Source organism: Aquila chrysaetos, chromosome 24, assembly GCF_900496995.4.
Source record: "Aquila chrysaetos chrysaetos chromosome 24, bAquChr1.4, whole genome shotgun sequence".
Taxonomy (NCBI): Eukaryota; Metazoa; Chordata; class Aves; order Accipitriformes; family Accipitridae; genus Aquila; species Aquila chrysaetos.
Window position 1 is genome coordinate 15,834,874 of NC_044027.1, and position 276,692 is coordinate 16,111,565.

The 276,692-nt window shown below is 46.5% G+C and overlaps 18 protein-coding genes and 4 non-coding genes across 52 annotated transcripts in view; 12 read left to right on the forward strand and 10 right to left on the reverse strand.

Moving 5' to 3' along the window:
• Positions 1-615: 615 nt before the first annotated feature.
• On the reverse strand, positions 616-29,493 carry TSC1 (TSC complex subunit 1). 7 transcript variants are annotated; one of them, XM_029999820.2, is made up of 23 exons: positions 29,384-29,493; positions 22,000-22,062; positions 20,728-20,903; positions 19,758-19,861; positions 18,959-19,111; positions 17,036-17,180; positions 15,827-15,981; positions 15,432-15,505; positions 13,804-13,982; positions 13,234-13,343; positions 12,875-12,995; positions 12,379-12,494; positions 11,975-12,047; positions 10,481-10,579; positions 9,811-10,381; positions 9,033-9,076; positions 8,239-8,405; positions 7,146-7,328; positions 6,652-6,762; positions 5,968-6,090; positions 4,763-4,950; positions 4,488-4,649; positions 616-3,709 (listed from the first exon to the last, which is right to left on the reverse strand). In XM_029999820.2, the coding sequence occupies exons 3-23, from the start codon at positions 20,831-20,833 to the stop codon at positions 3,223-3,225; spliced, it is 3,471 nt and encodes a 1,156-aa protein (XP_029855680.1). In that variant the 5' UTR covers positions 20,834-20,903; positions 22,000-22,062; positions 29,384-29,493; the 3' UTR covers positions 616-3,222. The 7 variants fall into 7 exon arrangements, with proteins under 7 accessions (XP_029855680.1, XP_029855681.1, XP_029855683.1 ...); XM_029999821.2 differs by having other exon boundaries at positions 29,467-29,488; XM_029999823.2 differs by lacking the exon at positions 29,384-29,493 and adding an exon at positions 29,188-29,305 and having other exon boundaries at positions 12,379-12,491.
• A 4,264-nt stretch (positions 29,494-33,757) lies between these two features.
• On the forward strand, positions 33,758-45,577 carry GFI1B (growth factor independent 1B transcriptional repressor). 2 transcript variants are annotated; one of them, XM_030000296.2, is made up of 7 exons: positions 33,758-34,073; positions 39,448-39,572; positions 41,108-41,254; positions 41,854-42,116; positions 42,389-42,526; positions 42,989-43,154; positions 43,618-45,577. In XM_030000296.2, the coding sequence occupies exons 2-7, from the start codon at positions 39,458-39,460 to the stop codon at positions 43,794-43,796; spliced, it is 1,008 nt and encodes a 335-aa protein (XP_029856156.1). In that variant the 5' UTR covers positions 33,758-34,073; positions 39,448-39,457; the 3' UTR covers positions 43,797-45,577. The 2 variants fall into 2 exon arrangements, with proteins under 2 accessions (XP_029856156.1, XP_029856155.1); XM_030000295.2 differs by having other exon boundaries at positions 33,760-34,073; positions 39,444-39,572.
• On the forward strand, positions 43,376-65,267 carry CEL (carboxyl ester lipase). 4 transcript variants are annotated; one of them, XM_041119633.1, is made up of 13 exons: positions 43,376-43,387; positions 45,998-46,000; positions 57,627-58,415; positions 59,604-59,754; positions 60,193-60,315; positions 60,664-60,861; positions 60,962-61,092; positions 61,536-61,643; positions 61,863-61,980; positions 62,860-63,046; positions 63,591-63,794; positions 64,296-64,493; positions 65,001-65,267. In XM_041119633.1, the coding sequence occupies exons 3-13, from the start codon at positions 58,323-58,325 to the stop codon at positions 65,203-65,205; spliced, it is 1,716 nt and encodes a 571-aa protein (XP_040975567.1). In that variant the 5' UTR covers positions 43,376-43,387; positions 45,998-46,000; positions 57,627-58,322; the 3' UTR covers positions 65,206-65,267. The 4 variants fall into 4 exon arrangements, with proteins under 4 accessions (XP_040975567.1, XP_029856154.1, XP_040975568.1 ...); XM_030000294.2 differs by lacking the exons at positions 43,376-43,387; positions 45,998-46,000 and adding an exon at positions 57,094-57,198 and having other exon boundaries at positions 57,627-59,086; XM_041119634.1 differs by lacking the exons at positions 43,376-43,387; positions 45,998-46,000 and adding an exon at positions 59,008-59,086 and having other exon boundaries at positions 58,398-58,415.
• A 646-nt stretch (positions 65,268-65,913) lies between these two features.
• GTF3C5 (general transcription factor IIIC subunit 5) lies at positions 65,914-73,543 on the forward strand. 2 transcript variants are annotated; one of them, XM_030000399.1, is made up of 11 exons: positions 65,914-66,094; positions 66,541-66,763; positions 67,006-67,204; positions 68,283-68,478; positions 68,845-68,949; positions 69,470-69,584; positions 70,277-70,357; positions 70,925-71,022; positions 71,677-71,759; positions 72,062-72,204; positions 72,868-73,543. In XM_030000399.1, the coding sequence occupies exons 1-11, from the start codon at positions 65,945-65,947 to the stop codon at positions 73,023-73,025; spliced, it is 1,551 nt and encodes a 516-aa protein (XP_029856259.1). In that variant the 5' UTR covers positions 65,914-65,944; the 3' UTR covers positions 73,026-73,543. The 2 variants fall into 2 exon arrangements, with proteins under 2 accessions (XP_029856259.1, XP_040975570.1); XM_041119636.1 differs by lacking the exons at positions 65,914-66,094; positions 66,541-66,763; positions 67,006-67,204 and adding an exon at positions 68,025-68,136.
• Positions 73,544-75,200: 1,657 nt separating this feature from the next.
• RALGDS (ral guanine nucleotide dissociation stimulator) lies at positions 75,201-122,344 on the reverse strand. Of its 2 annotated transcripts, none has more exons than XM_041119629.1 (18): positions 122,156-122,344; positions 83,944-84,054; positions 83,200-83,393; positions 82,726-82,800; positions 82,361-82,554; positions 81,840-81,961; positions 81,465-81,680; positions 81,229-81,332; positions 80,783-80,867; positions 80,004-80,081; positions 79,818-79,904; positions 79,424-79,456; positions 79,066-79,187; positions 78,790-78,885; positions 78,422-78,623; positions 77,833-78,192; positions 77,586-77,700; positions 75,201-77,380 (listed from the first exon to the last, which is right to left on the reverse strand). In XM_041119629.1, exons 1-18 carry the CDS (start codon positions 122,276-122,278, stop codon positions 77,205-77,207), a joined length of 2,493 nt encoding a protein of 830 aa, XP_040975563.1. In that variant the 5' UTR covers positions 122,279-122,344; the 3' UTR covers positions 75,201-77,204. The 2 variants fall into 2 exon arrangements, with proteins under 2 accessions (XP_040975563.1, XP_040975562.1); XM_041119628.1 differs by lacking the exon at positions 122,156-122,344 and adding an exon at positions 101,526-102,054.
• An 18,796-nt stretch (positions 122,345-141,140) lies between these two features.
• Positions 141,141-153,905, reverse strand: LOC115335226 (globoside alpha-1,3-N-acetylgalactosaminyltransferase 1). Of its 7 annotated transcripts, XM_030000608.1 has the most exons (9): positions 152,864-153,905; positions 151,239-151,428; positions 151,079-151,149; positions 150,364-150,471; positions 149,210-149,272; positions 147,825-147,875; positions 147,689-147,724; positions 145,459-145,593; positions 141,141-144,998 (listed from the first exon to the last, which is right to left on the reverse strand). In XM_030000608.1, exons 4-9 carry the CDS (start codon positions 150,423-150,425, stop codon positions 144,314-144,316), a joined length of 1,032 nt encoding a protein of 343 aa, XP_029856468.1. In that variant the 5' UTR covers positions 150,426-150,471; positions 151,079-151,149; positions 151,239-151,428; positions 152,864-153,905; the 3' UTR covers positions 141,141-144,313. The 7 variants fall into 7 exon arrangements, with proteins under 7 accessions (XP_029856468.1, XP_029856467.1, XP_029856469.1 ...); XM_030000607.1 differs by lacking the exon at positions 151,079-151,149; XM_030000609.1 differs by lacking the exons at positions 150,364-150,471; positions 151,079-151,149 and having other exon boundaries at positions 147,689-147,749.
• Positions 153,906-154,003: 98 nt separating this feature from the next.
• Positions 154,004-181,625, reverse strand: CCDC180 (coiled-coil domain containing 180). The gene is made up of 37 exons (XM_041119912.1): positions 181,215-181,625; positions 180,473-180,657; positions 179,562-179,644; positions 178,356-178,465; positions 178,131-178,259; positions 177,834-177,944; positions 176,712-176,807; positions 176,296-176,459; positions 175,941-176,060; positions 175,176-175,255; positions 174,394-174,482; positions 173,747-173,869; positions 172,947-173,120; positions 172,298-172,413; positions 170,830-170,956; positions 170,326-170,389; positions 170,006-170,250; positions 169,203-169,420; positions 168,548-168,723; positions 167,255-167,435; positions 166,571-166,717; positions 166,152-166,296; positions 165,844-165,960; positions 165,330-165,428; positions 164,269-164,385; positions 163,390-163,595; positions 162,575-162,645; positions 161,653-161,785; positions 160,990-161,064; positions 159,992-160,058; positions 159,510-159,651; positions 158,922-159,082; positions 157,972-158,109; positions 156,797-156,908; positions 156,449-156,554; positions 155,754-155,892; positions 154,004-154,345 (listed from the first exon to the last, which is right to left on the reverse strand). Exons 1-37 carry the CDS (start codon positions 181,281-181,283, stop codon positions 154,214-154,216), a joined length of 4,767 nt encoding a protein of 1,588 aa, XP_040975846.1. The 5' UTR covers positions 181,284-181,625; the 3' UTR covers positions 154,004-154,213.
• A 272-nt stretch (positions 181,626-181,897) lies between these two features.
• On the reverse strand, positions 181,898-185,464 carry SURF6 (surfeit 6). Its single transcript, XM_030000142.2, has 4 exons — positions 185,187-185,464; positions 184,527-184,742; positions 183,818-183,909; positions 181,898-182,781 (listed from the first exon to the last, which is right to left on the reverse strand). The coding sequence occupies exons 1-4, from the start codon at positions 185,278-185,280 to the stop codon at positions 182,110-182,112; spliced, it is 1,074 nt and encodes a 357-aa protein (XP_029856002.1). The 5' UTR covers positions 185,281-185,464; the 3' UTR covers positions 181,898-182,109.
• Positions 185,465-185,997: 533 nt separating this feature from the next.
• Positions 185,998-192,850, reverse strand: MED22 (mediator complex subunit 22). 4 transcript variants are annotated; one of them, XM_030000152.2, is made up of 4 exons: positions 192,706-192,850; positions 192,143-192,223; positions 191,569-191,777; positions 185,998-187,385 (listed from the first exon to the last, which is right to left on the reverse strand). In XM_030000152.2, exons 1-4 carry the CDS (start codon positions 192,826-192,828, stop codon positions 187,193-187,195), a joined length of 606 nt encoding a protein of 201 aa, XP_029856012.1. In that variant the 5' UTR covers positions 192,829-192,850; the 3' UTR covers positions 185,998-187,192. The 4 variants fall into 4 exon arrangements, with proteins under 4 accessions (XP_029856012.1, XP_029856011.1, XP_040975843.1 ...); XM_030000151.2 differs by having other exon boundaries at positions 185,998-187,391; XM_041119909.1 differs by lacking the exon at positions 185,998-187,385 and adding an exon at positions 188,322-189,639.
• Positions 192,812-197,142, forward strand: RPL7A (ribosomal protein L7a). Its single transcript, XM_030000145.1, has 8 exons — positions 192,812-192,976; positions 193,555-193,675; positions 194,122-194,271; positions 195,100-195,240; positions 195,576-195,655; positions 195,991-196,121; positions 196,561-196,630; positions 196,973-197,142. The coding sequence occupies exons 1-8, from the start codon at positions 192,827-192,829 to the stop codon at positions 197,075-197,077; spliced, it is 948 nt and encodes a 315-aa protein (XP_029856005.1). The 5' UTR covers positions 192,812-192,826; the 3' UTR covers positions 197,078-197,142.
• On the forward strand, positions 193,981-194,053 carry LOC115335509. The gene has a single exon (XR_003921453.1). It is a non-coding gene; the product is annotated as a small nucleolar RNA SNORD24 (small nucleolar RNA).
• On the forward strand, positions 194,960-195,025 carry LOC115335510. Its single transcript, XR_003921454.1, has one exon. It is a non-coding gene; the product is annotated as a small nucleolar RNA SNORD24 (small nucleolar RNA).
• Positions 195,333-195,409, forward strand: LOC115335508. The gene has a single exon (XR_003921452.1). It is a non-coding gene; the product is annotated as a small nucleolar RNA SNORD36 (small nucleolar RNA).
• LOC115335500 lies at positions 195,842-195,914 on the forward strand. Its single transcript, XR_003921444.1, has one exon. It is a non-coding gene; the product is annotated as a small nucleolar RNA SNORD36 (small nucleolar RNA).
• Positions 197,143-197,810: 668 nt separating the features above from the next.
• On the reverse strand, positions 197,811-203,023 carry LOC115335033 (surfeit locus protein 1). The gene is made up of 9 exons (XM_030000146.2): positions 202,858-203,023; positions 201,757-201,838; positions 201,505-201,632; positions 201,057-201,139; positions 200,045-200,236; positions 199,672-199,744; positions 199,135-199,297; positions 198,588-198,669; positions 197,811-198,340 (listed from the first exon to the last, which is right to left on the reverse strand). Exons 1-9 carry the CDS (start codon positions 202,927-202,929, stop codon positions 198,274-198,276), a joined length of 942 nt encoding a protein of 313 aa, XP_029856006.1. The 5' UTR covers positions 202,930-203,023; the 3' UTR covers positions 197,811-198,273.
• SURF2 (surfeit 2) lies at positions 203,021-206,290 on the forward strand. The gene is made up of 6 exons (XM_030000148.2): positions 203,021-203,199; positions 203,549-203,703; positions 203,922-204,025; positions 204,476-204,667; positions 205,258-205,424; positions 206,192-206,290. The coding sequence occupies exons 1-6, from the start codon at positions 203,092-203,094 to the stop codon at positions 206,273-206,275; spliced, it is 810 nt and encodes a 269-aa protein (XP_029856008.1). The 5' UTR covers positions 203,021-203,091; the 3' UTR covers positions 206,276-206,290.
• A 316-nt stretch (positions 206,291-206,606) lies between these two features.
• SURF4 (surfeit 4) lies at positions 206,607-220,925 on the reverse strand. The gene is made up of 6 exons (XM_030000149.2): positions 220,649-220,925; positions 212,821-213,007; positions 211,586-211,662; positions 210,920-210,963; positions 209,751-209,937; positions 206,607-209,494 (listed from the first exon to the last, which is right to left on the reverse strand). Exons 1-6 carry the CDS (start codon positions 220,694-220,696, stop codon positions 209,228-209,230), a joined length of 810 nt encoding a protein of 269 aa, XP_029856009.1. The 5' UTR covers positions 220,697-220,925; the 3' UTR covers positions 206,607-209,227.
• A 65-nt stretch (positions 220,926-220,990) lies between these two features.
• STKLD1 (serine/threonine kinase like domain containing 1) lies at positions 220,991-235,831 on the forward strand. Of its 8 annotated transcripts, none has more exons than XM_030000131.1 (19): positions 220,991-221,270; positions 221,788-221,883; positions 222,363-222,407; positions 223,828-223,902; positions 224,524-224,628; positions 224,831-224,901; positions 225,547-225,662; positions 226,145-226,257; positions 226,359-226,519; positions 226,962-227,092; positions 227,732-227,815; positions 229,147-229,263; positions 229,848-229,976; positions 230,902-231,030; positions 232,155-232,283; positions 233,223-233,351; positions 233,895-234,032; positions 234,291-234,424; positions 235,529-235,831. In XM_030000131.1, the coding sequence occupies exons 1-19, from the start codon at positions 221,256-221,258 to the stop codon at positions 235,574-235,576; spliced, it is 1,965 nt and encodes a 654-aa protein (XP_029855991.1). In that variant the 5' UTR covers positions 220,991-221,255; the 3' UTR covers positions 235,577-235,831. The 8 variants fall into 8 exon arrangements, with proteins under 8 accessions (XP_029855991.1, XP_029855993.1, XP_029855994.1 ...); XM_030000133.1 differs by having other exon boundaries at positions 234,345-234,424; XM_030000134.1 differs by lacking the exon at positions 233,895-234,032.
• REXO4 (REX4 homolog, 3'-5' exonuclease) lies at positions 235,438-240,783 on the reverse strand. Its single transcript, XM_030000141.2, has 8 exons — positions 240,533-240,783; positions 239,838-240,196; positions 239,386-239,541; positions 238,975-239,168; positions 238,450-238,538; positions 237,786-237,860; positions 237,023-237,097; positions 235,438-236,275 (listed from the first exon to the last, which is right to left on the reverse strand). The coding sequence occupies exons 1-8, from the start codon at positions 240,740-240,742 to the stop codon at positions 236,174-236,176; spliced, it is 1,260 nt and encodes a 419-aa protein (XP_029856001.1). The 5' UTR covers positions 240,743-240,783; the 3' UTR covers positions 235,438-236,173.
• Positions 240,784-240,939: 156 nt separating this feature from the next.
• ADAMTS13 (ADAM metallopeptidase with thrombospondin type 1 motif 13) lies at positions 240,940-262,479 on the forward strand. Of its 3 annotated transcripts, none has more exons than XM_030000101.2 (29): positions 240,940-241,412; positions 241,716-241,782; positions 242,619-242,899; positions 243,099-243,240; positions 243,615-243,754; positions 244,543-244,626; positions 244,712-244,836; positions 245,626-245,772; positions 246,107-246,241; positions 246,798-246,948; positions 247,605-247,709; positions 248,180-248,331; positions 248,459-248,522; positions 249,067-249,193; positions 249,417-249,565; positions 250,930-251,050; positions 251,623-251,703; positions 251,967-252,148; positions 252,592-252,727; positions 254,430-254,559; positions 255,219-255,408; positions 256,124-256,241; positions 256,591-256,720; positions 258,125-258,329; positions 258,834-259,140; positions 259,510-259,656; positions 260,137-260,313; positions 260,659-260,843; positions 261,126-262,479. In XM_030000101.2, the coding sequence occupies exons 1-29, from the start codon at positions 241,338-241,340 to the stop codon at positions 261,282-261,284; spliced, it is 4,212 nt and encodes a 1,403-aa protein (XP_029855961.1). In that variant the 5' UTR covers positions 240,940-241,337; the 3' UTR covers positions 261,285-262,479. The 3 variants fall into 3 exon arrangements, with proteins under 3 accessions (XP_029855961.1, XP_029855963.1, XP_029855964.1); XM_030000103.2 differs by having other exon boundaries at positions 243,618-243,754; XM_030000104.2 differs by lacking the exon at positions 240,940-241,412 and adding an exon at positions 241,449-241,639.
• Positions 262,480-263,385: 906 nt separating this feature from the next.
• CACFD1 (calcium channel flower domain containing 1) lies at positions 263,386-274,314 on the forward strand. Its single transcript, XM_030000154.2, has 5 exons — positions 263,386-263,821; positions 268,798-268,870; positions 269,303-269,428; positions 269,574-269,681; positions 270,145-274,314. Exons 1-5 carry the CDS (start codon positions 263,698-263,700, stop codon positions 270,236-270,238), a joined length of 525 nt encoding a protein of 174 aa, XP_029856014.1. The 5' UTR covers positions 263,386-263,697; the 3' UTR covers positions 270,239-274,314.
• Positions 274,315-275,725: 1,411 nt separating this feature from the next.
• Positions 275,726-276,692, reverse strand: part of SLC2A6 (solute carrier family 2 member 6) — a 5,367-nt gene continuing 4,400 nt past the window's right edge. Inside the window, exons 10-11 of the mRNA XM_030000140.2 lie at positions 276,417-276,562; positions 275,726-276,328 (exon numbers count right to left, since the gene is read on the reverse strand). Coding sequence (XP_029856000.1) covers positions 276,173-276,328; positions 276,417-276,562 — 302 coding nt within the window. The 3' untranslated portion in view covers positions 275,726-276,172. The remainder of the gene's footprint in view (positions 276,329-276,416; positions 276,563-276,692) is intronic.

Consider the following 276,692-nt stretch of genomic DNA (forward strand, 5'->3'; position numbering starts at 1 on the left):
AGGGGAAAAAAAAAAAAAAAACCCAAAAGCAAAACAGTAAGAAAGTGCCAGTCTGGAAAAAAAGACAAAACGAGAACAACCTTAACCTACTAGGTTAAGCTTACAGTAAAATGGCCCCAAAGTTCCCATTGGTTTGAGAAACGGTCCTCCTGCGTGCACAGTGACTCTTGAGCAGGGTACAGAAGAGAAAAGAATGTCAACAGGGACAGAGCAAGCCGGCCAGCTTCTGACAGCGTCCCCAGCTTTACAAACAAAAGTCTTTTGACATTTTCAGCTATTAATTTGTCTAATCACTGTGTAGTCTCTAGACTACATGAACAATGTTACATAGAAAGCCAATACGCAGATTTGCAGTACTGAATTGTTTGCAGTTAATTTATGGATTATACTGGCATGTCACTGAGTCTGTTTTTCACAGAAGAAAAAAGGCTTTGGCTCCATGCAGAAAAATGAGCTTCTAATGACAAACCCCATGCAAAAAGGGGCAGTACCACTTACCTGCTCTGTACTATGCAGATCTTGGAAGATGTTTCAACACTGAACTTGTTTCTGCACGTTTCGTCTCAGCACAGCTCAGTCCCAAAGAGGTCAGCTGGCAGGGAATTTAACACAGAGTAGTGCAAAACAATACATTTTATTTGTTCACAGTTAAACACAAGCAACTGCCTTGACATTTTAGAACATTCTAATAAGGACAGCAAAACCTCCTTTTGGTTTAAGTTCTCTTTAGCTTACGATTGTACCATTTCCTCGTATTTCATATTTATGGCATTTAATGTGGATTGTTTAACATGCTTACAAAGAGCGAGGCAGGGAACAGATTAACTTGACAAAGACAGCAATTTTAGATTTAACTAAAAGCAGTCAATTAAAAAAATCTGTTTCCACTTCACTGATGGGACCCCTTCAAATGAACTGCAAGTTAACTACATACAGCAGATCCATGATTTTTAGACTTACAAAGAAAATTGCTAAATTTGTTCCTCCATAATCTTTGTGGTCCATAAACAAACCTAAAGTGGTTTCCATTACTATCCCAGTGTTAAAAACCTTTTTAAAAGAAGAAAAAAGCCACCTTATCAATGAGCTTGCATTACCGCCAGGGCATTTTTGTAACCGACAACAAAAACCGCCTCTCAGAACAAGTGAAATCATCATATAAGCAAGATACTCTTCCGGGCTCGGCAAAGCAGAAGGATGGGCGAATGAACTCCTCCAACACAACGGCATCCAACGGCTGAGCCAGCCCTTCAAGGGCAATGTGCAAACCGTTCACTCCTGGGGCTGGGACCCAGTGGGGCAAGGGGCAGGAAACCTCCAAATCTTACCGAAACATACGCTACCACGTTTGCTACCGCTAAGTCTTAGAAAGCCTATAGACATGTCGACAAAACCAGTCTGTCACTTACAACCAACTCTCTATTTTCTATTCCATGCAGATTCAAGCTTTGACAAAACCACTGAAGTTCACCTTTACTTTCAGAGTTAGGACTGACCAACCAAAAGGACACTGAGAATAATTTAGACAGGCAGAAATGTATTTAGACCCTAGGTGTTATAGAAGAAGCGGAAGTGGGAGGAAAAGTACTGTCAGGCGCAACTTAGCATATTGCCAGCCACTTTGACAGAGACCTGTTCCTATTCAGGTTAAGAAGGGATTTGAACTACAAGTGCAAGTGTACTTGGACTTGGATTTATATGTGAGACGATTCTTAAACAGCAGCTGCCACCCACAGAATGTTTAAGAAAAGAGGCCACGTGTGATGCAGGGTAACTGTGAAGCCTGATATGTCTAAGTATGCCTGGACCCAGACATATCTAATGTTTAAAACAAGCACACTGCCTTCCTAACAGCGGGCTCTGTTCTGTCACGAAGGAGATTGAGTCTGACCACTGACAAGCCCTGATCCCACAATCCTCCTTCACAGAAGGCTCATCATTGACTTAAAACATGATTAACACAGAAAGGCTTCAAGACAGAATTCTGATTCTCAGTTTGAGCAGACTTCCTCCCCAGCCTTATCTTCTAAGGAAACGGGATGAGGGCAAAGGGGAGATACCTAGAGCCAAATTGACATTGCTGAGCTGAAAAATGTGCTGCGGTCTGAGCAGAACAGCACTCAAAGGAAACCATATTCTGTAAGTCAAGGCTGAAAACATATTCCCAGGGAAGAATGAAGCCAATTTCTTGGACTCAAAACACAGTGGTCTTGCTCAGACAAGGAACAAAGACCAGAACTATGAAGGAAGGTCAGGCAGCACAAGTATCTCCCTGATTAGAGAAACAAATGCTCTTCTGCAAATCTTCATAAGCTTGCGATTCTACATACATGTTCTGCATGCTCTCCCTACTTGAGTAAAGCTTCCTCTTCCCTCTTCTCCCACCGCAATTGCCTTCCCATATGAACCAGTCTGAGGTCAGTAAGAGCCTGTCAGGCAAACACTTAAAATACCAAAAAGATCAGAAGCTAGTGTTTTAACAAGTCTTCAGCATATACGGTCTCTTCGGCATTACAAGCTCCAGTTCCTTATTGTCTGTTCAAATGTAACTTTCCAGGAAATGTTAAGGACAATATAAACAATGATCATGAATCAGGGTGAATGAATTGTTTTGCAGAGGTACACTGTTCTTTAAACATTTAGGTATTCAATCAGAGTCCAACTTAATGAAGACTGGGCTCTGAGGGATGTGGGACAGTGGACAGGCAAAATAGAGACCTTTAGATGAACGGACTAGAAATTCTAGTGCTGATTCTTTCCGGGATGAAAGCAACTGAAGTCATCCGGACAGGCAGCACAATTAACTGCTCTAAATTGGAAGCTTGCAAGGAAATACAAAGCATTCATAATAGACTCACAAATGTTAATTTGGCCTCATATTGCACTCAAGTTCATAAACGCAGCCACTCAACTGGGGACAGGGAGAAAGGGAAAAAAAATACTTGCAAATGCTAACAGTTGTCCCTTCAAATTAGTACACGCTGCTAAGGACTGAATTTGAGAAAGAAGCAAGAGTTAGGCTGGGCGTTTCAATTCCAGACCCAAAAATCCACTTTGCATTTGTTCAGCAGCCTTCTTCCATTTCTGGACATCAATCCTATTCCGCTGCATGAGCTAGCTGCTCAGACCAAAGAAACATAAAAGCTTTTAGTTAAACTTGCATTCACGCCTCCTGTTCTATGCCAAGAATATGAAAATAACACTGATTGACTATCTTCCTTTTTAACTGTGGTCATGATGAGTTTCATTGTAGTCCATGATATGAAGCTGTCCAACACTGCTTTCCTGGATCTTAGGCGAGACGCTAAGGTTATCGGGGCTTGGAGGGGCCTTTGTCTCCATGGTTGGATCTTTACATAGTTCAGTCTTTACAGCATCGGAAAGCCTGTTGATGGTTACACCCTCCTCATCACACTGGCTCTCACTCTTGTTGCGAAATAATTCTCGTGCCTTCATTCCAAGGAAGCTCTTGGAGCTGGGAAGTGAACCTACAGTCAGTGGGACAGTAGTCGAGGGCTCCAGCAACACGGATGTCTCCCAGCGACTGCTGAATCTCTGGTTCTGGGGTTTTTCAGGGGTGGAGAGCTCACTGCTGCTGCCACCCTTACTGCTACTACTACCTCGAGTGCTGGGAGGTTTGGTCTCTCCATTTCTACCAATGGTTTCTTCACTGTATCCCACCACAGTATCTTCATTACCACAATCCAGCCTGTTTTGGAAAGGGAGAGGATATAGTGTGAAGGAAATGGTAGCAACTGTTTACAATGGAAGGGGAAATGCTGGGGAAGGCAGGTTACTTTGAGTACTTTGCACTTCTGCTATGGCAGAAGTACTTCAACAGTTTTCCTTTCACAGTTTTGTAGCAAAACAGAAGTGACAAAGGGTAACCAGAAAAGCATCACACACTAAGCTTTGCAACATCCAGTGTTTTAAGTCCAAAGCTGACAATAATCCCAAAGCAGAATGGAACTAGATCCTGATCTGTTAAGGTAAAGGAAGAGATCTGTACATCTTCCTTGGATAGTAGACCTTTCTTTCACCTAACCCAAGCACAGGTGATCGCCACAAATCTGCTGGCAGTGCAAGAAATTATCCTGATGCTGTAGCAGAATCTGGTGTAGAAAAAAAAAAGGTATGATCTGAAGTAAAGTCCAGCACTACCTAGACAGTTTAGGTAGACATATGTAAAACAACTATGTAAGAACAGTGTAGCAATTTGTAAAGAGACTGGTTTATGAGACAAACCAGAGGTTTATCTCAAACTTTGAGTAACAGTTCAGCTATCTGAAAAGTACTTCATGAGCACTTCCAGTTTTGTCAGCAACTCTCAGTAACCTGGGCAGAGTCCTGAACCAGATTCAGTCTATAAAAGAGGGAGTAACAGAAATATTTTGAGATGATGCATCCAAGTGCTAGGAATTCCACAAGGATATCAACTTCCAAGGAGCTGGCCATGAGTCCAGCATATTTTACATCATCACTCTTACCTTTCTTCTGCTGCTTCAGCTGCTTCTGTTTTATCATCTTCAAGTTTTTTCAGTAGGCTGCTCTTCTCCAGCCGGCCAAACAGATCCAAAATCTCCAGCTCAAATGCCTGTGTGATTCTCTTCTGGGCCTTGTACCTACTTTCTACTGCTTGCAGCTGACCTCTGAACAGAAAAAGAAACCAAAATCCATCAGGTCCAGTGTCTCCAGATTCTGCCTCAACTATGATAGTGCACCTGTCAATGCATAGCTAAAATTTTACATAGGAAACCCCTACCTTGCTTGGATTTTTACATCTTCCAGGTATTTTTTTTGCTCCAGGAAGAGGTGGTCCTTTTTTGCAAGCTGAGATTCCAGTTCAGCTATCCGTTTCTGGGAAGCATCAAGCCTTTGGCTTTGCTGCTGAACACACAATTTTGCTTTCTCCAGTTCTTTCCGAAAAGCAGCGTGCAACATTTCAACCTCCTCGAAGGAGAGAACACAATGTTAAAGTATAATTTGTGTGTTATTTCTATTAATATTTAGACATGTTTCTGATGCTATAAATAGTCACATTTTTAAGCAAGATGGAATAAAAGAAACATTTCTAAAAACAGATATAGAAAACTGGATACTCTGAGGATGAACACTATTAAGTTACTGTGAAAATAACTACACATCACTGGAATTTATTAGCACATTAATGTTCCTTACAAAAAGCCCTTTTCAGCAAACTTGCCAGTTCTGCACCAGATTAGGATAGACAAAGTCAATTTTAAAACTGTTTTTGCAACATGACCTTCATTAAATACCAGTAAGAGGCTTTTTTTTTTTTTTGGCTTATTATCCACTTTCTTTAATTACTTGCTCTCACGCAGAAACAGTTATATTGTTGTGTAATTTACTTGCTTCTAATTAAAAAAAGGTTTCTTTGAAGTCAGGAAGTAAAACCATATGAACCACAGAAGTTTTAGTAAAGTTAATACTAACTCTTAATACGAAAATGACTGAGTAAGATGAGTAAGACTGCTTGTTTTAAAACAGCACATCACAAAACCCAGTAAAACCCTGGTTAAGATCTTTCTACAAATTCTAGCAAATACTACCCTACGTTATACACACTCACAAATATAAGAGCCCAATGTTACTTTACCAGCAATAGTCTGCTGCCAATTACATTAAAAGCACAGTAAAGTCTTGGCCTTTGGCAAGAAAAAATTGGTAAGATTTTACATCATGTGACTAAAACTGACTTCAGGTGTACCCTAATGTCCCCTTCTTGGCTTTCAAGCACAGGGCACTGAATAGACTCTGTAACAACACGGTGCAGACTCTGTAACAACACGGTGCACAAAAATATCTGAACAGAAGATTAAATATGAAATCCAATCCCTGAAAATCAATTTCAAAACTTCATTCTGAACACAAGGCTGAGAACAGCTTGATGATGACCCTCAAGTGATCTCTTCCCAAAAGGCCTCCTCTGCAACTATGCAATCATACCTTTGTAGTGTCTGTGTGCTTGTGCTGCAGCTGCTCCAGGTACAACTCATTGACCTCTCCAAGAACCAGAAGTTGCCTGTTCAAGAACTCCATCTGCTGTTGCACTGATTCACTGTTGGAAAGCTTTAAAGAGATATTGAACAGAATCAAACACTGGAATGAACAGTTCAGCAGGAGAGTCATAGTTGACATGCACTGTGTTCACAGGGTATTTTTATAGAGGGAGACAAAGACAAGAATCCAATGCATCATAGGTAATAAGTGTTAAATAAATTAGCTTTCATAAAGCTGGTGACAGTCCATACAGAACTTCACCATATAGGCATTGCTTCCCTTAACATAACCATGTCTCCACTTACGCAAGAAGTCCATTCAATTTCTGATATAAGCAAGATCTCTAAGATGCCAAAATTTAGCAAAGCTTTAATACAAGTTCATATTGCTCAATCTGCAAATTCCTAGTGTGGAAAAAGCAGCCAAAATGAGAAGTCTCAGAAGCCTTTGAACTGAGTTTAAGGTTTCTTCACCAAAATACATTTCTCTGTGTTGTTTTTGTGCAATTAATATCAGATTCTATGGAACAAAGCACAGGCTTCTTTCAACAAGAAAGAAAGCACCTGATAAAGATTACCAGAAATAAACAGAAAGACACAAAGGGACCCTAGGAACAGTGACTTTTCTTACCTTTTGAGAAACTTGGCTAAGAAGCAATTCAGTGTGACACACCTTGTTGTTAGCCTTCTTTAATTCTAACCTCAGATCTGCAATCATATTCCGGCAGTCCTCCAGCTTTGTCTGTTCAAATGGAAAAAAAAAACCCAAACAAACCTTACTCAGGGTTCTGAAACTTAAATAAGGACTAGCAATGGCATATGGCTGGAGGGCTGTAACCCCCAGCACTGTAAATCAAGTTATACTGAGCACATGTGAAAGCCCCAAAACCAGCTAAGAAACTGCATTTTCTTATTTCCAAACTGAAGACAGGACAAAACAGAACCATAAAAGGATGATGACTAAGTTAGGCATTTCCAATTATGCACTATCTTACTCTGAATTAGGACAGTATCTCTAATAGAGGTATGTAACTTACTTTCAGATATTTCATGCCATGTTATTAGGAAGGTTATTTTTAAAACTAGTAAGTAGATAACAATTTTGCTCAGTGTCATGCTTCATACCTGCAATTCCTGGCTCTGATTGTAGAATTCCTCTCGGTCATGTTGCAGCTGTCTGATCTGGCTGTGAAGCTGAGCCACTATATTTTCATGTTCCTCCTGAAACTGATGGTATCTTGCCTGTTCTTTCTGCAGACTCAGTTTCAAGGCCTGGATTTCTTTTTCCTGTAGCTTCAGTTGATCTTTCTGTTAAGAACGCCATAGAAAGCATCAGACAAGACATCTGCTTTATCAGTTAGAACATCTGTCTTAAGTCACTAGTTAAGTAAAGCTATCAAATTAATAGCATGCAGGCATAACAATTTTCCATAGATAGAACATTATATATCAAGCATGTTCTTAAGGCTTCTGGGGCTTGGTTTGCTTTTTGGCCAAAAAAGAGATTAAATGGTGATAGAGTGGACAGGCGGAAAACTCAGTCACATCCAAAGACACAATGAGCAATAGCAGATTCTTCTACTGCACCTCATGCTTTCGACAGGGACTTGGGCTTCACAGCTGAAGCAACAGTTCCTCTTCCAAAAGCTATCTGGAAGTCTATTTTTGGCTCTTCTACTGAATTATCAAAAGGTGAAACTGTTGATGGAATTAGCTATAATATGGTGATACAGAATTAAACATGCCTAAATCTGTAATGAGACATCCTTCAATGCACTTACAACTTCAAATTTTACCCTAGTAAATACCTCTGGAAAAGAAAATTGGAGTTTTCAAAGTTTTTGCTATTACTCCTCAATTGAGCAGTGAAAGGACAGTACTTCTTCAAGTAATGCAATAAGCTGTCTAGCTAGGCATTAGGTAATCACTGCACTAACTGTGAAGCCTTTAACATTATCCAAAGGTAAGTGCTGGCAGGGGTCAAGCATGCCAGCATCCACTGATTCAGTTGCCTACAGACAAATATAAACTACTGGTTTAAATAATCACAGCGCATGTAACTCGTCCACAAGTCATTCCACAAACACTGACTTTAATAAGGTGAGAAATGAGGCTTCTATTTTAATTGAGTGGTACTGAAAGATACTGGCCAAACCAATTAATGCTTGTTCTAGCACCAGTGCATTTAAATCACTGCTAGAGTTGTATCCCTGCTCACCATGGCAGCATTATGTTCCTCCAGAGCTGTTGCTTTAATCACTTTTCGCAAGAGTCGACGGTTCCGAAGGGCATGTTGCTGTCTTTTGAAGCGTTCATACAATAACTGGTTGTGCAGCAAAAGCAATTGGTTACGCAGGGTGTGAATCTCATCAGAAGGGGGAGAACCTGGATTGGAGTTAAAAGACAGAAGAGGTTACTGAACGGTACTGCCCCTGTTCCACATATGGGAAATATTTTCTAAAATAAGCAAATTAGATTTCTTTTAAATTACAACTTAAAAACCTGTCTGCTCCATTTGATCTCCAACACAAACTTAAAATTTTAAACATTTTTCCCAGAGCAACATGTATATGCTTCAAATGGATTGCTCCTTCTATTAAGAAGAAAAAAGCCAAGCTCACCATCACCACAGAAGCCTAGGAGCACAAAGCTATGACACACATGTGAAGCAGCAAGAAAAACAATCACCAGTTTTAGATTCAAATAGTATTGAAAAGGTGGAAGGATCTGTTAGATGATCAGCATCACTCTGAAGGCTAGCAGATCTTAAATGGTCAAAAGCAGAAACATCTAGAACTGTGGGGAAGGCAGTTTTCACTTTTCAAAGATGAAAAACAGCAGCTCATCTCACTGGAACACAGATATCTATCTGCTAAGCAGATAAACCATGACTTAATGGAGGGCACCATCTTTCTGCAGCATTAGTTAAAAAAAAAAAGTATGCAGGTCATTGTTTAAGCATGTCTAATAATAGAGGAACAGATTGCCAAAACACATGAGAAACTTCCTCACCTCCAAAGTGAGTCCAGTCAGCAGATTTGCTTGGCAGAGACAATCTGAAAAAACAAAATACAGCATTAACCAGTAAGTTTAAATATAAAAACGCTCTGCAAGTCACTTTAAAATGGAATGCCCACCTCAAAAGAGCTTACAGCCTAATAAAAGAACAATTATGGTCAGCCAGTATGAAAGTAATAAGGAGGAATCGTGCAAGCAGCAGGTTGCAAGGGCAGAGGATGGAGGGCATAATTTCTTAGAAGTTGGAGAAAAACTCTCTCAGACATAGAAAAGGACGAAGTGGAATACAGGGTAATAAGATAAAAAGAAGGAATACAACAGATACACCTAAACCTTAAATCTGGTTCTCCAGTTCTTCGCTTCCTGTATATTAGAAAGAAGAAAGTGTCAACCTCTCTTTGGCCTCTACATTTGCTTTTGAGTATCTAGCATGGGACTTAAACCTGATAAAGTAAACAAATCTCACTAACAGTGGTACCAAAACCACACCTGCAGCAGAGCCAATAGCCCTGCTTCTTCATCGGAAGTTGTCAGTGAAGGCAGTAAGAGTACAATGGTCACAGTCCCTTTTTTTTATATCAAACATATTACCATTGCAAATATAAAAATCCTCCAGCCAGAACACCTAGCTCAGTTAACAGTAATATTTCACAGAACATGGTTTCGTTGTAGATTTCCAGACACGGCTGCTTTTCAGGCACATCTATTAAATCAAAGCCAGCACAAAAGGAATAACAAGAAAGCTTGCAAAGTAAGATTTTCAGTCACCTACTTGTTCAGCTCCTTAGTGTGTGCATCTGCTCCTTGCTGTATCAGTCTGTCCAGTACTTCCACGGGAGAAGTAGAGGACATGCAGTCATCATCCTGGGTTCCCTTGGCTTTCTTTAGCAGCTCCTCAGTCTTCTTGCCAACAAAGAGGTAGGCAGTCTTTGGTAATGCAACCTCAAAAAGGTGCTCATATAGGGGAGGCTGCCCACTCCCAAACACCACTCTTCTTTGTGCTGGTACTTTGCAAGGGCTGGGAGTGAGAATACTTGTCTCCCCAGAGGTTCCTTCCCTGTTACCAGCAGGGCTTTCACCAGAGCCTCCACAGGGCTTGTCTATGGGAGTAAATGTTTGTTTGGGTGTTTCCCGCGCACTCTCAGGCCCAGACTTGTCCAGAGAAGATGTTAAAGGCTCAGAGGTCTGACTGTGTCCCTGAACACTAGAGACTACTGAATGGGTCTTCTTTTGAGAGCCTGACAGACTTTCATTTGTGCGGTAAAATGGAGAGTCAAATCCTCCTCTAGGCACCATGTGTTCAGCATCAGTTGTGATCTCGGAGATCTCTTTAGATATTGCATCTGAGAAGGATGGGAGGGGGGAGCATAATTATGTATCTTGTATTTTGACATTACAAACATTTCCTTAGCTAAGATGTACATAAGGATGACAGAAATTACCTTCCTCTCTGTCCTTTTCAGCACTATCTTCAAAAGACAAACGACCTAAAAACTCTGGAAGATCACTTAAGGTTACCGAACTTTTACTACCAGGTGTGTCTGAAGAAAAAAAAAAGAAAAGAAAAGAAAAAAGAAAAGTTAGTTGTACAGATGCTGTTTTCTTCAGCCTTATCACAGCACAAAACAGAAGTGTTTTACTGCTGTAAGGTCCTTAGAATAAGCTTGCCCCTCCTTCAGATACTTCCTCAAAGGACGAAGCTATCTGACTCCTGTTCCATTCCATGTGGAAACCAGTTCAGAGATCAGTCACTGGTTAGTCCTGATCCCAAAATGTAATTTTGTGAACTTCACATTTGCTATTGCACAACAAGTGTAGGCAACCGCCTCTATGAATAAGGATGTGCTGTTTGAAATTTAACCTATTAAATAAAGTGGCTTAAGTATAGTATGACTACTATACTTCCACATTAGCATTAAACTCCCCCTAGCTTCTAATCTGGCTACACAAGGACACAGTACTTACCTGAAAAAAGGAAGTTTAGCAAGCTGATGTAATACAAACTTGACAATGTGTGGCTACTGATAAAAAACTCTTTGAGACGGCTGCCAGGGAGATATACACTAAAGCATGCAGGATAGAAACCTCATGCTCGCAGCTCAGTCACAGATTAGGAACCCAGTGAAAAACCTAGCCTGTTCTCAACTTGTAATTCAGAAAGTTCAGATTCCAGTGTTGCTATAAAACTTCACCAAGGAAAACCAGCTTTAAATTTCACTATCATCTCCACTTCGAGGATGGTAAAGAATCACACTACAGAAGTCTCAAATACAGTGCCAAAAGCCCTTTCTACAGCTGTCACAGATGTAGATGACAGAATGGAAAATGGAATCTAGATTTACCTATTAGAAGCTGAGTTCCTCAACCATCCACTGTTGATTTCAATATTCCACAGGACTTTAAAAAAAAGGTTCAAATACAGCAATATAATTGTAGATAGAAAACAAAGTTTTTCCAAGAGCCTTTAGAGGGGAGCATCATATCTATCCTTATGTGCAGCCTTACAGTTTGATCCAGACATGTGACATAAAACTTGTTCAAGTAAGACTTCATATACAACTTGCTGCTTCTAATAAAAAAAATCACCCTCAAAGAATCAGCTTTAAAAAAAAAAAAAAATTCCTTTTTCAGCCTCCAGTGTAGAACTGTGCATTTAAACATGCATAAGAATGCATGAGTGCCAGTTAAAAAAAAAAAATCTGCAAGCTATTTCTGAAGATGAATAGTTAAAATGAAATCAAAAGCATCACAAGAAGGTTTTAAGTTGAATCACAGGTTAAGGCAGGATCCTGGAACTACAAAGAACTCAGGGGGTGGGAGGGGGAAAGAAAGAGAAAAACCTGTGGAAAAGTGTTTGGCAATTGGAACACGTGTCAATAAAAACAGGATTTGTTTACAATAGGTTATTGTAATGGGGAGAGGAAAACGGAGTTTACCCAATGATTTATCGCTGTTTATGACATTTTGCTGTCGGTACAGTAAAGGCCTCCCAGGATCTGGTTTGTCCTCCTGAAAAAAAAAAAAACCAAAAAAAACCCAAAATAGATTCTCTGCATCAGACATTTGTTGGAAACAAACCTCTTGGGCGGTTTCATAGAAAGGAAATTCCTGCAAATAGATGGCTTAAATAGCAAACCAATATAAGTCTTAAAACTGTGCAACTGAAGTGGCAATAGTTGTCTAAACTTAGAAGAAAATTAGTTTTTGCAATGAAATGCAACATTTTTTGTATATCAGTTACTCTGATTTTTTTTTTTTTTTCCTCCATTATGGTCACTACATATATGGCAAGTCAATGAAAAAAAAAAAATCAGATTTGTTTGGCAGAATTTTGTTATACCTTTTTAGGAGGTGTGGCAGCAGCTGAAGGGAGTGAAACATGCACAAAGTCATCTGAAGTGCAGGGTGGAGGAGGAGATGTGGCTGGCGTTCCCAAAGGTGTTCCTTTCCCCCCTGCTGAAAAGGAGCAAAGTTTTCTCAGCAGGCTCCCACTTCCTCCTTTCAGCTGAGTATTGTATGTGAAAAATTGTTTAAAATATTATCTCAACCGTTTACTTCTTAAATCTCTTTCAGCTATTTAACAAGATAAAAGTGCACAGTTTCCAAAAGGCCTGCTTCAGACTTCAGCACTGAATTCCCTGTAACTTATTTCCTACCTGGGTGTTTACATTAGCACTGGTCTAGATGACCAGGTACTCAGTTCACAGAAGTAATGACTTAAGCCTATCAAATGGTATGGTGTGGCATTCCCATTTAAGAAGCTGACAGCAAAATTTACAGCCAGAATTTCTATTATAGTAAACCTTGAAGGCCTAATTCCAAAATTCAGTACATACCAGATGTGCCAGCTTTGCTGTAAGGTTGTGATGCAGATTGGGATGACTCTGATGGGACAATTCCAGGGGAGGTTGGTGGAGTGGTCATACCACAAACTGCAGAAGGACTCCAGATGGTAACCTGTGTAAAAGCAATACACAATAAACACTAATCAGTGGAGCTCAGAAAAGGAACACGTGAAGTACCTGTATCCAGGTTCTGACACAGGAAATCAGATGGGGATTGAATCTGAAATGTACACTAAGTTCTGAAGAATTCACAGTACTTCTCAGGAACACAAATTTTTAAGACCATCACGAGAAAACAGGAACAAAGTGCAAAGCATTAAAAGCATGCTGTGCTTTATCTTCTGCTTTACCTGCTGTGGCTCAGTTGACAGCCGTACTGACTGGGGGCTCAGAATCTGAGGTAGCTGCCCTGGCATTTGTGATAGTGTTAGCCGAGGAGTGGAGTATGGGGTAGAAGTCCCTGAAAGTTTTTAAGAAAATAAAAATAATTAAAAGTATCCAACACATCAAAATCAAATCAATGATTCTTCTGGTTAGTATTTAAAGGCTTTTAACCAAAACATTTCAAATCCATTCAACATACACATTCGCAGCTAGCAAACAAGAGACTTTTCTTCCAGCCCAAGAAAATATCTATTGAATATATTACATACTACAGATTTTTTTTTGGTTGGTTCATTGTTTAGGGGGAAGGGGAACAGGGGAGGAAGAGGCAGTGGAAAGGCAACTTTGCAAACATGCTCTATGTCTGCATAACCAGAGCATGTATCTATGCTTTTTTTTTTTTTTTAAAAGACAGTTTATTTTCTGGTGCCTAAGAATCAGACTTGAAGTGGGATAAATTAGTAAGAAGTCTTTTTGCTATAGGGCCATTTTTTCCCCAGGAATTGGGTATTCATTAACCATCAGGCAGGTCTTACCATAGCTGCTCTGTGTGTCAATGTAATAGCTGGCACTGGGGTCAGTTTGATGATGTTTTAAGCTTGTGCAGAGTTTCCGAGACACAGAGTAATAGCCATCTTCATACGAGGCTTCTGCAGGGTCCAGGGAGATTTTGGCACATTCTATCACAACATCATGAGTTTCTAGTCTTTTCCACCTGCAGACAGTTTTTGGATCCAAAAGAGTAAGTTAGTCAATTATTGTTACAAACAAGGGTTCCTGGAGATATGAGGAATTGGCTTGTAGGATGGCTCATTTGTTCCAGACAGCTTTGCATGCTCCCAGCCAAAACTGGAACAAGGCACCATACAGAAATTGCAACCAGATGACTTGTAAGAGGGGGTCTCAAAGAGGAGACAAACAGCTTTGACACAGAGATCCATAAAGGTCTGCCATGGAGCACTCTGGAAAGGAGGAACAGCATACGAAGACTTGGTTGATCCTGAGCTTCAGCAGCTGTAGAAATCAGCTCAACTAGACTCAGATGTTGGTAGTCAAAATTTAGACATGCCAGCAGTGAGGGAATCTTATATTATTTAAGCAAGCACCATCTGCAATGCCAGTTTCAGGTCTGTGTTTTTCCTCCCAAGTTTTGGGAATATTTTATTATTACTACCTCCTTGATTCTGAAAACTTTTTCTCACTAAATTAAGCAGCCAGATTAGATCTGCCCAGTATTTCAGGGGATGGAAGTTCACTGTAAAGAAAAGAAAGCACAGAAGGCTATCTATTAGAGGCTGAGTTGCTTTTGAATGTAAGATATTACGTGCAAGATACCAAATCAGAAGGCTTCAACTAGTAGTTTTGTGCCAATTGTACTCCTTAGTGGTGCCACCCTCCCCCCTGTCTGGGAGAAGCCTGCAAAATTGAGCATTGTGATATTCAATAGGTTCCCATTTAGTAGTGTTTTCCTAGTGGCTCTGAAAAGCAGGGCAAGAGCACTACTGTGCAGCAACAAGAGTCAATTTCTCCTCTTCAGTGGCTGGGCCTGTGGAGACAAGAGAAAAGCAGCAAGTGGTGCTGCTGCAGGCAAATGAGCCTATTTCTAAAGAAAACTAATACAGCTGATAATGTTAAGACATACCTGTTAAAAGAATTGATCTGTTAACTGAACCAATATCTAGGTACCAAAACAAGACACACTGAAGCCATTTTAAACACTTAAATCCCACCAAGTACTTCAACAAACCAAAACAATATGACCCAAACCTTAAGCCAATGAAGCAGGTCAGTGGTAGTTTCTCTTTATTCATTATAAGCAAATTCTTTTAGAACTTTGAGGATTTTTGATTGTTAAATCATAAAATTAAGACAAAGTCATGTTAACTAGAAGACAGATTCTATCCCAGACACAAAATTAATTTAGAACCCCAACATTGTTGTTAATGGCCTTTCACAACAGTTTTTGCTTATTCATCCAGCTGTAAGCTTGGATGAAGAAAGTCTACATGTTTACCTGGTGTACCTATGAATATGGGTGGCAAAACACCACTGGCACACACTGCCGCTGACAGAAAAGGTTTTGCTGTAAGCCTTCTGAAATAACTCAGCTAAAAGCTGCTCATTTATAGCCTTTCCTAATAGCAGAGTGAACATATATTTATACCTTCGTGGGTCCAGTTCATGGTCCTTAGATCCAGTCACTAATTCTGGATGAATTCGCACATGTTCCATCATTGGCTGGATGAGCAAGAGCAAGAAGAAGTACGTATTATCAGTACAGCATCTTTTGCTTGCACTAAACTACACAAAGCTGATGAGCAACATACTGATCCCAATAGTTCAGAATGTTACATTTAACAGATAAAGCTAACATACATCACAGCTTCAAGAGATGATCTTGCTCCCAACTGAGATTTCAGTCCTCCAACAGCCAGTTTTTATTGTTTTGTTGAGCAGCCCTCAGTTAAATCAATGTAGTGTATTAAATTGGCAAATACCTGCCTTTATACAGCTATGAATTCCTTGTCTCAGATAATATAGAGATGAGCAGCATTTTACCTTGACCACCTCTTCAAAGGTCTCCAAGTTTTCCTTCATACTGTAGTGAGAACGCAGAAAGGAGACAAAATTGCAAGGATACATTCCATAAAGACGATGAAAGAGAGCATAAACGCTGGCATGAAGATGGACAAGATAAATTTCTGCCACATGACCTGGAAAAAGTATTTAGAATCTTTTTCATTACATTGAAGAAAAGAACTTCTAAGCATGCAAGCAAAGTACTTTTAAATTTGAAAGGTTAACTGGAACAAGTCTTCTGAGATACGAATAGTCCCTAGCAAAACCGTGAAGTCTTCTGAGAGAATAGGCAACACTTACTCATCAGCTCACAGCAAAACAAAAAATTAAGATATGGACCATTAATTCCAACCAGTATCCTGTCATTCTCAAAGCACAGCATTTTCTTTATTCAAGTTAAAACCCGAAACCCCTCTAGATAGCGAGCCAGAGTTTGCAAGACTGTCTGAATGATTAAAAAAGAAAACTAAGGTTTGCTTCACTTCAAAGGTAAAAACTAAAAGCTTGTATCCACAAAAAGCAATCACAAGACTTGGATCTTACTAGCCATCTTAAAAGTTCCAATCCTACTTGCAATGGAAAATGGCCCTGTAAATAGCATCTCTATGTGCTTAACACAGCATTTGTTCATCCAACCATGAGACACATACGTAGATAACACTAGTGTTAGATATCAAGACACCTTACAACAAATTCAGCAAAACCAATTAATCAGAACCAATGCTATAACTGAGAAAACTAGTTTTACCAACACTTTCATGACTATTGACAGTTGCACATTAAAAAAAAACTCTTACATGTTGCTTCTTGCTCCTCCCCATCCATACCTGGAAATCTCAAATTCCCAAATATCTGCCTCAAATGTTAGCATTTTCCCTTCTCTATCCATTAAGATCAGTCTGTGCTTCTCACTGTCATCAGGGTAGCATTTCGGTCCAGTGAAAAACTTCATGTAGTAGCAGCACCACATGGAAGAATCTAAGAGACTTCTAAATTTTGAGCAAAGAAGCACTCCCCGATGCTAACTATCAAAGAGCAGAACAGCTTGTGGGCTTAGTACATCATTTTTCTGCATTTAAATAATCTCAGGCCATTAAGAGTCTCACAAAAGAATGTGCTCACCAACTGCGTAAGAGTCACAAGGATACTACTAAACCATAACTGCATGCAACAAAGTTGAAATCTCACCTGGATTCTGCAAGCACCAGGCTGAGAGACGCCCAAAGATACCAAAGAAATCATGAAGGTACTGTTTGCCAGACTGAGGAATCATTGGCAACATGGTTATTAGCACTAGGACACCTGTGGTGAGTACTACTACATCTGTGTCAGTCTGCAAGAAGGGAAAAAACCTGCATTAGTCAGTTAAAAGTGTTGAACTTAATTTTTTCCAAGGATGAAGTGAACACTGAATCATCATCATGGAAAAAGTTCTCTACTTTGAAACAGTCCCTCTGAAACCTACTGTAACTTAATGAACCAAGATTATTGTCTCTTTCATCCAGAACAACTCTAAGAAAAAAGATTTCTGATTCTTGCTCCTATTCTGCTGCTGCTTTTCTCTATAAGGACTTGACTTAGTTAAAAAGGAAACATCACCACAGTTCCACAATTGAGTAGAAAGAAAAATTACTAGTATGTGAAGCATCTTATGTACCACCTTCCTTCTTTCCCAGAGCTAAAAACCACAGCATTCAGAGCCTAAGAAACTGCAAATCTGATCAGGGTATTCAAGGATGTTGGCCAATTACCAATACATGGGTCAAAAGCTCTTCTGTCAAACCTGGCTGATGACTCCGGCTGCTAAATATTTCATAAAGCAGCAATTCAAACAATAACTAGAACTCCATGGCTTACGCCAAGAGAAAGGGATGTGCCAGTAAAAATCTTTAGCTAGATGAAACAGTAACAGAGAATCAGATTTTAGGACAGGATACAGAAAAGGTTCAAACTCTTTCCCAGTGAGTCCCTACTTGCTTCCCCAGCTTAATGCACATTTTCCTTGGTAGTAGCTCTGCTTTGTCAGGATAGGGGTGTAAACAGCACAGGTAAGCCTGTGGCCGGATGCCGCTGAGGTGGTCTTGGTATCTCCCAAAAGCCACTCGGGCTGATCGGACATATTCAGTGTTACAGATTTTTCTTCCTCTGTGTAATCTACGGCCTCTACTCTCCCTCAGTCAGACATAACCTTTCACAGTCCATCCCTATCCCTCTGTACACATCCCTAGCACTTCCACATCTCTGTTCTACTCCCACCAGCTTTGACACACTTCACTCCTCTCACAATCAGGTAAGACTCGCATTGAAAAGGATAACAGAACTCATCAGGCACATCAGGAGTTCCAGTAACAGCACTTGTAGCTTCTTCTTTGGCAGTTACAAATTCATTGTGTTTTTGTTTTGAAGAGCACTGGCACTTGACTACATCATGCATTTTAATGTGACTTAAATGACTAATACAAATTCTTCACTATCATATTAAATGGTATTACTGACAACGCATTCTAGGTCTCAAAACACTTTCCATTCTTTGTTCATTGTTACAATACTGTACAGTATTATAACTGATAAATTTGCAGATGGGAAAAAAAAAAACAAAGCATGGGGAAACAGCTACCTTCTTGTAACCCAGCACGTCTGTAGCTGAGAAGGGAAAGTCTGCTAATTGCAAGGTAATTTCACCACAGAATAGTCTATTGCATGGCCCATCTACACTGCAAGGAGAGTATATTACCTTATGTGCACAAATTTCAGAATGCACTAATGGCAAGTTATCGACTTCTCATTAAGTTCACATCCAAGATATCCATCAACTTCACCGATGGCCCTCTGTCTTTAACTTACTTTTAGAAAAGTTTTAGTAAACTTTCCTAACTCAAAGTTATATAGCGGCAGTGGCTTTTAGAAACAAGATTGTCAGTAATAACAGGATCAGCACAGAGTATTTAGTTGATATAATTCCACTGTGGCTCAGCATTTTAACCAACATTTTATCTCTTCTCACAGCTTAACTAAATGACATCAGAACAGTAGACAAATGCCGTGCATTACAAGTATGTATGTTTACATCAGGTGTAGACGTGTTTTATGGACAACACTGACAGTTCTTACCTTGAGACATTTAAGTAATGAAAGCAGGAGAGGTGCTTGAGAAAGTTTATGTTTCCAAGATGGTTGTCGTCTTATCACATGTCCCAGCAGAGAGAGAGTGGGTAAACGAGTAGCAGCTTTGCCCATATATTCATTAATTTTGTCCAGTAGATGCTGACAGAGGATTTTACAGAGTAGTAGAAAAAGGAAAGGTATTTATATTTAATTGGTATATATTCTTTTTCACCAATCTCTATTCAGCAGTTTGCCATTGCCAACTATGGAAACTAAGGGCATTTTACAAATATACAGGATCCAAGAGCAAATAAAACCCAGCAATAAATTTAAGTCTGCTGGTAGCAAAATGCAAACTATTCAGTCCAGAAGCAGTCACTGCACTTCAAAACATTTATCATAAATAATAAAAAAATTCTGGTCAGCAGAAGTAAAACAATTTGTAGTGCCATTCTCTCAATCTATTTAAAAATCCTTACTTGCTCTCAAAATACCCAATGTGTTTTAGTTTAACACATCCAGCATTGAACAAGCAGCAGTAGCATTGCAGAGAGACAACATAGTCCTCAGAAGACTTTCATTTATAGAAGTTCTTTGCTTAATTGGGTCAGTTTAAGCAACCCAAGAAACAGAGACCTTTGAAGTTTTATTTTAAAACTTAACTACTCTTACTACAGAGATACTACATCTCTACAACAAGGTAATTCTATACCAGAATGGAAAATAGAGTCCTAACAGATGCTATTTAAAGGCTGCTTCAATATCTGGCTAAAATCTGCTGTACTTAATAACAGGATTTTTCTACCTTGTCATGAGGCTCTTGCAGTGTGGACAGTATATGCAGTGCCTGCTGAGAATTGGTTTCCAAGTAATAGTCCACCAGGTTGTTCACAAGCATAGGTCCACGGTCTATCGGTTTGTTTATGGCAAGAGAAAAAACATACATTCTCAATACACAGAAAATGAAGCATTTGTTACAGGGACATTGCACAACTTTTTAACACTTATTACACCATTTATAACATCAACCAGTACTTAGGGTTTGCCAGACCTTTAGCAAAAAGAGACCTCTCAACTACATTTTCTAGTTCCTGAGCATTTAAGCAATTGCATTCGGCTCAGGGAAAGTAACTAGTTTTTTTAATAACTTACAATTACTGTCTAACCTTAAAAACCTAGAGGCAGCTGAACTGCGAGAGTATTTTACCCAGTACAGGTAAAGAGTTCAGGAGTAACTTTACATTCTCCGCCTTCAGCAGATAAAGGAGAGTAAGTTCAGGGACAAGGACACTGACAGTGCTCTCATGCTCTGAAAGGGGTCTATCAACAAAACGGATGCCTTAATAGCAGCAATATTTTTTTCAAGAAAGTCTGGGTCTGTTGTTTTGTTTGGGGTTGGGTTTTTTGTTGTTTATTGTTCAAATTAACAAAATCCCACTGGCTCCCCATAATGTGGATGACACCTAATTCTTTCTAGATACACTTGACAAAGAAAGTTTCATCAGCTCACAACTTGAGGTTATGCCCCAAGAAAAGCTAGTAGTTTTATAATAGCATTTTAACAATTATATAACAGACCTTCCAAGAGGCATGCCATTAAGCAAAATGGACTGAAGAGAAGCCTCAATCCTTAAAGCAATTTCAAACCCAAGTATCAAGAGTTTCTTTCAAGTTGCATTTTCAAAGACTGTGTTTGATAAAAAAGAACCCCATTATTCTACCTTTATTGGTATAAAAGCAAAACTGTTCCTCAAATTACATAAAAGGATACATACCACAAATGAGATTATCTTTGAATGCAGCTGTTATATCTTCCAGGACACCCAGAACTGGAGAATCCAGCATTGAGAGGAGCTCACCAACATTTCCTTGCTGTGCCATGATGCACGTACTGACGTGAATGTGGAGGTTAAAACTTCAGGAAGTTCCTCATTGGTGCCTCTCTACCAGACTAGGAGAGAAGAGAGAGCAGATGAATGAACTGTCCTTTTTCCCCTTTCCATCTTAAATCTCTCATCACTTCCCTATTTCTTTTCTGCAGTATTGCCCATTTAACACTAAAAGGACTCCTAGAGTTTACACACCTGCAATAAAAGCTGTGAGAGAAAAGTTTCCAAAGAAGCCAATGAGTCACAAGGAGGGTTTTCTTCATCTTTTTTAAAAAGACATTAATCTGTTTTGCGGAAGACCTCAGCTAGCATATATAGACTGTCAGAGCATTCTATTACCATATTTTTTTAATTTGCTCTCCAGGTCAGTCAGCTAAGACTAAAGTTTCGAATATAATGCAAATAGCTCCCTGAAATCACTCCATTCTTGCTTTCTTACAGCAACTCCTCCTCAACCAACCTTTCAAGTCCTCTGCATAGTGGTCTACAGACTGGAGAAAATATGCATTGCAAGATGCTTCTCCACTCCCGTGGCTAGATTAGAAATTCACTGCCCTTGGCTTCACATTATTGCATACTAATAGATTTGTGCTTTAATACTTGCAATGTGGCCAAGCTGCAGCTGTTAGGAAACTCAGTTATGGTTACTACAGCTGCTGTTCCTCGGCCACCCTGTGCATACCAAATCACAATCTTAGCAGCACAACACACCTTCTTTTCACGTGTATAATTTGTGAATAATATATTAAAAACCCTGCAGTGCAAAAACTGTATAGATTATTAAATGCAACAGTGTGCAGATAACATGACTGGTCAGCTTCACAGTACTAAGCAGGAGTAAACCTAAGCCATTTCAGGCTTTTAAGATGGCTTCTTCCCATGTACCAGCAATGGAGGGATTCAGGTATCACATCTATCCATCTGTCACAAAATGAATCAAGTTTTTCTTCATCCATAAGAATCCTATGCTGAATCTTTCCCAGTGGCAGAAAGAATCTGGCTTTACATCACATCTAATTTTATTAGCAAGGGCTTCTTCTTTCCTCCTACTTCCAGCTAGCATACATTTTTCACTTCCTCCATGGAAGACAAGACTGACACATACCAAGTTTACACACAAGACTTTTTTTTTTTTTACTGCAACTGTGTATACAGCACCTGTTCTGTGGACGAGCTGAGCTTCTGTCTGCAATGCTGTCAGCCACACACCTTTCATGATCACTAATAAAGAAAAAGCATAAAGAGATTAACAAAAAGCACAATTTAATTCTTCCTTATCAAACCTTTTATATTCAGAACAGCATTAAGTTTTTTATTAAGAATAGCAGAGCTATGTACCTCCTGCGTGAAGAAAGTCAGCCCTTAGTCTGAAAAACACCAAAAGGTGTTGCATAGTTGCCCTTTCCAGAATTGTCCAAGGGTTAAGCTGTGCAATTGCCTCAAACTAGAGGGCTTTCACATGACTGTAGTTTTGTACTGTGAACCTTCAAAAAGCTGCTGAAGAGTTTTATTTATGATGGGTTAAGTCTTACACACAAAGAAGTCTTCTCTCATCCTACTAAATTTTGAACCTAGAATAATTACCGTAACTGTTTAAGTCTTTAGATTCTAGTCAAAACGTTGTTAGACATTAGCCAAGAAACATATATCAGTGCTCTATTTTAAATGATAATGCTGTAATTACTTATATACATATTACTTTCTTGAAAACTTATGTTTAACAATGTTACTGGACAGCAGGTGTTAACCTGTCTACCAGTAAACTTTGTCATTTGCAACATATCACTCTGTAGTTGCAGAACTGCCCAAGGTCACTTTTATTAGGGCCACAAGACATCAGCTTACTTCATCTGGCACTGATTGCAAATTCAAAGGTGATAATATGGCACCACACTCACAACAGGCATTTCATTAGGAACAAACTTTAAGTGTTCCACTAATCACCGTTCCAGAACACACAAAAAAACCCCACCCTCAGTTTTCAATGATCATAGCTGCATAGCTGAACAGTCCAAATAAAATTTCAGTTCATCTACAAGCAGCTAGCAGAGTCTGCTCACTGAAGTGTTTCAGATTTAAACATTATTTCTTTTCAAGTCCCATGCTGGCAAGACCTTAAAAACTGCAGACTTAAAACTGGCTGGTAGTGTAAGCAAGACTTTCAACTAAAGATAATAAAATAGAAACTTGGGGTAGGAAAGAAGAGTCACTTTTTACTCAAAAACAGAATGGATCGCTGTTTTCCAAAAAGATTAGAGGTGGGATTTGTTGTGGTTTGGGGTTCTGGTTTTGTCTACATTGTGCAGACTTCCAAGCTTCAACTTCTTCCTCAAAGAGCTTGCTGTTTAGAAGGCAAGCAATGTTCAAAGAGTGACACCATCCTTTCAAAAAGTTTAAAGCCATTCATCCATGCAACCTAAGGAGTCAACCTTCCACTTTGTTACTCATTTTCAGGAGTCAACTGCTTTTTTTAGTTTCTCATAACCACTGTGATATTTAATTTACTAAATTACAGTTATACTGAGATATCCAGAATGCATGCAGAACTATATATGGTGAAATAGTTTACTACAAGTAATCTATTCCTTTATTTCTGAGAACACTGTCTTTGAGACCATAAAGGGCTTGCTAACATAGGTGCCTCAATTTCTATCAGGATACAGTCTCAGCTATGGTTAAGCAATATATATTCACCAGCTTCCTAAGCAACAAGAATTAGTTGTTTAAAGTCTTGTTAACAAAAGAGATGCATAACCACACCCCCAAACCAGCTGCAAGCAAAACCTGTTTGGAGAATTAAAGCAGCATAAACGCTAGTCTCTGCTTTTTTACCCCATAAAGACCTTGTCAACTCTCTTTGATTCCCACCCCCCCACCAGAGTGAAAAGAATGCTTTTATTTCTTATTTTCCTCTAGTATTACTATTATACTTGGACCAGATCTTCATCACACCAGTGAAAACCTCAACAGCAGTTTCAATAATTCTGCTATTGCCAAAAGAAAAACTATAGCATGGTGAAATCAAGAAACATGCCTTTGCAGACACTCTAGATGGGTTCTGGAAGTCAGGTTCACCAATACACTTGCAGACAGATGGGAAAAACACCAGTTTCAATGTTCAAGAGGTAAGAGGATTTCAAACTTTATGCTATTGGCCTGATGGCATGCACAAACACTACAATCAGATAAAAGCAAGGTTGATAATGCAAGCTTAGTTGCTGATAACTATACACATAGGTAACTAATAATTTCCCAAGCTCCCTAAACTAAAACAGATGGCTCAAGTGACCTTGTGCCAATAAATCCAGCGTAGTTTAAATAAACTTGTCAGTCAGTCGATTGTGCACTGAAGTATTTTACGTGAAGTGGAGCAATCTCCACTCCAAAAGCCCGTATTCAAAATATTAATAAAAGTATTTCAAACCACATCTAAAAATGGGACAATGTTACACATAGGTACTTCACTAGGTGGAAAGTTCATCTACTGAAGATATATAAACACCAGTATAATATTGTCACCCTGCTATACACAAACAGCCACATTTTAAAAAAAGCATATGACAGCTTTCTCAATGCAGGATCTCTTGTGAAGTCATTTGTGAGGAACAGATTTGAAATCCTAAGTAAGACTGAGATCCTCTAATCATATTGGGTCCATGATGCCCAACACAAATAACAAACCAGGAAATTCCAGCAATAGTCTTAAATCGCGTCACACTTTAAGCAAACACAGCTGAATAACTAGTTTACAGGCAACGGGCTCTTAGCTTCAATCAGAAAACACTGCATTCTGGTAGATGGAGTACAGTTCCCAGGGCCCATGGTGTCAGCGTGATTTATTACCAGTCGCACCAGTAATTTGTGATGCGATTTTCAAATCTTGCAGATAAGGAACTCGGGACAGGCCAGGTCAAGGCACTTCCATTACCTTGCAAAACAGCAAGATCATCCACTGAAGGCCACAGCATTTTGTACCTGGGATTAATACATCATCTGTGGCGAACAAGATTTCCCTTAAACCTTTACAGTATCACATCATGACCACGTCTTTCTTCTCAAATACACAGTATAGAAGATGAGACTCTTAAATGCTTCCATTCCTAGCTACTGCAATCATTCCCCTATTAGAAGAACTTCCACATCCCTGCAGCCATACTTGGAACTGACAGGATTAAAATAAAGTCAGTAACTTTTCCATATGGTTTGAGCCACTGATTCTTCACTAACTTTTAAAATCAGTTTTATATAAAAGATCCAAGGCACTAGATAGTAAAGAGTAAAAAAATCTGTTTAAATACCTTTTAAAATGCAACATTTTAATTTCACTGGAAGATATAACACCAATAGCAAACTTCTTATATTCAAGAGCTTTCATAAAGACAAATTTTAGTAAAAAGTATTCATTTTAAGTACCAATACAACTTTGGAGCCAGCTTACAGGAGAAAAAGGAGAAGCCAACAAGCCAAGAACCAGTTTGTTTTAAAAATTTTTTTCAGTAGCTAATTTAACCACAACACAATACAGTTAAGCTACAAACTCAGGACAAAGGAAAAGACTGTAAAAATATTCATTGGAAAAGGCTAAATAAAAAAAAGATATAGCAGAGTATTTCAAAAGATTATGACTTCTGTAAGTATTTCTGTCAAGAGAAGATGTTCTTCTGTTCAGTGTATTTTTATCTCAAGCCAAATGAAAAAGCAGCTGGTAGTGCCAGTTATGCTTCTCTGAGGGGTGGGGAGAAGGGGGACACACTCAACATAAATGCACACTCCTCCCAGAATGTCCTTAGCATTTGCTGTAACAACGCAGAAATTCAGACACCAGAAGCACTTATTCGGGGGGGGGGGAGGGGGGTCAACATCAGCACTTCATCCCTCTCCATTAATCATAAGTTAAATTTGGGGCATGCCAGTAAATAGTTATTCCCTGGCCACCCCCCTCTCAAGAGAAAAGGGGGATTTCAACATCATAGGACCACTGCTGACAGCAATGAAGTGAAGCAAGACCTCAATACTTACACTTCTCCATCTGATTTCTACTGCAGATAAAGTAAGGTCCTCAGGTACCGCTTTGGCAGAGGCCATGAATGAGGACAGAAGTATTTTACAGCAATCATTGTTTTCAAAGAAAAATTCAGGCTGGCAACAAAGCAGCTCGTCTCACTCAAATCTTTGAAGTGTTTGCCATGAAAGAATAAGCCTCACTCACTCCTATCCAATATACAAAAATCCAAGCCTGTTTTATGTTTCCTAACAATTCTCAATTTTGTATTTTCTTCACAGGTAAACTAAACACTGTCATTATACAAGTGACATAAGCAATGAATGAAAAGTGACAGTAGGGAGAAAAACCACTAGTGGCAATAGGAGAGTAAGCAGCTGATCATTCATTCCCTTTTTCACCACCCAGAAATAATAACTCTAAACACTTTAAACCTCAGTTCAAACTGAATTGGCAGTACAATTAATTTATTTATTCATTTTTAAAGCATGAAGGTGTCTGGCTTCTTCTAGTAGTCCATATTTTTCTGGTTATTTTAAGATCTGATACAAGACCCCATTCCTAAACTCAATAATTATTTATAGTTATAACTCGGTATTATATACATTCTCCTATACTTTGTTACAGGTGCTTAACTGATGCAGGAACAGGAAGATCACAAAACCCCAAGAACCCCAAACAAAGAGATAGAATAATATTCAGCAATTTTTAAGATTCTTTTGAAACTATGCTGTGCTAATACACTGTGCTAATTGCTATGCATCAAATTTGTCAGAGGGAAAATTGTTTAAGAGCAATAGATGTCGAAAAAAAAGCCCAAACATGGTAGAGCTGACACTTAACCCCTTGGCAGAAGCCATGCTAACAAGCCAGTTACTATCCTGAAAGGGAATAATTTCAATTCCTTATACACAACTGCATATATTAATAGAAAATAAATAAGACCAAGCACTGTTTTTCTATGTCAATTCAATTAACAGTACACAAGGAAAATAAGTTCAACTAAGGAACCTTTTTAGAACCATGAACACGTAAACAGAGAGCTCTAGACTTTGCAGTATCACAAGGAGCAAAACTCCTAAATCTCTGCAGCAGGTTTTTTTTGCCACCAAGAGAAACCTTTAAGCATATTCAAAGAGTTAGGCTGCAATTCAGTAAATCTTGAAACCACTGCAAACTACCTAGAGTACTCAGCTGAGGCATTTTAACTACTCCAAGAATTAACGTAGGCATTACACAGAACAATACCAAATGATGTGTAACTTTTTAATTAAAACCAAAAAATAATAATACCCAGGAAAGTGATAGCAGTTCACCACTGCAAGAAGTTTGCTCTGTATCTTAACGTGCTACCCAAAGAAATGCTTACGCTAAAAAGGAAGTATTATTACTTGTCCTCATTATGTTTATTAAACTACATGAAAATATAGCAGCTACATAGCAGACCAAGATCCTAAGCTATAATATTCTTTCAAAAAATATTCACCAGTCTGCAACATGCCAGAAAATCTAGTACCCTTCCTCTGCCTCCACCATTAAAAAGTGCTCTGATTATTTGATTTCCTTATTACAGAAGGTATCTTTTCCAAAGATATATATATATGTATGTTTGTGCATGCACGTGCACAGGCGTGTATGTTATAAGCTATTCCGTTCTTAGAGACTGACTTTGGTAACGACATCACCAGCTCATATAAGGTGTTTGGCAGCTTCAAGAATTTCAGGGATCGGTACAAGTCAACATCCCAGCAGTCTAAATAGGGCCAGCATTCATTTTAAGCTACAAATACTTACTAAAGTCAAATGTTTGTTTAAACACCAAAACATCTGCAGTTAGACTGCATTTCTCACTCGTGAACCCTTGATAATGCTACTTTTTATTAGTCACCATAAAAGTAAATTCTCAAGTAACAAAGAGTTAAGGAGCCAGGATTAAACACAGCCAAAGATAAAATCATTTTAATTAAAGCTTATCTCATGACACATTAGATAGTCTGACTATATTTTCACCTGAGTAAGTCTGTGCAACTCCCCATAAAGACAATTTAGTCTTGGGTTGACTAGGCTGTTAAAAAACTAAAAAACTCAAAACGAACTAACAAAAACAAACCAAAAGAGGGTTTTGCTGAATAAAAGATTTTAAGCTCATGACTTTAAGCTTAAACGTGGCATAGCCGTTTCTGATAAGCAGTGTACCTGATTGCTGCTTAGCAAAGTCAAGTCAACTGCAGACAGAAGTATGTATTCCCAATGCTTGCACCAATTATTAAAACTTCCTGAATTTTCAAAGATTCAGTTTCTAGTTGTTCATACATGTAAACTGAAGAGCAATTTTTCCACCTAATGGCATCACTTCAGTAGCGCGTCGATTATGACGGATTTCTAACAACTTGCCACCGAAGTTAATGTCGGGAAACTTCAGGATCAGACCAAAGAATGAAAACCTTCTGTATTAGCATCCACTGGAAGGTTCTCTGGAAACAGCAGTTCCGGAAACAGTTCTGCACACAAAACCTGATCCCGGTTTCTGTGTCATTCCTACGGGTTTTGAATCATATACTCCTTTAAGGCATATTCTTTCTTTCACTCATTGCCTTGTAAAAGACTCATTACAAAAAACAACACAACAAACAATAAGAAGAGAAGCACTGACTAAACTGATAAAACAATGATAGACGCTGCATTCATAGCAAACAAAGGGTGAAAACTTCAGAACTGCAGCCTTCCAAGTTCTTTGTGATAACAGGAAGCAAAATGTTTTCTTGTAGAAGTAAACAACATCCTGACTCCACTTACCTACCCACGAGCAAGGAAATAAGAAAAGCCTTCCTCACCAAGGGGACAGACTTTTAACAACTGCTTTAACGCCTCAACCCGGACGAGGGAACCTCCTCAGCAAGTAACTGAGGCAGGACAAGTCTGGAAATCGCTACTCAGCGTTTGAAACGGAGGTGCTAAACCTTTTTCGATAAACCGCGCAAAATTCAAGGGGCGCGCTGGCTGGTTGGGGGGGAGGCTTGGGGGAGTAGGGGGGACATCGCCCCCCAGTCCACCCCCCTCCCCCCCGGGCAGCCCCTCCACCGCAGGGGTGGGGAGCGACCAAGAGCAAGTTGGGGGGGGAAGGAAGGGAAGGGGACGGAGGGGGGAACACCGCCCCCCGCCAGGCTTTACCCTCGCCTTCCCCATCCCCCCGGCCCCTTCTCTTTCTCCCGCTGCCTCCTCCCCGAGCCTTTTCTCCCTGCCTCCCCCCTCGTCTCTTTTCTCTGCCTCCTTCTCTCCGTCTCCCCCGTCTGCCTCCGCTCTCGCCCCGCTGGGGGAGGAAGGAGGAGGCCCAGCGCACTCACCTCTCCTTCTCCTCCCCTCAGCTGTTTACCACTCAGGGCTCCTCTAACCCACAGGGCGCCGCCATCTTGGCCCTGCCTCCCCCTCCCCCTCCCATTCACAGGCCCCTTCTCCCCTCGAATCCCTCCGCCGCACAAAACTAGTCCCACCTCCCCTCCTCACTTCCCCCCCTCGCCCGACGCCGCGCCGGTCCCTCACCGCCCCGCTCCTCTCTTCCCCCTCAAGGGCCTTTCTGCCCTTGGGAGGCGAAGTCGGGGTAGGGTGACGGCCGTCGCGCCCACCCGTTCTCCCGCGGCGGAGGTATCTTCGGCGCGGGAGCGATGCGGCCCTGAGGAGGTCGCGTGATTCTGGGGGCGGTGCCGCGAGGAGCCCCGGGCGGCGGGTACGTCACGCGGGGCGGGGCGGGAGCGGGCGGCGGCCGGTAAACAAGGCCCGGCCTGAGGGGACGGTGGCGGCCAGCCCGGGGGACAGCGGCCCGGCTTTCGGGCTTGGCCTGCCCAGCGGCAAGGGCCCTCCGTGTTCCCTGTTTGCCCTCCGCCCGCGGCGCCCCGGGGGTGTGGGTCGGGACCCCGGGTGCCCGCGGGCCTCGGCTGGGCTCGGGACAGGCCGGTTGAGGGTGCCGTGCGGCGGCAGCCGTGAACCTGGTGCCAGATTCCGGCCTGAAAAGGTTTTTTAAGTGCCCGAATGTGCCGAAAGGGAATAAAAAGGTCTCAAAAGTGCTTCTCGTGTGTGTGGAGTGACGTTAACGGGACAGTGGTGTGGTCCCTACCGCAGAAGTCCTGGAAGGAAACTCCAGGGCAGGCACCCAAAACTGGATTGCTTTCTGCTTGATGAATATGCAAAGGTCATTTTTTTCTTCCCATTTTGGACCCCGTAACACTTCATGCAAACCGTGGACAAGGATTATTTTCTTTTTTTGCTGAAATGCAGCAACTATACGACATAAAACATTCATCCTTCCTTCTAGATAAGGTTTATTTTTCCTTGTGGAGACTCTAGAGTTCAGGAAAGAAGAATGGAAATTACCTCAGGACAGGTTCTCCAGCCTTCAGTTTTGTATGCCACACCAACAGGTTTTCAACTCTTTCAATCCCCAGACCGGCGGGGTCTCATTCTCTAAGAAGGGGCAGTTCAGTGGGGATGCACCGAGGGTGCTTGGCAAGCTGCTGATCTAACTTCAATCAATGTGAATTGTCCTCAGATGCTAGTAGGAATCGCAGACGCTAAGTTTGCAAGGTAGAAACTAGGTGTAAGAAAATAAAAACAGATTAGAACCCGATCTGAGAAGTATCGGTTGATTTTTAACTTCTGAGGCATTAGTTGTGTTTGACAGCTCTCATCCCTGCAGGGCTGTGATAGTTACTTCATGCTGCACCTGCAATAGGTCATCCTGCTTCTGGAAGAGATAGAGTTGCTTGGAGCCAGCATGTTTTTAATCTAGTCCTGCCTTGTGCCTGGCAATTAATATTTATTACAGTCTGGACTGAGTGATGGTATTTTTTCCTGCTGTGCAGAAGACATGTTTATTTAATCTGCCACAGAAAAGAGTGGAAATTAGGATGAGCTTCAGAAAAGAGCTGGAAGCAATTAGTCGTGTTATTTTACTGTGTAATTGCCGTAACATTCAAGCTGGCAAAGAAAACATGGATGCTACAGGAGGGGTTTGCTGCTAGATTTGAAAGGGAAGACAACTGCATTAGAATGGACATGATGTGCTATAATTAACCTGTTTATTATTACTGAGTTATACATTTAATTATTTACTTAGGATGCACTGGAGCATACGCTGTAGTAAGAACTCATGGCAATGCACAAAACAAAACTGTCCTCGGGTGCAAGCAGAATTCGCTGTACATCCACCATAGCCCGTGTGGGTCAGGGCCAGCAAAAGCCTATGTGAGCCCAGATAAGCCCTTTGCAGCTCTCTGTTCTCTGCTGGCCCTGAAACAAGAAGAGAGAACAGGGAAAATTATATCAACAGGAAGAACATAAAATAAGAATGACCACACGGGGTCAGCTCAAAGGTCCTTCTAGCCCCAAATGCATCTCCGGCACTCTGTTTTTTTAATTCAGCTTCTATAAATCACCTTTTGATGGCGATTTCAATGGAAAGGAGAGGTCACAAGTTTAACAGGAGCCATAAACAGAAATCCAGGGAAGAGTAAGAACACAAGCCAAGGTGATAGCTGACTGCGCTCCCATCCTGCAACTATTTGCTCCACAGGAACTCTTGAAGTAAAATCAAGGGTGAAGGGGCAGGCAAGAACTGAACCAGACACAGCAGTGTCCCCATCTCTCTTCAGGCATTCTAGTGTAGCGATAATAGTCATAAAAGAGAGTATCTGTGCCCATTATCTCAGGGATCGGTTTGTATGCACTTATATCTGGGCTTTGTGAGATGATGGCTACTTGGAGAAGCAGAACAGCTGATACAGATGTTTTATTTGCAGCTGCTTTACGCATAGGTTACTGACACTGGGAGATGTAGTCATCCTCCTTCTCCAAAGAACTGTGCCCAGTACTCTTTGGAGCACCTCTGAAATCAGCTAGCCGTTGAGGTTTTACTGAAGATGCTATTAGATTTTTTTGCACAACTAGTTTTCTGTAGGTTTTTTTTGTGTGGCTGACTTGCTTTTACTGTCTCTAGTTTAAGAGCCACATTCTGCAGCCATTTGCACTTTATGTCAACGGGAAGTCTGTGCTCAGGGGTGCTGGCAGAAGCCAGCTCCAATATTTCATAAAATAACATCTCAGTCCTTTCAGCAGCTTGTCATTTTCCTGTTTTGTTTAATTCCTGTAACTGTCTTCATATGAAACCCTGAAGCTGCAATGTACATTTTGGTTTTCTGTTACAATGCTTGTTTTTGTAGTGGGAAATGTAATCCTTCAAATGCCTGTGTTTAAGAGGATGCAAATCAGCTTGCTAGCACAATGCCTTGGGAACGTTTCTTTCATGCAAAACCCAGCTAGATAAATAAGGAGGGGAGGAGGGAGAGGGAAAAGGGATTGTTTGCTTCTATAAACAACAAGAATTAATTCTGTTCAGTAAATGACAGATGGGTTAAGATGAAAATCTGAATCTTTCTCAATGTGGGTGAAACCTACACTCCTATCTCCGAGTTGCATCAAAACCCATTGCACAGCCTGTCCGGTGCTATGGGGCAATGACAGCGTGCGATGACAAGAGCTGTGACTTGTGGCTGTCCCGGCAGAGAGCGCTAAGGCCAGCACGCCTGTCACCACCGCCTGCCACGGTGGGATGCAAAATACCTCCGCTATGAATCTGAAGTGTCTCTGGACCACATCTGCTCCATCAAGGAAACACCAGCCTACCGCTGATCCTGTTGGAGGGCAGAAAAAAGGTTATTGCTTCCCGGTGCTTTCACTACCCTGAGCTGCAGTAGGAAAAGGGACCCAACTGAGTCCTGGTTTAATGCAACTGACTGTAGAAAACAGTGAAATGCGTTTGAAAGCTCACGGGGAGCAGAAAAACTCCATGCTATAAAGGCATTTCTCTGATGGCAATGTCTTAGTACTCGGCACTCAATAGCTGCACGTATGCTTATATATGTCTTAAATTATAAACTTTTTGGAAAGTATCTTTGCTGTCCCAGTTCCAGCCATGCGTGGAGCGTGCTGTAAGTGCAGGAGGGGATAACCGAGGACACATACAGCTCATGCCACTATGCACTTGCACAGTCAGGAAGATTGTGATAATCAGAGAATAGATGAAATCAAGGAATTACTTCCCGCCCCGCCCCAAGCATTTGGGGACATCAGTTCTCCTTGTTTGTCCCCATATAAGAGTCGTGCCCAAGGATTCTGAAAAGAAAATCACTGCTCTCCAGCTCCTGTTCCCACCTCTGCTAGAGAACAACAAGGTGATCTGAGAAAAGTCACTTGGCCTCTTTCTCCCTCCTTCCACCCTGCCATTACAGGGGGGTTTAGCAGTCAATTATTTCACATTTGCAAATGCGTTTTCAAACCTTTTTTGAAAGCAAGTGATGGAAGTGCAAATTCTTATTATTGCTTTTCAAGAGCTTTTTGCAAAGATGCTTGTTAATGAGCTTGCTTAATGAGCTTTCTTAAATCTATATTTATATCCTATATACAGCTGTATATAGATAGAGCAATGCCTAAAATATGTATGGATTGCACACACATATGCCTAGGAAAATGAAGGCTGATTAACACACATCTTTTTCAGTTATTACTGTGCAAGTATTTATTCCTTTTTCCTTGGAAATTGGAGAGATAAAAGATCCATTCTGGAATAAAATAATTTTGTGCATATGTGCTAGATGGTTTTGTTTATGAGACTGAAGTATGTGAGTGTGTGTATGTGAGACAGATGGTGTGTCTGTTTGTGAAAGATATGATGCATGGATGAATGTGTGTAAAAATACAGGTTTCTTAAGAGCTTTTTTTTTTTTTTTTTTAAAGAAAAGACAAAATAACAAATGTCTGTTGGGTACCTGACTTCACTGTGTCATGCTCTTTGTCAACATGACAGAGGAGTATTCCTGCAGAAGGCAAAGCTGCCCCAGAAAGTGAAGGGTGCTGCCCCTAGGGTTTCGAGCTGGGCATCACGAATTCTCTTCAAGTTTTCAAAGAAGTCCTGGAAAGTTTTGATAAGCAAATACTTTCTGGGCTCTGCTTCTCTATTGGCTGTTTCTTCACCGCCAGATTTTGACACAAATAATCTGATTGAAAAATCAGGGAGGGAACAGGGGCAAAAAAAAAACAGAAAGAGAGAAAAGGAGAAGTATCTATTTCAGCAGACTGCGACTAAGTGAAAAAGTGGAAGAGGAGTCCAGAGAGAAGACGACGTCTTGCTTGTCTGGGGAGATTTCAAGGCGAAGCCAGTAAAGCAAAGTCCCCCAAACAGGTGATTGATTTATTCTTTTAAACACTTTTAATTTCATTGTTTTTCTCATTTCTCTGATATGTTTTTCTAAGCTTTTTCTTCTTCTTTGCTTGTGTTTGCAAATATGTAACATATTCCACTGCGTAAGTCAGTTGTCCTGAGGATTCCTTTATGATAATGGTTCACTTAATTCAAATGAGTCAAACCTTTTAAAATTATATACCATATACTTACTTCACTCTCACATGTGAAAATGGTAATAGTAGAACAAAATATAAAAGATGTGACAATGGTCTCAGATACCTGTGTCCCAGCAAGCTCCATGCAGAAGGAGTAGTTTCTAGACGTAGACTTTTGTACTTAAGCATTGAGGAGAGGGCATGCTATATTTTTCCTTCTAATTGCTCTTTTACAAGGCCAGACCTTTAAATTCAAACAGCAGCACACCTCTGCTGACATCAATTAATCTGTGCCAGTTATGCTAGATGAGAATTCAGTCTCTCCTGTTTAGGATTTTTGCTTCAAATCTATCTTATATTTTATTATTTTTCCATCCTTTCTAAGTATAAGCTGATTAGTGTAACGATTTTTAGCATATGGAATTAGCTATTTATAGACGCTCCTCATATACCAGCAGATTGATTCAATACATTAAGCAGGAAAGCAAATGATTTGCAAGTTCGCACAGTAAGTGCATCTATACATTAAGGGCATATAGAATTTGTTAGATTGCACTATATAAGTCTATTTATCCATGGAAGCCTAAGGTAAAGTTTGCTAAAGCCAGTGGCATTCCCAACATCACTAGGAGCTAAAAGAGGTTTCTAAAGAAGAAATGCTGCAATTGTATTCTAAACATTTTTTCTAGATACTACAGATGTACAAGCATTTCTGTTCCACTTCTTGGACAAAATTTCCACCACAATTTGCTGCCCCTGCCATAATGTCCGTTTGCCCAGTCTAACCACAGGAATTAAAAATGTTCTGCTCATTTTTCCACTAAAAAAAGCCACATTCAAATTACTTGCCCCAAGTACCTTCATTTTTGCAAGGGTGGACTAGTGAAGACATGATTAATTTTGTTATAAAGAAGTGAAATTCTTTTTTAATATGACTTTATATTTAAAGAGTCAGGAGTCCATAAAACCTCTTATTTTATTTGAGCTCTTAAAAATTCCAGACACAGGTCGTGGCCAGTTTTGTGCTTTTTTCCTCAAAATGTAGCCTTCTGAAAGACAAACTATTCTTTATTTTTGGAAGCTTCACCTTTGCCAGAAAGAACAGAAAAAAGCAATATTAAGATTTAAATATAAATTAAGCAATGGGAAGGAAATAAGCCTCTTTTAGCCTAAAACTTTGTACACTCATCAACTTATATGAAGACATATATCAATTGCAAGTTAAAATTAAGTATTTCTGCTGAGTGTAATGGGAAAAAGGGTTTCATCTCTACAATTATCCTTGTAAATTCAGAAACAGGATTACTTGAATTTAGAGAAAAATGAAAGCTGTAGAATGGAACTTACGCTGCAAATTGGGCTCCTGATTCAGCGTGGCACAATCTTGCAAACACCTGGTCCCAAATACGGTGTTTCATGTTATGAATCATTTCACTGAAGGAACCAGAGAGGACAGGTCCGTAATCTAATTCAGTGAGAATATGAATTTCTTCTAAATTATATCGAAGGGCCCAATCCTGTATTTTTGGGTACTGTGAGCTGCCATGCAGTGAAGTGGGAGTTAGGGCTTCACAAGGAACATAGGATCAAGTGAAATTAGGATCCTGAAGTCAGAAACCACCCCCTAAAAAAACCCAACCCTTTTAATTTGGTTCTTGCACAATCTCCAGTGTTCCAATATTACTTTACAGTTTTACATATGATACTCTGCAAAGTCACTAGAGAGCGTCACTGAGGATAAAGGAACTTTGAATTGGAACATAGGAGGGGAACATGCAAATGCTGGGTCCACTTTCAGATCTGACTGGGGAATTTATAACTGGTAAAAGAAGCCCTTCTAAGGTGCTTCCAGTTAGGTACCCAAAAATAGTGAAGCAGGTTTTTTTCCCTTGGGTCTGTTTGGCTGTCTTTTCCTCAGGGCAAATTACTACAACATTATTGTACAGCTACTTGAATGGCAAACAAATAAGAATGTCAATTCTAGCCGGCTACTGATTTTATATCCTGTATTGAATCCAAAAAATGCCACAACACTTCCATTTTGGGTAGGGACTCCTGCCCAAGCAATGAACTCCCTTGTGCACTTGCCAGTTAAGGTAGAAACTGGTGCCACTGGGGCTGGCAAGAACAGACTCCATAAAAATAAAGTTTAATTTTTAGCAAAAGGTTGAAGCTAAATTCTGTCAGAAGCTTCAAGGACTTTAAGATGTAGCGGGGTCTGTTGTCCATAGCACTACTTTCCCTGTGAAATATAGTTAGCCATTAGTAGCAGCTGATCACTTGCTACTGATAATCTTGAGTTTCAAGGAGAGATAGTATTTTTTCTCTCACAATCTGTGCTTCTAGCTTTCCTCTAACCCGGTTGTGTGCATCACAAAGACGGTCCAATGCAGTTGTTAATTAACTATGCTTTGGGCTCCCAGTTCCTGTTTTCTCTGTAAAATGGGGTGGGGGAAGGTAACTTCCTTTTGTAACGTTCAGTAGTACATTAAAGATTGTTGTGCTCAGTAGAGGCCCTTATCAGCAGTCAAGATACTAGACCAAATTTGACTTTTACATATGCTGGGGCAAACACATCCAGAAAAATCCTCTCGATTCACATGCACCTACTTTTGACCACCCTCGGAAAAGAGGGGCTGTACTTAGTGCCTTTGTGTACTTAGTGTATGAGTACTACCATAAAACACTGCAAGCTTGCTTATGCCACCCATCTCCAACCTCTAATTTACCTGGCTAAGCTGTCCAGCTAATGCCATGGAGTCCTCAAGCCAGTGGGCAGGGAGGGTGACCCTTCCAGCTGGCACTGCTGGGTGCAGGCTCTCACCCTACATTCAGAGTTACCCACTGCCGGAGCCTCTTCCTCCACTGTGTAGGAAGCCCAGGGAAATTAACTGGTTAATTCAGGCAGAGAAATCGGTGTCTAAAGCTTGCTGGTATGAATACGCTCCGTTGTGGACACAGTCCTGCCCCACCACATGGGAAAATCCCCTTGACATGAGTTGAAATTCCATGTATCAAGGGTTTGTGGCAGGACTTTTAACTTGGGGCACGTCTATATTGCAGAGTGCAGCTCCGTGCACAGACACCCCATCTGGGACTGACCAAGAGCAGTGAGACCCTCTGAGCTAAGCACTTCTGCTAGGATGCAAGGTGCACAGGCTAAGCAGAGCACACTACTAAAAGGGTTATAACCACTGCAGAACACTCCCGTGTTTGTACCAAGCTGGAGGTATTGCTGTGCCCGCAGCCTTTCGCCAGGCAGAGATACACTTTACTATACTTAGAAGGAACCTCATTAAAGAGTTACAGGACAGCAAATACAGCAACGTACTTCAGTGCCCCTTCCCTCAAGTGCATACTTACGGTTCATTCTCAGTGCTGTTTTGTCCTCTTTCTAAAATTAAATTAACAAATCTAGTCTTGGCCTCTGTTTTCTCTTATTCATCTCGTTATATGCAAATTTCCTGGAAACAGGCAAAGAAAAACAGGTGAGTCATTTCAGAAGAAAAAATGGCTAGAGACACCAAGAGTTATCCCTGAAGTCATAGAAGAAATAGTGGGAATCCTGGACCAGATTTAAATAGACAGCTACAACTGCATTTCCAAAGGCAGCTGGGCTGGTGAGCACCTGACTCTCACCGACAACAGTGGGCTTGGCAATCCACCTGTCCACAGCAGACCTCGCTGTGTGAATTCCACCGTACACATACCTGCAGCCGTAGGCACCACTGTAAATGTGGCCCTCGGACCTTTAAACAAAACACCACCGGGCTATGTAATTATATTTAGCATGTAGGGATAGCACGGGCACTTCTGCACCCTAGGGAGCAGACCTTTTCCATCCCTGGCTGTTTGGGATTCCAGGAGCCCACACTGCTCTGTCCTGACTTACACAGATGGTTCAGGTCATTCCTACTTAACAGGAGCAAACTTTGGTTTGGTTGGGGTTTTTTTAGTAAATAAGTAGGCTACACTTCAACTGCTCTCAGGAAAAAACAAAACTTAATACTGCACTTTCCCATCAACAGAAAGCCAGGACTTACTGCTGACTTTACATATGAAATATAGCAAGATTTGCTTTTACTGCTACTATCCTGAACAATTCCAAGGGAAAATGCAAATATGTATGCAAATAAGGCACCAGCTGATATTGCCATACAGAGCATTGAGCCCGTTGTCATACTGCCTACATGAGAACAGTTAGTAGCCATGGGGAGAGGGCACAGGGCGGGCTGGGTTCTGGGTAGTAAAGATAACAGATGCATTGCAAGAGAATTTTGTATGATTAAATTTCAGCATTTTATGTTTGTTCCTAACCCGTCATTTCAACGGTCTATGGTATTTGAGTCAGATCCAAAAGGTAACCTCTCTCACCCAGCACTTCTGCTCTGCCTCTGCTTGACTGTTGTTTGTCAGCCAGAACACAAAATACTCAAGCTACAGCCAACAAGAAGGAAACCCACCACACAACATGGCTGTGGGGATTTTCTGCTGTGTCTCTCCTATTGATGTTGTTTCTATAATTATTATTTGTATAGCAATTTCACAGAGGAGCCCATATCATGGCTTGGGACTGCGCTCTTCTAGGTGTGATACAAACACTAAGACCCTTTCTCAAAGGGGTGATCTCCAACCCGCGGTCCGCACTGTGTCCTCTCAGGGAGATTAAGGTCAGAGATGCACTGTGTCCTGTAGCCAGGGCAGAGAGCTACAAGAGAGAGCTCCTGGCTGCTAATGTACCTTTGCCACAGGCCCAGTTTTGGTCTGTAACACAGCACCCAATTTAAGCGTGCCTCTGTTTTTCCACCTACAACATAAAGATAGCAGTAGTTCTTTGCCTCAACCTAGGAGTAGGTTGTGAAGTGTAATTTTTACGGAGTATACTGTAGTCTGCAATCCCATCTTCAATCTGCCGTCCCATCTCTACATTCAGTGGCAGAGACTATCTCGCAGTAAGTTTTTCTGCTTGGCTCCCTCCACAGCTCTGTGTTTTCCCCAGAGTTGAGATCCATCAGGCGCCTAAACCCACACAACCACTCCCTGCTCTTCAGTTGGGTGGAGGGACCTTTGAGATGAACTCTCTGTCTCCCTAGTAGAAGAGTTTTAATTCTCATCACTGCTGCATACAGGGCTGATGTGCTGGGGAAACAAATGAGAAATTACCCCCCAAACCACAGAGATTTACCTGCTGTTTTTCTGTGTTTCTGCCCAGGCAGTGAATGAAAAATGCCACGTTCTTTTTTGGTGAAGAGCAAAAAGGCTCATACCTATCATCAGCACCGCTTTGTGGAAGATGACCTGCCTATACTCATGTGGGATCCAATCACCTCTCCCTTCACTGGTGAGTTAATCCATCCACTGGGCTTCTAAGAATACACTAAGGCAAATTAATAATTGAGTGGGCAAGCTAAGGGAGTAGGATGAGTGAGCTAAAGAGCAACTAAGGGCTTCCACACAGGGATGTCAATCTAAGAACAAGCTGATCCCCTACAGTGTGCCCTCTTTCTCTAGGCCAAATCCACACTGTCCCACTGAAATCAAATTTAGATCCTCCCTTTGTTTCCTGCTGGGTTGCTGGGGTTGTTTGAGATATAAGATTGCTGTGTGGAGTTGGTCACGTTTGGGAAAGATGGCTAACTTCAGGCAACTAACAGTTGGGAAAAGAGCTTGCACTTGGTTGTCAGTCTTCTACAAACTCACAACTCTGCCACCTCGATCTCCAGCTTGCTATGTTCACTGCCCACATTCTCTCTGGACCTACATCTTCTCTACCTCAGTGTGTTACCACCTCCTCCCGAAAATTTGCAAGGAAAGTTACAGCTAGAGTGAGAAAATACTAGTGATACCCTGACAGTGACTGTGAAAGGAGTCCTACACACTTACAGGTGAAGGGCCAGCTGCTATATACTATATTAACACCAACCAACACTGCTTCTGCCTCCGCCTGCTGTCCTCCCTCTGCTCCTGTTCATGCTCTCCCACAGCCATCCATGCAGTGGCAGGGCCAGGTCAATTATCTTCTTTCAGGCATCATTCAAATTTTCTTTATTCAAATCTAGGATCAACTTATCCTTTGTTCTAGCCCTGGCTATCAAATTAGAGTCCAGCCCTATGATAAGTTTGATAAAAAGGAAAGGAGGTGACATTTTAATTTCAATTCCTGCCATCATCCTTTGGCCATTTGTTGTGTTTCTCTGGCATGGAAGAGGGTTTGGACGACAGGTGAATATTGTCCTTCAGCAGCCCAGTCCCATCTCCAGCAGAAAGGAGGCACATGTATTGGACCTCTGTCCATTTTAGATTCTTACTATAAAGTCCACTTCTAACAAGTGCTGGTTGGTCTCTTTAAGGGCTGGGACAAGCATGGAGAAACGGGAGTGTGGGCAGGAGGAGACAAGGCTCTGTGGTCACCTTTGCAACTGCGTGAGCAGTTACCTCCCCTCTCTGCTTCCCTACGTGGCTATCCATAAATTCAGGTTAACAATACTGAACTCTCTTAGGAGAGGGGTGGGGAGGTTAATAAGTTAGTGATTGTTAGTTATTCACACAAACGAAAATTATTTTAAATGGGGAAATGATTCTTACAGACATGTGGCTTCTAGGGTTAATTTTCTCTAACTATATAGGGTATCAAGTGTCCTATCATTTCTTCCCACCCCCCCTTTACCTTGCCTACCTCATCCTGCTTGGAATTTCCCTTTGTCAGCAATGGGCAGACCTTGATTGCCGTGCTGATTGCACCACTCTGCACTTATTCAGGGAATTGAGCATGGGCTCATGTAGCCAAGCACGAGTTCATACATAAGTACAAAACTCACCTTAATAGACTCTTAACAGCTAGAATAAACTAACTGTGACACTACTGTGTGATTACAGCCATAGGAGACAAGACACTGGAGGATAGCAAGAAACAGGACCTAGAATGCGTGGTTCCAAAACAAGAAAAGGACCCATCTGAACTGAAGGAAGAAAGTGTCCCTGTCCAGTACCTGAGCAGGATGCTGCCAGGCCCTTCAGCTCAAGGTCTGCTACCCAAGACTACAATTGCAAAAGAGGTCAGGGCTGGGCTGGCTTATGGACAGTTGCAAAAGAGGTTGGGGCTGGGCTGGCTTATGGACAAGCGTGTCCAGTTTTTCAGTAAACGGCAACTCTTATTTTGACATCAACAGTCAAACTTGTCCCAGGTAGAGCTCATCAAGAGCATTCTGTATTTCCCTTTATGATTCTGGTCTAGATCAGCATGTCTCTGAAGGATGATGCTATGATTCCCAAAGAGTGAGCCTCCAAATTTCAAGGACTAATGGAGCTCTGTGCTATATGGGTCAAGGCAGGTGTCCACATGATACTTGTTCAAACACCACACAAAGCAGGGCTAGTAGGGGGGTTAATATTCCCTTAGCATCCCCTCTCCCATAAAATTTCCTCAGATTGAAATCAAAGTCGTAATAGGAACTTTGTATAGGGATCAGGATTTGAATCAAAGAAGGAGGAGTTACCAACTGCAACTCCCAAGGTCAGGCAAGACATTAAATGGGGGAGTGGTACCTGGGGAACTTTTTTACTGGTGCCCAGCTGCAGGCAATGGCATGACACTCACTTCTCCCTCTCCTTTGCAAACTCAGAGATGGCCATCCCAGGTCTGCAGATCAAAGACTGCAGTAACACGACAAGCACCCCTACCTTCTACAAAACCGGCTTTTCTTGGGATGCTTTCCATTTGCCATACAGCTACCGACAGATGTCTTCCACCATACAGTCAGCCCTCTTAGAGCACCCAGTTAGCCTGTACGGAAGCCACCTCCTGCCAAGCACCGAGCCCCCTCTGGATTACAGCATGCATTACTCCTCGGACATGGAGACCTACCACTGTGTGAAGTGCAACAAGGTGTGCCACAGAGGAGAGCCTCAGGGATGGGGAGGGGCTGGAGTGATTTTCATTGCATACATCAGCATTTCACTGGGTTACACCAAAGTGCAATGCATGTGGCTCAAAATGGGTACTTACTTCTTCTCCTGACTAGGGGACAAGGGCGCTAGGAGCGATGCAGTTCACATGGCCCATGAGAGGGAAGAATCAAAGAAAGAGAAGGAATTGAAAACAGAGATGGAGACACAGCTGCCTCATGCCAAAAAAATCACTGGCATTTTGTTTTGCAGGTATTCTCTACTCCCCATGGACTGGAGGTCCATGTCCGAAGGTCTCACAGTGGGACCCGACCTTTTGCTTGTGAAGTATGCGGCAAAACCTTTGGACACGCTGTAAGCCTGGAGCAGCACACCAATATTCACTCCCAGGTGGGTAGCATGTTTCCAGAGAACCAGCTCTCCAGAGCTTATGAGTGTTGGACCTTAGCTGTTGCTTACTCTGTTATAAAGGAAGCGACATTTCCTAGGTTACAAATGTGATGGCTTTCCTGTAGCACCCAATGACAATGATAGGAGCTCCGAAGACCATAGATCTTGGTCTCACAAATCTCAGACTGCCCTTGAGAATTCCTTGGATGGGAGGGGAGGATCGTTGCTACTGGTTCTTCTGTGCCTCGCCTCCTCCTAAAGGGTGCAGGAGTTTGGATCACAAGATGTAATCCATTTCCATAAGCAACCCTCCCCACATTCTCTTTGTGCTGCACCTAGCATGTCAGTCCACGAGCTGAGATTTGCTTATCAAATCTACTATTCTTAACAGTCTTAGCACTCTTCAAGCTCTGTCACATGTCTTGCAGCCACATACATCCCATGATTTTCTTTCCGTAACAGGAAAGAAGTTTTGAGTGCAAGATGTGTGGGAAGACATTCAAACGTTCCTCCACCCTCTCCACTCATCTGCTGATCCATTCAGACACACGGCCCTATCCCTGCCAATACTGTGGCAAGCGCTTCCACCAGAAGTCGGATATGAAGAAACACACTTACATCCACACCGGTGAGAAACAAAATATTCCCAATAAGAAAATGCAAATTAGAGTCCATCATGTTAACACACATATATAGTCCCCAGACACAGAGATACTGGACCAGGGATAAGTGTCCAGAGGCACTGGAAAGTCATTCTTCTCTGTGCAGTAAGAGAGCAGAAGGTCTAAGCATCACTGAGATGCATGTCCTCAGTGTGACCAGGAGGTAGTTATTGACCAGCCTTCAGTGTATGTCATGGTTGTACCCAGCCCTGGATGCAGACAGGGCATGGGTCACACAGCTGGACAGGACTGCCTCTAGTTCTTTTCAGCCTCTGGTGCCGAACCAGAGTGCAGACACATTAGGACAGCTGGGCTGGCAGCACCCTGATGCCTAAGCATAGCCAGTGAGGTCTGAGTCTACTAAAGGGCATTTCTACCTCCCTTCTCTCATCTGTTAAAGTGTTTCTTACCATTTTCTCTGCCCTGCAGGGGAGAAGCCCCACAAATGCCAGGTATGTGGCAAAGCCTTCAGCCAGAGCTCCAACCTCATCACTCACAGCCGCAAGCACACAGGCTTCAAGCCCTTCAGCTGTGAGCTCTGTGCCAAGGGCTTCCAGCGCAAAGTGGATCTACGGAGGCACCGAGAGACCCAACACAGTCTCAAGTGATGGATGGCTCCAGGTCTTTTCTGGAGCTCCCACTGCCAGTGCATGCTCCAGGGAAGAAGACTGTCCACAGCATCTCCATCCAGCGTGTGGCTGCCCACCTCATAAAGCTCATATAGCATCCTATGTTCCCCTGGGGACTGGCAAAGTCATGTTACTGGCTTTGGTGTTCCGGCACTCCAAAGCCTTGCACATCCCAGTAGGTGACAAAGAAATCTGTGGGAGCTCTCACTTTTCAATTACAGCAGGTACCAGCCCAGATCTGACGTCACCTGCTCAAGTGCAAATCCAGAGAAATTCCTCCAAGATCACCATTACTCTGGATTTACACCGTGTGCAGAATCCAGTTCATCATACTGACCAGCAGCGAGGTGGGAACTCCTGGGCTAACGGCAGCAACAATCTGTGCCAAGCTAGTGCCGTAACCATGTTCTGCTTTGATGGTTAGGAAGATAAGGCTAGGGCATGCAAATAGATTGCATTCGGTGAGCTGTGTTCAACCTGGACAGGGCTTCTGCAGAGACTTGCCCAGGTTATAAATTCTGGCAACAGACACCTAAAGTCATTTTCTTTCAGCGGAGCATTTACTGTGATCAAATGACAAGTTAACTGTGTTGTATTTTTAGCTTGGAGTGGGAGGAAAATACTGAAAAAACAGCTCCTATCCCTAGCTGATAGCAGGGGTCTCTAAATGCATTCCTCATACGCACCATGCTGCAGAGATCCCTGGGTTAGTGGCAACCAAGCAAGCTCCAGGAAGAGCCAAGTCACAGCGCTAGGCATAAGCTAACAAGCCCCATGTCTCAGTACCATGCGAGAGAGACTGGCTGCTCTTGGAATCCAGGCTGGTATGTCCCACAATAGTTCACTGCATGCTGGACATACCAACTTAGAGCTGTCCTGGGCAATCCTGTGTCACTGTATGGTCAGGAATGGCCCTTGGATATCAATGTCAAGGGCCAGAGTTCTGCTTTCCAGCCACTCTTAAAGGAGGAAATGACCTAGCCTGTACACATTGGCACAGTACGCAAGTGCCTTACAAATATTATACAGAGAAGTGGTATTTCCTCCTTCTTCCAGGTCTAGGGCTTGAAGCAAAGCACTGGAACAAGTAAAGAGCCAGTTTCCCTCCAAGCTCTAAGTTCTCACTGTATAACCTTTGGGAAGTCACTGCACTGGGCTTTTTTCTCCACCCCTCCTGGTGATGTGGAGTCATTCACTCAGGTTTGTAGAGTCCCTTGAGTTCTTAACAGGAAGGACAAAGTATTATTATAACATTAAAAAGACAAGCGCTTTCAGTTAAGCAGGGCATTGTAGCAGCACACAGCCCCCTCTGTAACTACATCCCTGAACACATGGCCTTGGACAACGACACTGGTGGGAAGTAGCCTGGAGAACAGGCTGTGGCACTAGCCATTTCACTCCAAATGCTTATGAAGGAAGGCTGCCATCACGGGCAAAGAAGAAACGGTCCAAGTGGAGAATTCATTTACTGCCAGGAGAGAAGAGGTCTGTCCTACCCTCAGTTATACTGCTGTAAATCCAAAGCCATTTTTCTAAGACCTAAAATGTACTTGCCCCTGTTTTATGCTGTGCCTAAGCTGTTAGTTATTAATATGCATTCTGGAAGCTCAAAACAGAGTCTGTATTCCTGGCTTTACTTGTACACTGTAAATATGTATTTATACTTATTCTAATGTATATTTTTATTGCACTATACCAGACAGTGACAACATGTACAGGCCTGCTGGGATTTATCTGATAAATCTGTTCCCTCTTGGTAACTGGGCTAACACAGTGTATTTCATGTTAAAAACATCCATTTCAAGAAATGAAATATATATATATACACCTTGCTCTGGAGATTCAGCCAGTGGGGATGGAGGGGCAAAGGAGAAGGGAAAGAGTACAACATTGCCCATACAGTTCAAGTGGAACTAAAGATGGAAATTCACATGCAGAACAGGGCTCCCATCAGGAACAAAGCTCCCAAACTTAGACATGAAAGAAGTCAGATCCAGGGAGCAGGGGCCTGTTGGCTACACAACAGCCACGAACAACGCTCAAAGCCTGGGATCAGGGGACATTGATCTTCAGAGACAGATTCGTGCAGAGCCCCAGACAGGCAGCAAGTCAGCTCTCCAGAGGAAGAGGGCTGTGCCGCCGCAACCACATCAGATGACACGGGATTGTGTACCCAGCAGATGGTGTTATCGAAGCCCCCATTAAAACTCTGTTGGCCTTTCCTGGGTCATGCCAGAACCTGGTCAGGACAGGGACTCCCAGGGAAGGTGTATAACCTGCGATGGAACTGGGCTTAGGGAACCGGTCCCCAGCTCCTGACCATGACACCAGGCATGCAGGCACACACATGTGAACACTCTCACACATGTACACATGCACAAGCCTTACTCAAGGTAAAGTAATTTCAGCTTATTAAAACCGCTGCCAAAACTGTGTTGTTATTCCCCTTGTACTCCACAAATCTGCAAACAGAAATATTTAAAGAGCATGTCAGCGTCTGAACTGCTCGGGAGTGAATACCCTCCAGCCCCAAAACACACAGGCACACCAGTACAGACTTCCCTGTCTGTGTCCTGGGGACAGCAGGTGTGTCTGACTCATCTGAACCTCCCCAATTTTGGCCATTCTGGGGGGGGGGGAAGTGCTGGCACACGCTGATCAGCACTGTGGCAAGACTGCTTGTAAAACCGCTCATAAAAACAAATCAGACAGCTGGTTCTTCTGAGCCTGCTGAACAAGGGCTACTGTATCCATTAGATTTCCATTCCTATCTTTGATTTCCTCGGTACAGAGGAGGTATAACCTTCAACGGGCAGCTGGGGTCTCCTGTCCTGAGGCTGTGCTTCTCCAGCCTGCTTCTCCCTCCTAACAAAGCACAGATCACCCCAGTCCTGTCTTTTATTTCCCCAGGACTCTAGGGCAGGCAGCTGCTTTCACCATTTTTGCGATTTCTGAGCCCAGAGATTACCGAAGAGCAGTTACACTGGAGAAGACAGCGTCAGCCTTACACTTATATTTGTGAGGAGCCTGGAGAGCACATCCCCAGGAGACGCAAGGACTGCTTTAGATGGATGGGCAGCAAGTAGAGAAACCCTCTGGGACGGCCTTAGGCAGCGTGCTGCTACAGAGCCGTGCTCAGGAAAACACGTCTGTGGCCAAAGCAGCCTGGGGGGGGCCAGGCTGACCCACTCCCACAGGCGCTGGGAGCGTATCTCCAGAAACACAGGCTGTGGAGGGAGGCCAGCTGGCAAAGGCACCTGTGAGACGGTACAGCCAGAGTCAGGAGGTGACCTGAGACGGGAGGAAGAGCAGAGGGAATTAGCTTACAGAGTTCGCCACTAAGGCACTACAGTTTCTTCCCCCAGAGTAACAAGGTGCCACTTTCAGACCCCTGGGTAACACTGCCTGAGCCCCATCCTTCCTTTAGGACTATGGATGTCAGCAACCCAAAAGAAAAACTAGGCAGAGCCCCACAGCCCCTTGTTCACTGCAATCCCTGATCAGGGAGAGCCGTTTCCCGAGGAAGAGGATGGAAGGACCCAGCTTGGCTCTGCTCCGGAGCAAACAGCAGCACCCTGCATGGTTCCCCGGGCTTTCATCTGCACCCCCTGAAGCTCTGGAAATGCAGGTGAAGGAGCGAGGAAGGAAGCAGATCTGGCATTACCCAAACCTCGCCACGCCAGGCTGGGGGAGAGCCTTCCACTCCCAACACGGCACCCGCCACGGGCAGGCCTGCTGCATGGAGCAGGCAAAAGGCTTCCCTGATCCTTGCAGCTACTGAATCCACACAAGGGTTACCCAAGGATGCTCAGCACCTGTCAGGATCAGGCCATGGCCGTCACCAACTCCAAACACACCTGGCCTCGCTCTCCAGCCATGCAAATCTTCCCCAGTTCTGACCACTCTGGAAACAACCCCTTTCCCACCATCTCCCATTGCATCAAAAAAATATTCTCGTCGGTCAATCAAGGAAACAGATAACAAAAAGCAAAATCTCAACTAATCTTTGTGGCTGAAGAAAGAGCTGATTGTTTTTGCCTCTCTCTGAGCCCGCCCTGTATCCTGCACTTCCCCAGTCCTCTTCACACCTTCTTCCCTTTATTGCCAGGGAAAGAAAATCCTGGTCTTTGGGCTGTTTTGTTTAGCAAATGAGGGACATGCAAAGCAATAACCCTGGGCATCTGTCAGAAGGAGAGAGGTGCCTCTGTGTCTTCCAGACAGCCTTCAGGCGCTGAAAGCAGCAGCCCAGAAATACTATGATCAAGGGTGGATTTAAGTTTGGACACAGGATGCATCTTTCTCTTCCTAATGAAGACAGAGGCACAGAACACCTGCAGGAAGCAGAGGTGTGTTCCCAGCTAGCACGGCATTATGCTGGAGCTTATCTTCAGGTTGTATTAACCTCCATGGAGTGGAATCATAAAGAAGGCAAAACCCTGAAGTTTTCACGTGGTGTTGGCAATGGTTAGGGAAGGCCTAAAAGGCACTGAGAGGAAGGACAGGGAAGAATTAGGCTCCAATTGGGTACATGTTGTATTGGAAAAAAAATTACTTGCTGAGTCCAGTTGCTTCCTGCCCTAGACTTCATGAGAAAGCATTTTCAGTGAAAAAAGATAAGAGCAGAGTCCCTTGTCCTCGCAGCAGGTCGTTCCCCCAGGGCCACACAGCCATAGGTGATGGGGACACACCAGCAGGTTAGTTCTAACCCATCAGCACAGCACACAAGGGGAAACCTGAAGGCTTTAGACAATCTCCCAGAAATAGCTGCATACATACGTTTCCTTGCGAACATTTCTGCCTGCCGTTAAGGGCCTAACTTGGGAACAGATAGGGAGCTTGACCTGCAAGGCTGCTACAGAATAAAAAAAGTACGCCCCACACAATTTTTTATCACTTATTCTGCTCACAAAGCAGAGATGTTTTTCCACTTTTGCCCTGGAATAGCACATGCACACAGAGAAGACAACCCAGAACAGCCACACCAAAATTATTCAATGACAGTTAAATCAGTCAGTTGCCTCTGTGCTGGATGAGACCTAAGAAAATGCAGATCCCTGCAGAGTTCCTGACCCACCATCTTTCAACTAACAGTCACCATGGACACACTGATCTTAAGGCTGCAACCCTGAACTGAGACTTGAGATCTGTCACACGTTTCCTGCATGACCTTGGGCAAGCCATGAGCGCTGGATTTCTGAAGTTGTTCAACACACTGTGAAGCTCACAAAAAGCTTCACCCCATCTGTGAGAGGAGGATAATTCCCCCTCTCCTCTTCATTTCACTTGTTTATTTCAACGGTAAGATAGTCAGGAACGGGACTGCCCCTCCTTATCTTCTACATACAGCACCTTGCACAATGGAGCCTTGATCTCGGCTGGAACGCCCAAGTGCTACTGCGATACTAATAACGAGCGATAGAAACTTAATTCGGCAAAGCAACCTAATTCTGTAACTGGCTTAGAAAGAAATCCTCTAAGCGTGCACAGCGAGACCCCTACATTAAAACCACTAAACTGCCAGATGAGCGGAGAAACAGGGCAAGCAGAAACACCGAGAGGATAAACCAGCCATGTGCAGCATTTCCACCGGTGAATAATATTCCGGGGAGAGAGACAGAGCTGGGTATGGATGCTACGAACATCCCACTTGACACCCTCATTTTAAAGGTGTTGCTTCAATACAAGCATTTTTCAATCTGGTCCTTGGGCTGATTTTGACCTGTTGGCCCAAGGGTGATCTGTGTTCACTGTACCAGACGGCAAGGCAGGCAGAGAGCAAAGAGTCCCCAGGAATGGGGAAATCTGAGGCTGGGGAGGAGCTGAGCATGCACTGGGCTTAGCTTTGGTCTGATAAGTTTATCAAGCACTGCCGGCTGCTAACTGTCAGCCGGCAAAGCGGGCCTGTTAGGGAGGAGGAACAGCTCCCAGGGCAAGATAGGACAGCCCATGCCTTATCGGAGTGCCTGAACCAAAGAGAGAACTGGAGAGTGAGCACTTTCCAACCACTTCATCCGAACAACAGACAGATTGGCAGGAAAGGCCTGTCAGCCCTTCGCTTCTGCCACCCAGGCATCAACAGGGAGCCCCCATCCATGCAAATAACCCTGGTAAGTACAGCATGAGAGTTGCAAATGTGAACATAGGGGCCTGAGGGAATGCACGGGGTAGGTTTTCTTAGGAAAATTGCCCAGGGGGGAGAGTCAGATTTACAGCAAACAATTCAGATGCTTACTGAGCAAGCTGCTCCTGTTCAGTGCCCAGAGCAGCAGCTCTTCCCCACACTGCCTTCCCTAGGTTTGGGAAGGGAATCTAGCACTTCAGAATAACACTAGTCACTAAGTTCTGGTGTACAGATAATTGCTTTGTTTTCCTTTACTGCTTCTGAAAAATAGTAAAAAAAACCCCAGCTGAACAGAAGAGGAAAAACCTGACCATTCCCATCTGATCTGCAAGAGTATGGGCCAGCAAATGCCCCTTCACACCTCTCCTAGGGCAGCAATAACTAAATCAATACCAATACACCTGCAGCAGAGAGACTCTGCTATATTTGGAGGAGCTCCCTTAGACCTGTGCAAGCTACCTGTCCGTATACCTCAGCCATGACAGGGAAGGTGATAAGAGATTCCCACATGCCACATTCTCTGCTTGGTTTCCCTGCTGAGGATGGGCTGTGCAGGATAGAACCGGCATCAGATCAGCAGCTTCAACACACTGCGTTCCTTCAGTCTTTCAGATCACACTGTTATCAGGCCACTGCTCATTTAGACCATACGGACAGCTGTCATCCTGCATCCCACCCACCTTTGGGTCTTTGGCTGGGTCCAAGCTGGTGACTTGGGTCCTGCCTGTATCAGGGGATTTGACAGAAAGCTGGCCCCAGTGCAAGCCCTGACCCTGTGCTGGGAGGAGGCGTTCATACTTTGCTGCCTGGGTGCAAGTACTGTCTCAAGCCTTCCATGGGGTACGAGGCAGGAAACCTTCTGCAGCAGAGATGTGGGCCAGGATATCTCCAATGTGAGCTAGTCACTCAAAGGTTCCCTTTCTGGTAAGTAACATATCTAGGAAGCAATTTAGCTCCTCCTAAAGCACATACCTAAAATAGGACAGAAGTCATGTCTTCAACGCACCTACTTCGCTCTCCTTGAAGAGAAAAGGAGCCTAGTATCTGTAGACATCTAAAGTTACATGAGATGAGTCACACCCCTGTGGTTTCTGCAACACTCTGGAGCCAAATTTCTCACAGCTGTTTCTGATCCAACCCATAATCTACTGTTCTCCAGGCCACGCAGCCTCTGCTTAGAGCAGCCTCTAAGCCGTTTAATTCCTCTGTGCATCAAGGGCTCCTAAGCAAGTTCTAAGTATGACAGCCACATTCAGCGCTGGCCAACAAAACTCTGAGGTTCAAGGCTTCCTCATGAAGAATGAGGAGTTAAAAAACCCCATCCCATTGATTCTGCTTTCCTCTTGAAGAATTATAAAGCAATGGAACTTTATCTTACATCCCAGGCCCTTCTATATTAGGAGCTTTGGTGGGATTTTTGGCAGTGGTCAAGTCCGCTGGTTTCTTCTCTTTATAAAATAGAAATTATCTCTTGCCTCAGTTGGGGAAGGGGAAGTCAGAGATGATGGAGTATTCCTGTTCTTGAAAGGGCCCCATCCTGAGAGTGTGGACATGGTGAACCAGTGTGTCAGTCAGACATCCCTGCCCCAGCTCCTTATTTAGATCTAGCCTGTAGTAGCTTGACTGTAAATCAGTCAGGCTCAGTGGACACCCAGGTGTGATAGCACCTGGAAAAGAGAGGCCAGAAACTGCAGCTGCATTTTCTGGTATTATAGCATCACAGAGAATGCTAAATATGAGGCTCAAAACTCAAAGAAGGATTATTCCTGGCTTTGACATTGCCAGCTGATCGGAGCCAGTCACTGTCCCTCCCTGTGTCTCAGGTTTCCCCATTTGCAAAGTGAGGATAACAACATGGACATGCTCTGAGATCTACAGATAAAAGCAAGGTAGAATTGCTGCACATGCACAGTAATCTTACACTGGAGTGGCATTGTGAAAAATCCCACAGAAAACACATAAAGCATCAAAGCAAGGTCTCTGCATTGTAATCTGCCAACCTGCATTTTTCACTTTAAAATATTTGCCCAAATTTGAGTAGGACAACTAGAAATGGAACTCAGGTCACCTGGACTTCCAGTCTTGTTTGTTAACCAACTTTCTATCTTACCTCCTTGAAATATAACTAAGTAGAACATCCCAAATCAAAACTCTGTTCTTAGGAAAAAGTATCATGTACTATTGGTAAGATTTTATTTCTGAGTTCTGGAAGATACTTATAAAAATATCCACAAAACTAATTTTCTAGTGCCTTACATTAAAGGCAGAGCTGACAGAGCAGAAGGCCTTTGGTTTCAGAGTGAATACGCAAGGGACAGCTCAAGTTTCCCATCTTAACTGGAACTTAAGGAAATAATAAGCTAGAAAGTCAGAGAGCCATGTCTGCGTGCCTGCTGCATAGCGCCACAACAGTGGTGTTGGAGGACTCACAAATACTAATGATACTTTGCATTTGGATAGCACATACTACCTAAAGATTTCAAAATGCTCCACAAAGATGGAAACGCCTTATCCCTGTTTTACTGCAAGGAAACCAAGAGCCAGGGAGAAAGTAACTCAAGGTCATACAGAGAGCGAGTGAAAGACCTAAGAAATGAAGTAAGGCACTTTAGCTCCCAGCTTTTATTTCAATCATTAGGCAGTGGGCAAAATTCATATAAAGAGCTGCATAAGTTGTACCAGCGGAATTCTGTGCATGTTCTCCAAATAAACAGGCTCTTGACTGTCTCGGAGTCCTGGCACATCTTTGCTCACACTACACCTTGCTACTGCAAGCCTGGAAGCAGCCACTACATCCCATGACCTATTTCAGGCCAAATCCCTATTTTCTTAACTATGTGTTCCCGCTGAAGTGGGCACAATATACAACAGTCGGCAGGATTTAGCCCCTAGCCTGCAAGTTTTCTCACAGCATCATTATAAATTTTGCGGGAGATGATACAACACAAACCTTGTGGTTGTCAGGATCAATAATTTATATTTTTGGGGTACCACTTCCTTGGCCTGACTTCCTCAATCCCAAAGTCCCCAGCAATCTTAGCTCGGAAGGGAATGTGACTCAGGCCTTCAACTGAAGGGCTGTCATCTGCAAACCCTGAAGACTGGATGTGGCCGTGGTTTTATCACTGGCCACCAGCTGCCTCTAGAGCTCTTGCCTCCTCCCCAATGATTCAGCAAATCTTCTTGGAGGAGAAAAACAAGCACACAAGTGAACAAATCACAATGTCAGATTACAAAGATGAGCAGGGAAAAACTGCGGCTCAAAGGAGGGAGATAAAAGCTGGTGAAGTCTCACGATCCAAGGACTGAAAGGCCTGGCAAAGACTTGTATTTTTGGAGGAGGGTGATAATAATGTGAAAGATAGGGTTGTAGTTTGGATTCTTTACACTGTGAAACATTGCTAACTATAAAAGAGAACACTGTGGAAGGAAATTAAGCATATTCTGCCCTCTGCTATCCGGGCATTGCACAGGGCTGATATGGATTTTTACTGGTATAGCTGAAACGTGAACAGTCCATTCTGGTTTGCACTGGAACAAAGTTCCATTAAGGAAACTATTTTCAGAAAGAGTTTCTGCTCTCTATAACCAAGACTTTCAATAGTTTGGAAGCCTATTATCAGGCACTTTGAACATCACTGTTCCTGAAAAAAAGTTCTGTAAGTCATTTGGTATCTAAGGCATGGCAGAGGGCAATTAGAAATAACGTTTTGACTTCTGACAGTTTGGCCACTGTATCATATTTATATACTATAGCCCTTTTCCATAAACATTTTGTTTCCTGCTGTAACTGCTTCTGAGGTGAAACACCATATCAGCTTAACAGCTTATGGTACACAGTCTATAGAATAGAAAGTAAAGAAGAAACTTCAGCCAAACCTTAGGTGAGAGATGTAGTATTTCCCCCCATGGCATTCAGCCCTGACACTCCAGGCAGACCCCAGACTTCCAAGAACGCCATGAAACCTTAATGGAAATAAAACTGTTTGCAATTTATGGAGAGTTCATGTCGTGTTTGTGGAATCTCTCAGCCCAGTGGGTCCTCTGATATCTGTGAGACAAAGATGCAGCCTTCCACTAGATTAAACGCAACACAAAAAATAAGCACAAAAGGAAGAGGAGATTGGGAACTGTGTGTACACATATTGTGGATGGATAAACTGAAGCTGACTTTGGTCTCATATTGCTTTTACACTCTTGCTGATTTATCTTACTAACCAGCGCAGAGATCAATGTTTTGACACTAAAGTACAACTAAGCAGGACCGACTTACCTTGCTATGGGTTTGTGTATTCTCTGAGTATGTATTCACCTCACCAACAACTTTCAGCTCACAAAACCTCCTTGACCCCTCTCCAAGGGCTCCCAGAGGGAACAGGGTTTTGGGGTACATACTTACAGTCCCTGCTGCTCTTCCCTAGGAAACATGAAGGAAGCAACCACAGCACAAGCCAAAGAACCTCCTCTGAAGCTCACCCAGGAGGTTAATACTATGTAAGCCATGTGTAAATAATGCCAGGGCTGTCTCCTTTTAAAGCGTTTCCCTGTGCAGCGCTGCCACCTGCTTTCACAGGTTTGGGGGTTTCATCTCAAGTCTAACAATAATGAGGTGTGTTCTTAGAGCTCCAGAGTCAGAGCCAAGGGAATTACAGTTTTTAAGCTGAAGGGGAGACCTTATCACCATGTTCCACTATTTAAAGGGTGGCTACAAAGAAGATGAAGATTCCCTTTTTACAAGGAGTCACATGGAAAAGGCGAGGGGTAATGGGTATAGGTTACTCCTGGGGAGATTCCGATGGGACACAAGAGGAAAATTTTTCACAATGAGAACAATCAGCCATTGGAATAATCTCCCCAGGGAAGTGGTGGATTCCCCAACATTGGGTACTTTAAGATTCAGCTGGATGGGGTACTGGGCCATCTTGTCTAGACCATGCTTTTGCCAAGAAAGGTTGGAGCAGATGATCTTTGAGGTCCCTTCCAACCTGGTATTCTATGGTTCTAGGATTCTATGAAAATGTGGTACTACTGCACCCTACAGGGTGAAAACAGCGAATATATAATTCTTTTTTTTTTAAATCACAATTTCTAAGCCAGGCTCATTGCTTTGGGGAGGGAGGCTGGCTCACGGCTCCTGGGTATTTGCAGCTGGCGGTTTTGCTTCTGCCCCATCCCGGAGCTCTCACAGAACAAACACACCCATTGCCCACCCTGCTGGGACAAGCAGGAGGAACAGCAGAGGCTGTAACACTAACGCACAAACACACACACACAGAGAAATGCCACCAACCCTGACTCAGGGACTCCGTGGTGGTGGGGAAGCAGGGCTCAGCTGTGCTGGAGCTGTCCCGAATGTCCCGGCTGCTGCACGCAGGATATCCACGGGAAAGGGGGAGCTCAGGGATGGGGAGGAGGTTGGTTGCATGGTGTGGAGGTGGGATGGAGACCTTCACCTGTTTAAACTGCTGCCTTGTTGTGTTTCATCCCTCTTGATTTGGTACAACAGAGGCAGGCAAGCTTGAGAAACTGCCTGGCAGCAGAAACCTCAGCAAAAGTCTGCTTGAGGGTTTGATAGCTGAGGGGATCTGGTGAAGATGACTGCCTCCCCCAGCACGCTACACGCAGCGTGGGATGCAGTGAGCCCGGCTTTCTGCCCACTTCCAGTGGGCTGGAGCCAAGGGGAGTGTGCAGGAATCGATGCCATATGTTCTTGTGACCGCACTCACCGGACCTGTTCCCTCCTGGCACCCAGTTAGTTTTGCCAGAAGAACAATCTGTGAGATCTCCCACAAGAAACATCTTTCGTTTTCTCACCGTAGTCCTTCATCGGCACTTCTTTTAAAAAAAAAATTATCTGAACTGCATTTCCATCTTGCTTTGTCCCTGTACCCTACTGAGCTGCTGTAACTACAGTAGAGCAAATGCAGAGGGTGAAGCCTTTTGTGCTGCCAATGCATTTCATACAGATTAGTAGCCAACTGCCTCAGGGTTTTCTGTCAGATAGTGCAGGGGACCTCTGTCATCAGGCAGCTGTATGTAGCTTTACAGGGGTTTTTAATTTAAATTTTCTTCCCTCAGTGGTGTCACAAGAGTCTGTTATGGTACCAGTATATGATTCCAAAATCCACATGGAAGTGGGACCAAAGGTAAAGCAACCCATTGCTCACCCAGCTGAGTCCCTTCTCTTCCAAAATCTGGAGCACAAACTTCCATTTTTGCATGTTCCCATGAAGGCCTAAGTCCGTGTGTGCCACAGGCAGAAAGCAAACCCGATGCTTTCCCTTTTTCTTAGGGAGGGATACAACAATCCCCAGGTGTCTGGTGAGAACCTGATTGGCCTCAGCAGGGCCCGTCGCCCACACAATGCCATCTTTGTGAACTTTGATGATGAAGAAATCCCAACTAAACCCCTGGTTGCTGCTGTACAGACCTGGAAGAAAGTGTGCACCAATCCTGTGGATAAAAAGGTGGAGGAAGAGCTGAGAAAGGTACGTGCCTTATTGCTGAGCTGGGCTGAGTACTATACTGTGGCATGCAGACCTCATAAAAAATTGTTGTCATTGTAACTACTGCTGGCTTCTCTGAAGGTTTTGTGATTGTGTTTCCTGTTTAACCTTGTTAATGGGTGAGATATGGGCCTGTGTAATTAAGCCAGGAACCCAAATCCAGGCTTTTGGGTTCCACTCCAGTTTGATATCAGCTGTCCTTTGTGCCCTTAGCAAAACACACATTTGTTTTTTCTGTTCTCTAATCTATCAAATGAGAAGGGCTGTACTGGCATATTCTGCCGGGGATACAGGAATATTTGGTGTCCTGAACAGCTGCAGCTCCCCTTGAAATGATGGATGGGGTAAAAATTTGTCAAGGCACGACAATGTCACGTCAGGAAAGTGAGTGAGCGGCACAGATCTGAAATGCCAGCCAGGGCTCTGGAATTGTGTTCCTTAGAGTTGCCCGTGTTCTGAAAATAAATTTTGCAGTTTGCCTTCTGCAGAGCTCTCCAGGCCTTTTGGAGAGTAGACAGGCTGCTGAACAGACATTGTTTTTCTCTGGGTAATGATGGGCAAATCCAAAGTCTGACTGATATAACAAGTCTCAGTAGACACCACTGAGACCACTGTGTTCATTTCCATGGTTGTTTCTGTATTATTTTAGCTCTTTGAAGTCCGTCCTGTCTGGTCTCGGAATGCAGTAAAAGCCAATATCAGTGTCCACCCAGACAAGCTGAAACTTCTGTTGCCGTATTTGGCCTATTACATGGTGAGTCTGTTATATCTGCCCTGGTGCCTGTCTGAGGCTGCTAGGAGGCAGAGCAAGGGAGCATCAGCCGGGTGTTCCAGGTTCTCTGCATCTTGTGCAGGACGCTAGGTCTCAGACCTTGGGACACAGGGTTCCCCTGCTCCAATTTTACAGAGAACAAGTTGAGGGAAAGGACTTTCTGAGGTCACCTAAGAAGTCCATGACAGAGCTGGCATCCGGTCATTACCATCAGATCACATCTCCCTTTTTCTGCGTTAAAGGGTTTTGTTGATCAGATACCTCTCCTCTCCCCACCTTGCTGAAGTCAGCATATCCCAAAGACCAGACTGCCTTTCGCACACCAGTCCAGCACTTCTGTTACTGAGCTAGGGTTATTCTGCAGGGTGCTTGCCCTCAGTTCATTATTGGTTTTCTTTTTTCAACTCTAGCCCCTAATGATATGCCCGTGAAAGCAAAACAGAGTCTGCCCATCACTGTCAAGAAGCAGGGCATGCTGTGCCAGCAGAAGGGCTTTCTTTGGTTAAACAAGTGGTAAAGATGGCAAAGAGCAGCTGGCATATGAGTCTGGAGAGGATGAGGATGATGAAGAGGAGGAGGAAGAGGACTTCAAGCCTTCTGATGGGAGTGAAAATGAAATGGAGACAGAAATTCTGGACTATGTGTGAACTCAGTGACCAGTCTGACTGCTGTTGGACAGAATCTTCTCTGCTCTTGTTCCTTGAGAGCTGAGGGTTCAGCCACCATGCCCAGGATGTGGGAAAGCAGAACTTGTGCTAAGATGACAATAATCTCTGCACCGACTGCGGTGCCTGCTGATGGCTGTCATTCTGGATGTTTGGGAGCCACTGCCTACATTTTCATAATTTCTGGCTAATAAGCCCTCAAGCAAGCTCAACAAACTCCCAAGAGCGAGCCCAGAATCCAAGCCATACACCAGAGAAGAGGAGAAGTTGCATTCCCAAATCTCTCCATGTGTGGGAAGTGCATTTTGGCCGGGTTGGTGGCCATGTGGACAATAGAAAAGGTGCCCGAGGAGGTGCTGGGGGAAGCACGCCGGTGCTACTGGAGTCCCTAAGGCAGGTGCTGCCCTTCTGCTTGTCTAAGGGCAATGAAAATACTGTGCCATGACTTCAGGATTGAGCCCCACTGGTGATCTTGGAAATAAAGCCTGCAGGAAAACACACTTTCTGGCAGTGAATAATTCCCTTCTGTGGGAGGTAGCGTACGTTGTCCTCACTAGCTGATGCACTTCTCAATTCTGTCTTGACTTCCCCAGTAGTTAGCAAGGACTGAAGGAAGCAGGCAGTGGGGCAAAGCTTCAGGTCCACAGAGGTTGGCCGCTCTGGCCATTAGTCTGCCATTGCTGGCTGGATTGCTACCACCCTGTCACAGAAATGAAGGCTCTGCTGGCATTTTCTGAGCCTTGTGCATTCCCCAGTGTGTTACGAGTGCAAGGTTTCTCATTTGTGGCCGATAATATGCTCTAATGCCTGGTTTAATATGATTTCAGCCTCCTGGACTTGTGTGAGGCTTCTCAAGGCTTCAGCATTTTCTTATGTTCTCTGGAGTTTTGTTAGACTGAGATATTTCCTTAGGTTTGGCCTCCAGCCCACAAAAGAAGCATCTGCAGGGCTCTCACACAGTGACGCCAGTCTGCCTCCGTCATGGTTTGGCCTCAGCCTACTGAAGGACAAGTGTGTAGAGGCTCCCCTAGTTTACCTTAGAGCCAAAACCGGGTCATGGCATTGACACACAGCTGCACTCCTAGATATATATATGTAAGCCTCCATGTGGGAATTGGCTCCTCAGGTGTGCACTCACCATGGCTCGCTGGGAGATCCTGTGCTTTGCCTTGTGCTCCTACCTCGGGGTAGCGTGGGCTGCAACTGTAAGTACAAAAACACCTCTTATGGCTTTGCAAGACATTTTGCCTGTTCCTGCCTGAATAAGCAAACTCCTGCTATGTCTGGTCTGGTGCCCATGAAAGAGGGCCTGTTGACCATGACAGCCAAGGCAGGGTGTTTTTAGGTGCTCTAAACATGGCCAAGACTCTCATCAACATTCTTCCAAAAGTTCCTGCACAGTTCTGTGTCAGGTCTGGCCTGGTTTACATCTAAAGGCTGTAGGTCCTCACCTTCTGCTGTTGTCTTTGGGAGTGCAGGGGAATTGCCGCTGCCCATCTGCTCCAAAAGACAGCCTGCAGGACATCTGCACGGGCACATCTCCAGTGGCAACTACCTGTGGGCTTTCCACAAGGGTCCAAAGGGATGGCTGGGGAAGGCGGGCTGTGAGTGGGTCCATCTGGGGGACCGAGCAGGGCAAGGTGTGGGTGCTGGCAACATGGGAAGCCAGAGGCATGAAGGACTGTGCAATGGATTTTCTCTTCTCGATGGTGCCACATGTAGCTGGGTGTGGTGTACACCGAGGGCGGTTTTGTGGAAGGCGAGAGTAAAAAACTGGGACTCTTTGGGGACTACGTCGACATCTTCAGAGGGATCCCCTTTGCTGCCCCTCCAAAGACTCTGGAAGACCCACAACCTCATCCTGGCTGGGATGGTAAGATCCAGCTTTTGAATGCCTTTGGTTTGGGGTTTTGTTTTCACTTCTCTCTCTGTAGTCCATTATTGACAAGCCAAAGATGTTTTTGCCTGCTTTCATCTACTAAGAAGAGCCAAGAAAAAGCTCTTTGTCTCATGGTGGGTATGAGAATCTGTGTCTAAGTGTGCCCAAGCAGCTCAAGTAACCACATGAAATAACAAATCCGAAGCATGGCACCTGCATCTCCCCTACCCATGCCTCGGCTATCCAGAACTAGTTCACATGGGAAAAGGTCCCACTTTGTCACTCCCTCAGGCTGGTCACAGTGGCTGGGGACGCTTTGCTGCCTCTGTATTGGACTCACAGAGGAGAGGATGGATAGACAGACAGTTTGCAACCAAAGGATGGAGTTGATGCCTCTAACTAGGACCTGCTGTCTTCCCTCTCTCCTCTCAGGAACACTGCAGGCAAAAGAATTCAAAAAACGCTGCATTCAGATGACACTTACACAAACTGATGTCCGTGGAAGCGAGGACTGTCTCTATCTGAACATCTGGATCCCTCAACAGAGGAAACATAGTATGTGCTTGGCAGAGACCTGGGGACGAGATTCTCAGTTGCCTTTTGTGGACAAATTGCTCTGGAGCATCTCTCAGCAGCTATGTTTCCCATAGTGGGCAACTGCAGGAGCACTGATTTTCAGAGGGAAGGGTGGGAGCCATGTCAACCAATGTCCCTCAGCTGCAGCCTGTTGGGAGTTTCAGCTTCTTCTACAGAGCACAGACTTTCTTGGCCATAGGCTATTGCACAGCATCATGTCTGTTCCTGCCCAGGTGGAGCGACGCTCAGCGAGGGGGTATGGGCGTGGATGGGCAGCACCTTCTAGCTATGTTGTGGCTCACACTGCTTTTCTTCCTCATCTCCCAGTCTCTACCAACTTGCCAGTGATGGTCTGGATCTACGGCGGCGCCTTCCTTGTAGGAGGGAGCCAGGGAGCCAACTTCCTCAATAACTACCTCTATGATGGCGAGGAGATTGCTGTGCGGGGCAACGTGATCGTGGTGACCATCAACTATCGCCTGGGGCCCCTAGGCTTCCTGAGCACCGGAGATGCAAGCTTGCCAGGTACCATAGCTGCTCCCTCTTCAGGGGACCCTGTCACGGGTCCCCAACTTACTGGCTTTGCTGTGCCCTTGCTCAATGGTGGGTGCTCTCTGTTGCTCAGGGAACTACGGGCTGAAGGACCAGCACATGGCTATTGCCTGGGTGAAGAGGAATATCAAGGTCTTTGGGGGTGACCCAGAAAACATCACCATCTTTGGGGAATCAGCTGGTGCCGTCAGTGTCTCCCTGCAGGTGTGTTGTACTTGTTAGACCCCACCAGAGCCACTTCTCTTCTCTGTAAATGGGAGAGATGGTCCCCTTGGCACTCCACTGCTTCCCTCCACACACACTGCCTGTTTAACATCTTCTCCTGCCCGGGAACAGCAATGCTCAGCCTCTTCACCTTGTAGCCGCTCCTCCTTCTTCAGCTTAATCAGCTCCACCACTGCAGGCACGTGTCCTTGCTTTGGGGACCTCTGGTGAAATAGCGTTTACTTGCCATGTCCCCCTGCTCTGCTCGTCTTCTCACCATATCACCTTTTAACTTTAACTGCTGAGGCTGTCAAATAGCACGAGAGCTGGCAGCTTCCCCGGGTCTGGTGCACAAGCTGTGAGACGATCGGACAGGTCTGGCAGGCGATGGGCTTTTCAGGAGTTTGTACCTGAAACCCTCTTGTCTCTATTTTGCACCACAGATGTTGTCCCCAAAGAACAAGGGCCTGTTCAAGAGAGCCATCAGCCAGAGTGGTGTCGGTCTCTGCAGCTGGGCCATCCAGAATGACCCGCTCTCCTGGGCTAAAAAGGTAACATGCAAGCCTTGCTTCAGGGAATGGAAAACAAAAAAAGGGATTCTCTAGAGAAGAGCATAACTAGCAAGGTATTCAGCAGGAGCCATGCTGCCAAACACAGAGCTTTGGAAACATGCTGCTTTGAGATTAAAACCAACCTCTGCCCTGTGAAGGTGGTAATGAAGCCTGGCTTCAGAGGGTAGTGCTGGGAGGTTTCTCTCTCTCCTCCTGCAGATTGGACAGCATGTGGGCTGCCCCACAGACAACACCACTGCCTTGGCCAACTGCCTGCGCGTCTCCGACCCCAAAGCTGTGACGCTAGCCTACCACCTGCAGCTGACCAACCTGCCCTGTAAGTCCCCCGATCCACGCTGTGGTCCGCCACGCATGCTGGGCTCACCATGCCTTTGATGAGACGCTGGGGTGATTGCCAGGAGTGTTGAAGCAGTGCTTGTGTCCTTCAGAAAGGGGACAATAATGACAGATCTCACAGTTGCCCTTCTGCAGGCAGGTGCACGTTGCGCTGAATGAACGCCATTCATCGTGCAATGGCAGCGGTGGCAGAGGAATCACCCAAGGGCCATGCCTTGGCTCCAAAACAGCTGTTTGGGCTTTCTGTTCTGTGAAAGCAGCAAGAGCATTCCAGAACACAGCTTACAAACAAAAAAATAATTGACCACAACCCTGCTATTTTCATTTGAGTCGCTGGGTGGAGTGTAGGACTCTCATAGCAGGTAGGGAACGCTTCTGCTCTTACTGCCTGTGAGAATTTCTTTCCCAAGAAGACTCTCCTCCGCTTGCTCTCCTCATGCTCCTAGTAAATAGCCCCAGTATTTAGCCTTGCTCAGGACAGACAGTGGCCAAGCCACCGCTGTGCAGCTGCACTGGCCTGAGCCAGCTGTCCTGGCAGTGAGTGAATGCAGCCAGATGGGGTGGGGAGAAGTTCTGCTCTTCCATAACTTGGACTGGGCTTTTTGGGAAGGGGCTGGGGGAAGGAGAGTAATTGTTGATGACGCCTGCCGATACTTGGTTGGCAGATGTCTTGTTCATCCCCCGCAGCTACGGGCATGAGGTTTACTGAACGTGATTCTGTGGTCACGCTGAAGTCACCACCCAAGCTCTCATTCACCTCAGCCTATTCCTTTGACAGTTCCTTGAGCCATGGGATATGCTGGGCCACACATGTCTTTTCTCAGCTGCTAACAGACTCCGGTTTTGTCTCCTGCTGCAGCTCCCCTGGTTCACACACTCGCCCTCACTCCTGTCATCGATGGAGACTTCCTCCCAGACATGCCAGAGAACCTCTTTGCCAACACTGCTGACATTGACTACATTGCTGGGATCAATAACATGGATGGACACATCTTCGCTGGCATTGATTTACCTGCTATCAATCGCCCATTGGTGAAAATCACTGCGTAAGTGAAGGATGCTCTTAAAACCCTTAACAGGAGGAACCCGATCTTTAACGTAGCCCCCAAACTCCAAGGCCTTAGACCTGAGTGGACAGGGCACTACCTTCAAAACAGGATGTCACTCCAAGCCAGGATGCCTAGGGCATATGCTGCCAAGTCCAGAGCCTTCAAGAGAAAGGGGAAGCCTCCCCATGTACCTTTAAGGTGCTCCTGAACTCAGCACCAGTGACAGGCTTGGCAGCCCTGATGCTCTCTGTCCAGAGAAGGTACATGCCAGACATGCTGGGCGCCCACCCCTTAAGACTCCTCTTTGCGGACAAAAGGAGCTTGCGGCCAATTTGGCCCCAAGCTGTTCTGCTGAGAAAGCTGGGAAGCACATGCCCACCATCTAAGACCTGGAATGAAATCACTGGCTTTTACTCCACCAAACCATTGCTAACCACAGGGTTGGATGTGAACATCAATGGGAGCTGGGATCCATTTCCATGATCCCTGCCCCACTTGAAGATGCCGGTCTGTAATTAGTTGATACTACTTGTCTTTTCAGGCAAGAGGTCTATCATTTGGTCAAAGGACTTACTGTGGACAGGGGCGAGCGTGGAGCCAATGCCACATACAACCTCTACACGCAAGTGTGGGGTGACAACCCGGACCAGGAGGTCATGAAGAGGACAGTGGTGGACCTGGTTACTGACTACATCTTCCTGGTTCCCACACAGTGGGCACTGTATCTGCACCTGCAGAATGCCCGGTGAGCAGCTCAGCCCTGGCAGGAGCACAAAGCCCGCCAGGGGCTGAAACGCTGTGTTCCCGGCACAAGGGGATGAGGAGCAGGTTAAGAGGGCTGAACTTAAAGGAGGCACGCATTTTGGTACTGAGTACATGCTTACACGTAGCTTGTACAAACACTACTTCTCTAACGCTGCGAGGGAGTCATGCTAGGAATTCGTTTTAAATTCCCATTAAAACAAGTTTTTGCTTCCTAAAAACTTCAGACTTCATCCTAGCAATATGTGATGCCACGAGACATGGCAGTTGGATGATGTGAAGTTTAGGGTGAGAATCAGAAATGGAAGTTAAAAATTACCAGATAGAAGGATGTTTTCTCCTGAGACCACCTCTTAGATGCATGTGAGCATCTTCCAAGGCTGAATCTCTGGCTCTGCTGGTATTTGGAGGGTGGTTATGAATCTGCACCCCTTCCTCTGCTTTCCACTCACATCCACTTAGCATGTCTATTTTATTTCTCCAGGAGTGCCAAGACATACAGCTACTTGTTCTCCCAGCCATCCCGAATGCCCGTCTACCCAAGCTGGGTAGGCGCAGACCATGCTGATGACCTGCAGTATGTGTTTGGGAAACCCTTTGCCACCCCTCTGGGCTACCTGCCCAAGCACAGGACTGTCTCAAGTGCCATGATTGCTTACTGGACCAACTTTGCCAGGACAGGGTGAGTGATTCCAGTTCCACATTTGGGGCTTGCTGCAGCACTTCAGCCTGCTGCTCTTGCCTATTAACTTCTCAGGAGCCATTCCCAAAAGCGGGGTGCCCTCTCTCTGTACTTCTGTTGTGAGCCTGGCTCTATGTCTCCTGGTGGTGGAGTTTCCTCTGGGTCATCCAGAGAACACCTGGGGAGAGCAAAAGCATTTTCAGAACTTGTGAACTCTGCTTAGACTTAATGATGAGGCTTGTTTCTGAATCCTGGCATTCAGACAGGAGTTAAGCCCCTGCATGCAGCCAGGGACGATGCTAGTGGGGACCAAGGGAAGAGAATGCAGGTCAGCAAGTCGCTCCAAGCAGGCAGAATTGCTATTGCTTGTCCCAATGTCAAACTCTCTCTTTGCACTCACTTGAAGCCTCACTTGAGCAGACAGGGTGCCTGCCAAACACCACAAACCTTGCTGCATCCACAAGCTGCCCTGATAAAACTGAACTTCTCTGTCTCCTTTTTCCCCAGTGATCCCAACAAAGGGAATTCAAAGGTGCCCATTGCCTGGCTGCCCTACAGCAATGAGGGCAGTTACTACCTGGAAATCAACAACAAGATAAACCAGGACTCTGTGAAGCAGAATCTGAGATCCCGGTACGTGAACTTCTGGAACACAATCTATCAGAGCTTGCCGCAGGTTGCCAACATCTCCCTGACCGAGGAACTGCTGTGAAGCTAAGAAAAAAACACCTTTTGGAAATAGGCCAAATTCATTAAAGGCTTGCTTGTAACTGAGCGATTATGGCTTCTCTTTGTCTTTGCCGTGACAGGATTTTCTCCCTAACGTTAAAGTCAGGCAGTGAGCAACATCCAGTCTGCGGGCAAAGCGTGTTCCCCTGGCCCGTAACACAGCGATGTCGCGGTGAAGCCGCTGACACCGGCAGCCGCGGCTCGGCCTGCTCTGCCAGCCGTTGGGCTCAGGGTTTGTTTTTCCTCGTCGCAGGACAGGCCCTGTCCTCTGGATATCCCCGCGTTAACATCAACACCCACGCTAATAACAAACAGCCCTTAGATAATTACAGTTGTAACCTACGAAGGCAAACCGGCGGGTGAACCGTTGCCCTACGTGCACGGAAATCGGCTCCGAAACTCAAAGAGGGCGAAATAAACCCAATGGCGGGAGGTTATTTATGGGCACGAGTCCCGCCCCCCCCCGCCCGCCTTGGCAGAGGCCAGGCTGAGCTGAGGAGTTCCAGCTCCGAGCCCGGGCGAGAAGAGGAGCACGGGTGCTCGCCCACCTCCACCTTCACCCCCACCCGCACCCGCACCCCCCCACCCCGGGCCCGGCCAGGCCCCGCACCGCCGCGGTAGGAACCGATCTTCGGCGGAACCTTTGTGCCGCGGCCCGCGGGGCGAGGCGCTGCGGGGGGAGGGGGGGGGAGGCTGGCGGGAGGGACCGGGGTGGGGAAGCGATGGCGGCGGGGCGGCAGTGGCGGGAGCGGGGTTCGGCCGTGTTGGAGCTGCCCCGCACGCCGCGGTTGGTGTGTGTGGAGTACCCGGGGCTGGTGCGGGACGTCGGGGCCATGCTGCGGACGCTGGGAGGAGAGCAGGGGGTGTCGCGGGTGAGGGGGGGGGGGGTCCGGGGGGGTGGAGGTTATCCGGGCTGAGGGGTTGCCGGGCGAGGAGCCCAGCCCCGGCCCTGGGGAGGGGGCTGGAGGCGCGGGGGGGGGGGCCGGGGAGCTCACCCGCTGTGGGACCCCTTTGTGCGGGCTGTTCGGGCCCAGCACGTCCCCACGCAGGCTCCACGCGTGGTTTCGGGGTATAGGCCGCTCGCCTGGGCCGCTGCTGTCCACGAGCGAGGAGACAGGAGGTGTCGGGCAGGGTGGGAGCGGCTGCGCGTCCCCCTGACCCGGTGTCGGTGGAGCGGGGGGGTTCACATCCCTGAGGCAGTGTGAGGGGAAACGGCTGGCGAGGGTGTGAGGCCGGGGCCTGGTGCCAAAGAGAGTCCAGGGGAGACGGGCTGCGCGGGTGCAGTGCTAACGGAGACCGTGCTTGCCCTCGCTGACAGATTTATGCGGACCCTGCCAAAAGGCTGGAGCTGTATTTTCGCCCCAAGGACCCTTACTGCCATCCCGTATGTGCCAATCGCTTCCCCACCTCCACCATGCTGCTCAAGGTGAAAAGGAGGACCAAGAAGAAAAAGCAGTTGGACACCGAAGAACAAATCCAGCCAGAAGTCCAGTTTGAAATGGAAATTCTTGGGACTGTCACCACCGTTTACAAATTTCAAGGTAATACTGGGGTTTGTGTCCACGTGGCTTAAAGACGAGTATGTCTGATGGGAAGGGGAAGTGTTTGCCTTTAAACAACTCAGGACCGGAAGGAAAATCAAGTGTCCTGTTGTTACAGCCGCCTTGCTGTATAAACATTTGCATAAACTTATCAGACTCCTGCTCCTGAGAGTTGAGTGTTGTGAGAAATATTGTTATATTCACAATGAACTTCACAATGTTTTAACTTTTGTTTCTCACAGGAATGTCTGATTTCCAGTACCTGGCAATGCACTCTGGTCCTGATGGCAAACAAACCTCCATGTATGACAAGGTTCTAATGCTCAAACCAGAGAAGGAAGAATTTTTCAATAGAGAATTACCTCTCTACATCCCACCACCGATTTTCTCACGTCTGGACACTCCCGTTGACTATTTTTATCGGCCAGATATACAACACCGGTTAGTGCCTTTTCTCGTAACGTAGTAAATAGCTGTGTTGGTTCTGGAATGGACAGGTAGTGAAACGTTTTGCTGGTTTGATACATACTTCTAACAGACAAGCTCTCAAGTTAAGATTTCCTTTTTGATCACTTGAAGATGCCTCCAATCTATTCTGACTTCAGTGTTATAATACGATCTCTGCTCTTGAAGCATCAGAGCAGGACTAAATACATCGTTCATGTATTTCACCTGTTTAAGCTGCTGCCTTGTTCTGTTTTATCCCTCTTGATTTGGTACAACAGAGGCAGGCAAGCTTGAGAAACTGCCTGGCAGCAGCAACCTCAGCAAAAGTCTGCTTGAGGGTTTGATAGCTGAGGGGACCTGGTGATCTGGTAAAGACGACTGCCTCCCCCAGCACGCTACACGCAGCGTGGGATGCAGTGAGCCCGGCTTTCTGCTCGCTTCCAGTGGGCTGGAGCCGAGGGGAGAGTGCAGGAATCAATGCCATATGTTCCTGTGACCGCACTCACCGGACCTGTTCCCTCCTGGCACCCAGTTAGTTTTGCCAGAAGAACAATCTGTGAGATCTCCCACAAGAAACATCTTTCATTTTCTCACCGTAGTCCTTCATCGGCACTTCTTTTAAAAAAAAAATTATCTGAACTGCATTTCCATCTTGCTTTGTCCCTGTACCCTACTGAGCTGCTGTAACTACAGTAGAGCAAATGCAGAGGGTGAAGCCTTTTGTGCTGCCAATGCATTTCATACAGATTAGTAGCCAACTGCCTCAGGGTTTTCTGTCAGATAGTGCAGGGGTCCTCTGTCATCAGGCAGCTGTATGTAGCTTTACAGGGGTTTTTAATTTAAATTTTCTTCCCTCAGTGGTGTCACAAGAGTCTGTTATGGTACCAGTATATGATTCCAAAATCCACATGGAAGTGGGACCAAAGGTAAAGCAACCCATTGCTCACCCAGCTGAGTCCCTTCTCTTCCAAAATCTGGAGCACAAACTTCCATTTTTGCATGTTCCCATGAAGGCCCAAGTCCGTGTGTGCCACAGGCAGAAAGCAAACCCGATGCTTTCCCTTTTTCTTAGGGAGGGATACAACAATCCCCAGGTGTCTGGTGAGAACCTGATTGGCCTCAGCAGGGCCCGTCGCCCACACAATGCCATCTTTGTGAACTTTGATGATGAAGAAATCCCAACTAAACCCCTGGATGCTGCTGTACAGACCTGGAAGAAAGTGTGCACCAATCCTGTGGATAAAAAGGTGGAGGAAGAGCTGAGAAAGGTACGTGCCTTATTGCTGAGCTGAGCACTATACTGCAGCATGCTGTGTAGGAAAAAACTGCATGCAGCCATTTTCTCTGACTTCCCCAAAAATTCATGGTGATTGTAATTGACTGATACAGCAAATGACAGTAGGCGCCACTGACACTGCTGTGTTCAGTTCAATTACGCATGTCAAGATTTGAATCTGTCTTTGCAGCCAACTCACATTAAGTTCCTTTTTGTGTCACTAGTGCTTAGTTTACTGTTCTGATAGCTCACAATAAGGGCCAAAGGCCCCAATACAGAAGACAGTCCACTTGGAAAGCTGAACTGCCACTGGTAACCTACCTCCCGCTATTTCATGGTTGTTTCTGTATTATTTTAGCTCTTTGAAGTCCGTCCTGTCTGGTCTCGGAATGCAGTAAAAGCCAATATCAGTGTCCACCCAGACAAGCTGAAACTTCTGTTGCCGTATTTGGCCTATTACATGGTGAGTCTGTTATATCTGCCCTTGTGCCTGTCTGAGGCTGCTAGGAGGCAGAGCAAGGGAGCATCAGCCGGGTGTTCCAGGTTCTTGACTGTTTCTGAGGTCCTACCACTAAGTACCCGAGCTTAATGTTATGTAAAGAGGAAGAGGGAAGGAAAGCCTTGCTTTTGAACAGAAGTTAAAGCCATGGAGGATTCAGTTACTGTTCACTCCATTGGTTCTAATTGGCTTTGCTGTTCAGACACTCAAATTGACTGTCCATCTGGCAATGGTAGTAGAATTTGTCCAAACAAACACTTTATTGTGACTTTGCAAGTTAGTCTGTAAAAGCACGCAAGTATTTGTACTTCAATGCATTGATTGCCCAAGTTTCAGTATAAAAATACTGGCGTGGCAAGTGAGGAAAGAGCTGGTTAAAGAAATAATCTTTGGGCAATGATGGGAAGTATTAGAATTTTCTAAGAACCTCTGCAACACTGTACTATTTTTTTGTAACCATCTTCCCCCATGTGTGTTTATGCAGTTAACAGGTCCTTGGAGAAGCTTATGGGTTAGGTTTGGGTATGACCCCAGAAAACACCCTGAAGCAAAGATTTATCAAGTACTGGACTTCCGAATTCGCTGTGGAATGAAATATGGTAAAAGGGCCCAACCCACAGAGACGTTCTCTCTGCTTTCTGGTTAATCCTGGTAGTACTTTTCTTTTTACTTGTTTTTCAAACTCTTTTGCCATATTTCTGCTCTGATGAAGATGACCCTTTTGAGCTCATTGCTTACCATAGTTCTTCTGTAAACTCCTTTATTTCATAGTATGCGATATGTCTTTCCTCATTTGGCACATTCCAAACTCAATGGGCAGCTGGCTGACTTTGCTCCTTCATGTGTTCAAAGCCCAAATGGATGTAGCAGACCATCTTCCCTCTCGCTCAGGAGAGGCACTGAGCAGTAGATGCTGTTGTTTACATAGTAGCTTTTCCTCAAAGACCTCAACATCTTGTGCAGGACGCTAGGTCTCAGACCATAGGACACAGGGTTCCCCTGCTCTGATTTTGCAGAGGGCAGGTTGAGGGAAAGGACTTTCTGAGGTCACCTAAGAAGTCCATGACAGAGCTGGCATCCAGTCATTACCATCAGATCACATCTCCCTTTTTCTGGGTTAAAGGGTTTTGTTGATCAGATACCTCTCCTCTCCCCACCTTGCTGAAGTCAGCATATCCCAAAGACCACACTGCCTTTCGCACACCAGTCCAGCACTTCTGTTACTGAGCTAGGGTTATTCTGCAGGGTGCTTGCCCTCAGTTCATTATTGGGTTTCTTTTTTCACCTCTAGGTTATGCCCCTAATGATATGCCTGTGAAAGCAAAACGCAGCACGTATAACTACAGCCTGCCCATCACTGTCAAGAAGCAAGGTATGCTGTGCCAGCAGAAGGGCTGTCTGGCTCTTCTGTTTCTTTGTTTACCCCATCCTAGTCACAGGTGGTGAAGGGTCTTCCTGTGTTCTAGCTGAGCCAAAATTGGAGCTTTATTTCTGGTTATGATATGGTGCTGCTGTTAAGCCAGTAGAAGAGTCTCCTGCTGGGAAGTGTTGTGAGAGTCTTGGATGCATGTCCGGCTGAGCTACAGTATCTGTTAGCAGACAGAAGGGTGTTCTGCAAGCAACACTGTGGGAATTCAGCATTTGCTTCCATTCAGTGATGGTGCAGAGTAAGGGGAGAGTTGTTCTCTTTCCTTTGTCAAGGGAGGGTAGAAAAGGTTAAAATTATGAACAAATGCACTGCAGAAAAAGCTGCCAAACTCGCCACCTTTCCAATGACTGTCCAGTAATGTCTCTGAAGAATAAGCAACACATGCTCAGTTGCTGGGTTGGTCTGGTTTTTGCTCACCAGCAAAGTTGAATCAACATAGAGAAGTGACAGTACAATGCCACAGAGTGAAAGATGTCCCTAATTAGGACTCTTTTTTTTTTTGTCTTTCAGTAAGTCATACAGTCAGTGTACATGATCTGAAACAGGGGCTTGGTACGTCCGGTGCATCTGGTGCAAAAAAGCCTGCTTCCAGCCGGTATAAACTGAAGGTAAGCATTACTTCTACAAGAATCTTGAAACAGCTTAGTGAAAAAATTTTGTCAGTCATTAAGGGGACATTTTTGAGTGAGTTGATATCCTTAGGTTTACCTGGGAAGCTGCTAGTTGTACATGCTACTACAGAACTTCACCTGCTGTGCACTGAATGTGTTTCTTACATGCTGCAAGAGGGCATTGGTACTCTCAGCCCTAGCCTTAGATGTGATGAGCATTTTGTTTCAACTGATAAAATTGGAACTTTATGGACAGCGAAGTGCAAAAACTCACCATGTGTTTATCAGGTCGTCCTGCAAAATCCAGCAGGGCAAAATAAATATTTAAACAGGAGTCTTTTATTCTTCCGTTTTTGCTAGAATGAAACCTATGATCCACTGTTACGCAGTAACAGGCTGCAGACAGAGCTGCAGTTTGAAGAGATGAAGTGTGTTCTCTGCACAACTGTGCTGTTGTGACTATGGCTGCAGTAAAATTTTGCTGCATTCCTCATTCAGCTTTATCTTTTGCCATATGCAGACCTGTGCCTTGGATTTGTGTTGGAAGTGCCTTGTTCTTGAATCAGCCCATCAGAAGTACTTTTCAGTTATGCCAGAATTGTCCTGTTACACCATAAAATGCACATTCATCCTTTCCTTCTTTCCTCCTAGGAATCCATCTACATTTTCCGAGAAGGAGCCTTACCCCCTTATCGGCAGATGTTCTACCAGCTTTGTGACTTGAATGTGGAAAGGTATTGCACGCTGGCAGCTGAGTCTTCTGTTAGAGCTAGATTTCAAAGCCTATTGTTTATATTCAGTCCATTCCCCTCTCTCTCATCTTGACCAGAAACTTAAGAGGTGTTTAGCTTCTGAATAAAAATAGAACAGACTTTTCACACATGAACTTCCTTTCCCATACGACAATTACCTGAATAACCAAATACGCTATTCTAACTCAATGAAGTAAAATGGAAGTAAGCCATAGTCTGTCTCAATTGAAACCTACATCTGCATGTAGAGGTCTAACGTTTCCTTCCCTTTTGCTGCTTTTTAGCCTACAGAAAATCATCCGTCGGAATGATGGCACAGAGTCAGAATGCACAGAGCGGGATGGGTGGTGCCTTCCAAAGACTAGTGATGAGCTGCGAGATACCATGTCTCTGATGATAAAGCAGATAATCAGATCCACAAGACCTGGTAAGGATGATTCTGAACATCAAAGTGTATTACCACCTTCCTGATGGTGTTGAGATGTGAGCTGAATGAGGATGTTGCAGTCAGCACTGGGGCAGCAGCGTTCCTGTATTTGCCTCCTCCTTTGTGCTACATCTGGTGCTCTTTGTGTTCTAGCTCTTTACAGTGTGTGAGCTGAGGGTGGTGTTCTGCAGCTTGAACGTGGGTTGGGATTAGGAATGGCTGGGAGTAAAGGTTTTCTGTTTCATCTTCCCAGTGTCACAGCCTTCAGATTTTAAATGTCTTTGCATAGTCATAATCAAGACCTTATCCTTACTGATGTGTCTGTTGGTGGCATTTTACTTTTTATTGATGTTACTAATTGAACAAGAAGTGAGGAAATTATTTTTGCACAATGCTGGGCCAAAGCAGTATCCCAGTGAATTAGGTCAGAATCAGCTAGGAGAGGAGGCACACCACTGCAGATCTGCTGCTGTTCTGCTAGCGTTCCTGGAGCATGAAAACAGACTGCTTTGGGCTTGATCAGATTCTACTAAGATGTGCAACTTTAGCTGTGCCCCTCCGGCTTCTGCCTTCCTCTCGCTTGTTTTATGAACTCTATTGCAAATGCCCCTAGGCTTCACTAAGAGGTATCACAGTGTTTTTCTTTCTTTCTTCCCAATTAAGCTCTTTTCTCAAATACAACAAGCAGTGCAGATGGCAAAGAGCAGCTGGCATATGAGTCTGGAGAGGATGAGGATGATGAAGAGGAGGAGGAAGAGGACTTCAAGCCTTCTGATGGGAGTGAAAATGAAATGGAGACAGAAATTCTGGACTATGTGTGAACTCAGTGACCAGTCTGACTGCTGTTGGACAGAATCTTCTCTGCTCTTGTTCCTTGAGAGCTGAGGGTTCAGCCACCATGCCCAGGATGTGGGAAAGCAGAACTTGTGCTAAGATGACAATAATCTCTGCACCGACTGCGGTGCCTGCTGATGGCTGTCATTCTGGATGTTTGGGAGCCACTGCCTACATTTTCATAATTTCTGGCTAATAAGCCCTCAAGCAAGCTCAACAAACTCCCAAGAGCGAGCCCAGAATCCAAGCCATACACCAGAGAAGAGGAGAAGTTGCATTCCCAAATCTCTCCATATGTGGGAAGTGCACTTTGGCTGGGTTGGTGGCCACGTGGACAATAGAAAAGGTGCCCGAGGAGGTGCTGGGGGAAGCACGCCGGTGCTACTGGAGTCCCTAAGGCAGGTGCTGCCCTTCTGCTTGTCTAAGGGCAATGAAAATACTGTGCCATGACTTCAGGATTGAGCCCCACTGGTGATCTTGGAAATAAAGCCTGCAGGAAAACACACTTTCTGGCAGTGAATGATTCCCTTCTGTGGGAGGTAGCGTACGTTGTCCTCACTAGCTGATGCACTTCTCAATTCTGTCTTGACTTCCCCAGTAGTTAGCAAGGACTGAAGGAAGCAGGCAGTGGGGCAAAGCTTCAGGTCCACAGAGATTGGCCGCTCTGGCCATTAGTCTGCCATTGCTGGCTGGATTGCTACCACCCTGTCACAGAAATGAAGGCTCTGCTGGCATTTTCTGAGCCTTGTGCATTCCCCAGTGTGTTACGAGTGCAAGGTTTCTCATTTGTGGCCGATAATATGCTCTAATGCCTGGTTTAATATGATTTCAGCCTCCTGGACTTGTGTGAGGCTTCTCAAGGCTTCAGCATTTTCTTATGTTCTCTGGAGTTTTGTTAGACTGAGATATTTCCTTAGGTTTGGCCTCCAGCCCACAAAAGAAGCATCTGCAGGGCTCTCACACAGTGACACATAGCTGTGCTCCCGAATACATGCATATGTATGTAAGTGTATATATACACAGAAGCTGCATCTGCGACTGGCTCCTCAGGTGTGCGCTCACCATGGCTCGCTGGGAGATCCTGTGCTTTGCCTTGTGCTCCTACCTCAGGGTAGCATGGGTTGCAACGGTAAGTACAAAGGCATTTTTTACAGCTTTGAGACTTTATAAGGGGAGCTGTGCATCAATCGGTCTGTCTGGGGGCACCGCCAGCCAGGGTAAGGTGTAGGTCCTGGCAAGGTGGGAATCCAGAGGCACGAGGGGCTGTGCAACAGCCTTACCCTTCTCAAGGCAACAGGGCACTAAAAAAAGGAGAGATGCAGTAGGCATACCACTGCCAGGTAAGAATATGTGCTCAGGTATTCGCAGGCACCAAGAATAAATACTCTTAGAAATGCTAGGAAAAACACCCGAACCCAAGCTTTCCATCATAGGAGGCCCAAGGCCAAAGCAGCCAGAAATCACTTGGGCCCGAATTAATTTATTTCCCAGCCATTTTCAAAATTCCTCTATCTGGGAAGACTGCAGTGATGTGGATGTTTAATTCTGCCTGAGTAGGTAACAGCATTACGAGCCCTGTCTGCACAATCTGATCCTTTCATTTCCAAAAGCTCAGACTTTAAACTCTTCTACAGAGCCAAAGGCACAGAAAAATTCTGGACAGTGCACCTACATCTGTTAAGACCCATGCTCAGAATTGCCACACCATCCAAGTAATCTCCACTGCTGTCTGTGCAATTATAAAATAGAAAATAAACATGCTGGGCATGCTAGGAAATGAGTCCTTTAGCGCCAAAGGAAAGATGCCTCAAACCAAGGCAGACCACTGTCTCCACACCACAAGGAACAACCATTGCATTTGCTCTTACAGCCATTGCTTATATCAAAAGGCGTAAAACCAGTAAATTGGACATCACATTTATGCAACTGAAAAATGCGGCAGTCCCAACAACTCGCACGAAAATTGGGCACTGGTCCCTCAAACAAGCCTGTATCTTAGTTCAAACACGAAACAAAGCTCAACTCGGCAGAGTTAACGTAAGGTACGAAGGACAGGCACAAGTGCCGCCTCCTCCACAGTCAGGTCCACTCCTCTTTCTCTAGTAACATGCCAGCATTTTGGGGAAGGAGGACAGGACAACCCCTGCCTTGGGGCAGAGACATTTGAGCATCAGTATTTTATTGCAAAGACTAATTACATTGCTGTGTACAAGTCACACCAGGCGGTGTGCTCCTTCATTGAAGTGGTACAAAATACATATGGTACAGCCAGTCCCTCCCAGTGATGCTGGGCTGCTGGGGGACACCGGTGGGAGGGGAGGGGGACAGTGGGGGCCAGCATGGCCCCAGGGCAGGCAGGAGCTGGCAGGCACAGAGGAGAGGGAAGACCCCGGGGTGCTGGTGCCCAAGGGCAGGGGCTGGGCTTCGGGCAGGGCGGGAGGCAGAAGGCTGCCCCTGCGTCAGGGAGCCCAGGGCTCCCATCATGTGCAGCGACGGGCGATGCCACCCGAGGGGACGCGGGGCTGGGAGAGCTCGGTGCCGGCCACGCTCGCGCCCAAGCAGCCTCTTCCCCACCTGGTGCCAGGGGCCCGCAGCCCAGCTCCTGCCACCAGCTCCGGCCCCCCGAGCGTGGGCTGTGCAGCGTTGCTGCTGCCCCGGCCCCTCTCCTGGAGCTGGGGAAGGCGCTGCACCCACCCAGCAGCATGGACAGACGGGAAACAGGAAAGATGTGCTGGAAGGAAGCGCTTAAAAAAAAAAAGAGATGGAGCCAGGAGCAAAAAAAGGTCCCCCTTTGGTTAGTGTTTCTTACAATGATTAAAACAAGCATCTCTGCCTCTGCTTGAGCGACTAGCGGTAGGGGAAACGAGGGGGTGGCCGGCAGGGTCTGCGCCCCACGAGCACGGCAGAGCGACGCTGCTGCTGCCAATGTCCCTCCCAGCAGCCTTAAATACTAGAGTAGGGAGAGGAGAGGGACTGGGCCGCAGGGCAGGGGGAGGCTGGATTAGTAAAATGTACAAGTTCGTCTCTTCTATTTACAACCAATAAATATTGAAGAAAAAAAAAAAAATCAGTAAACTTTTTTGTTTTATACAAAAGAAGTCTCATTGCTGCTTCTCCCATGGTCAGTGTTTGAAAAAGTCCGGTTAAAGCCCAAGGTGAGTGGCACTTTCTGTGGGTCAGGCGGTGGCAGCCGGGGCACCCAGAGCATCCTGAGCTCTCCGGCTCCTCACCCACCTGCGCAGACCCAAGGTCTCTATTTACACAAATTGGGACAGAAATTTGCTCTACTCCTCCTCGTTAGGCTGGCAGCGCTGGGGGCACGGCCCAAAGCTTCCCCCGACGGTAGAAGAGACACTGGCGTTTGATCTTTGGTGCAAGTTTGAACACGGGCCGTCAAAAGTCCAGCTGGAGGACGAGCTGGATCAGGGAGAGGAGCGAGACCACGCAGGCTTCCAGTTGTCGAGAGCGCGAGGCACCTGCTCATCACGGCATGGACACAGCCCTCCTCCTCCTCCTCCTCCTCCTCCTCCTCCAACCGGTGCGGGGCTGCATCCTTTCCAGCTTGCCTCCCAGCCTGGGGCATCCGCATCTTCTCCCGGGGGAAGGACAGGCAGAGATGCGCAGCGGTGGCGATGCCAGTTATCCCGGGGAGGAAGGACGTGGAGGTAAAAACAACGCCAGGAAAGCCGGGAAGGAGGGCACCCCACCACGTGGGAGGCTTTGCAGCCCCGGGGTGATGGCTCGTGCTCTGCTCCTTGCAAACGGCACCTCTGCGAGTCACCACTCCCCGGCTTGCGCGGACACAAGGCACCTACGGCAGAGGCGAGCTCCAGCTCTGGGCTGGCCGGCGGCTGGACTAGTGTCGCACCGTGGAAGGTTTAAAAAAAAAAAAAAAAAAAAAACCAAAAAAACCCCATATATTCCCCCCGCCCCGCTGCCTTCCTGTGTAGAAAAAAAGACCTGATTGAAACGGGGGCTTGTGCAGAGAGAGACGGAGGCTGACGAAGCACCCCAGCTCTCGGTGCGGGAGGGAGATGCACGGCCGTCCCCCGCGGGCGAGGGTCGCTCCTCTCGCCGTGCCGGGCGGCACAAGGACCGACCGCAGCCAAGCCCGGAGCAGCCTGCCCCCAAGGCCCCGTCGGTGATGGGTGGCAGTGGGGCTGAGGCTAGAAGATGCCTTTGGCAATCTTCAGGCCTTTCTGCTTCATCCTGGGCAGGGTGGAGCTGGAGCCATGCTTGATCTTCACCCCCTTGGAGAAGCCTCGCTTCTTGAGCACAAAGTCATAGTTGGCGGCGGAGTTCATGGCGTAGAAGACATTGGCGTTGTCGGGGATCTTCAGCTCTGGAAGTGACCAAGGATGGGGGTCAGTCGGGCACCCTTTCCCTGAAAGGGGCCCAGAGTGGGGCTAAGAGTTGTCCCCGAGTGCTGGGACCCCTCTTGCTGTCGCCTCCAAGCCCAGCTCCGACCTGGTGCTGCCCAAGCTGCAGGGCTGCATGGCCGGCAGGGACGCAGCCCCCAGGAAAGCCCCCCGCACCCCAGCACACACCTCTCTCCTCCGAGATGATCTGAACGAGCTCATAGTCTTCAGGCCGGTCCCCATCCAAGTTGTGTTTGGCCATGGCTTTGCGAATAACGACTGGGGTCTTATCCTGGCTCGTCACCTGTGAGAGCAGAGCGTTATTATTAACCCAGGGGCTGCCAAACGCCGCAAAGCCTCCCACCACCACCTCCTCCCAAAATGGGCCGTGCCCGCATCCGAGCGGGGCGCGTCACCGCGGGTGCCCCGTACTAACCAGGATGCTCTTGTACATGTTGCCGTTGTCCACAGCCAGGCTGACGCGGATGATGCAGCAGTCGTCGACCTGCTGGTTGTAGAGGGGCAACGAGAGGGAAGAGTAGCTGGAGATGCCGGAGACCGAGCGCTTGTGGGTGCGGGAGGCCGTCACCGGCGTGGAGGAGACGGAAGAGGACGAGGCACTGCTGGAGCCTGAGCCGATGCCCGATGTGTCCAGGGAGGAGAGGGAGGTGGATTCCCAGAACTGGAGGGCAGGGAGGAGAGGGGATGCGGAGGACACAGTGGGTTTAGCTTCTCCATCGGCCACAGACGGGGTGTACCAGCGCTGGGGGAGGGAGGCCAGAGGGATCTCACTGACCTGTGACAATGGGGGACCGACACGACTACAGCCGCCGGAGGCGCGAGAGCCCTGCCACGCTGCCGGAGCAGCAAAGGGCAGGGGTCTCCCTAGCCCCGGCGGGTCACCAACAGCCCCCGGGACCCCCACCCGCTTCCCCCAGCCCCGGCGCCGAGGCAGAGGCGAGGCAGTCCCCGCGCGACGGCCGCACCTGCGTCCGGAGGCCCGGACCCCGCGAGCTGCCCCGTACCTTCTTCTCCTGGCAGTCGGGGGACTCGGGGATGAAGCTGATGTTAATCTCCTCCACGTCGGAGCTGCTGGAGCCGGCGGAGGTGACGCTCACCGAGTCGGTGGCGTCCCCGCTGCACAGGTACTGCCCGCACTTGAGCTGGTCGAAGGATTTCGAGTGGGAGCTGCCGCTGGCGCAGGGCTCGGTGCTCGGTGGCTGCCGGCTGCCAGGAGAGACACGGGGCAGGTGAGAAGGGAGCAGAGCGAGGGTGCGTTTGGCTGGCCAGGACGGCGGCCACCCCAGCCCGATCCCCAGCGATGCTCAGCCGGAGCTGCCCTGCGCTGGTCCCCGCCTCCACCCCGCATCCCACCGGGGATCAGCAGACTCACTCGCTCCATCGCTTGATGATGCCCGTGTTTTTCTTCGCCTTCAACGTGTTGCTGGCCGACTCCGACAGCGGCTCGATCTCGCACGACAGCCCGTAGCTGGGAGGGGAGAGATGAAGGTTTGAGCTCTCAGTGCTGCCACGGCTGCGGCGAGCACCGTGCCGGCATGGCGAGGGAGGGGAGCACGGGGCAGCTGCTGCTCAGGAGCTGGAGGAGACGAGCGGTGGCACCTCTTGATGCGCCGGCAGCAGCACGGACCTGGACCCCGCTCACGCTCACCTCTCGGCCTCGCTGAGCCGCTCCAGGCTGTGGAACCAGTCCACGAACTGGTCCTCCTGCGTGAAGCTGTAGTTGTTGCAGGCCGACTGAAGCAGCTTGATCTGGGCGATGACTTCAAACTCCTGCAGCAAATGGAGGCCGTGAGACCAGACCTGTTTGCCAGCCCCAGCCTCCTCCACGAGGAGGAGCCGCATGCACGGAGGCAGATATGAAGGACCAGAATCCCCTTCCCCCAAAACAAAGAACGTGACAGCAGAAAAGGAGAGGGATCAACCCCAAAGTGACTGGCACAGCCTGGGCTTGCACCAAGTCAGCCTCCTTCCACCCTGCTGTGCTGCTGCCAAGGCAAAGCTCTCACCTTCCTTCTCTTCTCAAAGTTGATCAGCCCGCCCTGGAAAAGAAGGAGCCGAATGTCAGCATGGAGCAGGCAGAAAAAAATTATTCCCATCCCTCCCTGTCCCAGGCTCACTGCCACTGCCTTGTGGGCATCCCTGCCAAGGGGCAGCGTGAGAGCGGCCCATTTCCATGGGCTGACAGAGGTGGATGCGCGGGGTGCAGTGTCCGATATAGGATGCAGAAGGTGCAGTGTCAGATATAGGATGCGTGGGGTGCAGTGTCAGATATAGGATGCGCAGGGTGCAGTGTCCAATATAGGACGCATGGGGGACCCGCCCTCCATTTATCAGCCCAGGCTCTGGGGTGGTTGTGCTGAGGAAGGAGAAGCAGCAGAGGATGGAGATGGAGGTACATACGTCCAGGAAATCCTTCATGGCGGTGTCGAGCATCACCAGGTCCGTGAGGAAGGTGCCAAGGTAGGGAATGGTGCCCTGCATCACACCCTGTGCGGACAGCGAGGGACAACCAGGGTCAGCAGAGAACGGGGACCAACCCGGGCAGCCGCCAGGGAGGGGGCACGGGGGTGGCCGTGCCAGACTCACCATCTCTCGCTGCTGCTGCTGCCGCTTCTGAGCCCTCTTTGGGTTGATCTCCAAGGTGGCAAATTTGGACGTGCCCTCCTGGATGGGGGGAGAGGTGAGGATCAGCCTGGGTGGGAAAGTGCACTAATAGACGAGCTAAAATTCAGCCCTGCTTTTATTGGTACAACTTTCCTTGTAGAGGGAAAGAGGGATGAGGGGAAGAGGAGGAAATCAAAGCTGAGCTTTTTTGTGGCTCACAGGGAGGAGAGGCTTAGTGAATAGGAACTGCTGCTCCCATTTCCAGCTCTGTATAAATAGCTCCTCAATGGGATGTTTTGTTCCCTTTTGCATTTTGTGTCCTCTCAGCCCCCAAACTGGAAGAGCTAGGCTGGGAAGCTGCAGAGAGGCTCCACAGGGAAGAAGGACATTTTTGCTGCAGCCTTTCACAAACCCTACAACCACCTGAAATCAAGAGCACTTTGCACCAGGCTGCTAAAATGCAGCTCCCTCTGGGGAGAAGCCGTCACCTGGTGCACTGGATCCTATCCCACTGCTTATCTCTGCTTGCTGAATTGCTTTGCAAGCTTCAGGCAATGACGACTTCTGGGTGGAGAAGCAGAAAGCCCAGCCTGGTCCAAAACCCCTGCCCGCTCCCCAGACTCAGCACACCCTGCCTGCACCCACGCCTGCAACTCCGGCAGCACTGCCAGGGCTTTAGCCTGGTGGCTGGAACACTGTGGAAACTTCTGCCAGCATCAGCCTGAGCTCCCTGCCAGAAACAGGGTGCCACTTCCCCATACCTTAATGAGAAGCTCCCGGCTCAGCGAGTGGTTGTTCTCATCGGAGAAGATCTCTGAGAGCTCGTGGAAAGTGCGGAAGCTCTCCCTGTTCGGGGAGAAACACGGGGGGAAGTCAGCAATGGTGCCGCCCTGGGGTCTCCTCCTCGGGTTCTTTTCTGCTGACCCAAATGACCCCCGCCGTGCTCACAGCTCTAGCAGGGCCTTGCTGTTTGGGGGCTATTCCAGGGTGTTTTGCATGGAAAGGAGGAGGAGGTGATGGTGCTTTTATGTCCTCGCCCTCCTTAGGTCCCTGATACCTTATGCTGGTCCCTGGGCTTTGGGCGCACTCCAAGAGGCAATGCTGGAGCTGAGAAAATCCCACCTACACGTTCAAGGGCCAAAGCCACAGCACAACCTTCCCCCTGAAACCTCCCTGCAGCTGCAGAAGCCCAGAAGACACTGCTTACCGTAGAACCTCGTCCCAGGTCTTCTTCAGCCGGTGAACAGCATTGCACTGCAGAGCCGAGAGGATGGCTCGGAGGGAGGAGAAGTTCTTCAGGATGCGGCACTCCTGGGGGCAGACAAGGAGATGACAAGGGGATTCAGCGTTAAAGAAAGCCCAGGAATCTGCTGCGATTCACCCACCGCAGAACCTCAGCCCCGGGCCGAGGCAGGAGGTGAGCAGGATGGCAGGCTGTCCTACCCGAGCCACTTCGATCCACCGCTCCACCACTTTAGCCCTCTGCTGCGGCTTCAGGGACCGGTCTCCGAGACACGTGGCGATGACACAGTTGGCCACGCTATTGAACTGCAAGACCGTGGCGCGGATGGTGGGCGCCAGGTGCTCTTTGCCCTTCTTGTCTCGCTGGGACCAGATGCAGCCCAGGCAGTGGTAAGGCACCACTTTCTTAAAGAGCTCCTGGAAGATAAAAGGGATGGACACGGGTCTCTTTGGGGTCCCTGGGAAGGGAACAGGCCAGGAGGAAAAAGATGGATGGGAAGAGACAGGCCTGTGCCCAGAGCAGCAGGTAGCAGGCAGGCAAAGCACCATCGACCTGGCTGTTGAATGAACACTCACAGCATCCATCAGCGTGAACTGTTCTGCCACCATCTCGGGGGAGAAGGAGAGGAAATCTGGCTTCCCGTCCCCGACCCCGTTCTCCTCCACCAGCTGGAAGGTGCAGCCGCCATGGTCCACAGCTGTAAGAGACAGCATGAAGCTGAGCACCGCTGTGAGCCAGGGCCCACGGCGACCCACGCCAGCCCTCTGTAGGCACCCGCATCCCACCTCCCGGGCTCTTAAGTCCCATCTGGCTTCACACCTCGAGAAACGAGGCTCAGATAAAAGGACAGTCATTTTAAACCTGGACACAAGTGTCTGCAGAGGATTAAAGGCAGATTAGCTGCCCACTTAGAAATCCCACTTCTGGTTCAGTTGGATTAGCTTCCCGGTGTACCTCCATGTAAATGCAAGCAGGGCTTATGGGGGTTCAGCCACGTGGCAAGACCCGAGGTTTTGGTGACCCTCAATGCCAACCAGTAGCACGCTCTCCAGCTGAAGCCCCAAAAGACCCCCTGCCAGCGGGGAAAGGACCCCACCTTCCGCTTTGGACTCGCTCTGCTCTTGCTGCTGGAACTGGGCCAGCAGGATGCGGGCTCGGCGCTCCAGGTCTGAGCCGGGGATGTTGTGGTGCACGTAAGAGATGAGCTGCTTGAGGCAGGTGAAGTCTGGGGGCTTGCGGAAATCCTCTGAGTACTGGTCCAGCCAGGCGCCCAGGATGGAGGAGATGGTGCTGCAGGGAGAGGAGGAACACAGGCAAGCCTGTGTGAGAATCGGGTGCCATGAGAAACCCGTGTGCACCCCAACACACCCCGGGTACCAGGAACAGCGTGGGATGAGAACTGAAAAATCTATCAACCAGAGACACCCTTCTCTTGTTCACCCACAGCGCGGTCAGACTTACTTCTTCAGCTCCAGCCTCTCGTCCACAGCGTGCCTGGCGTGGTCCCCATTCGCCTGCACGTGGAGTTTGCCGTACCTGGTGGGGCACAGCAAGGAGGCAGTGAGCATCCTGGACTCAGCTGCCTCTCGGTGCTGCCTCTTGTCCCTCCACATCACCCCCAGCTCTGCCAGGAGGTCGGGATGAACCTCCCGCACACTGTCCTGCTCCCCCGACTCTGCCACAGCCCCCGCGTTACGGGAAGAGGGAAGCAGCCAGCGCTGGCCGCCTCGCAGCAGGGTACCAGCTGGAAGGGCTCCAGCTCTCCGGGAAGTTGCGTCCTCCCCGCCCTGCCCCAAAACCTTCCTGCTGATGGATCTGGAAGAAGCCCATCAGCCCTCCAAGGCATGGCAGCAGAAGATGCTGGGGCTCTCCCGGCCGAGTGGGCTCAGACACCGGCCACCCCCAGCTGAAATTCGGGGCTCAGGGCTGCCTCACCTGTTAAGCAGCAGGTCCAGCACTTGCTTGGTGGTGGCGAAGGCCCGGTAAGTGCACAGGAAGATGGTGACGTAGGTGGAGTCATTGCCCTTGAAGGCTGAGACCAGGTATTCCACCAGCTTCTCCAAGGTCCCAGCTTTTATCGTCCGCACCTTACACGTCTCGTAGAGGTTTAAGGCCGACTCATTCTCAAACTGCCAGGACAGGAGGAAAAGTCAGCGGGTCGGGTGAAGACAGAGATGTTCAAGTGCAACGTGGTCCCACCAGCTTCACGAGCCACCGTTCGGGTCTAGGCTGGGACTATGGACCCCCTGCAGTGCCTGGGGCTCTCGTGACAGGCCTGGGGAAAGGGAAGCCGGGTCTCCTCAGACACCAAATACCAGCAACCCAGCTGAGGAGACTTGAGCATTTGGGAAATCCCAGGAAAGGCCTCAAGGTTGGCAAAATCTAGATGCAAATCAGAGTTGCCCTATTTTGCAAAACGGGGCTTCAGATTGTTTTCCCCCTTCCCACGGGGCAGCAGCCAGCAGGTTCTCCCATGCCCCAGCTTCCCAGTAAATACATGATTCCCAGATAAGGCTTGGGAGGACCCCCCGGGACAGGAGTGTATGGGGGAGCAAGAAGAGGGCAAGACATGGGCTGGTATCGACCCAGCCAAGCCCTGACATCGGGTCACCGTGTCTCTGGCAAGGGAAACATCTGAAAATACGCCGTGGTGGGAAGCTGGCGGAGCCCCCAGCTTACCCCCAGCCATCGCTGCCCTTTGTTGGCCGTGTGATGGAGCTGCACTTTCCGGAGCGATATGCTGTAGATCACACCATCCTCCAGCTCTTCTCCGATCTCCTGTGTGGAGCTCTGCACGGGAAGACAAGATACACCGTGAGATAAGGAGAGTAAAGCGTGGCAGAGATGCTCTTGTGGGCTTGTACGAGGCATCCCGGCAAGCCAAAGGCAACAGCCGGCAGGCAGCGAGAGCCTCCCTTGCCTGCTCAGAAATGCAAACCAGGCGACACCAGTCTTTCTGGCCAGCTTAACCCTGGGCCCACCTGAGCCTGCACACAGGCAGAGCCAGGACTTTGGGAAGCTGCTCTCGATCTGCTCCGTGTCCTCAGGCTCTGCCTGTCAGCCCTTCCGCACGCCCAGGCTGTGCCAGCGCCAGGTGCCGGGCAGAGCGGGGGACGGATGGCAGCACACCCCTGTACCCAACCCCGGCTGCTTCCCCCTCCCCAAGCCTTTGCCTTTGCCGTAAATTGACATTGCCGCCTGGTCTGACTGTAATCTCGGTAATCTGCCCCTGCGGGAACTGAGCACCTTGGCGTACCTTTGGTATTAAATAATAACTGTGAAACCAAGCCGCCCGCAAGCTTCAGCAGCACTGACCACGCACACAAGGCAGAAATCCAAGGGGGGAGCTCAAGGCTGGGGGGGAACCCCAGGGAGCAGCGCTGGGGTGGGCTCGGGCATAGCTGGGAGAGGTCCCTGCACCCCTGGGCCACAGCCCGACCCAGCTACAAGGCTCACATTTCTGTTCTGGGGGGATGGAGAACACCTAAAATTTGGTGAGGAAAGAGGGGATGCTTCTTGGGGCAGGTCTCCAGGTACATGCCTCCCCTGGCCCCACGTGCCAGCGTGGGACGCGGTGGAAGCTCCAGCCCCACAAGGACAATTTGGCTCCCTTCTCCTCCTCCTCCTCCTCCTCCTCTCACCACGCTCTGCTGAGTCAGTGCCTCCCCTAAGAGGATTTATCCAGATCCTTTTAAACACCGCAGGGATCTCCCCCTCCCTCCGTCCCCCACGCCAAATGGCGGGACATGGTGTTACATGCGGCAAAACCCACTGCTCAGCAGATGGGGAAAATGCCCAGAAGCAATAAGCTGGTTAGCAGGGGGAGGTGACCTCGTGCTGGGGCGCAGGGGCTCGGGGACAAGTCCCCCCCTGAATATCACACTGCCCAGCCAGGGGCCAGAGCCAGCCCGTGGCTTTCCCTGCAATCTGCCTCTCAGGAGCGCAAAAAACCCCGAGCGACGGCAACAACGCAGGGCTCACCGCGGAAGAAGCTGCTGTGGGGCAACCCAGGATGGGGCCCCAGGACGGAGCCCCAGGAGCGACACTGCTCCCTGCGAAAAAATCCTCTTCCCAAACGCCTCCTCGTGAATGTGGGAACAGCCATACCCCAGGGCCCCGGCTTCAGACGACGCTGCACATCTCAAGAGACACTGAGCAGAAAGTGCCAAGCATGACTGTGAGCTATCAAATGTGCACCTAACGTGCTCTTTAACCACCATCCTTTATCATCACCATCACAGCAGTGGTCACCGCGCTGTTATCACACCCGGCTCAAGTCAAGTGCTTGTTATTAGCAAGGAATCGAGGCAGGGAACCACAGCGAGCTCAAAGAGTAAGGGGAAAGCTTTAAAAAGCCTCTTGTTCATGGCTGTAATGAATGAGGACAGCGAATCCCCCTGGGCAGGGTTACTCGACTTCTTCCTCACTTTCTGCTGAACCTGCTCTTCTCACTTCATGCCAGAGTATGCAGAGGTTTGGTTTGCTGAAGCTCGAGGGGTTGTGAGGCTCCTAACTTTGGCTGTGCTGTGAACATCAGAAGTCTTTCCGGGGATTCACTGGCTTCCAGACCAACCCTGACAGCACTCGCACAAGGCAGCGGACAGACAGACGTCCTTCTGGACACCCGCGTCAGTCCCCCTCTTGTTCTATGCTCTGGGATAAATTATGGCATAAATTTATGTTCAAGTATAAACAGGTCTGAATTTCAAGAATGGAAAAGGCACCCACCAGCACAGCGTGCCCTGCACCTTCCTAGACAGTGTGACATGAAAATACATCTCCCTCCTGCCTCGGTAAACCTCCTGGGCTGACGATGTTGGCTGCTGGGGGTAGTGCAGATCCGAGCCCAGCTTCCCCCCAGCTTAGCTGGCCCAGGCACAGGCGGGCTGGCAGCCCTGAGCCCCGACGGTTGGCACCAAACAGCCCGAACACCGACAGGGGCACGAACAAGCCCCCGAGCCCACCCTGACTCCCCGCTCCTCTGCAGCCCCACGTCACGTCCGCGCTGGGAGCCCCAGCAGCCACCCGTGACATTGGCCCCGGTTTGGGGAAGACGAAACCGTTTAAACACGTCAGTGAGGGGAAGCTGAGCTGGTACGTAGCTAAAGGCACTGGCAGCCAAGAGAGCTGGGCTTCTCCCCCCCTCACCTCTCCCTCTATCCACCAAAAGCTCACAGGAATGATGTGCTCCTACACCAGGTGAGCCACCCCTGACCCCACAAGCGGAGATGCCTTAGGTGGGAGTCGGGGGGACCGGCACGACCTCAGGAGAGAGCTGCCGGCACTGCTGAAGCCTTGCATCCGCTCTAGATCAGCCACCTACAGTGATGGTACCTAACTTGAGCCCAGGTCAGCCAAGTTGTTTTTCTTCCTCCTATAGATGCTGTTTCCAACAAAAAGAAAGAAATCTGTGGGAACTCTTCCCAGTTTGTCCACACAGACCATCAGACCCTGGTGCCCACAGCTATGTGCCATCCTCCAGAAGCGACAGCAGTGGATGCCTCTTGAGCGCGCAAGCCCGCTGCCCAAGGGGCAGTGATAGAGAAGGGGGATCACCTCCAACAGTGCTTCACATCAGCTCTCCCAGGCTCTCTCCCAGCCTTTATCACCCCTTTATCGCCCTTCTGCACCCCACCCTGCAGATCAGCCCTACCCTGAGTATCTTCCAGTTATGCTGACTTTGGGCTGGAGGAAAGCTCTGGGTCCAGCAGGACCAGACCCCTGTACAGTCTAACTCAGAAAACAGATTTGGCTGGGCAATTGTAAACCCCAGACACAAATACCAAGAAAAATCAGATGCTTGTTGAGATGCTTGTTGAGATGCAATTAAATTAATAAAGAAGTCAAATCATATGGGAGGACAAAATGTCCCAGGATCAATCCATGAATCATTAGCAGCTGCTGTGCAACTACAGTGGAAAGTATTGCCGTAACCGTGCAGGGGTTTTCACTACGTATTTCGTGTCATGTGCAGAGGATACACCCAATTTTGATGTGTGTAGAAGCAAATTTCATTTCCTTCCCATATCCAAGACTGTCAGATTCATTCAGTTTTTGTCTTGCTGACTTATGTGATATCCCCCAAAGTTCCCCCTTTGCAAACCACACACGAAGTACACAGCTTCCCAACGGTCCTCAGCCAGGCTCATGCCAAGAGCTGCTACACTGGTACATTTTAAAATTTGGCTATTTATATTCTGCGTGAGCTTCCTCTTTCCTACCGCTGCTTCTCCAAGATGCTGATTGTGCATTCTGCACATGTTGGTTAAAAACCAACGAAGCAAAAAGCAGCAGCAGGATGGAGCCAGTGAAGTCCCACTCCAACTCCTGCACCAAATGCACGTTTCTCCCTTTGCAGATGAGGAGATGCGGGGTGGGAGCAGGGCTGGGAGAGACACGAAACCTTGACCTGTGGCTTATGTACGTGCCGGCCCTCAAGAATGCTGCTATCTTAAGTCTGGCACTCACACCAGGATTTCCATCAAGTCAACCAAAGATGAATGTCTTCAAAATGGTTCCTAAAGAGCTCTGACAGACAAGTGCTGGTAAATATTACTGCAACAGCTATTGCTCCCCATTGCCTGCCCTACAAATCTGCTGGAGTTTTCTGCCCCTCATAGCAGAAGGGAATGTGAGTCAGGCCTCAGCCAGCACAACCGCAGCCCAGCACCCATGTGCAAACCCTCTTTCATCGGTGCTTCAACCCGAATAACTGAGCACCACACCATGGCAGAGATGCAGGTTAACAGTCCCTTCCGCTTACTGCATCGCGTTGGTAGAAGAGATGCATCCAACTGGCCCAGACATCACTTTAAATGGCTGCAACAAGATTAAGCAAAGCTTTCTGTAAAAGCACTAACTCTGAGCACATTGATGGTTATGGCATTTACACTTTCCACAAAACTCATACAGAAGGGACTCAGCACTCCAGAAAGTGAGATCCAACGCATTTCAAGATGGGCATCAAAAAAAAAAAGAAGACATAGAAAATGAACATTTGACCACGATTTCTCCAGCTCAGTGTGCAATCCTGCTCCTCTCCATACAGCAGGAAAAAGGCCTCTTGATGGAGGGGCACAAGGGAAAACCACATGTTTAACTTAGGGGTATCAGACGCCCAATTCTGCAGAGTTGGAGGCTTTTGCAAAAGCAGCCGTAAGTGAACTCTGCAGGAGTTCATTCCCTGAAATATGAAACTGGAGGTCTGCACCAGATGGCTTGCCTGGTTTTAGAGACTGCCGCTTCCAACTGCAGATAGCCCCGGGCTGCGTGAGCAACAAGCTCCCCACCGATAGTTCAAAGCATTGGTGACTACACCGGGGAGGAATTCCTGCTCCGTGCAATAAACTCTTCTGCTCTCTGGTGAATGTTCTAGTACACGGCGTGGTGTCGAACCCCACGTCTTCACATGGAGGTTTAATAACGAGCTCTAAGACACAGCCAAGGTTCACGAGCCTGGAGGAAGGGCTGTGGTGTGAGGGACCCTCACGGGAGCCAGGCAGAGAGCAGCAGGGAATCTGTCTTCATCTCTTCTCGCCAGCTCAAGGGAGGGGAAAATGCAAAAGCCAAACAGCAAAGCAAAATATTGGCTAGGGATCTGCATTTTGGAAAGTGTTTGAGATCAGTCACAAAGGTGGTTTTAGTAAGACAGGAGCAAAGTACAGGATTAAGTGTGAGCATGACAGCATCCCTGCACGTTACACACAGACAATTAGCCAACAATTACCAGGTCTTAAGAGCTCTGGTCCCACGTGTCCTGGGTTAGCGCGTTGGCCTCCAAAGACACAAAATAATGAACTGTTATTGGAAAAAGGTATTAATTTCAGCACACGTGGAAGAGGCAAAACTGCTTAAAGTGCTTTTACTGATGCTCTGTGGACAACAGCTGGTTTAAAGATCAAGACGTTTGTATTACTCTGTTCCCTTTCAGCTGGGCTACACAAAATGCCTGTCTGTTATACAGACAGGTATAACACAGCACCGACAGTATCTTTGCACCGTGATTTCAAAGGGCCCCTGTTACCAGCCACAAGGGAGAAGCAGACACTAACCCTGCCCATGGGAAGCCGGGAACCTGCGCCTGTTGGGAATTAACAGTCTTACTGGCTAATGAGACAAGAAAAGGCAGACCTGAGCCTCAGAGACATCACCAGGAGTTTCTCTTTGAAACTCCGTGTTTGCACAAGTTCGAAAGGACTTGTTGAAAGACGGTAAAGCCAGAAACAGAAAGTGGGGGTTTGTCTTTACAATCCCCAGTCCCTTCTCAGAATAATCTCTTCCCACCAGCAACGGGAAATGGGCCTTTCCAGAAACGAAAGAAACTGGCTCCACCAAGGACCGCGTCCTCCACGGTTGACACAAGCCACGAGTTAATTTTCGTTTCACTCTCGGGAGCAAATCCCGAACTCATGCAATGAACAGCAGCAACTCTGGGGCCTCTGATGTAAACCGAAGCATATGACATAAGGTAAAAGGAAATAGGAAAAAAGCCACCCCCATCTAGTGAAAGGAAAACAACTGCAGTTCCGTGAACCAAAGAAAAAGACCGCAAAAGCAGAAGTACCCGCTGTCCTACACATCCAAAATAAGCCCACACAGCACAACACCCTTCCTCATGGGGACTTCCAGGCAAAAAGCCCTGCAGTGGATGTTCCCCCACGGCTCCGCCGGTCAGGATTGTCCCGTCCGCTCCTCACACTCATCGGCAGTTTCCTTCCCCTGGCCGCACTCAGGAAGGCTACAGAGACTACCCAAAGCTGGCGAGGAAGCTGCCGAATATCCCCTGTGTTCGGGGAAACGAAAGGTGCCCCGTGCTGGTGCCTACCCCGGTGACCCGCGGCACGTGCTTTGGATTAGCAGCCCCATCGAGGGCCGGAGCACTCTTGCTCCCAAACGCAATCCCAGCGATGACCGTGGTTGGCACTGGGGTACAATGGTTCTCTCCGGCCAATGCCAGCCTCGGGCAAGTTGATCTCCCGGTATCTCCTTTCTCCCCGAGCCGTGTTCCCGTTGCCACCGATGGAGCTCGAGTCCCCTGCCGCAGCTCGGCTGCACCCAGCCCCTGCCCTGGGCACTGCTCCCCGCACAGAGATGTTAGGCAGATGGACACGATTCCTTTGGGTTTTCAACACTCTCTGCCTTCCTTCCTGCCTGCTCAGAGCTGCCTCAAACCAGGACCGGTTCCAACAGCCCATTAAAACATAACGACAAAGGGGGAAACAGGAAAAGAACAGAAAAAGGGCCAGAAGCTAAACTTAAACCCACTATGAAAAGGGGGTGTTTTTGCCAGGACACCAAGACAGCAGCGACAGCTGAGAGCCTGTTCTCGCCCCATCAGCTGCCGGGCTCTGCAGCCGGGCTTTCCTGACACTCTTAGCTCTGTTTTCGCTCTGCTTCAGGTGTTTCAGCATGGAAAGCTGCACCCAGTGCCCACAGGGAACAGCCCCGGGGCCGTGCATCACCCAGCTCCATGCACTCCCAGAGAGCAGGACAGGGCAGAGGGAGGGGACACATCACGCCATATCTGCCTCTTGGGGGGATTTCAGACCTCCTCCCTTGGGGTCTGGGGCTGCCCGAGACCAACAGCAGGTCTGATCCTGTGTCCGTAACCCAGAGGGGTGAGAAACAATATTCAAAGGCAGCCTTCTCCACCCTCACGGCTTAGGAAGATGAGAAAGCAGCGGCTGGTGGATCTGTTACAAAGGCATCTTGTGACTCGCATGCAGTGAGTCAGTGGCTGGAGTGAGGATTAGGAGCTCAGCGCTTGGGTCCAGGAACGAGACAGAGCAGATACACAAGATTCCTCCCCCATTTGCTTTTGTTTTGCTTTTAAAGAAAAGTAAGAGCCTTCCTACACATAGAGACTTTTTCACTCTTTTTATGGTCTGGAAATCAAGAGTCAAAGATCTGCAAAGACGCTCCGTGTCCACTCCATGCCTCCCAGGTCTCCAAGGGGCAGGATCAGGCCCCCTGATGCAGGTGCTGGGGGATCAGCCTTGCTAGGAGGACTTCCCAGGGAAAAGCAAACTCCATCTGCAACTGGCAGTGCCAGAGATGCCAGAGATGACTGCTTAACTCCAAACCCTGGGTTTCTTACGCCCGGGAGTATAGAAGACCACCAGCACCTCTACCTAGACATTTGCACCCTATGTGAAAACCCTACCAAAGCAGGACTTCCCTCCCGTTTCCTACCAGCGGACGTGCTGGGATGGGCTCCCTTCGCAGGCTGCTGAAGGTTAGAAGAAAACTGAGTGCAGCAGGTTTTGCTTCCTCTCTAAGTTGATGGAAAAAAGATCCCGCCGACACAGCAGTTCTAGCTCTTGCTCCACAGTCCTTAGCTTTGTGTTCGTGATCACTTCGGCGTGTGTTTCGGCAGCATCCAGGCTCAGCACCAACGCCTACACAGACTCAGGCTTGCATACAAGGGACGCAGCTGGCCTTCGCTTACAGAGCAATTGCTCTGCTACAAACTTGCCAGAGCCCGGAAGGCAATTACTGGAAGCGAAACCAGAACGACATGACTGGTGAAAACTGGTGTATAAAAAATTAATACAGATTGCTCTGTAAGGGTAAATAAAGATTGAGTGTCTCATACTAAGTCATTTCAGCTCAGAACAAAAGTCTGTATTTCACCAAGATGGAACAGAGAAATCTGCAAAAAACATAACAGTTCAAAAATTGATTACGTTTTGTGTGTTTACAGTAGCACCTGTAAGTCACATGCAACATGACAGCTCTATAGTGCCTTGTTCAAATGCGAAGAAAAATGGGTGTCTGTCCCAAAGAGGTTACAGTTCAAGGCTGCCTGAGCTAATGTTACTCTGTTAATTCCACGGCTGAAACAGGGCCCTTCTGCACCAAGTGTGTTACTTCTGTGGCAGCAAGAACTGCCATATGCATTTGGAAAGGGATGGTGATTAGGTTGGCATTCGGAGCTGATATACCTTGAAACCGATTGGAATGGTCCCTCCTGAAATGTCACTTATGCCTTAACACATGTTAACCAGAACACACAGACTTGTTCGTTGTTGCAACTCCAGGGCAATGCTTGTCCCTTGCGTGTATCAGCATCTGCAAGCTAGTGAGTTCATTTATCCCAAAAGTCAAGTCTTTATATTCTCAGAGACACAATGCCTTGAATAAATATTCTCCTGCTCTCAGCTCGTAGGCCACGTGCCAGTCCGGACAGCCAAAAAATTAACATTAAGGAAACATCAGTGGCTCTAAAACCAGCTGCTTTTGTCAAACCTCCCCCTCGCCCCCAGCATGTACCTGACCCGCGGGAATGAAGCTCACACCTGGGCACACACCTGCGGCACGAGCAAGGCATGTGGGAGACGCAGAAAGGGCAACGCAATGATGACGGCTCCAGCAACTGCCAGGTGTAAAACATCAGCCCAGACCCAGGAGGCGGCTTTCAGCCGCTCGTGCCACGCTGAACCATCCCCATGCCAATATTCCCAGGGAGTTTCGCCACACGCCATTCCCGAGCAGCCTGGATAAGCTGTAAATGGCTGCCTATGCAGCAACGCACCTGCTGCAACTTGCAAAGGGGGAAAAAGAAAGCAGAGAATCCCACCTTTCAGTAATTTTGAAGGTGCATAGATTGGGGTGGACAAATTGGAGGCTGTCCAAAAGCCACGGCCCTGTCTGGCTGCAGTCTGGCTTACAGTAACTGTGCCGTCACCCTTTGTTTCAATTTGAACAAGGTTAATTTCAATTTAGCTCAGACACATCCTTAACTTAGATAAGCTGAACCAAAATAAACCCTCGTGAAATAAATGCGTCCACCCATGTGTTTACACTGCCTTACGTCAACCTACCTTCCCTCCCTGAAAGCTGGTGCGATTGAAGCACGGGCAAAGCCAACAAGCCCAGACCTCTCGGGCCCCCCTCCCCAAAATCCCATCACCCCAGCCTGTGCGGAGGAGGATGCCTGGGGGGCTCCGGATGCCCCCGGCCCACCCTGACCCCGGAGCAGGGCAGGCTCAGGCGCTCTCCCAGCCCGGTTCAATGCCACCACTGTGCTCCCCGGGGCCGGAGAGGGGCTCGCGGTGCCGGTGGCACAGGAACGGCCTCGCCGGATGGCTCGCTCTTTGTGTGCGTGTCTGCATCAGGGTGACCCAGTAAACAGCTGAAGCAGAGAAAATGCAGGAACAATCCAGTGCGGGGAGGCAGCGAGGGGCTGCCCGTGAAAGGATGGGAGGAATAAATACGAGCCTTTGTTCTCCGGCCGTGCCCCTCGCGCCCGACTCCCACCCGGCCGGGATGACGTAGGATGCCTCCGTTTGCTGCCGGCGTGCCTCCCGGGCCGCCCTGCACAAAGGTCCGGGCTGAGTCCCTCTCGTTCCAGCCTCCTCCTGACACCCGCAGCCCCAGCGTGTCCCACTGCATCCCAGCTGCAGGTCTCAGGCCATCCCCTTCGCTCCGGGAAAGGGCTGGGAGAGATCCTCCTCTTGGATAGTCTCCCCTCTACTTGTTCCCCTCCCTGGGGCGCTTGTGGGAAGCTGGAAGGGAGGAGAGCAAGCACTTTTGTTTTGTAATCAAGAAAATCTCACCTTCGGAGCATTACTTAAATAGGTGTCAACGAGGCAGTAGGTGCTATATAAGCAGGTACAGGGGCAGGAGTCAACAAGCCGACACCTGGGATGGCCTGCAATCAGGATGCTCAGTCAACTGAGTCTGATTTCCATAGCTGAAGCAACTGAGCGCTTAAGTTTAATTGGCACCTTTGGGGAGAAAACAACTGAAAAACAAAAATATTAAAAAAATCCAGCTGTCTTCAAGTGCCTGAACATGCACACCAGGAGCCCAAGCAGTGAGGTTTGGACCCGGGCCCTGCCCCGAGAGCTGGGTGTGCCGGATCCTGCGCATCCAGAGGGTGGAGAGCGGCTGCGGTGCGAGGAACGCGGGTGTCCAGGCAGGGCATGGGCAGCCGGGGTGGCGGGATGAATTCCCTCCCCGCACCCTCAGCCCTGCGCTTCTAGGTGCGGGTCCTGCCGTGGACCATGTCCGAGCATCAGCCAGAGCGGGACCTGCAGGCAACCGACCCTTCACCGGGTGTTAGCCAAACCCCGGGGGGGTGGCAGGGAGTGAGCAGGCAGCTTCACGCTGCGTTGCTCCACTTTCCCACCTACCCTGATTCAGCACAGACTTTTGGGACTATGTAGACACAGCCCTTTTCCAGCGATGGCTGATGACGAAGGCGTACCAGCATCTGCAGGAGCACACCTGCGTCTGCTCGGGGACACCGGGCATCGGGATTTCAACCTGGTGCTGGGTCACCACAGGCATTTGCAGGCAAGCGTTCCCTCACGTTCCGTCTGCTCTTTCATGGCAGGTAAAACACCGCACAAGTAAGCCTGTTCCTCCTGGCCACAGCGCTTTGGCGAGCCAGTACAGGCACGCTCCCACCCCGACTCGTCTGTTCCTGCCACCCTGCCCTGTTCATTCCCTGGGATTACCAGCTGCAGGTGAGCATCCCTGCAGCTCGCCCTCCCATTTAAAATGATTCTGAGGGAACAAACCCTGGGATACCCAAAAAGCTGATGTGCACAACAACCACGGGGCAGCATCAGTGCGAACAGGGCAGAGGTGCCCACCTTCCTTCCCCGGCTCCTTTCCTTTGATGTTGCCTGGACTAAGACAGGTCAAGGCTCAAACAGCCCCATCCTCCCAGAGATGAGTTTTGCTAAGGAAAACGCTGAAATCCATAGGAATGAGGACTGGGATAGATGGAGTTTGTGGTATACCCCCCCAACACCCGCCAGAAGCACCTCGGGGAATAAGTGTTTGTTATGACACTGGCGTAAGCCATAGCTACGCTCTGAGTCACCCCCAGCACGCTGCGAGGGAGGGACCAGCCGGGCCTGTCTTAATGCCAGTTCTCACTGTCGCAACCGGGACTGAATCTAGTAAACCACGTTGTCTAGAAACCCAGTAATCACAGTGCTGGTCACCAGCAATAGGCACCGCCGCCGTATTGCTCAGCACGGGGATCCGGCCAAGGGGTCCTGACCAGCAGAACTGCAGCTGGGACCAAATATCCATTAAAAAAAATAATCAAAGGAAACAAATAGCAACATTTGGAGAAAAGCTGGGCTGCTTTAAGTTGATAAACCAAACCAAGCATTAGCCTTGCTCTGAAAAGTCTGCAGGGATCGTTGGGGTCGCCGCATGGGAGGAATGGGGGTGACACCACCAGCCCCAGTTCACACCCCCCCGCCACGTCCTCCAGCTCACTGGCTCTGCTGCTGCTCCAATGCACGGAGCCAGACCTCACCCGCAGCAGGCCACCGGCTGAGACTTTTAGGCAAGTGTCTTTGAACTAAATCCCTGGGGTTTTGGCCTAAACTGGAAGGTGAGGTCCCGAAAGTCCCCACCACATGAAGGTGGGCGCTTCAGCATCCTTGTTCGCTTCCCACAGCTGAGTTTTCACCCTGCCAGTCTTGGGCAACACGCTTCACTTTGCCCAGCTTGGCTAAACAATGGTTTCCTGAAGTTAGTTCCAACTCTTAAGAGGCAAACCCAAACCAAACACATCATTTCAGAAATGAAAACGCCGCCTGAGCGCGGAGCCGAGGGCAGGCTCTCAGCTTGCGAGTCTCCATGGCGACCCGACCACTGCAAAGAGCAGGGAAAGGTTGCGTGGTTTTGCTCCATCACATGAAAAGAAGTTCTGGTAAGATGGGTAGCGAGCCCTTTGAAAAGCAGGTTTCCACACAGGCCCTCAGCTCAGCTGCTGTTTGTTAAAGTGTGGTTAGCAGAAAGAAAAGCCGCTCTAAAAATAATGCCTCAGCATTCCAGATGAAGTTGCCTCCGATGAGTTTCCTCCTCAATCTGCTCTGTTTGCAAGTTAAAACAACTTTTTTTCCTCCCCTGTCAGCTCCGAGGACTCGGCTGGTGCCTGGCAGCTGGAGCCATCTCCATCCTGCCTCCGCCGACGCCGGGGCTCGCCAGGCGGCTGTGCCCACCGGCCCCACTGCGCGGGCACCCAGCACCCCACGTGCGGAGCAGGAAGATGCCCTTTCCCGTCCCAGCGTGTTTCTGACAGCAGGGCTCATCGAAATACCAACTGTGTGATGAAAACAAACTCGCTGCTGTCAAGCTATGCAAGTGAAACGGGCTACGCATGTGCCTCTGCGTGTGCTTAATCTCCACTGACATTTCGCTGTCACGTAACTACTGACCCTCAGGTATGTTAAAGAGAAACTCTCGGCAGTCATCTAATGTAAAAGCGCTGCCCTATAAGAACCTGTACCAACGCAGCCCCAGGAATGCAACCAAAAACTTTAGAGATTATTTGCATAACATCATAAAAACAAACCAAACAAAATCAGGCAGAGAGGGACAGAGGTTTTAGGTGCTGCAGAGTTGCCACTTCACTGCACCGAAGGAGACCAGTGTTTGCTCACTGCAGCCCACACAGAGATTTAGGAAAGGACTTTCCTGTCGCCTCTGGGAGAACTGCTCCCAGGTGTTAAGAGAACAAAAGGCCCATCCACAAAATCCCTTCTGCAAACACCAGATTACATGTGAGCAAAGCTACTCCTGCGCTAGCCCGCGGCACACGCTCAGAGCAGACTTGCCGTGCAGCACCCTCGCACCTCTGTCCCTGCTCCCATCCCCTCCCCGGGTCTCCATACAGATGGCCAACCTGCGAGGCAGAGCCAGGAGGGCTGGGGGCTGCTGTGATGTATGGGTGAGTCCCCACTCGGGGACAGGAATGAGACAAACCGACAACTGAAGTAGCCGAAAGAGCTCAATTCTTCCCCTGCTGCCAGTTTTCCCAGGCAGGCACACTCCAGCCAGAGTTTCAGTGCGATGCCTAACATCCCTCCTCGTAAGAGCCCTCACGCCAGCCTCACCTTTCAACCTACAGATGCTTCTCGCTGCAGAATGAAGGTCCCACAGACCCCCACAGCGAACATCACACGTTCTGGACAGGTCTAACCCAGCACCAGGCAGGGGATAAACTATTTAATCTATGAGCCCTACAACTCAACTCCTTCTCCCCAAGGCCCAAGTGATGCTTTGAATCCTGACCCCCCCTCATCCAGACCCCACAGGTACCATCTCACCAAAGCAACGCACAAACTCTGACCCACCACGAGCTGCACTGGAGCCCCCCGGGCCCCCCGCCAGCAGCTCGGCCAGCTTTGTATCCAAATCCCGCTCCTTAGCAACGACATTTTTTCCCCCTCTTGCCGAGTCCGTGGGAGATGAAGAAATATTTGAGAACTGAAACAGCCCTGCTGCAAGTATATGTTTAAATAAAAGGAACACGTCCGCTTGAAAGCCAGTCACTAGGCAGCTCTGGAGATAATGGTGTTAGAGAAAGTACAAGCAGGGGATGCCCAGCCTTTAAATGTGGTCTAGAGTGACCTAAATAATCTCTCTGCTCCTTCAATTACACATCCCTCGGGGGACAGAGCGGCTGGCAATTAGAGAGCTGGGAAGGGTGATGGCGAGTCAGTAGTGGTGAAGCCCTTCCTATGGCCGGACCAACTCAGGTGGCCCTAAAACCAGGCCGTGCTCTGGTCCTAATTGTGGGGTGCTCACAGCCAACCCCCCAGCTCTGGAACAGCGGTGCTGGCTGAGCGAGACCCATCCCTGCAGGCACAGCCGGCCCGATGCTCTTTTTGCTTATCGCACCCCAAACCCAGGCACAGGGAAGCGTGGAAATCCTCCGAGACTGCATTTAGTTGCCCCTGCCTGGTAATCCTACCCTGACAGCTAGAAAATAGATGGCCATAGCGGAGCAACAGTGTGATCTGGGGGGGCCCTGAAGCACCCGGAGCTGCAGCATGGGACCTCCTGCCTCTCCCATTGCAGGGAGCCCCGGGAGCCAAGTCGAAGCATGGCGTGGCCTCGGGGCGAGGGGTTGCCCATGCAGCCTGTGGATAAACAAAGATTTCAGTTTCCAGGGCTGCCAGTCTGGTATTAAATCCACTAAAACCTCAGCAAGATCCCAGTACTGGAGGGTTTCCCCACCCCTATGGAAACATGGCACAGCAGCCTCAAAGTAACATGATACTTAAACACATTTAGAAACCTCTCTCCAACTTCTCTTTAACCATATCAAATAATAATAAAAAGATCCTTCCCACCTCTGTTATTCCCACCCTGCAGCAGCCACCAACAATCAGCATCTCAGTCTGCTCCCAGCCCCACCGCTGGCTCCAGACCTTTCTGGAAGGGAGCCAGAAGGTACGTCCCCATCCAAGAAATACCAACAGATGATGTTCATCTGGCAAATTGCAAGGGACGTATCAGGTTGTGCCTGGGGGAGGAGAACAGGCTGGGAGAAAAGGATCTTCTTCCAAAGGCACCATAGGAAGCTAGAAGAAAATGGCTTTTAAGAGCTATCTTTGCCCCTCCCTCGCCTCCTTCCCAGCTGTAAAGAACAAGCACTGACCTCCAAGGCATCTGGGCTGAGCAATTCAAGTTTTCGAGGATGGTTTAGCAACTAAAAATCTCCTAATTGTTCAGAAAACAAAAAGAGCCAGAATAGCAAGGACACAAGCTTTTTTGCTACGTGTCAGCCCAGCCACTTGTCTAGAGGTTCAGCAATGTCAGCTTCATGAAAGTTTCAGTCTGTGTCATCTGCAGGGGTGTTTACAGCACGCTTGTCCAGCAAGGACAAGAAGGAGGGCCACCAAATTCACTTTGCGGCTGCCACTGGACAGGAAAGATTGACACTCGCTGCTGATTTGGGACCGATTGGAACGGGAAAAGTCAAAGCAAAAGGTCTGCAAAGCTGCTCTGTCGATCCCTCACTTGAGACAGTTTAATTTTTCCATTCCCTGTGGTTAAAATCATGGCGAGAACACTTGGCAACACGTGGCCATGAGACCTCGAGTAGGGCCTCAAAGCGATGCCTCGGTGATCGATACCGTTGCTGTGGGATACAGGCAAAGGTCTGCCCTGCTGACATTCGTGGGGGCTCGGCCGAGGAGCGGAACGCAAGATCTGCCTTCCCTGCAACCTGCCCAGCAGCTTTCCAGGGATCCTCTATTCCCCGTGGGACCGGACTATCCACCCCACAAGCTGGCACAGCTCCGCCAAAACCAGCTCTGTCCCAGCGCAGGGGACACGCTGAGCCCGGGAAGCACAGCTCCCTTTGGCAGAGGCAGCAGCCCCAGGCTCCCACCGCGGACCTGGGGACCGGCGGCAGCGCTGCGAGGGTATCAACGGGGCTTAGCAAAACACTGACGGTCTCCAGGGGTTTTCTTATTCAAATAATCTGCCTTCTCCTCCTAGCGTGCATCTTGCAGAGATACTCTACCTGAGGATCATAACCACACCAGGCTGCTGCCGGGGCAGTTGGCGCAACACCGATGCTTATTTTTTTTCCTTTTCCCAGTCGTGCACCGCAACGCCGGCAAGTGCAACCCATCTGGCAGGGCTTAGCGAGCAACGTGGAGACCCTCACATGGGAATACACTAGATGTTTGCGGCTCTCTGAGCATCTCAAAGCTGGTCGGGAGGCAGCGGGTCACCATACACCGCTCTGGGTGGGATGCACCTTTTCTTGCCATCGCTTGCCAATGGATGGTACAGAGAAAGGAGACATTTATCTGCAAGTTGTTTAGAGCTGGGAAGAAAGCCCAAGCAACCAGATACCGGGGACTGCGCTCTGACCATTACGCAGCACGGACCCACGTACAGCCCAGAGCAGAAATCTGGACAAAGACGATTTCGGAGGAGGTCTGGCAGGCAGTCGTCTCTCTCCGCTGTGCTCAGGTGAGCGGGGACCATGCAAAGCCACCCTCAGCCCCAGTGACTTATGCCTTTGCAGCCTCCATCACCCAAGATGCTGCCAAACCCTCTCCTAAGCTCCGGAGCCTCCTCCGGCCGGGGTGCAGGGAGGCTCGTACGTGCCAGGCAGCCTCTCCCCTGGGGTAAGAGCAGCACGCTGCATCACCCCCTCTTTTCCTCCCCACTCCTCTTGGTCTCCCTGCCAAAAGCGTGGCCCCTCGGCCTCCCGGAGCGCGGCGGGCCGGAGAGGCTGGACTTCCTGCCAGGCATAACACGAACCAGATGATGTACTCCAAACAATGTCAGTACGCCCACCCCCAGGAGAGAGAAGCAGGGAGGGGAAAGGGGGGAAAATAAGCTGGATGGAGCTTTCATGAACTCTCGGCAGAGCTGATGAGCCCCTGCCACCAGGCCAGAGGTGAAACGATACAGCCGGAGCTTGAGATAATCCCTTCCCGTCCGTAGCTGACCAAGACTTTCCATCGCAGGTTATGGGGTAGATCATTTAGTGCTGGGAGAAGCAGCCATCACTCCCTGAAACTCTGGCTGCCCTCCCCGGATATCTGCACAGTAACTCAAAAGGTTTTAGTGGTGATTCCCCTGCTCCGCAGCCTCCCTCCAGCGGGAAGCATCCAGAGCCAGAGCAGAGAAGCACATCTGCAGCTGGCTCTAAATCTCAGCAAAGCCAGACTTGCAGACCCTTGCTGATATTAACCCCTGCACCACCAGTCCGCAGGGCTCGGGCCCTGCCGTGAGAGGACCCCCTCTGAACGCCAAAACCTTCCTCCAACTGAGCTTCTCTTAACACACCGTTTGCTCACAATCAATGACATTCCTGGCACGCCGAAGATGATCATCCATTACTAAGAAAAAAGGCAAAGCTCTGACTCAGATTATTTTGGGTGCCTCCTCATACCACTGCCATCAACAAACCACTCAGGCTGAGACTTCCAGGGGACCAGTCTGACTCTGAACCGCCCGAGGTCGAACCCAAAGAAGCACAAATATTTTGCATCCTCCAGCAAAGTCCTCCCAATGCCCGTAACCTTCCCAGAGGACGCTTTTGTGGTTTGGACAAGCCTAAAGCCTTTACAAGCAGCTTAGATCTGAGCAGACTCCTGCCTCCAACAGCCAGAGTCTCAAATAAAAGATTAAAAGCCCCGGGTTTTAGAAACGTGCCCCCTTCCCCGGTTGTCTTGAGGGAGGGCGTCTCTTTGGTTTCTCCCAGTAGAGAAGCTGGCCTGCCAGTCAATGCCACGGGGACACACGGCAAAAAAACCACCGAGCAGGGGCACCTATTTATTAAATAAAATGAAACAGCACTATGTCTAGCAGACTGCCCACAGCCATCCCCTTCCCGAACGCCGGGCTGGCTTTCGCCAGCCTGCCAGCGAGCGCGGAGAACCCCAAACTAGAGAGGTGCTGACACCCCCCCCCCCCCCCCCCCCAAAACTCATGGCAGCAGTGGCACCCCCAACCACCCCCCCCATCCCCGCACTCACCTCCAGCGGCGGCAGGTCGGGGTCGAGCTGGGTGAAGCTGTGCAGCACCACGGGGCTGTTCTCCCCGGCCACCTCCAGCCTCACCCCCCCCCCAAAGGCTCCGCGCCCGCCGGCAGCCCTCGAACATCCTCTCGGAGGAGGAGGAGGAGGAGGAGGAGGAAGGGGGAGCCGCGGCGGCATGGTGCGGCGGGACTCGCCGGCGGCTCACCATGGGCACGGCCGCCGCATCCCCGGCCCCGCGCTCCGCCGCCGGCCCCGCCAGCGCCCCCGGGGTGCCCGGGGAGACGCAGCGGGGAGGCTGGGGGGGGACGACGACGGGATGCCCGGGCGGGGAGATGGATGCCTAGGGTGCGTGGGTGGGTGGGTGGGTGGGGGGCCGGAGCCGCGGTGGTGCAGGGAGAGCAAGGAACGGGCAAGGTTCGGCGGGGTCGGGCAGGCGGCGGAGCGGCCCCGGAGGAGCGGCGGGAGCTCCCGCAGCGGCGGGGTAGGCGCCGGCAACCCGCAACCGCCCCCCCCCCCGTCCCCCGAGGAGCCTGATGTCACCGCGGGGCCGGGACGGAGCCGGCGAGGCTGCAAAACCAGGCACTGGATTTGCTCTCGCTGCCTCCGCCCGCCCGGGGGCCGGCTCGGCTCGGCTCGGCACGGCACGGCCCCCGCAGGAGGGAGGCGGGCGGTTACGGAACCGTGGGAGGCGGCCGAGCTGTGAAAAAGCCCCGAAGGTCCCAAAAAGGCGAGGCGGGAGGTGCGGGTGGTGGGGACCCGCAGCTGCCCGGAGGCATGGAGGTTGGGGAAGGGGGAACCGGTTGGAGGGGTTTTAAGGAGAGAGGGGGGGGAGCAAAGCTGTGCAGGCGACAGCGGCTCTGGAGGAGCATCCCTGTATCACCAGGTGTTCCTACAGCACCTAGGTCTGGGGTTCACCCGCCACCACCCAAAGAAAAAGTATTAAATTCAAGTGCATGAATATTGACAGCATGTGTTTTCATCCAAACAAACAAGTTTTATCTCATCACATGAGCTCAGCCACCCCCCTCCCCACCGCCAACACTGCTGTGTGTGTTCAGAGCATTGCCCAGCCCTTCACTCTCCACAGCTGGACTTTATGGGGTGACACGGTCACCGTGGGGATGGCAGGCAGCATCCCTGGGGAGATGAAGGGATGTGACTGAGGCCCCGCTGCGAGTCAGTAGCAGGAGCAAGGTCTGACCCCTTCCCCACGCCAGGACCCCGATGCGCACGCAAAAGCGGGGGAACCAGGGACCAGGGCACCTGCGCTCGGCCCAGCAAGGACTCAGGGAAACAGAAATGGGCCCGGGGGACAGCGGGGCTAGAGATCCTGCTTTAAAGAGGCCCTGAGCCTCCAACACGATGCTGAAACCCCGCAACGTAATTTTGTTTTCCAAAGCAAAGAGAAACGGGCAAAACTCTTTGTCATTCATCATCCCCCTGCGCCGAGCACAGCGTGCTCTCACCCTCCCCTGGCTCTTCCCCTTCCCTCCTCACATGCTGCCGATAAACTGTATCACAGGGTCCGGGCAGTTGCTGCTGACAACACCAAAACCCAGACTTTTACGCCTGGGCTCCCTGCGCAGCTGAAATAACATCGGCCTCCCAGAGCCTTCCAGCCCTGCGGCTTTATTTCCAGTGAGAACATGGAGCCGAGGCTCACACGTCCAGCTCTGCCACGGGCACCAGTAGCTCCTGCCCGGGCAGGAAGGGATTAACGAAGCTGCCAGGGATGCCATACACTCCAAACTTGAAAGTTCACCAGGCAGGAGGATGAGCGAGGACAATGTGGGCTATTGTCCTGCTTATCTACAGCCGCAGAGGGTCAAGGGGACTTCCCAGGACACCCTGAGAAAAGGGACCCAGCCCTGCGCCAGGGCCTTGCACTGCCCAAGGCAGCCCCGCACCTTTGGGATGCTGTCTTGGGGGCGATGCGGATTTTAATCCTGCCCGGGCACATTGATGCTGGCCCAGGTCACCCCACGGTGCTGGTCAGGTCACCAGAGCTTTCTCTGCTGCAGAAAGGATGTGACGATGCTCGGCACAGAGGTGTCCTTAGACCCACTGGCACATCATGCGGAAACCGCGTGATACTGCAAGATGTGCTATGAAATGAGATCGGTGGTGTGCATCGTTTCACTCGGTATGTACAGAAATCAGAGGCAGAGCCCGGTTCTCTAGCAGAAAGCAGTGTTGCCTCTCTGGGCTGCAGGGTGTTTGGGAGGGAGACTGTGCTTTTCTTCAGTGTTTATCTCTTAGGGCAGCGTAATCATGGCCCACCACTGGAATTGCTTGGTACTGCTTGATGTGCAGGTAATAAATAACAGCACTACCCATTTTCAGTTGGCAAAACCCTTCAAAACCCTCCAGCTTCGTCTGACCTCTACGGAAAGATGCAGCTCTGTTTGATGGGCAATTTTCATCGGTCCCTTGGTTGACCACTAAAGATGGTTTCAGGGGAGAAACACTTCTGATAATGGATAATAAATAATATAAGGCAGGAAGGCAACTGCGAGGGTTTAAAAATAGCCAGCCAGTTTCCTCTCTCCTCTCCTGGGAACTTTCTGGGTCTGAAAAGCAAAACACTCAAAGCAGGGTCAGGAGCCCAAGTTCAGGATGTTTGCTCAGCGTAGCTAACCCCAAACACTCAGCCGTCAGGGGCCAGGCTCTTGAAAATCATGAGATTCAAAACAAATAACTTTTCAGAGCTTCTTATTTGCCTCTAAGCATAGAGCCGAACAGAACACGCAGGATCACATCCTCAGGTTTCTCACCTACACCCTTGGAGGTCTAGCAATTGTTGAAAAATGCAATTAATTTATATACACGTGACCCCAGGAGCAGGGAATTTAAGAAAACGTGACTCGTTAAAAAAAAAAAAAAAAAAAAATATCATTTTACACTTGGCAAACTCAGCAAAAGCTTTTCACAACACACTAAGCATTCTGCATTGACGTCAGCTGTATATGTCCCATCGACTTCAGCAGGCACAGGAGCAAAGACGGGCGCAGGAACCGTGCGCTGTGGGAAATCCCTTACTTTGTTTCTTTCCACCATTCTGCAATCAGCACTCGGCTGAATAAATGCAAACCAATACAGCCAACACCAGAGCATCTACAGATCACAAATCTACGCTCCTCTCCCGCAGTCTCCAGCCTGCAGGCTTCCCTGCCCAGTAAATATCGTGGAATGGGTAACACAGAGGGGCTTCTGCAAAGTCTAAGCCAGTTTCCTGGTTCAGATCAATCCATTTGGGTCAGGACCTGCAGATTCAGACCTCAGTTTGTTGCGTAATAACCAGGCTCAGCACGGACCCCGAGCCATCTCTCCCCGGCACGTACAAGCTCGTACACACAGCCTTCGAGCATCCCCCTCAGCTCCATCCTCCAGCCCTCCCAGCAACTGCCCTCCTTCGCTTTCATCTCACTGCTCCACTTCCAAGAAGGGCTTTCCAGTGTATTTCCTACAGGACAAAACTCGTGGTGACCCAGTTCCCGTGCTCGATATTGCTGGTTTGTTTTTTTTTTTTTTCCATCAGGCCACGGGCTGAGTGAGTGAGGCTGCCCACCCCAAAGCATCGCTCAGAAATGCTTTGACAGGGGTTGCTGCCTCCTGCATGGCATTGAGCTGCCTGCAAACACCCCCAATGCTCCTGCCACCGCCCCGAGGGCACACACCAGTACCGCCTTGCAAAACCCATATTTTCTTTGAGCCTCAGTGAACCTACAGCAGGACAGATGCCAGAGCAGAGAACTGAAAAAAGCTGATCTCAGCCCTGACCACAGAAGCAAGAATCAGCCCCAGCCACCTCTCGAGCATTGCACACCACCAGCTTTCGCTGTTCCGACAAGCGAGTGAACTGGGACCCAAATCAGCAGCCTCCGATGGGAACTGGGCTGTTTTATGTGGGAGTTGCAACATTATCCGGCCTCTGTCCCAAGCTCTGGCACCAACTCACAAGGCGCGTCGAGTAAATCCCTGCAGCGCTCTGTGTCAGGCCGCTTGCTATAAAATGGAGACGATAACACTTCCTTCTATTGTAGGGGCTGGGGAAGCCCTTTTCATTGCTGTTTGTAAGGCACTTTGGAGGAAAAGCGCTACCTATAGAAAAGAATTATGAACTAAAAGTCAAGCTGTTCGTTACACTTGCACTGAGTCCTAAATCAAAACTTTTGGGACATGCAGATTTTAATTTGAAACACTTTCCTTTCCACTGCCCAGGCTCAGCTGGAAGATTGGTTTATAAGAAATAATAATAATAAACTAGTACTATCTCTTCTACTTCAGGATGAGGGAAAAAAGCCTCCAAGCTTGTGCAAGAAGGGAAAACTATGTCCCTGCTCCGTTCAGTAGTGTCTGTATACAGATGTTAATTAGAGCAGTTGCTCCCAAAATTTGGGGACCAACAGATCACAGCCAGCCCTCAGTCCCTCGCAGACCCAATTCTCACTTGCAAACACAATCAATGCCTCTATTTAACTAGATTTTAGGGGTGAGCCACACATTGCCATGGCTTACAGCAAGCGTGGATTTTAGGAAATTCTCCACTGAGTATTTTGGATGCAGGGCAGTTGGATCACTCGCTTTGCCTCCAGGTTTTGGGCGTTTCTCGGGGCTGTTTCTCTGGCCGATCAGGCACTATGAACTCTTCGTGCTGGCAGGGAGGAAGGCTGATTCAGGCTCTCCTGCACTTTGTGGCCCTTCTGCCAGTGGCACCTGTTCTCCAGCTGCAACACCCTCTCCTCCCCATGGCCCCCCATGGGCAGCTATTAAGCGCAGGGTTCATTCAGGAACGCAGCTCTCCTCCAGCCTCTCTGAAGCACGCCAAACCTCTAAACACAGCAAGGCGAGCTCCTCATTATTGTCAGTTCCTAGCAGAGGAAGCACACCAAATCCCCAGGCAATTAGGATCTAAAACTCTCCATCCAGCTATTCTGTGTTTCATTTCCTGCAGCCCCTGCGCACAGCTGGGCTACAGCATCTCCTGTGGAGACTGCAGACTCCTGAAGCTCGGCAATGTCGACGCAATTATGCCACAGGCCTTGGAGACTCAAGAGCTTGCAGGAATATTTCTCCTCGATCCTACTTCTTATGCCATCCACTTGGCCGTAGTATTTGAGCATCTTCCATTAGGGCAGCAAGTGACAACACAGACCTCTGTTTTTCAAGCTTACTGACCTCTAAAAACTCAGCAGAACAAGGCCAACACGGGGGTGGAGAGGAATCAAGCCACTTTCTAAGAAACAACTGACCACAGCACGCTTTGTGCGAGCATCTCTGGAGAGAGGTGCCTTGACTCCTTCGCAGCAAAGTGCTGCACAGCCATTTACAGTGAAAAGAAAATACTCAGAAAAATAAGAGGCGAAACATAACTACTAACATTAAAACATGCCCAGAAAGCCAAAGACAACAGGGTCCGTCTTGTGAAAAGCCCCAAGAGACCTTACAGCATTTTGCAGGGCACTGGCAGCAGGGGGATGCAAGAAAACTAGCACGAAAGCTCGCCCAGAGCTCGCTGTTTCGAGAGAATCACAAAATACCCAGTGAGTTTTGTTACGGGCCATCCCCACACCGAAAGGGAGCTGCAGCTGCAGCTCTGGGTCACAGCGTTTTCCTTTTCCACGTGCTTCTCTGCTGCCGAGCGTGGTGCTCCCCTGAGTGCAGAGTTCAGCAGGCATTAAGCTGCTGAAGCCTGACATGCTGCAGACACGCCAGAGCTCCTCTGGTAAAGACTATTATTTCTTGAGCTGTTTGTCTTTAAAGGCAGCTTTTATCTCCCTATCACCTTTCTGCCAGAATGTTTCAGTCAGCTCTTTTAACAAATACCACCTAAGGTGCCTGTAACCAAAAGAAAAACAGGAAAAACATTTTTCTGTGTTGCTTAGCGATCAGCGTACAAGTTCAAGCTTCCCAGGTGCTCAGAGTTATTCTAATTTCCACCTTTGCTTGCATGGGTCCTCTACGTAACAGTCAGGAAAAGAAATATCACGGGTAGAAAAGAGGAGAAAGGTTATGAAGCCACAAAAATTGGCAGGGAAAGATGGGAATGGGTGTAGCCCCTGAAGATAGGGGAAACTCCTTTCTGAAATCAAACCAGCCCTTCTCATCTACCAGAAAAATAAAATGACATAGTGAGATTTCATTATATATTGGAAACACGTATCTGATCGCTGATGTTGGGCAAGGTCCAGCGGCAGCAGTTTCATTGGCAAAGCACCCCGAGCCTTGCAGGGTCCCCCAACAAGTCCTCCAACAGCGGGAGTCACCTTCCCACAGCCCGCGCAGCACCCCAAGCCCCTCGCTACCCGGAGGGCACCCCGAGTGCTGCCGGCCCCTGCCCTGCCACGCTCAGACACGGAGTGACCAGGGGCTACGCAGATGCACGAAGCAAAGCTAATCTGCCTCCCAGCTGCATTGCTTCCCAAAAGAAACTCAACCTATCAAGGAATTTACTGGCCATAACTTATTCCCCTCGCTACAACCTTTGGCGAGGGAGGTTACGTGCTGGATTTTCTGCACACGCGGCTGTTCCTCCCTCCAGCACCTTTGTACCGTGCTACTGGGGCCAGACTGGGAGCAATAGTTCAGTTCAAAAGACTGCTCTGTTGAATATGCAAAATATGTAATGCAACAACCGGCTGGTGATTGCCTATGAAACAGAGAGCAGCATCACCCGCTGTTGGGGCTTTGGCACGCTTGTGTCTCTGCTCGTGTAGGGCTGAGCAGCCCCATTCCTCCCCGAACCCCCTTCCAGCCTAGTGCAGCCCCTTCTAAATCACCCAAACTGCAGCAAGTTCTCTCCATGGCCAGGCTCGTGAGCCCAGGTGGAAAAGAAACTGAACGAAGCTCTGGCTCTGCTCACCTTTCAAAAATACATTCAAGGGCAGGCAGTACATTTTTCCACCGACGACAACCAGCCAAAATGACACGTTCAGCTGAATCGTGTAAAAGGAGACTCTCAGAAACAAGAGACTCTGGCAACCGATCAATAGAGAAATCCCAGCGGATAACAAAGAAACTTTGCAGAGTGCCTGTCCTCATCATCAGCTCCTCTCCTGGCACGTTCTCTAGCCCTGCTCTCACTGTGCCAGGCGGACAGACAGACGGGGAACTCAGACCGGTCTTTGGGTCCCACTCTCCATCCAGGGGAGCGGGAGGGCAGCTTTATTCTGGCTGTCATCCCGCTGGCTCTCCTCCTGGGCTAGAGAAGGGGGAGAGAGGCTCAGCCCCTTGCCCTCTGCCTGGGTGATAGCTCCTACCAGCACGTACGGGGCATCGCTGAGCGCCTGCACTTGTGTTGTATCTGGGGACGTGCTCTGACCCCACACTGCTTGTTCTCCCTGGGCACAGGGATGCAGGTCTGCATCTGCGCGACTACCTCGACTGATGGAAACGCCGCCCCAGCACGCTCAGACTCAGCTCCCCGAACCTGATCAGCACCATACGTTCCCCTGTCGCTGGAACGACGTGTCTGAACACGTGTAGGGGAGGGAACGGGGCCACGAAGCTGCTAAGAAGTCCAAGAGAAAAGTGATGCCATAGCACAAGCACAGGGAAGCAGCGCACAGAGTTGGTATGTTGCACAAGATTAAATTATACCCAAAGCTCAGTTTAAACGTGTGACCCAAACAGGCTGCAAGATGCTGGGCTGCAGTACCAAGCTGATCTGAAGAGCTACAGGTAGCAAAATAAAACAGATTTACATGTAGTCTAGGTTTAGTACAGAGTTAGCCCAGTAAAGGAATAAGGTGGAACAGATTTAAACGTCAGATCCTGGAAATAAGTGAAGCAACAGTAAGGCATACCACACGCATAATGTTAATGCCACAAGTAACTGAGGTTACTTAAAATAAGAAGTCCAGTTAAACAGGAACAAAGCCCTTTAACGGGGGATATGGAAAAGGATGTTCCAACAATGGTCCCGCACCTCCTTCGGCTGCACAAACATCAGGGAAAGCATACATCAAAACCCGGACACATCGGAAAGCTGCCGTGAAAGCCGCAGGAAAGCTGACTTGATTTGAAGTGAGGAGCGAAACCTTGGAGCCAGGCTCCGGCAGAGCGAAGAGCTGATGCGATTGAAAGTGAGCAGCCAAGAGAGGAGCCAGAGGGCCCGGAGCAGCCGCAGGGACGAGGGAGAGGAGCTGCAGGAGGAGCGTGGTGGGAGAGACATCCAGCAGCTGGACCAGCGAGCCCGGGTGCTTGCTGACACCGTGCAGCCCCTGCCAAGTCATTTGGGCTAAATTCACCCCAGTCGGGGCTGGGATGCAATGAGCGGACACAAAAATACTCTGCTTTAACAGCCTGAGTACACACTTACTGGTGTCGGCCACGTGAGAGTCCGGAAAAGAGGCTGGCAAGAGCTGGAAAGGGAAAGTTTCATTGCCCAGCCCTGAGCCGGGTATTGCAGAGATGAAACAAACAGTCACATGGCTGAAAAGTCAATTAAGAATTGTAAAAAGTCTTTTAGTATTCCCAGGTATTGTTAGACCCTCAGACAAAGGATGTTTAAAAAAAAATTATTTTCCCTTCGGTAATTACCACTTTAAAAGGTTTCCGCTCCGCATTGTTTTAGTGGGGGAAGTTATTCCAGCGCCTCTCTCAATGGCCAGCAAAACTCTTTTTGTTGTGGGTTTTTGGCACGGAGGAGCAATGTTCTTGCAAACAATACTGTACGCCGGTGGCCAAGGGCCAGATTTATCTCTCGGTTACAGTGGCACAAATATCAACAAACTCGGCAAGCACCGCTGAGTCACACCGCGGTGCTGAGTCTGGCTGCGGCGCTGCTGACCCTCCCGACTTTTTACCTTCGGGTCCATGACTTATGCTGTTTCTCCTTTCAAGTCTTGGCTCCAGGAATCACGTTGAGTGCCGAAGAATTTCAGTTTTCATTAAAATAAAAAGGTCATCCCATGAGCACTAAAACTACTTGTGTTGTTTCCTATGGTTTTGTGTCTCCAGACGGTCTTTGGTGCCTAAAAATGTGTGAATTGAGAATGAAAATGTTTTTGTGGTTAAAGTGTTTGTAAGAAGCATCTCCCACGTGGATTTTCTGGTGTCTAATAATACAAGAACTCATGCTACAGATGTTTGGGGGCACTTACAAGATTCTTTTTCTCCTCTCAAGCATCCTGTTTCATCATATCTACACAGACTTAATTATCCATGTGCCCTCAGACAAATTTGTGTGAAGCAGGCCAGCAGGTTCAGAATTTATTTGGGGAAAGGACACAGGCAGACAGATACCATGACAGCATTAGCCTTATTTTGGTAAGAAATCAGATTTTAAGAATCTTCTGCCCCCCTAATTGCAGGGAAAACAGCTAGAAAACATGACCTGAGCTTTTGCAGGAGGGTCAGGGACCAGACAGCGAGTGAAACAAGCTGCTCCCTAAGGGTCTCATCCAGCTTCAGCGAGACTTTCTGCAGCAGTGAGGCAGCATCCTGCCCCCGACGAGCTTCTCGAGCTCACCTGTGCTTCGATGAACACGGAAAGCATCGGCTGATTAATCCATTCCTGAGCAGCCAGCATTATTACAGGTCAATTTTCTTTAATCTCAGCCGTGAACATTATATACGTATCAACGGTGAATTACCCATTGCTATTTGTGCCACGCCGGTAAGGAGCAGTGTCAGTGTTTCCATTACACGTGGGCGCGTAACCCAGCAGCACGCAGGTGCAATGCCAGCCGGGGCACGCACCGAGTCAACTTTTTGTGAAAGCCAAATCCCTGGAGAGCTTCCCTTTCCCCCCTTTCTCGCCCCAGGCCCCGGCAGAGGTTCACCACCTTTTGCAAAGCTCTTTTCCAGAGCAGGCTCGCAGCAAGGGAGCTGGGGCAGTGGGTCCGTTCAGCAATCGAGGGCCCCTGGAAATCGAGGTTTGTTGTAGGTCTCGGATGGAATCTGGTGCCATGCTGCGACTGGCTGGACTGTCAGCAGCAGACAGGTCTCCGACACTCAGAGACAGGGCCCTGCCTTGTGCTGACCCCAAAATAACTGGGGATGGATGGGCAGGGCCAGATCCCCGCAGGGGCAAGGGCTGTGGGTGCAGAGGCACGGAGCCCTGCGCAGTGGGAAAAGGTGGAGCTGCACCCCTGTAGCTTGTCCGCCTCTTCCCCTGCGTTTCCCCCGTCCCTCCGCCAAACAGAAAGGGAAATCCGGGATTTTCAGCTGCTTTTGGTTCCCTCTTGCTCCACGCACAGCAGGGCGGGAAGGGATTAGTCTCCATTTCCTGGCTCCAGCCAGCTCCAGGGCTGTCCAGGCGGGACCCCCCCGGTCAGGGGCTCCCCGACCCACGACCGCGACGCTGCCGGACCCTGCATCGCTGCAACAGCTGTCTCCATCCCGCCTCCCCCAGTCCTCGGCACATCTCCCCAGAGCCCCCAGAAGTGCCTCCCAGCTGCTCTGGTCGGTCAGCCCGGGGTCTGGCCCTACAGACCACATTTCCCCTCCTTCCTCACTTGGTTGCAGTTTCTAACTTGTACGTAAGTTTCCAGCATGGGAAGTAGAAGTGCTGCGGAGGGCACTATGATGAAAGAAAAACCCCAGGCTCTTAGAGCAATGCACATAGGAGCCTAAAGGGAGAAGAAAAGGATGAGCAGAAAGGGGTTATTTTTAACGGGGGCGGTTTGGGTGCTATTTCCTGGCAGGCAGGCAAGCAAGCCCCCTCATTTCGGGCCACCAGCATTACCGGGGGTAGTGTTGCTCTGCATTTGTTTCCCTGTTGCCAACATCACAGCCAGACACTACCAAGATTGTCACACAGCTCATCCCAAACATCTCCTCAGTATCTCCAAGTCAAGGGCCCGATCCTGCCAGCTCTCCTCTGGAGCTCACAGCACCCAGCCCCAAACTAAATAGGCAGATGGCAGCCATCAGCGGGACGGAATCGGGGATTCCCCACTCCCGGGCTGCAAGAGGGAGCAAAGACCCGAGGTGTCCAGCTGCCGAGTGCTGCAGCAGCCCCAGCACACCCGGGAAAAACCTCAGCACAAGCCCAGAGAAGCCGGGAGAGGAGCGAGGACAGAGGAGATGCCTGCATGAGTCTGCACATAGATGACAAGAAAATCAACAAATCAGCCTTTGGATGTAAACAGCCCTTAGGGTTAATAAAGTCAAGACTTCACTTTAAGACAGAGGAAATTTCTTACCATAGAGGCACAGAGGAAGACGAGCACCTGAGATGCTGCTCACGGCCAGCATTTGCATGGAGGTAATGCCCGAAAGCCTCAGCTGCGGACCACAATACCAGGGTGCACACTGCCGGGCCAGCAACATACTCCTCTCTCCAGACACCGTACGTGATGCCACACACATGACGCCAGGAGTTAAAAATACCAAATATCACAAGTTCTGCCCAAACCGAACCACCAGCCTGCCTGGCCTGTACATTACGGCATTGTCATATGACAGCAAACGGCTCCTCCACCAGGCAGGAGGATCTGGTGAGAGCCATCTCCTCAGGGCAAGATGGAGCCAATCCTTTCAGCAATGTTAATACTAAAACAACGCAGTTAAAGCACTCCAGGTTCACAACAGACAGAGCCGAGACTGAGCTGCATCTGGCTGTCCTCCGTTACTTGGGCTGTAACGTTTTACCACCTCACAAGCACGTCGCACTGAAACCAAAAGATTCTATTTGCATCAAAATGGCACTCCATAGCCAGCACAGCGGCCAAATCAAGCTGTTTCAGGACAGGGCTCCTGGCAGGGTAGTTCCTTAGCATTATTTGAAGCTCACGTGGCTAAATTCAGCCCTCTCTGAACACAGCAGCAGTGCCTATCTGCGCTTAGCAATGCTTAAACAAAAGAAAATTACTGTCTAATGCATAGGGACACTAGTGTACAGCGAGGGTCAGGGGATCCACCAAAGCCATGTGTTGGCTTTGGAGAGGTGCTGAGAGCCCGAGGCACGTCGGTGCTTGTCGAGGAGGAGCCATACAGTGACTGTGTGCCGACGCGAGGACGTTTCAGCAACGCCACGGACCACAAAAGCGGAGCTTATGTCAACAAGAAGCGGTGCCACCCGCGTCTGTGGTGGCAGCCACATCTGAAGGCAAGGTCCAGCTCAAGGCATTTAATGGCGCGTCAAGCACACACAGGGCACACCTCTGCTTCAGTATTGCCACTGTCGGCTGTCTCAGCTGCTGCACGGCCCCAGGGCTCGCTGTTTGCTGCCAAAACATGGGGTAAATAAATAGGGCCAGCTCTGATGGAGTCCCTGGATGGGAGATGCGCAGGGCTACACCCATGCTCTGCTGTCACATTTGTGGCTGTGAATGGGGTGAAACCTCCGTTTCCCCCGTGTTTGCAGCTGGCATACTCCAAATCAAGTGGCTGTATTGATGACAGCCTCGTCCCTGGGCCAGCCTCATCGCAGGACGCAGCATGGGAAGCCATGCAGAGGAGGGATGGGGCTGCAGCGGCAGGCAGGACACCCCCACACCTACTGACTCATGATCTCTGCTTAGGGAGGGCAGGATAGCCAGGGCCGAAGTGCCCCTGTGCTCTTGCAAAGACCCCAAGCAGGCACTGAGCAACCCGCCTTTGATTGCCCGTAATGTGCCAAACCAGTCAGTAAACTGGATTTGCCGTATTTGAGGACGCGTGGGCACCTAGCAGCACTGGCAGCCCTCACGGCACGCTCCTGCAACAGCTGCTTCTGCAGGCGCTGCTCCGAGCCCCGACGCAAAGTGACAGATGACAGCAAATTGTATTGACGGGCCCTTATTGAATCAAACCGTCAGGAGGCAGCTGCTCTGCGGCCCGCTGCCGATCTGCCGTCCATTGGGGTGCCCAGCCCCGGGGTGCAGGGATGGAGCCAACTACCGCCAGCAGCATGTGGGCACCAGGACCCGACTGTGCATCTGCCTCGGCAGTGCCCGGAGCCACGAAAAATGCTCTGCCAAGTTTGAGGGTCCCCACAGTATCATCAGGATGAAACATGAGAGCAGAGAGTGAGAAAGCTGAAAGCACAGAGAAGAGATCCCATTTCACTTGAGAAAGGCACAGTGCAAGAGGCAGAGCCTGTACCTCTCGGAGATACAGGTCTACAGAGTAAAAGCTGCAAGAGGAGCAAGCTCTCCCATTGCCCTCAGATTTCAGACAGAGTAGCTGGTGCTAAAGCATGGTAAGGAAGAGCAAAGCAACAGAGAAACGCTCTAGATGTCACCTTGAACATCAGTTCACATCCTTAGCTAGAGACAGGTTGCAATGCCACCAAAATCAGTGGCTTTGCCTTGATTTACACCAGTAGAAGATGTGGCACACAGCATTTTACCTAATTTTCTTCGCAGTTTCTGCTCCACAGCTAGCTCTAGCAAGCACAGATCCAGCCAGGCCACTTATAAAAATATATTTAAGCAGATCGATTGAACAGTTACTAGAAACATCAGCTCCTTCTGCACTTGCAATACATGGAGAATTAGCATTGTTTTAATTGCACCAGCAACGCCATTGGGGCAGCAGTGAGAGTTGGTCGGGTGATTACTGTCTCTACAGCAGGGGAGCACCAGAGAGCACCCAGCACCCAGGCACATGTAAGGCAGCTGCCCAGAGATGCCACTGGTGTGACCCAGCTTAACGTGCCAGCTACGCATGGGTCAAGCACGGATGCTTTGCAAGTACCACCCATCTCAAAAATCTGCAAATAGGACGTCCCAAAAGCGATCACGTTTGGGCTGCAATGACAAACCCTCGGGCAGGATGAGCCCCCGAGGCAGGCTGTACCCCAGGGAGCTGCATCAGACACTGGTCAAGGCTCCAGAGGTCTGCGTTTTCATTTCATTTTGGCAAGCCTTGTCTGCCTGGCTGCATCAACACAGTCCTGCTAACTGCTTATTTAAAGTGTAACCCTGATATTACTGGCCCAGCACTCTCATGGCTGTATTCCACTTGTTTATTCAGTCGATGAACACAGGCGCATGGGGAGGTGAAGACTCTGCACGCTTTAGTACCAGTGAACCAAATGTAGCAGCAAGCGGTGACCCTTTTCCCCATTCCTTTAAGCCAGTGTAAACGCTCAGCTATCACACCAACCATTCCCCCTCTGAAGACTCACCAAGGGCTGGAAACAGGGACTGCCGCCACCCCAAAAACTCCTGGGACAGCCACTCGCAAAGACATTGCCTCTGCCATCAGCCAGCCCAAGGCGTATACAAGAGCGGTCACTGCCTCGCACATTCACATTCGCAGCTCAGGGGGGTTTTGCTGGCTCACAGGGCAGTGGTTAGATACCCTCCCCCAGGACTGATAAAACCAGTAGAGGTACAGATGCGGCAGAGGGGTTACACACGCTGCCGCGGGCAGCTGCGGCAGCACCCCATAGCACTACTGCAAGAGCCACGGACAGGCTTGAAGCTGCCCCGTACACGCGCACAAGGCATTGGATGGGCTCAGCCCTCAGCCTTGCTGGGGCAATTCCCAGAAACCCCAAGACTTTACACCATCCTTCTGAATTTCTGCCTTTACAGATGAGAATTCAGCCTGGGAGACTTTTTCCATAGTTTCTAGTTTTCTCCAAAGAAACCGAGTGACCATTTACCCAAGGGAAAAAGGAGAGTTTGGCCAAGAGCGGGGATGGAGGGATTTGTTGTTTTTAACTGTAATTGTGGTCAGGAAACAGTCCTAGTGCTCACTTTCAGCTCCTCCCTCTTGATAACATCTACCATACACAGGCAGTGGAAAAGAAAAAGCCTTTGATATAAACATGACAGAGTTTGATTCATTGCGGGGCTCTTTGCAGCTATCGCTTCACCCCAACGCTTGGCACATGGCTTCAACCTGTGATCGAGGCAAGCACCAACTCCCGGGCCCCGTTGGGCTCTCGGTTAAAGCCTTTCCACCTCGGATGGGCGCAGGCTGGCAGAGCCGCACTGAGGGAGCGGAGGGATGCTGCTGGGGCTGCAGATGTCAAGTGTCTCAGCCCCAGCAGGGCTCAGTTGCCAGCAAGCGTTCACCAGCAGGACAAAGAGGATTTCACGCCATGCAACCCACCCTGCTCAACAACTCACCCCATGGCCCAAAGACGCCCGCTGCGTCTCTGCCGCATGTGCAGCCCCCGGGGAGGGAGCTGAGCCCCACCGACCCAGCACAGGGAAAGCATCTACCTCCCAGCCTTGGGGATTCAGCCTCCCAAGCTTGGTGAGGAAGGTGCATTTCCAGCCCCTTTACAGTGCTATGAACAGGATGGCCGTCATCCCTGCTGTGGGACACAACCCTCGAGTGCCAGACTGAATCCTGAGGCTGGCTCTGGTGCCTGTTGACTAAGCAGATCCTTTCACCCCTTGGTGCATAGGAAGCAACACCATTCTCACCCACTCCTGCAAAGATTAATTAGTTGCCATTTACACAGCACTCCAAGGTGATACCGGTGCTGCAGACAGGTACAATGAAGCTGGAAATTAGTAGCTCGTTACTGCTGATCTGAAAGTTTTTCTTCTACGTGCCAGAGGACATTTCACCCAAGGTACCTGGGTTGCGGTCAGCTAAAACACTTAAAGCTCAACTGAACGAGCTCTCAAATGCAGCAGGGAATAAGCCTGTGCTACAGCAAACCTGGGAACTAATCCTTTGTTCCCATCTCCAGCTCCTCTGAGCCTGGCTTTAAGGTCAAGCCAAGCTTTTATCTTCTCCTGTATTCCAGTATGCTGGGAAAAAAATAATATTAGAGGAATAAATTAGCATGTGAAATGTAATTTAACTAATTAGCCCACTGGAGTGGAAAATATTTGCTAACCACTTTGAAGTCAAACCTACTGCACTTATTAGGACGTCACAGAGGAGAAAGGAAGGAGGCAAAGACAGGGAGACCACGAGGACAGGCTCCGGAGGACGCAAGTGCCTAAGCAGGACACTGAGAATTTCACCCGATCATTTCTCTTTTCTTATTACTCTGCAGAACTGCATTAAGTGTCCAACTCAGACACAGCCGTGCTGGAAGAGACCAAAGGCGGTGCTGCACTCCCCTCTGACTTGTCATTTACTGGACATTGCAACAAGGGGGTATTTCCCAGGGATTTTCACCGTCACACAGGGCTGGGTCAGCTGCATGGTATTAGCCTGGGATGCCCTGGTATGCACAACCATGAGCGGATCAACTCACCAGACAGGAGGGATGCACTGGGACTGTGCAAGATGGGCCTGGGCAGCAGGACCCCACCACCGTGGGATATCGGCTCACTGGTCCCCCAAAGCCTTGCAGCTCCCACTTGCAGGGAGCGGATATTGCCAATTAAGCTGACAAAACAGTGTGCCATAAAGCTCCATCATATTAGGGAACTGCCCGAGATGCCACAAAAAGCCGTTATATCACTTGCAACAGTTTGTTCATTGATTTCCCCATTTCCCAGATATAGAAACTGTTGCTCTTTTATTAGCAAAGCTTTGGAAATCCCTACCCATAATAGCAAGAGAGGCACCCTGGGAAATTTTGCAACTGCTGTGGCTGAATTATGAAAGGGAGGGATTGACAGCCCCATCGAAAGCTAGCAAGGGAGACAGAAACGAGAGTGTCCTCTGCCCGACACGTACCACCATGTTGGGGGTAGCCTGGGGGGAGATGAGGATGTTCCCCTTCCAGCTGACCACCCACTGAACATGGGCACGAGCAGCTCACGTCTCTCCATCACCTCCAACGGTGTACTGCCTGCTGGTGAAACACTCCCCAAAGGAGCTCCGCTCCGTGCTGGGGCAGAGCAGTTTTCCTGGAAAACCGGAGTATGAGATGTTGACTCAGAGTTGTTGTCCTGGGAGAACAGGCATGAGCCAGGGACTCATGTCTTTGTGGGGTGTCCTGATCTGGGCTTTGCCTAGCTCTCTTGCTCCTTTTTGAGGCCAAAGCCCTGCTCCCCTGGGAACCCAGCCTGGAAGGAGTCAGTTGTGTGTTCAGTGAATGGATTTGCAGCACAAGGGAAGCCCACTTTCCAAGCCAGGCCTTCCCACAGCTATGGTCCAACTGGCGATGGAGACAGACGGACAGGATCCTGCAGGAGAGCTCCGCTGAGGTTATTTCCACACCATGCCTTGCATGTGTGGGAGGTCCAGGCCAGCAGGATTTGTCCTCCGGGGAGGGTAGAGACCCGACAACAACCTGGGCATGCCAGGTCTCAGCAGGAGCACACACAATGGTGACCAGATGCTCTCGTGGCTACATCAAAGCAGGTGCCAATGGGATTCGGGGGCACAGCAGAGCACAGCTCTGCTCCCACGGCTTTCAGCTTTGCCTCGCGCCTCCTGCCCAGGTCTCTGGTGCCGCTGTGCCCTCCTCCTCCCCCCGCAACACCCCCATTCCTCACGGTCACATCCCAGCTCCTCTGCCTCTTCCTCTGCCACTCCGTCCCTTTGCTGCCACAGAAGCCTGCATAGCAACTGCCACTCAGGGAGATGGAAAATACTCGTCCGACTCCCCACCCACAAAACCAAACAGGGTCCTGATTAGAGGAAGGTTTCTGAGCGCTCTGGGAGCACGGCTGGCTCCAACGTGGAGCACGGCACACAAGCGCAAGGCAGCACATGGCACTGCTCCTCTGGCAGTGGTACCAGCCATGGGGAGGGGAGGGGAGGGCAGGGAGGGCTCCCCGCAGGGGCTGCAGGGTGTTTCGGGAAGGTGGGAGCTCGCTGATGGGGCACGATGCTCCTTTTGCAAAGGGCAGGGAGAGTTGCAAAGTGCCAACTCAACTGCAGAGGAACACCCGGCACCCCAGAGCACCTTTGCAAAGGGCAGCAGGGCTCAGGGCAGGTGGGTGATGCAGCCAAGACCCACGGTGCTGGGAAAACCTCTGACTCCCTTCCCATGAAGTTGATTTGTTTTACCCTCTCCCAACCCTGCCTCCAGCAGACCTGCTTGAACGCTCCCACACTTGCAACGGGTCAGGAAGGCAGCGCTGGGCCAGGGCCAGCCCACTGCGGCGCAGGCAGGGTTTGACCGCTTGTTAGCACGTTCCCTGGCTGAATCAATTTCTGGACCCTCATCTCTTAGTAGAGCTTCCTTTGGGTGCGAGCATCCAAAGGTCCCAATGTAACACAGCTCCTAAACTTTTCCCAACCTGCTTGTGCCAACTCCAAGAAGAAAGGCAATTCATGAGCCTGAAAGTCCTGAAATAGAAGGGGAAATGCCAACACGGCTCCCTCCACCATGCCCACGCAGACTGGCAGAAGCCACCACAGCGAAATGAGCATGTACCCGCACACGGGTGGGTGTGAGACACCAAACCCTGCCTGGCTGGAGATAATCTTTCAGCTGTGAAAGAGGAGTTTCCCCATTGCTCCACAGACAGAAATGCCGCTCGGGACTTCCCCGCTGGCATTTCCCCACCGGTCCGTGCTTTGCAGCAAAGGGAGGTACCAGCTCCGTGGGGGCACGGGAGCCGCTACGCCCCCGCTTTCCAGGAATGGAAAACGGAGCGAGCATCCTCAGTCTCGAAGCAGTGGTACGTGAGCACAGAGAGGCAGAGTGGTCCCTAATCTGCCTCCTGCTCACAGGCGCTGCCAGCCAATGCTCGCTCCTGGGGGTCTCATCCTGCTCTGCCCAATGCAGGAGAGGGCAGGGGATGGAAGCACCAGCAGAGCCCTGAGCTGGGATAGGTGATCACAGTGATGAAACGCACAAGGTGCACATGCAGAGCCTCAATTTAAGTGGAAATGGGGATGCTGGAGACCAAGCTCCCAGCCTGACCTCGTGGCAGTTTGAGTTTCCACAGGAAAGCGCTAACCCTTTCTGTACTGCACAACGGAGCTAACGCCCCAGTGATGACCCGAGGGCTGGCGATGCCCCGATGTGCCAGATTACTGACCAGTACCTCACCGTGACACAACTCCCAGGACTGGCTGTGACCCAGCAGCTGCCAAAGGGTTAGCAGGAATTGTTAAAGACCCAACCAACCAAAAAAAAAAACTAAACACCAAACCTCTAACACAGTACACAACCCCCTTAAAAATTATTTTTCTTTTCTGCAATAAAACCAGGAATAAGATTAGCAAGCAGAGGTCATTTCCAAGTAACCCAGGCCAGGACATCCCCCGTGCCTGGTGCCAGCCACTGCCCAGATGAGCACAGGTCTCCAGTTCAGGCTTCCCCCTCTGCAGGGAAGGAAGCCTCCACCTGTGTCGGGCAAACCCTGAGGATCCCCTGCGCTGCAGCACGGGGCCGCAGGGAAATCCAGCACCAGATTGCACTACTGAGTAGGAATGGATATCACGTAATGTAAGCCTTGAGAAATCTGCTGCTTAAAAAGAAAAAAAAAAAAAAAAAAAAAAGAATTCAAGCTAAATGAGAATAAAGCATCCAGCCGCTGGTTCACCGGCTATCATCCCATGCTCCAGCCACCTCCCAAAGCCCGGCCGCCCTCCCTCCTTCCCACGCATGCTGCAGGAGGCACCTGCGCTTTCGGGGCACGGTTCCCACCCCCGGCACACCCCACCAGCTCTGCAGTGGCCATCACAGGTATCCTCATTAGTGCAGCACCACAGCAGATCCTGGCAAAGCCCTGGGGAGTTTCTAAATATAGGATGCTCCCCTGCAAGTCCCCTGTCCCTGCAGAGGCACTTGCAGGCTGCTGAGCTGGGGCTTCCCACCCCTGCCGAGATCCAACACACCACCCTGCAGGAAAGTCCTCCCTTCTTCCAGGGAAGCGAGCTCGTTTCTGTACTGTCATTTCACCTCTTTAAACACCCAGATAACGTAGAAGAGAAGGTAACATTAACCGTGACATATCAATTGTTTGCCATCAAGAAAATCCAGATTTAAGGCTCCTGCAGTGATAGTACAAACACTGAACACACACAGCAAGAACATGGGCTTTCTCTGCTCCAAAATCAAAGGAAGTTTTGCCTCAAATCTTAACAGCACCTGGATCACACCCAAAACCCCTAACACATGCAGGACACCAACCGCTCACCACCCACCAGCTCTGGAAAGCATTGCCCCTATTTCGGGTTCTTCAGTAGCTTTATCACAGGGTCCCTTCTTGCACAGTCAGATTTGTGGTGTATTTCTGTGAGGGGCAGAGTTAAGGTGACAAGAGGAGCCCTCACCAGGAATCCCCTAACCCGAGCCCATCAGGAAACCTCCGCCTCCGTGCTGCAACCAATGCAAATTTTTGCATCATGGAGCAAACCCTGCACTTGGTTGCAGCTGCAGCACAGCAGCAGAGCGAGAGGGCAGGATCGATGCCCACACAGATGGCAAGACCAGGCGGGGCAGCCACCAAGGTGTGTGGAGGCAGAGTCAAGCTCTGCAGCCGATTGCTGCCTCCCAGGTTTTCACACCCGTCAGCCACCCCAGGGCAGCAGAGTCAGGACACACACAGCAAACACTCCCTTTTGCATTGAGCTACAACACAATTCCTTTTCCATATAGGAAGGCTTCCCCTCCCTCCCAAACTACTCCTTTCATTTTGGTGCCCCGGATTTGGCAAGTGCAAGACATGGTCTGCCTCAAAATACACCACTTCAGAGAGGAAACAGTCACATCTGGAGGCGGTGCCAGCTCTTGGCATCTTTAACTTCGCCAGAAGTTCACCACCCCCGGATAGCACCGGGGTGGGGTCACAGCACCTCTCTGCCCCTTGCACACCCACCCCATCCCTGGAGCCGAAAACGGGCTGGTGGCTCACTTGCCTTCTACTTACATCATCATCCTGCACGCTCAGGGGGATATCCAACATGCACATCTGCACAGGCTGCACCAGAGCCTTCTGCACGTTGAACAAAGGTTTTGCCTCCATCTTCCCAGGGATGGAGGGGCTGCTCATTCTTCTCTCTCTCCTCCGCCGCTCCTCTTGCAGGAGCAGGTCCAGCCCAGGCAGCAAACCAAACTGGAGATCTCTCCCTGCTCAATTTTGTCAGCGCATCTTGCCAACAGCTGCTGCTTCTGCTGCTCTAAGAGGTCTTATTTCCTTCCTTGCAAATCAAAGGGCTGCGAGGAGCTGCACCAAGAGGCTGTGTGTGCGCGTGTGTGAGCAAGTGCGCCTGTGTGCATGCATGTGTGTAGCCAGCGATGTTCCTGAGGTCGGTGAAACAGTCCTTTGCAAGCATGCCACGGCACGCTGCCTTCCCCCAGCCTCTCCTTTCTTTCAGGGCGATCTCGGTGCTGGCTCAGGCTGCTGCTTTGCACTGGCGTGAGGTTTTCAGCCTCATCTACATGCGTGGCACTCACAAACCCCGTGCATTGTCTCAGAGACACAACAGGTCCTGCCTGCTGTTGATTTCTGATTATGATCAAACTGTGTCTGCAGCAGCTACAGCATTTCCCTCTGGCTGTTGTGGCAAGCAAACAAGCAGAGCTGGAAGGATGAGAGGGTGTGAGAGACAGAGCATGAACGATCGGAGCTGGAGCCTCCCCTTTTCTTTCCTTCTCTTCTTCCATCCCTGCTTTCCATTGTCAGAGGCAGTTTCAGCTCAATGCCTCCCTGTACTCCAAGGACCACAGTGAGGCTTAAATAATTCACATCCAGAGAGTGCTTGGGAACCTTATGGCACTGAAAATGCAGCGTGGCACTAAAAGACAGTGAATATCAGTGATCGTTTTGTTTGCAGGTCAATTCTACATGGAAAGTTTTGCCCAGGTGAGCATGGCACCTGCTACCTTTTCCACCAGAGAGAGCCTGCGACTTCAAAACGGAGTTTTGCCAAAGTGAGCACGGCACAAAATGGGATGGTTTTGCTACAAAGAGCATCTTCCTGCAGAATTCGCACCAACAGTAGCAGAAGGATGAGAGAGTCGACATGGAGCAACATGTATATCACCTGCATACATGTACAACACAGATGTTACTGCTCTCACAAACAAGAATAAACCTGGGGCCAAGCCCATGAGCCATTTTCTCACCCTTATCAGCTACAGAGACCAGGCTTAATAACCAGGGGAAACACCCAGGGTGTCTCTCTCCAGGGAGGGCAGCAGTAGAGAAGCAGTTTGGTGGGTTCATCAAGCCGCACCCAGCAAGGGGAGTCACTGGGGCCAGCTAAATACCCAACAGAGGGGCCATGCAAAATGTCAGGGCCAAGTCAATAAAAAGTCCTCATTGCCTTCAAACAGGAGTTTATGTCCTTACGGCTGCCCTTCTTGCTGGGCCCAGTGGGGATGACTTAAATAGTGTGAACAGACCCTACTCCAGGTAGGCATTTTTGGGTGGTTTCCCATGACTGCAGGCAGCAGGGGTTCCCACTTTGGGGCTGCCCCTTGCCACATGCAGGGCAAAGGTCTGGGACGGTGCAGCCCTGTCCCAGCTTTCCCAAACCCAGCCGCTGCCTGAGGCCACAAGCCCGGCTCCCAGCACTCCTGGGTTTCAGGGCAGCACCAAGGAGCCCTGCTGAGCCCGGCATTCCTGCAGCGTTAGGTAAGCTGGGCTTGGTGAGTCCTGCTCATCGCCCAGCCAGCGCTGGCCCCGCTCCCTCCTGGCCTCCTCAGCTGGGCTGAGTCATTCGCACAGGAGCCAGAGCCAGCCGAGACACTGGGGTTAGACGGGTCTCACACACACACGGACCCTTCGTGCTGCTCGCAGTCAGAGCTGGGCACCTTCCCAAAATGCTGGGGCAGAGCGTGGGACTGCAGCGGGGTCCAGCCCTTCGTTCCCCGGAGAAATGCAAGGGTGAGAAAACCAGTGTTTACATGCTGCGGGAATGGGAGCTAATGGACAAGCCTGGAACAAGACCAGATAGGAACGAACCCACCATAAAATAAGTTTTTACTGGAAATTAGACAGATTTTTCGAGCACCATATGGCTGAGATGAGCAGCAGCAAGGACACAGAGGGCAGCACTGCAGCAGCCCCAGGAACGGCTTCAGAGGGGAGGAGATACAGCTAAAGCACATGGACAAAGAAGTATTTCCAGGGTCATCTCCTAGCTTCTGGCTGACAGCATATTGGCAACTGTCTGGCTCTCTTCATGGCAGAAAGGTAGTGCCACAGCCCAGGAAACACCCTGGCATGGCCAGTCACTGCCCCTCTACATACATGATGTCTTGGTGACTCAATAAAATGTGCGCTCCCATGGAGGGCAGTCCCACATTTCACGCTGTCATCACCAGCAGCAAAATTTGCCCCTAGCATGGGCAGCACCCACAGCTCTGGTTCCAGGAAAGGTGATTCAAATCCATGCTTCAGCCCCAGCTCAGGTTACTCACCTCCCCACAACAGGTCGGCAGAGCACAGCTTTCCAATAACAACTTTCCAGTAACGAGCTGGGCTTGGCCAGCTGGGATTGCACTATCCAGTAGGCCTAAGGGACTGTCCTGAAAAGGACACAGATTTCACACTCAAGTGCCAGAGTCTCCAAGGGCTACCATCCCCAGGAACCTACTTATCATCCTGTTCAGCAGCTAATCTTTCCCATGGGAACAGGAGTTACTGCAAAGGTGGTGTGGAGGTCTAGGAGTCGCATCATCTGCTGGTGCCTGGGTCTGCAGGGCTCCGCCGGACCTCACGGCAACAGCAAGGGATAGATGGCACAGGTTGCTACCCCAGAGCACACATTTCTGGCAGGGCCTCAGTCCGTTCTGCCGGTCTCCAGAGCCCAGCGACCTCCCACCAGGCAGCCATAAAGATGCCAAAGGGATAGCCCTTCTGGAAAAGTCACAAACCACACAGGCAGACAGCAAAGGAAAGCAAAACTACAAGTGCAGGGTCCCAGGAGAGGTGCCAGGCAGAGCAGCAGCAGCAGAGGTTGGACAAAAGAACACCCGTTCTGGAGAATGGTCTCAGACAAACAGCAATGGGACACAGTGGATGGGGTCTGATGGGACATGAAAGCTGCTGTATGTGGAAGGCTTTGGCCAACGGTAACCAGCCAGATGTTGTGGGCATTCACACAGTCCCAGAGACAGCGTGAAACCTTCCCCTCCTCACCAGGGGCCAGCTCATGCATGCCCACCCACCAGTCTCCCCAGACACCTGCATAAGTCACTGGGGAATGCAACGGTCCTTCAACAGAAACCAGCAAAGTGGTTTTGAACAATTTTCCATTGGGACGTTTTCAGCAGAAGTGCAAGGCAAAGATTCCTCCGTCATCAAACCAGCCCAGACAGGACGATCCTACGCGGATTTTTGAACGACAGCCTCATCCTACTCCTCCTCCAGTCTGGCTGGCATGAGTGGAAACCGTGCTACGATCCCAGATCCTCCAGTAACAGCAGCCGATCACCTTGAACATACTGCTGCATCGGTAACAGAAAAGCCATCCCCACAAGCACAGGACTAACTGCTGGAGCCCAACAGCAGCACATGCCAGCCCAAGGAGCAGAAAAGCCCTGCAAGGGGTGGAGGAGAAATCTCCCCCTGGTATCACCCTTACCCCAGCGGCCACTTCTCGCAGACAGGGAAGCCCCAGCACAATCACTGATGCTTCCCCATTTCATTTTGCACTGGAGCTTTATTGTTTCTTGCACATCCAGCTGAGCAGATAAAGCCCATCATGAGACCTCACTGCTTAGCAACCATTACTGGAAAAACACTGTTTTCCAGTAACAATCTGGGCAGAACAGAGCAACTGCAGCACAAATAAATTGTGATCCCTATGCCAGATGCATCCTGCTCCCAACTGCTCTACTGCTGCCTCAGGGAGAGGCGGACTGCTGCACTGGGAAGTGCATCCATTCCTTAAAGTCTGAACAGCCTCTGCTACCCTGCAAGCACATTGTTTTGGGCATGCCATGATGGACCACAACTGAATCTCTGCATAGGTGGATGCAGGTTTCAGTGACAAACTCATGCACAGGAGGCTCTTAGTACCCAGCATAGCTGCAATGGCATAAACATTCAGAATGCTCCAAGAACCAGCGACCAACCTCTCCACCACATTGGTCATTTCTTACACCAAGTGACTCACAAGGACAAAGGCGCACATAAGGAAGGCTGACTCCAATGCTTGATGCAGTCAAGCATCAAAGGCTTCCACAAAATGAAAGAAATTCCACAGAAATAACAATGGCTAGTTTGTTTTTCAAAGGAAATTGCAACTCCATGTATTGTCCACAAGCCCAAACATCACGGCATCCTGCACATGCACGAGAATGGTGTACTTGAGAGAAATGACACAAAACTGACTAGTTTATTTTTACTGTGCGAGGCTGATAGAAAGGCAAAGAGGAAACAAAGCAGCATGACAAGTGAAAGGCAAATGGAAAATCCCAACAGCTCTTCCCCTTTGATACTTATCAGTAATAGAAAGAGGAAATCTACTTTCAAAAACAGAAATCCCAACCTGATAGCATCCCTCTGAAGAAATCTGGCATTTACAAAAAGCCTACGGGTGGATTTAGAGAGGCAGAGAGAGGCACAGACATGAAGGTGGATGCCTAGTGGGACTTCCAGGAGACCATGAGCAGGTAGGATACCCATTTCTCAGTGAAAAATCAAAGGCACCTTGGTATCTAAGCTCATGGGTGCTTCTGTATATCCCAATTGAAATCCATCCGTCTTGTCCCAAATGAGTTATGAGAACAAATCCCATTGATTTGTATCTGCACCCTTGGTTTTCGGCATTTATTTGAAGAAGCTGCCCTTGTTCCCTCAAAGTTACTCCTGATAGTGGCCACAGCCTGCGCCGCACTTCGTGCCTCTGGAAAGCCCGTCTGGCATTCAGCATCCTGAGCCGAATAAAATTCCCATGCTCCTCTGAATAGATACATATGCAAAATTAATTTGCAATCAAGCTCGCGCGAAGCATAAGACGGCCTTTTAATAGGTGCAGAACAGCAATTACCAATGCAAAGTGAAAGCCAACAAGCATTAAACAGGGGTGGGAGAAAACCAATTAGTTTTCTTGGGATTCCTCCACACATTTGCCACTTGAAGGATTTCAATTTTCACGCTCCCCTGGGGGCTGAGAGAGCACCCTGGGAGCCATCCTGTCCCTGTGGGGAGGGGATGGGGATGCTTCCCCACGGCCTCCCCCTCCGTGGTCCCCATGATGCGGCTGTGCTGGACCGGTCTCCATGGAGACGGTCACTGCAGCAACGGAGACCAGAGGTGCAGCTCATGGGGTTGCAAGAGGATGCAAATGAGACCGAGGACTTCTCCCCCATAGGAATCGGACTGTCAGGCACCCACACACCTCCTTTCTGCTTCCGAGACCTTCCCTGCATCAGCAGGATAAAAGGGCTCTGCTGCTTGAAATCCAGCTGCCTCGTCCCGTGCTGAAAGCGCTTTATCCTGTTGAAATCAGTCCCATGGGAGCTAGTAATATTGAGCTGTCACAGTGGGTATGGCATCGGGAGGGAGCCGAGCTCGAGGCTGTCATGGCAACAGTTTATTGAGTTTCCATAATCGCCCTCCCCCTGGAGATGGGGACAGAGCCCAGGCCAGGGGCACTAATGCAGCAGCCCCCAGGTGCACACAGCTGAGGAGCCCAGGGTGGGCAGAGCTGCTCAAGGAGGGGTACCCGCCACTCCGGCCACGATGCCACCAGCCATTGCACAACTGCCCGTGCACCAGGCGGAGGAAGGACCCCATTCCTGGGCAGACATCATGGAGCAGCTTCCCAGTCCCTCCTGCCCCAAGTGGCACCAGCACCCCGTACCACCACGCTGCTGGAGGGCAAGGAGGACAGTCACCATGTAACTCCCTGCAGTTCATAGCTGCCCCCCCCATCCCTTCCTCATTCATGCCAAAACTAATCTCAGTTTCCCCACTAGACTGAGCCCATTTAGCAACATCCCCCCAGTCTCCCCAACCCATGTGCGGCCACTCTGTGCTGCCAGAGCAACCTGGGCACAGCTCTCAGGCAGGGAAATCCCTGGCACAAGGCTTGCACGTGTTTTGGGCATATGTTGCTGGGATGACTGTATTCATGCACGGGTGCCCAACTTCCCAGGCTGGGCATATACGGCAGGCTTAGGAGCTGGGGGCTGCAGAGGTACTAGTGCGGGAGGATGCCACAAACTGCCACGTGCCCATCATGGCTGTTCCCTGCCAACTCCGAATGCAAGGAAAAGCCCCATCATCTCTCAAAACATCTTCCTATCAAGGGGACCAACAGCACTCCAGCACAGAGAGATTTAAGAAAGACCAGGGCCAAGAATAAGCTCCCAAACGTCAGCACACCCTGGCTCCTCTAGGGCCAGCTCCGGACCATGCCCTGGCAGCGCAGCCAGCCATCTCGCTGGGACTCAGGTGGGCACAGCGCAGGGCACAACAGAGCTCAGCTGTCCCCACGCCAGCTCAGCAGCACAACTAGGCGCTTCCTACTGCAAACTAAATCTTTGCCAGAGAAGAGAAAGGTGTTGGGGGAAACAGAGAGCTTAAGTACCTGCAAGCCATGACAATCCCCGCTGTTACCAATTGTAATTTCTCCACAGGGGTTTATTCCACCTGCCAACCAGGCCAGAGCAGCAGCCATCTGCGATGAGAGACCAGGCTGGCAGCAAGGCCAGGGCACCTCTCCGGGCATATGTCTGCATGCATCCAGGCCTGCATGCAAACAGGGGGCACACGGATGTGATGTACAGCACAACATACTACCTGGAGCATTTGCCAGAGACAGAGCATCCACTAATTCACCCACTTGGCTGAGCCTACAGCACTGGGCAGGGTTGTTTCCTTCGGCATATTTTCCAGGGCTTAGCTGAAGCTTAAACAAACCCGAAGGAACCCGAGGTTCCTGTCCCCCCACCCCTGGAGCCTGCTCTCGTCTGCAGGACACCGTGCTGCGGAGTCTAAAACTGTCTCAGCTCCTCATGCATACTTTAGCCTACATAACACATGGCCAAGAGGTTATCTGCAGATCCACATCACTGCTCCGTGTCACTTGGCAGGCAATGCAGCTTGGAGGTTTCCAGCCCCACACACTAAGCCAAAGGCTCTCCTGATCCTCCCTCTTTGTGCTTGCTTTGCAGGCTAGGGGGTTTAAAGAAGTTTCCACCATGTGCAGTCCCCCCCTGCCAGCTTGTGCTAGCCATGGGGATGGGAAACGCTTGTTGCACGGCCAGATTCCTGAAGCAGGTTGACTTTCCTGGAAGTTTCCTTCAGGGCTCCCGTTCAGCTGCTCCCCACTCTCCCGATACAACAGTGAAGGGTTTGACATCGCTTCCTCGGCTGCGAGGGGAGCTGATGCCTTTTGCAGACCTCTCCCAAGAGGCATGGCCCTGGATCAGAGAGGGAGAGGCAATTCAGTCTGGACCACCCTCTTAGGAGGGTGAGGAGGGCAAGGACATGGCAGGGTGGGACTGACCAAACCCCAAGGCTGTCAGCTTCGGTGGACACAGTCCAGAGAGCGCAGAGCCCCTTCCCTGACCTCCCCGAGATTTGCTGCTGGACCTCAGCTTTCCCAGGCCTGGCCCCCACGCAGCACAGACGTGCAGCCTACCACGGAGGGGGCTGCACCCCCCCGGCCCCATCCCCTGCCAGCTCTGCAGCCCCTTGGGGGCTGGGAGCCCGCTGCATTTTGGGGATGGCGAGTTGTGAGCTCACTTTACATTGCACAGATTAACGAGCCCTCCCACTAACCTGTTGTCTCCAGATGCTTTCTTACAGCAGGGAGGCGGGCGAAGTCCCCTCAGGCATTGCAGAGCAGCGCCTACTCTCAGCTTTTAGGCCAAGCCACCATTTTTGGCTGGAGAAAGGGAAAATGCCTGGGTTTCCCGCACCAGCCCAGCAGTAGACATGGGAGCTGGGGAACACCATCCAGCGTTTTGGGACACACAGCTGGCACCACAGGGCTGCATCGGCATCCTGACTGCCCATGTGGTCCCAGGCACCGCACCGACCAGGACCCCTGCAGCCGGAGAAACATGTGGCCAGCACTGGCGGACCAAAAGCATCCTCTGCGTTTGCAGGAGACCCCACCAGAGTGGCACCCAGCACGGGAGGTAGTACGTCCTCCCTCCAGCACCGTACCAGTCTCTCACCACACACCCAGCACAGCCATCTAGTGACTGTGCTGTAAATCGGATGAAACTCAGCCCTGGAGGCCCACCATTGATTTCCGTTGCCTAACGACAGGAAAGCTTTATAATCCTATTAACTAAACACCCTTTCAGGCAGCACTGGGAACAGCGCAAAGGGGAGTTGTATAAGCAGTTAGAGCCACCCAGTGCAGTGGCTGGCTCCGATAGGTGCTGGGTGAATTCCCCAAAAGCAGGGCTTCAACACCCGCAGCGGCAGGTGCAGTGTCGGTGGTGGCCCCCCCAAAGACATGCTGGATCCTACCAAGAAACACACGCTTCGGCTGCAGGTCGCTGGCCAGAGAGCAAAGGAGCTAGGAGGCCTTGCACAGGAAAATGGTGCCCGCACATGCAAACTTGCAGGACTTGGCCCCTGAAATATTGATGAATATCATCGCATTTCAATCTCTTCCTAATTACCACCACCCTGGTCATACATATGGATGTTTCCCAGCAAAGATACACTGCTTTGGCCAAAATATATAAACATTTCATGGAAGAATGTGAATTTCATTGCAACTTCCTAAGGAGAAGGGATACATTTCAGAATACTTCTATTTGCAAAACGTTTCAAGATTGCATCCCTCCCCCCTAGTTTGCAATGACAGCCAGTGTGGAAAAAAAAAATAAAAATCAAGCTTGCAGAGGATTTAAAAATCCCAATTTCTCACCCAGCCCCAAGTACCCCAGAGCCATGCTGCATTTCTGTACAAGGATGAGAAACCTCCACACTCCGGAGAGCTCCGAGAAAACGCTGCTGAGCCACACGCAGGGACAGAGACCAGAGCAGCCGTGGGTACTGTGGCCAGACCTCCCACCAAGTGCCACAGGAGGGGCTTGTGCCACCGTGCAAAATACAAATGCCTGACTGATGCCTCATTCAACTAAAACCCCTTTGGGTCCAGATCCCCTCTAAATGGCATGGTCAGGATAGCTGCAGCGGTTAGCCTGAAGAGGAGGGTCTGTGCTGTGACAGGAGGGAGATAAATGCCTTTCCACCAGCGGAAATGCACCTTCCCCAGACTGTGGAAGCATTTATCAGTCATCTCCCCTTCCCTTCCCTTTAATTAGTAATTCACACAGCATTGCAAATTGCTAGGCCTAATATTTTCCACAACGGGTTATGAATGCAGAGGCACAGGACGAACTCTTTGTCAGGGGACACGATCCTGCAGGCATCCCCGTCAGTGCCACGCGCAGTGACGGAGCAGGAGACTGGTCACAGTTCTCCTGAACAAAACCCTTCCCCCTTTTAGTGCTTATCCCACTGGGGGCAAAATAAACTGCCCTCCATGAGCACTGGGGAAGGAGCGTGTCCGATTGCCCTGTACTGGGACAAGGCTGTGGGGCCACGGGCTCTGGCTTGCAAACCCACCACACCAAGGCACAGCACTTGCACCAGCCTCCTTATTTTGGTGCCACGAGGACAGCACAGCTACCAGAAGCGCCTGCCTGTCACCATGGAAATGCTGAACAGGAGGGTTTGAAGCCTGCTGGGACTTTCAACCTCTGCCAAGCAAAACAGGGCCCTTAAACAACCACAAGCCCTGCATGTTTGTATGAGGAAAAGACTCGTGCTCTCCTTAGCCTGCTGGGCATAAGGCAGCTAATGTGGGACTTCTCCCAGGGAAACAGCCACTTGAAGGAAGGACATCCTCCCTGCTCCTCCAGCCTCCGCACAGGCAGAGCTCGGACCCATCCCTCAGCTGTTCCTGCCCTGCACCAGCTGCCCCCTCCCGACGTGCACCCACCAGATCTGCTCCGCAGACAGCCCACAGCTCAGGCAACAGTGGTTGTCTGGTTCTGCACAGCCAATGCTTTTGCACGCCTCAACCACCACTGCCGTGGGAAGAATCCTCCATCCCCTCCCAGCAGACCTGACCACTGGCCCTCCCCCTGGGGCTCCCCAACCTCCTTGGAGAGGGGCTAGAAAGCAGCCAAGGGCTGGCCATATTCCTGTTCCCCACAATTCAGAGCAGAGCACGCAGCAGCAGCCACCCTGACCAGAGCGCTCCCGCCTGCTCTGGACCTTGCTGCACCATCCCGGCCACCCATCAACCGTTTTTCACGCCGGGGGCATCTCCTCCCTAGGGAAGCAAACAGCCATGACCGCATGGGACACAGCACTGAGCAGGATGGGCAGGAAACACACGGTGGGAAATCCGCTGTGAGAGGGAGGCAGTGGGGCCAAAAAAGCAGGGCAGGGTGGCTGCCAGAGATTTCAAAGGGGCCTGCGGGCTGCCCTGTGAAATGACCCTGACCTCCCCATCCCGTGCCGACAGCCCGCATGGAGCCAGGCAGGCTCCTTCGGCGCTGAACATGGCCTTTGCAGTGTTTGCTTCCTGCCTTCAGGCCAGGCAGGGCGTTTATAGCAAGGGAGTGGGAAACAGATTGGGACCGCATGGAAGAGGAAAGATAAAAAAGAACAGCGGATGTCCTGAGAAACCCACGAGGGTCCAAGTCAGACAGAGCTTTCAGGGTAGTATCAGCCAGCACGTGCCTTCGGGAAGGCTGCGAGCAGGTTCACATGGGCACATATAGTGAATCCTGGGCAGAGGGAGAGCATCACACCTAGGCTGCGCCAGCAACCTGTGCCCTAGCTGCCCATCCACTCCTCTGATAATGCCAGGAGTGCTTCTTCAGTCACACAGGTGATCCCTCCTAACAGCGCTGGTCAGCCTACAGCAGTCAATATCTGCACCACACCTCACATATTTTCTCTCCTCCCTCCTCCCTTTCTTTTCTAGGCCCTAAAGGGAAGCGTGGAGCCTTATCTGGGATGCTTTGACATCCCAGAGCTCTGGCACCACATCTAAAGCCTCTCTGATTTTCTCCAGATCCTACACAGAAGCAGGACAGACCAAAGGAGGGCTTCTCCACCCTCTCCAAGCTGCAGCAGGCAAGCAACCCATCGGGGCACCGCTGCACCCCTTCCTTCCCCCCCCCCCCCTCACCCTGCCTCTTTCCTTCCTTCCCCCCAGCTTTGAAATCTCCAGACAGGGTGGTGAAGGACATTGTATTGCAGCTACAGCTACTCCAGGGAGCACGCAACATTCACCAGCCCCAAGCGCAGGAGGGCAGGAGCCTGCGGGGCTGTGCCGGAGCACAGCTTAGCGAGCCCAGGAGCACGGGGCAGCTGTAAATCTTTGCAGTGGATGAACTCCTGCTGCACTCCCAGGCCTCGAGGGAGCGGGAACTCTGTCCTGGAAGCCTGTGATCCCCCGGCACGCCACCACCGAGCAGACTTTGACGTCAGCTCATGTCTACAAATATTGTCTTTGACCCAAGGCCAAAACTTGCAATGCAGGGGAAAATCAGTGGAGAAAACAAATATCCGCAGAGATAGCCCGCAGAGAGCCCGCTCCAAGAGTGCTGGGTGGCAAGGGGCAGAGGACTGAGGGCGAATGCACAGGCACACCCAGGGTGACTTGGGAGCCAAAAGGTCCCCAAGAAATCAAGTTATTTAAAATGCAAATCCCCAGGGAAAACAGATGGGTGAACCCTCACTACAGGTCACGCAGGCTGGACTCGGGCAGTCCCAGCAGGAAAACCTTCTAACATCTGGAGGCTCCGCCGCTGCCAGCAGATCCTGCAGCAGGCAGGGGCTGGACCCAGACAGAGCAAACTGGATATTTGGGAGACAGCTCAGCACCCAAACAGCTGGCTGCCACGGCCACTCCTGAATGCCCGGTGCTGCTCCAGCCACTGGGGCAGCAACACAGCGTGTTCAACCACACTGCCCCATGCACGTATTTAAATACTACTACACCAACACTAACAGCACAGATGTGGCAGCCTGGAAAGCAGCAAAGGCACCTCTCCCAGCCACTGCTGATGGAAAGGTCACGCGTTTGCCTGTTGTTTACTGAGTGCTAGGGAAAGCTGGGGGATGGGTTGACTGTTGACAGTGGGAACAAGCACAAAAGGGAGCTGTGGATCAGGGCTTTCTTTTTATAGGAGGGACCAGCGATTGACATGGCCTTGCTAAGGACTCATAGCAGGCCCACGGTGGCTTTGGGATTGTACCTCAGGTCTCCAAGGATGAGGCTGGCTCATATTACTCATCACCAAGAAGCCAAACACAGCTCCTCCTTGGTGAGCGAGACGCAAGCACCAAGCTCCACTGAGCAGATCCGCTCCCCGCAGCGGAGCCCAGCCTGTCATTCGTGCCCCTTTCCAAGAGAGCCAGGCGCCTGCCATGCCCCGGCTCCCATCACCACCGACCCTTCTCAGCACTGATGAAGGCAAAACCCAAGGCAATAACTCATAGGGAAACCAACAGTGCCATCTGCTGCTCAGCCCCGCTCGGCCCCAAGCAGCCGGACAGCCTGCAGCCTGCCCACACAAGGCATTCGCACAGGCTTACGCAGCTCGCACCAGTCACAACAGCACGCAAAATGCATCCCCAACCAGCACCAAGCCAGGCACGGAGGCAGCAGCAAGCATCGCTGCAGTGGGAAGGCAACCCTGCAGCAGTGCTGATGGCCACCCGCAGCTGAATGACTGGCGACAGCCTCTGGTTTGCACAGAAGAGCGAAGGACAGCAGGACGGGGAGGTGGAGCGGAACAGGAGAGTGTCCCAGAGCCCATTTAGTGACTGCAGCGTGTGAAGGAGATGGAGGAATAAACAAGCTTACTTGGGAAAAGCAGGCAAACAACCCCTCTCCTCCATCAGCACCCTGCAGGTGAAGCACATCTTCCAGCCTCTACAGGCAAGGTGAAGGGGGAAGAGGCAAACAGCCCCTAACACTCACCAAGCCTTGGCAACCTAGCTGACGCCATCCTGAACATCTCCTTTGGAGAGAAATCCCAGATTCTGGCACTAGATACCATGCACTCCCACATGTACTTTGTCACCCTGATATCCCAGGGAAACTCCAGGTAGTGGAACACCTGGGAGAGCAGGGTCAGCCTGAGGGAGCTAAGAGCAGTTTCTCTGCACCTCCAGCCCCAGCAGCTGTGTGTAGTTGCCAATTAGCCAGCCCCGCTCCACAAGTGATTGCAGTTTGGTGGCAGGTGAAGCAGCTCCTCTGCATGTACCGCCTGGAAAGCATGCTGGCATCCTCCATGAGACATGTGTTGCTATAGCAATGGGAAAGGTATCAGAAGCAAAACCGGCATTGATGGATAGTGCAGACTGCTTTTAAGGTTACCACACAAGATCAGGACCCCTGCTTTTCCAGGTCCAGTAGCCAGGCACCGTACAGGGAATGGCAGAGCGAGAACACTGTGAGGAACTGAAAAACACAACCCCAAAGATGCCCAGAATAAACACAGTTCTGAAAAGCCCCTCCTTTCTTCATATAAAGGGTCATCTCAAAGCAAACTGACCCCAAAGATAATAAACTACAATGAACTACAGGATGTCAAATCAATCATTACAATATCCCAGAGATTTATTCTGGAGCCTGCAGCAGTCGCTGCATCCTCTGTTCACGTCTGATCAGCCCTATCTGCAGGCACATACACACATGCATGAGTGGGAGCTCCAGATGGAGCAGCTGAAGCATGCTGAGGAGGGACTCTGCATCTCTCCACCCGCTTCCTCCCAGACCCTGCTGCCAGCTGGACTCTCGCTTGCTGTCACTTGTTGCCAACTCGCCCTCCTACCCGTGGCAGAGCACCACCAAGAGTTAACTCCCAGCCATTGGAGACACTTCAGACACAGCTCCCTTCTCTGCCTCAGAGCAGATGACAGACACAAAAACAAATTCAGCTCCAGCCTTGCCTGCCTGCACTCAGGCACTCTGCGTCCTGCTCTCAGCCAGCCCCAAGACTGCTTGTCCGCCATCTGCTCCCTTCTCCAGCCCAAACAGCCAGTAAGGGAGAGAGGGGACGAGTCTGCAGCTCTGGGAGCTTGGTTCAGGATGGAAGCCACCTTCTGAACTAGCTCACATGCAGCTTTCGGTTTTAAAGGCTGAAATTCACCCTTGCACATGAACCTTTGTTTTCACATGTCATGACACCCTGAACAACACACCTGCAGCAATTAAATCAGAGATTTAAAAAAAATCTTGTTTGCTCAGCTTATTTACTTTGCAGCACTCAGTTTTCCCAGTTGTTTGTGTGGGTCTTTCCCTTAGCAACCAGGGAGAGAAACATTTATGAGGCATGAAAAATGTAGCTGTACAGCCATAAGAACTGGCAGGGTGCGGCTGTGGGTGCAGCTGGAAATTCCTCTTAACTGGTAGTCACAAATGACGGGACTTCAATGAATTGCACCCCTTAAATAGCAAAGTGGTTCATCCTCTTCAAGCAGGACATGTAGGCGGAATCAGGACTTCTAACCTGTGCTCTCCATGATAACATCCACCATGCAGGATCCTAAGGCTTGTAACAAATACCTCTACATGCCTCAGTTTACCCATATATAAAATGGGGGCAACTATAAAAAGTGATGGGAAGGCTAAAGTTGAGACCTTAGTACAAAGCACTCCATAGGAATGCAACATGGAAGGGAGACTGAGCTCTGGACACCTTTTTCTAGACAGCTTTACACCTAATAATTTTCTGGATCTCCCAGCAAGATTATTCTCCCCAGTCCACAGCCATGGTGGCAGAGTACTCTTATTCTTGACCCTTGGCAGGGTCAGGATCCAAACCCTGGTATTTTGGTTGCCAATCCCCTTTTCCAAAGGGACACACCACATCCAGCATGCATGCATACTGGCACTAGCTCCTGCCTCACACACTTACCCCCAACAGACCTAATTTAGCTCTTGTTTATAGGGCTGGATCAAGCCAAATGAGGCCCAGACCAAATGGACCCACTGGGTGCAGGAGGCGGCTCTGGTATGCACATTTTCCAGTCCAAAAATGGATCCCAGCCCACTTTTCCACCACAGCATCAGCCCTTCCCTTTATTCATTCTTGGGCTCCCAGAAGCCATCACTGCCCACTTACCTTCCCACCACCACCACCACCAGGGCAGCAGCACAGACCCCCCTTCCCTTCCCAGGGTTGGGGTCGGGAGGGGAACATGGGAAGGGGAATAGAAAGTATCAAGTCAGGGGAGCATCAGGACCAGAGAGCCACATTCTGATGAGACCCCCAAATTTCATGCGTTTGCTTCATCCTCCCCTGCCCCAAAAGCACTTGTGGGTTTCTGAGTGTAGAGCTTTTGTCCACCTCAGCTCCATTTAGCTTCATTTAGCCTCATAAACACACCAGGCAGAGATAAGGGACGTCCTGGTGCCCCTTGGCCTAAGCGCTGCCTGGAGAGCTGCAGCCCTGGCTTGCTGGCACAGCATGCAGCAGCTTTGCAGCCTGCCAGCAGCCACACAGCTCCGTAACGGCTGCAGCGTCGCACCGGCAGCTAGACCCTGTCCCAAACTGTCTTCCTTTCGTTCCCAATCCTTCATCCCCACTTCTACTAGCCGCACTTATCCATTACACAAAAAAAAACAAACAAAAAAAGAGATTCCCCCCCCTGCAAAGGCTGCTGCTTCTCCTCTGCCAAAGCTCACGCAGCAGACCAGAGGTCTGGACTGCTAGCACGTAGTGTCCCCCTAGACCAGCAGGCAGCAGGGGACAGGCACTTGCAGGTACAGACCCCAAGGAAATCACCGACAGAGCCCACCCGCTCCCTGGCACCGCACATGCATTAGTCACCCGTCGCGGACACGCGTGGGCCGCCGTCAACCCCCTCTAGCCGGGGTGCCGAAGGGGACCGAGCCCGGCCGCCCCCGCAGCAGCGCACCGGAGCTCGGGGGTACCGCGAAAGTGCTCCGGAGAGACAAAGCCGATGGGTGAAAAGCACAACTCACCTGAGTGTCGATCATCATCGTGCCCCGCGCATAGCCTCCGCCGGCCGCCCAGGGACAGCCGCTGACCCCCGCACCGGGGTTCCGCGGGGCCGGGCTCACCGCCCCTCCGCGCTGCCCGGCGGCCGGGGCCGGACCGCGCCGGCCATGGGGCCCCGGGGAGCGGGAGCCGGAGCCGGAGCCGCCGCCGCCAGCGCGGAGCGCGGCCGGGAGAGCCGAGCGCGGGGCGGCACCGAGCGGGGCGGGGGCGGGCGCGCCGCTACCGGGAGGGCGGGGGCCGCGCCCGGCCTCTCCCGGCCTGGCCCCCCGCATCCCCGGGCGAGAGCCTGCAGGTGGGTGCACGTCTGCAGCGGGAGACCCAGGGGCAGCCGCACCGCTGGGTACACGCGTGTCCCCGTGGCACCCTCTGCGTGGGCACCTCTTCTTGGGTGCCCCCCCCCCGCCGCCCGCAGGAGGTGGGTGCTGTGGGTGCTGTGGGTGCAGGACCCGTGGGAAAGCACCTTGCAGGCCTCGCCAGGGAGCGAGCGGCGGTTCGGAGGGGTTTGGCACGGCGCCGCTGTGCAGGCTATAAATAGGAGACGAGCCTCGGGGCAGAGGAAGGGTCCTTTGCTGGGCGAGATCCCCCCCCCCCCCAGTGCGCGCTCGGCTGCCGAGTTCTCCCCAGTAAGACACCTCTAAGGAGGCGAGCCCGGCAGCCTGCCGCACCGGGACTGTGCACAAACATCCCCCCCCGGCTGCCTCATCTCTGCTCAACCCAATCAGCCGAAACGGGGCAGGGGGCGGGGGGCACGGAGGGACCCCGGGAAAAAGCTGCTGGAGATTTTGGGTGCGCGGTCGGTGTGCTGGAGCGTGAGCTGGTGAGACAGCGGGGGCTGAGTGAGCGGGGTTGCCCTGGAAACAGGCTGCGTGTGAACGGCTCCAGTACCCATAGTTTATGAGGCCGATGACATGTGCCATTGCAGAGTGATGTCAGGAGAAGCAGGAGCTGAGAGGAGGCTGCGTCACTCTGCATGGCCCAGTGCACCCGGCCGGTGCAATGCTCCTGGTTTGGGGCTGCAAAGTCGGCCACCGCGCTCCTGGGGACCAACACGCACACCCGGCACCCACACGAGTGCCACCGCGTCCAACAGCCTCCCTGCCCCAGGAGACACCGAGCGGGAAGGACCAACTTTACCACGGTCGCAGTGGGAATTGGTGACAAGGCACAGCCCATCTCCAGTGGGAATTGGTGACAAGGCACAGCCCATCTCATCAGACCGTCCCGCTCCTCCGACGCTGCAGGCCGGCAGAACCAGCAGCTCTGGGTGGGGAGCGGCGCCAGGAAAGGAAAAGGTGCGGCGAGGCCAATCGCTCTGGCACTAGATGCTGCTACAGAGCAACATCATTCTAATTATAGTAACGGTGTCAGTGCTGAACAGTGAGAAAAATACATACTTCAAAAGGTCTATAACTGTAATTGGATGCTGGCAAAACTCACTACAAAAAAAACCCAGAATGAAGCACTTTTAAAAAGTAATTTGTACTCATCTGACTTGCTTTAAATTAGCTAAAGGTTCAGCAGGGGGGGGCAGGGGGGATGAGGTGGGCATACAAGCGGCAGAGATTTCTGGTTAAAACAGCCTTTCTATTCATATGGCTTTATACTAGTTTTACATAAAACAACGACATTTGGTGGATCTATGTTTCATCTAAATATAGCCCAAGAAAAGTCAAGTCAGTACAGCACTATTACACTTCAATAAAGGAGGGAGTTGGGTGGGTAGGCAGACATTTAAAAGTCACTCCGATGCATTTTGCTAGCAATGCTTTCCTAAATTATTTGGTTGTGTGGACCTATGTGTGGATCAGAACTGCAGGATTGGGGATTTAGCGTGAGTAAAGTGCAACCCACTCCTGTAAATTCCTTCTCCAGTTCCTGCTGTCCCTGCAAGGGCCCATCACTGTCATTGTCGCTCCACCTGGAGAGCAGCTGTTGCCCTCTGTGTGTTTCACCCCTGGGGATCCCACGGAGACTTGCTGGGGCAGTGAGGTGAAGCAGAGCAGGGGGGATTCAAGTGAGAAAATAGTAACCCTGCTGCTTAGTGCTGCCCTTTCAGATTAGAGCAAATCCCCCCTGAGAAAGAAACTCATTCTGTGTATCTCACATTCACTAGTGAGCAACCAAGACTAGGCCCCATGCGGACACAGAACAAGAGACAGTCTCTTCCTTGTAAAGCCCCAGGCAAAACAGGTAAGACAGAGGGTAGGGGAGTAAAACCAGCCGTTCTGGCAGGGAGCTTGCAGGCTTCCAGCTCCTTTCCACCACCGTGCTGCTTTAGCTGCATTAAGCCAGCCCAATGCACATGGGTATTCCCCAAGCTGGTTTTGTGCAGGGAATGTATAACTGATGTTTTTATCCTTCCTCATTCATGTCTGCTCAAAGACCATCTCATTTCCATGCCCCCCAGCCACAGATCTCACACAGAGGTTTGACTAGGCCAGTCCTTTTGTAACTATTGCTGCGTATCAAAGTGATTCAAAATGACATTTCTGGTCAATAATGTCAGGCAACACCACCTGTGGGAGGGTTCAGGGAAATCTGAATAGGAGTGAAAAAGGGTGCTAGTCTGGCTTAGTGGAAATGATTCTTGTCCTATCAGTGGGGAGAACGAGAAGATCACAGTCTGGCCCCACCCAGGATCATATTCAGTGCTGGAAGTTTCTGTTTCTTGCTCCCCAGAGAAATTTTCCCTTTGGGGATGAATGCACCATGCAAGTCACCAGGCGGAACAAGGAAAGAAAAAGCCTGTCAGATGGATTCTTAAATTAGATGGACAATGAATGATGAGTCTGTTCCAGCTGAGCAGAAAGGGATGGATGGAACAAGGGGCCCTTGGGAAGGCAATAAGCTACTGATCTGAGGCTTGGTTAAGGACAAGCAGGGCTTGAGTCAGAAATACCTTGAAAGCATCATCAGATTCTCAGGCAGTGTAAATTGGCTGATGATTTATTTACATGCAGTGATTCACTTTTCATGTAGTACTGCATGCATGTTTCCAAGTCCAAATTCCCTTGGCACATGGACATGTGAGACTGCATTGTCTCCTGTGGCGAGCGGAGCAAGACCTCACATACAAGAGTGCCACTCTGCTGCCTTGCTACCGTGTGCCTCAGTTTCCCCACTGAGCAATGGAAGTTGGTGGGGAATTCTCATCAGAAAGTAGGTCCTTGTGAAACTCCCACGCTGCCCACAAGCCTCAGGCTGCACAATCTAAATGAGAGAAGGAAAGCTTGCTGCTGGTGTTGGGGGACGGGGATTAATCAGCAGGAGATGACAACTGAAGTCCAGGCTTTCATTAATTAGAGGAGGGCATGAGCTGATTCAGGGACCATCTCCCACACTGCACTGGGGAGCGTGTTTCTGCAGTCACATTCTTCTGCTCACTGGAGACATAGGGAGTTTCTAGGTACTGCTTCAAATCACAGCCCTGTCGAGCAGAACTGTGTCACGTAACATGTGACACAAGACATTCACCTGGGGAGAAGCTGCAGGCCTGCCAGGAAGATAAACATGTTTGGCACTGCACAAATCAGGCCATTACCACGTCAATCACAGGGTCCTGGATTTGGCCAAAAGGTGGCTAGGAAGCGGAGCCGGAGACCAAGCCTTTCACAAAAGTTTTTCAGAACAGGTACCCCAGAAACATAGGCCACCCTCTATCACGCCTCATTTGTGCTGGAGAACTTCCTCTCGTGGTGGATTTAGTATAGGCTATGAATATCTGCACAGGAATTCAAGTAATTTAGTATGGCAGAATGAAGCCCAATGGCTGCAAATACAGGCCGCAAACACAGACCAATTTAGAGCAGAATTAAGGCATAAGGGGAATTAGCCATTGGCACAGCTGATCTATAGATTTGTGGCTACTCTATTACTTCATGTTTTTATTGGATCTGAATGCTTTTCTGAGAGATCTAGCACAGACCAGCTATGTATCGTGAGCTTGATACTGACATTGGGAGATAAAATTACCTGGCTTGTCCTGTGCAGATCAGACTAGACAGTTCCTTTTGGCTCATAAAAAAATCCATATGCATATATATAGCAACTGGCATAATGAGACCTTAGTTCCAGTCATGGCCTTTGGACACAACTGTTTTACAAATAAAAAATATACAGTATTAATCCTGGAATCCTGGTGGGAATATATCTTTTTGGAAATACTTGGATAAGGATCTTTCTTCACCCTTTTGGCTTAGATGAGGTGCGTGGTTACCAAACATAGACATCTTCACAGGAGATTCAGTTTTGTGTTAATTATGTAGAGGGGTGTCTTCCTCCAGCACCACAGCACTAAGAACAGTCTGGAGAAAATACAATAGGGTAAACCCTTTGCTGGATAAAGCATGAATCAACAGACCCAGCTGCCACTAAAGGGTTTTGGGCTGGAGGTATTTTGTGTACCTTATCTATATTATGGGTACCATGAAAGATTTTCTAATTAGTCTTCTGGAAGATGAAATGCCTACAATGACACTGGCAAGTGCCATTTTCAGCCGGCTCACACAGGACTGAAAGGGCTTGTTAAGTCATTTGCAATCAGTGGTGGGGCCCTAAAGCTTCAAATACTTGATACACTGCCATACAGCAATTTTTCATGTGAAGAGAAGCAAGAACAGTCAGGCACCTCTTCCCCATTTTCTCTCTCTCTGCTAAATGAGCCTTTTTTCTTTTCTTTTTTTTTTTTTTTTTAAACTGTTCCCTTAGAAACAGTCAGCTTAGGCCTTTCACCCCTGCTTCTCCTCTCCATGCTGTACAGCACTGCCATTCTCTGCTGCTCCCTGTGGTCCCTCTCCCTGCTCACATTAAATGAGCATGGCACGGATTTGCACAGCCCTTTGGTAGCATGCCTTGGGAGGTAACAGAGAAGATGTTTATGGCAGATGTGCTGCGGCAAGGGATGTGGCTGACGAACTTCCATGCTTTGACCTCAGTTGACAATTATGCTGTCATCGTTGGCAAGCTGTGGCTGTTCCCCTGTGTTTGGACCCCCCCACACCTCTTCACCCGAGCGAGCTGTCAGGCTTTAAAGTCTGCAAAAGGCCTGGTTCAGCTTCTCATCACATTCGTGCAAAGAAAATGTTAACCCCAGCCTACTTCCAGCTCTAGACTGAACTCGCAGTTTCACTAGAGCATTTCATTATAAAATGAAATCACCCTGTTTGCTGGAAATACATCAGCTCTTACTGCCAGTTCCAGCAGCTTCTAGCCAATTTATTTCACAGAGCTTAGAAAAGTTGGAAAGGACTGAAGCAATGGATAGGAACATGAACCTCTCAATACCAGATTTGCTGTGTTGGAAAAGATTACATGATCTACAGAGACATGGGAACCAGGGAAAAGGTTCAGAGCACATCTGTGATTGAAATAAACCCAAACAAGTTCAGTCTGGGTCTGAGCTGTGCCAGTTCTGTCTAAACTTGGGTCTCCAAAACACAGATTGGAACGTGGAAGATAACTGCTGTATGAATTCACACTATTTGTCCTGTCAGACCAGGGTTCTTACTGGCAATGGCTGGCACCAGCTCTCTGCTGAGAAGGTCCAAGAAATCCTGTTGCACACTAATCAGGGATAACTTGCTCTGAGCGCAAGTTTCCTCCTGATCCTGAAAAAGGGTGTGAGTTTAAATCACAATGCATGAAAATTAATTGCCCTGCAAAGCTGGATTTTTAAGTGAAAAGGTCTTTACTAAAACTCTAGGTCTTCTCCTTCTCCACAGGAATGTCAAATACCATTTTGATCTTGCTGAGTTTCTGCTGGGCCTCAGGAAAACACTCAGGTAAAGGCATCTGTAGCCTTGCTATAAGGACAGCCTTGCATTTGGTAACTGGCCTTTTGGATGCCATTTTGTGTGCTGCAGCCTCAACCAGGATGCTTGTATTTACAAAGATTAGGAACCTAGAAACCTTTTCATTCTCACCTCCACTTTGGCTGCTGCTTCTGAAATGCATTAAGACTCCTGTTCTCCAGAGAAATTATCCACATGTTCCTTTCTCAGTTTGATCACACTGGGAACAAAAATTCACGATGGGGCATGTTCTGTGGGAGCTAATATTCAGTGGGTTTGATTGCGTGGAGGACACCTCTGCGGGGATCAGATGGTCAACCTCTTATCTCATTGTAGTTCTTATCCACTGTGGAAAAACGTATGAGGTGAATTTCAGGGGGCTTTGGCTTCCTGTCATCCCATAAATACTCTGGAGAAAGCACTTTGGAGGGTTTGTGGGAGAGGAAGTGCCTGTTGAGATGACTTTCTTCCTGCCAGGCTGCCATGATTCCATTGGCTTTGTCCGTCAGGATGGTCATGTGGCAAGTCTTGGTGAACTCATAGACTTTCTTGACCAGCCCTCCAAACACGGCTCCTCCGTAGTAGAAGTCCCCTTCTCCATCAGGGATGTAGGCTGCTGAAGAGCTCCTCCTCTCATAAGGGAACTGGCTTCGAGGGACATTGAAATAGCCAGGGTGTATGGCTGCTACTGTATCACCCAGGGTCTCGGGCCCCCAGGCATTGTAGAACACCATGTCAATGTCCAGGCAGAAGAGGTAGTCCACCTCCTGATGACTTGTCTCTGCTATGTGCTTGTTTATAGCCTCCATCCTGCGCATGGAGATCTCTTGCCAGCTGGAGTATTTCTTGATAGGGACAATGACAAACCTTCGTCCAGGTTGCAGCTGGACATCAGGAATTGTCTCAGGGTTGTCCGTGAAGATATAATAGTTCACCCGATAGCCTTTCATGAAATGTTTCTCTGCCGACTCCAAGAAGCCGCCCACAAACCTTGTGTATCTGTGCAGACACAACACGTGAATAGCACAGCAGAGACAAGGGGGATGCATGGTGGATTATGAAGGGTACTTTAATGAATGGAAGAAGACAAGGGATGAAGAGCGTTGACTAGCTATTGCTGCAAGGATCCATACGCTATACATGCAATAGGTAAAGTACAGTGGAGGACAAGGAACAAGTGGATTATCCCTACTTTGACCAACCAACCACCTATCTACAGCTGTAATACCCAAGGCACATGCTAGTTCTTCAAAAATACTGACCAGGCTTCCAGGTACCTTGGGTGCTGAGTCCGTTATCTTGTAGGCTTTTATGATTATAGACACAATACCTGGGCATGAAAGTTTACTACAGACTGGGACAGATTTCAGCTCTGCTGAGGACAAGAAAAGCCAAAATGATCTTTTGACAGAGGAAGTACATCAACCCAAGAACTGTGCCCACTGAGTGGTTCACTTACTTTCCAATGGCAAAGGCTGTCACCCCTATGGTGAGGTTCAGTGGCCTGTAGGCACTGTCCAGGATCTCAGAATTGAAGGTTCCTTCCCAGATGATGGGGGCCAGCCATGGTGTGACTGTCAGCACATCCTGACGCCTGAAGGAAAGGAAAGGGAATGTTAATGAAATGTAACTGTTCCTTTGGTTTAAAGGCCAGTAAATGGGAAAGAAACATTCAAAAGACAGTTAGAGGAAGAGTGTGTGTATCAGCATTAACTCATTATGGATATTATTATCTTCAGATTTTTCTCCCTGCTCTCTTATTTAAGATTACTGAGCATGGACATTTCAGTTCCTGGGATGAAATTAAGCACTATCTAACAAACTGGCAAAAACCCCAGCATCTACTAAAATCTCATTTAAGCTCATAGGACTTTTCTGCTAAGGAGAGTTTAATGACCACTGAACTCACAGAATAAGAAGCTACGCATATTTGCTATCAGTCTGATGCAGATTGCTACATACAAACTAAAACACAAGTAATAATATGAAAATTACTATAAAAATATACCCCATTGCTGTGTTATTAAAACACAGCTTGCGGCATGACAGTTTATTTTTCCAGTATTTATATATAGCTTTAACACATTCAGATATAATTTAAAATTCTGTATGTGAGCCAACATTCAAACGTGTAACAAAGTTATAGAAAATCCTTAATCTCCTGTGTGGGTAGTGGAAATGTTGAATATATATGCAGCAGAGTCTGATTATGCCCTATTACAGCTACACAATGCTATTTCAACTTTCTTTGTTTTCAGGGTTTCATTCTTACCTTTTTGATTTTAAAACAAGATGTCATTTATAATGTGTAATTTACCCTAGCCCACTCACATTCGCCCCAGCCCATGATCTGTAGCACACTGCTAATGAAATTTGTCATGCACAGCCCAGGGCCACACTTGGAGGCTGAAGCAGTCTCCCATCTGACACGCTCCCAAGGCAATAGTAGCACAAGAACCAAACCAAGGGATCTGTGGGGAGCAGTTTGATGGCTGAGGCAGCAGTACACTTTCAACCCAGATCTAATATTTTCAGTCTGAGTGGATAAGAGAATAACAATTTCACTCCCTCCTATAGTAATGTGTATGATTAAAAGATGAAATTATACAGGAAGAAGAATTTGGTTTGTAGAAAATGTACTAACTGAGCTGTTCTCCTCCTGGGTTAATTATCCTTTTTTAGACGAGGAGAGAGAGGGAGAGAAGGAAATCTGCAAGTTTGCTTCTTTAAGAAGGGCTTTTTTTCATTTCATTCTAAAGGTCTGCACTGGGTTTCCCCATGACTCATTTCCATGGTATGCATCCCCTTAGTGTGTGCTAGTGAACTCCCTTCAGAAGACATAGAGCACTAAAAGCTACAAGATTCTCTCCTCATTTAGTCCAGTACATACTAGCTGATTTTGCACATTAATTTATTCAAATATGGAAGGGAGAAATATTCAGGCCTAGCACGGCCTGTTGAAATAGCGGGGGGGGGGGGGGGGGAGGAATATATGTATGTACCAACGGGGTGTGTATATTAACGTGCAAAAGAATGGTGGCTGTTGAAGGTGAACTGCTAGAGATAAGAGTCAGGTCATTGGAGCTGGACCAAAGGAGACTGCTAACAAACACGAGCTGACAAGGAGCATTTGCCTAAGTCACTTCTTAGTTGCTGCTGCCTGAAACCTTCCACGTCTGTTTAAACTCACTAGTTCGACGGCTTCTCATAGAGACTTGTCTGTGTGAGTGACTGCAATCTGTTCCAGTGTAAGATCCAGCAGGTTAGCTGAAACCATTGCTGAAGGTCATACAAGGCACCTGCTTGATTTTGCCCTGAAGTGGATTTAAAGCTCTCCCACAGCTGGTTACAGCTACAACACAGTTTCAGAAAGTACTTCGCACTGTCTTCCAGCTATTACGTATCTCCCACCTCAAAAAGAGCTCCTGGCAGCAACCATGTAGACGGACTGTCTGTGTGTGTGCTAATGTATTAATTGGGAATTTACAGTAGGTATGTTAACAAGAATACAGTGGCTAAGCTCAATCTTATAGCAGCATAGACAGCTCTAGACATACTCGTATGGTTAGCTTTCTCATGGAACAAGGTACTGTTCAGTGTGTACCAGGACTCTGAGACTGTGAGGACCACAGAGCACCCAAACCAAAGTCAGCAGAAACAAACGACAAAGTTCAAAGAAAGAAACTTACTTTGGAGCCAGCACTCTTGGCTGCTGATAAAATAATCTGTAAAAAAAGGAAGAAATATCCACTGAATAATACATGAATATGCCCGGAAGAGAGGAACAGCAGTTTAAAGGTCAGGAAATAAAAAGCCAGTACTTACTGGGGGAAAAGCTGGATTGGCTTCTCTTCTGTATATTGGAGTTTCACGGAGCTGCATGATGGGGAGAGAATAGAAAGGGATTGTAATGCTTTTCTTAAAATATGAACCAGGTTCAGCTTCAGGACCTGCTGCTGTACTGACAGCCGTCCCAGTCCTCACTCCAGTTGCTGTGCACGCTGCTCTGCCTGGTACAGAGAGTTAGACGTTGCCTGTACACACATTCAGGGGCTGTCAGACAAGTAACAGTTTTGAAACAGAGCGCACAAAAGAACAAGGACAGAGAGATGCTGGCAGTTCTCCGAGTCTGTGGGTTAATCAGAGTTTAGGGGTCAAAAATCCAGGGAAGCATATGCTTGTTGGGGACTGCCAGTACTGGTCATGTATGTGCTCCATTCCCTGCATAACTGTTTCTGTTCACCTGGAGGGCTGAGCTACCTGAAATATATCACACTTTAAATAGCACAGAGAAATAAGCATCTTGCTAGACACGATGGTTTTTAAAGGCTTGAAGTTATCAGAAATGCCTCTATAAGAGATCATCTTTTCTATTTGCATTGTTTTGTTTTGGTTTGTTTTTACAAGATTAGTAGGTCTCAACAAAACATTGGAAAAGCCGTGGCTTGTCTTGTTACAGCTATGGTCCAATATGGCAGTGAATTCACTTAGGCCATGTACCCTGCTCCTCCACAGTGTAAATTCTCTTTTATGCAGCTTTGAGACAGCTTTTGGGACCCATGCTAAGTTAGTTAACTGTACATTAGTTTGCATCACACAATGAAGCTGACGCCTTAAACTGTAAGGCTTCTGGAGAAGCAGCTACCCTTTCATTTGCTCAGAGCAGGCTTCTGGTCCACAACTCAAGTGCTGCCATAACACAAATACATTCATAAAGTGAGTGGAAAGCACAGATCATAGAGTGAAGAAGAGGAACACAATTAGGAGACTGGGGGGTTATTCCTAACTCTGCCAGAACTCCTTATGTGATTGTTCATTTCACTTCTCTGACTTACATTTCTCCATGTAGTGAGCTGGGATACTTAATCAACAACTCAAAGCACAGTGAGATCCTGCGTGTACATGCGCATGTGTGTGATTACACCCTGATAATAAAGCCAATGTTAACCTGTTAGTCATGGTCTCTCTGTGACCCACAGCAAACAAGGCCTCACTCATGCTGTACAAATACAGAGCTGTCCTGAAGGGCAAGCAGACTAAAGCAGAAAAGGTTGCCTTATTACCATTTTGTTTCAAGAGAGTGACTAATTATAGATTCATAAAATAAAGAACAAGTGACTACTTGTTAGTAACTACTTATACTGTCAGTGAAGTACAGCTCCTGTAACAATCATCTGTGTTATTCATTACATACAAAAAGGGATACTTACAAGATTTTGGGGCAAGGAAGGTAATATGGGAGGTAGTGCACTTTTCTATTTCCAACTGTAATCCTGTGATAGCAAAGAAACCTTTTAAGACAGGTAATGTTAAAAGATACCTTCCTAGGATTTTCCAAGATCTTCTGAGAATCTGGCACAGATTTTGAGAAGTAACTCTAGCTAACTGCATGTCTACTTTACTAATTAGTGTACGATCCAGGGTATTCATTTTTCAACGTAGTATACTGCTGATAAGGTATAAATGGGAATCTCAGAACAAAATGAGTCCAGAAGCATCCAGCTTGTAACATCAGTTCTAAGTATTATTATTTACACCAAGTGGTGTGCAAAATATAGGCCTACGCATTTTTGAAAAGCATACACAAATGGAGACACATAAGGCAATGCCCAAAATGGATAAATATGTAATATACACTGATGTGTTATACTGACACTTCCTGGGACTTTAAATGCTGTGTGTGAGTCCTTTAATTATTTTTTTTCCCTTCAGTTTTGATCACAATCTATATACATTTTTATATACAGCACTTAATTACTGGTGAAATGCAGCTACCCACAATGTGAAATAAGAGCAAATGGCAACATCAGAAGTACAGTATAATTAATAATAATTTAATAATTAATAATCAAATAGTTAATAGAAATACCTGATCTCAGATTCCTTTCAGACAATGTTTGAGTTTGCTCAAGAGAATCTGTAAGGCATACTCAGTAGTCAGTATACTCAAAGCTACAAACATTCTCAATGTTTGAAAGCTACAATGTTTGATAGCTACAAAGCTATTCCTAGTTATATTGGAGTGAGTTTGGACTGTTTGAAGAGACAGATAATCATTTCTTTGAAGGCCTGAACTGAAATGTAACTGGAATATTCTGTACTTGAACTTTTTTTTGTGAGTCAGATACGGTGTTAGCAGCCTAATTTAGACACAGTTGGTCTTTTTTTCTCTCTCCCTTCAGAGGCTTCTCCCTCTACTAGTGCTACTTTATCTGTTATACCAATTACTGTTCTTTCTTAAAGCTCTAACAGGGACTTTCCATAAAATGCACCACCTATATTTTTCTGCTAATATGCTTTTTACCACAGTATAGATATAGACAGGACCTTTTAAATATGACCAAGCTTGCCAGCAAATGCTTACCAGATAAATGCAGTAACAACAAACAGACAGACAAGCGATCCCACCACTTTCCTGGAAATCATGCCTTCTAGAGTAGAGGAAGGAAGGGCAACTTCTTACTCTGGACAGCTTTCAAATTGCAAAGAACAAAAAAGCAAGGGAAATTGGCTATAAATATCTCATTATGAGAGAAATGGATTATTTAATCATAAAAGCATGAGGCTCTCGAAACACTTTCATTTTAATTCAGTCTTTCTGAAATCAGGAACACGGAAGGAACCAGACTGTAAGAGCCAGGCCACTTAGTCACTGAGGCAGTTCCTGTAAACCATTTGAGAAATCTCTCCATTTCAGTGAGATCTAATCACAGTTATAAGTGTGCAAGGAACCTTTCTGATTTGATTCTAGTTTCTGTAGATTCCATTTATTCATCTAAAGCCCACACCCTTTGCAATTTAGTAAACTTATCAAAATCAATCATATCAGGTGATATGTAGAGCTAATACAGTTATCACTTCAGCTGATAAAACTCCATCTTTCACAGAAGAGTAACTGCCAGAGACAGGTCCCTCCAAAGATGCATGTAGGAAAAAGGTAAAACTGAAGTCCAATACAAGCAAAGAAACATTAGACAACAATAATTCATACTGGGTAACAATATTTCTCTGCAAGTCAAAGAAACTACTCCCTTTCCAACAGCCACAGAAATCAACTTCCCCTAGGTCAGCTGTCTTACCTTAAAAGCTCAGATTAATCCCTTTTCTGTTCACAGGGAAGTAAAGGTTCCCACAGTGTGAACCATGGGACCTGTGACAAACACACACAGCCTTTGCATGTGGCCTCCAAAGGGGCTTGTTACAAGCACATTAATTATTATAGGCTACATTCATTATTACCTTTAGTGAATACAGAACTACGGTACTGCAGATAAGTCTCTTGTGTGTGCAAGCTCACTTCCGCCTCCTCGGCATCTTCTGTGTCCACATAAAGTGCTCTCCTGCAAAGCAAGCTTTCCAGGCTGCTGCTGTAGGGACTGTAATGCAGTCTCGAGTTAGAGGAAAGCGCGTTCTAACATGTGACTTGAGCCTGGGGAAAAAAAAAAAAAAAAAAAAAAAAAAAAAGAGGCTGTTTGTCAAACTCCTATTTATAGACAGTCAGTAGCATTGATGTTAGTGGGAGGAACCAGTACTGGGCAATTCCTTTTGGGAAGGCTGAAGTAAGCATCACAGAAATCTTTTCTGTCCTGGCCCTTGGTAAGGCATACAACAGTGCCAATGGATCTGAAAAGACAGTGGCAATTTTCCCACTTTAATTTCTTTGGTTATAAAAAGACAGGTAGCAAAAAGTTCTTTAATTTGCTTTATTATGACTCACAGAAATCCTCTCTGGTGCTTCTTCCTCACTCTCCTGTCAACCAATCTAATCAGCTTTCACCAAGAAGCATCACAAAATCCCACTTTAAAAAAAAACAACCTAAAAATATATGTATCTCTCAAGACCTTCCAACATTTAAAGCCTTCATGGATTTGTGCTGAGCAGTTCTGGATTCTTGCCTAAAAATGCTGCAGATCCACAAATGTAGTAGGATTTGCAACCAGCCTTTCCCCTCTGGCAGTTGCTCTATGCTTTGACTAGTTTTATCTAATTCCTGTGCTAATTCTGTAATGAGAGCTGCTAGACTGATGCCAGGATTTTTCAGTGCCACGTATCTGAGCTTGTGCTTGATGCCTCCAGCATATGCACAATGGACAAGTGTGTAAAGGGGAGTTCAAACAGTTGCTTTTCAATCATTCTTTGAGAGCTGGCTAGACATAGGGTGGGTAGGCAACCTATGCCAGTGCTTTACTGCCCTTCTCAACAGAAGGCTTCCTAATTTCCAACCGGGATTTTGCTTGCTGCTGTTTAGGTCTGTGCCTTTTTATGGCAGTGACTATGCACCTGGAGACTCCCTTTACATACCTGAAGGCTGTGACGTTTCCTTCCCTCTTCTATTCTGTGACCTCAACCGCCACAACTCCTTCAATCTTTCTTTGTAGACTGTTAACTTCAAGACCCATGGTTATTTCTGTCAATTCTGTTTGAATTCTCTCTAATCAGTCTATTCTCATGCAATCTGGTGCCAAAACCCAACTACTTCTGCTGAGCCCTCACCAGTATTGAGTGAAGCAGGATTACCCCACAAAACTGAAATGATGTGACAGTTCATACATTCCAATATGACACTTGCCTACTTTGCAAGAACACAGCACTGATGATGACATTCAGCCTGTGGCCAAATGTAATCGATACGTTTTCTACGGAACCTCTCCTAGCCAGGTCTATGACACATAAAGCCTTGCACTTGACTATATGGAATTATACTCCATTTTCAGGCTCTTTGTTTTTCTAAAACATCAAGCCTTCATTGAATTCTTTTTCCCGTGGTGCTTGCAGCCCCACCCAGCTTGATACCACTTTCCAATTTCATAAACATCCTCTCAAAATTTTCCCCCAAAGCATAAATGAAAACATATGACAGTACCACTTTGCAGATAGTCTCCTGGGGATTCTTCTGCACCTGACCATCCTCATGCACTTATAGCCCTGGCATACAGAGACCGACAGCATAGAAATTGGGTGATGGGGAAGGACAGAGGATAATAAAAGGATAGAAGAAAGGAGAATAAAAGTTATCCTCAATTTGAATAGTGAAATTAACACAGAATAAAAAAATGACATTGGCCTTCTGGTTATTTTAGTGCAGTTTCAGCTATTGTAATAGGCAGAGTGTACTTCCATGTGTCTTTACAGAGTAAACATCTAATCCCTCAGGAAAAGTAATACACATATTTTGAAATATTGCATCATTAGGAGCACAGCTGATGCATTCTCCCTTTGCTTCAGTTTCTGTGTTACAAATCTGCAAGAACACTGGAGCCAGATGAGTTCGGAACATCTCCTTGCATCTAAAACCATCTCATTGACATTTATGATATTTGTCCTCATCTGATTTACAACTGTAAGGTTCACAATGAATGCAAACAAAAATGAAATAGATGTGGTTGCAGTTAATGACAGCATCTCCTAACAAACACAAAAAACAGCTAAAGCATTTTTAATAGTTACTCCTCAAATTAGTTCAGAGAGTTTTTTAAAAGCGATATGGTTGAAAGTAGCTATATTACTCCTAAATGAACTTGCTTGACCTCCCAGAACAAAGCAGTACATTATTTTCCAGCCCTGCCTTGGAAAGCATTCTGGATTGCAGATAAATACCTCACTTGTAGACCATTCCGTGGAAAATATTCTTTCCAGACCAACTATTTCAGATTTCTAAACCTGTATTTCAGATTTCTAAACCTGAAGTCACGAGCTGTGAGTACAGTGTTGTTCAGAATGTGAAGAAAGAGAGGATATCCATGGGAAGGGCTTCGTCTGTGCCAAAGAAAAAGTTTCCTTGCTGGACTCCATTATTAAACCAGGCTGCCTTTGAGTATTATAAACTCAGACTGTGCCATGACACAGACATATTCAATCATGCCTTAGTCTTGAACATGAACTTCAGTACAAATCCACTGCTTGGGCTTCTAGCTTTTCAGATTCTCATATTACAGCTAGCACCACAACAAGTTAACTTTACTCTGGCTGAGATCCGACTAGGAAGCACTGCACAGAGTCTACATTTCATTTATAGCACATTCGTCAGATTTTTTATTTCAAGAGGCAAAAAATAGCTCCTTTCACCATTGCACTTGCTCAGTGCAACATAAATAAAATTTTAAAAAAAAGAAAATTCTGTTGGACTAAATGTGTAACATCACTGATATTAGTACAAACTTGTCAGTTTTGCACCAACAATGATCAGAAGGACATCAGCAAGTTTTGACTGATCTCATGTATAGAGTTGCTTAATCTTCTGGATGGATCGTTTCCACCAATCTTCCCAACGCTGAATTGTCAGCAGCTGAGCTGTACTTTCTTCCTTGATCTGGGCAAACTGCTGCTCAAGTCTACACTTGTATTTCTGTATGAACAACAACAACAATAAAGGACAAAATTGGTAGTGATGAAATATAATTTTACACTGCCTAAATCCAGGTCCTGATCCACTGTGTCAGAAGACTGCATACAGGCCACTTATTTTCTGCCTTTGACAACAGAATTATATGAACAATGAATTATTCACGTCTTCCTTCTGTGTTCCTTTTAAAGACTTCTGAAACTAAATTATTAGCAATATTTAAATTTTGCTAAAAATGCAATATCTTCATCTCACTTCCATTAGCTCCTGAGATTAAAGAGCTGCCTTTTCTAGAGAACAGAGAGGAAAGCATGCATCTCAAACACAGAATGCACTCTGGCTCTTGCCAGAACTTCCTAAGTCATGAGTATGAACTGAACTATTACAAAGCTGCTAAAAAGGTATTTCACCTAAACAGAAGCTTGTAGACTATCACGAAAACCTCAAGGCACCTTTATTAAAGAGTCCTTGCTCCAAAACATAAAATACTGTCTTTTTAATGCAACATACATTCAGGAAAATATTTCTGTGGCATGCATTTACTGTATCACACCCTGCTGACAACTTATGTTCATTTCAAAACTGTACTGTAACCAGGTGCGTAGGTACGTGACTAGATACATAAAACACTCATGCAAATTTAGAGTTTTGACGGCATTTGCCATTGTTGACAGTGTATTTTACATTTCCCTATTAAAAATATACATTTTTAAAAAATTAATTCAGTTCACTGGGAGTACGATTACTTCCACAACAGATGCATAAACACGGACCATTTACTTCCAAATGATTTAACGTAAGAATATTCTCCTAATTACTGAACACTACTGTTTCACAAACTATCATCAGTGCAAGTCAGAGTCTCAGAGTTGTCTGGAAAGTGTCCATTCTTCTAGCAGACTTAGTGAAGAAAGAGTCATCATTTTTATGGTGGAAACAATGATCTGTGACAGTTCAGGATGTAAGATATGTATGAAATATCTTACAGCCCTTCAACTTTTATGGAATAATCAGCATTCGTGATCTAAGCCTAGAGCTGTAGGCTTTAGAAAGAAAGGTGAGTGGAAAGCAAGCTGTATTGAAATGGCACTGTGGCAGCAGCTACTTTTCAAATTGTGATGCTGCTGAAAAGCGTGAAATGTCCTGTTTCTGACACCATCCGTGCTTCTCTACTGAAACAATTCCCTCTTGTATCTGAATGAGAGGGCTCCCTGAGAAACCAACTCTGTCTGCTTTTGACAACATCACAAAGAAACTGACACGAGAGGGGATTTCTACACACAGTTAATATGGCTTTAAGATCTGAAAACACTGTGTATATTAAAAACTTATAAATAGCTATAACTTTCTTCTTAAAACACCAAACCCACAACAGTAGCAGCCCCACTCACAGTTCTCTCCACAGACCAACCTTATACACAGCATCTCTTTCTTCTACTGCTGCTACGTGGCCCAGTGTAGTCTTAGCTGTTGTAACTGATGCAGTTTCTCTGCAAAGAATACAGTCTGAATTGTCTGTAAGAGTAGTCATGGGTATTCCTGGCCAAGTCCTTTAAAAAACCAAACCAACCAAGCAAACAAACAAAAAACACATGAGAGAGGAATTTAAAAAAGAGAGCAGATCATACTAATTCATGTTACTTGTACTTAAAGTGCAAAAGATTAATTATTTTTTTTAAATCTCCACAAAAGGTTTACCCTAAAAACTACCTGATTTAGTATAACCACCTTTTCTTTTAAAACTTCAGGATCTCTGCACAGTAGATAGAATTCATATCTTCTGAGTGAAAATACACAGTATATTCATAGATCTGAAAGTGTTGAATTGATAAATAGTGGCTAGCAAAGTGGCATAGCAATAATATTGAAATTTTATTGCTTTACAATAAAATACGTAAGTGACTTTTTATTTGGATCCATTGCTATTCTTTCTTTAAAATCATTACCCACCCAAACTGCCCCACAACTAGTTAAATGACATGAGTTAACGATGAGCATAGTATTCAGCAGTTTCAACAAGTGCGGCAAAAAAAATCTATGAGGACAGTGCCCGATACCAGTTTAGAGAAATTACATAGAACAGTGTTCAGTGTCTTCAAATATTACCTGCTCCCACGTTCAATTAACTGTTTAACTTCAGAGATTTCTAGAGGAAGTCCAGCTTGTTTACGACGGATTAAAGTGGATGTCTTCTGTCTTGGTATTTCAATTTCTGGGAGATAATAGAAGATATACTCAGCAGCTACAAAACAATGGCAGCAACACCATTGTTTTGAAGTAACTATAAGCAGCTAGGTGCTCTTCACTTTCAAGAAATATCTTTGCAGGCTTGATCATACAAATCTTTCCATTTAAAGTACTATAGCATATAAGTCTCCTCTTCCTAGGGAAAGTCTGCTGCAATCTTTGAGAGGGAAGCAGGAGGCCTGAACAAGCAATCTGTTCTTTACTTACTTGCTAGTTGTACATCATCAATAGTGATACTTTCATCTAATTCGAGAAGCAGCTTTTCAGTCAAGGCAGCTAGTGCAGCAAAAAAGTTCTGAGCACACTCCACAGCACAGTCCTGTTGGGACATTGGAGACAAGTGAGAGGAATTCCTTTGATAATTTGATCTCCTCTCCTTTTAGTTTAGCTCCAAAGGAACTACACAAGTATCCAACCTTGACATTTTGCAGCAGCTGCAGATAACAGACATAAGGCTTTAAGTTGCACATAAAAGGGTCTAGAAGTGCCTCTCTGCAGTATTCTTAACACTACCTGATTACCTAAAGTAAAGTACAAAAAACTAGAGAGTTCTGTGTATAGGTGCCCAGTAGTTGTATTATTTGGGTTAAGTACCTAAACCTGATAAAACCAGCTACCTGTAAATGCATCCTTCTCCTGAAAGGAAAGGCCATTTTGGAATTTGGGTACTTTGTGTGGAAGTGCTTTGGCCAGGTATTATTCTAAAACAGGGTGTGTGTGTTTGTGTGTGTGCAGAGCTAAGAGGAGAAGGAGATATTACTTTGGAACTAAAAATATATATACTCTGCAGACAGTGTAGAATTTTGAGTAAGTAAGTAGCCTGAGAGAAGTAAACAAGGAGTTTTAATGCTGAGGAACTGACCTTCAATAACCCTAGAGGATGGAGTGGGAAAAGTGTTTTGATTCCTGAACCTCTCCTGTAAAATTCTGCTTATTCCCATTCTTAATCTTGTGTAGAAAAATGTCAATTATCTGCACTAATGAAATGCACACAGAAGAAACCCTTCCAGGCATCTGTTGGCTGCAAGTAATATAACTAACCAGAGGATGTCCCTGTTGCTCCCAATTTAGACTTACATCCAATAATTCTACCATTAAGATCTAAGTCATCTCTTCCTCATTACGTTCTATGAGTGATAGAAAACATCAGCTAGTCCCACAATAAATTTATGCATGTGTACATGTGCATATGCATTTATGTATATCTTGATCTAATGCTGATAATAAATAACTTAAATTTTAAAAGATATATGAACAGGATTGCCTAAAACTGAAAACATTTTCCAGTTTACTTTTGATGGGGAGGAAAAATGTATCCAAGAGGTACTCTCCTTTCCAAATGCAACATCTAAGTTCATATTAAGCAATGGCTTTACAATTACCTGCAGCATCTGTGTATTGAGATGAATACCATCAGCTTGGTCTTTTTGCCTTTTTATTTCCTCTTGGCACAAAGTGTCCAGCTGAAGTAAGTTGTCTGGGTGTCCCAGGGAGGGATGTAATTGATTCTTGTGCACAGTCTTTAAGTAAATACATAAGAAAGAAACATCTTCAGTAAAGTATGTGCAATTGAGTTATAATAAGGAAGAATTAAAACCCACACATTTTATATAAAAGTATTCAGAAAGACAAAGAAAATTTAGTCTATTCCTTGGCTGTCTAGAGATAAACCTTGTAGTGCAGCGTATACCAAATTGCCTATCTGCTGGAGAACAGGGCCTCTGATCTCATCTTGGTCTTTGTTTTCAACAAATAATAATCTCTCCTACCAAGTGGTAAACAAGATATTTTTTGTATCTTTGTATTTGTATTTTTTCCTGAATTTAACATAACACTCAAAGGGACAAAATCTCAAGATACTACTCTATAACATTTTCTGCATGATCTCCATTATGATTCTGTTATCAGTTCTGGTATTACTGGACAAAATATACCTCTTTTTTGAAAGATAGTGTATAATGATATTTCATTATCTGTATGTCATAGCACCTACAAATGAGTGCACCCATACAGTATGAGCTGTATAGCCGTACCACAATGTCACAGCCCTTAAAGAGCTTACAATCTAAGTGTAAGATGACAGGCAGAGCCATATAAGATTATAAAGAGGCAGCCCAGTGCTGGAAGCAGTGAGAGAAGGGACTGAGTTACTAGAAATACAAAGCTTCCAGTAGAACTACACAGACTAACTGCAACCACAGAAACTAAATCTGTGGCTAGCTCAACAGTAAGTGATAAGCAAACAGTGAGATTAATAAAAAGGAAATTTTATAATTCAATGCATTTAGCATTGCTTACACTGGAAGCATTCCAACACATCCATGATACATACCTTCTCATTCTCCCAGTCTTCCAGCTGTTTATTGAAGAGGTGCCGAATCTGACCAGTGGAATAGCTGAGCTTCTGCTCATGTTCTTTTAAAAGACCATCAACTGCCAACTGGGAGACATAAAGGAGCTCCTTCTCAAACAACTTCAACTGATCCTGAAATTCTTTTTGGAAAAGACAGTGTGTATATGTGACACAGAATTACTCATTGCAAGGAAAAAAAAACCCCAAACTACTCAGCTGGGTTGAATGACACTGCAAGGGTCAAACAACCTGGAATTTTGACTCACAAAGATTCTGTCCCTGCCATTCCTTTTTCTAGGTTCAATGCTTTGAAAAACAAACACTTGCTAAAAGATAGGACCTTGTACAGGTCTTTCAACTTAGTCAAATTCTTCTGCCATGCTTTTTATAGCTGATAATATATAAAAGAGAATATTGGCCCAATTTCCAGTAAAATCAACTGGACTTTTTCCACTGAGTGTGATGGATTAAGAAAGCTACATAATTCTCCATCACTGCAATTTTCAGTTCACATAACTGAAAAATTACATACACAAGAAATTGAAAGTCTTAACTGAATGAATTTACCTGTAAGACAGGAATTGTAGTAATCATCTGTCTGCCTTTGGTATGACAATAGATTTTGTCTGAGCACTTCTGCACAATGTTCAAATGTCTCTGGCAGATCTTCAAGCATTGTGATTTGAGGGTTCTCTTTTTGGTAGAACTCCTTCAGGAGGTAAAGATAAAACAGAAAAGTTGTTGATAACACATTCAAACAAGTCACATCTAGGCATATAACATTAGCAGGGATACATAAGGCTACTAACCACCCTCTTATTTGAGACCAGTTTTCTTCCTCTGATTCTGAAATGCTTAGTTAATATTTATAAAGAAACTTGTGATTAAAAATACACTCTGCCAAATACTATTTAAAAATTAGATGCACTGGTGAAGAAAGGAAAATTTTTGGATGTCCATCCAAACATTGTAAAGAACCAATTTATTTAGCTGACACAAGAGTAGACATATGAAAGCAAAAGTGGCTGAAGAACACTGGGTTTTCTTACCTCAGCAAGGCAGAGCAAGCTGTTATTACCTGTCCAGAGAATATTCATAATAATCCCTTTAAAAGTACTGAAAGCAAACAAAATAAATAAAACTTTAAAAACCAGACAATCATGCTGTAAAATGATCACACTGGCAATATTTATGGTTTTTCAAATATTTTGTTCAAGTTTAATACATTTTTCAGAGCATACATAAACAAATATTCAGAAAGCCTAAGAACCTTCACCCCATTAGTACAGATTCTCTTCAGAAGAAGCAAGGACTCTGAGCTATTGTAAATACTTACTGGAGAACACCTCCATGTCACTGTAACAAAAAAACAATCTTAGCCAACTTCCTATGCTGAAAACCTACCTTACGAGCTTACCATGCATTTTAGATAAACCAAAAACATTTGAAGGTGGGTCTAGCTGTTTCCTGGAAGTATTTTGAAACACAATGTGGAACAAAATTCCCAAGCACTTAAACATCTTAGGCATTAATTTTAATAGTTTTGCATGGCACATATGAAATAGCTCCATTCTATATAGTACAATTATCAAGAAAAAATATGATCATTTTCTTAGAGAAGGAGAATGGAACCATCTAAAAATCACCTCCGAAACAGTTTGTTCCTTGTTTATTTATATAAATGTAATATTGAGCACAAGAATGTAGTGTATAAAATTTATGGATTTTCTTAGACGTGAAAATAACTGAAAGACAGGGTATTTTACATTTTCCAGCCCATTTTTTGTAAATGTACAAAAGGGACTCCAATGAGGCCACCCATTTCAGACATTAAACAGAACAAAATGCACGACTTTTATATTCACTATTATTATGCTGCAAAAAGGAACTGTTCTGTGAACACTTTAATCCATAAATATCAAGGTTAAATACCTCAAAATTCAATGGTGAACTCTGTAGTTCATGATTATAAATAAATAGATAGATAAATAGATAGGTAGGGCTTTTTGCAGATTAACTTCTATTTCCACAAATATACATTACTTACTCAGATTCTGGAGGTTTCTCTCCAAATATCTGGAATCTCTTGTCACTGAGGACTGGTCTGGTGTATTTCTGTTTCCTAGGGAGGCAAAACATTAATTTGAAACTATCCACAAGTATTTTCCTTCTCTGGCTGATTATTTGAGCTAGTCAGTCATATGATGCATATGAAACTGAAGAAAAATTTAGAAAAATGTAACTGTAACACTAGTATTATATGAAAATAATTTTTTGATGGAAAAAAATTCTCAGGATTCTCTCCTCAACAGCTCTTCAAAACTTTTCTGTTGTTTTCACTGTTACAGTAGCTCATTTCATCTATGTATGGACTAAACAGAAGACATACTATGTAGACACCAGACCTGAAAATTAAGCCATATTGATTTGAATGGGGTTAGTCTATATTTCAACAACTTCAAAATACAAAACAACAGCAGATGAAAGAGAAAACGAAGAATGTTTTTGCAGCCAAAATCTGAAAAAAAAAATGCAGAGCTGATCATGATGACATAAACAGGGAAGACATCCCAAATGATAAGCATAGTTGGAAAGAAGGCTAATACAAATAAGTGTTAAGAATTTTTGAAAGAACAGGCAGTGGACAAAGGTTAGGTAAATTTCTGCATAGGAATATTATAAGTGGAATTCCTCCTTTCAAGCATCTTACCTTCCTTTTGGCAACTTTTTGTTAAAAGTTGACTTCTTGGTGGTCCGACCTGCATGGCTGTAAGTAGCAGAGATCTGAGGACCTTCATCAGATACATTTAAGTGAGCATTCTTCTTTGATATGGAAAGAATTGCTTTATATTTAACAAGGAAAGATAAAGAACATTGTATAAATGCCAACTGAAGTCTTTTTTATATGGTTATATGCTTTATGTTCTCATTTCTATAATGTTTCCTTACAACATTAAGGGGACAACTACAGGAACAATAATTTCAGACAGACAGAACTGAACTAACCGAGCAGTGGCAACAGCAATAAAGGTTGTGCATTGGCACATGAGTGATGGGAATGTCATAGAAAATACATGGTAGATGGGAAGAGATTTAAAACAACATTAAGGCAGGGAATAAGAAGGAGAATGAATGGGCTACATTCGTAGTCTTGGCTGTGATGGGGACTTAGGAATGTGGAAGAGAGAGATGATACCTTTGGAAGTGGCTGGAGGAGTCAAGCTCTGGAGAAGAGAGATGAGGAAATGGGAACGCTAGGTAGGGAGCTGTTGGGATTACCCCTCCACTCACCTTTGAGTGAATGACAATACACTGTGAGAAGGATCCTTGATTCCCTACATATTTTCACGACTTCTCTTCTAATTCTTTTCTCCACCCCTTTTCCCTTTTGCTATCACAAATACGGGTACTCTTCATAAAATTATTATCTCATTCTGCAGCTTTCATTGGTTAAGAGCCAAAAATCATCTTCTTATTGCAAAGTAAAGTTATCCAAGAAAAAAGTTGGGATGTACAACTCTATTAGAGCTAGCATGTAAGCCACTGGCCTGGAACATGCTAGACCTGCTCAGTGATATGCTAGGAACTACAATTTAGATGAATGTAATATATTAAAAGAAATGCTGGCATACCTGGTCCTGATGAATGTGAGTGATCATTTCTCTCCTGATTTAGGCCTGAAGATTTTCTGGACGACTGAATTCTGAAACAAAAAAAGAGCTAAGCGGCTATTGAATACCCTGCTATTTTATATTATATACTATATTATATAGAGAACTATGTAAGTTCTCTATCCCTACCATGTGCTAAGTGCAGTTAAATTTCTGAGATAATATTTAACAGATAGGATTACTTTCACAACTGACAGTGTAAATGTAAGTACTTCCATGGGACCAACTAATTGTTTAACTGGAATTTTGGAATTTCTACAAGCAAAACTGCATTAAAATATTTATTTGCAAATCACACACTTGCCACACTGTTCATTTCACACTTTGTATGTTCCTTCAACTATGTAGCATCTAATCACCTTTTAAGTAAAATAAGGCTCTAGAAGACAAAAAATTAATACCTAAAATTTATCATAGTGCTATAAACTAGATGTCACTTATTACTCACAATGGGGTAACTTGGCTATTAGAAATCTTGCTCGTAAAAAGAAAGGAGTCTCAGCTAGACTGATTTTTAAAGCTAGACTGATCAAAAAGTATGTAGTAGTATTACCTACAAACAACAAATTCAATACTTCTGTATATAGAAAGGTAAACTACAAAATAGAAATTCAGGAAAACCTTTATATGCTTCTGGAATATAAATTTTAAAAATACTGTAGTGAAGCCCCTTGTAGTGTTATCATGAGCCTCATGAAGAGAAGAGGGATATATAGCAAGGAAAACATAAATAAAGACAATGACAGAAAAATACCTTTAGGCAAACAAGTACTTACTCAAGTAAATTTTTGATAACACTTATTGATAAATCATCAACTGCAGACTTTCCCATTCTGCTTGGATTTAACAAAGGAAATTTGACAGGATCCAGCCCCATCACCATCACTTTATTCTCATCTCTGAGACACTCTGTTCGAATGGCAACAGCAATTGGACCTTGGAACGTAACATCTGTTGCAAGAGGGGTAAAGTCCTCCTGAAACTGGAAGAAAAATGAAACCCTGTTGACTGTAGCAGGCAATTAGTGAAACCATTACATGTAGGTACTGATTACTAAAGCAGATCTTCCAAATATGCACTATTTTCCTTCACAGGCTGAAAGAAAGTTTTTTATAATTCTAGTAGTAATGTTGTTACAGCTATACAACTCTGAGACACTTAAAAATAGTTAAGAGTAGATTCTCATAACTATCATAAGCAGAATTTAAGTATATACCCTTAAAACAATGATCCACTGTAGATTACAACATGAAGACAGACTTTCCAGACAAGGAAGGGGGAAAAAAAAAATACCACTTGATAAAAAAAAATCTCTTCAGGTACACTTGATGTTTTTTTTTAATTATTGAAAGAAACCCCTGAAATACGTACCTATGAATAGTGCTACACCTTGAAAATAAACTTTTGCGAAGAACTGAGCAACTTATTGTGATGCTGTGCATCTTTAACATTTAGTAAACTCAGTGGTGACTGATTTACTCAGCCTATTGAAAAAGCTGACCTAATGTTACAATGTCTTGGACAGCTTGGCATAATACAGCATCCTTCTTCATTTGAAAAGTCAAAGCACAGATTCTGAAAAACCTTTAAAACATATACACATAAAAATTCACTCAATATTAAATAAAATATAGAGAACTTAAATGCGATCTTACATTATCATGCACGCTTTTACTAGCTTTTACTAGCAAGCAGTCGAGATACCGGCTCCTCTTTTTCAGTTCTTTCAACACTACTATGGCAAAATCATACAACTCTTCAGAAGTCAAAGCCTGAAAGATACGATAATACAGATGGTATTTACCAAACTAGCTATTTCAGACTTTTCAAATATGCTGACTGTTGCATACAACATCATTTGACTCTGTTCTATCACCATTTTATTTACACATTGTCCTGGTTTCAGCTGGGATAGAGTTAATTGTCTTCCTAGTAGCTGGTACAGTGCTATGGTTTGAGTTCAGTATGAGAAGAATGTTGATAACACTGATGTTTTCAGTTGTTGCTCAGTAGGGTTTAGTCTAAAGTCAAGGATTTTTCAGCTTCTCAAGCCCAGCCAGCGAGAAAGCTGGAGGGGCACAAGAAGTTGCCACAGGACACAGCCAGAGCTGCTGACCCAAACTGGCCAACGGGGTATTCCATACCATGTGACGTCATATCTAGTATAGGAACTGAGAGAGTAGGAGGGGCAGGGGGAATCACTGCTCGGGGACTAACTGGGTGTCAATTGGTGGGTGGTGAGCAATTGCACTGCGCATCATTTGTACATTCCAATCCTTTTATCATTACTGTTGTCATTTTATTAGTGTTATTATCATTATTAGTTTCTTCTTTTCTGTTCTATTAAACCGTTCTTATCTCAACCCACGAGTTTTACTTCTCTTCCCAATTTTCTCCCCCATCCCACTGGGTGGGGGCGGAGTGGGTGAGCGGCTGCGTGGTGCTTAGTTGCTGGCTGGGGTTAAAGCACGACACACATACATGGAAGTAATGAGATTGTATAGAGGCTGAGGCTTTTGTTTGGCAAACAGGAAAACAGGTACAGGACCTTCCCGAGCAAAAATTCTGTGGTAAAGTACTCTTTCCACCCACCTCCCAAATGTGTATAAACATGTCTACCTCAAAAATGTTAGTTTATACATTATACAAACATGCACAGTGAGTCAAACTAATACCAAGTCAAATTAAATACCATTTCGTGCTGATTAGAACTTACTTCTTTTTCTGCAGTAGGATGAGCACAAGCATCTATCTTCTGATGGAGCTTCTCTAGATAAGAGTTTAATGTCACTGCCTGCAAATTGGAACTTGCTACCTAAAGCAGAAGCAAACACTGGTGAAGTGAAATCCCATTCAAGGGATTTTCAGAGGCTCCACTTTGAAGCCACTAGACTCACTGGTAAAAACAAATCACTAGTACTCAGAGGAGAAGCTGAAAACAATAATTCACAAAAGCAACACTTCATGTTCTCCTTTACTGTACCACACAAAAATCTGGTCTATTCAGATGAACATACTCAACGTGCTGCAAGACCGTAGTGTTCCAGCATAGCTGCAGCAGTAGTAAAAACATAGTTTTAAGCTGATAATGACAGAAAACAGGTTTTGAATGAATATAAAAAGTCAGTGAACGTTTGTCAACTCTGAATTCAGCCAAAAATCTCTTCAATGGTGTAAAAGGTAAAATATTATAATTCATTTAAACGAAGTTCTGATGTTTCTGTTTGTACCTCTGATTTGATTTGCACTTGTAGATTTGTCAAAAATCGTTGGATCTTCTCCACAAAGACTCGATTCATAAAGAGATAACGAAACTTTGTTTCAGACTGGTTGATAAGTTCAGTAGCCTTTAAGAATGCCAGAAACAAGAGACAGAATTAATTAATTTTCACTTTTTAAAACTTAAATCGTGGAACTCACCATTTCTACTTATTTTTCCATCATGTAATTGCCACACAGAACAGTTTTACAGTCCTAATCTGGGAGCAGGCTGATTATAAAAATCACATCAAATATGAAAAAATGAAACTCTGCACACCTGCTCCAAGTAGCTTGATTCCATTTTCTGCATATCTGTCTTGATTAAACTTTCAAAAGAGTCAATACGCTTACTTTCTTCCTGAAGACGCTTGCTGAAATACTTTACCTCCTCAGGAGAAAAGTTACCTCCCTCCAAAAATAATCTGAAAGCAACCAGCAGAGTAAAAGCAGTTGGCTATGAGTCTTCCTTTTCTCAAAGACTATTTTAGCTAAGCAGCCCTAAAACATAGATATCAACACAAATGTGATGAAAACAGTGTAATAATTGTGGCTTAACAAAATAAATTTGTTTTTTAAATAACAAACTAGATGAATAACAAAATAAACTTTCATTTTACTGTTCTGCCAGTGCAACAGATGCTGATGCCCAGAAATAGGTAACTATTCATAAACAACGCTCCAATGAAATCTCTATACCTGCAAGCTTTGAGAAAATCCACATTTGAATCCCTTAATTTTCCTAAAGCTTCCTCCAAATAGTTCCGGTAACTCCTCAGGGAAACCTGGATCACTTCCAGATGATTATGTAGCTCTGAGTGCAGACTGTTGCTGAAAGAAACTAACCTAACAGCAAATAATAAAAGACAGGGAAAACATACAGAAAGAGGAGCACACATTATGATTCAGACACTGCTGGCCGTAAAGACATGAACAAAATCTGAGAACTGGAGAGTGTTTTACTATTCTGAAAGCAACTCACTGAACTGTGATTGTTCTGATGAACACTTGGAAGATATCAGCAAGCAGTTGATGCTATTGAAGAGTATCCTTCAAAACCAATTAGTCAATTGCTATTACTGTGCAGGTTCAGTAAACTGGATTAAATCTAAACAGATGAAACATCTTTTCTACTTTAAGACTGCCAGCACTTTGAAAATATATGAAAATTGTCATCCATTCAATACTGACTTTAATTTCTTCAGGGAGAGAGAAAGGAAACAAAAATTCTTCACATTTTTTTAAAGTTTCATGAAGCAGTCTTCATTGAAGAGTAATGACATATAAAATAGATTCAGAATGCAAACTGGGAACATCTCAGACAGCAATCAGGAGTATTTAACTATGGAAGTTTGCAGCCAGCAACACCTGTGGCACACTTACTTCTCAGTCATAGGAGCACTGAGGAAGACAGACTCTATGTCACGGATTCGTGAATGTAAGTTTTTGCTGATGTTATTTTGCTGATCACAAAATTTGAGAAATTCAGCTCTCTCCTTTTTCAGAGCTTCCACCACCCCAGCACAGTGGCACTCTAGACGCTCTTTGTGAAGTAACAGTTCCACTGACAAGAAAAGAAGTTTTACAACATGGTCATGACTCCCTCTTTACTGTGGACTATACACAACCACCAGCCAACCTATTATCAGAAGCAGTGGTAAAATAAATCGAGCCAGATCTCAGAGTGGCTAAAACATAAAAATAAAATACATCCAATTCTGTTTCTTTGACTTTTCTCCTGTGTTTGACATATATCCCTGGCAGTTCCTAACCCATTCAAATCACAAATGCCTTTTGTTTGCACTAAGCCCTCTTTTTCCTTTATTTTTGGTCACTGCTGACATCTCTATTTTCTCTCTGTTCTCAGTCTTGTAACAAAAGTAAAGGTAAAGGGTTGTTTGTTTTGTTTTTTTTTTAATGGAAAATACACTTCTCCCTATGTTGGGGGGGGGGGATAATTTTTGGTCTCCCTTCTGGAATGACAGTTGGATGAATCAAGAGCCAGCTGATGAACCTCAAGAAAACTGCCAGAAAAGGCACCTGTCCTCTTTGCAGGAAAAAGTGGAATTGAAAAATTATTTTCCTGTTCTCCCAAAAGAGAATTTTTAGTTTATATGTTAAAGACCAACAAACCTGTCTTAAATGATTTTTTTCCAGCAGAAAAACCTGACATTTCTCGTACAAAAAAAGAATTCTGATTAGTGCCCAATCTGTAGCTCAGTGATATTTCATATAGCTAAATCCTTCCTCTCATGTATTCAGAAGCCAAGCCCTGGCATTAATCTCTCCCAACACTTGCCAACTCTTTTTCTGCAACACTTTAAAAATTATTTTTTGTACATTGCAAACTCTTGTTAAATAATTCCAAGGAGAATGAGGATTCACAAATATTGACAATAGAAACTGAATGTTCTACATCTTTCACAATCAAGTCATTGATCAAGGCACTGTTGGTTATTTTCCAAACATGACATAGCACAAACCAGTATGAGCTATAGAAAAAAACCATCTTTTTTAAAAATATATGAGTAACATATTATACTAGGAGTTAGTAGACACTCAACTGCTTCCTATTGTCCTCCACTACTGAGTCCACTGACACTGAAACACATTTTGGTCCACTTATGATCATCTCTAAATGAAGATGTAATGCTCAGAGTAAAAAAAAGTTGGTACCAGCTCTAACATTGTAGATATGTGTCGCTATATTCTCCTGCCTTTGCTGATGCAAGTGAAGACGCAGCTGAAGTTCTGAATTCAGCTTCTCTTTCTTGGCAGCTACAAAGGCACAGGAGTTGGGCAAGGACTCTGCAAACCATTTCTCCAAGTGTTCAAAAAAGCAGAGGCGAATCCTATGATTGAAAAAGAAATATTACAGTGAGGAACAGTAAGTAATAAATAAGAATTTATTAAATGTATTAATTCTAAAAATTTAACTTCTGACCATAGGAAGATATGGTTTCATTACCATTTGCACAATACTGGTAGAGTTTTTGAGCTGGCTGCATACTAATGAGTACCAGGCATTTTACCTTCATGGCTCTGCAGGGAATTTGGGCAAATTACTTGCCTTTCTGTAATATGTTTTCTCAATAAATAACTTTCTGTAAGATATGAATGTTCTGTAAGAGGTAAATGCTTGTGTGGTACTTTGAGAGCTATGGATGGAAAGCAATACAAAAATTTTCTCTTATTTTTATCAACTTAAAAAGAGGAATAACATCAAAATAATTGATAAGTTTTGCATCTTTAGTCTAATGTTTCTTCCAAACAGCTGAAATTTGTCTATTACCTAAAGGGAAAGAAAGAACATAAACTGTTTTCTACTAACCGTTTCTTCAGCTCTACAAACATGGTTTCTTTGATAAGTACATATTTCAGGTACATAGGAAGTGGTTCTTTTTTTTCATATTTTGTAAAATAAGTCTCTGGGATGTCAGTCTTTCCTGCCTCTTCAACTGCAAGAACTGTGTAAGAGTTTTCACTAGAAGTGGAAAAGGTCTCCACGGCAATTTCAGAGCTTTCTGCCTTGCTGCTGTTGAACATAGCCTAGGAAACAACTGGAAATCATCATCTGTTACCTTTAAAGGTAGAAGCATAGAATTAACAGTGCACAAGCTAATGTGAGTGTCCTAAGGATATTAAGAATTATGCTCTTGTTCTCAATTTGGACAACATTCATACAGGGAATATGCTTGCAAGTCTCAATATCAATGAGTCATCAATGTTTTAAAAGGTTTTTGTTATGGTAATAAATTCACGTGACTAAAGACCTGAAAAAATAATACTTAGATACAAATACAGCTCATTCACTGTGGGTTAAGAATACTATGACGAAAGACAGAAAGAGATTTAAATAAAAATTCTCTGCAAAAGGCTTTTACAAGGGTAAGAGCAGTACAAAAGGAATGGTTGTAAACTGTTTTATACACTCCATTTGCCCATAAAAAGGCTCTAAAGTCCTAATAGTCCAGAAATAAATCAAAACAATAAAGACTCCTGCATGCTTTGTGCACAAACTAAATCTAATCTACTTTAAGGAATTTAGACTTACCTCAGCAAAAAGATTTCCTATTATTCATTATTTTGTGCAAGACTACCTTCACCTTCAAATTTATTTTCTTGTTCACTTACCTGTGTAAAGCTTACCCTCTGTTCTGCATGCTCAGTTTCTTCACTTTCATGAGGAGTACTCTTCCCATCTTCTTTTTCCTCTGTTTCTTCAGTTTCCTGTGCAAAGGTCTTCTCATTCTCAGCTGTGTTTGTTTCTTCATTTTCTTGTTGACAACAGTCCGTCTCTTCCTCTCCTTCATTTTCTTGCACAATGCTCTCAGCTTGCTGCTCCACCAGATGTTCAACTTCTGAAGCCTTCACTAGTTCTTTCCAGTTAAAGCAGAGTTTTACTGATCACAATCCAAAGAAATACAGATTGAAAAACAAGCAAGCAAAAATACCTGTTTGTACCATTGAGGTATTACCTCGATCTTGAAATGTGGAGTCTGTCTTTCCTTGCAAGTTCTAAAAGCAAAACAACAACAACAAAAAACCCCACACAATTTAAAAATAAGGATTTGCTTGCTTATAAGAAATCTGTATTCCTTCTCAAAATATATCTATTTCAATAAGATATGATAGTCTTGAATGGATCACTTATCTTCTAAAGAAGCTATAACACTCAAATTGATTAATGTAATTTTGCTACCTTGCAGTTTTCTGTTTAAAAGGCAAGTGAATTTGCTAAAATGCAGTTTGTAACAAGGACAGAGTTAAAAGTGTGGGACAGAGAAAGCTTTTGTGTTTCCCCCCTCTATTTCTACCAAAAGCACTTCAGTCCTATGGCCAAAACAATGCTTTAGTTTATATGATCTAAATTTTAAAGCTAATGTAAATTTTCCCAAAAGTGAAAAATTAATACACCAGTAAGATTTTAAACCAGAAGAAGTTTGTTTTCTTTATACCTGTTTGAAGATTTCCTTTACATTAAAATATTGGCTGATGGATATACTATAAGAAAGCAATTCCCACAAAATAGCTTCTGGGTAAGCCATTACTTTATCCATTAGAACTTGGTTGAATGTCTCATACCTGTCAAATTTAAGATCACTGTTTAAGAGACTCAAGTATGTATAGAAATACACTGGAATATGACTACAATGTCTTTAAATCCAAATCTAACTTTTTGACCAATTTCATAAAACCTTTAGGCTAAACATTGTACTATATCTGGTTAGCCTGAACACAATCACTACAATGGCTTGTTAGTAGAGATTAGTTCATTACAAATATATAAATGCACAAAGTGAAGAAATATTCACAATAAAGTATTTAAGATCTTTCATTTTGGATGGAAACCATTCAAGACCTGTGCTTACAGAAGGAATATTAGAAGTAAGAGGTCAAAATACTGCCTTTCATGTTATTTCTGTACCATGCTCAGCTGTGACTGAAGCTTTTCTGGTTTATTTTCATTTTACTTGGAAATGAAAACTAATGGTTCAAGCTAAGTCTTGATTCAAGGAAAATCAATGTTCACACCTGTTTTCATTTACATATACATTTGCTTTGCCTGCTATATGAAGAAAATTATGGGGAATCTGTGTACGTGTTCAAATGTTCAGATAGATTACATTCCACCTCTGCAACCTCTCACTGTATTTTCACTCACCTAAAAAGACACATTACCTTTGGAGTTTTTTTTAAATTGTCCTAATGAACATAAAGAGTACTGAACCAACAGCTCTAAGCAGAATTACAGTGTGAGGTATGTGCGTGTATGTATTTGCCTCGCAGGTCCACATCACTCTTCTAATATGCCTCCAATCTAACAGACAGAAAAGACCTTCTGGGTGTGAAAATATAACTGCTTCCTCTCTGGCTATTTAATCCTCAAACCTTCTGCTAAGATCTTCAGCAAGGAGAGTGGTATGTGCCAATTTTGATGCGATTTTTAAAGATGCAAATGCCTGATCATGAGAAATGTAACAGAAAGATTACCAACATATATACTTTGGCTATCTGAAAGTTATTAGTAACTTCTAGTCATTGTGACTTTGAAAGATATCAAATCTGTTGAGCACAGGCGATGGCACAGACCTACTTTCTGATCCCTGCGATTCAAGAATCTGAACTACTACTTTTACCTTCTGAATAAATAATTATACCATTGGCATGGGTGACATGGTGTAGTACACAATAATACTAATTTGGTATATTTTTTAAATTATACCAGTCTGTCTTAGTCCTACTTCTAAAATGTGAGTATTATTTGCCTTAACCTTGTTCAATATGGAAATTATTTTATTTTACATTCTTACATAAAGTAGCAAGCAGTGTTTTTCCACACCTTCACACTACAGCACTAAACAAGACCTACAACCAACGTTCAAATATGCTTTACTTTTTAAGTTTGCACTACAAAATTCATACCTAGCTCTAAAGTCATCTAAAGAAGAAAGCGTGTTCTCCAAATATTCCTTCAGCTTTTCTTCAGAGCTTGCTGTTCTCATTTTATCCAAAATTATATCCAGATTAGCTTCCATCACCTAAGGCCACATAAAAAGAACCCAGTAAAAATTATTTAGTCATTACTAAAATGCTTCATAATTATTTAGGATTCAAATAATTTAATTATGTACATATATTCTACACCAAGAAGGGAGGCTACCTCACCAAAACTCTTCTACTATGAAGTTCTTTCATAGATAATGAACATCTCCGACATTGCCACCCCAAGTTGCATGTTATACCCATAATATGCAAACTTGACATACAAACAAGACTCTATACCTGCACAAGATCTTATGAGTAATAGAAACTTGCAGCCACTTAATACATAAAATATAATCTTTATCACAATTGCCATATCAAGAATAAGATATGACTATACATTAAGTGTGAATCAAGCAGTTAGCAAACAATGTACCTGATAGAATGAAACTACCCTGTAGAAATTCCAGTATAAATGTCAAAGATTACATTTTAAATTTTATACCAGCTATTTTGAATTCCAGAGGGTTCTCTACATCAAGAAGTCCTTTCTTCACCTCTTACTACATCCTTGTTTTTATGTTTATACCTGTATTGAGTTATCCTGTTTCCATCTGCATTCATCTAATTTCTTCTGAAGTTCACCTTCCTGCTGGGACAGTTTGAGTTGATGGACATCCCAGAGACCCATTGCCTCCTTAAAATAGCTGTACAAGTTTCTACAATTCTGCTCATTCTGTTTAGCCAGCTCCTCGAAGTCTCTCTAAAGAAATACATTTAAGTAAACTGGTTATTATTAAACTGTTTGCTGGAAGGTGAAATAAATGAGTAAGGGGGCATATGACATGATGAAAGGCTGTCTGTAAGTACACTATCAGAATTCAACATGGTCTCTTCTACTCGGAGAGGAAAAAATAGTCCAAGTAAACTGGATAAGAATGTATATTTTTGTTCTAGAAGGTTAGATATCAAAACTTTCATTTATTCTTCTGGTACTGCAAAGCACAGAATTACTATGTTCTACATATGCCCTGAAGTCTGTCTGTCATTTTAGGAACAACTGCCCATGCATTTTCATGTACAGAAACACAAAAGATAGGATTAAAAGAAATTTGGGAGATCACTGAAATCTATCTCTCTGCGTCCAGGCAGGATGAGCTATACCTAATTCATCCCTGATAACCTATTATAAATATAAACCAAATAATTATGAACTGTACTCCTTGAATCACACCAAACGTTTTTTATTTGTGGGGCAGGTCTTCAGTCACACTATGGACCTCTTTCTAACATGATATCAATAGCCTAAGATGCATATGGCATTTCAGGCAGTAGCGCAGGAAGAACAGACTACTCCCAGAGTAATAAAAATAGATGTAATAAACGTACATCCATATGCCTCAGTTCTTCTTCAAACTGACTTTGTAGTTTCTCAGTCAACGGAATTAACTCAGAATTCACAAGTTCTTCAGCCTCTTTTTTTGTGCAAACATTCAGATTCAACAGGTTATTCTAAATGAAAAGAATGCTAAATTATTGACATGAATGTAATAGAACATAAAATACTGTGTGGCTTTTAGAGAGTATACCTAAGCTTAGTGTTTCTTCTTTTCTTGTGAATGGATAGAGAATGATTCAACCTCCAAGATCTCACATTCTGGTAGTAAGCAGTACAATTCCATTTGGACACAAAGTGAGAAACTGAGGCAGAGAGGTGGAATTTCTTTCCCAAAATAAGACAGATTCAGCACAAAGGCTGAGGGTTCTGACCCTGAGTCCTCTACCTAAGCGTGAGACAGTACTCCTTTCATTACTGGCATTTGTTACTGCTTTCACACATTTGATGTACAAATACCACATGCTACTGTGAAACAAAATGGACAGTAAGTTTTCTAACAGAATAAGACAGAAGTTAAAAAGTAATTTCACTTGTTATCTCAATGTCTGGTGGATCCTCAAACCTTTATTACTGTAACAACACATTGTGTACTGTTACCAACAATCCTTCCAAGAATTCGCAAAGCTATGATACTAACCTTGCATAACTGCACTTCTGCCAAACATTTTTGCTGGACCATCTCATACTGGATGCGTATTTTCATCATACACTGCACATTGTGGGTATCTGAAAGACATGGAAGAACAGACCATGGTAAAGATTTCTGTATTTCACAGTGCACTGTGAAATGGAAAAATGACAGAGGACCTGTGCTGAGTCTCAGCACAGATAATATATCCCAGTGGTGTCTTCACACTTGTACGACACTACCAACCAATAAAATAAGATGTTTTAGTACAAATCTTTTTATCGTTATGCTTAAAAGTAGTGGGTTGTTTACAATTGCTAGCAACTTCTTTGCTACTATACAGGCTACCAACATTAAGACAGGATGTGCTCTGGAGAAAGAGAAGGTAGACACGCAGAGGGAAGGCACCCTACAGGACTCAGAGAAAGGAAGCATCTCAAATACTTCCCCTCTCATTCTCCAAGAGGTAATGAGTATTTTTGTATGATTGAGAACTGATCTGCATTAAAATTAACCTTCTATTTTCCCCAGATTAATTCTAACCAAGTCAGTTCCTGCTAGATCTCACCATGCAAAAATGCTTGTGCTGGCAAAAGGGAGGTGATGCAATAGACAGCTTATTTTGGTTGTTTTGCTAGCTCAAAGCAGCTTAGAAGATACATGGAAACACATGGAAAAAAGAATATAGCAAACATATACTTTCAAAGCACCCGTCTGACTCATTACTGCCTGGAAAAAAGAAAGAAAGAATTTCTTGAATTCCAGACTGTTTTAATGATTTCCCAACCTACCTATACTTTTGTTTAAATTCACCAAAGATCTGTACCATTCATTTACCTCAGCGTTCGTGTGTGTTGGAGGCAACAAATCACTGTTGAAATAGGAAACAGGAATCAGATACCTTAAAATATAATCCAGTCAGTTCTTAAAGGATAAAATTATGAATCGGAGTAACCATACTACTGTGCTTTATTTTATTTACAGCCATATTAGCAATGAAAATAAAACAAGATGACTGCTGTTTTTCAAGGCCACTGTTCACTGACAAGGAACTAACTGTAATCTATCTTGTTGCTACATACATTGTAAAAGAAAAGCTGTAAATATTATAATGCATCGCACCCAAACCATCTTCTTGTTGTCAGGATGGATGTTCAAACTTAGCTGTGTTAGATTTCTATCAAGACTCCTTTCATAATTTATTACACAAATTAAACTCCCACACAGAAATAATGCCTTGACAAGATCACCAATTTTTACTTATCTACACATCCTTGTCTGCCCCTTTCTACTATGTTTCAAATGTTAGTAAGATGTACTTTTGTGTTCCTGCATTTCTAGCCCTCGATCACCCCCTGTTTAGTGTAACTGGTGCATTGAAAACCAACAATGCATTTTTTCCATTAAAAAGAGCTTTATAAAAGATGTTTAGGCCCTGCCTTACTGCTGCATTGTACCATTGCACACTGAAAGGGAGCAAAGTGCATTTTGTAGTCAAGTCCCTCATTAACTCGAGAAAGAATTCTATTTTCCTTTGTTCCTGTTCTCTGTCATACCCAAGGTGCTGCAAAAACTCCAGTCTTCTTTCACTAAGTAAAATCTGATCCGTTATCATATTTTCCATTTCTGTTTTCACAGTTGGGGGATTCTGTATTTCTTCATTTGCCATAAATTCTCTGTAGGATGGAAGAATACATTGAAGTAAGTATCTGTTTGGGAAAATTTCATGTTTGAAATACAAATACAAAATATGTTTTATACATCCCAGGTAAAAAAAGAATGCAAACTTCTTTTAGCTTTTCAGTTTTATAATGGAAAAATGATAAAGTACTACTGTTTATAGAAAACACAAGTGAACACTAGTCACTTTGTGCTACTCATACTCCAAAATATAATTGTAAAATTTCTGACCTGAAACTGTGAACTACATAGTTCTTTTGGATGAACTTCCAGTCCCTGACTCTATCTTGCCATTTCAAACGATGTGATAATTCCGTCTTCAACTCTGATTTCATTAGATTAAAGAACAGCTTGGCAATTGCCCTCTGATTAGCCAACAGTGCTCTGTTAATCATCTGTGTATTAAAAAATAAAAACAGGAATAAAAGCAGCATATAACATGAAAAAAAAACTATTGCCTGTTCTATGTAAAATGAAGGAAAAAGAATACGAATGACAAAGAATATCCTGCAAAATAGTAAACTCTCCTATACTGCAGTAATTGATAGGTAGAAATTCATTAATTTCAGTTGGAAAAAAAGACATTCTGGGAATATTCAGATTGCTATCTTCTCACAGGTAAAAGACTCTGAGTATGAAAGGTTTACCATGGCCTCATCATTCATGAACCTGTAAACATCAGCTGACAAGAAGAAGGAAATTTCCTCCAGTATTGCTGTATACTTCCTCAGTACCTCTGTTATCTGTGCAATAAAAGAATAAAGAACAAAAAAAAAAAAAAAAAGAAAAATCTGTATAACTCAAATGACAGTTTCCCAAGTTAAGCAATGATATGAACAAGGCAATTTTTTTCCATTAAAATAAAGTGGCTGATAGATGGATTGAGAAGTGAATCTCAAAATACCCATCTTAAATACTGACTTTTTTAAACATTCATAAAAATAGTAACTAAAACATTCTATTTCATTACTGCTCAACTGATTTCTCTTTAATATCTGTGATAACTGAGTGGTCTGCAGACAGGCTGCAATCTGAATTTAGAAATCTAACCAACTTCCCTTCAAATATCTATAGTGAATCTACCAGTGGTTGTTTTAAGTGGACACGAAATTTAAGCAAACGTGGTCACCTCTGGAATTTTTCATAACTAATCAAACAGAAAAGTTACTGGTGATACTGTTGGACCTATTCATCATGTCTACATTACAAAGAGAGGACAGACTGAGACAGGTACAACAGATAGCTTTTGTTTGCCTACCAGGACAAAGCAGCAAGGACTTCCTTATGGACTATCCATTTACTTATCCAAACATTTACTGTGATGTCCAATGACTTACAGGTCAGGCTGAAGCCTACGTAACTGTAGCATGTGTGCCTACCCAAACTAAAATTAGCTAGGGCACATCTGTGCACATTCTCAGCTGCAGAATCGGTATGTCCCAACAAAATAGCATTAGACCTGATGACAGTTTGACCTAAATAACCCTGCAGAAAAATTAAAGCAGCTCCCATATTCCCTGCATCCCTACTACAGATAGCTGTGAAAGAAACAAACACCTTGTAACTGGAAAAGAAGTATCTTCTCATGATTATGTGGGTATAAAATGAGAGACTGATCTATCAGTGAAAAGACAGTAATCACCTACACAGCAGCACCCCTGGCAGACCTCTGACTCCTGTGGAGGCAAGCCACTCTTTGCTCTGCATCCAGCATTATGAGCAAATAGTAATCTTATGCTTAATTAACAGCTATTAAGACTACAGCTCACTTTATCAGCTCGACTCCTTTCAACCTTTTTTAGGGATTCATCCATTTCCCTAATCCACTTCCTTCTGGTCAAGGATTCCTGCTGGACGATATTCCACAGTTCTTCCAAACCCTGCAAGAAGGATTTACTCTTAATCTCACTGAAAAGTAAATGTCAAAAAAAAAAAAAAAAAAAAAGGACACCCACCCCCCACCCCCACCCATTTATATCTTAAAACTAAAGCAAGACATAAGAAGCTATGTTAAGCAGACCAGGTACAAATAACTGAAGACGAGTCAATGGCATGAGCTGCCTTACTTCAATCGAGAAACCTTCCAGAGTAGAGTCAAACTCAATCTTTTTAAACAGAAGTTCAATTTTTCTATCAGATTCCATCAGTTTTGCCAGAAGGAATTTTCCAGGCTCCAAAACAAACGGTTCCATCTCCTAAAAAGGTAAGGAAGTCAGTCTGATATTTTGAATATTAGGCCCTGACCTTAGCATAGTACTCTAGACTATCTGGATTACAAAATCCAGTCTTACCCTGGCAATGCAGGCAAGCTCATGATACATGGAGGTTAGCGCTTCATCGTGACGGCCTCGTCGGTGTTCTGACAGGCATTCCAAGATATTACTCCTCGTTTCCTCAGGAACTGCCAAGAAAGAAATGAGGATGACATAGCTTGGAACTGTTGCTGCAGAATATATAATGCACACACAATGAATCACTAAATCCACACTCTGACCTCTGTAGTTTGTGCAGCTATTACAGTGTGTGACAGCTTTCAACGGGAAAGGAAATCTATGCAAATGTAGGTTAAAAATAGTAAAGCATATTTTAAAATTTCCTTTGGTTTTATTTATTTGTGATTTTCAGGATAAAAGCACGGAAGCCATGAACTAAGTTCAGGTATGGTGCAAAAAATTGCAGCTTCCAAGAATGAGATCTGCTTACATCATAACTGGAATTTACCATCTGAACACAAACTGTGATTGATTGACAATTTTACAACCATTTTTTCTGTGAGTAGACTCTTCATCTTCAAAATTACCTACAAATCATCAAAAATGTGTCAGGTCGTTTCTGAGCTTGATTTTTGTATTGGGTCTGGCTGAGATGGAGTTAATTCTCCCCATAGCAGTCCTCGTAGTGCTGTGCTCCGCATTGGTAGCTAGAAAGGTGTTGATAACACACCAGTGTTTTCGCTACTGCTGAGCAGTGCTGGCACAGCATCAAGGCTGTCTCTCCAACATTTTTGCCCCCCTCAACAGCAGGCTGGGGCTGGGCAAGATCTTGGGAGGGGACATAAGCAGGACAGCTGACCTAAACTAACCAAACAGATATTCCATACCATATGACGTCAGCTCAGATATAAAAGCTAAGTGAAGGGAGACAGAAGGGGGGCATTTTTGTGTTCCGGAGCAACCACTATGCGTACTGAAGCCCTGCTTCCCAGGAAGTGGCTAGACATCGCCTGCTGATGGGAAGTAGAGAATAACATCATTTGTTTTTCTTTGCTTTCACTTTATTAAACTGTCTTTATCTTGGCCCACGAGCCTTTTGTTATATTTTCTCCCCCCTGTCCAGCTGAGGAGGGGGAATGATAGAGAGGTTTTGGTGGGCACCTGGCACCCAGCCAGGGTCAACCCACCACAATTTTATACCTTGTTCAGCTAAAACCATTATACTTATGGCGGCTCCTAAGAACGCAAATTAAAATATCTGACATTAAGGGAAATAACTTTTACCAACAATATCAGGTAGGGCTCTGACTTCCTCTGCTGCAGTTACATCTATACTTTTCCAAGACTTTTGAAATGTTGTAGATTCTCTGAAAGAGAATAAAGCTTTCATTTGTATTAAATACGAAAGAGGAGGGACTTGCAACAGGTATAACATTAAATTTAATTGGCAAAATGTAACATTTAAGTGAACATAAGCATCATTCTGACTCCAAAGAATATGATTCAAAGAATCAATGTTGCTTCTTCTGAGATGAAGTGAGCAATTATCTAGCCTGTGTTGATCACAGGCTCAAATCTGCTATGATGGCATAAAAGCAATAAATGCTAGATTTAATATGTGTAAACTACAAAGACATACATACTTTCTCTAAAAGGTATAAAAATCTATGAACCGTTAAGTAAGAACTAGCAAGAAATGTAGAAATAGCCTTTATCTGCCCACTGCTCTTCCCATCAGCTGGGGCACTGTGTTTCTCCTTGGGGGAGAATAAGGGTGTCATTATTCAGCAGAATGGTTAGAGTGAAAAGGATGGATGCACTAATTTCTTTTCTTGCTCATTACATAATCATTACTGCATCATCATGTAAACCATTAACATAGTTTAAAATATAGTTCAAAAATATGTATCAGACTGGCTTATAACTAGACTGCCTTGAACAAAAAAGACATATAATTTCTTTTTAAAAGAAAAGCCATAAAATATGCATGCCATTACAAATATTAGCCTGTTAATCTGCACTTTAACAGGCAGCAGCTCATCATACTCAATTTACATCTGGCAAGGAGACAGTCTATTACAAGTCGTTAGTGCTGTGACCAAGAACTCAGGAGCGTCTAGCTCCCAGTGCAAATCTTACAACTTCATACCTATAGTCATGAACATATAATTGGTTTTTATGCTTCTGTTCTCTACCTGTACAATGGTGGCTTTTCTGTGGAGTCATTGTAGGGCGTTCTTTCAACACGCTGCTGCTGGTAACACGGTAGTAGGCTGGCATCAGTAGAAATTTCTGAATCCCTAACACAAGTGAGCGTTTCACTCTTTAGAGAAAACCTAGTCTTGTTCCTTACTTCATCCAAAGAGCGTACTAACTGAGCCTTCAAAGAACCATAATCAAAATGGTTAGAATTCTTTCCAACCTACTGAACAGAGAATAACAACAAAATAATAGATAAAAATAGTGGGGGAAAGGGGCCAGAAAAGGAAGGTAAAATAATGAACACTACTTGGTATATGCATAACAATTTTCATCCAAGGCTGTTTTCAAAATGAGAAAAAAAAGATATCCATTTCCACAGAGAGGAAACTGAAGGAAACTGGATGGTGTGCCTTGCTTATTGTTACAAGGGAAGTCAACAGCAGAGTGAGAAATGCCCGAATCTGGCTTACTATGCCTCTTAATTTATCTTTTTCTGCTGTGTCATAACAATTCTGCCTTCAGTTAACATACCCTGATACATGATGAAAACACAGGAACACTCATAGACGCATTAGAAAGCATATGCTGAAGATAATGCAATTATTTTCTACTTAAACAAACAAAAACCAGAAAGGTTGAAACTGACCTGTGGTTTGAGGTCACCACTTTAACAGCCAGCAAACAAATGACCAACATAATTAGCTCATTTGGCTTTTACCCGACCTTTTTTTTTACCTCAGCCTCAAAGATCTGTTTGCAGACTTCCCCGCTGGGGACGAGGCGCACAGCTCCCACCGGCTGCATGCGGCCCACCACAGCCGACTTCCAGGCCTGTTTCCAGAAGAATTGCGATTTACAAACTAAAGGGCCGAGGGCGGATCAAACATTTCGGTTTGAAAAGGCCTTCCTAAGGCTGAAACGACATGCCTGCCGCACGGTTTCCGCTGCCTACTAACAGTGCTGCAGGCAAAACATTCGGAGGATTTAAAAATATCTACGTGACGATTCACCAGCTTTTGAGGGCACGGGACTGAAGGGGGAAGAGCCGTCCCGCCGCGGGCCCAGCGGCTCGCCCTGTCCCCTCAGGGGAGCCGGGACCGGCCCGAACGCCGCCGCCCGCTCCCCTCAGCCGCCCGCCCAAATGGCCGCGTCGCGCGCCGCCATAGCAACGCAATGGGGGGGGGGGGGGGGCGGGCACCTCTCCCCGTCGCCACGGCAGCGAGGGGGAGGCAGTGCCTAGGCCCGCCCCGCCCCCTCGGGGCTCCGCCCCCCCGGGACCCCGCCCCCCGCCGGCGGGAGGCTGATCCCGGGGGTCCCTCGATGGCAGGAGGACTTCGAGAGGCACGTCCAGAGCATCGGAGGAGATTAAGAGCAACCGCCATCCTCCCCTGAGGAAAATAACTATTATAATCAACCAATCGGAAGGTGTTTCTTTTAATTTAATTAACAAACATACGACAGGCTTTTTTTTATTACTCAGTTGGGAAGTCGTGGCAGCGACCGTCCCACCGGCTGGTTTCCTCGGGCGCTGCGCAGCGGCAGCACAGCCGGGTCAGGCAGATGGAGGGTCCGCTCTGTGACAGCTCACCACTGATCCCCGCAAGCAGAACTTCCCTTCCCCACCTCGCTCTCACTTTAAACCAGCTTTTTTCAAGTCCTCTGGCAGAACGCGGCCTTTCTTCCGGGCCCTGGCTTTCTTCTTCTCTATCCTATCCTTCTTCTTCTTCTGAATGTTCTTGCGACGCTTTTCCTGCCGCTGTTGCATCTTTTCCACCACTTTTTCTGTCCGCTTCTCCCACTGCCTTTGGCGTTGCGCTTTACGCTTCTCCTTACGCTTCAGAGCTTCTTTCAGACGTTCCTCATTGTCACGAATCTTTACGCCTTCCGCCTTATAGAGAACATTTGTCCATTTCATCTTGTTCTCTAGCTCCTGAGCTTTCTTCTGGTCCTTATCCTTGAGTTCCTCCAGCTTATTCTTCCTGGTCTCCAGCCTGCTCAGCAGCTGCTTGTAGTTTTTGCCCGTCAGAGGAGTGATCTTGCCTTTCACTGCTTTCCTCTTCTCTTTCTTCTTCTGGATCTTGCTCAACTCATTCTCTTCATGGACTTCGACCCTGTTAAAGACAATCTCAGCTGTGCTCTCCTCCTTTTTGCTCTCTGGCTCTACTGGTACCTCCTCCGTTTCTTTCTTCTCAATTTTTGCCTTCATCTTCAACTCCTTTCTTCGGCGCTTCTTCCTCTCTCTCTCATACTTCCTTCGCTGCCTCTTCTCCAGGACTGCAGGAGGCAATTCTTTGGCATCGTCCTAAGAAGAAGGATGGACACGAATCAGGAACCCTAAAGGGATTGTCCTGGTTTCGGCTGGGATAGAGTTAATTTTCTTTCTAGTAGCTGATATAGTGCTAGGTTTTGGATTCAGTATGAGAAGAATGTTGATAACACACTGATGTTTTCAGTTGTTGCTAAGTAATGTTTATACTAAGTCAAGGATCTTTCAGCTTCTCATGCCCAGCCAGCAAGAAAGCTGGGAGGGGACACAGCCAGGACAGCTGACCCAAACTGGCCAAAGGGGTATTCCGTACCATGTGATGTCATGCCCGGTATATAAACTGGGGGGAGTTGGATCGCTGCTCAGGAACTAACTGGGCATCGGTAAGTGGTGAGCAATTGCATTGTGCATCACTTGTTTTGTATATTCCAATTCTTTCATTATTATTATTGTAATTTTATTATTATTATTATCATTATTAGTTTATTCCTTTCTGTTCTATTAAACTGTTCTTATCTCACCCCACGAGTTTTACTTTTTTTTCCCAATACTCTCCCCCATCCCACTGGGTGGGGGGGAATGAACGAGCAGCTGCGTGGTGCTTAGCTGCTGGCTGGGGTTAAACCATGACAGGGACAAAGCAGAATTAAAAGTGGGATGTCCTCAAATTCCTGATTTCAAACTTCTCCTAAAAATGCACTACTTGTGACAAGAAGCCGTGGGCTCAGCTTTTACAGATACTAAACACAGTAAAGGCATTTCAAACCCTTTACTCTCTTTCAACATCCCGTAGCTAAGTTCCCTTTCAGCCTCTTAGTGCTTTTCTTTTTCCTCAAAATTACCAGAGGCATGCTCTCCTCCAAGCCAGGCTCTACCTTTTCTCACGTTTTTCCAGACCACAGCATGCACACAAGTCTCCCAGCAATACCCACAGACACTTCCTTAGGAGATGGAATTAGCTCAAACCCTGAGCCTTGTAAGATTGTAGTCTTGTCCCCACATCCCCTGGGAGGCTAGGGAGAATTTATATTGCATCAGCACACACATGGATACATATTAAGAGTTCTCATACTTGTCCAGAAGCTTTTTTAATCTTCTCATGTAGTCTCTGACGCAAGAGATTCATTGCAAAAAAAGAAGGGGAACCCAGTTCACTTTTGATCCCTGAGAACAAGAGGAAGAAAATAAAAATACTTAAAAGACAGCACTAGCTAAACAGGAGAACTTTCTATGGCTATGGGAAAAGCTCCAAGAACTCTTTAGATGCTGTGAATAGAACGGAAAACCTAAAGAAACCAAGAGTTTCTATTTCATTGGTTTCTTTAGAATTGCCCTTTTCCTATCCATATTATCATTCAGCCCTGCCAGCCAGAGTGGCCTGGCATGCCCTGTGGCTGCCTAACAAGCCAGAAAACAAGTAGCAAGCCAGTGGAAACAAAGATGCCAAGGACATCTTTTCTTTGTGATCAGGCTTTTCAGATTCATAATGGAAAGCCAGCCTGGCACGACAGAGATTGCATCCATGCAGTAATTCCCAGAAGTTACCCAAATACATCAAAAATCTGCAATTCAGTTTAAACGCTATTTCCAGAGAGCCACCCAGCGGTGACGTTACAAATTTATGTACATACACAAAAGCTTTTAGGGCACATGGAATAAGCAAAGATGTTTTCAATTCAGCTGAACTTCTTAAAGGCTTTCCAATCTAGACATGTGTGAAGCAACTGAAAAGCAGCCACCTCAGCTTAGGTAACTTTAACCAGACCTCGTGGTATTCTTACCTGTAACCGAACTCTCATTTCCGCTCTGTGTAACACCCTGTGGAGATGATTTGCTGGCTTCAGGGGCTGCTTTCTGTCCCAGAGTAGGTTTACTGGTGTTAGAGACCACCTGTCTGACTGAAGGAGCATTTGTCTTCTCAGCTTGCTTCCTGGGTTTCTTTCTCTTCTTTTTCTTGAGCTGTCTGCCAGCATCCTCAGGCTGGCCTGGCTTAGACACTAGAAGGCAAAAACAAGTTACACAAAACAGGACAACACTACATGCCCACTTCGTACCATTCAGTTATTACCGAAGACTCGAGTTCCAGCATTACAATGGCATATCTCAATCTTCAAAAATTACATGTTTTAGGATTTATTTAAATAGACCAAGTGCTTGCACACTTCAGTAAAATCCCAGTCCTCCCACATCCGATCACCACGTGTATAAAAGCCGGCGGAGACCACCGATTCCCGGGGCTAACAGTGCAATGCGCATAACGTGATCGGGGGCCCTGCGTTTCAACAGAGATTGTTTTTTTTTTTTTTTTTTTTTTTCCCTTAAAAACCGGCACACCACCACTCCCCCGGGCCAAGCACCCCGCGGAGGCAAGCCTGTCACAAGCCCGGACTCCCACGAAGGGGCCGGGAGCGACAGTAGCCGAAGCGTGACAGCTCCGTTACCAAATTTTCTCTTCCGCGACTCCGGGGCGCGCTGCAGGCAGACCTTCCTCGCCAAACCCTGCAGGTAGGAGTCCTGGGCGGCCAGGTTGGCCATTACCGCCCCGGGGTGACCCGTCCCTCGGCGGGAGCTGCCCTGCCCGGCCCAGGCCCGGCTCCCTCAGCGCGGTCAGGCCGCGGAGCCCCGGCCGGGCCCGAGACGCCCCGTCCTCTCCTCAGGACACCGGGAGGACGGCAGCATCCTCCTCGTGCCGCTCCGCGCCGGTAGGAAGTGACCTCAGCGCGCCGGGCGGGAAGTGACGGCAGCGCGACGGCTGCGAGGCGGGAAGGGAAGCGGGAAGGGAGCCGGTCCCGAGAGCCGCCTCGCCGTCCTTCCCCCCTGCGGGACTCTGCCGCCGGGCCTCGGGGCGTCCCAGACAGACGGCGGGGTGTGGGGGGTGTCCTCGGGCCGCCTCTGCAGCGGCCGCGGGTCGCCCCGCCGCCCCCGTTTCCGCTGGCCGCCAGCAGCGTCCCCCGAGCGCAGCCGCGGGTAGCCCCTCCGCCCCGGTTCGGCTCCCGTCTGCAGGCCCCGGACCCTTACTTGGCGGTGACTGGGTCGGAGGAGACGGGGCTGTACCGGTTCGGGGGGGTGCGGGTGCCCCGTACAGCGGCAGGACTGCAGCCCCCACGCAGCGACAGCGGCGAGGAGGGGAGGGTGGTCTCCAAAACCCAGGGCGGGGGACACACACGACACAGACGCGTCCCAGCGCTTGGGCACAGTCAGCATTGTCCTGTTTCCACAAAGCCCCGTGGCTGAAAACACACGCCTTAAAAATTATACAAAAGAGTTAGTTTTATTAAACCACCTAATTACAAAAATAAATGGAATGGAAGAAAACGAAGTCAAAACACTGACCAAAATTCACATCCTAAGAAGTGAGACGCTGCAGCAGAATGCCAGGGAAGCTCAGCTCAGCTGCTGGCACGCAGCCGCAGCTCCACAGTGCCCACCACACTGAGCTGTCACGACCCTATTCCAGTTCAACTACACCCCGCACCCAGTCAACGCAGAACGACCACAACAGGGAAGGGCCGAAGAAGTGCCACGCTGCTGCACAGCTGCAGGCAAAGCACCAACCGCGTCTCGAAGGAAACTGCGAGAGTAACAGAGAATCCCTCACAGCTCCATATGCCCCAGTCATCTCCAGACTTTTTTATTAGACAAAACTATTAGACAACGCAAACACTGGCTTCATTTTAGCTCAGGCTATGTTAATAGAAAGCTTCTGTGTAAACGCTGAGAACAGAATCAGACTAAAGCATGTCATGGCTTCTCTCTGGGGCCTCGAGCAAATGCCATCATCAATACCTCAGTCTGATTCCTCAGTGTGCCCTTTCCTCTTTGAAAGGGAGAATACTGCTCTTTGATAAGGGTCTCCCGAGAGCCTCCTCCCAAACGGCTGCTAGCAAGAAGTTCAAGTTTGTGAAGCACTCTGACAGTGAAGACTGCTGACTAAAAAAAATATGACAAGATTCTTACCCTAATTAAGTAGAACGGAGGTTGTCAGAGGCCATCCTGAGAGAGCTTTAAAGCAGCCAGAATGTCAGTAACTTTGGGAAGCAGGGTAAAAACCCCAAAACACTCGCTGCCCCCACATTTGGCTCAAGTTTATCCCAAACAAATTCAACTCCCCACACTCCAGCATGTACTTACTGAGATTCACATGGAAACAAACTGGATTTCTAATGAACTCTACACGTAACTATCATGTAAAAGCAAACCTAACTCTAACTTGTCAGAGCAATCAACTTTGTATTTACTTATCGCGGTCTCTTAAGGGAGACGAACACTCATAGCAACGTCCCAGGGGCAGAGAAAGCACTGTGGCTATCCAGTGAGCAGAAACCTACAAACACAGCTCCAGTGCCTTCTCCTGACAGCAGGAGACGCTTGCTCAGTACAGCAGGTGGAAGACTTGCAGCAGCGCAGTGCCGCCGGGAGGAACATGTTCAGCAGCAGAGGATCCTCTTCAGGAGTGCTCCGGGGGGCCTGCCCCGTGCCCGTTCACGTGAGGGTGCGATGGGGTTGAGCTCTGGGAGGTAGCAACGCTCTGCTCTGCTGTGGCAGCTGTCAGAGGCATGGAGAGGCTTTCGGGGGACAGCGTGGCAAAGTCTTGTCTCCAGTAGGCTTCGCACAGTGGAAGATCATTGCTGTCACACAGACTGTAGCTTTCCAGAACAACCCCAGTAAGGAGAGACAGCGGGTGCAGTAAGAGAGGAGGGGAGGGAGGGAAAGGGTGGGGGAAGCAAGACAGAAGCAAAGCATTAAGAAAATGGCAAAAAACCCCACTCATGGGTGTAAGGTCTGTGATCACAAATTCATCACAAGTCTTGTGACACTGGCCTTCCCTAAGATACCCTTAAGAGCTGGTCTTGAACCTTGCGGGCCTGGTGAGGGTCAGGGGAATTTCAGAGACAAAACTGTTGCTAAAAACTGAAACAGAGGCTCAATTCTAATCCAGATGCTCTAAGTCCCTGGAAAGATCTCGGCTGAGGTCCTGGCACCGCAAAGATGGGAGTTCTGCTACTGATTTGAGTGAGGTGAGGACCCCATTCATAATTATTTTACTTGGAATTAGATCATGACCTATGTGAGATAAAAAATAGAAATCCTGCTCTAAATTTAAGTTCAGCAGAAGAGCTGGCACAATTGTTTCAGGGCCTGCCCCTGTCATGATAAAGAAGAAACCTATTTGCACCCTTGCCCTTTCAATAAAGTGCTCCACAGAAGGTCTGGGTCTTCTGTGGAAGCTCCGCAGCCTGATTATAAAGTTCTGATGGCTCCTATCATTTTCAGCAGAACCTGAGCTGTTCTCCTAAAAGCAGCTTGCTGTATTTGACTGCTGTAGACTACAGAGCTGGATGAACCAGCAGTGTGGGAAAGTAAAGTTTTTAAACAACTGGCTAATTCTTGCCTGTGCTCTGAGGAAAACTAAAACTAAAAAACTAAAAAGAAAAGTGATGGAAGAAACTGGAACAAAACCAAAACAAATTCCAAAGAGAGGAAGGAGCTGTACACACACAAGACATCCAAGACAAAGTGAGTGCTGGAGCAGAAAGCAGCTTGCGTTCACAGTAAAACAAACCCAGTGGGTCAAGTAATTTTGTTGTTGCAGCTTTATTTACATTTTTAATGTACGGACTTGAATAGATGCTTAGGGAAATATTTAGGTGTAGAAATATGAGACACTTCAAATTGCACAAACATGAAACATGTTGAGATTTAACCCCACACTCAAGACAGCTCCTGTGATCTCAGAGGAGGGAGCAATGGAACATAAATGCAAGTTTGGGGTTTAGGATGAGAAAAGGCAAGCTGGACTTGGAGTTACCGCTTTGGGGAGTAAGCACACAAAGCACTAGTTGCAAGCATCTACTTCTGAGCTCTTTTCTGGCAGCATCACCCAGCTGGTTTTGCAGTAGAAATGACAAGGCAGTGAACACAGGCTTTATATCTGGGGCCTTCGTAAAATGCCGTGGAAGACCACCCTTCCCTACTGTCCTCCACACACAGCAAAGCTGGGTTCAATTAGCAAAGACCTTCAGGACTGAACCAGAACTACGAGTCCTTTTCTGTCAGTCTTAGACCTCAGGCCATGGTTTCAAAGGAAAATCTGGCCACAGCATCCACTGCATCTTGGCAGGGGAGTTACAAAGAAAAGTTCAGCTGCGTCAGAAGCACAACTGCTTCTCCTGCTGCTCCCGTTAGAACAGTTCCAAAAGTCTAAGCTTCGCCTCTCACGTAACACTCCTCAAAAGTCAGGGTGAATAAGCAGCTACTGCACAGCCCACAACAGCACTGCCCAACCTGCTACTCTGTCCTTTGAGGGTTTCTCAGTGCAAGGGACTTCACTACTCCCCTTTGGGGCATGCAGCCAGGTCTGTGTGCAGAGGAACAGCTCTAGGAAACTACTTGAAGACAGGGTCTGAAAGCAAAGATTCCTTCAGAACAATCTACTTGGCTTTAGTTTCAAGGACCTGCTTTCAGGTCGCCTCATTAAAACCCCCACGTACACAAGAAAACCCTAGCAATGAAACCTGACCCTACACCTGAGGTGCATCCTATTAGTTACTCGCTGTGGGCAAGGGGCTCCCTCCTAAGTCCCCTTAGCACAATGGCAGTGACAAATGCTGGGTAGGAGACACTCCTTTCCATAGGTTTTTTTCACAGCCATCAGGAGCACTGCACAGGTACCAAACAAGCTACACAGCACAGGGCAGGCAGCTCTCAGCTCTGCAGCAGCTGGAGGTGTGCTGCTGCAGGGAGCTCTTTTCTACAGCCTTCCCTGGAGGGAAGACCTAAAATAAACTAACCAGTGACCTTCAGGGAAACTGGAGCACGGGAGAGCAGTTTGGCAGCATGGCTGTATGGAACCCATGTCCTGGCCTCACGGGACTGCATGCCTCTTTATAAATCCTGTGGGATCAAGCCCCATGAGAAAGTAACAGATGGTACAGAGGGGCAACCCCAGCTGGGCTCCCAGGACAGCACAGAATGCCCGTTTGTGGGCAAACCAGCTATTGCATTTACAGCCATTTAAACATGATTATCACTCTACGACTATGTGACATAACAGAACCCCTTCTTCCCCACATTAGACAATAAGGTTTCATTAAAAATATCTTAGTACTCTAGTTATAAAAGGACTTTGAATAAATCACCATTTCTATATTTACACACACACAATTTCTTTGGTGCAGAAAAAGACAAGAAAAAGCACAGGAAAGGAGTAAGTGCTAAAAGCAAACGACTAAGTGCTACATGATAACAGGTTTCAGTGGAGGGATCATAGCTCTGTAGAGTTGCAAAGTTTCCTCACCTCGTGACCACTCTTCTAAGAAAGAGCATGAAGGCAAATCCATTTGGTATATGCCAACGTTTGTGCTTAGATGTTAGTTCTGTTACAAAGGGTTGCTCTATATGGCATCTGGTGCCAGGCAGGTGAACAGACCATGCCAGCACGGTCAGAACCCCTTAGCCCAGAAGTTAAAGCTACCGACACACAGTGGTGGCAGTCTGGTGACAGTGTGAGGGAAGCATGTCTGGTACACGTGAGGCACTATCATCCCACACTGCATCGCTTTGGATACAGCTCGCTGCTGTGCTGTATGCAGCCTATGTAGTGGATACACCCCTGACCTATCAGGGCCTGGACTGGTGCTTGGGTTTGCGACCATCACTCTTCATTTCTGAGATATTTCTAGGATCCCTTGCCACCGCCCCAAAAAAATAAGTCAAGTTTGAAAAACAACTCTGAACTTTTACCTCAAGTTTTCTTCTGATGTCATAGCCATTCCTAAGCTGTGCCATATCAGTATCTTTTTAGTCTTAAAATACATATATTAACCCATAAATAATGGCCTAACTTCCAAAGATATTGAGTAATTAGGGTTTTAGTTGACTTAGCTGGGGTTATAGGCATTCAGCATTTTTAGAAAGGAGGGAAAAGCAAAAATAGAAAACCTGGTCATTAAAATTCTAAATAAGGTTTTCAAAAGTTAAGTTTTTGTTTATAAGTCATAGCATTATTGCACTGACTTCACTTAGCTTGTACAGTGCAGCCAAAATAATCAGGTTCTCATTTGTTTTCTCCTGCTTTCGTTTACTGCATCATCAACTAGAAGTGCTGGAGTGCATGACAGAAAATAAAAAAATAAAGTGTCTGAATTCTCTAAAGCCTGTTTTCTAAGAGTCTTTTAAAAACATTAAAAATCCCACAAACAGATCAGTAATAAGTCTTCCATAGAAAAATCCTATCACAATACTTCATAATTCAATGAAACTGAGCAAGTCTTTTTTGCTCATTTCAAATGCTCACCCCAACAGGACTCCAGGCAGCTGGGGGCAGTGGACTACAAGGGAAAAGGCACACTGTGTAACCAGGTCACTTGTGAAAGAACTCACCAGGAAGACGAAGACGTGGTTATCTCATCTAACATGAGGACCCAGCTCAGCAAGCTAGTCTCTCCAAGGAGAGAGACAGAGGCTCCTCCAGAAGGATACTCAGACAGAAGCCTATACCCCAAGGAAATTCATCTCCTTTTACAAGGATTACAAAAGAAGCCTAAGCAAATTATCTGTCAAATCTAGCCAACTAAAGCAGGCACCTAGAGTGGGACGCTGTGAATACGTCCTTCACCATGACACTTATACCCTGTAGGATATCTACAAGGAAAAGGCAGTTACTTTAGTTGCAGAAAAAGAGTTTAACCTAATTAAAAACAGGAGTGAAATGCTGTTGGGAACATTCTCAAGACCTGTACTCTAAGGACTACTTGTTTGTCTGGACTAACTACCCCAAAAGGGCTGGGATCATAAGGCAGAAGTCCACTGCCCTATTTGTACCTGGAAGAGTAATATTCTTCTTCTAGCTCGTACAGGTCAATGGAGATCTCATCTCGTAGTGCAATCAACTTCTTGTCGCATTCCTCCTGCAAGCTTCTCAGCTGCTGGTTGCGCTGGTTGATAGCTTCATTCACAGAGGGGAAATCATTGAGGATCAAGAACTGCTTCAGGTCAGACACAAGTTTCATCAGGGACTCACCAGCTCGGACCTTGTAGCAGGGAGGAGAAAAAAAAAAAAAAAAAAAAAATCACATAGCACACAGTATATCAAAACAGTGCTTTACTCCAATTCTAAAGCAAGATCTCCCAAGCTGCTCCTTCAGCCTAAGCCTTGAATAAAGTAGAAACTCTCACATTACTTGAGGATTCTGACAGAAGCCTGTAGCTGACAAGCCAGGCTACCCCAGCTTTCCCCCTAGAGAAGGGATTCACCTGACAGCCACCTCAAATATCAGGTTACTCTCCTAGCAGCAGACCTTGTAAGAGTTATAAAAGCTACCCAAGATGCAACAATGAAACTAACAGTACCTGCAGGACATGCTACCCACCGATTTGAACAGCAGATACTACTCACAATGTTTGCAGCTCTGACATGCATCTCATAGTTATCTTGTTCACCCTGGGTTGCTCGAGAGACTTGAGTTTCATCCTCAATCTAAAGAAAAACGTGTACATAGCCACCTTTACATACTAAAATCCTGATACACAATTACTACATTATAAGTAAACTCATTTCACTTCAATCCACACAAGGAATCCTTGGGGTGGCCTCTGGACTCTACAGCACCCGCGAATCATCTTTGCTACCCTCCCCGCCGTTCTCCCCCGTTCAGCAACACCAGGGCAGAGGCAGGGAGGCCAGCAGCAGCCGGGGAGAACCGCCCGCCGCCCGCCCTCGGGAAAGAACCCTCTTCCCTCGGGGCAACCGGGAGACAGGTCCCGCCGCTGCCCGCCGCCCTCCCCTCAGGGGCTCGCTCTCTCCTCACGGCCGCCCCCGGTTGCAGGGCCGCGGCCGCTCTCCCCTCAGGGGCCCCGCTCTCCCCTCAGGGGCGCCGCCGGGGAAAACCCGCCCCTCTCCCCTCAGGAGCCCAGCTGCTCCCCCGGCCGCCTCGGGGCTCGGCCACGGCCCCTGCCCACCTTAGCCGTCTTGATGATTTCGGTGAAGTTATCCATGATAGACTTGACATCGTCCTTGAGGCGCTTGTTGTAGGACTGCAGCAGGGTCTCCTTGCTTTGCGGCAGCACCCGCTGCTGCGCCATGGCGGCCCGCGACCCCGCTCCGCCCCTCTTGAACCTCCCCGGCCCCGCCCCGCCGCGCGCGACGCCGCCGTCCTCTCGCGAGACGTCGCGCCCCATAGATACTTCCCAGCATGCAGCGCTTCCCCTTTCTCTTCCTCAGTCCAAGATGGTGAGTGGCGGCGGGAGCGGGGCGTGGGCTGGGGGTTCATCCGCCGCCATCCGCCTCCATCGCTGGGCCGCGGCCCGGCGGGGAGAGCCGTGCGGGTGCTCGGTACCCGGGAGGGGTGTTTCGTGCCCGGTTTGCGGTGACCGGGGTCGGTCCCGGGGGAGGCCGGGTCGGGGCCTACCTGCCCGCAGCGGGGCGGCCGCGCAGCGCGGGCCGCTGGGAGCGGGGCAGCCCGGCCAGGGCGCAGCGTTTTTCCCGGTGTAGGGTGGATCCCGGGCCGGGCTCGGTGGCCGGTAACGCGTGGTGGGGGTGTCTCGGTTGCTGGCGGTGTCCAGGAGCGCTGGGCTGGGCCATTGCTGCCCGGCCGAGGAGATCAACAGGCGGTTTTAAACGGGAGGTTCATAAACCTTTTAAAGCCAAAGCGAAGAATTTTATCTCTGCAAAAGCAAGACTAGGCTGGGAGACTGCCAGGCTGGTGAAATGCCTGGGAAAATGCATTTCTAAGGTGGACTGAAAGCTCTTTCAAGTACATCAGTATTGGAGGCAAAAGAAGGAAGAGCATATTCCTTTCTTTCTTGCAGCCGAAAGGAAAGAAGGCCAAGGGCAAGAAGGTGGCACCGGCCCCTGCTGTAGTCAAGAAGCAGGAGGCCAAGAAGGTTGTCAATCCCCTCTTTGAGAAGAGGCCCAAGAACTTTGGCATTGGTGAGTAAGTGAATATTTGGGCTACTTGCTCAAGGATTTTTTTGTTTTATGGGCAGATGCCTAAATTGTAAACAGAAGCATATTGTAATAAAGCTGTAGAGTGGAGACAGTGATGGAGGCAGTTGCCTTGCTGCCTGGAGTTAAGATCTGTCCTTCATTAGGTACATGACGGTGGCTATGGACAATTTGCTGAATTTTCTGTATCACAAAGATTCATTATTTGATTCTATTGCGATGAATCTTGCCCTTTTGCACATGTTGCAGTGAATCAATTCAGACTCCTGTAGTGCCATTTTTGTACGGTGTGCAGATGATGTGAAAGAATATTTGCTATCTGAGTGATTGTGCTGACATATCACCACCAAGATCACTGATGCACTCATGCCTGTTCCATGCTGTTGCTCTGTGGGTTTGGAACAGCTGTGAGTTAAACTTTTTATTTTTAGGACAGGATATCCAGCCGAAGCGTGATCTCACACGTTTTGTGAAATGGCCGCGCTACATCAGACTGCAGCGCCAGAGGTCCATTCTTTACAAACGCTTGAAGGTGCCTCCTGCCATTAACCAGTTCACTCAGGCTTTGGACCGCCAGACAGGTAAGGATGTGCCTCACAAAGTTCTCTTAACTTGGGTCGTTGATGGGATATGCCTCAGAGAAGAGGAAAGAAACCAAAATAAGACTTAACAAAGGTAAGCTGGAGAGTATCTTTGGAAGCATTTTAGGGCAGCTTTAATAGTGACTGGGGTGATGTCAGCAGCAAGCTGCTGTCTGAATTTGCTGGCTTAAGTCTTGATAGCTGCTGTGTATTTTGAAAAGGGAATGGAAAATACCAAAGCTCCTACTTAACAACCCAAACCCAGGGTTATCTTAACTGCCTGTTTCCATCGTAATCCATTTTTCCAGCTTGATGTAGAACCACATAGGGTTGTGTAAACAGATAGTTTAAGAAATCTGTATGACTGTAGGCATTGGGGGGAAAGCCAGCATCCTGCAGGCTGACATTGATACAGGGGAAGAAGGGACTTCAGGGTCTTCTGTGAAATGAGTAAATAGTCTTTTCCAGGTGACAGTGTCTATGCAAGAAACTTTCAGCCCATGTAGAGTAACTCCTTCGTAGATGTTGCTTGCTTTAAAGGAGAAAGTGCACCACCTTTAACCATAATTGCTGTGGGGGTCCACAGGCATTTCCTCATCCAAACAGTGAAGGAGCTCTCACTGCCAACAGAGGTGCATGTAGAGGTAAATACGGGCTCTAGAGGCACTCTAGCTCTGCTCTTGCAGTGTGCAAATGATGCTAACTTTTTGCTGTCTAAATACACTTGATGACAACCACCAAGATCGCTGATGCACTTCAGTGTTTTAAAAAGTAATGCTTAGATTTTTAGGTCATGCAACTAACTAACTAGTAGATGTTCTCTTCCAGCTACACAGCTGCTGAAGCTGGCGCACAAATATAGGCCAGAAAATAAGCAAGAGAAGAAGCAGAGGCTACTGGCTCGTGCTGAGCAGAAAGCTGCAGGAAAGGGAGATGCGCCGACTAAGCGGCCACCGGTCCTCCGAGCAGGTAACTTTGTACGTGGACTTGGCTGCTTGCACATACGGGAGTGTAGTACTTGGTTAGAGCTCTGCTCCAACCAAACAGGATTGGACAAGCTATTGCAATGATGTATGAATTTCTTCACCTGAGCTCAAAGTGAAGAGCAAAATAGACGAGCTTTTTAACCCTGAGCTTTAGCAAATTGTCCGTGCAGTATCCTCTCTGTGCTACTGAATGGATGTGAGAAGTTTTCAGAACTTGGAAGCTGCGCTATGGAATCTGAGCTGGTTGTATGAGACTTATATGAAAGCTCTGAAAATAGACTGAGCGGAATCAAAGCTTACCTATAACTTGTTTTTCAGGTATTAACAGTGTCACGACTCTGGTAGAGAACAAGAAAGCTCAGCTTGTAGTTATTGCCCACGATGTAGACCCCATTGAGGTAAGCATACTCGCTGGTAGATGTTATGTGCTACCTGTGTAACTTAAGCTGAGATCAGAACTACGCTTGGGGTGAAAATGCATTTTAGGACAAATCTATTGCACGAAAAGAGAATGCATAAATTACCAGAACTGGAATACTTGTGCATGTTCCTAGTTGTCCTGGTATTACAATGAGGCTTGGCCCTTGCAATGATGTATGAATTTCTTCACCTGACTCAACAATGAAGAGCAAAACGAGCTTTTTAACACTGAGCAATTGCCACAGCCCAGGCTGATTCAAAGAATAAAAAGATGTTCTCCCTCAGTTACACAGCACGCTCCCTTTCTTTTCAGCTGGTGGTCTTCTTGCCTGCTCTGTGCCGCAAGATGGGAGTGCCATACTGCATCATCAAGGGCAAAGCCAGACTGGGGCGACTGGTCCACAGGAAAACCTGTACCTCTGTTGCTTTCACACAAGTTAACCCGTAAGTATTCTGTGTGCTGGCTTGATTCTCTGTAGTGGAGAAAGCAAGCTGCCCATAAACACAGACTGTAGGGCAGATGGATAGCAAACTTGGGTCTGTGTAGTTTAAAGTAGTAAGAATAAATAAAATACTGCCTCTATAATGTATAATATAGATGTCCTTTTGTATTAAGAGCTCTATTGGATCCTGAAGATAGAGATTACTTTGGCTTACCAAAATGGGTGTTTACTCTAAAATACATAGATGGAACTATTAACCTTAATCTGAGCAGTGCAGGTTCCTAAAGCATTGATGTTTGGAGTGATTACCCCTTGACAAATGATGCTTACGCTTAACCTGAAAAACCACGTTGCCACTACGAGCTCTTAAATCCTGAGGCATAAGAGTTACGGAAAATGTTAAATTGAGGCTCTAAAGGAACTAAAACTATCACCAACAGGGAGGATAAGGGAGCCCTTGCAAAGCTGGTGGAGGCTGTTAAGACCAACTACAATGACAGATATGACGAGGTAAGATTCTCTGTGCTGCTAGCCTTGTCTTTCAGTTTGTACTGTTAACATCCCCAAAAGCTTCCCAGTGAAATGCAGATTATTTCAGACATAGTGACAACAGTTTAAAGTCTGTTGGGTGTAGTGTACTTAGATTTGCTTATGATGTATCCAGATTCTTTACCTGAGGGTGGGGTAAGTTCTCTGTGCTGCCCTGAAATGTTAGTTCACTGCTTGAAATGTGTAGGACTTCCTAGTTGAGGAAGCTCTTCCCCTTGTACACAAAAGAGTGGGATTGAGCTAGTTGGTTGAATGTAGTAAGAGTCTGTACGAAGCGTCTGACCTGTTCTCACTTCTTTGCAGATCCGTCGTCACTGGGGTGGTAACGTCTTGGGTCCAAAATCAGTGGCTCGTATTGCTAAGCTTGAAAAAGCAAAGGCTAAAGAACTGGCTACTAAGCTGGGCTAACGATGTACTGGATTGCTTCCGTGTTTTCTGTACATAAAAAGAATAAACCCCCAGATGAAGTTTCAGTGGTCTCTGTTAATCGGAGTGTTCCAGGCAGCGGGTAGCACATTAGCATTGCCTTTCATCAAATGATTGAGTAGTGCCGCACAGAAATAGTTGCATAGAGCAGGTGATGACTTGGAACAACTGCCCTTAATTATTAGTCCTATGTCGTGATTCCTCTCTGAACACATAGCCCATCAACAGTGGCTCAGCTGTGCATACTTTGTGATCATAAAGTTGCATGGGCTAGGCTAGTTCTGGCTTTAAGCCTAGCTTGCTTATGCAAATACCTCTCAGTTGGGAATGGCTCTAGATAATCTCCCTCAGTACTTGGACTTAGTTATGGTATGGGTTGTATAGGGTGTTAGAACACTTCACCGGGCTAACCAGCTGGGGACCTCCCATGAGGAGGTCTGTAACACCTCCTCCAAGGCAAGAATGGTCAGGCTGAAGTGGGGAAGGAATCTAGACCTTTTTGTCCTTCTGTTCTTTCCTGACTGCTGACTTCGTCTTGTGGTGTTGTCAGAGGCTACCAAGCTTGATAAGGCTCCAGGTGTGGTGGCCGCTGCTTGTTTTTGCTGGCCCTCATCATGGTCTTGCAAGCCACAGGCTGCCCTACCCAGCTAGACTCTAGTATCCACAGTAACCTTTAATTCAGGTCTGTCCCTGTTAAGATGCAAGACGCACAATGTGAGTCACACAGCCCTTTATTTATTCCGATGCAACTGCTGTGAACTGCTCCTGACTTCAGGAATGACTGTTCCGTACAAAGAAACTGTGATTCACAAAATCCCTTGCCATCTTTTGGAAAATACAGCAGTGGAGAAGTTAAAAACTTGGAATCGACCACACTAGAAAAGTGTATCCTTGAGATTTCTAGTTGAAGCTGATTTACATGCAATAGTCTCAACAGCCACTTAAGAATTTTGAAGTTCAGTGCTTCCAAGCTGCAGCCAGAATCACACTGCTAGGAGCTCAGAGTCTGCATCAGTTGCTTGAAGTCCATTTGCAGCTTCATAGCTGCATATATTTACTGAACATGTTGCCGTGAAACTCTGGGTGCTTCAGTTATTCAGGACTGATCAGTCAAGAGCAGACTTCTATAAAAAAGACAGCAGTCTGTAGTACAGAAGAGAAGAAACTAGCCCTTCCTTTCACAGAGGTATCTTTTGTATAAATTTTCTGTACCACAAGAATGAAGTTGCAGCGCATAAGCCATACCTATGAAAGAAAACAAAACCACATTTACACCTTCTTTTCAAGATGGATGGGACCTCCCTAAGTCAGCTGCAGTGCAGTAAGACACAAAACCTGTCAAATACTGTGCAAATGTTACTTAGGTTAAAGCTTTAGGCTTTTGCAGCTTAAGGGCTCATCCAGTCTCACTGGTGCAGAAGCAAGAATGCCAGGCAAAGCCTTACATTCAAAAGAAACGCGTGGAAAGTCAAACGTGGGCTGGGTAACTCACCAGGTGATGATGTACTGCATGTGCTCGTTTCTGAGGCTCACTCTTGTCTGGCCTCCGATGGGCCCCCCTGGGACTGTGCTTCCTGTAGGTACAACAGAGTGCACGAGTTAAATCTCTAGTCTGCACCATGTAGAGCTGCCCTTGCTGTGAGAAACGGGATGAAGGTGGTCAGTCACATGGATACCCTGCTCCTCTTCCTCGGCCATAGTGTTCCCAAGTTCCCAGCAAAGCCAGAGCTGTGGGGCAGGCGGCCCTACAGCAAGTGGCTGGTTGTGCTCTAGGCATCGAACACTACCTGCACCACTCCAAGCGTGCTACCGTTCCCAGTGCTGGCTGCCTATCACCTTCAAAATAGCAGACCTAGCAGAGCACACAAAGAGAAGAGAAAGATGCAATACCTTGTTGGACTTGATCTTGAAGGTCTTTTCTAACCTAAATGATTCTATGATTCTACCTTTCCAAGTGCCATGGGGAAATAACTAACTGAAAGTAAGGGGAGGGAGACCGATGTAAATTGGACATGGGGTTGGGTTCCTCTGTGACTTACTGAAATCTGCATCGATAAAGATGGGCTCAGCGCCGGTCACCTTTGCCATAGCCTCCAGGTCACGGTAATGCCAGCGGTTTTTCTCAATGTTATTTTCAGGCACAAAAGGTTTCCGGGTTTCTGATAACCTCACCACCCCAGTGAGATCAATTTCACCTTCAATCTGAAGAGAAGTGCAGAGGAGAAAAAAGGAATCTTTCAAGGTTCATTTCATATTCTGGCATACCAGGTCCTGGTAGAAAAATAGGGCTCTTGCGGGGTCTGATTATAAATCAAGTGGTTGTGCCCTGCAGTGGGGTAGTGCTGTAACACAGCAGGGAAAAAAGCAGATCAGGAACAGCTCCCTGTTTGTAAAAAGCATTATTTACTTAACAATAAGGTGGGAAGAAAAGGTTTGCTGCCTTTGAAAAGCACAATGACTTTCAAATAACCTCCCGTGATGCGGAACATGGCTGCTGCCTTTCTGGGTTTGTCAGCAGTGCCTCTGGGTTATCAAAGGGCAAAAGTAACACACGACATTCCCTGTATCCCCCTTACCTGTCCCTTCAGCCTGGTCTCCGGTTTCATTTTCTTTTTGGGCACAAATCCTCGGTTGACTAAAATTGTGACCCTAGAGTTGCATAAAGAAGTATGGCTCATGAGTGAAAGGAAATTTATTCCTCCTGCTGCCTAGAACTAAGTACCAAAGGAAGAAGCAACCCGTACGTTTGGTACCACTTTTTTTTGTCATCTCAGAGCACATTATAGGGGAATTTAAACACAATTTCAAATCGAGCCTCAGTGACCTAACAGACTGTGAGAGATTCCTTTTAAGGTAGAGGGACTGATTTATATAAACTCAACCACCGTGATTCAGCTTTTCAAAAGAGAAGTAAGTTTCTCACAAGAACCATGAGTTTCATTAACTTACCCTAGTTCTGTGCAGTAGAAAGGAGTAATGACGTTTGCTCCATTTTCCGGGTGGGATGTCAGTCGCCCGGCTTCTCTGGCTTCTCGCTCAGGGTCCACAAGTGACCGTGGCAAAATATAGAGCTCCTTGGAGTGATCAAAATGCCCTCGGACCTTTACAGGTCTGTACTCCAATTCCTTCAATTCCATGGGGCTGCATGGAACAGGATGAAAACAAAATCATGGCTGCAACAGGCAAATCAAATTAGGGGATTTTATTGTGAGATTCTCCTTTTCCGTAATGGTTCACTCTACAGCCAGTTGCCAGACAGAAACAGAAGACAAACACCCCGTGGAATAAGCAGCTGGCTTAATATTTTATTACTATCACAGTGAATCAAATCGAGATGATTGTGAGTATCCAGAGAGCAGTTCTTTGCCATGATACCTGTAACCCAGGGCCACTTCAATGCCACACACCACTGATCAGCAGGTGGATAGGCTGCATGTGCATCCAGCCAACAGGGAGCATTTCTTTCCCATCCCAGACCATGAAATCGAACAACTGTACTGTTTTGACAGTTGTGCCATATGGCCAAGTGACCTTAAAAATCTGTCTCATATCTAACACAACTGCTCCACACCTGGGGCAGGGCCTGCTATTGATCCAAGACTCCCTGTTGCAGGAATAATCCCTGTGGGACATCACAGACACCAGCTACCAAGTCCTCCTTCTCCAGGAGGATTACGTATGGTATGAACTACATACCACATTCTCCTGAACAGAGATTAATCCTTTTTACATGCATTTACAGTATCCCATAGGGAAGCGTTCACTTATTCTTTTACTAAAAATAAGACAATTTAACAGGATGTCTATCACTCTAATTTGCTTGCATGTCCTGATTCCCATTGCATTCCTTCATTTTCATGCAGTTTCGTTTAGCATAAGCTCATTAGTGCAGGGACCATATCTAATATCCCCAGCACACTGTCAGTGCTCTGTAGACAATAAACTATCTCAGGTTCCGTACTCTAATGTCAGAGGGATGGGCTCTGATGTAATTCTTGATGCCAGTTGTGCAATCAAATCTAATTTCCACTTTCGTCGCTGGACCTGAAAGTACACAAACACAAAAGTAATTCCTTGTGGTAGAACAGAGCAATGTAATAACCCCAGCAAGCCTTAAAATCTTTCTCATAAGTTTCTCCTCTGACCCTAAAGCAGGGTAATTGGAGATATGGAAATGGAGGCTACTGACTTTAATTTGAGGAAATATTTATACTGAAATGCAGCTGTAAAAAATAAGAATCTTTCCTTTAAAGACTTGCAAATGGACACTTGGCAAACAGAAAGGTAGGTAAAATAACATCAAATCTTTACCCTGTATGTGATTTGAATTAGATTAAACAGCCAGAGATGGCAAAACCTGGCAGACCTCAAATACTCATCTCTTGAAAAAATGAAGTATTTATTTGTACCTGCCATGTGCCGAGACAGAATGTGGTCAGAGGGACCAGAAAAAGGCCCCATTTGAGTACAATGTCCTCTCCAGATGTGTCAGCAGCTGTTGTAGAACTTCGTGGTCTGCAGAACCTCAAACAAACATCTAGAGAAAAACAGAATGAGGAATAGGATTTGTACAGGAGAGGAGATGCCAAATTCCTGCAGGAAATGTCACCTCTTGGTATAAGTTGGAAACAGGGCAGAAACCCAAACAAATCTATTCTTACCTTTAGTCTGCTGGATCAGACCAGAACCTGCTTTAGTTAGGGGATACCCAAAAAACGTTCTTCTGATCAAGCAATGTGACACCTACATGAAATAAGAAAGATCCTTTGTAGTGTCTCTGCTTTGTAAAATTTGTAGCTAGATGATACCAGTTGCCTCAACGATTGCATGAAATTTTGTTTACGCGTTAAGTCTCACCTGAGTAACCACCTGTGAAACACTACGGGTTAGCTTATAATTTAAAAAGAATAAAATAAAATTGCAGTTACAGAGCTGACTATAGCACAGGAAATGATCTTCCCCTTTCCATCCATGCTATCAGCAAGCATACACACCATCTTAATTCGTTCTTGAAATAAATGCCAGCCGAGCACTTGCCCTTCCCGCCATGCTGGAGCAGCACAAGGACAGATTTACAGCCTTTTTGACACCGATTCTGCTCACTTTTAGCGCAGTGAAACCGGTCCCCACGCCGCGACGGAGGAGGGGGGCACCAACCCACCGCGGCCAACGGCCTGGCCCCGGCAGCCGAAGGGCGGCGGATGGGGCAGTCCGGCCGGGCGCACGGACAGCGCCGAGCACCGCTGGGGGACGGGCCCTGGACAGGATCGCGGCCTTACCCGGCCCGGCGCCGCTCCCCTCAGCCCGGGCCCGTTCCCCCCGGCCCGGGCCCTGCCCCGTTCCCCTCAGCCCGGGCCCGCTTCCCTCAGCCCGGGCCCGGCCCCGCTCCCCTCAGCCCGGGCCTGTTCCCCTCAGCCCGTTCTCGCTCCCCTCAGCCCGGTCCCGGTCCCGTTCCCGCTCCCCTCATCCCGGGCCTGTTCCCCTCGGCCCGTTCTCGCTCCCCTCAGCCCGGTCCCGGTCCCGTTCCCGCTCCCCTCAGCCCGGGCCTGTTCCCCTCGGCCCGTTCTCGCTCCCCTCAGCCCGGTCCCGGTCCCGTTCCCGCTCCCCTCAGCCCGGGCCTGTTCCCCTCGGCCCGTTCTCGCTCCCCTCAGCCCGGTCCCGGTCCCGTTCCCGCTCCCCTCAGCCCGGGCCTGTTCCCCTCAGCCCGTTCTCGCTCCCCTCAGCCCGGTCCCGGTCCCGTTCCCGCTCCCCTCAGCCCTCACCCGGCCCCGGCGCTCCCGCAGCAGCCGCGGCCCCGCGCGCAGCAGCAGCAGCAGCAGCCTCCCCGTCGCCATGGCAACGCCGCCCCCGTCTCCCGCGCCGCCACCCGCCTCCGGCCCAGACCGCCCCGGTGCGGGCAGGCCCCTCTCTAGCCGCCTCTCTCTATGGTGCCGGCTGCACCCCGGCGTGGCCGGCACCGGAAGTTGAGGCGCTCTCCTGGCTGACGGCGCCTCTCTATGGCCGGGCCCGGGCCCGCCGGCGGCGCGGCCATGGCTGAGGTGCCCGAGGAGGAGCGGCTCTTCCTGCGGCAGCACCCGCTCCTCAGCCTCGCGGAACCGGGCAAGGTGGGGATGGAGCCGGGCCGTGCGGGGCTGAGGGGCGCCTTGAGGGCCGGGGCCGTCCCCGGAGGCGGCCCTGGGAGGGGCTGGGGCCGCCTCCCTGAGGGGTTCGTGAGGGAGGGCCGGGGCCGCGTTCCCTGAGGGGGCCGTGAGGGGGGACGAGGCCAGTTGGTAGCAGGCCGGGGAGGGTGCCCCGGCCCCAGTGAGCTCCCTGGCCCGGAGGCTTTTCTCCCGCTGTGGAAGTCGGAGGAGGGCCGGAGAGGAGGATGCTGGTGGGAGCTGGAGGCCTCTCTTGCCCTCCCCAGCTCTGGGGCAATCCCCTGGGCTTCCCTGACCAGACATCGTTTTTCTTCAGGTGAGATGCAGGCTGACAGGCCACGAGATGCCATGTCGGCTGTCGGAGCTGCAGGCTTATACTAATGGCAAGAAGTATCAGCGGCTGATAAAGACAGCCAGAGAGTTTGACTATGGCAAGTTTGAGCCCCATATAGTGCCCAGCACAAAGAATCTGTACGTATTCTTCCTCCTGTGTGTTGTGCTTTACACTTTGTTCTATCTCAGGCATAAAGTGGTCGAGCTTTACACAGTTCTTGAGTCTTTATGGACAGGGAAAGTATTTATAAAGTATTTATCAGCTTTGAGCACAGTGCTTGTAAGTGAAAAGTTATTAAGTAATAGCATACTTAAACTCTGTTGCTGGCTCTTTCTTTCTTTCTGTGTCTTGTCAGACACCAGCTGTTTTGCAAGCTCACTCTCAGACACATCAACAAGTTTCCAGAGCACGTGCTGCGTCATGTCCAAGGGAAGCGCTATCAGAAGGCCCTAAAAACATGTAAGTAGCTTTTCTGAAGATAAAACCAGACAACTTTTTTCCCTGACCTGTTGAGATTCCAGTAGGTCTACATGAAGGGAGGGGGTCAGTTTTCTTTAGATTGACAGTAATGTACTGCTGTTGCTGTGTGTGCCTCTCAGCTAGGAAGGAAGATCCCAGATGTAGGGAGCAATCAGCCACTAGCAAATACCTTGGAACATCCTTACTTGAGAGGAGCGGCTCTAAAACTTCCCCAGAGAGGGTGGTTCACACGTCCAGCACAGTCTCTGTGTTAATGTCTTTCCTGCCTTTCATGGTCCATACTATCACTGTAGATTACATGAATGTATATTAGAGTTGGAGCTTGACATACTTTTGAGTTGCATTTAATATAAGCTAGAGCTGGAAATGGAAAGGGCTCAGGTGACTGGGTGGCCTTGCTAAGTGCTGCCCAACCCCTCGTGCTATTAGATGAGGAGTGCCAGAAGGAAGGAGTGGAGTACGTCCCTGCCTGCTTGCGACAGAAGAAGCAGAGGACGCACCACCCTGATGAGCAAATGAACGGGAGCAGACAGCCTTACAGAAAAGAGGAATTCTGGGAGCCAAAGTCCAGCGATGAGGATGGAGAGGAGACGGACGACAGCATGAGTGACCTGTACCCACGTAAGAACGTTGGTATCATCTATGTACTGAAGGGAGCTTGTTGGCTAATTTTGTCCAGGCTTCTTTATGCTGCTCCCTGCTACTCACGTGACTCCCATCCAGTTGGGCGTTCTTGGGTTTTGGAAAAACTTACCACTGCAAAATCAGTAATAGCAGTTATCACTAAGTAGTAACCAGAGCTGGATCACATAGGGTGTAAGGGGAGGGATACAAGATCCATGGGGATTTGCTGCTTTGGGTATCTCTACTTTCCTCATTTCTCAGCAAGTCCTCAGTTCTGACAGAAGTTGTTCAGGTGTTCTGCTTGCTAACATCTGGAGGCACTGCCTTGCTGTAGGAGGGCAGAGGTGTAACACCACAGAACTGCCTGTGCTGGATGGTTCCCAGAATGAGGCTAGCGAGAGCACCAGGCGCGTTTCTAATAAAACACCAGTGTGTTTATTTCCCAGGTATTTGAGTAGTGACAAGTATATGCTCAGAGACTGGAAGCAGCTTGGCGAATCACCCTTAAGATGCCCTCAAAGTGAAGTTAGGAGGAGGCAGAGCCTGTATGCACAGAGAACTGATCCTGAGCTAAATCTTTCTTTTAGCTGCACTCTTCCCAGAAAAAAGCCCAGCAGCTCCACAAACCACAAAGGGCAGTGATGACTTTGCAACAGACAGCGAGGATGACGGGGCCAAGCAGAATGGTGATGTGAATGGAGAGGACGGTGGAAGAATGGATGTCAGCAGAGCAGCTGGCAACAAAAGGGTAAAGGTGAGAGTCACACTGCTGCGTGCAGCAGGAGGGGAGCGTGGAGCTGGGATTCCATCCTGTAGGTGTTTGTCTGATCTGTTCCTGTCTGAGAACCAGCAGAAGGTGCAAAGCTGTTCGGAATAGACTTTCCCCATGTGCTAGCCGCTAACTCCCACCCTGAGGTGCGAATTACTACCAGTAAATGTTTATCCTGCCTGCAGTAACTAGGGGTGTTCCTGCCTGTATAAATAGCTCAGCTTTGGTGGGATTCTGCCGCACGCTGCCTTCGCAGGGAGACTGAAGTGTGTCTTGTGGGTTCTGTAATCTTCCTCCTCATTCACAGATAAACACAAGTTAAACCCTTTTTAAGTCACAGGGTCCTTCTAGACCCCTTTTTCTGCCTCTTTTGAGGAGCTGGCAAGGTCCTGCCTTAGAGGACATACCCTGATAATTCTTAGTTTGGGAAGCAGGCAGGTGTTACATATGTAAAGATGGATAAACCTTTAAGGCAGCCTGAGGAAGGGGCTGGATCCTTTATGACTATCAAACTGGAAAGTGAAGGCTGGATGGAGTTTAGGTTAGTTTCTGTGGGGAGACTGTCACTGTATCTAATGAAACCATAAGCCTGTCAGAGAAAGGGATGCTAACTGGCAGGGTAGGGCAAGGAGACATCCTGGCTGGCTCTGCGACCAGGAGACCACGCTCAATTTCTCTTCTTTAAGCTGGCTTGGGAAGGGCTGGATTTGGGTTTTGGAAATAAGCTGATTAACTTTTTTTTTTTTCTACAGAAACAGTCAGGGCCTTTAAAGAAGAAATTCAAGAGTCATCATCAAAAACCCAAGAACTTCAAGAAAGCAACGAATGGCAAATAAATTTTATGATAAATATGTGGCCTGAAGCCTGTTGTGTAACAATTCCATAGGGTGCACAAGGCTGGCTGAAGTGTTTGCTCCTTCCAGTTAACCATTACAGCTCGGGAGGGGAATAGCAGGGTGGAATGAAGTTGTATTCTAATAGCCATGAGCCACCCTCCACCACCAAGGGAAGGATGACTGCTGTGGTCAAGCACAGGCTCCCCAGTGCTCGGACCTCCTTATGGAAAGATGGTTGTCAGGAGGTGGGAGAGAAAGCACACAAGACCACTAACCAGCATTTCCAGGTAGCCTGTCTGTGGAGTGTCACCAGTCACACACGCCAAGTGGATACAAAGATGCCATTGTTTTATTTTGATTGTTTCCAAAAATCAAAACATTTTCAAACACAACTAAGGTACAAAATACAGCATAAAATGAGAATTTATACTTATTTCTTTTTCCACATAGAAAGCAAAAATATATTCAGAATGAATTCCAGAACACTTTGCAGAGCCAATTGATAGCTGACATCCTGCTTGTGAGAGCTTCTCAGCCATGGGAAGAGGTCACTGTATTTTTGGGAGATGCATGAATACAGCAGTGCATGTAGGAAACCAGAATCTTCTGCATCAGGACTCACAGTTAGCATGTCTGCATATTGCGCTGCCTAGAAATATCTTATAATGCCTTCCACTTAACTGTGCCCCTTTAGTACCGAAATATTTCTGCTGCAAGGGACAGTGTCGGTTCCTTTTCTGGGGCCTTTTGTTGGAGAGGGGACTTGATTTTCAGAGGAAACTGGTCAATATTTCAGACTAGTCCATCATCCAGCTCCTTAGTTTGACAGGACACAAGCTGAAAAAGCCAACTTAAGGGCTACTTACAGGAGTCATTTCTATCATTCCATTTATAAATACTACAAACATCAACAGCAGTTAAGATATCTGAGAATGACTGCCTCGATGTATTCTAAAACCATTCTAGGACCTGCAGTGAAATTGAGCAAAAGCATCCTGTGTTGTGTATGCACAACCTAAAGGCCCAGTTTGTTTTGCTATGAAGACAGGCACAGTGAACACTGGAGGTGAAAACTTCTCCTGCAAAACTGATTTAAAAGAAAGCCTTCTATGTGACCTGAACTTAAATGCTGTCTCCCCCTCCCATCTACCCCCCACACACCAATCTGGTTCCTTCAGCAGCAGCATATCTTGCTATTACATAGCCTATTTTCCCCTTAAGATGATGAAATCACTGGTTTAACATTCAACAGTGCTCTTCTATTTGTCATCAGTTCTTTCAGCCTGTTTTTTTTCCTCCTAAAAAGCAACCGTTAAGCTGAACTGTCCAGGTTAGTGTCCTTACCAGGAGACCCTGGTAAATAGCTCCGGCTGGCAGTGTTCAGCTGAATTACTCATTGAACAAACAGTTGAGCAGCTTTCTCAAGGGAGACAACAGTGCAAGGATCAATGTAATGTTAGCAAGTTGGTAGGGCTCACGCTTTCTAGAATTCTTTCATAATCTAGTGAAACAGGTTCACCTAGTTGACTAGCAGAGGACAAAATGCCTCCTCTGAGCAGCACTAAGCATGTTCATGGCACAGAGGTCATGGCACCAAGAGGTGAAAACAGGGCCTTCCTCTCTCCTCAGCATTATGCTGAGGAGTTCCTCCCTCTGAACATGCAAGTTACATCCCTGGCTGTTTATTCACTGCACAGGCTTTGCACTTGCATTCTTCAGCTATAACCATTTGCATACAGAGTTGAGAACTGGGGCTACAGCAGCACACAGCTGACTTCCATGTTTCCTCCCTACAACATCTCAGGTGTGGTGCAAGATGGCAGAGAGAAGGGGCTGTACTCCAGGGTTCAGCACCCCAGCTCTTCAGCTGTTCAGTCAACAGCTGAGAGACTGACAGAAGTGAATCTAAAGCAAAGACTACAGATTAGAAGATTGACTGCTCTCATCTTGCATGTACTGAGTGCAGGGAAAAATGTTTTGTTTTTTTTTTTTGTAATTCTGAAGACACTTTCACCAATAACCTGCAATTCAGATATGAATTTGGGGCATATATGGATGGAAGCTGGTTAATAGCAGAAAGGAGCTCTTATTATGGAACCTGCAGCACAACTTAGCTCCCTTCTTGGGAATTCAGGAGGGGCAACTTTGGGGAAAGAATGCTGAATAAAGAGTTCTTTTGGCACAGAATTTTCACAGAATTTAACATTGTGTCTCTTCAGGAGTATCTGCCCCCCTTCCTTCTTGAAATCTGATTAGCCATACAGGCTTCCTGATTAGTAATACAGGATTCTCCCTTGTTACGCTCAAGAATGGAACTGGGACACATTAGAAAACCCTCTCCATTTTCTTACCTAGAGGGGGCTACAACTACTTTCAGGGTTTTCTTTTTGCCTTCTATTTGGGGGCAGGAAAGACCTTGCCTCTTGTTAAACAAAATGGAATTAAAGGGCTCTGAGCAGCAAAACAACAGTGATTTTTTTAATGCTGCTTTCCACCTTGATAAGCAATGCTATAACCAGCAATGGAACTCCTTATGCACAAGACAGTTTTGAAGAGGGTGAGAAAGGGGATTCACTTTTTTAGTTATAGCTAGAACCCAACAGCACACTGAATGATACAGCTGTATCTGCTCACAGTACTTCAAATTTTAAAATGTTGCTGACATTAAAGACAGCAACTGTTCTACTGCAACTCACTGAAGCATCAGCAAAATGCAGGTTCCTTGGGTTAGTTCCAAATCTAGGAAGTTAGAATAAGCCTAGGCAACATTCCTTGAAGAAACAGGATTTCATCTATTATATTACTGGTGCCACTGTAAATCAAATTCAAAACATCTGTGCCTTTAATAGGAAGGGGGCATGTACGTGTAAAATGCTGGCAGTTTTTGTTGAATCCATAGAGAATCAGTTCTGGACTTAATATGTTATGTCCCAAGAAGTGTTGCTATTCCTGTTACCACTCTTTTTTCTTCTCATCCATGGAGACTCCGCCAGGACCCAGTGCAACCACGAGGAGGAGCCCTCCAATTACAGACATGGTCTGGAAGAAATCGTATTTGAGGAAGTCGTGCATGGGCTTGTAGGCTGGGACGGTCCAGAAGGCATTGAAGTAGATGTTGATGCCAAACAGCCAGATGACTAGAGTCAAGGCAGCCAGCTTTGTCTTGAAGCCAATTGCCACGAGGATAATCAGGGCCGTGCCCACAATGTTCTGCAGAATCTGCAAGGAAAAAAAAAAAAGGCCAACACGAGCTTACATGTGGTTCTTAAACAGATACACAAGCATCAGAACAGAGCATGGATACATTCAGCAGAACAGGTTGTCATGGCATAGATGATCCAATAACTTTTTCTAAATATTAATTCTACTAAAAAATAGACTTGAATGATAAGCATTGAGCAGGTCCTGCAGCCAATCTGGGAGTTGGTACTGTATTCTAGTTCCTTAACTCATACTTTTATACTGAGATACTTACAGAAAAGAAGTTCATATCAAAATGTAGCAGTGTCATGAACATGAGGACCAGCAGCACACGGCCCCCCAGCTGCATGTACTGCTTAGGAGAGCTTTCCCGCATAGTAGGGACACCAGCAAACATGCTCTTCCCCTCTGAGCGCGACTCAGCCAAAAGCAGCAGCAAGCCTCCCCCAAGGGCAAGGTTCCTACAGAAAGATAGAAATGGGTAAAAAAAAAAAAAAAAAAGCAGTTTACTACAGTTTGCAGTGATCTATACATTTAAAGTCTTATCTGACAATTTCAACTCAATAAGAATCTGCATGCTAGTGAGGAGTGACCTACTCTGCACCTTGTGATGCATGTCTGCATTAAACTTCACAGCTGAAACAGCAGCACTGTACACAACGATTTACACTAGCCTGTGCAGACACATAGAGCCTGCCAGGGAAGTCCAGCACCTGCAGCTCAGGCACAGCTGCTTAGCATCTGTTACAGCACAAATTTAGTTGAGTTGAAGTTATTCTGTACCTCAGGTTTAGCCATTTATGCCAAAGTAGTTCAGAGGTTGCTTTGAGAAAACAGAACAGCAGTGCTGCTAAAAAGTTACACATTTACAGGGTTGTAGTAAGCCTGGAGTATAGTTCTTGTGCTGCCCCCTGCCCTCCTCTCAGAGGGGAGAGGTGAAAAGGTAACAGCCAACCATCACTCAGGATTTGACAAGAAAGCTCATGTTTAATAACCTTGTCTTCTACTTAAGAGAAGTTATCAGAGATTTAAAATCCCAGAAACCACTCTAGTATCCACATGCTTTAGTTTTCTTGGAAAATGGCTTCAGTCACACATAAGCACAGTTGCTATTTTAGCCATTTAGGAAATAATAGCAGCTCACCTATCCAGTCTAGACAGTTTTTTGTAAACTCTTAGCAAGGAGGTTAGTAGCAGAAGCATTTAGATCATAGTGGGTTAGGACTAGTCTTTCCCTTCTACAGTACTGAGACTGCTGTCTATGGTTTAACACAGACTCTACTGACTTTAAGTGCTGTCATTTCTTGTTTAATGTAAATGTGTAATTTGTGAAATCTTTCTAGTAAATACTATGTACAAAGATAATTTCTTCTGTCAGCTAGTGGCAGTAACAGACAACAGTCTTCATTCTGTTTTGATAAAAACTTTAAGAACTAGGCATACCTCATCAAGAACTTCAGGTCCCATAGAATGCTGTATGCAATAGTCTAGGCAAAAAATAAAACAGGTTAAAACACCAAATAAGTTACACTGAAGTTCTGAATTTATGTTATAATCTCAAGCCCGTACTATCCATAGGAGAAGTCAGTTACAAGTATATTATACAGAAGGAAACAAGGCAGGTTACATCAATGTGGTCCAGTGAGTCAGTATAAAACAGGGAATAGAAGCCAAAATTTGACTTGTGCTTTAGCTCCCACAAAAATTATCGGTTTTGAACACAACGGATGCTACTAGCCAGGACCCTTTGTGATGGGGACAGTCCTTTATAAAAGCTGTGTGCTGAAGGCCAAAGGAACTACAAGTTCCACATTTGGCACATTACTGACATACAGGTAAACTGCAAATTAGTTCTGCTAAATTGGTCAAGTGTTGAATCAATGTCTCCAGCTGACTAATTGCAATTACAGCCAAGGATCTATTGGGCACATCAGAAGAACAGAAGCAGCAAAACATTTCAATGCCAGTGAGGCCTGCCACTAGGCCATGGTGAAGAAAAATTCCAGGGTTATGAACGAGTTGTATTTAAATACATGCTGGTAGTACTGGGGCTAAGAGAGAAGATTTGAAAGATATGGTTTAGAAGGGCTGAAGACTTAAGCCTCCTACCTGTAATGCTATAATTCCAAACAGTCCAAAGCAGGCATATTGCACAAAGTTCCTACTCAGCACCAGGATACAGCCGCCTGAGTTGGGGAAATTGAACACAGTTACACTTCTGGCTTAACAGGAAGAGATGCTGCAGGAATGCTAACTTGTTTTGAACTGAGCAGACTCCAACTTCTTTCAGCTGTGCATCAGTTGAAACATCAGGCAGGAAATTTTAATGGCACATTGGCACAAATCAGTTTGAGAACCAAGAAGTTTTAATGCATTTTAAAATATAATTCCAGAAGTATCTTTCATTTTACAAAGGGTAAGCACATGCTGAATGCAGTCCCCAACACACAGCACTGTACAGCAGCTATCAGTGTTAAAGCATTAAAAGAAGTTGAAAAGAAACTCAACTCATCATGGATCATCTTTTTTTTGTTTTAAATGAGATAACTGTTAGGGCAAACGTGCTGCGCTCCTTTTCCTTGAAAGCTTTTGTTTTATATCCTTCCTCAAGTCTTCTGTCACAAAGCACTGACAGCCTTTGCCACTTTGACATGAGGACTGGTAACTACACTAAATTATGCTGACTCTCTACACAAAAATATGAGGATAAAAAAACCCCAGACACAAGACAAGAAATTGGCACACTAATCAAGAACAGTACATCAGGGACATAATATAAACGTAAAAGAATTTTACTTCTCCATTTCTGATACCCTAAGCCCACCTAGCACACATATAGAAGCTCTGCTTCTGGGCTTATTTTGATTCCTGGGCTTTGAAAATCTCCAGCACAAGCACCTAAGGCTTAAGTGTACCAACTGCAGGATAAGACTTTGCCATTGAGACTAATACCCATAAAAACAGGAGGCTGAGAAAGTCTTAACACTGTCCTTTTTAAGAAAAAGAGTATTTCATTTACAGAATTCGGGGGGTGTGGTATGTGTTTATAGATGCGCGTACAGAATTGAAAACAGATTGTCCTAATGGACTCTTGGCATCTCTGACTCAGAGGTAGTACGTCACAAAAAATTCTCTAAGACTGCTTCCAGGAAAGGCCGAAGCAGGTCATTTAAGAGTTCTTTTCATTCAGCCCATGTAGTACTATCAGTTCTAAGCTGTCAATGGCTATTAAGAAATCAGTGAAGCATCCCATGCTTACATGATTCACAGTGCTTACATGAGCCAGGGTGGCAGACACACTGGAGTACTCTGGCATCCACCTTAACAGCCTTAGAGCCACTTACTCAGCTGTCCGAAGAGATTTATGAACACAAAGATGGAGGCCAGGAAATAGCCACAGTTCCACGTGCCATCAATGTAATCCCTCTGTTCACTCCACTGGAACCACATGCGGATGCCATCCTCCAGGAAGGTGCTGATCAGGCACAGGCGGGCTACGTGGGGAAGGTACTGCTTCGTCACCCTCAGGAACTGCATGGGCAGACAGCATCATTAGCAGGGAAGGAAGGCAAGGCGATACTCGAGGCATAACAGATCCATGCACTCTGCAGACTCTGAGGTCAGCAGTTCTCATGCACACAGGGTCATCAACATCTAGAGAGAAACACATACTTGGGACTTGGGTTTAATGAAATTTTTCTCCACTCCAGTTTGAGAACACTTAGGAGCAGTGGGAGAAACCTGTTATGCTCCACCCAAAAAGCATTTTGGACAGGGACTTGGGAGAAAAGCAGAATCCAGCAGCACCTTTCCATGTAAGAACTGTGTTTTGATGGAGCTCTTACTAGATGAAGGCTGACCTTGGTTTTAGTTTGTCTATCTCAGGGTTTCATGTTACAGCTCAACTATCAGATAGCCAGGAGCTGAAAGGGCAATCTTACTCCCACCCACATGCTCAGGCACTCAACAGCCTCTACCAAACTGATTCAGGGAGTCAGGCTGACAGAAGACTAATTCTGTACAAATTAAAAAACATTAATAAGCTTTTTCCAAGCTAGTTCCCTCTAACAGCTCAGAAAAGCAACAGTGCAAAGCATGTGCACTTGTGTAGCAAAAGCAGCTATTAGACCAGCGTAGCCGTTGCATGAAATTGCACCCCCTATCCAAGTATACACAGTTTCTACTTCCATTAAAAATAGCACCCTCTGCAGAAAGAAAATAGACATTTATATATACAGTTCAGTGTAGTAGTTAAAAGGAAATGATATCATCATGCAACAGATGCTGAGCCTTAGTTCTTGGGAATGCAAGATGTATCTGGTCCCACATACCTCTTCATCCTGTAAGGTCACTGGTTAGTTTGCTCTACAGTTACAGTAAGCATAAAGGAACAAATACAGAATTGCCAAACAGGGTCTAGACTAGCATGGTCTATAGGACTGTGAGGTGCACAGGAAACCTTACTGCCTCTGGATCATGACAAGCATTTAACTGTCACCCCATTTCCTAAACAGCACTGGTTACTACTTAATGGGGACTTTCACTAGGATTTGCATTGTCACTCTGAATGCAAGCTAGCACCTGGCTGGCCCATTTCATGTGCAGGTTCGGCTTAGCCAGATCACTAGAAGGACACATTTGGAGTCAGTGTATGCTGCTGTTTGAGTAAGTGCAATCTAGTAAGAAACAAACATAAATTTAATCTAAAACTAACTTTACAAGATTATCCAGCAGGTTTCTACCTTCAGGTGACAGGAACAGTTTGGGCAGGTTGACACTTGTGAAGGTAAATGCCCATGCCACAAGCCTTCATGCAGAACTGCCAGACTCCACAGAGATCCCTGTGTTAGAACTCCTAGGAGAAGGAGCCATTTAACAAAACCCAATTATCCCACACAAAGTTCAATGTGTTGTAAGGCACACTGATTCATACAGTTTATGCAATATTAGAATACGTCAAGCATGAAAAGGGGTGGGAACCCCCACATGTGTATAGGGAATCCACATGTGTATAGGTGTCTTCCAGACAGCATTGAACTATATTATAAAAAATGGACAGAAAAGGCACACAAACCTTTTCTTTCATCATTCAGCATTTACATTGACTTCAGGTTAGACAATACAGCTGACTGGTTTCTTTCTGGCCAGAACACCTTTTTTTTTTTTTTTTTTTTTAAAGTTCTGGCAGCATTGCATGCTTTCAACATATATGGGAATATGGAGAAAGGAGACTAAAGCCATTCCTGAAAGTTTATTCTTGCCACAGTAATTAGCAAATACTAAAGGCTGTTCCAAATCCTATGCAAATGACAAGGCTTGCTTACTGCATAACTGAAGATTATCACAAGAAAAAAATCCAGCAAACATGCTTAATAGTTAATATTGGAGCAAACTACACTAATTGTACTGCAGGCATCCCGAGTCTAAGGGTCAAGATTCAAGTTAATCAAGTGCATTTTAAGTGCAGCTGTACTCTGACTCAGGGCTGCCACTTCAGGCTTTTTTAAGCCATGTCAACAGTTAGATGAATGAGTCAGAAGAAAATTTGTGATCTTTGTCACTGAATGAGACCCACATCTTGGTTTACAGCTTTCTTCTCTCCCGGATTTCACTGTGCATTGGGGCAAACTTGCTGAGAAATACTAAGGATAAAGTTGTTTTGGAAATAGTACAAAACCAAAAGCTGTTTGTAAAATAAGTCTGCCTTGTCAAGACGCAGAACAGGCAACTTCGGTCTAGAAGGAAATGAAAGAGGACAAGTGCGGGCATCTGTAGGAAAAGGAAAAAAACACTGCTGTGGAAAGGCTGAAAAAAGAAGCAAACATTAGAGAGGGTATCTGCCTCCAAGCCTCATCTTTGTTGCTTCTTAAGTGGGTCATGTGAGCTGATCTCATCTTCCCTTTCCCTGAAGTCAAACAACTGCCAACAGTCCAGGTGAAAGAGCCAAGAAGGCATTTAACATTTACCTGTTCTCATTGTATATAGAGGGAATTTAATGCTGTCTATTAAACACGAGTGTGCACATCCAATCAGCTTAAGACAAGTCAGAAAGACTGAAGCCCAAGGCAGCTGCAGTGCTAAGCAACCTTATCATGACACACATCTTTGGACATCCATAACTCATGTAGCTGCATTTACTGAGCTACACACAAGTTGAAACCCCTGTATGCAGCAAGCTTAAAGTGAATAAGCTTCAGAAACAGACTGTATGAACAAAATTCCAAGCCAAAAGAACAACTAGCCATGGAGAGCCAGAGAGAAAGGAAGAGAACAATTACCAGATAACAACAAGAGAGCATCATAGACATCAAGTGATTTTACAATTAGAGGATTCATGTATAAATCACCTAAGTAATTTAGGTAAGGACAGAGTAACTTATAAGAAACAGATCTCTAGAAGTGGGACTGAACTAACAGTACCAGACACCCTGGTTTTGTCCCTATACATCACCAGCAACGTGTGGCTCAAACACTGCACCCTGAAACCACTTCCTATTTCCTTTATGATTCACACAGATAAAAGCAGCACATACGGGAAACTTGGTAGCTGCAGTTAATAAACATATCCAACTAAGACATGGGACTCAAAACATGCACTACACTGAGCACAATACATGCAAGTCAAAACAAAACTGTTGAGATTGATGGAGGTGGCAGTGTTGAACTTACAACATCAAGTCTTTGGATGGCTTATTCTGCTATAGGCTTTGCATCAACTGTTCTTGGCCCATACTGCCTCCTTGCAAGAGGCAAAACATCTTGAGAAAAGACAACAAAATGCTAAAGTAAAACTATTTTAAAGAAGAACAGCTGGTTCTGTGTTGGCAGCCAAGTCACTAACATACACCAGAGAGGCTTTGTGTTGCCACTTCCCCCTCTAACAGGATTAGAAAGGCAAAGATAGATTTAAATGCTCCTTGCAGTTTAACAAGCAAAGATGCACAAGAGGATCCAGGGATCCCTAAATCAAATCTCTGCTCAAAACCCATTCTTTTAAAAGGAGCGTTGAAATAGTCAAATCCATAAAAAGGCCTCCCCAAAGAGATGTAATATCATCCTTTCTAAATTACATCCCACCTCCAACTGTTTCAAATTTATTAAAAATCCAGTCCATTTTGTTGAAAGTGTACATACTGTAGCATAATTACAGGTATTTTAAGACCATTACACAGCCAGGAGTTGGGAATTTTTGCTGTCACCTAGGTATGTTCTGTCCAAACAGAGAAGCCTTTTCTGTGTGTGTACACGTGTGTGTTCTTGGATCAGGGAAGTTATGATCATGGTGATGAACAGCAGTCTGCAAATCTGCATAGAAAGCCCTCTTGTGGGCTGCACAGCATTATTAGTCTAGAGCTTTTGATAAAGGCATATTCCAAATATCTACCTCGTAGTCATTTAAGGGATTGCTTTGTTCTGGGAGGACAGAGACCTCTAACAGCCTCAGGCACCAGTGATCTTTTCTGGAATACAATGCTCAACCCTCTGGCAGGGAGAAAAATCACTTCCTTTCACCAACCTGTATATATCCACTGAAGGAGATCCCACCTAATAATCACAGGGACAGTAACACCCATCACATTGGGCTAATCAATGCCTACAAGTTATTTGTGAAAACTGGGAACAGAGGCTTTCCCACTTATTTCAAACAGCAAGACAACAGCTCTCACCACTAGAACACTGCCAGCGGTCTTAATCAGGTTTTCAATCGCAGGAAAATGCCTCATGACAATGCTTTTCACTTCTAAAGCATGCTTTATACCAATTCCTTTTTCCAAAGGGCTGTTTATTAATCAAATCTTTAAAATGGGATTTATTAGTCATGTTTTGCATTTTGCTATCTCTCTTCATGGGAAGATTCTTTCCCAGCCTAACCAGAACAGGCTATTTGACTTATAATGATAAAGGATCAGTGCACTGATCCTTAACTGACTATGTTATCGAGAGTTTCCAAATTCAGATTTTTTTAATATAAACCACAAAAAAGTTCAGACTAACAATGAAATGTTTTCTTTTCCCTTCTGTTTTCTGCAAAATAGGATACAGAGATGTTACAATTAGCTGAACAACATGCATCAGCATTTATGCTGGAAAATTAAATAAAACCCCCAGAGTCTGGTTCTCCCTTAGAGTCCTTTCACTGCAGTACAATGACTCAATAGTCTCCTTGCATTTTTGTCCATCATTTTTTTCAGAACAGCAGAAATACCAGGCACCCACATTCCTAAAGATTATTACAGACACCAGAAAAGTTGCTTGAGATCTGCTCCCTCTTATGGGATTACAGAAGAGAAGCAACCAGTTCTATAACCCTAAACAATCTGTACAGACCCCAGATACAGCTATTTCCCGTACAATACTGTCAGCAGTACATGGTGACTGCAATGAAGGGCTTAGTATGCAATATTTTAACAAGAATCACTAAAAAGGGGCTTAACTTCTCAGTATGTAAATTATTTAATTAATAACATCAGGCTGCTGTTATGGGGCTTAAAAACAAATCAATCCATAAAGCCTGTAGCTGGGCATCATTCTGAACCAAGATCCCGATTTCCTTGCACTTAGATTTTAAGAACCCTTAATAGCTTTTCCTGCCCTCCCTGATATCTAATAAGTTGCATTCTCTGAAATCAACAGGACCACCCCCAACACCCACCAAGTAGCTGTCTCCTCCGCTGCAGTCCCTGGAAACTGCCAACAGTGCAGAGCGGAACAGCTCGCCAGCCATACTGTGCACCTGCAGGCTACAAACTCGTGCTACAGCCAAGCTAAACCAATGGTTAGTTCTCATCACAAGTGATCCCACCACCAGCATTGGTGCTCATTTGACCCAAACAATTTGATACTTGGAACTAACAGGAAAAAAAATCAACTCAATTTTTTTTTTTTTTCCCTGACAGTTGAACATTCTCTAGTCCAGTGACAGAAAGTGCTAGTGAGAGAGAGAAAAGGGGAACATCACCTTGGGAAAAGTAGGACAACCCCTTTCACTGATAGCTAGCTGCCAGGCAAGCTTAGCCACCTTGTAAGACCATGCCTTCAGTGCACTAGTTCACCTCTGGATTAAGAGCTACTCGTTACTACTTCAGGGGAGACTTCCAACAGTATCTTGGCATCCAAGGCATAATTTGCCATTTCAAATGGCATTTATAGTATTTGGGAAAAATTGAGCTTTAGTGTTTAAATTTAAGGAACAGATTATTCTTGCTTTTGTAAGAGACATTCAGGACTTACTGATAAGCCATGGAAGTAGCTGTAACATTCTACCCACAGGGCTTTTAGGCTACAGAAATTAAGACTCATTAGGTCTTGAACATTAGTACAGGGAGTGGAGAAAGCAAGGATATCTTTAAGAATGCATTCAGCTCCCAGAACAGCCATTGTCCAGCTTCACTACCTCTGCCTCCATCAAAGGGAGTTTCAACATACTTTCAGTCCAAATGTTCCAAGTATTTTTTTTAATCCAAGATGAAGTAACAGTTTCCATAATGCCAACTGTTAACTTCTCAATATATACCAAAGGTTATTGTTTAGTAAATCTCTGCATTCCTACACTGGCATCATACTGAGTTTTCACAGCACACACAGTACTGGAAGTATCTGATTGAGCTACGAGGCAGCTATTTGGAAGCACAATTATCAAAGGAGTTAGGTAATTTTAAAGCCATAAAAATTGTTTTGCAATCTGATGGGTAAGTATATGCAAATACTCCAAATTCTGTACTACAGGACTCATCTTTAAATAGAATGTGGCCAAGCACAAATAAAGTTGTGCCATTTAAAACTCATTTCAGGAGGAAGCAAACTGCATTTTTAGCTGGACAAAAGAGCTTTCAGTAGTATGAAAAAGGGGTGTTAAAGACATCTAGAAATAGTCACACAGGAATAAATAGAGAGGTGTTATAAAAAGGCCAGGACAAGTGTTGTAAGTTTTGGCAAATGATTTGAACACTACAGTGATAATTTATTTTCTCCTCTAAAAAGAAGTGTGAAGAAAAGGTAAACAGAGGACGACGAAGATGATCCAGACACCCCTCAAACTGAATACTCTACACACCATGAGAAGCTCTGTCTCTAAAACGAGTCTTTCACCTGGGGGTGGGGTGGAAGTGCAGAACAGGTTTTCCCAGTGAAACTCAGTTAAAGACACAGAGGCAGCACAGCCCCCTCAGAGCTGTGACGTGTTATCGTGCACCACACAAATCACACTGCTTCAGTCAGACTTGTAGAACCAGGCAGAATCAGATTTTCCAGAGAACTTCCTAAATGTGATTAGATAGTGCCTCTTACTTTCAATTAGATGAATCACCATGACAGTGAAGATCTTTCTAACACCATCACCAGCAGATCAGCTACTTACACTCAAAATATTCCTGCTCTCACATATAATAAGAAATCACAAACTTCTATTTAAACAGAGAAAACTGTAAGGGCCTCCACTGAAATAAATGTAAAAAGGATTACAAGACAACATCAGCTCGTTTTCCTCTCCTTTTGCCCCAATGCTAAGCACAGTACTATGGTGCTGGCAAGCCTCTTCCAGCTTAGGTCTCCGGATATCAGTCAGGGTTTAGACTTTTTGCTTTCCTGTCACCACCACCTCACCCCGATTTCCCACACCCCTTTATACCCTATTTACCAGCCTAGACGGCTTACAAGAAGACGCGAGCAGCTCGGCCTCTTCCTCTCCTTCCACCCATTCACTCCCCGGGAGAAGCCCAGTTCCCAAGGAAAACCGGTTCGCTTCGCTGTACCAGCGGCTCAAGAGCACCCGCAGAACTCGCATGAGGGCAGGGGGCAGCCGCTCCCGCAGGGACCCGGCCGCTGGGCCTGCGCCGGCCGCCCCCACTCGGGCGGGGAGCCGGGCCCCCAGCCCCCCCCCCCCCCCCAACCCCACCTCCCGGAGACGACGCGGCCGAGGAAACCCACAGCCCCACAGGAGGAACGGCCCCCACCCCCGGCAGCGACCCCGCGCCCGGCCGCCGCCCTGAGGGGCCCAGCCTGGCCGCGTTAGGGCGGGCTGGGATGGCGGCGGCCTAACCACCCCCCCCCCCCTCCCCTCAGCGCAGAGCCCGCTGAGGCGCCCCCTCACAGCCGGCCCCAGCGCCCGAGGAAGCGGCCCGACGCACAAAGGCCGCCCGACCGGAGAAGGGAAAGGCGGGCGGGGACACCCACCTGGTCCGCGAAGTCCTCAGCGGTGCTCATGATATCGTTCTGGCCCATGGCGGCAGGGGAAGAAGAGGGGAAAGGGGAGGGGGGGGGTGTTACCGGCTGCTGCGCGCCTGGGGCCCGGCCTCACTCTCAGAGACGGCCGCGGGGGAGAGGGAGAGGGCGGGCGGGAAGGAAGGAAGAAGCGCCGGGCCCGGCCGCGCCGCCGCTCGGCCGCTGCTGCTGCCACGTAGGCCAGCCCTTAAAGGCGCCGCGCGGGCGGCAGCTGAGGCGCACACGCTGGGCGGGGCCGCCCCGCCCCTCCCGGGGTCATTGGCCCGCCCACCTCCGCGCCGAGTTCTTAAAGGAGCCGCGCCGCCCGAGGAGGAGATACTTCGGAGGGGTTGGGCGGCGGCAGTTTTTTTTTTTTCCACGGTTTTATTGCGGCCCCGGGGGGCTATAATGGTGCTTTTTTTGGGCTGAAAGTGTAGGCTGAGGGAAAGAGGAAGTGTTCCTGTCTCTCCCTGCCCCTCTGGGCATCTCTTACTAGTGGCTGAGGGGCCGTTCCCGCCCTGGGCCTGGGGGTTCCTCCCCACCCGTCCTGCCTCACAGGGAGGCCGGGCCCTGTCCCGCCATGGAGAAATATGAGGTGCTGCCCGAAGGGTCGGGCCCTGTCCGGTGGGAAGGGGGTGGCTCCAGCCTTGTGGGTGGTGTCGGTGGCCCTGGGGGGGTACACGGCCGTGGGGAGGGCTTTGTGGCCTGTGTAGGTACCCGTGGGGGTAGTACATGGCCATGGGGAGAGAGCGTAAGTGGCCCTGGGGGGTGCGTGGCCTTGGAGAGGGTGTAAATGGCCCTGAGGAAGGGACCTGCGTGGTCCCAGGGAGGGAAGCGCTGGGGTGTGGACGGCCCTGAGGAGATGGGGGTGTTGTGCTTAGCAGGGGGGAAATGAGGGGGAAAGTTCTGGAAGGGAGGGGAAGGCCAAGGCCTGTGTGCCTCTCGAGAGTTGGGGTGCGGGTGGGGGTGCCTGTGGTCCTGCCGCAGGGAACTGGAGGTGTGTGCTGTGTGGAGGGTGTCTGTGGGAAGGTGGTTTGGAGGGGCTTTCTGTCTTGGTGGTTTTACCGCTTGCAGTTGAGCAAGTGCGTTAGTGCCTCTCCTCTGCTCTGCAGGTGCTGGAGCAGCTCCAGCCTGGGGCGCTGGGCACTATGCTCGTAGTTGAATTGAAAACCGAAAAGGGTGCGGAGAAGAAATGTATAATAAAGCAGGTGAGAAAGTGGTTGCTAGGAAAACAAGAGTCCATTGGCATGTTTGTCATCTCCATGGACCCTTCTGATAGCAACAGAGACAAATGCGTTGGGCAGCTTGGCCTGGGTAAGAGTAGCTTTACATCTTACTGTGCTGCTATTTTGGAAATTGGAAAATTCAGATCAGTTTACAAGAATATTGAGGTTAAAAATGGGAAAAGGGGAGCAGCCTATTTAGGTCCATCCAGTGTGTTTTCACCTTAGCTTACTGCTACTTTGACAATGCAGGAGAAGGACTGGCTAGCTGTCGCACTCACTTAAAGCTCTGGCCATCTCCCAACAAGAAGACCGCTCCAAACATTAGCGATTGGAGTTATCATTGAAAATTTATGCCAATTCATACACAATTTGCAGTTCCAGTCACCTTGGCAAGATTGGTCTGGCTTAAAGTTCGCCTGTCTCTATATTACAATCTCATCCTTGTCTTTTGTTTGGTGCAGGTTGAATGCATTGAGGAAAAGCAAGCAAATGAGGCCTTGAAGGAGGTATCAGTGCAGTTCTTCTTTACTACTTCACTTACAAAGACCAAAGTCTTAACAGAGCAAAGTCTTTTATCTTCAAGGATTAACTAAGTAAATAGTCAAGATGTAAATCAGGTCGGACTATCTGAGGGCTGTTCTCCCTGCCCTCTGCTTGTGCTCAGGCTAGGATTTTGTATTAATTGTTCCTACATTTGAATATGTAAATTCAAATGGATAGCTGTTCTCAGAGGATAGTCCCTTTTCAGGGTTCGTATTTGTTTTGTGCTGAAGACAAAGAGCAAAGCTCATCCTTTTGGCCTTTAAGCTGAAGGAGAACTTTGGTATGTTTATAGTTTATTATTAAGAACTCAATTTGTAGTTAACATATTTCATTATATGTTAATTTCTCAGAGTTGGACATTTTTTGATGTGAATGGTTTGATTGGTTTTCTTCCTTTGTTGTACTTTTTTTGTGCAAACTTGTTTCAATGCCTCGAGTAAGAAGCAACATCAGAAATAGTATTAAAATTCCAAAATTTGTTTCAACAAAATATGTGAAGTAGCACATAATGGATTAGTCTCACAGTGTCCAGTATGCATGACATGTGTAGTTGAAAATGATGAGACTACGTGCCAGTACAGATGCTTCATCCTACTCAAGGGAGATGACCTCTTTATGTACCGAGGCTGGCTTTACTGATAAAGTTTGATCCAATTTTTCTGCTGAGGTACGTGTCTATTGAAATAAATGCAGTAGTCCCAGCTGGGAGTGTGGCTCTTGGTTCTTCTGTTGTGTCTGCACAACCACAAACACAACTATAGGAGAATAAGTTGAATTCTTTTTACCTTTCACATCATCAGTAAATTTGTTGCAGTAATTGTTAGAGCCTTACATGGAAACCAGCTTCAAGGAGATAAGCATCTCATTAGTGTCGTTGTATTTTCTGTGGTTCAAGCTTGCACAAGGGTTACTGGAAATAATGGCTATGTGGGAAAAATCATCTTGACTTTCATATTCTAAGATGTGTTTTCAGGTTTGGATATTAGGAACTGATGAAGGGGGTTGTTTACATATCATCTCCCTAAGGATCAGTTTATATCCTTGAATCTCACAAGGCTGTTAGAGCATTATATTGAGTAGAGTCTTACTGAAATATTTTCCTTAACTTGGCATTTGTACATACAAATATACAATAGAGCTTGCACATTGAAAGGATTTGATCAGACATGTAACATGAGTGAGTCAGGAACTGGCTTAGGATATTATTTAAGGTCATGTTCAGTGGGAAGGACTGTGTAGCCACAGAAAGTGCTCCCTGTATTTTTAAATTATTTATTATTATTATATATTATTATCAATTTATCATTATTTTATTTATTTTATTTTTATAATTATATTTATTATTTTTTAATTTTTATTTTATATTTATTTTTATATATGCAGGCAAGGGATTTGCTTAAACTTCATCATTCAAACATCTGTGCTTACAAGGAATTGTTTGTGACTTGGGATAATGAGGTGAGAATGAAATAGGATTGGCTAAACTGGAACACATGGTTAATGTTGTAGGCATGTAAGCATTTTTGCAGGTTTAAATTTGGGGTTATTGATGTGAGATGCTAAAAAAGGTTATTTGATTTGAAACAAGCCTGCTTTCTTAACTCCTGAATAAACATGCTGAAAAGCTGTGAAGATATCTAGAGTCCATGGCAGTATTGCACACTGACTCACAGATTCTGATGTGAATCAGTGTGCAATTCTGATTTTCATGCCTGCATGAAAACGCTTTTATAAGAAACTATAGGAAACTGAAGGCCCTGACTTATTTATTTGCAGATTTTATTCAGTGCTCAGGCAAAATCTGTGCTGATTTTGTGGATGTATATTTGACTTGAATTGTCCCATATGGCTTCAGATAAGATGCTTGATAGTGTTTTGTTTTAAGAAAAAACAAACCAAACATGCTGTATTTTTAATAAAATAAGAGTCTCCTCTGTGAGAGATTAATCATCTTAGAACACCTTGGTATTGGCGAACATCACACCCACCAGTTTGGCCAAGTGCTCGGTTTTATCTTTTTCCTGAATATGTTATTACCTGTGAACAATTAGACAATTTTGGTGTAATGTTTTCTTACAGATATCATCTCTGTTCCTTTGTCTGGTAATGCGGCACTTAGGCCAAGGAGATCTTTCATCTGTAATCAAGGAAAAAAGGCAGAAGTCAGAAAAAATAGCGGACATGGTAAAAAGTACAGAAGAGGCATCTGGTTAAACTGACAGAGTCTCACTTATTTTTATATCTCCTTCTGTATTCCCTCTTTCTCAAAGTCCTCCCCAAAATCTTCAAAGCACAGTGTTTTGCTGAAGGGTGTTTTTGGAAGCTATCTTCCAAAGGATATTTGGAAGTTACTCTGTTATACTTTCATGTATATTCCCTTCAACAGGTGATTGTGAAGTTCCTGGGGCAGATGGTGGATGCTTTGTTTTATATACACAAACAAAGTATTTTCCACAGGTGAGTAGAAATCTTGTACTCTTTGTCTGATAGGTCACTGTTCTTTGCAGTGACTGTTGGTTCAGCACGGCTGTTCAGAGGTAGTGAATTTTACTGTTCCAAAAGGGAAAGAAGGAGGTAGAAATTCCGGACTTAATATGTAGATTAGTTTTCTGTGACTTCTGAAGTTGTCTGTTTCTTGAGTTTTGTCTAATATCATCCATTTGAGCCAGGTGTTCCCTCTGTTTTGTTTTTTTTTTTTAATGTGCTAAAATTCTAATATTAATTTTAACGTTAGAATATTGACCATTTCTTTTAATGCTTACACTTTGGTGGCTGTGATGGACAGGGTATACTTTGTGTATCTAAAGTAAGAGACAGTCGTTGCATTCCTTGTTCAGATAAATTTGTGTCACAAATTTTAAAGCATTTCACAATAAAAGAGGAAAATAATTGTATTTCAGTTGATTATCATTTGTATATTTAAAAAACCAAACACACAAAACGCCAACACCCCCCCCCCCCCGCCAAACCACACACTACCAACAACCTCCTGCACCCCCCCAAAAGCCCCAAACCTTCTGATGTGCAAAGATGCTGGGAACCTGTCGTTATATATCATTAGACTCTAATTTTACAGGCTGACAGAAAATATTTGTGTTGCAGAAATCTCAAGCCATCAAACATACTTGTGACTGGTGAAGCATCCTTCATGCTTAGCGACTTCAGTACAGAAACACTTATGACAGATGAGATGAAATGGAAAATAAGAGTGGAAGAAAGTAGATACTCGTTTCACTTTTTTTTTCTACTTTATTTTTAAAAGATTCGGTTATGGTGGATATTTTTAGTCCTCAGAGGAAAATCAGCGAAAGAGGAAAAAAATACCTTCCCTCCCCTTTCTCTGCATTATACTATTTGTCTTCTAACATATGAATAGGATATTCATAGGCAGTTGCCTGCAGCATTAATTCTGTTCACAACTGAAAACTATAGATATGTCTGTGAGTCTCAGAACCCTACAACAGATACAGTTGGAATCCTTTTTAGCTTGATACATATACAGTAACATCTTAGAAAATTGTTCATTAGTTATAGTGTGTTTTTTTGTGGCATATCACCAGTAAAAAATGTCTAATCTCTGCAGAATATCTCTAAATTATTTTTAGATATAAAACAATTGCTTGCAGTTCACGCATGTGCAAGTAAAAACTGCGTATAATACGATGTCAGCAACATTACTGTATGATTCTTATTTCAACAGATAGCAAGTCTTGGATGGCTCCAGAAACATTTGTTTTTTCTTTTACTGAGAAATCTGACATCTGGTCTCTAGGTTGTATTCTACTTGACATGACGACCTGCTTTGTTCTGAATGTATGTAATAATGTTTCATTATAGATTTAAAATGTCATGGGCCCACCGGGATATCTGTAAACAAGGATGTGAAAGCTCTTCTGATACTATACCCTTTACAGGCAGAAGAGATAACTTCATTACTGCAGGATATTAGACAGGATACCAGCCGTCTTGAGGGAGTTCTGACATTAATGCAAAACGAAGATAACAGCTCTTTGCCTTTATTTTCAATTTTATTTATGATGCTACAGATTGAGCCCAGCATGAGACCCACAGCAAAGTGAGTTCTGGGTGCTTTCCCTTTATTTTTTGTCCTAAACCCCACCTACCTTCACAAAGATGGGAATGTTAGCTACTGTTTGAAAGAAATTGAGTCAAAGTTGCTGATCTTACTGCCTTGACAAATTGAGTTATTAAAAAAGTCAAAGACTTGGTGTTCATTCAAAAGTGAGCATTCTGATATGCATAGGTGTCCTTTTTTGAGGCATTGCACTATAAAATCATGTTACACGCAATTTTACTTGAAGCCTAAGCATGGCTTGCTCAGTGTAAGCTCTTTCATTAGCCGTTTTGAAGTAAATTGTTTTAAGTTCTGTCAAATAATCCAGTCTTCAAAGAAGTAGTATTAACTTTTTATATCAAAATGAAACAAAGACTGTAGAAATTTTTTTGTAACTTACCAGTTCTAACTTACTGGTACTGCTTTTGTGTCTCAATTCTAGGGATCTGACTGATGTTCCATTTATTAGGGAATGCCTGACTGTTGCTGGTGCCTCTTCAGTAAAACTGAAAAAGTCTTTGCCTCCCAAAATAATAGATGTGCTTCTTGAGGGAGGAATCGAAAGTGTTCTAGGTAATAAGGAAAATAAGATTAATGTAATGGTGATTTTTGTAGGAAATAAATCCATGTGTTCTCCAGTCAGCATGCATTCTACTTGAAAATGAATTATTGGACATTCATTTTACTTGAAATAAAATGGGATGCTATTTGGAGGAGGGATCACTGTACAGCCTTTTCTATAACCTCATAAGATTATCAGCCATGCCTACTGCACAAGTTAAATGGGATCAAGATCATTCCTCAGAAAACTGGGGAGCCCCACTTTTTTGTCTGCATTCTTACATGTTTGCCAATTTATGCCAACAAAGGATCTGCTCCATTATTTTCCTTTTAAGTAAGGAAGATATTATCTTAATCTGGAAAGGCTATTGGAATAATGCGTTTAAAGCCCCTATCCCCGCTCTGATTTAATATTCCAACAAGTCCCCAAAATATATAATGCCAAATACACAGATTATACAGGTGAATCATAACACTTTGTAATATTTAAATGTTTGATGTGTTGGGGAAAAGTTGTTCTCTCTTCAACAATCACAAACTACATGTGAATTCATATAAATGAAAATAATCTTGCACAAAATAGAGAAAACCTGAGTCCTTTTTATAAGTGTTTGTATGAAATGGTTAGAAGAATTTTCTTGGTTTACGTAGATTTCATGCAGGCTTTCTGGGATATAGAAGAAGTACAGGCTAAAGCCATTCAGCACCTTGCCAGCTTTATAAGAGATAAAAGTGGTAAGGCACTATTTTATTAATTTATTTATTCTGCTCTTTCCTTACATTTTGAGATAATAGGAAAAGGAAAAAATTTCTCATGACAATAAATGAGAATGAAATTGCTCTCTTCCTATTTCTCATTTTTTTGGAATGTACTGGAATAGGCCACTAGTTGATGTGATTGTGTTGGTACTTGTTTTGTAAACGCTTTTGTTGAACAGCAGAGGTGTTTTACTGGATAAGAAAAACGGACACTGGAAAAAAACCTTAGTGATATTTTAATTGGCAACTAAGGTGAATTAGCAAACTGACATTTGAGGAAGGTAATTCATAACAGCGTTGGGGCAACTTGGGGGTAATGCCTAGGGCTGTAAGACTGATAGAGCAAAAGGAAGCTACATGTGTGTAGTAAAGCTGTGTGAGTGAAGACTGTATATTTTCTCCCAGCAGCTGCACATTTTTCAGATTAATGTCAGATCAAGATTAATATTTTCAAAGCACCATGTTATCTCAGTTATAAAATGCACTGTTATTTGATAGTGATAGCATTTTAATGCTGGCATTGGCTTATGATGTTAAAACACAGGGGTGTTCATATCTGTAATTGATAAGGAAAAAGAATAATACATTTTTTTTCCTTAGAGTTACCTGTACCTTCAACTCTGTTACTGAAGAAATTTTTACTCAGTAATACAGCAGGCTTTGGTTATAAATAACAGAATGAAGGGATCTTCATGATTCTCATTCAATCCTATTGACAGCAATACAAGGCTGTGCCACATCTGACTGACTTGTTTGGCACTTCTGCACCATGGCTTGCCATGACTGATGCTCACATCTTTGAAGGTGCTCAAAATGGATCGCAGTTTTTTGCCAACATTTTATCATGTATTTGTGGATACACTGAATAGCTGTATTAGCTATTCCAAAAGCTCAAAGTCTTCCTAGAATTAGGAAACCTGATGAAATACTTTCCTCCACAGGTTCTGAAAAGCATGGTTTTGGGCTCATGCACAATGTTCTACCCCACAACTTGCTGCATGACTGGTGAACAATGCCAGTGTGACTTAATGAGGAACGTGCTGGCTACATTTAGCTTGCGTAGCCTTGCAGCTGTCTTTAATAAGAGTCATATCCCACAGAGACTACAAAATTCACTCTGTATTGTTCCATCTGTAGTTGCACTTTCTTCTCTTTGATTTAAGAATGTTGTTCTGCTGTATCACATCGTCCATAGGGACTTAAATTTATTTGAAACTGGAACTTTTGTGTTTTGGAGTATAGATACCCACTGAGCATTCTAAACTGTGTAACTGAATGTTGTCTCAAACAATTTCTTTACCCCACAGCCTTGCCCTATCTGCGAACGTTCACGGAATTGATCACTTTTGCCATGAAGACTCATGTAGATTCTCTCAAGTTACAAGTAGATGGTTGCAGTTTATTGCTTGAAATTCTTAGTCAAGGTACAGTTACAAGACTTCCAGCTTATTCTGGTTAATACAGCCTATCTCTTGTAAAGTTAGATGTAGCAGATAAGGTTTAAAATGGATTCAGTAATGATTTTAGGGGATGAATTTAAAGTAATAGAGGAATTTAACCAGCCTTAATAAGAGTCTGGATTCTCATGGACTTTCTTCAGGCCTGGCATACATGAATTCTGTGTTAGTGTTAATTTTAATACAGGCTACTGACATTAGGCTACTAAGTTTGTTTTCATGTTATTTATATACTAGAGTGCATAAATAAGAGACTCTCAGTGTTCTGGTATTGGAATTTCAAACCATAAAAGTGTTTTTTGGTCTCTTGTGTGGTCCCTGCTGTCACTTTCTTGGCAATTGACCCCAATAACACCTGATAATGATACAAGCTTGAAAATAGTAAGAATTGTGTTTCAGAAAAAGAAAATTTAAAGTAACTTCTGGATATGTTATGTGAAAAAAATGCTGTTAATTTAATGTTTTACTGATGCTGACAGCAGGGGTTCAGACTTCATTCAAAGCCACTGAAATCTTTGTTCTGTTCAAATGTTTACTTTTGACAACTCTAGAACAGGATGTGGTGATGGCCCTGGATGAGAATGTGACCAGCTCTCTGTTAGACACAGTGAGAAAATACTCTGAAAATGAAGAGTTACTTTCATTGGTCTGCACATTGTTGATGATGATTTCAGCCAGTGGTGGGTCACCTAGTTAATTTTTGGTGAATATTCTTATGTTTCAACTTTTATAATCTAATCCAAGATATAATGCAGAACCTATGATTTCACCGAGAGATGTAGGTATTTGTTTAATAGTAGTACTATTGGTAAGATTGACTAGATATTGGTAAAATAACACTCCTGAAAGTGTAAGATACACTGCTGAGGCTTCAGGTACTTAGAGAATTGTATCTATTAGAGTGGTCCTGTATTTCATCTTGGTTTGGAAACAAGTACAAACTATGCAAATAGTAGTGCTTGGGAAAATTGGGGCATAGAACCTGGATTCTATTTTTGGCTGTGCCATGGTGAACTGAACCCATTCTACCTAATTTCTCTACTTTGGTTTTTCTCCTGAGGTTGTAATTGCTAAATATTTATAGTATTTTTTACTTGTTTTCAGTGTCAGTTAAACAGTCTTCAGAACACTGTTTTTTATAAATGGTTACAGAGGATTTAGCGGCAAGGTGATAATTAAAAAAAAAAAAAAAATTACGTACAAAGTGTCCTGTACAAATAAACTTACCATCTAAGACCAAACTATTTTTATACAGTGTTTCCTAATTCTGAAGCTGAGGTAGCTTGAATTGCTACATTGCAAACACTTGAAAAATAGTGATTTATACCCTCTCGGTTCCTTTTCTGCTCTGTAAATTTCAGATCTGTATGGAAAAGGGATGGCCAAACATCCATTTGAAAGGGTCCCTTGTGTTAAACACTATGCTTAAGCGCATCTTGTTAAAGAATTCGGTCTGTTCTCTTGCTTTCTTTTGTTCAGCTGATGATATCATGTTACTGGTTTGTTATCACTGTTTAAATATGGTTAGTAGTGCGCTCTGTTGTGAGGACGGTGAGTGGGACAAAAATACCAGATTCTATAGAATTTTTTTTCTGTGTTTTTCAGAAGTTGCTGCAGAGAATCTAAGGAAAGTTGGAGTAATTCCAGACCTTCTGTCAATTTTAAGAAATTTTCTTCATAATGAAAAGATCTGCCTCTCTTGCTGTGGAGTTCTCTGGAGCTTGGCTGTGAGTGGTAAGCAGAACACAGCAAGTATTGTGCCTAGACTCATGTGATGTGACTGAAAGGCAACAGGTATTGTGCCTAATTGAGTTCAGACATTCCTGTTACTGGGACTGGATTTTTCTTCTTTCTCCCATTCTGGAGAGATGTCTCCACAGCACTACTAGAATAACTTTAAGTGATCCAGAGTTAAATGGGAGAAAACTAAAAACTAATGCAGACTTTTTAGCAACCCTTTTTGTGATAAGGTGTCAAAGTCAAATTTTTACTGTTTGGGCCAAGATATGGCTTGTGAACAGACTGTCAGAAATGAAAGGGTACACACAGTTTCTGGTTTGTCAGTTGTGGTTTTGCTCTGCTCTTAGCAGAGGGAGTGCAGTGCAAACAGCATATTAGATTAGTTATCAGAATAGCATTTGGAATTAATAGCATCTTATTTCTTTGCATTGCACTTCTCTTGGCAGCACTGGGCTGAATCTTGAGTTGGACATCTAGAGACTTGCTTTTCTGAAAGAAATATGATTGGCAAGGTGGCAAGCGTACTCTTACCATTGCCTTAGAACTAAACCAGCATCATCCCACAGTGTTGGAGAGCCATGGGTGATTGCTTGAGCTGACCCCTTCTTAGGAGACCGCACTGGGAGTTTTTTAGGAGATTTGTTTCTGTGATATGTTCTTGTATAGGTCTGTGGTGTTCTAATCATCAAGGAATGCTGAAAGCACAGAATGTTCACAATTGCACTTGGTGTGTTTTATTCCCTCTGTGCAACAAACCACCCATTTATGTGACCAGCAAAATATCCATCCTGCAGACCGTATTCTGTCAAAAAGGTGGTTATTTTTGGAGGTCTCTTGCTGTGATCCCCATGTATAATTTAAATGGCAAAGAAAACTAGTTCGTGGAGAAGTTTCTGCAATAAACATTACTGTTTATTAGTCCTGTAAAATTTGATTTGTTTTTGTACATTTTGGGTTCCTTCCCTCTGCTGTTGTCCATGCTAAAATAATGTTGCATTACTCCAATGCCATCACCCTTGAAGGTTTTACTGATATAATTTGACATACAATGTGCTTATGATATTATTACTTGATTAAATAACTGCTTGATGCATTTGCTTTTTGTTATGGTAATTCAGAGAATAATGTAGATCAAGCGTTGCTGAAAAGTGCTGTGCCTGTTACCTCTGCGGTCCTTCAAGAGCACCTCCAGAACGGAAGAGTTACGGAGTCTGCTTGCTCGGCTCTATGGGCATTGTCACTCCAAGGTGTGTTTTCCCAGCCTTCTTGTCCCTTGTGCGTGGAAAAGGCTGGCATGCAGAACGCTGTCAGTGGTGATCCCTGAAATACAGGCTGCTTGGCCTTAGCAGGCTCTGCAGATGGCAGCAGAGTTAGGAATTTGCATCGTCTCTTAACCAGTCTTCCCTGCACTTGCTCTCTAACACTCCCTAATGAAGCTATTTTTGATGAGCTGTAGCAATTACATAACTAGATACTGCTAATGGTTACTGTAATGATGGGCAGCTACAGCAACCCATGTTGTGCAGAGCGTTCTCTCTGGCTTATTTCTTGAGACCAAGAATCCCATTTGTGTTGCTCCTTTGAACGCAGTGTTAGTGTAGTGCAGCATGGGCTGGGAGGTTTGTTTTTATGCCATTTGCATTGTAGATTGGGAACAGTATTTCAGATTAAAAAATAAAATGCATATCTCTCACTATTGTGTGCACTAAGAAACGCATCCTTGCAGTACTACTCTGTCTTATTTCTTTCTCATGCAAGAATACTGCCATATGTTTACCTACCGCCTGGTGCTTATGCCATCGTTCCACTAGGAAGAGCTGAGTAAAACACCCTAAGCAATCTTTTTTTCTAGTACCCACCAGCAGAATAGGCTGAGTATTCAGGACTCTATTCCTTTTGGCTTGGAGAATGAAAGGGCATCTTGACATGGAGGATGTATTAGAAAATTCTCCTAGACCCCTGGATCAACTCATGATAAGACTTTATTAGGCCTTTTTTACTGCAATACAGGTTTTCACGTGCTTTCTTTGTAACTTATTGCATGATTAAGAAGTCATTTCAGAAACAGGAGGCAGAAGTTGGAATGATGATGAGTCTTGTTTTAAAGGCTTTTGAGTGTATTGAAGTTTAGGGGGTTTGTTTGTGGGTTTTTTGTTTGTTGTTTTGATTGTTTGTTTGTTTTAAAGGTTGCTTAACTGAAAATGAGTATGAGCCCACAACAGCGCTTCTGCTGGATGTGCTCAGGATGAACCCAGAAAGACCAGTGCTGGTGAAGAATGCCTGCCTGGCATTAGCAAGCCTGCTAAGGCTATCTGGTAACATTCAGCAATGATTTTTTTTTTTTATTAATTGCAGATCAGCTCAGAAGTGGATGTTTCTGTATAGTTCAAAGTGGGATTGGGATTGACATCTGCTCTCCTGAGTTAATCTTTTCTTGCAGGACTGGAAGAGCAAATAGTGAAACTGGAGGTGTCAATTTTTTTCTTCCCATGGACCCAGCATGCATGTATGAGAAGTATTAGATCAGCACAATCATCTGATCTATTAGTAACTTGAGAGTGTTTTGTTATTTATTTTATGATGAAGTTGTTTGAGCTCTACCCTTTTACACAGTTAACTCAAAGTGAAAACAATAAACATTAAAATAGCTTCTGCCATGTGTGACAGTGTCAGCTGCATATATGGTTTTCTACTTGTTGCCCAAATATTCTTCAGAATAGCTTTTAGGAAGACTGAAAATAATGGGCACGACTTCCTGGAAAAATATTACACGTGTGCTAGCTGCAGCAGGGGATTGGAAAGCAGATAATGCAGTCTGCAGCTACCGATTAGCCCAGCAGTGTTTGTCTCCCTTTCAGAAATATCAGCTTTGAGATTCATAACAGATTCAAAAGGCAGTGGAATAAACGTGATCAAAGATGCCTATCACCTTCACTTTGATGATCTGGAAGTGGTGGAAAGTATCTGTATGCTGACTAACGAGATGGTTCAGTACGGTGAGATGGTGGTGTTACTTGTAGAGTCTCTTTCTCTCCCCCACTCCCAAAAGGTAGCAAAGAATACCGTAACAGTAGCTGCTCAGGGACGTGTTAGTTGCTCTCAGCGAGGACTATGTGTCCAAGAGAGGATAAATTGGAACTGAGAGTTCATCCCACTTGTTCTTGAATAAATGCCACTCTGATGTTATAATGTTGTAACTTCATCTTATCCTGCCTTCTCTTTGTGTAGATCTGTTGCTCTCTGCTCTCCTTTAGCTCCTGGTGAAACTATTGGCAGCTGTAACTGTAAATTACCCTGTTCACTTACAGATGAAGTTGTGCTAGATCTACTGTCCCAGAAAATGGAAGAACTGCTGTCTGAAATAAAAATCCGTTTTCCATCTCGCCTGGTATGTAGAAGTCACTGTGATAATAAAGGGTGTATGCTTAGTATATTACTTCTGGTTATGGATTTTATCATTCTCAAATAGCTGGAATTACATAGTGCAGCAAATTCACAGAATTATGTATATATGGGTTGAAGAGTAAGTTTGTAAGAATACTTCTAACTACTGGAAACAAGTAGTTGGAAGGTTTTTTCTTTATGCTTTATGCTGTAATTTTTTAAAACTGTTCTGGTCTCTTGCAACATTGCATTGCATTAATTTACTACATTCTTCACAACAAAACAGGCTAAAGTTTACAGGAATAAAGCATAAGTATATTACATCCAATTATTTTTGCTTTATAAGTGACATCCTTAAAAAAACCAACCCCTAAACAACAAAACAAACCCTTGTGACAGTTTGCCTGAAGATTTAACTTACATTAAATTCCAAGTAGTCATACTGAAAAAATATAACTTGAAACACCAGCAACAGCAGTTATCCAAGCTATTTAATGTGTTACAGTAGTATTTCCTTTGCAATGGCTTGCTGTCAAGAAACCAGTAATTACAAGTTTTTTCATTAAGCCAATAAAACTGCTTAGTCTTATAACTTTGCTCTTTTTAGTTATGCATTTAGCCTACTTACGTAATTTGTCTCAAAGATAGTTACACACAAACTTGTTCTCCAGTGTCTCCTGCAGGCATTGCCTGTACCAATTTAATGGATGCTGCAGTTACAAGGTAGTGCACAAAAAGAATCACAAAAGAGAAGAAAGCTCCCTCTTCTGTTGTAAACGTAATTTGTTCCCTGTGTCCCCTGTTGACAGACAAGACCAGAACACTCTCATTCTGGCAATACAGTGTGCGACATGCAACTGCTCAATCTCTGAAACCCATTCCTTGTCACCTTCCAGTATCCATGTAGATTATTTAAATCACAGCATTAGTATTCAGTCTGGCAATTACAGTTGCTTTGGATTTTGTAGAATCAGACCCCGCACATGTTTAAAACACCACTCACTTTAAAGACCTATGTTAGACACAGTGTTTTTATTAATAAAGGAATATAAAAATAAGTGAAACAACAAGGTAATCTTGTTTTGACAATTCTTACATTTCTCTCCAGGAGATAATGACCCTTGTGGATGCAACGCTTTTGAAACTGCAGAAGTGAAAGAAAACTTTTTTGTATAAGAACAAGACTTGTACACTTCTGGCTCAAATATAAAAGCTTGGATCCTCCAGAAATATTTTAAAAGATTTTTCTCACCAGAAAGATTAATATTGGGCCATTAATAATATATAAACAGTTATATATTCTGTTGATTTAGGTACCACAACTGAGAGACTAACAGCAATAATTAAGAATTCACCTTACTTTGTAGACTTTAAAATACTTGAAATAAAGACTTTAGTCTTGGGAGTTTCAGCAAAGCAATGACAGTTTCTTCCTTCATCTATCGTAATTTAAAAACACTTTTTTTAACTTATTCAGTGTGTATTTCCTTTGCAGAAATTGAACTGATGAAGTACTTCACAAATGCAGGCATTTGTTACAAGTATTGTTTAAACACAGTAGTAGACATTAGGCATAAGTACCACCCAGAAAGGAGATACTAGCGGTATTTTGGTATGGCAGCATTCATGTACCAGGTTAGGAAGTATTGTCTTTTGATTGATTTTATGAAGTAGCTGCTGTCAGTTCTGAGTTATCTCTGAATTTGCCCTGGAATGTGACATGAAACCAGCAAATGCTGCAGATAAACACCATTCAAGTTTTACAATTTTTGTTGTTAGATTTGTTCTTAACAGCAGCTTCCCATTTCTTTTTCTCCAAGGTGTAGAGTCTCATAGCTGCTTGTGCATCCTGAATCTAAAACAGAACAGAACAAACAGGAGGCTTAATGAAACATAGTTGATGTGGTTTAAGAACGTTATTATTAATAAGCAGCTAAATCTTCCATCATTTTAATACATCCTTTCAAGTAACGTTTCATAATTTCTTTCAAGATTTAGGTTCTGTGACTAGTGGAAGGGATGAATATGTATTCAGAATGCATGGCCCACCACAAGGCTATGCGCTTGCTCTTTCTCATCGTGACTTGGAAAGCCATAATGAAAAAATACTCTTGATACAGTATCTTGGAGATACCCTCACAATTTGCCCTGCTTTTTCAGTCCATTCCTCTATTGTATCCTCCTGTCCACTGAAAGAAAGGAACTAACTGCTGACATTCAGTAGTAGGCGCTCACGCTATTTTATCCAACCTGCCATAGTACAACAGTGCAGAATGCTGCTCTGAAGGTAAGCAGTCGATACCCGAGAATTACTTTTTTCCTCAGGGATCTTAAAATAACAAGAATTAATATTTAAACAAAATACAGTTGACTTGTACAAAAGAAGTTAAGGAAATAATCCAAGTGGTAGGAGACATGTAACAGTAAGTAAGCAAGCTTAGATGGTAATCTTACTGCATGCTGGTGTCCAAGCAGAGCTTGCTAACTTTCATTGCAAGGCTAAAATGAAGCCCCAGCATTCTGGAATGAACTTAGATCCTAGAGCTAATGTGTAGTAACTTGTTGATCTACCCAAAAATGTATGTTCTGATGAGATACATACCGAGCAGTGCTCCGATGTCTGCACTTGAACATTTAGCAGTCTCTCACAGAGCAGTTTCAATGATGGCCGTGCATTCTAGAAATAGAAAAGATAGACTCATGCTGTCTCACACTACTTGAAATATATATCTATGTGTATACATATAAAAATACTAGTTTAAGTGTATTCCTCAGTAAAGTATAGCACATCTCAGCTTCTACTGGTGAACTGGCAAGAAGAATTCATGAATTATGAGATTTTTGGATGCACTGCTGAAAGGATTTTATGTGTATTAAGATAACCCTAAGATTTACCTTTGGGGTGCTTTTTTGTGAAAAAGAAAACCTGAGTATAGAGTTACAAAACTTAAAATACCTCCCTATAATCTGAACCTTTACTCCTGCAGTCTAAGCAGAAACTTGAAGCCATCTATTTTTTTTACATCCCCATGGAAACAATACCATTGAGGAGACAAGCCTTACTGCAAGTAGAACTGTAGCGTCTTATTTAGCTATCCAGAAGAGCATTATGAAGACCATGCAACTGCTAAAGAAGGGGAAAGCCAATGAATTTTGTGCACAGGTGTTACTGGCAATGTTTGTACTGAACTAAGTAACTTATTGATATATTTCAAACACTAAGTAAGCATTTAACTAAACTAGCATTTTCAAGCAACAAAAAGCAGGCATCCCTGTTTCAGGAAAGGAGGAACAGGGTCAGGTGGGGACAAGTGTATGAGTGAGCTACTAGCTGGGAGTCAGCAGCTCAAGAGTCAGTTTCTTACCTTGACTCTCTGTCTGAAAGGCTTGTATCTCTGTGTGTCACGTATCTTCTTCTGAGGATGATCAAGAAATAGGACCTAAAAGAAATTACATTTCCAGTCCAAAGCGTGCTGTTGCATGAAACTTTGTACAGCTGCATGTACAGCTTCTGCTGTTTCCCTCCATCCATTACAAGAGATAGTTCAAAACCATGAATGGACAAGACCACAATCATCCAGACACTGGCTGGATTCAAGAACCACAGTTCTACTTAGCATGGGAAACAGAACTGAATCTGGAGTCACCACCTGTGCAGACTACCTGCAGTGCTGGTACAGCAGGACATAAGATACCTGTCTCTGGTAATGATGACCAGACTGCTGAGCTTTGGGTACTAAGGAAAGCATGCAAACAGTTTTTTCATCATAATATTTCTTTCCTGGCTCTTCAGTAAGCAGATCAGTGCTATTAGCCACAGAGTTTGGAAGCTGGAGAACTTTAGTGGGCAAGTGACTAGAGCTATAATTGGTGCAGCATGACATGACAAGAAACTGAGATAACAGTGATAAAGCTGTAGTTCTAGGAGTTTAGGTATGTGCATCTGATCCATAAAGATGTATTAGAAATGTAATAGATCTTAAATTTTTGGAGCCTTGTCTTCAAAATAACAAATCTGCAGCCATGTACCTTTAGATCATTGCGTAAAGCATGTCCAACTAAAATCCTTCCATTCAAGATGTCGGCGACCTCCTTCTGAACTGTTTTAAAATCTTCACCTAAAAATACCACATAATGAAAGGCTTTCCATTAGATGCATAAGACAACTAAGCAAGCTACAGTTAAAACATTGCATCTTTTTTGTGAAGGCAATTGTATCTTTGGGACCGTAGTTACACAAATTTGTACAGTACACTAAATCCTCTGCTTGTTAGAAGAGCATAGAGAATTCCAGAAAGAGTGTAGCACTAAAAGGAAATAAACTTCCTATTATTGCCATACCATAATCCACAAGTTAAATTCTTCTAGGGCATTAGTGACCATTCTGTAAAAAGTACTTCTTCCCACAATTTTTCTTAGCATTCAGACTACATTTTGTTTTCCATTTCCCAAAATAGGTCTAAAACTTTTCCAAGCTCAGCCAACGAGGCTTCTGTGATAGCCTGTTAAATTTCCCCTCCTTAAAGAACATTTTTGGGGAAAAAAATCTCCTACCTGTATTTATATTCTCAGGGCGTATGCCACTAACAGCTGTTCTGTAATCAGTCACCTCTTCTGTAGGCTTGACATACTTGTCATAAACGCACTTTCCAAATTGGTTGACGATGGACACACGAGCCACAATACTGTCTTCACCCTTGGGTCCCACTCCCACCATCTCACAGTCCATGGCTACTGCTCGTGTCAGCCTAAACAACAAAAGGACAGCTTGGTGACACCTCTGTTACAGGGACCACATAGTGGAGTTTACAAGGTTCACACGTTGATACAAATGGGGAAAACTCAACGGTTTGTCTGTCAGCAGACTCGGGAAGATGTCAGCTTACGCTGTGCACCTGCAAATCAGTTATTAGAAGATAATCTTGATGCCTCTGCTGCCATCCTTCCCGCTAGAATGCCACTCACCCTTCAGAAGCCTTTTCTTTAACCAGCACCTGCTCCACAGACTGTTTGGATTGGCCCGTTTCGAGTCCCAGATTTCTTCTAGCAATTTTTGCTGCTTCAGGTCCTATTGCGGCTTCGATATCCTTTGGGTCAACATCATCAAACCAGATTTCAGCCCTGGTAAGTACAGATTTAATTACATTTAATGGTCTTAAAGCAGTCTTGCATTTCTATAGTGTAGAAGAAGCATATTTATTTTTTAAATCAAGAAATTAGCTCTGTGAAAATCAGTCTAGTACTGTCGCCGATGCAGGTTTGTTGCTATATCTGAGGAGAAGGGACAGCATGCATCTTATTTCTCCCAAAACTTAGTCTGGAAGAGTGCAGCTATTTTGAATGTACTGCTCCGTGCTCCTTATGTACGCCTCCCAAAATAGATATTCACATACTTGTATGATGTCTGAAGTACTCACTCTTTGGGTTGCTGCTCCACATGTTCTTGAGCTTTCCTCCTCTTATGTTTTATATCATCTTTCTCCTTTAAAATATTGCCGTTTTTCTTTTTTTCTTTGCAGCCTTTTCCGTCGCTTTTGGTGCCATTTAAATTCGTATCCACTGCAACCCTCTTGGATTTTGGCTTAGCCAAAGGAGGATTGTCTTTAGCAGAACCACTGTCCATTTTATTTGTGGATTTGGCCTTTACCACATTCCCGTTCCCATTGATGGCCAGAACTTCTTGGCTATTTCCTGCTTTGAGTGGATGCTTCTTTTTAGTGTATGTTTGACACGTAGAGATGGACTCGTTGGAGTTCTTGGCCTTTTGTTTCAGTACCTCAAACAACAAAAGAAAAAGAGGAAAAAAGGATTGATTCTGTCCCTCTGTTTCTGACCCTGCCATCATTCCGAGGGCTCCAGGCATTCTGCCTCAGTGCCAGCTGAGGCCCTGCACCCTCTAAATGGCTCTAGGGGCATTACCTCCAACCGGACACCCCCACGTCCCCGCCCGCAGCACTTTAGTTAGTGACAAAAAGATGATTTTGTTTGTTTAATTCCTACATACAAAGTGCAACTGCAGTCACAGAATGACGGCATGGCCCCGGCCCGCCCCGGGCGGCTTCCCCGTCCCAGACCCCCGGGGGACGGCGAATCCCCCCCCGGTCCCCCTCACCTCCTGCAGCGCCTTCCAGTTGGAGGAGAACTCCCGGGGGCTGCGGGGGGGAGCTGCCCCCGCCGCCATGTCGGGCCCTTTCGGCCCGGCCCCCGTCGCCGTTTCCCCGCCGCCTCGCCAGACCTTCTTCCTCCTCCTCCTCCTGCCCTTCCCGCGGGCCGCGGCGCTCGGCCCCGGCGCCTCGGGCTCCGCGGGGCTCTGCTTCGCCATGCCGCCCGACCCCTTCGCCGGGGCGGGGGAAACCAGTCCCGAGCGGGCCGGGGCTACCGCTTCACCGCCACGCCGGGAGCGGGACCGCGCAGCGCCGCACCGGCCCGGCGGGGAACGTCGACCCGTTCTTCGGTTCCGGGCTGCGGGGCCCGCCGGGCGTGCGAGGCCGCGGCCTAGCCCCGGCGAGGGCCCGGCAGCCGGTGTGGGGTTAGGCCGGTGTCGCGGCGGAGGCGTGGGGCCTGTCAGGGCGGAGGTTGAACGGCACGGAGCCCCTGTCCCCCCCCCCCCGCCCAATCGCCCCGTGTGTGTTTGGCTGCTAAGACTGGCTCCGAGCTCGTTATTGCCGCGCTCTTTGGCTGCGGTAAAGTTGCAAACATTGCGCAAAAACCGCTCTCCCTCCAGCTGTTCCTGTAAAGCCTCGAGCTGCAGGCCGTTCCCCCCTCCCGGCTGCCCCTCTCTGCAGAGGATCAGCTCCCCTGTTTGTTTAAACCCTGCACTCTTCCCTTCCGCTCCACGTGATGCCTTGGGCCAAACGTCGTATTAATCACCCCTGGGCCGGAGCTGACTCCGCAGCGCTGGTTGCAACTCCTCCAGCATGATCGTCAGCTTGACCATCCGGGCGCTCGTGATGCTCCCCTTGGGGTTCTGCTGGCCGTCGGCTTTCCAAGAGGTGAGTTTGACCTCCAGAAAATGCGGTTTCCAGGAAGACTTTTTTATTTCTAGGAAAAAAAAGGAAGAGACAACACAACGTGTTCTAAGCCAAAATCCATCAAACCTCACTAATCGAGAAGATAAAGCTGTTTCCTCTGGGTGGCTGTTGTGCAGCCCATGCTTAGTGCAAAATAAAGCCATGAGAACTTGGCATCGGTACTTGTTGTTTGCTGGCGTTCCCTCCAGGTTAGTTCAGTTAAGCGATAGTCTTGCATCCATTTGTTTTTCTTAAAAAAATGTAAAGCTATTCTTCTTCTTGCAGAAATTTCTCGGCGCTTTGGATGCGGAAGATGTTTTCTCTTATTTTGGAACCAGCTCAGTGTCTGATGGTATGCAGGGCTCCTTCCTTCTTGATTTTGGAACACGTCTGTCAGTTTATTTCTAATGCTGCGTGTTCGATAACGCTAAGAACACTTATTAACGAACCCTGATCTGACAAGCATTTAGCATTTCCGAGTCACATTACTCAGTGAGGCGACCTATGTTTCACTGTGAAAGCTGTCGAAGAACTGGGTCAGTATTTAAAATCTGCTGAAGGAGATATGATAAATCTTTTTGCACATTTCTCCTGCGGTCCTCATTCTCTGTATTGGTATTTTTCTATGAGATTAACAGATCCAGGTCTTCCGAGCGGGAAGCTTTAGGCTAAGAATAGCTTTAAATGCACTTGATAATTTTTTTGAAATAAACATGGAGAGACTAGTATTCTGGGTCTGGATTGATGGTAGTTCAGAATAAAGATACGTTTTTAAATTCTCAAATACTTAAAGCACGGATGTTGTCTACTTGTGAGTTCACCTAGTGCTCATCCCAGTGTCTCTGTCTGGATTATGATAATTCTCACTCAGTAATACTTAACATCGGAGGAAGTAAGACTGTCTCAGCCTTTGTTAAATGAACTGTTCTCCTTATTGAGAGAGCAAAAGCGCCGATAAATCAGGAGCTGGTTTCAGAGCTGTTGTCTGTTCCTAATCAGATTATCCTCACTTTGGAATACATGAAAGCATAGAAATTCTTTCACTGTTGACACGATGACCCCGAAAGGCCACAGTTGTCATTCGGAGACTATTTTTTCCTAGGGAGATAGATCATTACATTTGTTTTCTGTGTATCGTCATTTCTCATAACTGTTGCCCTTGTTCTGGTCTTGTTTCATTTCTTTCAGTACCTGAGTTTGTTGTTGCTGAGCCAACTTGCCCTTGTAAAGAACAGACTGGGCTGATGTCCTGTCGTATTCAATATTGCTCCATTGAGGCCTGGGGAGAACTCTATGCCTTTGAATTTCTAGAGGACCATGCCCTCCTTTCATCTTCCTTTGTGAGCAATCAAGTGGTGAACTCTTCCTTTAGCTTACTGAAGCGATTCTCGGGCAACTGCTTTGCAGGTGGAAATCCACTGCAGCCTCCCGGGGCTAAGTGTAGAGTCACTTACTGTGAAGGGCAGCTGGTGAGTATGCACTGAACTTATTCTTACAAGCTTTTACAGCCTTTGTAGGTTTGCAGCTTGATGCGCCAAACATGTGTGAACCATCCATTTAATAAATCCGAGCATTACAAAGGAGAAGTGGGAAGGATATGAGACACAGTTCTCCACTGATAGCAAATGTCTTTGGAATAACTCAGAGGTGGAATTTCATCTCCTTTAGCAAGGAGTCGTCATTGCGGATGAGGAAAAGATTCATATCAGGCCTGTCAGAATCAAAGATGTGGCCCTGCTGAAGGACCTTGGCTTCTCCAGACCCCACATTCTTTTCAGAAGTGCCGCAAGAGAGGCAAATACAGCAAGAGGTAATGTGCATGGAGAGGAGGCCCTGCTTGTTCTGCTTGGAAAAGCTGTCTTCTGATAGTGGGGTTGCTTGCATGAGCTCAGAGGAAAAATTTGTATCTACAAATATATGAGTATATTTGAATATGTTTCTCATCTCATTGAGGTGTAACTAGTGTGTTTTCATTTAGGTATTTGTTATTTTGATAGCATATGTGTGTTATTAAGGATGCTGGCAGGTGAAAGAAACCAACAGAAATGGGAAACCTGAGCAAGCAACTGGAGGAGTGGTCTTCCAGCTGGATTGTTCTAGTCTTTCAGGAAAAGCGAGTGGATATGTAGGACCTTTTATGTTGTCTTGCATTTTAAACTCCCTGTGTCCCTTTGTGCTGTTCAGCAGGGCGGTTTCTTTCTCGCCTGCAGAAGAGGGCTGAGGGAGCTGTCAAACATCTGGAGCTGATGGTCGTAGCAGGTCCAGATGTTTACTTGTACCACAAAGAGGACACAGAGCGATATATTCTCACCAACCTGAACATTGTGAGTAGCTTTCTGTTTGGATTGCTGTCCCAGTGTGAGAGCTCACAGTGTCACAGACTATGTCACAGGCAGATGGACCTCTGTGAGTGCACTTTGAGAGGTGTTCGTGGTTACTAGCTTCTGGTGCAAAGCACTGCTTATGTGCAGGGTGTTTCTCTCTGCTTCCCTCGGCACTGCATGGCAAGCTTTCCCTTGTACAAGGAGCTGCACGAGTAAAAGCGGATGTTAGAGGCTTTGGGGTTGTCGCCTTAAAACCCATGTAGAAAATGTAGCTCTTTGTTTCATTACAAATATTGTTGTAAGTCAGATACAGTAGCAAGAGTTGTATCACCAGAGCCTTGATCCAGTCCCTGTTGCTTTCAGTGAGATTGAACCAGATCTACTGAATTAATCTTACATTTTACATTTGAACATTTTATTTCCATTACAGAATTTCCCTAAATGTCTCTGTTTGCTATTATTAAGATTTTTTAATGCATTTTCTGTGTCTGTGTATTGCAAAAAAAGTCTTTAGCATTCACTTTCCTACCCTATGAAACTGGTTTCCATGCCGATTCTTCTGTCTGCTTCAGAGTATCTGACAAGTCTAACAACAGTTCTCATCTGTTGACAGATTTATTTACATTTGTAGTGCATACTTTAATGTTGTACTTCCCAGTGATTTTATAGTTGCCCCTTATGGTTACCAGGTGTGTTACGTTTGTAGTGAATGCAGCGCTGTTACTGGGAACAGGTAGTGGGAGTCACCGAGGTACCTCCTTTGTTGAATCCTTTCTGTCTTTTAACAGGGGGCAGAGCTGTTGAGAGATGCCTCACTGGGTGCTCATTTCAGGGTTCATCTTATGCGAATGCTTGTTTTGACAGAACCAGAGGTAAGCAGGGAGGACTATGTGCAAGTGTTGTCCCAGGGGCTGCTAAAAGCCGTGTGAAACATGCAAACATGTGCCTTCACTCTAGGCAGAGGTAAACATCACCACAAATATCACCTCCTCACTGATCAGCGTTTGTGAGTGGAGCAAGAAGGTCAACCCCCACAATGACTCTGACCCCCAGCATGCTGACATTGTCCTCTACGTCACCAGGTACTGAAGCTCCCCTGCCCTGGGAGGGGACTGGAAACAGGGCTGATGGTGTCTAGCTGTTAGTGCAGTGACAGTGATTTGCACTAGGTCTTCCAGCAGTTGGGCATCACAGAATCTTTGGAAATGGGTTTATTCTCCTGTTTGGGGTTGATTCTCCTGCCCTTAGTGTAATGCAGTTAGTGAGAGGTGCTGTTTCTTCACTTTCTGGAGGAACTGGAATATTCCCCAAGCACTGACTAGCCGGACTTGAGCAGACATTTTATGCTTCCAGAGCAGCACAGCCAAACCCACTGCAGCTTTTTGTGGGCAGAAAAGTCGAACAGTAACTGGAAGTGAAAACCCACTGGTGTTTTCTGTGGAAGATTTCTAGTGCTACTCTGACTCAGATGTTTTTTGTCTGACTTTCAGGCTCCTTGCTCTAAATTGTCTTGGCTAAGTTTGTCGAAGCCAAACTTTTCTTGAGTGTAATGGCTTTGTTTTGGTCCTCTTTCTTCAAAGAGGTGATGATACTGCTCTGTCTTTTGCAAATAGGATTAGGTCATTTTATTCTGTTCTGCTTGTCTGGTGTCATGGGGATTTTTTAGTGTAGAATCACCACAAATCTTGAACAGTGGGACCCTACTGCTACCATCTTACCCCAGGGAGCTCCACGTGTCAAAAAAAAATGTTAGGTAGCTGGCAAAGTTAGATCAGGAAGGTGCCAATAAATTCAGCTGAATGTCTAGACCTGACATTATTAGCTGCAGTGGTTCTTTGCTCTTTCCTCTGTATCTGTCTCCCTTACTTTAGGTTTGACCTGGAGTTACCTGATGGGAACAAGGAGCTACGTGGAGTGACTCAGTTAGGTGGAGTCTGCTCCTCCTTCTGGAGCTGTGTTATTACCCAGGACACCGGCTTTGACCTGGGAGTCACCATAGCCCATGAGATTGGGCACAGGTCAGTAGGAAAGCCCCAGAGCAGCCCAGTATGGTTTATTCAGGTAAAAGCATAGCCCAGTTTCAAGGATTCAGAAGAAGGAAAAGGATCTCTTGGCATAACAGGGGGTTTCCTATAGATTATTCAAAACTTTTGGAAAGAGTTCCTTGCATTTCTTGTATTCCTGCATGCTCTGTGACAATTAGAAGCTGCAAAGAGGAGAGAAAACCTTTGTGACAACAGTAGAAGGAAAGGCTGCAGAGGGAGCTCAGCCCTTGCTTAGAGAAGAGAGGCTCTGAGGGAACCCAGCCGCTGGGTTTCTTCCCCTCAGGGCACTGTGCTGCTTCTGTTACAGTCTTGGAATCCCCCATGATGGTGAGGGGAATCAGTGCAGCAGCAGCGGTTACATCATGGGTTCAGCAGGAAACCACAACAGCATCGACCTCACCTGGTCACTGTGCAGCCGAGAAGAGTTCCTGGCCTTTGTCAGGTAAGGGAATGGTCGAGTTCTGTGTGCCCATGTGGGAGTGTTTCCCTGTGCTGGGAGCTTAGGAAAGGGCAGGGAAAGAGAAGGAATAAAATAGGACATGCCTGGAAAATGAGGAACTGTAAAACGCTCGGGGTTTGTTTATTTCTTACCACTTGTGTCTGTTGCTGAAGTTAAACCCCAGTTTTTGCTTCAAGTAGCTGGAAATTACTTTGGTTAGTGACTAACATGCCTGGAGTGCGTTGGACTTCTCAGACACTAGCTCAGCCTGGAAATTTTATTTAAAATGTCAGAGCATCTAGGTTTAAACAAGCATTGCGGGCTGTGAGCTGGCTGGGTGAGAAACAGGCGTGAGTTTCTGTTATAACTTCAGCAGCAGGGAACTGTGAGCATCTCCAGGCAGCTGCTACAGCTAAATCCATCACAGCCCACAGTAAGCATGTGTTGTCTGGGAAAGCAGCAGCCAACTCCCAGAATGAAACTCAGCAGAAGTTTGCAAACATGTCATTGTCCTTACTGCCCACAGCTGGGAAAGTGATATTTCTTATGTCTCTATCAGCACAGGCCAAACAAACTGCTTAAATGACCTGCCGGACATGGACAGCAGCATCCCTGGATGGAAGCCTGGCTTGTACTATGGAGCAGATGAGCAATGTAAAATAGCCTTTGGGAGTGTTGCCACAGCATGCACCTTTGCTGACAGCAATGTTGTAGGTAGAAAGTTTGTCTCCTTTGCTAGGGGCAGCAGGGAAATGTTCTGGAGCCAAGATTCAGCAAAAGGGAGCTGGGGACATTTTTATTATAAAGGGATGGAAGGTGCTTTCCTGCCACAGATTTCTTGGCAAAGAACAAACCTTCAAAGGCTTTTAAAATGCTTTCCTTCTCTCCATCACCTCCGTCATCCACATAAGTCTCCTTTAAGGTTTGCACAGTATGCACAGCCAAACGGGCCTGGCGGTGCTAGTGCTGGGTACACCTACTCAGGGTCCTGTCTTAGGGAGCTCTTGTTCATTGGATTCCTTCAGCTTCCCCACCATTGCTCAAGTCCCTGTGTCTGAGAAATGCAGCCTAGCTAATAGCTGCCATCTGGACATGTTTTGTTAATGAGGAAGCCCTAAGGTGGGTGGAACTTTAATTGCTTCAGTTGACCATCTTCTAGCATTACAGCTGGCAGTGATGGTCTTTTGACATGCCCACACTTTTGCCCAGGAGCAGGAGAAATGAAGGGACTTGCCTGCATTGTTGGGTAGCTGTGGGAAAACCAAACACCTGGGACATGGACCATTTAAACGAAGCAGCTTTTGGGGCTGCTGTGTTGATGAGCCTAAGTGACTCCCCGAACTCCCTGATTTTCTTGTCACACCAGGACATATGTGAAGTTCTGTCATGCCATGTACAACCAGGAGACAAATCCAGCTGTACTCGGCTTCTTGTTCCCCTCTTGGATGGTACTGAGTGTGGAATCAATAAGGTAAGGAGGCTGCTGATCTGATGATCAGGAGTGGGTGTGGGTGCTACGGAGTTCATTAGACAGCAAGACACTGTTGGTGGCTGGAGGGTACATGGCACTCACTGCCCCTTGGCCAGGGAGCCAAGGCCAGACACTCCAGTCACAAACTGGTACCAGCTGATCTTGGTGTTTCCACCTTGTCTGTATTTTCTGGGGTTGCTTTGCAGTTCTGTAGCCTGACCTCTTCTCCAAGGCTTTGCCTTCTACTTGAAATGATCTATCAGCTCTTTGTTTTAACCCCAACCTCATGTTAGACCATAATTACAAATAGGACTATTCTAGCCTCTTGTGAGAAGGTGCCTCATTCATCTTGGGATTCCCTGTTACAGTCTGGCCTGCCAAAAGGTGGGGACTTGTGCCACCCTTGTAGATCCCAGCTCTGATGGGTTCACTGTGGTGCTGCTGCCAATTTTGTGTATTCTTGGTCTTAGTGGTGCTCCAAGGGACAGTGCAGCTCTCTGGAAGAACTGAACCCCATGGCTGTAGTCCATGGGCAGTGGTCCGGCTGGAGCCCTTTCTCCTCCTGCTCCCGCAGCTGTGGAGGTGGAGTTGTGATAAGGCAGCGGTTCTGTAACAACCCCCGGTAAGAGGTGGGGAGCTGGGAAGTTTGCAGTGCCTCTTGTCTGACTCCGAGCTGTGGGGTCTGAGTCTTGCACTTTGCTTGGGACAAACCTGCCTCTGTTGAGGAGTTCTTCTCCTGTTATTTCCAGGCCTGCTTTTGGGGGGCAGGAATGCCGTGGTGCCAGCGTCCAAGTGGAGATGTGCAATACTCAGGTAGTGGAGCTCATCACATCTTCTGAGCTTTTTCTTAATGCCGCTTAACTCTTTGAGAGCTGGTTTGGGACTGTACTTCTCACAGCTGATTGATCTGAGAAGGAGGACTAAAGATCAGGCATACAGCCTCCATCTGTCTGACAACAGGAGAGCTATTTGTTCCACTGTGTCTGAAGACAGCAGTATTATTTGATAGAATTGTTCACATGTAATGAAGCATTTTCTCTATGCCTTCATAGCAGGACAGATGCTGAGAAAATAGTGACTCACTTAATGATAGTTTTCTTCAGAGGGACATTCTTATATTGTTCCTATTTTCCTTATCCATTTATTTTGTTGAAGTAACAAAGATATCAGCTTCCAAACACAATTCTCTGCATATCCCGCAGCGTCCCTTTAAAGTGGTTTTTTTCATGTGCAGTTGTTATGGTGTTTTACTTACCAGCCACTGCTTTCTGCCTTTAGCTAGTGGGTAAAATGCTGCTTGGGATTCTGTGCTCAGTAACTCCCTTTCATTACCCATACAATTCTCTCTGGGATGTAGGCCTGTTTGATGACCCAGCAGGACTTTATGACTGAACAATGTGCAGCAACAAATTTAAAGCCACTGTATCTCACTGTAGAAGTGCCATCCTTTTATACCTGGACTTCTGCTGTTGGCTTTGCCAAAGGTAAGGAGAGACTGAGAAACCGTGGTTTCTTTGTGAAGGGGAACGCTCATGGACCTGTCTGTACTTTGAAGTCAAAAGGCTGTTTCACTGATTGTTTTAGTTTTCACATGAAACCTGGATACTCTTTCTGTCAGATCCTTTTGACTTCTTCCCATTGCTTGATGGTCAGCCACGTGCCTTTCTGAAAGAGTAACTCCTTTCTTCTTCTGTCTGCCTCCTCCAGGGGACATGCTATGCAAGCACATGTGCAGGGCTGTTGAAAACAAATTCATGGTAAGCCGCGAAGACAGTTTCATAGATGGAACCAGATGTGAGCAGGATGACTCTGAGCGCCGTGGGGCTTTCAGTCTGTGTGTAATGGGAAGCTGCAGAGTAAGTGACTGGGGAATCCAGGTGAACCTCTGACACGTAATCTGCTCCAAACGAGTCAGTTTACTAGGAGTGGGAGAAGAAAACACAGTGACCCAAACAACAGAGAGAGCTCTTCTCAAAAGAAGAGAGTTTTGTTCTTAGCTTATTGGATGGAGTCCAGCAAATCTACTATTCTGTCTGTGTATCCAATGCCAATGCCCTCTAGATAAGACATTCTGCTAATTTTGCAGTAAGTACATAAGGCTATTCATCCCTAATCCAAGAAGCAATTGGTTTATGCGTTCGTTGAGGAGACATCATTAGCTGTTCAGTTTGCATGGTATAAATAGCCCTATAAAACGCTGACTCTGTCGGAGAAAAGTTTACATGATTTGAACATACCAAGTCAGTGGCAAAACAAGGAGTAAAACCTGGGAATCGTAACTTGACAAATTGATTGTTGCAGTATCGCTAATCAAAACTGAAGTATGGTTTTTTTTTTTCTGGAATGCCTTGAGAAAGGCATTCTTTCATGATGAACTTGAATATAACTCCCCCGCACTGTCTGCATTTTAGTAACTTCTCAATGCTGACCCGATTGTATGTTTTCTGTTGTTTCTTTACATTCCCAGAATACACTTTTAAAATTTTATGTTTTTCTCATTATCCTCGTATTCACAATGTTTTGTAATGCATTTCCACCTAATGAACAGCAGAGGGTGTAGGCTTAAGCTAGTCTGATAGCGGCTGTTCTGTTGGCGACAGTGATAAGTATGGATGTTATGGCAGCATCCAAAACCTGGGATCAGTGCCTCTAGCATAAATTCAGCAGTTGCACATGTTTTGCTGCTAAGCCTGCTGAGATCCTCCTGTAGCTTTGTGTAAATTAGTCTTGTTCGTGGGAATAAGGATAGAATCTCTTTTCTGAGCTCTGTGGGATTGAAGGCCAGGCTGAAGGATGTGAGCTAGGTTTGGGTCTGGGGAGCTAAAGATTCCTTTAGAACCTGCCATTCATGTTTACTGTTCTCCTGGGCTTTTTTTTTTTTTTCCCCTTCCCCCCTCCAGAAAGAGTTCATAGAAGAGAAGGAGTGCAGAGCCTTTGTTTTAGGTCACAGGAGAAATCTTTCTGGGCTGCTTCTTATGGGAAAGAAAATGTCACACAATTAATGAAACTTGTGCTCTTAGCTAAGGCTTTCCAATCCGTGGCTTTGCATAGTGCCGTACAGTGGTAGATCTAGGTACAAATGGATCTTTGTCTACCTTGTCATCTTAAATTCAAATTACAAATGAAAAAGGCAGTTTCAGGAATTTAGGCAATGTTGCTTTCATTCACTTGTTTTCTTCTCAGAATAGGCAAGTCTTGACAGACTCTCCCCTTTGCTCAGGCATTCGGGTGTGATGGCCAGATGGACTCCAAGAAGATAATGGACTCTTGCAAGGTCTGTGGGGGTGATAATACCACTTGCACCGAAGTGAGTGGATCTTATACAGAAGGAAAAGCTAAAGGTGTGTAGTCCTCATGCACAGACTCAACATTATGGTACTGTTTGTATGCTGTTGTGTAGGCAGAGTGACTTTTTTGGTCATAGTTCTTCTCTGGACGTGGATCAGAAATGTAGCCATTTGGGAAGTCCAGCAAATTACTGGGAGCTGGCGGCTGTGTTAGATGCTTCCTGAGATGTTAAACATCCATTTAGGAACTGCTCTGGCTCTTGCAGTATCACATGTAGATATTAGTAGAGAAGATAAAAAGAACAAAAGAGAGGTGAGAGCAGGACACAGAATTCATTTCTGCTTTGTTTGCTGTATTCACCATCACTATGTTCAAGCCAAGCTGATAGAGCTAAGGTTAGTGTGAATTTAGCCTGCTGGCCGTCACTGTTGTATCTTTTTTTTTTTTTTTATATTAACTATATAACCCCTGTCTGCAGTTAAGCTTTGTTGCTGCCTGTAAGGCTTGTCCTCCAATGGGTAGTGTGCTAGTAAGATGAAGAGGGGTTGATCTGTAATCCCCAGCTTTTTCAACAGAGGTACAGCAATGGAAGGTGACCGTGTCTTCTTTCTTTCCATCCTTCCAGAATACGTTACATTTCTGTCCCTGCCTTATAACAGCACCTTGGTCCATGTTACCAATCAGAGACCACTCTTCACACATTTGGGTGAGTTGAATGAAAGGGAGAGGAGGGACTACAGGCAGGGCTAAAACAAGCTTGTAAAAACAAGAAAACGGAATCTGGGAGGAAAGTTCTTGATGATGCAATTTGTTTGTGGGATGTTGTCCAGTGGGAAGTGGTAGAAGCCATGTTCTTTGGGATGCCAGATTTAGATTAAACTGGTTTCTAGCAAGCGGGCAGTCTGTAGCTGCCAGCACCAGCGGACCACATCACATCTCTTAACCTCACTGCTACTTTTGCCTCTCTAGCTGTGAAGGTTAAAGGAGAGTATGTGGTTGCTGGAAAAGGAAAAATCTCACTGAATGTCACCTATCCGTCAGTTCTGGAGGACAGCCAAATCAAATACAAAGTGTTTCTCACCAAGGACAACCTGCCAAGCCTGGAGGAAGTCCGTGTGGATGGGCCAACACAAGAAGAAATTGAAATACAGGTAAATTAAAATAGCAGAGTTGGAAAGGGGCCAGTCAGAACTGGCCAGGCTGAGTTTGTGTAGCTCTGCTGCCGTGCAGAATCCAGGTGTAGTAGGCTTCGTGTCCAAGACCCGTGGAGATGGTGTTCACTAAGAGTGATGGTGTTGCTCTTCTTGGGAAAGGTTGAGGGTTGGCTGCCTGCAGGCTTTCTGCAGGTCTGGGGGATAGTTGTGTGGGGAAAAGCATACTGAGTTAAACCTTTTCCTTGGCTTAATCTTTTTTCAGTGCCCTGTGCACAGAATTCACAGGGTGAGTACTCTGACTGCATCTGGCAAGAATTGAGAGTCATAGCGTTGAGGCTCAGGACTGGATGGAAGAAAGGGGGACTAGCTTCTCTTATCTCCATCCTAAGAAATGAGTCTGAGTTGATCTCTGCATTGACCACAACTTTTTCCTTCATCAGGTCTATCGAAGGTATGCAGAAGAATACGGCAATGCCAGCAACCCAGACATCACCTTCAGCTACTTTGTCCCCAAAGAGAATCTGACGTATATGTGGATTCCTCAGCAGGGGCCATGTTCAGTGACCTGTGGGGAAGGTGAGGCAGCAGTACTCAATCTTTGTGGAGATCTGGGCAGAATTCTAGTTTGGTTGGCTGGTAGTCACCCAGATCTTTACTCCATGGGCTCTCCTGGGCTGACTGAAAGACATGTGACATCAGCGACAGATACTTGTTTAGAACTTACTAAACAACTGAACTGAATTTAAAAGCAAATTGCTGAAAGTGAGCTGCAGTTGCCAGTGTTAAACTGGACAAAAGAAAAGAGTGGTACAGCTTTTGAATTAAATTAGCAAATCAGCAAATGAGCTGAATCATAAAATGATAGTGAAAACGTTTGATCGTGAAGAGGATTTTTAAATAGGTTTTAACCGAACTTTTGGTTTTAAGACTAAATAATTTTCTCAGATTTTTCAAAGTTATTGAAGACTGTAATTTGAAGTTGGCTAAACATCAAAAGTCTGAGACCAAAGTGGTATCTAGTGTCTAACTAAAGCCTCAGAGCTAATTATGAAACTTCCTTCTTAGAATTCTATTCCTGTGCCATGGCTAATCCTTTCTGTCTCCCTGAAGAAATCATAATGCAGATTGTAACAGATCACTCTGGTAGACGGTCTGACATCTTGTTTACCAGATAATACAGATAACACTGGCAAGCCTCTCAAGACTTTTATGACAAGGATTTAGCAAATGCATTAATGAACACTTGTGAAAGTCACTCTATAGGACTAGTTATGTCTGGAGAGGTTTTCTCCAGCAGATTCCCCAGGTGAACTGATTGCTGAAACTCTGAAGTAAAGAACTCAAAATGCTCTGGGGCTCCCAGCTAATGCAGTCACAAACAAAAAACATGACAAAGCTGGGACTTAAAATAACAGAAAGCTGAAATTGCATCTTGAGAGCTGAAAGTGATGCTCAGGCTCTCCTTACCAATAGACATTATTTGAAAACAAGGAAAGTAGTAAAAAGATAACATTGCTGATTGATTCTTGACATTTACTTCTCAGGGTCATGCTCTTTAAGATTCAGGAATGCCTGTCTCTGTGCGTAGCTCATTCACTGCAAAGGAGACTCTTTACAGCTTTGCCTGTAACTTTTTTGAGTTTGGATTTTCACCCGCTTTACCTGTTAGGTTCAGTATTGTTAAAAATCTTGTTTATGGCTGTAGTTTATCAGTATTTTATCTCTTGCATGCCACAGGCACTGCAAGTCTGCAGTTTCTCTCCCAGTACCTCAAGTCGAGTTTTGGATATTGATGATCACTTTGAGTACACTGGCACAGTGCTGTCTGGGTACAAAGGCAGCGTGATGATATTACATGATTAGTTCTACAGAATGTCATTTAAAAATGGCTGATTGCTAAAGCTTATTTTCAGCAACCTGTCCCTCATCAGTCAGACATCAAGATCATTAAAAGTAATTTGGACCAAATTATGATTGATATCCTTGTTCTTGCAAACGACCAGTTTAGAGCAATCTTTCCGTTTTGGCAGTGGATTATCCATCAAACTTCTCATCTTCTGGGGTGTTCATCTTGGAAAGTCACTTTAAAACTCTTGAGGAAAAATTTATATCAGAAAGAAGGGGTTTGTGTGTTTATAGAAAGTCTGTATTCCCAAATATGCCACTTTCCTACACAGATGATTTGAGTAAAGTGGAATTACTGCATCTTCCTAGCACAATAGAGGTGAACTGTTCACTTTGTTTGTAACTTCCTTTCCTTTTCTTTTTTGTATCCCAGGGTTGCGACCAGTGCATCATGTGTGCTTTGACCAAACAAAGAATGAAATAACAGAGGATCAATGGTGTCTGGAGCTCCCGCAGCCCCTTTCAGAGCACAAGCCCTGTGCCATGGAGCCATGCCTGTACAGGTTGGTGTTCCTGGAAGCTCAGCTGAATTCTTGCTTCACTTGTCCTTTCTCTGCCAGCTAACCCAGTCTCTGAAGTCTCATTTGCATTGTGCAAGGTGAAAAAAAAGGAGAGGTATGAGGTAGTTTCTTCCTAATTATAGTGGCGTAGTGGATCCCAAACCATGTTGTCTTTCCTGGTCCTATAAGGTAAATGAGATGTCAAATGAATGAATGGGAGATAGTTCTTCCAATATTTTACAGTAGTCTACTAAATGAAAATACTTTGAGGGCATGGCCAGAAGATGTCTGCTCACATCCTTTCCAAGATTGTGCCAACAAAGATTTGGTCTTACTCTGGAGGAGACATTTGCGTTAATTAGACTGGAAAGAGGACCAAGAGCCAAGCCTGCCCAGACGTTGATCTCATAGACATTTTAGTGTTTAATAAAAAGTGATTACGCTGTGAACTATAGCTCTTTAGCTTAGGTGCTTTTAGTCCTAGAGAGCTGTCAGTGCAAGACTTAATTTCCAGCAGTTGTTCTCTCAATCACATCCAGACAAGGCTCTTGAAATAGAGAAGCTGAATACTCTGTAGGACCCATTTCGGTAATCAGTGGTGTGAGAAATAAACCTCCATGATCCAGATGAGAAATAGGGTGATACAATTACTTCCCATTTAGGTGGAAGATGTCTCAGAGAGATGAATGCTCTGCTGTCTGTGGAACTGGAGTTGCCCAGCAGAATCTGACCTGTGTTCAGTTTCGTGATGGATTGGAGATTGTTGTGGATGACAGCTTGTGCCCAGCAGAAGAAAAACCCCTCTCCATTGTGCCGTGTGTGGTTAATGTCTGCCCATTAGGCTGGGACAAAGTGAGTTTACTGGCTTGGCTTTTTCAGGAGTCTCACTGGGAGCTTTGCACTTGTGATCCACAGGAGGCTACCAGTTAAGAGCCGCCACCTTACTACTGGAGTCTGGGTGGGCGGTTTGCACCAAGGATGTCTGCTCAGTTAAAGGTTCATCCTGTCACTTCAGACAGCTGTGTCCCTCTTAATTTATGCTGCTGGATTCATCAATTCATAGTGGTGGTTTGTTTAGGGCAGCTGTTGACTATGTTTTTTCTTCATTTCTCCTCGCAGAGTCCAACAAAACCAGAAACAGAAATAACCCCTGGTCCACTAGGAAATACCTCACTGGCAAACAGAGAGGTTCTGACATGGTAGGGAGGATTGCTAGCAGGGAAGAGGGCTTCTCAGCACAGGATCCACTGGTCCAAATCCGTACTGGGGAGCCACTGCCAGGTTTACATTTACAGATGGGGAAGATACTTCTTTAGGCATCTCCAGTCTCAGGTATCTCTCTTCAGGTAGTGTGAATTAGGAGGGATTGGCTGTTGGATGTCCTTAGCTATTCCTGATACTTATATGTTCTGCAAAAATGGAGAAGGTGCTTAAATGTGCCTCTTTCTTCAGGGACAGCAAATATGTTGTAGGCTCGATCTGGAGGTATCCCCCAGCTTCATTAGATCGGGACCAGTGTGGAAAACAGGTGCCAATGTCAGTCTGGGTCTTTTTGCTCTGTTCTGAGGAGGAAGATTCACGCTTACTTCAGACTTTGGAGTCACTTGGGCCTATCCAGCTGGAAAATCGGACCGTGTATGTCTGGAGCCCTCTAGCTGGAGAGTGTTCTGTCTCCTGTGGTAGAGGTGAGATCTTTCAGTGCTGCAGGGAAATGTTACTTGGCTGTAGGTGTGAGCTTAGTGCCTAGGAACCTCAGGGACCTGGTGTTTTCCCCTCTACAGTTCTAAGTGCATGTGTAGCTGTGGTCACAATTTTTTTAAGCCTGGAAGAGGCAAGGCGGCCTGGCTCAGGGAATAGTTTAGAGGCCTGGCTGGCTGCTGCTGTGCTTCAGCGTTGGCGGGGATGAGTGCAGTAAGAGTGCCTGGGGTTTGGGCAGAGTTTGCTTCTTTTGTACACACAGATGCGACTGACGCTGCTTGGCTTATTTTCAACCGTTGTATGCATGCCATGCAGTAAGATCACTTCCCTTTCTAGGTGAGACTCAGCTACAGTATGTATGTGTGGCTTTTGACACCAAAGAAGAAACCCAAGAAGAAAACTGTCATCCAGTGCCAAAGCCAGAGAGCAGGATGGAAGTCTGCGATCTCGGTCCCTGCCCACCAAGGTAAAGCAGCTACCAGGAGACAACGAGCCAGTGAGAGGTCTTTCCTTCCTCTCTCTATCTCCAGGGACATGGTAAAGTAAGGGTCAAGCTACTCTGAGGATGTTATCTTCCTCTGCCCTGGTTTGAAAGCACAGCCAGCTGCAAAAACAGTAGCACTGATCCATACTCAGCAAACTAACCGAGAGTCTTTCCTGGGCTGGTATATTCTCAGGCAGAACTAAGTGAAGTCTGTGGAGTTTGAGTCCAGGGAAAAACTGAAAACCTCTCGATCCCTTATTACCCTGGGGAAGTAGGAACAAATCCGTAACTGCAAAAGGTGGTGACATATTTGCCAGCTGTACGGTTTCCACATAGCATCAAGGAAAGTAACTAGAATTAAATGCTCTAAGTATCTGGAATAGCTGCTCTGAGAACTGAAGGAAATAGATTGCACTTGCCTTAGGATTTATGGTATTGCAGAGCGCACTCAATGGCGTGACTGCTGATCTCTCAAACATGAGCCAGTGTGTATGAGCGCATTAACAGAATTCCAGTTGTACTTCCATGGACTGGTTGGATTTAAAATCCAGTGAAGACAGGTGACAGCTGGAGGTTCTCACTGATGGCTGCATTATTCCCAGGTGGCATTACAAAATGGGCTCATGCAGTGTAAGCTGTGGAGGAGGTGTGATGCACAAGGTCCTCTCCTGCGCAAGGGAGGCCAGGGAGAAGGCAGAAGAGATTGTGGCAGGTGTCCAGTGTGATGGTTTGCCTCGCCGAGAGGAGCAGGAGCTGTGTAGTTTGGAGCTGTGCCCTCCAAGATCAAAATGGCCGCATGGGTCACAAGAGCATGCACTGGGGAAGAGCAGTTGTTTGTGAACATGTATGGTGTGATCTAGGATATGGCTCAGGGTTGATAAATGGGGCAGAGCTTGCCCTACCCTATTTGCTGTGGGACTGGAAAGCCACTGGCATCTGAACTTTTTTTTAAGTACTACAGGATGCCGCTCCCAGGATGAAATACCCTGGGTCAGTTTCTGATCTGACTGTTCAGAGTGGTGTGCGTTTCGGAAGGAGATAAGATTGTTTTTGCAGTTAAGCCTGTGTATGTCACCCTGGGGAAGACTGTAATGGACGCAGAGTAAGATTCAATGTATATTTCGAGTGTGTGGGCTTCTTACAAAATGTGAATGCCCTCTGTTTGGGTCCAATTCCAAACCTGCTCCAGACTGCCTAGCCTTGTTTCAAAGGCTGCCTTCTAAGTACCATAGGCAGCAAAGTGTGTGAGGCGAAGGGGTGAAGAAAGTTGCTGAGGAGCAGAAGGGGGAAGGATGAGGGAGTTGCAGTGCATTTTCTACAGTGAGAGATAGTACAGGGTGGGGATTCATCACTAACTGAATTTTTCTTCTCCATGTCCTCTGTCAGGTGGAAGGTAACTCCAGCTGGTCCCTGTTCCTCCAGTTGTGGGCTCGGCTTAGCTGTTCAGCTGGTCACCTGTGTGCAGATTCACCAAGGCGAGGAGATTTTGCTGGAGGAGCGTTTGTGTCCTGTGGCAGAGAAGCCCCTTACCAGTGTCCCCTGTGTCATCCGAATGTGCTCTTATGAATGGAGCTTCAGTGAGTGGACAGAGGTATTTGCTCCGGTTCAGATGCAGCACTTGGTGTCTATTGCAGCGGTTTTATAGCCATTCACTTCCCTAAAGCATACAGGGGAGAAATACCACTTCTGCCTTGTATATTTACTTCCCACAGAAATGCTAAAGTGTTTCTAGGGATGTTTTCCATCCTTTCCACTGCCCTGTGTTTAGCAGCCATAGGTCTGCTTCCCACCTTTCTCAGCTGAGGTTTTGGCTGCAGTTTAAAAATGGTCCTTCGCATGTTTTCTTCTGGAATGCAGATCTTTTCAGATTTTTTAGGAAGTTGTTCTGCAATTGAAAGATATAGTTTGGAAGATCCCCTGCGAGGTCAGCCATCTTGTAGCTGATGAAACTAGAGCACTGAAAGGCCAAGTGACAGAACAGCATCAGTGAACAAAAGATCAGCCTTCCAGATCATGCCTGAGCCAATAAATGTGTTTATTTCTAAATACCAACTGAAACACGTGCATAAAGGCCTGTGGGTTTCTTCCTCTGCAGTGTTCAACTTCGTGTGGGAATGGCATTCAGACACGGCAGGATTTCTGTCTCAACCCGCTAACCCGTAAGCACGTGAACCCCATCTTCTGCAGGCACTTCCCCAAGGCCATTGTGGTACGTGGCTGCTCCGCAGGGCCCTGTCCTGAGCAGGCGGTGGGGACCAGGTCCCACGGAGCAGGACTGCAGACAGTGACACCAGCCGTGCTGACGACAGCCGCAACTGCCAAAGAGGGGAGATACAAGGACCTGGATCTTCCTCCTTCTGCTGTGCCAGCTGTGCCTTGGGAACAGACAAAGACCAGTGGAGGTGAGGAGGACACTACCAAAAGGTAGAGATAGGTGCTTACTGTGTGCAGCTGGCTTGCGTTGACCCTACTGCCATACAGGGACAGGAGCATGGGAAGGGAATACTCCTGGTTAGGAGGGACAACATGCTGTTCCTGCCATGAGCTGTCCGTGTTATCTGACCTAGGAACAATGACTCCCTTCCCTGGGCTTCCCAAAGCTCTTCTGACTTGGGACTCCTTGGGGCAGCAGCTGACTTCCTGTGCTCCACCCAGAAGGTGGGCACACTGTTGGCACTTGTCTGTTCATAGTGCCACGAAGGGAATGGGGGATGTTTTTCAGCAGCTGTAGTTCCTTCTGGATGTGTTTCTTGTCTGTCTCTGCTGTACAGGTGTCTGTGGAAAGCTCTTTCTTAATGCCACCGGGGTCATCAACATGATGGGTGTAGAGAGCAGTGACTGCACTGTGGCCATCGGACGTCCTCTTGGGGAGGAGATAATAGTCAGCGTCCTGGAGAGCTCCCTCAACTGCAGTGCAGGTACTGCCCAGGGTGTGCTGGGGACTAGCCTGGCCCTTTGGGAAATCTGCACCTCATTTGCCTACGTGCTTTTGGTGCCCTGAATGGTTCTTGCTACCTTGGAGGCTGTGTAATCTCTGAAACCATTTTACCATTTTTTCTGTCCCACCAAGTCTTTGCCAGATGGGACTAAATGAAGTTGATGCCTTTCCTCCCACTACATAATGGTTTCTTACCTGTTTTGTTGATAGATATGAGACGAAAGGAGTTTATGGGGTTAAAGAAGCTGCTTGCTTTGGCCTGTTAAAAACTCTCTCTGTAATATACCCTGTTGTTGGAATCAGTACAGTTAGATTAGTTAACTGGACTGTTTTCATAACAGATTTTGATAAGATAGGAACAAGATGCAGAAATTACTTGATTCCAGACCTGTATAAGATAGATTGCGGCCTTTTACTTAAAGTAAAAGTGTTTCTAGTCCCTGTTGCTCATCCATTCCAGGTGAGGTAATGCTGTTTTCTGGGCGAATGATGTGGCGGACAGGCTGCAGGAAGCTCCCTTTGTCACTGATAAATTCCAGAACGAATACACTGATTGTGAAACAGCGTGTTTTGCTGCCAGGAAATGGGGTCATTCTTCAGTACAACAGCAGAACTGCAACTAAAAAATATTACCAAGGTACCTTACTGAAAGCTTTGCTATTGCTTTAGATTGAGGCACCCATGACAAGGCCCACAGAGTTCTACAGATCATGGTTGCCTATGGAAATCTATGGAAACCTTGCTTCATTATTAGCAGCTAATAAGCCCCTTCTTGGGGAGTGTTGGAATTAATACTATTTGTGGACTACCCCTCTGTTTTAAAGGCAAGCCCCCTGCAGGTGTTTGCTGATGCTTGGAGGTTTCCAGATGAAAATCCTTAGAGAAACTTTTCTGCCTGTATTTAATTTAAATGATTTCTTTCTTGGAGGTGCTGGATACTTCTCTAAATCATTTTCTTTTCTGCTCCCTTTCCCTCTCTCAGACTGTGACAAGCAGCTGTTTGGTCCCCAAGGTGAAATAGTGAATCCTGTGCAATTGGTTGATCAAAGGCAAGAAGTAGTGTGTCGGACCTTCATCAATGTGGCTCCTCGGCATCGCATAGCTATCCGTGCCCTATATATTGACCTGGGCAATGAGAGCAACCAAACGCATTTTAATTACATCCTGGTGAGTCAGGAGCCTGGAGGGGATGATTTGGATGGGAATGGACTCATCTCATTAGACATTTCCATCCAGATGCAAAGTTCAATCACAAATTCTAGAGGGTTAGACTCTGATCTCTTATGTAAACAGATGTGAATGAGCACTACTGATGTCTACTGTATTTCTTCTAACCTTTGTGTAGGGCAGCTTTTCCCCCTGAGTGACCAATTCGCAAGTCCCCAGTATTTTGTGGGTACTTCACTTGTAGGCTGCTATGATATAATGGTTTGGTCTTTCTTTACGCAGGTCCGTGATGTAAGCACCATGAAGACGATGGTGTTCCATGGGAAACAACAATTCTTCTGGCAATCAACAGGAAGCCAAGCTGAAATTGAATTTCATGAAAATGTTAAGGATCACCGAGCCAGTTTCTGGGCTGAATATCGTGCTGTTGGGCCCAAATAAAAGGGACGAGGGCCACTGCACTGAGAAGGGCTGTGGTCCAGTTAGTCACTGCTGCCTGTTCACTGCTCGAGGTCACACGAGTCATTTAATCTTTTTGCCACTGCTTTTCCCCATCTATTGAGTAAGAACAATAATATCTACTGACTCCTTTGGGTTCTCAGTTAATAGTTATAAAGGTTATGCAAAAGGCATATAACTACCAAATATTTAGAAATAGTCCTCATGCAGATTTTCTGTCTGTGTTGATTGGTATTAATGCAGTTTACATGTCTGCAGTTAGTGACTTGGACACTTGAAGGCTCAGGGTCCTGCTTCTGTAGTACACTGTGACCTTTTAGGATAGTCATTTAATTTCTCAGTGGCTCAGTGTCCCATTATAAACCTCTGTATACCACAAGTAGCTATGATTATGGTTTAGCCATTAAGTTCACTCTCCTGCAGTGTAAATGCCCCTTAAAACTGAGGCCCATTGAAATTCTGGAATGTTATAAAAAAGGTAAAGATGTGCATGAGGACGAACTGTTAGCCCAAGAAGACTGGAGACATGTGAGGGCAAGACAGTTTCTTTGCCCAGGAGGGTAGTGCAACACTAGAACAGGTCACTCAGAAAGCTTGAATGTTTTCAGGAGTTGGCTATACCAAGGCACTGCTGACCTGGTCAAGCCCTGGTGACAGTTGGCTTTGTATGGGAGGACTAAATGACATCCAGAGGTCCCCCCCCAGCCACCCTTTCTGTGGTTCTACTATTATATATCTGACAGTGATACCAGTTCTTTTCTATGGGAAAATAAAAGAATTCTGTCTCTTAATGACGGGTTTGTTGCTGAGACATACGTAGTCAGTTAAGAATAGTAGCTGTGCTACTAATCTGCTTGTATCTTCTTCTCACAGGAACTGTGCAATGAGAGATTGTTGAGACTGCACGATACAAGTTGTAGCAGGAAGAGGTATTTTAGAGCAGTGACAAATATTCACTCAAGTTTGATTTAAATACATATTTAGGTTGTTTTTATTTAATATCTTGAACATTTAATACCTTGAACATTGGACCATGCTTTAGTCCAAATCTGTCATCCTCCTCAAAATCACAATATATTGCTTAAGGGGTCTTTTCTGCACCTGGAGCCTGGCTGGACACATCTGCCCTTGCTCTTCACGCTGGATGCAATAAATGGTTCTGCCTGGGCAGTTTTAACCATGCTTCTGCTTTCTTTCGGTTGAATTCTCTGACATCTTTTTACAACCGCAAAATCTTATTTTCTTCTGTCTTCTTATTAGTTGTTTTTTGCTGGTTAAGCCTGAAGTTTTTTGCTTGCCAGTCTCCAGATTTACGTTCCATTCCTGGAAGAGGTAGAAAGTAGATTCTTGAAGCGAGATCCTTGAGGAGCTGGATATATCAGCTATCCCACTGCAGTGCGTGGGTGATGCAGGCACTGGGCCTTCATTTCCTGTCTAACAGGAGATGTTAATGAAAAGACATCCTTTTCTTAATCCTTTTTTGTAACCATTTAGCAGATGGGATCTATCTTCCCACTGTGCTCTGGATCCCAAGTCTCACTGCTATTTATTGTTCCAGATCAACAATGCAGAGTCCCTGGTCTGCGGAGATGGGCTCTGGTTACGGACTGTATGCTCCATGTTAATTTGCAAAAAATGCAGCTGTCTCTATAATTTAAGAGAATTAAGGCTGTTTCCCTGTACCATTTGGTTGGATACCAACAGGTTGCCAACTGGGACATCTCTGACGTGCAAAGTTCTACTTCTGCTCCCATTTTCTAGGGAGACAACCTGATTCCATTCAGATTAAGGGAAGTGTTTCCCTCTTATATTGAGGGCAGAATTTTGTAACACTCTTAAATTCACGTTATGCAAAAAATTCGTGTTTCCCTTTCTTCCGAGCACGCACTGGCTGCCTGGATAACGGCATCTAGTTGTCAGCCAGGGGAAGCGGGACCCCGAGCTCCTGCGCACCCCAGACCCTGGCGTGGATGGAGTGCATGCCTGCGCGGCTGCTTATGAATATGTACACGACGGGCTCTGCCCACCAGCCTTTTAATGAGAGTGACATCAAAGCCCTGCCTGCTGGAGGAGGGGACCCACAATGCAATACGCAGGCAGACGTGGAGGCAGCTCCCACGGCCGCTGGCATCGCTGCTGCAGGCAGAGACCCTCCATTGTCAGCCCTGGGGGGGGGCTGCCGGGGGCCAGGCCCTGCATGGGGGTGCGGGGAGAGGTCCAGCAGCGGCAGGGCTGGGTTTAGGGGCTGTGTCCTGGGCTGGCTGGAGGGGGGCACGGGGGGAGCGTCACTTGGGGGGGTGTGTTTGTGGGGGGGGTGCGTGTGTGCATCCTGCGCTGCTGGGGCTCAGGCGGGGAGCGGGGTGCTGCCCCCTGACCCCCCGGGAGCAGGGGTGCGATGAGCTCTCAGGATGAGCAGTTCCAAGCAGCAGCCCCTGACCCAGCGGCTTCCTCCACCGATGATGGCATGACCTGGTGGTACAGGTGGCTCTGCAGGATTGCCGGGGTCATCGGGGGCATGTGTAAGTATCCCCTTCCCTTGCAGCCAAAGGTTTCCCCCTCGGCGCCGCTCGTGCATGCGAAAGCGCGCGTCGGGGGTCCCGCCTGCCTCTTGTTAGGGTCACCTTTGTGTTAGGGGGGCCGCCCCACGAAACAATCATTTGGGGTTATGGGTTTTGTGTCTGCTCTAGACATTAGTTTGCTGCGTTTCGGGCAGAAGGGAAGAGTCGTGGACGTGTCGAAGTGGGGCGGTTTTAGCCGGCACACGAGGGATGTGCTTCGCGCTCACCGAACCTGCTGAACTTCGGCACCTGGGAGAAGGGACGTCACGGGGGGATCTGCAAATCCTCGAGTTTCTTCTTGGATACAGCACTCACTGGAAGTGACGGGAGCAGCAGCCGAGCCCCTGGTCCTGCGGGAGGGCTGTGGGCAGATAAACTAGATGACGATTTTACTGCGAGGACCGGGCTCAGGGTGCTCAGCGGGGACAGGTTCAGGGCTTGAAGAGGGGCCACGGGGTTTGGTTCATCCTATTTGTCTGTTCGGGTGTTTGTATGTTCCTGCAACTTATTTTCTTTCCCCATCCTGAATGTCGGAGTGTGTTTCCCGTTACTCCTGTTGTGGATTGCAGAGGGCCTGCCTGTGTTTTTTTTTTGAAGGTGAATAACGGACTTGGTTTGTGTTGTGTGTTTTTAAGGGGTTTAGTCTTGGACACAGAGAAGAAGGGAGCCGGTGTACAGCAAAGTGAGTTGGCTGCGCTCTGAATTACCTGCTGCTGAAAAAAATTTTCCCAGGGAAAGAGTCTTTGCAACTTTGCCAGAAATCAGCCTGTCCTGTAGTGCTGTTTTGCTACATTCTGCGGGGAGATTAATAGCTCTTAAAAGCAGGAGGGACTGTTATGACCCCTCAGTCTGATCTCCTGCAGAGCACAGGATGGAGAATTTCTTCTGCTTCAGGTTCACAACTTCTAGTAAAACAAGAGTGTTTCTCAGCCAGTGCAGTCAGCCCTGATTTATTCCCTCGGCTGTGGCGTTTCGTCTGATCCCCCTCTCTCCCTGCCCCCTTCCCGTGCCTGCCTCTTGCCTCGGGACTTGACTGCACAAGCCCACCGCATTTTTGCAGCCGACCTTGTAGACCATGGTATCGCTGGGCAGGCTCGTTACAGCCCTTTTTGGCTAGGCTGGTAAAACATACGCTGCTCTCACTGTTTTATGTCTCAGGTGCTGAAATTCCGGAGGTGTGAAAAGATTTGGTAGGACTGCTCTTACGGGGCAAAACGTACTGGCCTCGCCGTGCTCTGCCTGGGGCCCCCGTGCTTCTGGTCCCGGCAGACGGCCAAGAGACCAGCTGGGACGTGTCTTCAGCGCAGGTCCCAGGTGGGGGTTTAGTGTAGCGGCGTCTTTCCCACGGACTGGAGCTGTAGCGGGAGCCTCGGCGCTTTTTGCGTGGCTTTGGCCCGTGCAGAGCTCAGGGGGACACGGATGGAGGGTGAAGAGCTGGAGAGGACGGCTGTTGGGTCGCATTGGTGGCATTGCCCACCTCGGGCTAGAGCAGCTCACGAGTGGTTTGAAAGCGCGAGTCTTTGAAGACATGTTTTTTCTCCATCTTCACGTTTCAAAGCAGCTGAATTATACTTGGATTATTTTCCCAACCTTTTGTTCACAGCTCTGAGAGCTCATGACTTGTTTTTAAAGGAAGCTAAGAGTTTTACATATTTGCGTGAGTCTGTGAGAAGAAGCTTTTGGAAGAAGTGTCAGGCTCTTGACAGGATTGCTGATGATTTGGGGAGTCAGTCAGCTTGCTCTGTAGCCCTGACAGTCTCCCTTCATGAAGTTAGTTCATCAGGCAGAGAATGAGGCAGTGTGAGACACAGACTCCTCTTACGAGCAGGGAAATGGGGGATTGTGGAAAGAGACAATCCTCCAATGTCCCGTGCTAGTAATGGCCCTCTGCAAAATGCTCCTTGTTCAGCATCACCTTGTTGAAGGTGGACAGTTTGGAAAAGGGGTGACTAATAACACGGCAAGGCTGGAGTTTGCTGCTATTTTCAGAGCTTGCTATGAAAGAGCAGAAATAATTTATATGGATTTTGAGCAACTGGATTTATGGTCCTGCTACAGGGCTGGATTATTTCTTACAGAAGGAAAAACTCTCTGTAGAAAGGATGAGAAACTTTGTTAGTGGAGGTGAGACTGGCGGACAACATCTACCCCAGGCAAACACCTGCAGCCTACAACTTGCTTAAGCCAGAAGGGTCCAGGGGCCGGAGCAGGAGCAGGAACAGCAAGGTTCGGGATCTGTTTCTGGCTCTTGCCCAGGCTGGCTTGGCGACCTTGGCCAAGTCCCTTCTCTCCCTTGTGTTCCTGTTTGTAAAAGGATGAGGAGAGTCTGTGGCTTTTGTAAAATGCTCTAGGAGCAAAAATAGGCTTGTGTTGAGGACAGTGACCAGCTGCTTGAAATGAATAGAGCCTTTGTAGGGGGTGGTGTTCTCCCCCCCCCCCCCCCCCCCCATTTTAGCTCCCAGTTATTTGTGCTTCCTCAGGGATTCGAGATGGGACAGCAGTTAAACAAATGGCAGAACTGTCTGTCTTCCATAGCTTACGTGCCATTGAGCATTATCTGCATTTTAAACCTATTGCGAGGCCTCTGTTCTGCAAAAAGAAGTCTCTGGCTTGGCAGCTCCATCCCCTTTTGGCTACAGAGGCAGGAGCCGATCCCGTCCCAGTGGGACAAGGATGTACCGGGCTGCTGTGGGATGCGCTGCTCAGCAAAGGAGATCGAAGGTCACTGAATCGTTATCTCTGTGGCTGTTGGCAGCCGCCAGCGAGTGCAGTGTTCCTGCGGTTATAAACCTTTGACTCCTTTCCCACTGGCTGGTGCTCGTGCTGACGTAGGGGCTTGCTCAGCTCAGGCTTGCTGGGTCATTAGTCCATTGGCAAGCGGGGTGGTTGCTTAGCTGAGACTCCTACAGGGACACTTAGTGCTCAAGGGTTGTTTTGGGGTGTTTGAGGACAAAACCAAACCAGAACCCTGACAAAACAACCCCTGCTTGGCTAGATTAAAACAAGAGTAAGGCCAAAAACCTGCTTGAAAAAGTAACATTCTGCCTCCCCGGGTTTGTTCTGTGGATGAGATCAGTTTTGTAGCTCTGTGCTCTGCCGTGCTGTTAAACAAGGCAAGTTCTGCCCCAGCCTCGGCTGCATTTTGGGAATAGTTGAGATGCAGCTGATTTTTGCTGTTCTGCTAATTATAAAGTGCCTGAAAGTCACTTAACATTATTTTCAGAGGTGTGCTTTCCTGGGAGAGAGCAAGTGTCACAAGCCTGTGGTGCTTCCCCATAGCTCCTCTCCAGTCAGCGTCCAAGGGTCTGTTAGTCACAGAGAAGAATTAGAAACGTCCACGTCATGCCCTGCTCTCTGTGCTGCCCGCTGCTCCCACCAATCCTGCTTGCCATTGCTTTTCCAGCGCTCCAGCTGTTTGCATGCGTGACTATGAGCAGATGATCCCACCCCAGTGCCTCAGTTTCCCCTGCAGTGTGGGGACACTGACACTGGTCCCTCTGTGATGGGAGGATGAGAAGTGCCCTTGGAGCATGGCTGGTAACATGTCCTCTGGCATTTCTCCTCTGCTGGCTCATCTTGTTTGTGCAGGATTCTCTGAAAGATTTTGGGTCCTGTGGAATAGTCCCAGGAAGCCTTTAAAAATAACCTTGTCTGGTTGTTTCCTAAAACCAGGAGGTCACTTGCTCCTGAGCTGACCTTAGATCGGTCCTGTCATAGGCCTGTAGTTTTGTTTTCCAGTCCGGTAAATAAGGATAACTATTTTTAAGGGAACTTTGAGGATTCAGCAGTGTGGCTGCTTAAAAGAAACCTTGCAAACACATGCCAGGCTTTTGAAGGTCAGCATTGCTCACAGCAGCTCTGCTCAGGGATCCCCTTAGCAAAACACGAGCAGACATCCGAAATACCCAAACCCAGGCTGGTCTTATTCTCAGAGATGGACTCTGCTGCTCTTCATTGTGCTGCTAATCACCCCCAAGACAGCCTTTAAGGGCTGTATAGTTTTAGCTGGAGTTTTGCAGGATTGGTGGTGTTCACTGTGGACTCAGTCCGTGTCTCGCTGCCCTCCCTGCCCAGGCTCGGGTTCCCAGGTAAGCAGCAGCAGCCTGTTGGCATGGCCGGAGGAAAAGGGCCGTATCAAGTGCCGGGAACGCTCTGCAAGTTTAATGAGGCAGGAAGGAGGTGCATGCAGCCTCAGCTTGGACGCTGCTGCCTCGTTCCTCTCCTTGCATTACAGAATCAGGAGTGCTGGGGCTATTTTGGGCTCTGCTTTATCTGGCATCCGCTTCCATTTGTATTAGCGGAGACCCAAAATTGGCTCTTTTCTGCCTGTCTCTAGTGCAGTTGCACAGAACCAGCAGCGTGTGGCTGAGACCGGGTTTACCTCTGCTTTATTTAATGTGTGCCCATGTGCCTCGGTGCTGCAAGTCATGTTTTTGCTGAACTTTCCGCATGCTGCTCTTTGTTCATCCCAGGACAACGCAGTAATTCCAAAGAAAAACTAGAGTGCCACATACGTGACTCCACGTAAAGGCAAATGCTCTGTTGTTCTACGCAAGTGAAACAGTTGTGCAAGTGTCACGCTGAAAAACCAGCCGTTGAGATCAAAAGGATACCCGGCAGGAGGAGCTGGGAACAAACCCTCTCCCCTGCATCCCGGGGTCCTGTTCGGACCATCAGACCTTTCCACCCACCCTCCTGTGCTGGTGCAGGCTGCTCTGCCGTGCCTAGAGGTGCTGGCTAAGGCAAGGGGTCTTCTGGGCAGCCCCTGCTCTGCAAAACAGCCCAAAATACGGGAGACCCAAATCGTGCTGGTGTGGCTGCAAGGTCCTGTTGCAGGGCAGAGCTGGGAGGAGAAGCCAGCCCTGCTTGCTGGGCTCTGGCCCCGTGGGCGCACTGGGTTGGTCTTCATGGTCACCAAAATCCTCTTTGCTTTCCAGCCTGTGCCTTCGCTGGTCTCTGGAACTGTGTCACCATCAACCCCCTGAACATCGCGGCCGGCGTGTGGATGATGTGAGCAGAGTTTCTTTTCTTTTTTCTGCCGGGAGGAAGGCTTGGTTAATTAGACACCACCGAGCAAGGGGCAGAGCTGCCCCCCTTGGGCAGTGGACGTGAGGGAAATGTCCATCGGGTACTGCAGGCTCTGTGAATTCCCAGATCTTGCTCCACCGGGCAGGCTGAGATGCTGGATTTATTCTATTTACATTCATTCTTTACCCCTTTTTAGGTAAATACTGAGATTCCCTTATCCAAAATAAGTCTGGGGCACCGGGGTTTGGGAATGATCCAGAAGCGGGGAGGGAGTGCGGTGGGGTCCAGCCCTACCATTCCCTTCTACCTGCGTTTGGCCATGGGAGCGGCTGGTCTCCGGCGGACTGGGGGGCATTGCCAACCCTTGCTCTGGGCCACGTGGGCAGAATTAACTTTGGTTTGCTCTATCTGGAGGCTCAACGCCTTTGTCCTGTTCCTGTGCGAAGCCCCCTTCTGCTGCCAGTTTATCGAGTTTGCGAATGCCGTCTCTGCGAGGGCGGACAAGCTGCGGCCCTGGCAGAAAGCCGCTTTCTACTGCGGGTGAGGATGCTCCTGGGGTGTGTTGTGGTGGTGAAGCCATCCCGGGAACTGCGTTGGGATGCACGTGGGCACGCCGCAATGGACGAGCATCCCTGCATCCCGTGGGGAGCGGAGCCCGGCTTTGAGGGCTGCCTCTGTCTTCCAGGATGGCTGTGTTCCCGGTCATGCTCAGCCTGACGTTGACCACGCTCTTTGGAAATGCCATTGCCTTTGCCACCGGGGTGCTTTACGGCCTGTCGGCACTCGGCAAAAAGTAAGAGAAATCTGTCTGCTTGTGGAGGGGAGGGAAGGGGAAGGTGGACCTCCAGCCCTCACCCCCATCTGCCTCCCTAAGGCTATGCTTTCCTCTTGTACTAACCATGCTTTCAGGTGTAAATGCTGCCAGAGAAGATCTCCTTGCCATCGTCTCAAAGCCCCGGGAGGGAAGGTCCTAGGGTTTGCTGAGGCTCTGAGCTTTTCCTTGGGAGTTCAATCTAGGTTGCCGTGTGGGTCCCAGCCCTCTTTCTGCAGCTGTTGGATGGATGGATGAGCCCAGCTCTGGGGGAAGTGAGCAGCTTTGGTGGGGTTGGAGAGGACCAGCAAGTCCCATTTCACTCCTGGCATCCCTCGGCACGGAGGGGCCCCGGACCCGGTTGGGAGACCTCTGTGCCAGGCGCCGTGCCCACCGCGGCGGGCACCCGGAGCTCGCATCCCCACACCGTCCCTTCTCTCTGCAGGGGAGATGCCATTTCCTATGCCCGTATCCACCAGCAGCAGAAGCAAATGGATGAAGAGAAGCTCACGGGGGCCCTAGAGGGACAGGCTCTCTGAAGCACGTGAGCTCGGGGTAACCTCTCCTGGACACTGAGATGTTGGTGAAGATACAGAAATCCACTCTGCCCTTCCCTCTGCCCGCTCCCCTCCCTGTTACGCCATGATTTCCCTGGACACTGCAGCAACTGGAAATCTCAGGGGCTGGGGCGGGCTGTGCCCTCTTCTCACACCAGCAACACTCAGCGCGTTGGCCCCTCTCTCCTCCTCAACCCTCAACCAAATATCTCACAGTCCCCCTATTTTTTAATTTTTTTCTTTTTTGCTGCAGAGGTGCTGGCTCTTTGAGTGCTGCTTTACAAGCCTGAATAGGTAGCCTTTCTTTGGAGTGATGCCTGATAACGAGCTGAGGATGCAGTGCTCATTTGGGAACTGCTTTCGGGATGGGGTGAGGAAGGACAGAGCTGACGTGCCAGCTCCTCGCCTGCACTGGTCTCATGGGAGCCAGGGAGCTGCTGGCCTCATGCCTGGGGGTAACCTGCCATTGCACGTTACATGTTTTTAGTAACGCTCTCTGGTGTGGCCCTTCCCGGGGGTAATATACACTAATCCAGGGTTTAGCAATACATGGTGATGCTTAAGCTTGGTCTTCTTCCACTGAGTCTTTTTAATATGGGTCCAGTTAGGCCAGGCACTGAAGGCATCGCTGCATGGGAAAGGACTTCCAGCAAAAAACCCACATAAAGACAACAACCGTCTCTGCAGAGGAGCTGCCAGAGGTGCTGGGGCAGATCCTGGCACCTACAAAGCACAGTCCCTGCTTCCTCTGGACACAGCTGCAGGCAGTTACTGCAATTTACTTGAATTATAAGAACTAATTACTTTGTCTTAATAAGGGTACTTTTCTTAAGCTTCACTCTTTTACTGGGGAAGAAGGGAAGTGAGGTTTTCTTTACCTCAGCTGAAAAAGGGTACGATTGCTTGAGCCAAGTGGGGTTTTTTTGCTGGTGTAAGGGTTATTGATGTGCAACAGCATCCTTCTGTCATGAGCCTGGGACTCTGTTATCTCTCACTCCCTGCATCTGCTCCTGCTCCCATGACCCATCCCTCTACGCAAGGGACCCACTCTCTGCTTCTGTCTGGTACAGCCTTTCTCTTTGGGCTTGTGTTCTTTTTGCATCAGTCCTGGGCTGATTTTGTATGGGAAGGTGGCATATCCTTCCTTTGCAAACATAGAGAAGTCTGCACCATTTCAGTGTGGATAGCTGGGATGTCTTGCTTCTTTATTCCAGGCTCCATCAGTGGTTTTTGCATTATGTTTTCTGTTTGCTTTGTATCAAGCAGAACAAAACTGCTTGCTAAGTTCAGGTCCCCCTCTTCTCATTATGGTTTCTTCTGGGGGGGTTAATTTATTTGAATTTACATGATTGCTTTTTACTTTGATTAGGAAAAAGGGGAATAATTTATTTTTAGTTATTTAAGTATTTTGATGGGACTCATTTTCTCTGGACATAGGAAACAGAGCACTTGTTTCTCCTGTCCTTCAAAGGACCGCCTCATTTCATCAGGGGGGCCTCTCTGAACCCAGGGAGAGCCCTGGCTGCTGTAACTGGGATACCGTAAAATCCTATTGCGCCCTTCAGAGTGTTTCTCATACTTTTGGAAAGTGTATTGTCCCTTGACCCCTTTGTTGTCTTCTGGGCCACTAGCTTGACAAAGTTGGTTTTCCCCCTTTTCTGGGAGAGAGAAGGGAGGAAAACTGGGCTGTAGCTGCTGGACTGGAGGTTTGTGCTCACTCAGCAGCCAGGGCAGGTAGCGGCTCCGTTCTTACTCTCCTGCCCTGGGAGCTGACCTCCCGCTGCCACCAACACTTTGTGGTCCCATTTGAATCACTGGGATACCCGAGGGGTCGCACGGCGGTCTGAGAAACGCTGCTGGAGGCTGGGTGCTGCCTGTCAGAAGGGTCTGTCCGCCAGCAGCTCTGTGGCTTTTGAGCAGTGTCGTGTTGGAAACTATCTATGTAACACGTCCTTCCTCTAGGTACGGTGTGTATTCACGTTAGTTGAATGACACCGGAGCATCCCTGGCAGAGCCTGGGACGGAGCCGCTGCTGGAGGGGATGGCTGGGTACGGATGTAGTGTTTGCATTGCAGCGGGAGCAGAGCGGTCCCTGGAGATCGGGGGCCTAAGCTGCCAGCTAATATTAGCTGTTGTTTCTTCGGTGGAGTTCAGGGAGGTGTGAGGATTTGCACCGGTCAGGAACACGGCTTGGGTTTATTTACACGCGCGGGCCCTTGCAGCTGGATGCTGGGTAGCCGCTTTGTGCTAAGCCCCTTTCCCCCAGGCCTCCGAACAGTGATTGCTCTGACACCTGCTCGTCTGGGATGCAGAACGGGCACCGCCAGCCCGGACGCAGCTTGTTTCAATAAAGGCTGTGCCATTTCGCAGCCCCCAGCGCTGGGCTGATCCCTGTTGCTGCATGCAATACGTGGGCCATTGGCCTTTCTCGTGTGTGTGTGTGTGTGCGTGCAGGGACCCCAGCCTCCTGCGTGGGTCCCGCTGCCTGCAGTAATGGGGTGCTGCAGGAGGAATACGCTGCAGCCTGTGGGGTACTTCGGTGGTAATTGCCTCTCTGCTTTTCGAGCCAGCGGTGTCCCTGCGCAGTCCCTTTACTGGGTGGTTCAAGTGCGGAGTCCTGCCCAGCAAACAGGACATCTGCTTTGATTTCAGGGGGGTTTGGGGAGTTAAGTAGTGTTTAGTAGAGGAATGTTGCAGACTGGTGCACGTAGCTACGAGCATGTCTTTGGTAGTGACTGCTTTGCTCTGTGAGTAGTTCCACAGTAGCTTTAGTGACAGGAGGCGAAAGGCAAAGCAGAGGTGATAGAATAACGCTTGCAGGCTGATCTACGCCCACGGTGATGAACCACGGAACTGGCAGGACCCTCGCTGGCTTCATCTGGTTGTCCTGATGCCATAGCACAGCAGCAGTCCCTGGGGCTGTTGCAGGCGGGTGCTGCTCCAGGTCACCTTGGCAGCAAGGACAGAAGTCCCTTGGACACCAGCAGTGCTGTCATGCTGTGTTTTGCGGCAGTTGGGTCTGACACTGGGGCCAAGTCAGCGAACAATCTGAGCTTCACGCTTTTGTTGAAAATGGGCCTCAGGGACTCTTCTGTAAGAGCTGAGCTGGAGCCTTTGGCCCCAACGCTTAAAGACACCGGGTCTGTTCAGTGTCTGTGCCTGCTGCAACAGGAGGTATCTCAGATCCGTGCTCCGAGAGTGCTGACTCCTGCAGATGCGTGTCCGGAGTGGGAGCTCTTAGGAATTTCGTCTGTCTGTGATGCAGCTGAAACCAAGCCCGATGCTACCATCATTGCAGATGTGGCTTGGTGACAGCACCCATGGCTTTTAAGAGTTGTAGTGACAGTTAGTAGATGGTCTCACCTCCGTGTGGGCAAGAGACTCTTTTTGTGGAGATAGAAAGGACCTTTAGAGTAGTAGCGTCACGGTAGTCAATATGCCCATTCACAGTGCATGGTGGTTATTAATTGTGTTTAGAGGCGCCATCAGGGTGCTTGGAGCTGTGTAAGGATAAATGAAGTTAAAAGCCCTGCTCTAGAGATTTTACAGGCTCAACCCAATCCCTGCTGATGGCATCCAGGCTGGATGGCTAATCCACGGGGTTTCCATGGAGGAGGTTCTGCTTGCCAGGTCTTGGAAAAGGCTCTTGGGAGACGATGGGACAGAAGTTTTGTTAAGTGAGAACTCAAGAGTGGGTGATGCATTGACTATAGTGAATTGTTGACACCAAGTGTGGAAAGACACCTGGGTACTGGCAGCACAGGTGCACTTAGCAATGGACTGTTACACCATTCACCATGTGAGCTGTGCACTTCTTACCCACGTGCATTTATACAGCGTGCAACTTTTCCATGTCCCATTCAGTCATGAAGTTGGCAGCACTTGTGCATATTAGCTCCGCTCTCCCCTGGGGCTGTCCATTGGGTGTGAAGAGAAGAGCAGAAGCTCACTTTCTGCTGCGTACCCAGACCTCGCTGCTCTGGGCAGGAGCTGATTTTGTAATACTAATTGATTCTCTGTGTGTGCAGTGAATAAAAAGACCATTCTACCTCTGGAAAGAGCCACTGTGATTTCTCAGACTCTAAATGTTGTAGCAAAAACCCTCAGACTTTCTATATTGAAGGAGGTCACTCAGAAAATACTTCTCCAGTGAGGTGGACCTGAAGAGTCCAACCTCATTTCATATTCGGGCATTTCCTCCTGAGACTGAGCCCTGGGAAGTTCAATTCATCTTTGTCATTTTTTCCTTAGGAAAAAAAATCCACTGTCTTCAGGGAAGAGGTTCACTGAAGTGAAGATATCAAAACCTGGTCCATAGCCATGTGAGAAGGAGAACGCTCTAGCACAGGGCTGCCAGAGATCCTGATCTTCAGAAGGTCAGTGGAAACCAGAGGCTCTTGAGACCTCTCGTAATCAGGCCATGCTTAGAAACAGTCCTATTCCAGCCAGGGCTGAACATCTTTCTGGAAATGGGTCTCAGCTGCAAAGGTTAGGTCTAATACTGAATTTTCTCTGTGGTTTTGATTTTGGCCCATCTCTCTTTCTCTGTCCCAGGCTGCTTTAAATTAATCCTCTGATAAAGCACATCTTCTCTTAGGTGATTTCTCTCATCTCCTGCTACAGGGGATCTAAATAGTAGCTAGCATATCTTGAGATCTGGGTCAAATATGCTATGTTATGCCATGCTTCCTTGTCCATAGCAGGCTGAACGTTCCAGGAATAGGAGGACACAAGCATCTCCACCAGACCTCGGGGTGCCAAGTGCATTTCAGGGGGTTAGACAAATACTTGGGCAAATCATCTCCCAGCTCAGCCTTTGTTGTTCTGCCCTTTTGGGAGGAGTTAGGTTGGATGGGATACTCAGCAAGGCCATTCTTTCCTCGCAGCCATAAACACACCCTGCAGCTGTGTTCAACCTAGGGTTAGGCTCTAAAATAATAAAAAACCAAGTCCTTAATCTTGCAGGACACACAGGAAAGGGGTAAGAGCAATTTGCTACTAACTATGCAGTTGAAATCTCAAAGTGATGGAGGTGGAGGCTCCACACAAAACTGTGATGGAGGTGCATCCACCTTCCTCTTTGTGGATGAGTAAAACCCTGTGGTGGGAAAGACCCACCCCAGTACAAAGTATTGGCAGTACCCGCTGTGTCTTTCCTACAGTGAATCACTTGCACTACAGCTGAATGTTTGTCTGTTCCCGTTCTTTGTTTTGTCCTGGATTTTCTTTGTGAACTGTATTTGGTCTTGTTCATTAGGCTTCTAGTGTAATGTGTGTTTTTAGAGCAATAAAACATGGCAGCTTTTTATACAAAATACCTGGCTCTGCCTCTTTCACAGTCTCTAAGTACATGAGACTCATCTGGGATGCTGCAGGCTGCTGTGGTCCCCTTGTCACAGTCCTGGTCTGCCTCTCCCATCCCACCTGCCTGCAGCTCCCTTCTCTGCAAATCAAGGCAACATCTTGAAGTTGGAGGCAAAACTGTTTTATTCTTGCAACTACATGATGAACTTTTGCCAAAGTGGCTACAGCTGTTATCTCTGTTCCAGCCAAACCCTCGGGCTCTCAGGCTGCTTTGGTGGCTGCTGAGCGAAGGACGTGCATGGTCTCTTGTCCACAGCCACACCTTTTATTTTCCAGGCCAACTTTACCTCCAGCTTGGTGCTGGTTACCTGGTCCCATACCTTGGGTTGACATGTTGCCCAGAGAGCAACAGATAGTGTTGAATGACGGGAAGAGAAGGTAAAGTTCCAGGTGGCAACTTCTACATCCAAAGCGAGACGATCATGGCCACCCTTTCCTCTCCCGTTGCCTTCGCAGAGAGCTCCAGCCTCCACCTCCAGCAGCACAACCATTTTCTTCGTTGCCCTCGAGCATCTGGACTGGTGGCCCGGTACGGCTGGCAGATGGCAGCTCCTACCTCATGAACGACCTCCGGCCAGTCCTGAAGAATGCCTCGATCTGCTCCAGGGACCTGCCTTTGGTTTCTGGAACACAGCAGCCTGTGAATAAGACGTTTCCAGCACAGATGACAGCGAAGAATAGGAAGGGCACCTCGAGGCCGAAGGCTTCCTGGAAAGTGGGACAGAAAGCAGATGTGAGCTGGTGCAGAGAGGGTCTGAGGAGGGGCTGCCGGACACCCTCCCGGGGCAGTACCCACCACGACCCGGAGGAAGAACTGGGTGAGGGTGAAGGCTGTCAGCCAGCTCACGACGACGCAGAGGCCCGAGGCCACCCCACGGGCTTTCAGAGGGAGGATCTCCGACATCAGCAGCCAGGTGATGGGCCCCCAGCCCATGGCATAACCTGCAGGGGAGAAGGGGTAGGGTGAGGCTGCTGAGGCTCTGCAGCCAGCTGAGGAGTGCAGAAGAGCCCTGTGCCATCCTGCCCTGCTCCCCCATCAATCATTATCCCCCCCCATTCATGCTCTGTCAGT

Bases quoted from the DNA above. Each gene is read 5' to 3' on its own strand.
- TSC1 (XM_029999820.2), bottom strand. From the start codon at position 20,833: ATGGCACAGCAAGGAAATGTTGGTGAGCTCCTCTCAATGCTGGATTCT. The intron at 19,112-19,757 runs GTAGAAAAATCC...ATCCTCTGTCAG, and splicing joins TGCAAGAGCCTCATGACAAG to CATCTACTGGACAAAATTAA. The intron at 12,048-12,378 runs GTATAACAAAAT...TTTTTTTTTCAG, and splicing joins CTGCCACACCTCCTAAAAAG to GAGGACAAACCAGATCCTGG.
- GFI1B (XM_030000296.2), top strand. From the start codon at position 39,458: ATGCCACGTTCTTTTTTGGTGAAGAGCAAAAAGGCTCATACCTATCAT. The intron at 41,255-41,853 runs GTCTGCTACCCA...TTGCAAACTCAG, and splicing joins GCCAGGCCCTTCAGCTCAAG to AGATGGCCATCCCAGGTCTG. The intron at 42,117-42,388 runs GTGTGCCACAGA...TTTGTTTTGCAG, and splicing joins ACTGTGTGAAGTGCAACAAG to GTATTCTCTACTCCCCATGG.
- CEL (XM_041119633.1), top strand. From the start codon at position 58,323: ATGACTTCAGGATTGAGCCCCACTGGTGATCTTGGAAATAAAGCCTGC. The intron at 58,416-59,603 runs GTAGCGTACGTT...TGCCACATGTAG, and splicing joins ATAATTCCCTTCTGTGGGAG to CTGGGTGTGGTGTACACCGA. The intron at 61,981-62,859 runs GTAAGTCCCCCG...CTCCTGCTGCAG, and splicing joins GCAGCTGACCAACCTGCCCT to CTCCCCTGGTTCACACACTC.
- GTF3C5 (XM_030000399.1), top strand. From the start codon at position 65,945: ATGGCGGCGGGGCGGCAGTGGCGGGAGCGGGGTTCGGCCGTGTTGGAG. The intron at 71,023-71,676 runs GTAAGCATTACT...CTTTCCTCCTAG, and splicing joins CCAGCCGGTATAAACTGAAG to GAATCCATCTACATTTTCCG. The intron at 72,205-72,867 runs GTAAGGATGATT...TTCCCAATTAAG, and splicing joins AATCAGATCCACAAGACCTG to CTCTTTTCTCAAATACAACA.
- RALGDS (XM_041119628.1), bottom strand. From the start codon at position 101,705: ATGCCGCCGCGGCTCCCCCTTCCTCCTCCTCCTCCTCCTCCTCCTCCG. The intron at 80,082-80,782 runs GTATGGGGAAGT...CCCCCCATCCAG, and splicing joins GCCGGGAGCTTCTCATTAAG to GAGGGCACGTCCAAATTTGC. The intron at 77,381-77,585 runs GTGTGTGCTGGG...GGTCACTTCCAG, and splicing joins GATCATCTCGGAGGAGAGAG to AGCTGAAGATCCCCGACAAC.
- LOC115335226 (XM_030000607.1), bottom strand. From the start codon at position 150,425: ATGATTTCCAGGAAAGTGGTGGGATCGCTTGTCTGTCTGTTTGTTGTT. The intron at 147,725-147,824 runs GTAAGTACTGGC...CTTTTTTTACAG, and splicing joins CCAATCCAGCTTTTCCCCCA to ATTATTTTATCAGCAGCCAA. The intron at 144,999-145,458 runs GTAAGTGAACCA...GTGTCTGCACAG, and splicing joins ACAGCCTTTGCCATTGGAAA to ATACACAAGGTTTGTGGGCG.
- CCDC180 (XM_041119912.1), bottom strand. From the start codon at position 181,283: ATGCAGCCGGTGGGAGCTGTGCGCCTCGTCCCCAGCGGGGAAGTCTGC. The intron at 165,961-166,151 runs GTGTGCAGAGTT...GCATTCTTAAAG, and splicing joins AATCAAGCTACTTGGAGCAG to GCTACTGAACTTATCAACCA. The intron at 154,346-155,753 runs GTTGGTCTGTGG...TTGTTCATACAG, and splicing joins AAAGAGATGCTGTGTATAAG to AAATACAAGTGTAGACTTGA.
- SURF6 (XM_030000142.2), bottom strand. From the start codon at position 185,280: ATGGCCAACCTGGCCGCCCAGGACTCCTACCTGCAGGGTTTGGCGAGG. The intron at 183,910-184,526 runs GTAAGAATACCA...TCTTGTTCTCAG, and splicing joins AAATGAGAGTTCGGTTACAG to GGATCAAAAGTGAACTGGGT. The intron at 182,782-183,817 runs GTATGAGAACTC...CCTTCTTCTTAG, and splicing joins TTAAAAAAGCTTCTGGACAA to GACGATGCCAAAGAATTGCC.
- RPL7A (XM_030000145.1), top strand. From the start codon at position 192,827: ATGGCGGCCCGCGACCCCGCTCCGCCCCTCTTGAACCTCCCCGGCCCC. The intron at 193,676-194,121 runs GTGAGTAAGTGA...TTTTATTTTTAG, and splicing joins GCCCAAGAACTTTGGCATTG to GACAGGATATCCAGCCGAAG. The intron at 195,656-195,990 runs GTAAGCATACTC...CTTTCTTTTCAG, and splicing joins ACGATGTAGACCCCATTGAG to CTGGTGGTCTTCTTGCCTGC.
- MED22 (XM_030000151.2), bottom strand. From the start codon at position 192,828: ATGGCGCAGCAGCGGGTGCTGCCGCAAAGCAAGGAGACCCTGCTGCAG. The intron at 192,224-192,705 runs GTGGGCAGGGGC...GTTTTTCTTTAG, and splicing joins AAATCATCAAGACGGCTAAG to ATTGAGGATGAAACTCAAGT. The intron at 187,392-191,568 runs GTACAAATAGGG...TGTTCTGGAAAG, and splicing joins GAAGAATATTACTCTTCCAG to CTACAGTCTGTGTGACAGCA.
- LOC115335033 (XM_030000146.2), bottom strand. From the start codon at position 202,929: ATGGCGACGGGGAGGCTGCTGCTGCTGCTGCTGCGCGCGGGGCCGCGG. The intron at 201,633-201,756 runs GTAAGAATAGAT...GTTTTTCTCTAG, and splicing joins TCTGATCCAGCAGACTAAAG to ATGTTTGTTTGAGGTTCTGC. The intron at 201,140-201,504 runs GTACAAATAAAT...GTGTACTTTCAG, and splicing joins TCTGTCTCGGCACATGGCAG to GTCCAGCGACGAAAGTGGAA.
- SURF2 (XM_030000148.2), top strand. From the start codon at position 203,092: ATGGCCGGGCCCGGGCCCGCCGGCGGCGCGGCCATGGCTGAGGTGCCC. The intron at 203,704-203,921 runs GTACGTATTCTT...GTGTCTTGTCAG, and splicing joins GTGCCCAGCACAAAGAATCT to ACACCAGCTGTTTTGCAAGC. The intron at 204,026-204,475 runs GTAAGTAGCTTT...TCGTGCTATTAG, and splicing joins TCAGAAGGCCCTAAAAACAT to ATGAGGAGTGCCAGAAGGAA.
- SURF4 (XM_030000149.2), bottom strand. From the start codon at position 220,696: ATGGGCCAGAACGATATCATGAGCACCGCTGAGGACTTCGCGGACCAG. The intron at 213,008-220,648 runs GTGGGTGTCCCC...CTGCCCATGCAG, and splicing joins CTGAGGACTTCGCGGACCAG to TTCCTGAGGGTGACGAAGCA. The intron at 211,663-212,820 runs GTAAGTGGCTCT...TCCCCAACTCAG, and splicing joins AAATCTCTTCGGACAGCTGA to GCGGCTGTATCCTGGTGCTG.
- STKLD1 (XM_030000131.1), top strand. The intron at 232,284-233,222 runs GTGTGTTTTCCC...TTTGTTTTAAAG, and splicing joins ATGGGCATTGTCACTCCAAG to GTTGCTTAACTGAAAATGAG. The intron at 234,425-235,528 runs GTATGTAGAAGT...ATTTCTCTCCAG, and splicing joins TCCGTTTTCCATCTCGCCTG to GAGATAATGACCCTTGTGGA.
- REXO4 (XM_030000141.2), bottom strand. From the start codon at position 240,742: ATGGCGAAGCAGAGCCCCGCGGAGCCCGAGGCGCCGGGGCCGAGCGCC. The intron at 239,169-239,385 runs GTGAGTGGCATT...TTTGTTGTTTAG, and splicing joins AAAGAAAAGGCTTCTGAAGG to GCTGACACGAGCAGTAGCCA. The intron at 236,276-237,022 runs GTATGTATCTCA...GTTCTGTTTTAG, and splicing joins AGACATCGGAGCACTGCTCG to ATTCAGGATGCACAAGCAGC.
- ADAMTS13 (XM_030000101.2), top strand. From the start codon at position 241,338: ATGATCGTCAGCTTGACCATCCGGGCGCTCGTGATGCTCCCCTTGGGG. The intron at 256,721-258,124 runs GTAAAGCAGCTA...GTCCTCTGTCAG, and splicing joins CTCGGTCCCTGCCCACCAAG to GTGGAAGGTAACTCCAGCTG. The intron at 258,330-258,833 runs GTATTTGCTCCG...CTTCCTCTGCAG, and splicing joins GCTTCAGTGAGTGGACAGAG to TGTTCAACTTCGTGTGGGAA.
- CACFD1 (XM_030000154.2), top strand. From the start codon at position 263,698: ATGAGCTCTCAGGATGAGCAGTTCCAAGCAGCAGCCCCTGACCCAGCG. The intron at 263,822-268,797 runs GTAAGTATCCCC...TTTGCTTTCCAG, and splicing joins CGGGGTCATCGGGGGCATGT to CCTGTGCCTTCGCTGGTCTC. The intron at 269,429-269,573 runs GTGAGGATGCTC...TCTGTCTTCCAG, and splicing joins AAAGCCGCTTTCTACTGCGG to GATGGCTGTGTTCCCGGTCA.